Raw genomic sequence first — 217,862 nt, forward strand, 5'->3', positions numbered from 1 at the left:
CGGCACTGCCTTAACCATCTTGGGTATGGAGTTCACCAGCGCTCCACAGGTTGCCACTGGAGTTGTCTTCCACTCCTCCATGACGACATAGCGGAGCTAGTGAATATTAGAGACCTTGCGCTCCTCCACCTTCCGTTTGAAGATGCCCCACAGATACTCAATGGGGTTTAGGTCTGGGGTATACCGTCAGCTTCTTTAGCAAGGCAATGGTCGTCTGGGAGGTGTGTTTGGGGTCGTTATCATGTTTGAATACTGCCCTGCGGCCCAGTCTCCAAAGAGAGAGGATCATGATCTGCTTCTGTATGTCACAGTACATGTTGGCATTCATGGTTCCCTCAATGAACTGTAGCTCCCCAGTGACAGTAGCATGCATGCAGCCCCAGACCATGACACTCCCACCACCATGCTTGACTGTAGGCAAGACACATTTGTCTTTGTACTCCTCACTCGCCGCCACACACGCTTGACACCATCTGAACCAAATAAGTTTATCTTGGTCTCATCAAACCACAGGACATGGTTCCAGTAATCCATGTCCTTAGTCTGCTTGTCTTCAGCAAACTGTTTGTGGGCTTTCTTGTGCATCATCTTTAGAAGAGGCTTCGCTATGGGATGACAGCCACGCAGACCAATTTGATGCAGTGTGGGGCGTATGGTCTGAGCCCTGACAGGCTAACCACCCACCCCTTCAACCTCTGCAGCAATGCTGGCAGCACTCATATTCCAAAGACAACCTCTGGATATGACGCTGAGCATGTGCACTCAACTTCTTTGGTCGACCATGGCGAAGCCTGTTCTGAGTGTCCTGTTAAACCGTTGTATGGTCTTGGACACCGTGCTGCAGCTCAGTTTCAGGGTCTTGGCAATCTTCTTATGTATCTTTATGTAGAGCAACAATTCTTTTTTTTAAGATCTTCAGAGAGTTCTTTGCCATGAGGTGCCATGTTGAACTTCCAGTGAACAGTATGAGGGAGTGTGAGAACGATAATACCAAATTTAACATACCTGCTCCCCATTCACATCTGAGACCTTGTAACACTAATGAGTCACATGACACTGGGGAGAGAAAATGGCTAATAGGGCCCAATTTGGACATTTTCACTTAGAGGTGTATTCACTTTTATTGCCAGCGGTTTGGACATTGATGGCTGTGTGTTGAGTTATTTTGAGGGGACAGAAAATGTACACTGTTATACAAGCTGTACACTCACTATTTTACATTGTAGCAAAGTGTCATTTCTTCAGTATTGTCACTGAAGTTATTTTAGGGGTGTAAAAAAGACCCACAATCCCTCCCCTCAGTTCTCATGCAAATGGGTGAACACCAATGACTTAGACAGTTGCTACATGTCATAATTAAGTATACAAAGAGATAAAACAATTATATGTACTATGTACTATGGTTTTATATATATATATATATACACTCACCTAAAGGATTATTAGGAACACCATACTAAGATTGTGTTTGACCCCCTTTCGCCTTCAGAACTGCCTTAATTCTACGTGGCATTGATTCAACAAGGTGCTGAAAGCATTCTTTAGAAATGTTGGCCCATATTGATAGGATAGCATCTTGCAGTTGATGGAGATTTGTGGGATGCACATCCAGGGCGCACGAAGCTCCCGTTCCACCACATCCCAAAGATGCTCTATTGGGTTGAGATCTGGTGACTGTGGGGACCATTTCAGTACTGTGAACTCATTGTCATGTTCAAGAAACCAATTTGAAATGATTCTAACTTTGTGACATGGTGCATTATCCTGCTGGAAGTAGCCATCAGAGGATGGGTACATGGTGGTCATAAAGGGATGGAAATGGTCAGAAACAATGCTCAGGTAGGCCGTGGCATTTAAACGATGCCCAGTTGGCACTAAGGGGCCTAAAGTGTGCCAAGAAAACATCCCCCACACCATTACACCACCACCACCAGCCTGCACAGTGGTAACAAGGCATGATGGATCCATGTTCTCATTCTGTTTACGCCAAATTCTGACTCTACCATCTGAATGTCTCAACAGAAATCAAATTGTAGCCTCTTTTTCCTATTTGTAGTGGAGATGAGTGGTACCCGGTGGGGTCTTCTGCTGTTGTAGCCCATCCGCCTCAAGGTTATGCGTGTTGTGGCTTCACAAATGCTTTGCTGCATACCTCGGTTGTAACGAGTGGTTATTTCAGTCAAAGTTGCTCTTCTATCAGCTTGAATCAGTCGGCCCATTCTCCTCTGACCTCTAGCATCAACAAGGCATACTGGATGTTTTTCCCTTTTCACACCATTCTTTGTAAACCCTAGAAATGGTTGTGCGTGAAAATCCCAGTAACTGAGAAGATTGTGAAATACTCAGACCGGCCCGTCTGGCACCAACAACCATGCCACGCTCAAAATTGCTTAAATCACCTTTCTTTCCCATTCTGACATTCAGTTTGGAGTTCAGGAGATTGTCTTGACCAGGACCACACCCCTAAATGCATTGAAGCAACTGCCATGTGATCGGTTGATTAGATAATTGCATTAATGAGAAATTGAACAGGTGTTCCTAATAATCCTTTAGGTGAGTGTATATGCAAATGATAGAGGCTGCCACGGGCATAACCTAGCATGTTACAATGCAGAATAGTCCAAAGGAGAGGGGAGGCTCACAAGTTTGGGTAAATAGTGAGCATATATGAAGTTCTCTCAAAATGTGGGATATTTGCCAATTTGTACGACCATAAATTAGTTGAGGGAATCTCATTATTTTTCAAAAGAATGAAAATAACTTTTTTTATGGCGAATATTTGACATGTGTTTTTGGGAAATGTGAACTTTGAGTTCCTGGGATCTCTAAGAGGATCACAAAAATTCCAGACCAATAGCAATCTGGAATATGCAATATGCAAGGTGGAACACAAGGCAGATCATTCTGCATTTTGACATTTGTCACATGTGAGAGATTTTTCATGGAAGATCCAGTATGGCTCTTTTTAAGAAAAATAATAAATATTTCAGGATAATGTGTATCCCTGAATAATATCAACTTAACGTTTTGAAATTATAGCTTGTCCCAAAGAATTGTCTCTTAGCACAATTTACTGTGGGGGCAATACTTTGCATTAATGTCAGCCTTTGACCCCTGCCGCTTTATATAAAAACTGTGGAAGATGGGAATTACTAATAAATATTTATTTTGGAGTGTGTGAAATGTAAATTGAGGTTGTAAAGTGCTACAGGGATAACCTGTTGGTAAGTGGGGAAAACAAGTATTTGATACACTGCCGATTTTGCAGGTTTTCCCACCTACAAAGCATGTAGAAGTCTGTAATTTTATCATAAGTACTCTTCAAATGTGAGTGAAAAAAAATCCATAAAATCACATTGTATGATTTCTGAGTAATTAATTTGCATTTTATTGCCCCAGACCGAGGGAGATTGACCGTCATCTGGAACTTCTTCCATTTTCTAATAATTGTGCCAACAGTTGTCTTCTCACCAAGCTTCTTCCCTATTGTCCTGTAGCCCATCCCAGCCTTGTGCAGGTCTACAATTTTATCCCTGATGTCCTTACACAGCTCTCTGGTCTTGGCCATTGTGGAGAGGTTGGAGTCTGTTTGATTGAGTGTGTGGACAGGTGTTTTATATACAGGTAACGAGTTCAAACAGGTGCACTTAATACAGGTAATGAGTGGAGAACAGGAGGGCTTCTTAAAGAAAAACAAACAGGTCTGTGAGAGCCGGAATTCTTACTGGTTGGTAGGTGATCAAATACTTATGTCATGCAATAAAATGCAAATGAATTATATAAAAATCATACAATGTGATTTTCTTGATTTTTGTTTTAGATTCAGTCTCTCACAGTTGAAATGTACCTATGATAAAAATTACAAATCTCTACATGCTTTGTAAGTAGGAAAACCTGCAAAATCGGCAGTGTATCAAATACTTGTTCTCCCCACTGTAATTCTGTGTCCCAAACAATTATTTTTTTTAAACTTTTTTCCTATTACAGAGAATACTAAGAATTTGACCTATTTGTCAAATACTAAGAAAAGTCCTATTTGTCTCATTCCACCCACCCTTCCACCACACATATTTCATGATACTCATCATGCTCTAGAGATGAAAACAATTGGTTTCTTTCCATGGGGAATCTAAGTGTGGGCAAACAAACATGAGAATAATATTTTTAATATTTTTAACTTTTACACAAACGCAAGGTGTCTTCAATATTATGCATAAAATTGACAACGTTATTATTAGGCTGTTAATTATCCACTGGTTTAACTTGCCCCTGACCTAATGGTATAATTTACCTCAAGCAGCTATTTTATTAATAGCCTACAAGACCATAAGGAAATCTGCTAAGCTTTGGAACACATTATTGCTTATAAATATCCCAACAGAGTATGGTTTAGATATTTTCTTATTTTTAACCACTTCTTCCATGTGGTGTCTGTTATCATAGAATACATGAAGAATTTTGACTTCTTCCTAAATATTTGTTATTATTATGTATTGTTTCCCAGAAACCACGGATGGCTGGTTTACTCCACTCTCCCCCAGGGTTCTGTGTTCATGTTTTGTTAACCCAGACTGGTCCCTTGTCTTTGTCATTAACAAGAGAGGAAGAGAGCAGGCTGAATGCAGATCTCATCTGAGCCTCCAGTCACAATACAAACATGAAAACAGAGGAGTGTCAGAACCAATGTCCCTCGTGGGAACAGATGGATAATTCAGAGATTTAGAACATATGGCAAACACTGTGATTCAATATTATAAAACATTATGTAACTAAACTAAAGTTCCAGAACTGTTTTTCCTGACATAAAATACAACACAAAATAGGAAAAGATGAGAGCTGTTCATCTTCTAAAATAAAATCTAAATAACTATGTTTGTAATGTAAGACAGAAAATAATTTACAGCCTAAATAAAATTTAAATTAAAATGACAAAAAAGTATGTTTTCAACAATAGACATTAAAACCTCAGGTAATGGACTGCAGTCAATGAATCTGAATGGAAATATCTTAAATATTCACCAATCAGCATTTGAAATGGCTTTGTTCTCTGTAATGAAAGCCTGATGATCTTCCACCAGAGACAGTGATTTCATCAAAGTATGAGTCTGGCTTTGAACAACAGGGATATCACTCTTTGCTCTGCTCCTCCATTTTAACTCATGACTCTGTGATCAATTTATTCTGTCACTTAAAGCTCAGCCTATTTTTGACAAGTAGGTGATAAAACAAACTCAACCCATAATTTACTTGATAATTCAGTGAATAGCTGAGTACATTCTGAAAGTATTGAGAGTCAGACTATATAAAATGTAGATAACTTATTTTTTATTAATATAATCTGCTATTTGGAGAGTGAAATTCTCATTTTAAATACAGCTCCACACACTTTTAGAGTTACATTTTAAATTTTAGACACCTTGTTGTTGTTTTTTGCTTCAGCATTTAGACATGAAAGCACTGTGTATAGTCATACAGAACATCTTTAAAGAAGTCATACAGCGCATCTTTAATCAAATGTATGTTATCTTTTTTCAAAAGGATCTGGTTCTATGGTCGTCAAATAGGCCACATTAAGCTTGTGATTTTACAAATGTTTTGGTTTCATTTGCATTTAGTACCGGTTTTGATTTTGTTTGTTTTGCTCATAAGGGACTCAATAGGAAGTAAATAGTAAATCAGATACAGTATGTTTGAAAATTTGCTGAAATAAAAAGAATGAGACAAAGATAAATCATGTCAGAACTTTTTACACCTTTAAAATGATTTATAACGTGAACAATTCAATTGAAAAACAAACTGAAATCTTTGAGGGGGAAAAGTTTCAAATAGAAATCTCACAATAACCTGGTTGTTTTTCCCCCTCGAGGACTTCAGTTTGTTCTCAATTGAATTGTTCAGATTATAGGTAACATTAAAAGTTGGAAAAGTTCATATAGTTGTCTGAGTCATTGGTGTTCACTCATTTGCATGAGAACCGAGGGGAGGGATTATGGATATTTTTTACAGTATCTCACAAAAGTGAGTACACCCCTAAAAATGTTGCTAATATTTGTTTATAACTTTTCACGTGACAACACTGAAGAAGTGACACTTTGCTACAATGTAAAGTATTGAGTGAACAGCTTGTATAACAGTGTACATTTGCTGTCCCCTCCAAATAACTCAACACACAGGCATTAATGTCTAAACCTCTGGCAACAAAAGAGAGTACACCCCTAATTGAAAATGTCCAAATTGGGCCCTATTAGCCATTTTTCCCTCCCTGGTGTCATGTGACTCATTAGTGTTACATGGGGTGTCATCACTCTCACACTCCATCATACTGATCACTGGAAGTTCAACACGGCACCTCATGGCAAAGAACTCTGAAAAAAAGAATTGTTGCTCTACATAAAGATGGCCTAGGCTATGAGAAGATTTCCAAGACACTGAAACTGAGCTGCAGCATGGTGGCCAAGACCATACAGCGGCTTAACAGGACAGGGTCCACTCAGAACAGGCCTCGCCATGGTCGACCAAAGAAGTTGAGTGCATGTGCACAGCATCATATCCAGAGGTTGTCTTTGGGAAATAGACGTATGAGTGCTGCCAGCATTGCTGCAGAGGTTGAAGGGGTGGGTGGTCAGCCTGTCAGTGCTCAGACCATACACCGCACCCTGCATCAAATTGGTCTGCATGGCTGTCGTCCCAGAAGGAACCCTCTTCTAAAGATGATGCACAAAAAATCCCGCAAACAGTTTGCTGAAGACAAGCAGACCAAGGACATGGATTACTGGAACCATGTCCTGTGGTCTGCTGAGACCAAGATAAACTTATTTGGTTCAGATGGTGTCAAGCGTGTGTGGCGGCAACCAGATGAGGAGTACAAAGACAAGTGTGTATTGCCTACAGTCAAGCATGGTGGTGGGAGTGTCATGGTCTGGAGCTGCATGAGTGCTGCAGGCACCGGGGAGCTACAGTTCATTGAGGGAACCATGAATGCCCACATGTACTGTGACATACTGAAGCAGAGCATGATCACCTCCCTTCGGAGACTGGGCCGCAGGGCAGTATTCCAACATGATAACGACCCCAAACACACCTCCCAGACGACCATTGCCTTGCTAAAGAAGCTGAGGGTAAAGGTGATGGACTGGCCATGCATAACTCCAGATCTAAACCCTATTGAGCATCTGTGGGGCATCCTCAAAAGGAAGGTGGAGGAGTGCAAGGTCTCTAACATCCACCAGCTCTGTGATGTCATCATGGAGGAGTGGAAGAGGACTCCTGTGGCAACCTGTGAAGCTCTGGTGAACTCCATTCCCAAGAGGGTTAAGGCAGTGCCGGGCAATGATGGTGACCACACAAAATATTGACACTTTGGGCCCAATTTAAACATTTTCACTTTGGGGTGTACTCACTTTTGTTGCCAGCGGTTTAGACATTCATGGCTGTGTGTTGTGTTATTTTGAAGGGACTGCAAATTTACACTGTTTTATAAGCTGTTCACTCACTACTTTACATTGTACATAAGTGTCATTTCTTCAGTGTTGTTACATGAACAGATAAAATCAAATATTTTAAACAATTTGACTTTTGTGAGATACTGTACATATTTTTTTATTAACTTTCATATCAAAAAACTTTTCATATCAAAATGTTTCGGTTGACTGTTTAAAGGGGCACTGTGTAGAATCCTACCTCAAAACAATGACACATCTCCTCCTCGTCTTCCCTTATTGAACGAGACCAGTATAGTACTAGCTAGTCCAGGGTAGCTTAGGGTGGGATAGTACTTTGAATGGCTAAAGTGAGAACAAGGAGATAACATGTTAATGCAAACTGATAGACTGACAAGCAAATGTCTGGAGATTATGTCTGTCACTCTAATTTATTTTGTAGAGAAAGATTATTCAATGTATTAACTTAAAACATGCAGATGTCTACTGGTCATTTTTGGTTTTAAGCTAGTAATAAAGTGAAAAGTGTATCTATTTCCTCTTTAAATATCTATGGAGAAGAATGTCATTTCAGAACATTTGGTGATAGAAATGTGTTAAAAGCAAGAAAATTAAGATTCCATAATTATTGAATATTTCAGACACTAAAGACCACTGAAAATGCTATCTGAGTATAATTGAGATCAAATCAAAGTAATTTAGGATTACTTAATAACTCAGTAACTTTAGTGAACTGTAAAAAGCAAAAACCTTCCAAAAAATAGAACTTAAAGGCTTGCAAAATATACATATTGATCCTCTGTCAGAAAAAAACATGACCTTAAACAGTTTGAAAGAAAACAGCAAGACCATCCATTTTCAGTGTATTTAATCTGAAATATACTTTTTTTTAAATATACAGAGTTTTTGTGATTACACATTCAAATGAGTTTAGGTGACTGACATCAATGGAAACAGCATACTCATGCTGGGGAATTCCATATGTACAAGACATTTAAAGGTCAAGTTGTATATTGACCTTTGAACCATTCAAACATACAGCATATTACATGTCATACAGATACTAGAACTTCTGAATCAACAAGCATCAACAAAAAACAGTTCATATTTACATATATCTTTCAGAATTTATGAAGGACCTTATATGCTTTCTTAAGCATATTTTACAACACTATACATTATTATACAGTTACGATCTCTCTTGGCTGAATTTTGAATATTCAAATGTAATTGTTACATCATTTTGAATATTAATTTTTTCAATCATTTTGTAAGAAAGTATTCCCCAGACAGCTCTATATCTCTGTAATTGATGGGTTAATGCTGATACGTCTGTGGTTGACAGCGTATAAGTTCTTAAACTGCCCGTGCACGGCACAGAGGATGGTCTTCCTGAAGGTGCAGGATAGGAAGTAGTAGATGATGGGGTCTAGGCAACTGTTGAGGGCCGACAGGACCAGAGTGATCTCATTGAGGACGTGGAGCATCTGCTTACTGTCCAGGGCCGGGATCACATCCATCTGGGCCAGCACGTAGGGCACTCTCACCAGGTGGTAAGGCAGGAAGCACACAGTGAAGATCACTGGCACCACAAAGGTCTTTTGGATGAGCCGGCTCTTCCTCCGCTGGGACTTGGTGTCCTGGTTACCCAACGACATGTTCCTTAACTTGGTGGTTATCCTCGTGTAGAAGCAGATGAAGACGAGGAAGATAACAACGAAGAGGGCTACCGCACTGAGGTTGGCCACCCCGCTCATTAAGTCTTTGTGGTGGAAGTGGAAGCAGATACTGTCACAAGGACGCTGCTTTTTGTTCCCGAAGAAGAGCAGAGACATGCACAGGAACAGGGTGACCCACACTGAGAAGGATGCCCGGTGGCTCCACTTCACCCTGTGGATTTTCATCACCCACACAGGCTTGATGATCTTAAGGTAACGGTCCAGACTGATCAGGCTGAGGAAGAAGATGCTGGCATACATGTTCATGTAGAAGAAGATGCCCAGCAACTTGCAGAGGAAGAAGGGGCCCTCGCTGTTGTGGTAGTAGACACGCAGTGGCAGACACAGCACCAACAGGAAGTCCGCCATGGCCAGGTGTCCCATGTAGACCGTCATGGATGAGTCAGAGTGCTTCCTCAGAAAAACCACAAATATGGACACGGTGTTGCTGACCAGGCCCAAGAAGCATATGATAGAGTAGAGAATGGGTAGAGCAGGAGACAAGTAGCCGTCATGGATTTCACAGGTGCTGTTTATATCACCTCCACTGGAGTTTTGCCCAAGTACTCCCATTATCCCACTAAAGGGGAGAGTTCGGTTCACTCTCACTGATCGAGATGCAAGATGAATCACAGAGAAGAATCAGTCGCCTAATGAAAGGCAGAAAGTTTCATTTAAACCCATTTTATTAACATAATACATCATATATTTGTATTTGTTAACGCTAGAAGACACATTCTTATCTAATCTAAAACCAAATAAGCTAAGTGGTGCTTTTAATTTAAAATCACTGAATTTATATAATATATATACAGCTCCGGGAAAACATTAAGAGACCACTGCACCTTTTTCTTTCCTTTCCAAAAAAGTTGAAAAGGAACGTATTGAGTGAGGAACAGAAGTGTTCAATTTGCAGTGGTCTATTCATTTTTACCCTTCTGTTTCTCACTTTTTTAGAAAGGAAAGAAAAAGGTGCAGTGGTCTCTTGTTTCCAGAGCTATATATAATTTATTGATTGAAGTTAAGCCAGATTGTTATAACAAGAAATGTAAATCAGAACTTACCTGTGTAACTGTTCTATGTTCCTGTAAATGTGAAATGCTTTTGACACAATTGTGTCCAATGAAGGAAATACTGTAATGTGACGTTAGTAAACCACAGTATCTCCCTTCTCATGAGTGCCTCTGTGCTTCCTCTTATCACACAGCTTTCAGTAAAGGAAAGATGATATTGTGACGATAATGAGGTTCTTGTCATGACATGGCAATAGTTAGATGTGATGGACTAACCAACATGACTTTGGTGAAATTATATTATTTCAAGGGAATATAAGAGGTTATGACCTACTAGTCTTGGTTCTACGGAGTATATGCATTGCAAAGCAGATTCATTTGGTTATCATATGATTGTAATATATCACTCATAACAGGAAAACAGGTTACCCAAGCAAAAGGATCAGGTTGAAGGATTTAATACAATTACTGCCACCAAAATTCCATCCAAAAGATTCCATCCTCCAAATGGAAGTAACTCATACATAAACAAACACAGTTTGTTGTGGTTAATGAACACAGGAATTTCTCATTTCTGCTCCTAAAATAATTGAAGGTCATGTGCCATATCTTGATTATCACACAATTATCTGGTAAACTAAACAATATGGCTATTAGACAACTACTTGCTTGAAAGGGAATCGTTTATTACTAATTTTAAATGTATTTATTTTAAAATAGTTGTCACTGATGTGCTGAGAGTGTCTGAAAAAGTTTAGTTGCATCTCCTGTGTAGTTCAGTAGCATGTCCTGTGTAGTTCAGTTGTATGTCTTGTGTAGTTCAGTAGCATGTCCTGTGTAGTTCAGTTGAATGTCAATTAAAAGAAAATATTAAAATGGGCCAAAGAACACAGCCACTGGACAGAGGAAGATTGAAAGTGTTATGGACAGACCAATCTAAGTTTGAAGTGTTCAGATCACATAGAAGAACATTCATCAGACACAATGGTGGTGGTAAAGTGGAACATTTGTACAGAGTACAAGTGATCTTCAACAAGGAACACAATCACTCCATTTTGCAACGCCATGCCATACTCTGTGGATGGTGCTTGATTGGAGCCAGTTTCCTCCAACAACATGAAAATGAACCAAAGCACAATAGGACAATGACGCCAAACTATGCAAGAACTATTTAGAAAAAGAAAAAGAGAAGTCAGCTATAATGGAGCGGCCAACACAGTCACCAGATCTCAACTCTACTGAATTGTTGTGGGAGCAGGTTGACCTTGTGGTACGTAAGAAGTGTCCATCAAGCCAATCCAACTTGTGGAAGGTGTTTCAGGAAGCATGGGGTGAAATCTCTTCAGATTACCATCAAGGAAATTTCTATGTGATCAGAAAATAATGAACGATAGCGTACATTTTACTCAGCTATCTCATATGATGATCAAACTCACATGCGATATCTGAAACTTGGTATCTGCCTAATTCACACAATCGTCTGTTCTGTGCAGTGTCACAAAATATATGTTTTTTAAAACAACCAGTTGTGTATAGGAAGGAGATGGTACTTCCTATACTACTACTAGGCAGTAATAAATTAATGTAAAGGGAAGTTAATATGGAAATTATTTGAATTATTCGGGTCACTTCCTACTTGCTGAACATGAATCAATACTTTTGATCAAGATAACATCAGAAACAAAATCTATGACTTTTCATTGTCTTGTCATACAGTGTCACTTCCTAAGACAAGACCTCAGACCCTTCACTCTGCTACCCATAAAGAAGATGCATTCATTTAGAACAGGTTAAAGTCTGTGACATGATCCAATTCTGTAACCTGTTCAGTTAATACCCTAGGTCCAACAATGACCACAACCTAGAAGTTTCAAGGGAATTACCTAATGGTCTCGTACCATGGACTTCCTCCATTGAAAATATTAACTCAAGGCGGAGAGCAAACAACATGCTTGGTGGTGCTTGACTGTCATGAACCGTCACTTTATGAGTTGGTTTGTGGCGTACAGATTTCCTGTTAAACAGGATGTTAAAAAGAAGGCTTCTGAGGTAAAGCATCTCGAACCTTTAACATGATAATCAAACCACATATTAAAAAACGAATATGTAAAACAGGAAAATACATGCAGCCTGCAAATGCAAAAGGTAACATTATACAGTCTATTGTTTGTTATCTAGTTTCAGCAACTTCACCACCCACACTAAAATGTGTAATGTCTACCATGTTATTTTTTGTGCCTTGCAACTCAGTGCAGACGCAAGAGGTGGCTTAGGGCTTGTCGACATTACACTACATTTCTGTGCTACGTCTTGGACATGCCTGTGTAAAGTCAGAGCTATCAAATCTGTTATGGAATTCTATCAAACCTTTTATTCTCTCTCCCTCTTGTAATGTAAATATCACTTTGGAGTGGTTCCATACAATCAATACATAACTCATGTAAAGCACCAAAGAAGTATTTTTATTTGTCTTGTTAAACAATTAAATCCTTAATTTTATGTAAATGTAGCTGCATCCTGTATAAATAGCTACTTTTTCATCAAAAATGTTCTGTCATAGGTCTTATGTTGGGCTTTCATGTGTTTGAAGCATGAGCAAAGGGTTAATTTATGTGTCTTTTGAGTTGGTGCACCAGAGGTAAAAGACTATAGCCATTTTTAACATTCCTTCTCCCTACCTAGCTGTAGCTAATGGAATTATTGACAAAGCTGGCTAACACTATTCTTTTGACAAAACTCAAAATTCTAAACATTCTTCAGAGATAGCAGGTAATAACTAATGTAGCAAACTAGCTTTGGTGGAACTTAACTGTTTTTCTGATGTACTGTAGGTATGACTGGCTTAGTTAATGTTGGACATATGCTTCCTTTTGCAATACTGTCAAACTTCAGAACTTTTATTAACTGGGGCTGAAAACACATATGCTAGTCTAATATAGCACAACTACGGTCAGTAAATCAAAAAATATCAACGTTGTTTACAGAAATACTTTCTTAGATATCGGTAATTTCAGCCGAGGCAATGGATCAAATTGCCCTAAATGGCCCCACAATGCTGTTTTATGTCCTTTGAGTAAAACATTTACTCCCTCAATCATCAAGCCACTTCAGACCTCTCCCAGCCCAGTCGCCCACTTTTCCAAAAATTATCATCTGGCAGTTGGAAGACAGGCAAATAAAACGTGTCAACAAACATCAATAATTCCTACAACCTGAATGGCCTTTTTGCCTTTGCAGCTGGCCATTTGTCCCACAGGAATTTGCTCACCACATCAAGCCAGCTCAAATGTGTTACTGTTTTTGTGACACTTTTGTACTATTATCAATAATCTGTTGTGGTTTTTCAAAACTCTAAACTGATCATACGTGTAATCCATTAAATCTTGCTTTCAAAACAACACATTTTAATTTAATTTTGGTTTGTAAATATCTTTCACCCCAAGATGATTGATTCAACCACTGTTCTTGGTGAAATATAATGAGTTAATTTGGTTAAAGTGATAGTTTGTAAAAAATATATATTTTTTACTACCAAAAGATATTCTAGAAGGGCCATAGAGTAATTTTTTTAAGCTTATTCAGCTTATTCAGCTCTTTCTCAGTCTGTATTTAGCGTTATTAGCATCATCCAAATTCATGAAAGGAAACATTTCGTACCGCTATCGCAAAGCTGCATTGCAAGCGATAAATTACTCCAAAACATTTCAAACTACATTCAGTAATCTGTCACGGTAGCATCGATTTTTAAACTGTACACTGATGAAACAACCGGCAGAATTGGCTGAATTCAAACTGGCATTAGCAAACTATTTCCTATAGCCACCATACAGAGCTTCTGTTCTTCGGCAGTGATGTCATTGAGGTGAGAGTGAACTTTAACCTCAACAAGCTATGTGAAGATAGGTTGCTTCGCCTAGCTTTTAAAAATTGCTGCTAGTTTACACTTATGTATATTATTACTATATTTTTGCTTTATATATATTAATTCTTACTACGTTGATGTTGTGTGCCATGTCACAAGTATTTCATTGTGCAGTATGATGCTGGGTTATTTGGTCCATTTGATTAATAAACTTTGAACTTTTGGATTTCCTATGTTTGTAAGTATCAGTGTTGACTTCTGCCTTCTCGTGGATCTTGGGTTGATTAAATTCTAATCTCTCTGCAACTGGGACTATACCTCTGCCTCTCCCGAGTCATGCTGTGAAAGAATCAATAGAGCAACTGAGACATACAATTTTTGCTAAAAAACATTTTAATACAGAGAATCGTGCCCCACGTTCACTTAGAAGAGGACTAAAAGCAAATGCAATTCCATCAAATTACCCAGCTCAACCTGTAGAAACAAGACAGATTGTAAGTAATACTTTTGATTGCTATGTTATAATACACAAAGTAAACATTGCCTCCAGATATTCTGGGCAAGGGTTGGGGATTAACATGTTCACCATCGCACCCCTTTAGCTGCTGTCCAAGCTTCTATTCAGTCAATTCATCATCTGTGTGTTATGGTTAGTAACGCTATATTCCTTGAAAATATCCCCGGAGAAATGTTCTTCCTGGTTGACTGTCCAAGGTGAATATCAAAGTCGAAATAGGTAACATGCTTTCTAGCTAGCGAATACTAACTTTCGTTTGTATGTGTATTGTATACTTGATACAATTGTGAACAAAACTGACCGGTAAACACAGGAAGTACCCATTCATTTGAAATTATAATTATATTGCAAAAATTACAACTTTATTTCAAGGAATACATTTTCATGTTCTTTGAGGTAAACAACACCACTTATCTTAGTTTGGAGAGTTTTAGAGTAGTTTTCCGCTTGCAATGCAGCTTTGTGATAGGGGTACTTACGGTTTCCATTCATGAATTTGCAATGCTAATAACGCTAATTACTGACTGAGACGTAGCTAAATGATGGATTGTTTTAAAAAATGACTCTATGTGCCTGAAGGACCTATTCGGGATAAGGAGACTGTCAATGAAATATGAGTTTTGGACAAACTATCCCTTTTAGTCATCCAAACATAACATTGAGAAAATCAATCAATTTAGTCTTTGTAACACTCAGTTAGTCCAAGACCAAACAATGTAAGACACGTGTCTCAAAATGACTCTTCGAAGTGCTAAAGGTAATCTGTTACAGTTTATTTCACTGTTTCCATATTAGACAAAACTCTAAGTGTACATTTGCAGAGCAAGCAAACATTGTGGGTTGGCGTCATGCTAACTTTGTTGGAGGGCTGAGAATGCTAACACAACTACATCAACACATTTTATAACAAAGAAACCATTCACAGAAAACCATTGAAACGCACATTTCAATACTACTAATAATGCTTATTGGCAGAACATTTTCTAACTAAATTATTATGCTTATTCTTTGAAACTTCTAACCAGTGCCATCTCCTAAAGTACCTCTCTCTCTCAGTCCAGACTTGACTGAGAGAAACAAGCCCAACATGTTACCGGACACCATGTGACGCTCATGTCCATATTAACAAACTTTGAATAACATAAATTAATACAAACAAATGTATTTATCACAACGATGAACGGGTGGAGACCCAAATGCGGACACAGAGGCAGAGGAGGGCGGTCCAAAGTATTTATTGAACAACCAGGCAGTGGGCAGGCTCGTAGTGGTGGACAGGTAGGGTTCGTTATCGGGCGTTCAGATGGTCGAAGGTACAGGAGTGGGCAGGCAGGCTCGTGGTAGGGGACAGGCAGGGTTTGTTGTCGGGCGGTCAGATGGTCGAAGGTACAGGATAGGGCAGGCAGGCTCGTGGTGGGGGACAGGCAGTGTTCGTTCTCGGGCGTTCGGATGGTCGAAGGTACAGGAGAGGGCAGGCAGGCTCGTAATCCGGAAAACAGGCAAGGGTCGTAACCGGGGACTAGAAGGACAGGTAGACTGGCTGATGAACACATAGAACGCTGGAAACGACTGTACGGGACAAGACGATCTGGCAACTGCCAAACAGAGAACAGGGTTTAAATACACGGGGCTAATAGGGAACCGGGAACACCTGGTGAGGGGCGGGGACAAAACAACAGGTGAAACACATCAGGGTGTGACAGAACCCCCCCCCCTACGGACGCCACCTGGCGGCCGACCCGGGCGCACACCCGGCTGACCGGGACACCGACGATGGAAGTCAGCGATGAGGCTCGGGTCGAGGATGTCCCTAGCCGACACCTAGGAGCGCTCCTCCGGCCCGTAGCCGTCCCAGTCAACCAGGTATAGGAAGTCCCGGCCCCGGGCCCGAACCCCCAGGAGACGCCGAACAGAAAAGGTTGGGTGGCCGTCCACGAGACGGGGGAGAGGAGCAGGCCTAGGGAGAGGAGACAAAGGACAGTTAGTGACGGGTTTGATACGAGACACGTGAAAGGTCGGGTGGACACGGAGGGAGCGGGGCAACACTAAGCGAACAGCCGAACGGCTGATGACCCGAGAGATCTGAAAGGGCCCGATGAAGCGGGGAGACAGCTTGCGGCTCTCCACACGAAGGGGCAGGTCCCGGGCGGACAACCACACCCTCTGGCCAACACGGTAGCGGGGTGCTGGGGTCCTGCGGCGGTCGGCCTGTCGATGGTACCTGGCGTTGGTGCGCAGAAGGGCCGCACGGGCCCGCTTCCATGTCCGGCGACAGCGCCGAACGAAGAACTGGGCGGATGGAACCCCGACCTCCTCCTCCTGCTCCGGGAACAATGGAGGCTGGTAGCCCAGAGAGCACTCGAAGGGGGAGAGCCCAGTAGCGGAGGAGGGTAGGGTGTTGTGGGCATACTCAACCCATACCAGTTGCCGGCTCCATGTGGCGGGGTTGCGTGAAACCAAACACCGCAGCACCGTCTCCAGGTCCTGATTGGCCCTTTCCGATTGGCCGTTTGACTCGGGGTGAAAACCAGAGGAAAGACTGAGGGAAGAACCAATGAGGGTGCAGAAAGCCCTCCAGAACTGGGAAGTGAACTGAGGACCCCGATCGGAGACGACGTCAACCGGCAGACCGTGGATTCGGAAGACGTGCTGTACCATCAGTTGGGCCGTCTCCTTGGCCGATGGCAGCTTGGGCAGGGGGATGAAGTGTGCCGTTCCACCACCGTGAGGATAGCAGTGTTGCCGTCGGAAAGAGGCAGGCCCGTGACGAAGTCCAGGGAGATGTGTGACCATGGGCGACGAGGGACCGGAAGCGGTTGCAAGAGACCGGCTGGGGCTTGGCGTGACGTCTTGTTTTGGGTACACACCGTGCAGGCGGATACGAAAGCGGGGACGTCCACCCCCATGGTGGGCCACCAGAACCGTTGACGGAGGAAGGCCAAGGTCCGTCGGGCGCCGGGGTGGCAGGTAAGTGTCGAGGAGTGGCCCCATTCCAGGACTTTGGACCGGACATGGTCAGGCACAAACAAGCGGCCAGGCGGCCCCCCCCCAGGATCCGGATTTAGCCGTTGCGCGTTCTGTACTGCCTCTTCCACCCCCCAAACCAACGACGTAGCCAGACAGGAGGCAGGAAGGATACGCTCAGGCTCTTGGTGGTCCGCAGCAGGTCCGAACACGCGGGAGAGCGCGTCTGGTTTGGTGTTCTTTGAGCCAGGCCGATAGGAAATGGTGAATTGGAAGCGAGCAAAGAACAGGGCCCATCTGGCTTGGCAGGAATTGAGCCTCCGGGCCGAGCGCAGATACTCAAGGTTCTTGTGGTCAGTCCAAACGAGAAAGGGCTGTTCCGCCCCCTCCAGCCAATGTCTCCACTCCTCCAATGCAGCCTTGACCGCAAGCAATTCCCTGTTGCCCACGTCGTAGTTGGCCTCAGCAGGTGTCAGGCGGCGGGAGAGGTAAGCACAGGGGTGCAGTTTCTGGTCCTGGTCCGATCTCTGTGACAGAACGGCCCCTACACCGACGCTGGAGGCGTCCACCTCCACTACAAACTGCCGGGCCGGGTCCGGGTGAATCAGGATGGGGGCCGAGGTGAAGCGCTGCTTGAGGACCGCGAAGGCACGGGATGCTGCGGGGGACCATTGGAAGGCCACTTTAGTGGAGGTCAAGGCGGTGAGCGGGGCAGCCAACTCACTGTAACCCCGGATGAACCTCCGGTAGAAATTGGCAAAGCCAAGGAAGCGCTGTAGGTCCAGACGTGAAGAAGGCTGTGGCCAATCCGTGACGGCTTGGACCTTGCCGGGGTCCATCCGGATGCTACCCGCAGCCACTATGTAGCCCAGGAAAGGAATGACGGAGCGGTGGAACTTGCACTTCTCAGCTTTAACGAAAAGACGGTTCTCCAATAACCGCTGAAGGACCTGTCGTACGTGGGAGGTGTGTTCCTGGGCAGAGCGGGAGTAAATCAAAATGTCATCCAGATACACGAAAACAAAGCGGTTAATCATGTCCCGGAGCACGTCGTTTACCAGAGCCTGAAAGACAGCTGGAGCGTTGGTCAGCCCAAACGGCATTACCAGGTATTCATAGTGTCCACTAGTGGTGTTGAACGCCGTCTTCCACTCATCTCCCTCTCTGATCCGTACCAGGTGGTAGGCATTGCGGAGGTCCAGCGTCGAGAAGATCGTGGCACCCTGGAGCATCTCGAATGCGGAGGCAAGCAGAGGGAGTGGATAACGGTTCTTCACCGTGATGTCATTCAGGCCCCGATAATCTATGCAGGGACGCAGGGTCTTATCCTTCTTGGCCACAAAGAAAATCCCCGCACCAGCAGAAGAGGAAGACGGTCGGATGATCCCGGCCCTGAGGGAAGTCCCCACATACTCCTCCATGGCCTTTGTTTCGGGTCCGGAAAGGGAGTACAGGCGTCCACGGGGGGGCGACGTGCCTGGGTGGAGGTTTATGGCGCAGTCGTATGGCCGGTGTGGTGGTAGGGAGGTGGCCCGGGCTTTGTCAAAAACCTCCTTTAAGTCCCAGTAGTCAGCTGGGACGGATGACAAATCGATGTCCGTGGACAGGGGGGCGGCCCTGGTCAGAACCTGTGGAGCGGCCTTCAGACAGTGTGCCAGACAAAAGGGGCTCCAACCTGTAACAGAGCCAGTAGTCCAGTCAATGTGGGGGTTGTGTTTCAGAAGCCATGAGTGGCCTAACACTATGGGAACATTAGGGGAACGTAAGGGCAGGAACTGGATCTCCTCACTGTGGTTACCAGATAGGGTCAGGGTAACAGGAACTGATATCTCAGACACCCGCCCAATAGAGCGGCCGTCCAGGGCTGTGGCCTCTATGGGTGGGTGTAAGGGGCTTGAGGGGATGCCCAACTGCGCAAGAAGGGAGGTGTCAATAAAACAGTCATCAGCCCCGGAATCAATAAGAACATTGACACTCAGGGTTTGGGAACCCCAGATAACAGTGGCAGGAAAAGGAAAGCGCGCAGTGGGTGCCCACCGTGTCTTGGTCTGACTCACCCGTATCCCTGCTGTTACGGGTGAGCCCGTCCCTTTTAACGGACAGCTGGCGGCATAATGTCCTTGCCCTCCGCAGTAGAGACAGCTGTGACTGAGCATTCGGCGTTGACGCTCCTCCGGAGTCAGACGCGCCCTGCCCAACTGCATGGGCTCAGGTGTAGGGGCTTCGGTTAACCTCGTTGAGTCTCGGAAGGACTCGGGTGGTGTCGTCAGACCCATTGACGCTCCACCGCCCAGCCCGCCGGGATGCGGAAGTGCCTGGGCGGGTTGACGGTGTCCTCTCTCCCGGTCCCGTTCCTGCAGTCGGCTACCTATTCGAGTGGCCATGGACACGAGACCATCCAAACACGTGGGCACATCTCGGGCAGCAAGCTCGTCCTTGATGGGGTCACACAAGCCGCTGTAGAATGTGTCGAGTAGCGCCTCAGAACTCCACGAACACTACGCTGCCAGGGTACGGAATCTGATGGCGTAATCCGGCACGCTACTGTTGCCCTGCCGGAGTCGTAGGAGCTGGCGTGCCGCTTCCCTGCCGGACAGAGGGGCATCGAAAACCTTCTTTACCTCCGCCGTAAAGGCTGCTAGGCTGTAACAGACGGGCAATTGTTGGTCCCAGATCGGCGTGGCCCAGGCCAAGGCCCGCCCGGACATCAAGGCAATAATGTAAGCAACCCGTGACTTCTCCGTAGGGAACGAGGACGGCTGGAGCTCGAAGATGCGCGAGCACTGGGACAGAAAAGGAACACAATAACTGGAGTCACCAGAGAACCGTTCGGGGGCAGGTAAGTATGGTTCCCTTTGGGGTATCGGGGGGGGCGTTGGGAAATCGGGAGTAGACGGGGCAGGAGGCAGGTGGGGAGCTACCTGTGCGGGCAGGGCCAGGGTTATTCTCTCTAGCCTTCGCAGCAGGCATTCGTTGGCCTCCTGTTGGCGCACTCTCTGCTCACGGAGTTCCTCAGCGATGCCGTGGAGTGCCTCCTCGTGTCGACCCACGATGACCCCTTGGCAGGCCACTGCGTTGTGTAGATGTTCCAACTCCGCTGGGTCCGACATGGCCAGATCGTTCTATCACAACGATGAACGGGTGGGGACCCAAATGCGGACACAGAGGCAGAGGAGGGCGGTCCAAAGTATTTATTGAACAACCAGGCAGTGGGCAGGCTCGTAGTGGTGGACAGGCAGGGTTCGTTATCGGGCGTTCAGATGGTCGAAGGTACAGGAGTGGGCAGGCAGGCTCGTGGTAGGGGACAGGCAGGGTTTGTTGTCGGGCGGTCAGATGGTCGAAGGTACAGGATAGGGCAGGCAGGCTCGTGGTGGGGGACAGGCAGTGTTCGTTCTCGGGCGTTCGGATGGTCGAAGGTACAGGAGAGGGCAGGCAGGCTCGTAATCCGGAAAACAGGCAAGGGTCGTAACCGGGGAATAGAAGGAAAGGTAGACTGGCTGATGAACACAGAACGCTGGAAACGACTGTACGGGACAAGACGATCTGGCAACTGCCAAACAGAGAACAGGGTTTAAATACACGGGGCTAATAGGGAACCGGGAACACCTGGTGAGGGGCGGGGACAAAACAACAGGTGAAACACATCAGGGTGTGACAGTATTAGGATTTCTTAAATTTGATAAAATAATTTAATAAATATACAAAAAATAAATAAACCAAGCCATTATACTAAGAGTGGTTAAATATTACCCCATACGTGTGTGAATATTACCAGTGTCTGAAAAAAACTGTATTTCACTGTTACAATGAATGCAATGTTTAGCACACATTACACTATTTTGCATCAATTCTGTCTTCGGCTTTTGGACATATCTTGTTCACTTCACAATGAATATTTGAATTTTCTAATCGTTGGAGAATATTTTGGCATGGCGCATCCAAATTTGACACTGGTCACTAGTGATGTCATGACATGGCTTATCCATGACATGTAGGAGGGTGTCATGCTCGTGGAGATGGCGGTCATAGATCTTCCATATCCACGATGAAAAGAAGATTATGGGGCCAGGTCTAGGGTCAGGACTGTAGGATTGGCCAAAAATCATTCCTGAATCATCTCTGAATGATGGAACCTAACATTATCACACACATTTTCATTGAAAAACTGAATGAGGTGTGCAGCCCAAGCATTGTAAGACCCAAGAACAGGCTTTTGTCTGACCACTGCATCTTCAGATATGACTACACACAAATATCTTAGCACTTGTGGTTATTACTATCCATGGCATAGTATGACAGTTTATGACTGTTTATGACAGTATTGTATAGTACATAGGCAATGCAGTGGTCTTTTGTTGGTCACACTACCAACCACCAAGGTTGTGGGTTTGAATCCCACAGAGGTCATCTACAAATGTATGGCCTCAGGGTGGTGATTCTGTACTTTTCAATCTGAACATAGTAGGTAATACAATGTAAAATACATATATTATATTCACCAAATGGTTGACTGGGGATAAATTAGGAACAATGAGCATAGTGAGAGTAAAAGATATTTTAACAATAGAGAAGAACTTTTTATCAAAAGTTATGCATTTACTTTGTATGATCATAATGTATTTAAATGTGAATTTCAATGTCTTTTGTAGATGTTTTTAGTACTCAGTCAATTTCAGATGTGCTTTTGTGTTTTTTTTACTGAAAGTGGTGAAAAACTATCATACACTTGTGTGAATAGTACTAAAGAATCTACAAAAAACTGTATTAGAAGGAAATTAAGGAATTGTCAATGTTTAGCACACACTGCACTAATTTGTGCCATTTCTGTCTTCTGCATTTGGCCATGATCGCTTGTTCACCTCTATCAGGGAAGGAGTGTTATAAACATAGACCAAGGTTCCCTTTCAGGGCCACTATGGGGAAAATACAGAGTGTGCCTAAGCCAGAGAGCGGAATACTGACGTGAAGAGCCAAGGCAAACCGCCCAAAACAGAATGGCCATTGGCCCTGACAGTCACTGCATATTCCAAAATGGTTTCTCATGAGCAATTTTTAGAGATTGACTGTATAATTAAAGGATTATTTATTTCAAAAGGTGCTTGGCCATGGGTAAAATTCTGTATGTGCTCTGGGCAAGAATGTTTGACCACCTAATTTCATAGCAAAGAGAAAATCTTGCCATGAAGCCAATTTTCTCTGATTCTAAACATTTTGCAATAAAGCTGATAGAAATTGTTGCAGTTCACTAATCTTTGTATTATTATTTTGCTATACAACCCCTTAACCCACTTGCTAATTGGACACCTCTGGTCAAGAACTGACCACCTTACCTACATAAACAATAATGGGCTTTTAAAAACTGATACATTTTGTTACATCACATAGCATGCCAAAAGTTAATACCCCCCTGAATGAGTAAAATATCAAGATTTCATTTCAGAAAGCTTTTATCTAAAACCGGTAAGATGATAATCTTGGCCACAGCATATTGATAGACCATGGGGAGCCTGCATAGGAGACTAAGAATTGAGTCAACCATCTGGAGTGGAGGTGCTGGACAGAGCTGCTGGGTTTAGTTGCATTACTACTTTGGTAGGTGGGGCAACTACACGTTCAATCATGGTTGTTGGTCAGAAAATGCTTTCTTCTTCAAACATGTATGTACTGGAAAATATTTCCTACTTGAGCAAGCAGTGTGATAAGAAGGCATGCACTAGAGGATTTCCCCATCTTTGATTCTCTGGGAAGTTGCTGTGATGAAGAATAGCCATAATTGTAAATTGAACATTACAATATTTTGGAGGGGGGAAAGGAAGTCACATTTGTGACTGCAATTGTCCTTGAACTCTACTTTAATGCATCAAGTCTACTTGTAGCTGTTGGTTACGCTTATTACACCTTTCACGTCACTTGTATTTTCTGTTAGTAAGGTCAGCGAAAACTCCCTGACCTTCCCGCTTTAGTTTTTCTGCATAGTATGACACTGACAACCACATCAAAAGGATTGGTAATGTCTGAGGTGGGCCTGGTTTTACATAGCAATGGAGAAAACGTTGGTATGGTTGACAAATAGCACAGCTGTGTCACTCAATACAGAGTGCATTCACTGTAGACAGGAAACCCAATTCTTATTGTTTTTCCACAAATCAGTCTTTTGACAATTAGTTAAAGAAAATAACTATTATGTTTAAAAATTATTTAAAAATTTGGTAGAGACCTATTCCAAAACACTTACAGCTATAATTATTGCCAAAAGCTTCTACCAAGTATCAATTTGTGTGGGTTGGAGATGTATGCAATTATGAAATTTCTGATTTGTATTTTTAATATATTATTTAAAAATAATAATACAAATCCCATTAAAAAAAAGTATGGAGTATGGTGTAGAGAAAAAACAATTTGAATGTGTGAAACTCTGAGTCACTGACATAGCAATAAGTGAACAGAGGAGGAACGACAGCAACAATGATAACCCTTACCACATCCTACAGAAAAGCGAGAAAAGCTATTGAGGTTGAACAAAAAAAATAGCTGAACTTTCACATTAAAATAAAATTGTTACATATATTTTAGGTTTTGCAGTATATGTAAATGTTTATTTGTCTGTTGTATTACAACAAATACATACAAAACAAATAAAATGTATTAATATGGATCCAATTACATTACTGCGGTGAAGTTAGCTTTATATTCAAAATTCGGATTTTGATCGACAATACCTCATCAATGAAACCTGCCAGAAAGACAACTGCCCTACCATGAACATCATTCAGTATTATAATTAATGAAACGATTAATATTATTTAAAACATTTTTATTCAGAGAAATCTCAATATTTCTGACCCAATAAAACATCTGTTGAAATAACCAACTGATATTGGTTTAGGGACTGCTGCTCTACCATCTACACCCTTTAGTTTAAAAAATGTTCAAGTTTGGAAATTGTTAATCTTTTTTAAAGCATCTTTCCAACAAAATTTACCAATAGCTCGGACCCAATAAAACCTATATCGAAATAGTCAACTGATATAGCTTCAGGGATAGCTGATCTACCATCAACATTCTTTATTTTGGCTATTTTTCAATTTTGGACATTATTACTAGTTTATAAAGCATTTTCCAATCAAAAATCTGTTTATTATTTTATTGGGTCTGAGCTATTGAACAGAATTCATGAGAAATTGCTTTATAAACGAATAATAATGTCCAAAATTGAGAAATAGACAATGTAAAGGATGTTGATGGTAGAGTAGGTCTCACTGAATATATATCAGTTGATTATTTCCATATAAGTTTTGTTGGGACCGAGCTATTGAACAGAATTCATGAAAAGTTGCTTTATAAACTAAGAATAATGTTCAAAATGGAAAAATAGCCAAACAAAGGGATGTTGATGGTAGGGCAGATTTCCCTGAATCTATATCACTTGATATTTCCATATAAGTTTTATTGTGTCCAAACTATTGAACAGAATTCAAGAAAAATTGCTTTATAAACTATTAATAATTTCCTACATTGGAAAATTGGAAAACTAAAGGATGTTGAGGGTAGAGCAGCTGTCCCTGAAGCTATATCAGTTGATTATTTTTGATACGAGCTATTGACATTTACATAAACAACTGACGTTTTTTATCAACATGACCAGATAATGCTGCACATTTAAGACGTTGCCTAAACCCTCGGATCGTAGGAAAGCAGTTTTTCACATTATTTTCGACTCTGAAGGATTAATATGAAAACGAAATGGAAAAACAAGGAATGTTGCTTGTTCGCTATCACCAGCAGATTCAGAATATGTAATTGCTGTCTTTTTGGTAGGTTTCGTTGATGAGGTATTGACATGCTTTTTATAACATGATGCACTTTCTTTCCACTGCTTGTCCGAATGGAAGTTAGACGACTCCGGCCGTGGGTGCAGTATTGTCATTGAAACAGATGATGGCAGACCAGCTTAAGTAATCAGGAGGTCTGTTACTTGAGTAGATCAGGCTTGTTCCGGTTACTCTGGTAGACTCATTGAAATGTGCGTCACGTTTATTAGGTTTAATAGGTTAACCTGTCGCACATTTTTCTTATTTCAGTTCCTTATTTTGTCATCACATCTTACATTTTTACAGCAGTTTCTCTATTGTAATTGTCTATAGATAAGGTGTTTGTACTGCATAGAGATAATTGGAAAACACAATTTTACGGGTTAAATCACCCCGGCTGTAGGCTAGTAATTTTACTGGTATGTGGGATTTACCATGTTTTTAATATAACGGTCTTCTTTAAACGTGTTAGTATATAAATCCGCTGCCTGAGATGAGTCTCCCCAGCCTATTTCTACTGTGCGTAGTCCCTACTTTTGGTATGTCCCCATGGCTGTCAGCAGCACGTAACAGCTCTACCACTGAGGAAGCAGCACGTGAGCCAGCCCCCTTTAGCACTCGAATGTTTACTTGCTTTGTCAGCTGTGTCCTCGACACCTCGCATCTAGTCTGCATAATCTACCTCACATTTGATCAGAACCTCGGACTTTAAACCAGAACAGCCATATATCAGGCCGCCAGGGTTCCTTATCATCCCTTCCCAGCTGCAACACCTGAGATCAGCCTCTTGAACCTTGAACAAGGAAACATCACGTTCACTTTCTTGCTAACCAGTAAATATGACATTAAAATCCAATAAAAACGAACCCGCTGTCATCCTTGAGCGGGTCAACAGCGCTCGAACAGCCCTCTCCGACCTGTACCTGGAACAGCTGATTCAAAACAAACCAAAGCCGGAAAAGGTAAGCTGTTTACACTACATTCAAATGATTTCCATAATCGATCTATAATGATTTTTCCTTTAAGAATCAGATAATAGTTAAACAAACATGGCTATCTGATAGGGCTACATACATTCATATATGTTGTAATACAGATGTTTCTGTCAACTTCATTGTACGATTCAAGACGCAGTGGAAGGAAATAGCCATGAGCTGGTCAGCAGAGCTGGTAGCCAACAACCAACCCATGGGTCGGTTTTCAAGAAGTTATCCACCTGGGTTACATATATTGATATTAAAATGCATAGACGTAGAATCAATAGATCATGTCAATCCATTCTATTAAGTGTATTTATATACATTTAAAAACGTTATCATTTGTTTTGCGTGTTCAAACGTTGTAATAAGTCCCTATAGTTGTAATCGAACGTGATGCAGCAGTAACAGTATTGCGCCTCTACACTGCCTGATAACGGTATACATTTGTCCTGTGGGGTCGTATTTTCTAGCCACATTTTCAGTCTAGAACAATGATTTACGTGTTTCCGAAGACCCGATAAGGGGAAAGTGGGTAGTACTTTGGCAAGGATAGATTGACAGCTGTTTCTGTGCCAGACAAAAGTAAACATTGGTTTCGCGTTTGAAGAGATGCAAAACAACAGAGTTTGCTAAAGGTAAGACATATTAATTATATATATATATTTATAGCTAGTTATATAATTTGAAATGTCTATTTTGCTATGCAAGTGTTATTAAAGTTGCTAACGTTAACTTGAAGGAGTTAGATTACCTCGACTTTTTTGAATATAGGCCTACAATTCTGTGTATCACTAACTACTAGAGATCCCAGTTTAGATAGATTAGATGACATGTTGTTTAATCTGAACTGTTTTTGAATGTGTCATATGTTATGCCATATGTCCATAATTCAACATGTAGCTAACTACAAAACTGAGATGAGACGGATCCATTCAGTTAATTGGCTATTGTTAGCTAGCTAGCTTACATAAAAGAGCTCCTTATACAGTGCCTAACTATAGTGTAGCTCAATACATGTACCCTGTCTTGTTGCTATGTTCTCTATTTTATCATGACTGTAAAGGGGTTTGCTCCATGAAGTGAGAACTTGATTTTCTATGTTTCTAAGCCACCATTACAGTGGAAACCTTTACTTAACCTTTTGTCTGTTGTACAACTCAACATTATAGCAGGCTAATTGTCTGCAAGATTGGTTAGCACTGTAGCCTACTTTAGCTATCAGTAATTTTCGCCAATGTTGTCAGTGCCGTTTTATTTCTTCTCACTGGCAACAAGCAGTTGTTTTACCTAATACTTTCGTTGATTAAGAAAATAATGACAATGATTGGGAACCCAAGAACACCTGGTGTTTAGGTAGATGATCATGTTCCCTGTTGAGTTTTTCACCCCCTTTTGAATAGATGAGATACAGCCTTTATTTCATCTGTCAAAGACCAATTGTCATCAAATATACACTCACCTAAAGGATTATTAGGAACACCTGTTCAATTTCACATTAATTCAATTATCTAATCAACCAATCACATGGCAGTTGCTTCAATGCATTTAGGGGTGTGGTCCTGGTCAAGACAATCTCCTGAACTCCAAACTGAATGTCAGAATGGGAAAGAAAGGTGATTTAAGATATTTTGAGCGTGGCATGGTTGTTGGTGCCAGACGGGCCGGTCTGAGTAATTCACAATCTGCTCACTTACTTGGATTTTCACACACAACCATTTCTAGGGTTTACAAAGAATGGTGTGAAAAGGGAAAAACATCCAGTATGCGGCAGTCCTGTGGGCGAAAATGCCTTGTTGATGCTAGAATTCAGAGGAGAATGGGCCGACTGATTCAAGCTGATAGAAGAGCAACTTTGACTGAAATAACCACTCGTTACAACCGAGGTATGCAGCAAAGCATTTGTGAAGCCACAACACGCACAACCTTGAGGCGGATGGGCTACAACAGCAGAAGACCCCACCGGGTACCACTACATCTCCACTACAAATAGGACAAAGAGGCTACAATTTGCACGAGCTCACCAAAATTGGACAGTTGAAGACTGGAAGAATGTTGCCTGGTCTGAAGGGTCTCGATTTCTGTTGAGACATTCAGATGGTAGAGTCAGAATTTGGCGTAAACAGAATGAGAACATGGATCCATCATGCCTTATTACCACTGTGCATGCTGGTGGTGGTGGTGTAATGGTGTGGGGGATGTTTTCTTGGCACACTTTAGGCCTCTTGGTGCCAATTGGGCATTGTTTAAATGCCACGGCCTACCTGAGCATTGTTTCTGACCATGTCCATCCCTTTATGACCAGCATGTACCCATCCTCTGATGGCTACTTCCAGCAGGATAATGCACCATGTCACAAAGCTCGAATCATTTCAAATTGGTTTCTTGTACATGACAATGAGTTCACAGTACTGAAATAGCCCCCACAGTCACCAGATCTCAACCCAATAGAGCATCTTTGGGATGTGGTGGAACGGGAGCTTCGTGCCCTGGATGTGCATTCCACAAATCTCCATCAACTGCAAGATGCTATCCTATCAATATGGGCCAACATTTCTAAATAATGTTTTCAGCACCTTGTTGAATCAATGCCACGTAGAATTAAGGCAGTTCTGAAGGCGAAAGGGGGTCAAACACAGTATTAGTATGGTGTTCCTAATAATCCTTTAGGTGAGTGTATACCTGTCATAGTAGGCAAGTGGTACAGTTGTATTTGAAGTTCAGATAAGGAAATATGAAATGGTTTGATTTATGTTCTATACCTTCATGTGAACTTAAATCTTGTCAGAGCCACATCCTCTTGTACGTCAGCAAAAGTTTAGCTTTTTCTCCCCCAGAATTCAACTGGCAGCACTTGATAACAACCAATGCATTGAAAACAGATGTGTTAGTATTTTAGTCATTTGTGAAAAGTTTGGTAGGTCCATTATTAGAACTCAATACAATTGAAGTAGATTTTGATGCACTGGTATTCTGTAGAGAAAATACGAACTAACCAAATATTTTTCTGTTTCAGGTGCAAGAAAAGAAAAGGTCTGGAAGACATCTGTTTACTCACTGTAGTTCCAGTACCAACAAAAACAGAGGGGCCTACAACCACATTTTTGAATCACAAGTTAAACTGGGTTTAGGAATATATTCTTCACCTAGCAAAAAGCAACATTATTGCACTGTTTTTTACTACCTCCTAAAGGTTTTAAGTCTAAATGAACAAAGCTACAAGAGGGTAGATGTCCAGGAACAGGGTTGGAATACCCTGGTGTAAATATAGTATGAAACAATCTCATACACAGATTAGGTCAAATAAAGGTTTTCTAACAATTTTACAATAATACTAAGCAATAGAAGATGTGCAAAAATCCCATAAGACAGATAAGACAACATTCTGCTAAAATTCTGATATGCTATTGCCCAGAACTAGTAAAAGAAACAATTCTCTTGTAACCAAGGACAGCTCTTTCAACATAGTCTGTATTTATAATAGTACTGCAAAACGCATAATGGAATGACATCAAAAAATGTGTGATTGTAAGTTGGGCTGGATAATTGCATCTGCTAAATTACTAAAATTGTAATATTAATTTAGGGCCTAACCGATGATCCTTTGATCTGCAACAAACACCACCTCCTTCCTTGAAAAGGTTCTATGCTATTTAGAGTAAAAGTCTGTATGGTTCCAAAACATTGGAAATAAACCTATGTTTTTCACACTGACCAGATATGCATATAAAAAAATAAAAAGATGTGAACTTTCTATTTTTATTTATTTTTGTCTGATAACTGCACCGGTATATTTCATTTGTTTAGAGTTTCTGTCTAGCTTACTCTGTTACATTACTGATCCTGAAAAGATCTGCACTTGTCAAATTCAGACTTAATTTGTTCCAGAGAAGTGAGCAGCATTCAGTTCTGCTATTTCTCTCACAAGGAACCGTAAACCCAGACACAGGTTTACTGCTTCACACCAATACGGAAAACACATTCTGTCCACATAATGGATTGTTCTTCAGAGGGGCCCAATACGTGTACCACCAGCCTAGGCCTAATATAGTTTTGAGCAGTCCTTTTCTTCTCATGTAAATGTGGTGACAATGTGTTACACTCCTGTTACACACTTCAATAATATCTATGTTTTCCAAACTGAAACACTTGCTCTGGAGGTTTCAGTAGGAATTGTCATCTGTCCTAATAATTATTGTGACTGTGTATCCACTTGCCTTAAGGGTCTTAATTAAGGATGTCTCTAATTCCATCCACACAGTTAACAGTGGACCTTTGACATCCCAGGTGAGGGCTTTGTGTTATCATCATCTTGATGAGGTACTACTGATTCAGACTAGATGTGGCCAGCCAGACACTGGTCCCCTAGATCAGGTTGGCATTCCCAGATCCTTGTCTTTGTTTGCTTAGGCAAATACAGAGCCAGGTGTTCCTATTAGAAGCAGCAGCAGGGTAACAAATGAGGCCCCTCTTGTCCGCCTTCAGGGTTGGATTTCGTGGACCTTCCAGGGACAGAGGAGTACTGTGTCTAATGTTCACAGTGGGCCTTTCCTTCTTGGACTTATGAGGGATTTACTTACATTTATATTCCAGTCAATTAACTAAAGGCTTGCCCATTTATTGACGTGGAATGACGGGTTGAAATACTCTGTTTGATCAGAGAAGAAGCATCTAATGAGTGACAAAGTCGTCCCATCAAGATCCAAAAAGACACTGCACTTCCACAGGAGTGTGTCTCTAAAGGACTCTAAAGTGGCTACTTTTAACGTGGCTGAACTGAAAGGGGAAGTCTTGCGTGGAGTCTTTCCCTGACATCAGCAACATGAGTAATAACCTCGTGCAGTGGCTCGGGGGCCTCAGGCAGAAATGTGAAATCAGCATCTATTGTGAGACCTGGACCATCGCCAACACAGCATTGCATCTGCTTAGAGGAGGCAAACTAATGTCTTATGTTGGCAGTGTCACAGGGGTGAATGCTGGTGCCTCGCTGTGAGTGGTGTGTGTGTGTGTGTGTGTGTTTGCGTGTACGGACAACATTTGACTTTGTGATGCTTCATTGGTGATATTTTGCCTTTGTAAATGAACAAGATAAATGACTGTAGCCAGATGGATTAGAGTGCTGTGTGTGTGTGTGTGTGTGTGTGTGTGTGTGTGTGTGTGTGTGTGTGTGAGAATATCAGACGCATGGAGTATCCTGCCAGCCCCACACTGAGTCATGTTTCACTGGAGAATAGCCTAATCATCCAGGCTAAAGATAGACGGAACTATGTCTGCCTAATGCAGTGTTTCCCATCCTGAACCCACAGCTCTTCGGTGCAGTCAAAACAGGGACAGACACTAGAACATAACAGGGACAGACACTAGAACATAACAGGGACAGACACTAGAACATAACAGGGACAGACACTAGAACATAACAGGGACAGACACTAGAACATAACAGGGACAGACACTAGAACATAACAGGGACAGACACTAGAACATTACAGGGACAGACACTAGAACATAACAGGGACAGACACTAGAACATAACAGGGACAGACACTAGAACATAACAGGGACAGACACTAGAACATAACAGGGACAGACACTAGAACATAACAGGGACGGACACTAGAACATAACAGGGACAGACACTAGAACATAACAGGGACAGACACTAGAACATAACAGGGACGGACACTAGAACATAACAGGGACGGACACTAGAACATTGCGGATATGCTTGTGTTACGTTCTGTGCTCTCAGTCCCTCTTTGAACGAAAAACATGTGGAGGTGGCTCTCGGTTTTCAGTTGAAACGTCTCCAGCCATAGCATCCATATTATTATGTTATTATGTCATTTATTCAATTTCTTATGTATGTATTCTATGACTACACCGTGATGTAGTTATTGTGTTACTGTAGTAATGTATGTATTATATGACTACATCATGATGTAGTTATTATGTTACAGTAGTAATGTATCTATTATATGACTACATCATGATGTAGTTATGTTACAGTAGTAATGTACAGAGGCCCCGACCCTCCCTGGACAGAAAGTACTGGGTTTTGAATGTACAGGTGGAACGTTTCGATGTACATGCTAGCGGCCTACGCGTCTACATTGTCCGCAAGCGGATTTATAGATGAATAGATCTGGGGATATTTTTGTATTATTACTATATTTTGGTCAATTTGAGATCCGGGGCAATTCATAAAAGAGCCGGGGCTTTAGCCCTGGACGTCCAGCCCTAACGACGCCACGGGTAATGCATGTATTCTATGACTACATCGTGATGTAGTTATAACGTTACAGTAGTAATGTATGTATTCTATGACTACATCATGATGTAGTTATTACGTTACAGTAGTAATGTATGTATACTATGACTACATCGTGAGATTGCGTTCTGTTTCAAAATGCCTACCATTGTATATGTGTGTAGATGGAAGTGTGTCTAAAAATAATTATGTGTTTGTGGACACAGTGTAAGTAGCCTTGATGATGAGAAATAGGGAGTGGTTTTTGGGGATATTTACTGCCTTAGTAACTGCTTTGGTTCTGCAATCTCATGTGGATCAATATATCCCAGAGTCTTCTTGGGGAATCTGCTCTAACCCTGGTGTGTGTGGAGAGATTTGATTACAAAGCCATGGTGGTGTCATTATGACAACTGCTAAAAAGTGCCCAAAACATTGAGCTCTATAGCTTTCTTGTATTGTTGATACTGCTGTTTTTGACACCCCTCCCCCACGTACATGGTGGTGCCGGACTACAACTCCCAGAAGCCTGCTGTTCAAACACTTAGGTCAAGTGTCAGTCCCAACTAGGAAATTTCTTGTTGTCCAGAACATATTTTCAATTACATTTGAATCATTTAGCAGATTTATTTTGAGTGAGTTGTGTTTTAATAGTTTTTGTCATAATTTCTTGATTTTGTGGTTTAGTTACAGCTGCCATTTTGAAATGCACAGCAGAGGATCGTCAGCCAATAAGGCCCTGTGTTGTTCAATGCAACATATAGTCCAAAATGGCTGCTGTTGCTTAGCATCCCGGCTTTAAACATCTGTAGTGCAGTGGTATTGATGTGTACTGGATTGAGGTATGTTTTACTGGATTGAGGTTTCCTGAGACATTTCGGGTTCATGGATGTTTCCTGAGACATTTCTGTTTCCTGAGACATCTCATGCTGCATTCCCACTGTCCTCATCGGAAGGGTAACACTGTTCAACCTCAGATGTTTACCTACATTTATGAGATTAAGGAAATTAAGATAACTTACTTTGCTAAAGCAATATTGGCACTGAAGAATCCATAAGCAGCCGTAATCTTTTAATAAAGCAATAGTTAAGCTGCGGAGGACTATCCACTTTTCTGTCAAAGTGCTCATATCACTAGTAACAGTCATTTTGGGGTAGGAAACTGTTTTTCTATGTGATATACTGTGCCAGTAATTTCCCATTTTGAGATAACAAAAGATAACAGACATAGCTGTAACTGGGATATAGCTCATTTAGTAAACTATCTTCAGACTATTGAAAGGCTCTTAGCTCACACTTTAGAACCACAACCTTTTGAATCAGGGCTGTAACTATGGAAATGCAATCTTGTAAAACCCGGTGGTTTCCCTTTTGGAGAGGTTCCAAAAACAGCTTCAGGAAAACTGGAGCTAAGCCATCATACAAAGATGACCTTAAAAACCACGCCCCAGTACACATCTCGTAAAAGAAAGCATCAAGTGCCCTCGACATCATTAACACGAAAATGGAAAGGCAATCAGCTTTCAACTTTGTAGTCAGCTGGTTCAGATGTGCCAGTGCTATGTGTTCTTCAGCCGACATTGGCTGTTTTCCCGCTATTAAAGATATTCATTATCCAGATGATAAGTGTTAACCTTTAGACTAAAGTTTGGCAGTTTCCTTTGGACCTGCGAGTTCCTGCTTAGATCTCCCAGGGTCAGCACAGGGTGGGAGGATTTATTGAAGGCTGAGTGAGCCTTTTTATGACTTAGTCCTGTGTGTTGAACAATTCGAATAATGAACTTCAACCTGTTTATATGATGAAACTGCCTGTGTACCCGACCAGTTCAGAACAGGCCAGGACTGGTCTGTCCTAATTTAGCAAGCAACGTTCTGAACTCCATGCACTCTTTCTATCTTGTAATGGGGTGCCATTTCATCTGTGTTTACCTTGACATCCAGTGAGACGTTTTTTCTACTCTCCTGGAACTGGTCTCCTGTAAATATCTGTATAATGTTGCAAGTCACATTGATCACAGGACACCTTCAGGCATTTACTAAACCAGCGCAGTCAAGCCCACATGGTACTAATCCTGGGTGACCTTGTTCTGCTCTGTCTCAGACAGAAAGCCTTCTGGAATTCAGTAAGACATTGCCCTGTGGGTTACCTCATACTGGGCCTGCTACATATCTGACTTACTTCTGCCCCCCTTTAGTTGCCTTACAGTAACCAGAACCATTCTGGCCTGGAGGGTGAGGATGTTGAGGCGCTTTGGTCATTTGTGGTTTCACCATTAACAGTAACCCTGTAGTCCTGTCAAATGTTGAAAATGAAATCCACAGTCAATGACTGAGAAGGCTAGATAAGTCTGACATCAGCTATATGAGATTGAGAAATCTCTAGAGGGCTCTGTCAAGCTTTGACAGTTTCCCTGTGTTCTAGTGCTTGTTGCTAGGGATGGGGGCGTGGGTGTCTGTGGAGTTATGGTCAGTTCAGGATCATGGTTAATTTTCCTCTGCCTCAGCATTTTTCTCAAGGCTCCCCACAACATGTTTTTGTCACAGTAAATCCTGGGTGTGTCCATGTTGAAAGAGTACAGAGGGAACAGCGTGTGCACAGCTCCCCTTTAGGGGGAATAACATCAAGCTGGTCGCCTTGCTTCACATAGAACTAACAATTACCCACTCAGTACCAAGGGCCAGAGAGAGACAAGACCCAATAAGATAAAGAAAATTTGCTTAATGACCAGCTTGTTTCATTCTGTAGTTCATCATTTTTATAGCCTTTTTTTCTCTCAAAGGCACAACTGCAATCTTCCATTCATTTAGCAAGAGGATCTGATGGTAGAAGACTATAATGGTTTATTGATTCCTATTTATATATAGAGCTGTGAAGGATTACACCCTTCTTATACACCTAAGACCAGTGGCAAACGTTCTTAGCTTGTCTAATAACAAAAAATAAATAATTGTTTGCATGGTTGACATCTATGGTTTCTCTGAGCTAATGTCAGGTTTTAGGTGATGTTTTTGAAAAAAAGATCCATGTACGACTACAGGACCACTGAGTCAACAGCATTCATTTGGATATGACATTGACGTTCAAAAGTGAGAGTTTCACTTGGCAGTTACTTTAACAATGAAGGGACACTTGCTGTTATCAGTTAAAAGATAGTGAAACATATCTGTTAGTTAAGGGCTTGTATTACACACAAAATCACACCCCTGGAGCTGTTCCAAAAGGGAGGGGTCTTCATTTCATTACTGCTCCATTAAGGCTGGTGAGTAATCACTGTCACTCAGTTCTTCATGTACAGGACAGAATCAGGAGCTTTATTTGCATGATGGCTTTCCACGTGAGTGGTTTGGCTAATCCCTGGCAGAGCCAGCAACACGATGAAGCCCACAGTGACAGGGGTGTGGGGAGTAAAAATGAATTAGCTGGTGTGATAAAAGCTTGTGGGGCTCGGTGTTGGTGGAGGGACATCCACACATCAGGGCAGGCCGAATCCCACGGGAGGTCCCAACTAGACCAGTCCACTTCTCGGATCCTCTCCCTTTGCGGAAGGACCGGCACTAGTGTTTCCAGTGTTTTAAAAAAGGATTTAATGGTGTATTTTTTTATGTATTTTTTCAATTAGCCGCTTTGGTATTTCAGCGTCAAAGAGGTCATTCACATGAAGTACTTTTGGTGTACTTCCATTAGTATTCAATCCAGTCAGGTTTGCACATTGCTGGTTTAATCAATACAATACTTCTAATGGGGCGATTGCACATAAATATTGACCTGAGTTTAAGAAAATAAAATCAATCAATTCTGAATGAAACCATAGTGTCTGAATGAAACCATATACTTGTGGCTGTGGGTGCTCCAGAAGACTTGCCTCCAGAGCACATACTACTACAGCATTCAAATTAAGATGAACCCATATTAAAATCAGAGCATGTACTACTACAGCATTCAAATTAAAATCAACCCATGTTAAAATCAGAGCATGTACTACTACAGCATTATAATTAAATTAACCCATGTTAAAATTAGAGCATGTACTACTACAGCATTCACATTCAAATCAACCCATGTTAAAATAAGAGTACATACTACTACAGCATTCAAATTAAAATCAACCCATGTTAAAATCAGAGCACATACTACTTCAGCATTCAAATTAAGATGAACCCATATTAAAATCAGAGCATGTACTACTACAGCATTCAAATTAAAATCAACCCATGTTAAAATAAGAGCATATACTAGTACAGCATTCAAATTAAAATCAACCCATGTTAAAATCAGAGCATGTACTACTTCAGCATTCAAATTAAGATGAACCCATATTAAAATCAGAGCATGTACTACTACAGCATTCAAATTAAAATCAACCCATGTTAAAATAAGAGCATATACTAGTACAGCATTCAAATTAAAATCAACCCATGTTAAAATCAGAGCATGTACTACTACAGCATTCAAATTAAAATCAACCCATGTTAAAATCAGAGCATGTACTACTACAGCATTAAAATTAAAATCAACCCATGTTAAAATCAGAGCATGTACTACTACAGCATTCAAATTAAAATCAACCCATGTTAAAATCAGAGCATGTACTACTACAGCATTCAAAATTAAAATCAACCCATGTAAAAATCAGAGCATGTACTACTACAGCATTCAAATTAAATCAACCCATGTTAAAATCAGAGCATGTACTACTACAGCATTCACATTCAAATCAACCCATGTTAAAATAAGAGCACATACTACTACAGCATTCAAATTCAAATTAACCCATGTTAAATTCAGAGCATGTACTACTACAGCATTCAAATTCAAATCCACTCATGTTAAAATCAGAGCATGTACTACTACAACATTAAAATACAAATTAACCCATGTTAAAATCAGAGCACGTACTACTGCAGAATGGTTTCAAATAAAAATTAACCCATGTTAAAATCAGAGCACGTACTACTACATCCTGGGTTCAAATAAAAATGTACCCATGTTAAAATCAGAGCATGTACTACTACAGCATTCAAATTAAAATCAACCCATGTTAAAATCAGAGCATGTGCCACTACAGCATTCAAATTAAAATCAACCCAGGTTAAAATCAGAGCACATAATACTACTTCATGGGTGTAGACAATTTTTTGCTCCTTTTTTAATTAGGTACTGATCAAAAAGTCTAAGGCCAATTGTTTAAAGCTTTTTATCTGGGCAGCAAGTAAAATCTATGTCATGTGTTGGACAAATGGCATCTGGCACTAAAGTACACATCTGTTCCACAAAGAGGACCCCATAAAAGCTGTTTTGCATGCAATTGTAACCTGCATAACTTTGGAATCATTCACAACAATGGCTCTGGCATAGCCATGACAACCTTTAGGCAGGAGTACAAGAGCAGTGGATATAGGTTGTCCCTGACTAATGAGCTGGTAAAAATGATCATTTGTAATCCTAAACAGTTGAAAAGACAAATGAAACATGGCTGTTGGGATGCGGCTTATAAAATCTGTTCGTAATGCCACTGGAGGTGCCAGTGTTCCAAGAATCTGACTTCAGATGTTCAGGATGGTTAGTTTAATATAACAATGTATTTTGCAATGTAGCTATACTTAAACATTGCACAATGCCGATTGGATTGTGCAACAAATGGCACTTAGCAAACCTAAAAAATGTTGCCTTGATAATAATCCAAAATGGCATTTCATATGGGAGCACATTGTGGTTGTTTCTGCCATATTTCATTTTTTGTATTCTGTTGAAAATGGTATGCCATCACCTGTGCCTGTTGATGTTCAGTGTTGCCATGTTAACCCGTAGGGGGCAATGCCAGCCATTGATACAAAAGGAGTAGAGGTGTGCGTCAACGGCAGTACTGGGCACATGAACGGAACCGAGGCGACCAGGATGCGGGAGGTGGCATTTGAAAAAAGTCCCTCAGAACCCATGGTAAACCATTCACGTCTCACTCTGTGACCTGCCCTCCATCTCTCATTGGCTTTCTGTCATTTTGAGGACTGGTTGCTGTGTGCTGTTTTTGTGACTCTTCTTTTTTGCCTGTAGGGAGTGACTCTGAAATTGAATGGAAAACAGAAGTGCACTGTGGCCAGAATATTACATGGGGGCATGATTCACCGGCAAGGTACAGAACCAAACCACTCCGACTGATGTACTCAGCCGACTGATGTACTCATCCGACTGCTATACTCATCCAACTGCTGTAATTCATTTTTGTCAGAGTGATATTTATTTGCCTAATAACACTCTCTAACCATCTGTCCTGATCATTGTCTGTCCTCTAGGTTCTTTACACGAAGGTGATGAAATAGCAGAGATCAATGGAAAAAGTGTTGCCAACCACTCTGTTGACCAGCTTCAGAAGATCCTGGCAAGTCCCTAGCCCCTATTGTTTCTTAATAAAGCAAATATATAGTACTCAAGATCACCTCCCTGTGATAGAGACCCATGGGGGGGAGGTGTATCAAACTGTATGTACTCATTACTGTAATTCGCTCAAGATGAAAGTGTCAGTTAAACGATGCAAATGTGTTGCCAACTCACAGTTATAGTTTTGATAGTGTGGGATGCAAGCAAAAAGGTTGCCTTCCTCCATTACAGAAAGATACCAGCGGAGTGGTCACACTGAAAATCATCCCCAACCAGCCACGGTGTTCTCTTGCGTGTGAGGTAAGGTGCATTGAGACAAACTAGGCGCTACAGTAATGCAATTATGAATTATTTTCTTATGAAGGAGTACTTGAAACATAAAAACCACAACCTTGTTATGGTACCTGTTTCTTCCAATTGTGTCTTATCCCGAATCCAAGTTATTAAATAAAGTTTGTTTCTTGTCAGGCGAATCCTCCCCTTAAGTCAGTCAAAGACACAGGTGACTATACAACTATTAGAGATACTAGTGGCCTACTTCACACATCCTTAGTCAAATTAGACCGGTGGTTGATAGAGTTTAGTGCTTCACGCTGCCATCTGCTGGTCATGTATGACATAATATCTCCCTCCGCACCACAACGATTGTTCTCACAAATGTATTTATTAGAAATGATTGTGAACTGAGAAAATGTGAACTAATTGGAAAAGTGTTCTGCAACATAATGCCAAGCACTTCAAAGTCAGGTGTTTCAGTTCCAGAATAAAAGAAGCAAGTACAGGCATTATGATAAATGCAGCAGATGTACGGTCAGTGATGGCAGTCGGATGTTTTACCCATTTATAGATTAGTAGCCTATACTAAACTGTGCAGTAATTATATAGAAAACAATAACTTTTTGGAACACAACTCCTACCTTTGGATATGTCATTTGTGTGCATCAGATGGCAATAGCATCACAGGAAGGTGTTGTGTGACCCATCAACTGATAGATTACTAACTCTAACATCTATGATAGTGTTGAAACCAGGTTGTTGGCCAGTAAAGTCACTACCTCAACGTTAGCTAAGTCATTGCAAGACCAGGGTTCAATGCCTGTTTACGGATTAACCTGGGGTCTCACGGCTGGGCATTCTCTACCAACCTCTTTTTGGCAGCTTGGGCAACTGTGAGCAAATTGAGGTTGAAGGCCAGAGAGTGTACAGGTGCTGGTCATAAAATTAGAATATCAGCAAAAAGTTGATTTATTTCAGTAATTCCATTCAAAATAATTTCATTGTATATTATATTCATTCATTACACACAGACTGATATATTTCAAATGTTTATTTCTTTTAATTGTGATGATTAAAACTGACAATTAATGAAAATCCCAAATTCAGTAACCCCCGAAAACTAGAATATTACTTAAGACCAATACAAAAAAATGATTTTTATAAATGTTGGCCAACTGAAAAGTATGAACATGAAAAGTATGAGCATGTACAGCACTCAATACTTAGTTGGGGCTCCTTTTGCCTGAATTACTGCAGCAATGCGGCGTGGCATGGAGTCGATCAGTCTGTGGCACTGCTCAGGTGTTATGAGAGCCCAGGTTGCTCTGATAGTGGCCTTCAGCTCTTCTGCATTGTTGGGTCTGGCGTATCGCATCTTCCTCTTCACAATACCCCATAGATTTTCTATAGGGTTAAGGTTAGGCGAGTTTGCTGGCCAATTAAAAACAGGGATACCATGGTCCTTGAACCAGGTACTGGTAGCTTTGGCACTGTGTGAAGGTGCCAAGTCCTGTTGGAAAATGAAATCTGCATCTCCATAAAGTTGGTCAGCAGCAGGAAGCTTGAAGTGCTCTAAAACTTCCTGGTAGACGGCTGCGTTGACCTTGGACCTCAGAAAACACAGTGGACCAACACCAGCAGATGACATGGCATCCCAAACCATCACTGACTGTGGAAACTTTACACTGGACTTCAAGCAACGTGGATTCTGTGCCTCGCCTCTCTTCCTTCAGACTCTGGGACTTTGATTTCCAAAGGAAATGCAAAATTTACTTCCATCAGAGAACATAACTCAGCAGCAGTCCAGTCCTTTTTGTCTTTAGCCCAGGTGAGACGCTTCTGACGCTGTGTCTTATTCAAGAGTGACTTGACACAAGGAATTGGACAGCTGAAACCCATGTCTTGCATAAGTCTGTGTGTGGTGGTTCTTGAAGCACTGAGTCCAGCTGCAGTCCACTCTTTGTGAATCTCCCCCACATTTTTGAATGGGTTTTGTTTCACAATCCTCTCCAGGGTGCGGTTATCCCTATTGCTTGTACACTTTTTTCTACCTATTTTCTACATCTTTTCCTTCCCTTCGCTTCTCTATTAATGTGCTTGGACACAGAGCTCTGTGAACAACCAGCCTCTTTAGCTATGACCATTTGTGTCTTGCCCTCCTTGTGCAAGGTGCCAATGGCCGTCTTTTGGACAGCTGCCAAGTCAGCAGTCTTCCCCATGATTGTGTTGCCTACAGAACTAGACTGAGAGACCATTTAAAGGCCTTTGCAGGTGTTTTGGGTTGATTAGCTGATTAGAGTGTGGCACCAGGTGTCTTCAATATTGAACCTTTTCACAATATTCTTATTTTCTGAGATAGTGAATTTGGGGTTTTCATCAGATATTCTAATTTTATGACCAGCACCTGTATTCTTTCTGACGCATAAGGACTCCACTCTAGACTTCCATGTTGAGCAAGCAGCGTGATAACAGCCAGAATGGCATCGAATGGGCTTTGGAAGACACATATCTTGGCATCGACTGTCCCGAGGTCGCTTGGAGTTACTGAGATGAAGCAGGACCATAATCACAAATTGAATTTCACAAAATTTTACTTTTTTTTTTAAACTCTGTTTCAGCCTAATAGAAATTACTATTTGGTCAATTTTATATTTATGTTTTCCTCCAATTCATATTAACTATTTACAAATGACAGCACATTTTGTACATATTGCATCCATTTTAAATAACCAAACATTATGTACAACAGTCATGTCTAATCCTTGTTCACATATCTTTTGCAAGCACTGATATCCTGAAGTTTGCGGTCCATACCAAGTCACCAGATGTTCCCTGATCTCTCCTGATGATGCTTTGCTAGGCCCATGCTGCAGTCTTCTTCAGTTCCTCCTGGTTTCTGGGGTCCTTTTGCCTTTATTCTTTTCTTCATCAAATACAAGACTAAAAGCATGCCCAATTTGAATCAAATGCTTGCTCAACTTTTCCATTAAAGATTTTAGAGTGTTGAGGCCTGAAGAAGCTTCTTATTAGCTATAGTAGTGTGTTTTGGGTTATTATCAAGTTAGTTTAGAGGAATTTGGTTGTATCTGATCAAACAAAATGTTTTGGTTAACGTTATAGTTGATGTTGCTTCTGCTGTCAGCAGTTAAATCATCAGTGAAGAGAAGTGAGCCAGTCCTATAGCAGCAGTACATTCATTCAAGAGCAACAGTCATTCACAGATGCCGTCAAATATGTTTAATCCTTTTTTCCCTACTTTGTCTTGGCGTCACTCTGGTGAATCTTTGTCTCATCTGTCCCCAAGACCTTTTTCCAAATCTGCAGAACCGTTTACATACTTTCAAGGCCATCAGGTTTTTCAGGCTAGGCTAGCTTGTATACAGTATATGCACCTTGCAGTCCAGCCTCTGTAGTTCCTCTGGTGAAGTCTTTTGTAGTGGCTGATATCCACACATGCCTGCTAAAGACTGGTCCTGATCTGTCTGACAGTATTTTCTTCATTTTTTTTGCATTCTTTGTTGTCCACTGTAGAGATCTTACTTGATTTACTAGGTTGTTTGCTATTGCTGTGCTTTCTTTCTCAGTAGTTTCTCTTCTTCCTCTTAATGTACCATCTTTTAGATGACTGTGTATTCAGTCATATTTATCTGCCTCATGAAGGCCAGAAGGTCTAGTCAAGACTATACATTTATAGTTTAAATTGGGGTACTATGTCCATAACTAAGTCCATAATTTCTGCGTACTTCATTTGATATGGATGAAAACACCTTCCAGTTTAAGCTATCAGTCTGTATCGATGCCTGATTGTATAAAAGTGGGGGTGCCAGAGGAAATACAGAGTGAGTATTTTTCTGACTAGTTTTCTAATCCACAGTCGTCCCTTAACCCTCCCGCCGTGAGATTGACTGGTCTGAAGCCCTACTAACTCTGTCTCGCTGGGTTTCCGTCTGGTTTTAAAAAAATAAGTTTGCACCTGCCATTTTCAAAGTATGTCTGCAGCTGCTCCTGCTGCTCTCTTGGTCAGGTGACATACTGCCAATTCCCGGCAAGGACAGCATGTCTCAGCCATCTCTGTGTATGCAGCTGTTCTTTGTTACTGTTCCTTAGATGTACATGAGGGCTCAGTTTGACTACGACCCTACCAATGATGACCTCATCCCATGCAAAGAGGCGGGGCTGAAGTTCAGAACGGGCGACATCATTCAGATTATTAACAAGCAGGATCCAAACTGGTGGCAAGGAAGGGTGGAGAGCTCTACCGCTGACTTCGCTGGACTCATCCCTTCCCCAGAACTTCAAGAATGGTACGGAGGTTTGAAGTAAAGTACTAATGATTACCCAAAAGATAAAGCATTTACCTCAAAATGCCTCTAAAGGGGTAACCTCCAGTATTTCCTCTGCTCCAGGCGGTTGGCCAGTAAAAGCAAGGCAGCAGCGGTCACCCAGTCCTGCAGCCCATTTGGAAAGAAGAAGAAGTGCAAAGACAAGTATCTGGCCAAGCACAGCTCAAGTAAGACATTTCATTTTTTGAATGCCCAACTTCAGTCTTCAAGTAACTGTACTAACTACATTAAGAATATATTCTGCATTACATGGCATCGTCTTCTCTGTTGTTAGTCTTTGACCAGTTGGACGTGATTTCCTATGAAGAGGTTGTACGGCTTCCAGCGTTCAGCAGGAAAACCTTGGTGCTAATCGGTAAGATTACACCTGCTGTATGTCTACTTTGAACCAGAAATGTCAGTTTGTCCCTAATTAAAGAGTAGACTAATGTCCATTGTCTTCTATATCCTCTGTGTAGGGGCACCGGGTGTGGGAAGGAGTCATATCAAAAGCTCTTTGCTGACTAAATACCCAGAGAAGTTTGCTTACCCTGCACCACGTGAGTAGGACCTTTATCTGTTCGGTCTGGTTTGAGATTTGGTTTGCTAAAAACCCACCAACCTGCATTATCTGTTTCGCGAACAACAGACACTGACAGACCCCCTCGTAAGGACGAAGAGAACGGGCAGCAATACTACTTCATCTCCAACGAGGCCATGACAAAGTGTATAACTGGGAATGAGCTCCTTGAGTACGGCAGCTACCAGGGGTACATGTTTGGAACCAAAATAGAGACCATCCAGAAGATCCATGAGCAAGGAAAAATTGCACTGTTGGATGTTGAGCCTCAGGTGAGTGTAGACCTGGACATCAAGCTTTGGTTAGCATTGCCTTTTTTCAGATCTCACATAACACAATGGATGTGGCTCGTTTCATTCTTGTTGTTCAGACCTTGAAAGTCTTGCGGACAGCAGACTTCGCACCCCTTGTGGTTTTTATTGCACCCACCAACTCAGCATCCCAGGTATGACTGGTTTTATTTGCGGACTATCCTACTATTTCCAGTAAAAAAATTTACAAAATGTTATTTACCCAAAAGACCAATCTTTTTGACTTGAAATAAACTACTGAGATAACTTAATTAATAATACAGAAAAACTGTCCTCTCTGCTCAGGACTTGAGTCTGATTAATGTTTTACCTTTGCTTGTAGTCAGAAGCTGTGCAGTTGATCCAGAAGGAGTCAGATGCCATCCTGTCCACCTACAGCCACTTCTTTGATGTGGTGCTGGTTAACAACGATGTTGATGAGAGCGTGAAAGGAGTGGAGGCAGCAATTGAGCTAGCAACTTCCACCCCACAGTGGGTGCCCATCTCCTGGGTCTACTGACCTATCTACCCCGTATGGAAGTTGTTTGGCTGGTGCACTCTTAGCCCCACACATTACTGATGCTCTGGTTTGGGGAGCAGCCAATCACCATGGTTATTGTATTGTTCTGCACAAGAGCATTTGCAAAAATGCAGTAGAGGAAGACACTTATTTTAGGAAGTATGCGTGCCACCAAGCGACATTTTCAATTTAAAATCATGTTTCTGACTCAAGTAGTGATTGATGGCTACAGCTGCTGAGGATTTGCAATGCAGAGGACCACTACTGTGAACGTACCACTTTACCTAACAGGGTTTCATTGTAACCGGGGTGCCATGACATTACATACATAGCTTACACAGTGACGTGTCAAAAACAGGGAATACAAATTCTACAACCAGTTGTCCTGTCTCATCTTCAGTACATCAACTCACATGTATACCTCATGTCGAAATGTGAAGCACTTTGAAACTGATTAAAATGTCCACCCTATTTTATTACTGAGTTTCATTCAGACCTGCCTACACAAAACATGGTACTGAGTTTTCAAATATTTTCAAACTAAAGTTGCTCAGAAATGGAGTTCCTACTGAAAGACAAATGCGAGTGTGACATCCTAGAAACAGAATACACAAAAAAAAAAGGACAAGACAGCTTTACAAAAACATGTTCATTTCAAATTACAATTCATGATTAGTCACTTCTGTATTTACAGTAATATAAAAGGGCATTTGACAGCGAAGGTACAACCAGAGAGAACAGATCAACACAGGGTCAGTACTTACAATGTACCAAAACACTGTCCTTACAGGGGTGGATGAGCTGGTAAAACCATTAACCACTCGACCATCAGACTAACCAGTCAAAGCCCCTGGTTTCTGTGGCCCAGAAATCTGCCACCGCTGTGAAACAAAAATAAAAGTAGCCATCTCCAGGTTCTTGCTGGGCCTGCTGCCTCTAGCAGCGGTTTCATCTGTAGAGTAAATATATGCAGGCACTCATTGCAACCCTTGCGGTCTATGGTCCATTCATTGTCCATCATGAGCATGAAGAGCTCTTTACTCGGACTCCGCTTCCTTCTTTTTCTTTTTCTTCTTCTTCTTGGCACTTTCACCAACCTGCACAAAGAGAGTTTCAGTAATGATTAGAGATGTTAAAAACAATTTAAAACTAAGTAAAATGTCCATTTGCTGTTTAAATGCAGGCTGTAATGACTTAAAGGAACCAACATGGTCCCACCTCAGCACACCTCCATACTGTACAGGCACCAAAACCCACCTCTCCATCTGTATCTGCTACTGCCTCAGCTGCTGGCTCCTCTGCCTCCATCTCTAGTTTCTGCTTTTTGTCTTTTTTCTTTTTCTTCTTCTTACTGTCTTCTGCTGGAGTCGAAGGGGCTGGGGTTGTTGTTGCTGCTTCGCTCTCACTGTCACTGGCTTCTCGCTTCCTCTGAAGAACACAACAGTTCTCATGAGCTTAAATGTTTGTGGAATAAACTAGTTTATCGTGTATGAATACTGATCCATGTAAATTACAAAAAGACAGTAAACTTATTATACCTTTGCTTCACCGTTTCCTTCAGCCTTAGGCTTGGATGCACTGAAAACAAGGACAACACTTGTCATTCCATAACACAGATCACTCATTGTCTGAGATTAACAAATTCCACACCCAGAAACGAATGATCAGCTGTTGAATCGGTTGTTACACACTGAAACCTTTACAGTTCACACAGCAGGCTTCCACTGAGCTGTGAGGGTCAATGCTGCAGGCCGACTCAGAGGCCGCAGAGCAGAAATGGACACCCATCGGGGGGTCAGTATGGGAACATTCACCTAGGCCATACTGCCACACTGGTCCATGAGACGGGGCCCTCACCTGTAGTCTACGTAGCCTTCCTTCCAGTCAGAGGGAGTGCTGCCGTTTGGTTTGCCGTGTTTGTCCAGCAGGCCTTTCTGGATCATCATTTTCTTCTGGCTGGCCTGTTAATCACACAGAGGAAGTCCCTATGACAGCTGGTCAAGTGTAAAGGGTTAACTGGTGAGCACCAGTAGCTTGCACAGCAGACATTACCTTGGGCCCCAGGCCCCACTTGCGGGGGTAGGTGTCACGTTCCATGATGACCCTCTTGATCTTGGCCACCACCCCGTGGTCACATGTGGAGATCACTGCAGTTGTCATCAGGGCAGTCGCTGGGGGGAAAGAAATCCAGAATAAATGTCAATGCAAAACAAATGACTGATATTCAAGCATTGGTTACGGAGAGCCATCAGTCATGGGTGATAGATAATGTGTCATCTCTGCACAAAGCGCTCATGTTGTCTATGAGATCATCACGTGGCCTTTTCAAAAGCCTTCATTGCTTTATAACACAATGCACTTCTATTGCTCACCAATACAAATGGCCTCTCCTTTAGTGGTTATAACAACGATATCTTGGTTAATCTCAATGCCATCCTCATACCGCAGGACACCCGGCAACATGATCTTAGCCCCGTAGCAGATGGCATTTACCTGGGGAGGAAAGGAACACACACCATTTAGCACAAGACACGTTCAGTCTTGCAGAAGACGAGGTGATGATCAATGAAAGCCAGAACTCACTGCACTGTCTTTCATGACCAGGCGTTTGTGAGACACTAGAAGCTTCTCCAATGGGTAGATGACCCTGCGCAGGTACGTCTCATCTTTGTTGTGGTCATATTGCCACTGAGCATCCAGCACGTCATGCATGGTCACCAAGTTGTCCTACAGGAAACAAGAACCAAACATTTAATGAGACCAGAACGTACAGCAACGAACAGAACACACACCACATTATCAACGTGTTGGCTAGAGTGGAATCATGTGGCTGTCCTGTCCACCTATACAAAGCCATTCTATGCCATTCTCTGTGCCAAAGAGTAATTACCAGGACTGGGGAAAAGCCCAGAACTGAACTCAACACTTTGGACCCACCACAGACAAGACACCCAACAGATTAAGAGACTCACCCTCTCGCCCAAAACTCCAGAGCGAACTCTCCTCAGCTCCTGCATCTGTCCACCAACACCCAGGAGGAGACCGAGGTGGACACACAGGGTTCGGATGTAAGTCCCAGCCTCACAGCTCACCCAGAAAATACCTGCAACAAAACACCATCAGAATGTCATCAACTCTTCACAGTTCATGAGGATTTAATTAGTCTGCACAAGTGGAATCCATTTCAGACCACGATAGCTACGGTGGAGTTACATTTATTCAAGTCATTCATTGAAAGCCAAAGCGTGGATGAACATGCACACATGGCCAACATGGGGCTCTTCAATTGGTGCAAAACAGCTGGGGCTCCAACTTTACAACCATTTATGAGGGAAACATTTATAAAGCCATCAGTCACGGGTGATAGATAATGTGTCATCTTTGCACAAAATACTAATGTTATCTATGAGATCATCATGTGGCTTTTTCAAAAACCTTCCATTGTATTGTGAACTAAAATTGTAGACTTGAAAGTGTTAGTGATAAAGACAATGTTTTCAGTTAGGCATGAGTGGCGGAAGACACATTGGATTCCTTACCCAGTCTCCTTTCCGGGTCATACTCGATGAGTTTACTTTCATAGATGGTTCTCACTCTCAACTGGCGCTTAACAGCTGCAATGAGAGGGGGTCGCTGGAACAAAGCTCCTGTGAGCGTCTCAAGACCCTAAAGAAGGGAGATACTTGTTAGCTGCCTCACAACACCAGGCAAAACCCATCCAGTTTCTAGCATGTGATCAGGTGTGTTAAATCGTCTTTGTTATCGCAGGGACCTCCATTCCCATCCCGTCACCAACACAAGCTTCCCCAGTAGAACACTGAGGCGGCAGACTGGTGCCGGGACGGAGGACACTCACGGCTAAAACAGACATGAGCGCCATTAAGAAAGTAGGACCCTAACCAGCACTCAGAGAATGGATAAACACTTTCATCATCTCACAGCCAAAACATGTGACTGAACATGAAGCAAATCATGCTTATAACTACATTTAAAAGTACACTGTCACACTAAAACAAACATTACCTAGAGAACTTACCCTAGCAAGCGTATGCTCATTCTCAATAGCATTGTGCAGCCGAACAATTCCCACATACTCTTTGCCTGAAATAGACGGCACAAGAGTAGTAAGGAGAGGCCGATGTTAATGTGTTTACATAACCGTGAGGCGGTAAACAAGGCAGGAAGGGGCTGAGAATTCAGGAGACTCACCTGCACTCTGCTGGGACTTGACCAGGCGTGTAGCCCTGTCCACACAGACAATGAGACACCCGGTCACCTTGGGATCCAGGGTGCCACTGTGCCCAGTCTTCTCCACCCGTAGGATACGGCGAATCCAGGCCACCACCTCGTGTGAGGAGGGATTGGCAGGTTTGTCCAAGTTGATGAAGCCTGACCTGTAAATGACACATGTGGGTTTGGAAGGGCGGCGCAAAACCAAATTACACTCAATGGCATTTTCTAAATCGCACTGAGATAATATTCTAAAGCCATCAGACAAGGGTGATAGATAGTAAGTCATCTTTGCACATAGTGCTAGTGCAAATCTATTCATTTTCATCATGTGGCTGCATAAAGACAATGAGATGTGGGGCAAGACAAACGTAGCATAGACATAACATTACCTGACATAATCCTGGATGTTTCTCTTCAAAGGGTTTGAACCATTTGGTAAAGGTGTGTAATGAGCCGTCCGTATATTGAGTTTGTCAAAATTCTGCAAGACAATAGGCAAAATAGGGAATGTAAGAACAACGAACATTCTAGTAACCAGATCTAGTGTTTGGACAGAACGTGCATGTGATCAGGAGTTTATGATCGTCCTAGTTGTGGCCAGGACCGTGGCCCATGTACCAGCACACCTGTCCCCAACGCAGTTACCCCAGTAGAACACTAGAGCACCAGCATGGAGCCAAGCAACTGAACCCTCTGGGCCCAGAACAGGCCCAGTGGGCTACAGGGCCAAGGCCCAGCAGCACTCAGAGAATGGATAAACAAGTTCATCATTTACAGATGCAGCATCCCAATAGCAGACAAGACAAGAACAGTTGGAAAACCGAACTCACTTTCAGCAGCAAAGGCCACTGCGATGTGTCCAGACTTGGAACTTTGGACTCTGGTTTGATGAGGAAATCCCCACTCTCTTGAATATCCTGTTAAAAAAAATATATAGTATCTTAGATAAATGTACATCAACATCATAAGATTGTGATTAACAAAAATGTACTGTACTCAAGTGGTGCAGTCAATAAGGACTTACTCCAACTTCATCATCAGCAACTCTCTTTTCCTTCTTTTTCTTCTGCTTCTTAGCAGAGTTCACTTGAAAGGATGAACGAATGGAAACAGTTAATGTACTTCATCCAGTAAAACGTGTTGCATTACGCGTCTCTAACAGTTCCACGTCTTCGGAAAATGCCTAATCTGCATCAGTAATACATTGCGAACATACGGAGCACCACGTTTAAAAAAAATCAATAAGATATTTCGTGATGTCATCCCGCATTAGGAACAAACGCTGGATGTGATAAAGGCGCACCCACGTGGCCGACACGCTTGCCACGAGGTACGTATGGTGCTGCAAAAAAACTAACTATGGCCTATTTCACCCAATGTCAGTAGAACATACGTATAGATTGAGAACCACATACAAGTCGGCGACAGTGGTTGTACATATATAGTTAGCAGTTCATATAAAGTAACATTAATAGGAAAACTGATTAGCTACCCCCTCGGGTCTGCATGATTTGCTAGCTAAGTAGCTAGTTAGCATAGTAGTAGCTGACAAAAATATCTTGAAAGAATTTGAAATTAAGCAGCAGTTACTCGAACGTTAAAAACAATAATTAAGTTAGTGCAAATCATTTTAATTTTCCTTTACAAGTTACAGTATAAAACAAGTACGCCGTTTGCTAGCTATGTTTATTATAGCATTTAGAGATACTTTTGTGGTAGACGTTAAAAAGGCATGCTACCACAATTTATCACGATTGTAATATTAGCAAAATTGGGTAGCAAAATAATCATACATTAGTCTAGGTGCACAGCCACAAACGAGTTTACATTGAAAGTTGCAATGCTACAGGCTGCGAACGTGGCCGCCTGCCCATGCCTCCATGTTGGGTGCAGTGCTTCAAATAGGTCAAAAACATTTGAGACAACTTCAATAAAATAACTTCGTTACCAACTAAAAATATATACATCATCCATTTCACCGTGATTGAAACTAGCAACCTCAAACTGACATAGTGTATTTAAACTGTTCGAAAAAAGCATGAATGCAAAGAACACTTACTTTCTACGTCCGCCATCTCCGATGTTCTACTTCAGAGGACAGCACGTGTGTTCTCAATGCGCATGCCTGTCATGAAAAAGCGCTGACTCCCTATCAAGCCACGCGATAATTCATAACCGTCAACAAATAAAGGAAGGGTAAACTCAACCAGTAAGTGGCGCTCAAACACCCCTGTGTACAGCATCCATATTAGGAATATTATCATTCCTACCCAGAAACTCACCCCTCCCCCGGTCAAACGTCACCCTTCCCCTGGTCAATTATCCACTCTCCCCTTGTCAAACATCCCCCGTTTAAGCTTCAGCCCTACAGGTCAATCGTCAGTCCTCCCCTTGTCAATCGTCAACCCTCCTCCAGTCAAACATAAGCAATCCCCTTAGTAAAGTATCAGTCAAAAGTATACGATTTTTCCCAGCAAATAAAACGAGCAGAAAAAATTGAACTTTTATCACATGGACTCAATACAGAAGATGTGCTAGGTTGTCTATGGTAAGATCAATTTGAAAATTGTTTTTGCACTTTCATAACCATAAAATGTCCCCTTTATTGAAAAACTGTTGTATACTTGCTTAGCTAGATTCAGTGGAATAGACAATTATTTAGTAGAACGGCTTAACTGAAAATAATGAATCTAGCTAAGCAAGTATACAACAGTTTTTCAATAAAGGTGACATTTTGTGATTATGAAAGCGCAAAAACATAATAACTAGCACCTCTTCTGTATTGAGTCCATGTAATAATAGTTCCAGTTTTTCTGCTTGTTCTACTGGGAAAAATCTTGTACTTTTGACTGATACTTTACTAAGGGGATTGGTGATGTTGGACTGGAGGAGGGCTGACGATTGACAAGGGGAGGACTGACGATTGACCAGGGAGGACTGACGATTGACCAGGTGAGGACTAAAGCTTAAACAGGGTGATGTTTGACAAGGGGAGAGCGGATACTTGACCAGGGGAGGGGTGACTTTCGACTGGGGGAGGGGTGATGATCGAGGAGGAGGAAGAACAGAGTTTCTGGGGAGGAATGATAATGTTCCTAATATGGATGCTGTACCTGTGTACTTTCTAAAATCATGACACCCAGCAACAAAACATTTAATGTAGGTGTCTTGTAATGATGGGCATTCCGAGTGATTCAGCTCCTGAAAGGGCTCTTCCTTATACTCGGCTGGAATCATGTTAGGGAGTAAAATGTGGCCTACGTCCAAATAGGTTGCAATCAACTGTGCTATTTATTACATCGCCTGCTTTTTCACTAAGAGCAAGATGCACTCTGCCTACTTACTGTATCCACATTGCAGATATGCATCTTAATATGATATATTAAATACTTTTCTTATTTCATCTGGAAATAAGCTAATAAATAAGTAAATTAAGGAGCCAAATTAAGGCCTGTTCATCGATGTCGGTTTCCAAAAAGAGCTGTTCATTCATTTAGAACCCATCACTATAAACAGGGCGACATAAGCGGTCGCATGGGGCCCCGACTGCTAGGGCGGCCTGGACAGATAGAGGAGAGGGGACCCAAATCTAATTTTGCTTAGGCCCCCCAAAAGGCTAGAGCTGGCACTGACTATAAACTATAGTTGACGCATCATAATCATCATGAAGCATTTTGTAATATTTTTTGCTTCAATTAGCACTACATAAAATGCTAATATTTAGACTTAATTCGAAGTGGATCTACAAAATCCCTAAGGAAGAAATGAATGGTGTAAGAACTGACAGAGATGCTTTTCCAGTTGCGCTGCAAGGTTTTTTAATGATTTTAACTCCTATCCTACTATTTCTGTATTTGTCTTGGCATAAAAAAATAGAAAAGCACCCAATGCAATGCAATTCAGGCTTTTTTTTAGTTGCGAAAAGTTTCTTTTGGTCATACTCAAGTAAAACCAGTGCTTGACCTAGGGCGCAACAGTTCAGCTGTACTTTTAATTTTAGGCAAACAGCATTCTGGTTGTTTTTTTTTGGCAAAAGAGCGGTCTGGGACATCTGGGCAGGGCCGGCCCAAGGCACAAGCGACATAAGCATCCGCTTAGGGCTGTCCCAGACTGCTAGTGAGCCACAGAACACTTGGGGAGAGGGGGCCCCGAAACAAAATTTTGCTTAGGACCGCCAAAAGGCTAGGGTCATCACCGCGTCTGGTTAAAGGATCAAGCCATATTAGCGTATACATTTTGATGAACATAGTCTAATGCACGTTTTGTCAGTTCCTGCATGTATTTTATCCCAAGTCAAGCGCTGGGTGTAACGTTTTGCAGCCTCACTCAGGTCTCATTATGAACAGTAAAGGTAATGCATGCCTATCCAGAACATTTTCACCCGTTTTCGCAAAAAAAAGAAGAATACAATTCAACAGGTAAAACATTTTACAGACCGACTACCACACTTCACACATGCACATGACCCCCAACCAGTAGGGGGTTTCACAGGCGAAAACTTTTTGTTTTAAGAAATGAACACTCCTGGGATTTCTTTTTTTAAAACCACCACATTTATTTCATAGTTAATAAGATAACATGTCCAATAACATTATTTTATGATTAAAAGTGCTTGAGACATACTGGAATTAAGGTTCAGTCCAAAACAACACAAAACATCAACTTACACCTAAATTGTTCAAAATACGATTGTTGCCCATATAAATGAAATGTCCATGCATCAAGCATATATCAGCATTTATGCATTGGAAACTCTGGATTTCACTGATTTTAGTGAGTATAAGTTCCAATAATGAAATGACCAAAAAAGCTTTGTAAAGATGTTAAGGGTCTAACTGGAGTGCAGGTACGCAGATGCAACACTTAAATCCTAAAACTGTCTTGAGAAAGTGTATCACAGGACAACGCCTACTTGAAAAATCTATATCAGGGCTGGCCAACCCTGTTCCTGGAGAGCCACAGTCCTGTAGGTTCTCTCCAACTCTTATTCAGCACACCTGATTCTAATTAGTAGTTGGATGAAAAGCAGACTCAGGTTAGTCACAAATGAGGCTGAAGAGAAAACCTACAGGACTGTGGCTCTCCGGGAACAGGGTTGGCCAGTCCTGATCTATATGTACATGAGAGTCTACCCAACCGTATTTCTACAGTTTTGCATTCTGAAGAATGTGACACAAAATACTGATTTGTTTTAAAAACACAATTTTGTCACTGTTTCATTGTTTCTTTGTGATTACTTTAATGTAATATAGTGTTTTCTTCCAAACCAATTAACACATACTACTGATATAATATTTTACTCTGCTCAATTGTATATCTGACCCAAATATTTAAAAAATAAATAATTCAGCAATATTTTTATGACTGATTAGGTCTTGTCTTTTCTATTTAATTACGAAATGGTTGGAATTTAGTGCTAGTAACCGAACGGTCACATGTTCAAATCCCATATTTGATGGGGATAAAAATCTGTCATTGTGCCCTTTAGCAAGACACTTAACCCTAATTGATCATGTATTTTGCTCTGGATAAAAGCAACTCCTAAATGACTAAAATCTAAAATGTTTTGGACACTCAAGATGGTGACTCTTAACTCAAGCCTGCAGACCCAGGGAGCGGGCAGTGTTCAGGACGTCGTCCCTGGTCAGGTAGCAGCCACACAGTTGCCGCAGGCCTGTGAAGGACTCCCGACCATGCATAACACGCCAGTTGTCAATGAAGAGAACCTACCAATAAAATGAAAATGTTGTTTCTGTCAAAATCTTTGAGAAATGCTCGATACTGCCCAATTCTGGCTTCAGAATGTCAGCCTCTTGTGTCAACGCTTAGCTGAACACATTACACCAATTCTTAGGTCTTTGCACTGGCTCCCTGTGTCTCATTAAGACACTGCTCCTTGTCTATAAATCACTGAATGCTTCAGGGCCAGGTTACATGTCAGACCTCTCTCAGTAGACCAGTGTTTCCCAATCCTGGTCCTCAGGACCCAAAGGGGTGCACATTTTTGTTTTTGCCCAAGCATTCACACACATGGTTTAAATGTTGCCCTACCACTCACACACCTGGTTTAAATGTTGCCCTACCACTCACACACCTGGTTTAAATGTTGCCCTACCACTCACCCACCTGGTTTAAATGTTGCCCTACGACTTGCATACTTGATTAGCCTAATCAATCTGTCATCCAGTCTTTCATTTGGATCAGGTGTGTGAGTGCTTGGAAAACAAGAAACCAGGAAGGCCTGGTTCAGCCGGCCCGCAATAGAAAGTGTTGATCATGGCCGCCCTCTCAAGATTCTAACCTAGGTCGCACACGTGAAAGGCTGTGTCTTTAACCACAACACCACAGAGCTGACCATTTGCCGGGTGTCAGTATAGCATTTTGACATTATATAATGTTGTCATGCATTAACATCACGTCAAGTTTGAATATTTTGTTAGACACCATTAACCATCGTGTTAAACTAAGTAACGTTTCTTATGAAGTTTACCTCCACCACAAATAGTATCTATTAACTGTATGACTTTGCCACTGGACGTTTAAACAGCTTATTTGCGATTTGTGAATGACACTGATATAATAATTACTGTATCAATATAGGTGACGATAACAGACTTTTACGTCAACAGAAAAGACGAGGTTTGACCATCCTGAAGAAACGGTTAGACATTATTCAAAAATCCACCAGAAATAGTCGCAATATAACAGTAAACTTGTGATGGCCGTTCTTCTAGCAGCAGGATATTATGCTCGCAGCGCTAACTCAGATTTTCTTTTTCAAAATAAACGTTTATAATGTTGTTGCTGTTGTATAAATAAATAAAATAATGTCTGTTCCAATGTTGTTCTTGTCTGTTCTTTTTTTTTTTACATACTAGATTGTTAACTATATGGCCTTTATTGTGATAATGAAAATCTGAGTGCTGCCAGCATAATATCCTGCTGCTAAAATAACGCTAATGAAGCCTCGTTTGGCCATCACTAGAGTAAACAGTTTCATTTTAGTCTTCCTGTAGCTATAGAAGGTTGTAGCCAGCAACGTTTTTGTCTATTCCGAACCAATCCTCTTTTACCACTGGTCGTTTTAACAGCTCATTAGCCATTCGTGAATGACATTATCTATCAATATAGGTGACGATATATTTATAACTGATTTTTGTCAAATGAAAAGACGAGAGAATCGTGTAGGGAGCGAAGTGTTTGTCTTTCCTGAACAAATCCTAATATCCATCAGAACTGTTTAATTTTAGGCTTCCTATCACGTAGCTACATAAAGTTATAGCCAGCAAAGTTTTTATCTGTCCTGAACCTCAGGCATCATGTGTGTTGACTGCTACAGGAGTCGAACGCGGGACCTGTTGTTCCGCAGCCCGTGTCTTTAACCACTACGCTATTTAACAAGGGGTAGTCAGTCAAGCAGTCAGTCAGTCAGGGACGGACCGACTCAGTAAGAGACATTCACTCTTCGAGGCCGGCTCCTCTTACGCGGTCCGGCAAAATAAAAAACGTGCACCCCTTTGGGTCCCGAGGACCAGGATTGGGAGACACTGCTCTAGACCCCTCAGGTCATCAGGGTCAGGTCTGCTAACTGTTTCCAGATTGAAGACAGAGGCTGGTGAGGCAATGTTTAGTCATTAAGCTGCACACAGTTAGAACAACCTGCCAGAAAGTTTAGACTTGCTCCAACACTGACCGCTTTTAAATCTAGGCCAAAAACCTTCAATGTTCTCTTCCGCCTGTTATTCATCTTTTAATCATCTTTTAGCCATCTTAGATGTGATGTTTTTATTTGTATGCTTTGTTTTTTGTGCTAAATTATTTTTTCCCCAATGTATAGCACTTGGAATTGCCCTGTGTATGAAAGGTGCTATACAAATAAACTTGCCTTGCCTTGTGATGAATTATTTCTGTCAAGACTACTTACCTTTCCAGGCTTCAGTTTGACCCACAACTCGTTCTCTGGCTTCCTCAGCTCTGTGGTAAGCTCTCTGTGAGCCACGTACCATCGCTTGACAATGTCATGTGGGACAGTGTTTATGACGGCACGGTCATAATTATTGTACCTGAAAGAGAAGCAATCCAACAGAAGGTGATAAAATATTATAACTCAATATCAGATCATAGACATTTATTACGTTGAAACGTACAGTTAGTGCACTGATCTTAAGATAGCCTGGTCAAACACAACAGTCTAGAAATATTGTTCTCAATCGCGGGAAATGCTCTACCGATAGAGTTTCTCAAATGCATTAAACCCAAAGTAAATAGGTAACCAGGACTGGAACATTAGTTGTTTTTAGTAGCACAGATCATACCGAATCATGTAGATCTCATTGTTCCAGGGATACACGTTGAGCACAGGTCCAATGCCGATCATGTGATTTTGGTGTTTGCTGACTTTTTCAATGTACTCATGCTTGATTGGCACCCGTGCTAGCAGCTCAAAGTGTTCTGGCGTCTTCTTCAGCACTTGGCCTGCAGAATAGAATCCATCCACCAGAAGTGTTCTTCCTCCTGTTCCCTCATGTCTAAGGCAATGGAACACTTGGATCCTGCAAGTCAGTGGCATCAGTGTCAGTCACATGTTGTTTTGTCTGCCCAGCAGGTGGCAAATTCCCCGGTTAATGAGTGAGAGACCAAGGGGAGCTTAGTTTTACACTGTAGTCTTCTTTTATCAAGTTTCCACCAATATGTGACACAGCAAAAATTGACCTTATCAGTAGAAAATGCCATAAACAGGGGATGATACTGTGTGAACAGCTTGAAAAAGCTGGTTCAGAAAGCTGTATCCAGTTACAGTTATGCATTTAAGTAATACAGCAATAGCCTAACACATTGACTTACATAGATGTCTAATGTGTATTCGTCTGGGAAATAAATTACTGTTCAAAAAGGCGTTACATGATTTCCCCCTACAGTGAAAATGAATACCATTCCATGTGTGAACATTATCTGAATACCTACCCACATGGTTCCTGGAAGTATGTGGTGTCTGTGTGGCGGTCCAGGGCCAATTTAGTATATGCAGTGTCTCCTCTGGAGAAGTCTGATGTGAAGTTCCACATCTTGCCATACATTGTCTCTCTAACAGGAAACACATTTCAAAACAAAACCAAGAGTTAGCTGTATCAAAAATAAATAACTAAAGCACTATTCAGAAACAGCTGGGTTCTAATTGAGGGGGATCTTCTGTTTCTTTGGGTTTTAGGAAGAGGGCAATTACTTTTGATTAATAAACATCTTCAATGCATTAGAAGAAAATGGTTAAATATGGCAATCGTGTGCAATTCCTATAGCACTCCTGCTTCCTCCCTTCCACCCCTTTTCTTCACTCCAAATGAAAGCCCAGCAGGAAATGGACACACCGTGTAGATTCATGTGGACCTTTCCTCTCTTAAAACATTTGCCACTAAACTGACCAATGTGAAAGTGAAAAAATCCCCCATACTTTGGACATCTATATTCAAAGAAACTGTCCGTGCACGTTAATTTTACCACACTGTCGTTTTCAGTACTTCATGCACACTCTTGCAAAAAAGTATGCCACTAAGTATTTTCCTATTAGGTCAATTAGTATAGGATTGGAGAACAAATTGAAAAGAATCGTAGACTGTTCCTCTTTACAGAATCTTTCCAGATTCAAACAACATCTGTTCAATTCAAACCAAAGATTTTCAATGGACTTCAAGTCAATAGACAGAGATGGCCATTTAAAAATGTTGATTTTACAGTCAACTTCAATGTGTGCTTGTAGTCAAGGACTTGAAGGAAATTCAACTTGCGGACGAATTTCAGCCTCTTTGTAGAAGCAACTAAGTTTTGGGCCAAAATATCTTGGTACCAGGTGAAGTTCACATTGCCTTATTAAGAATCCAAGAACCAAGTAGCCCCATGATATCAGAAAATAGAAGATAAACTACATATTTCCTATAACCTTTTTCCACATACACACACAACCCTCAACTGGACAAAATCTTGCACCTTACACATTTACCTTTATGTTATTTTTTTAGAAATGTTTTAATGCACACACTATTTTTATGCTCAGTCCACTGTTCTCATTTGTTTTTATTTCCCTTACCCCTTACTTTTGTAAAAATAGTTGCACCAACAACCAGAACAAATTACTTGTTTGTTGTGAAACTTACCTGGCAATGAAACTGGTTCTGATTCCGATATTACAACAGTCACATTCGTGGCCAAAAGTATTGGCGCCCTAGCATATTATTTAAATAATGCACCATTTCTTCTAGAAAATGGTTGGGTCACTATGTGAACTGAAATTAGTACATTAGTTAGCTGAGCTATGGTGAAACTCCCCATTAACTCTCCTCCCCCAAGACACAACAGAGGGGCTTACTGCACCTGATAAGGCTCACCCTCCTGGTGACCGTCTCTGTAGCCTCAACAGTGGAAGGAACACCCTCCACAAAAGCAATGCCATACAGCAGGAAGTTACTTAGGAAGTTCTTCAGTTCTTCATCACAGGTCATGAACTTGTCCCAGTTGGCAAAGGGCACCTTGGCACTGGTATAGATGTCTGAGTTCCAGACAATGCGTGGCTGCATGGCACTCTGCTTCTGTCCCTCATAGCTGTTCTGAGCCAGCCAACTCAGGTTGTACCTGGTCACATGACCATCAGGCCCTTTGGTGGACACATAAAAGGCAATTCAGTCTATTACATAATTATCAACCATTAAACATGAATGATGAGTAATAACAGGTGAATCCATCACAGTCCTGCCAAAGAGAACATGAGATGTATTTTAAATTAAGTTACTGGCACAGATGTAAAGTCCTTCCTTAATCGGTGAATGGCTACTGTTCAAAAGGTACAACGTTTTGTGAAATTTGCAAATCGGGGGCAGTGTTAGGTTTTAATCACACAGTATTAGGTTTTAATTAACTTGATTTTGCATGACCAGCCCAAAGTTTCTGGAGCCCTACCCAAACTGGAGATTTATTGTAAGAGTTGTTCGTCTGAAGACAACACTCACCGGAATCCTATTTCTTTTTCTATTTCTGAAAGTGCAAGATAAGCTATCCTTGTTACCAACCTTATGTTGTTACTGAAGGTTTGGCAACACAAGTAACTATATCAGGTTTAGCAGCAGTGAAAACGTCCTTCAGGATCTGAGAGAAATTCACACTTGTCCCAAATAATATGGTATCATTTAAAAACAAAGTTGACAAAGTCACCTCTGTTTGAAAAAGAAATCTTAAATCTAATACTTACATGTGAGAAAGAGATTCTCATCATCCACCCTGTAGTTTGTTGGATGTATGTTCAGCTCCACATTTGCTGTGTCCAGGTTCCTCTGGTTTGTCTTACTATTGTAGCAGGAGGCAGAGCGGCAGTGATCCCGTAACCACACATAGTCAAAGTGCATCACAAGCCCTCCATAGCTAAGCTCTGCCGATTCAGATTTACAAGTAAATATTAATCTACAATGGGAAAAGTGCCAGGCCCAGACCCAGTTCCACCCATTGTACCACATTAATCTCTGAAAATGTAAGAAACACCTTTTGTTATTTTAATATTATTGAAGCTGTATCTCAGAGCAGACAGCTACTAACAAATGGCGTAGTGCAAATCTAATGTTGAATACAGTATTTAATAAATGAGAACAATAAAAACAATCGACAAGTCACTCACCAAGACATTCTTCCTGAAGTTGCAAGCGACAGCTTGTTGGTTGTGGAGCAGTATGTTGCCAATGTTTCACATTATTTTGGGTTCTTGTGAGTACAGAGACCAAAGGTATCTGTGCATTCGATATGGGTTGCAAATAGCCATGTAAATGGCAGAAGACCCGAGCCAAAGACATCGCCTGCTGAAAGAGAAAACGTAACAGTGATCATGGACAAATTCAAAACCCAACTGGCTGCAGTGTAGAGTGGGGTTAGTAAAGACATAGCGTTTATTGAGCCAGGGAAATCATTAACCAACAAGAATTATGAATGTTACCAAATACTAAGAAAAAAGTCATTTCATGGAGGGACAGTCTGCAAAGATGAAAACTACAGGGTAAATTGGTGCATAGGTAAAGTGGTAAGCAGGTCAGGTAAAAAAAAAGAACTTAAATAAATTTAGCCTCATAGCTAATGATGATTGCCATTTGGGCGTCTAAGCTACAATGTCTTTAGCTAGCATAAAAGTGCATCTGTGTTTTACAAATGTGCAAGTTAATATTGCTCAAATGTGTGTCTTGTAATGTAGCCATGGTTACCATACCCCATTTAAATGACAAATACACTTTATCAGTGTTTTTCTTAGTATATTTGCACTGTACAAAGCATTTGAACTGAAGATTTTTAGGGTATAAAACATTATTGCACCACAGTTGGAATTGTCTTTGGATGCTCTGTATGATGTCATGTTACGTTTTGTGTTGACCCCAGGAAGTAGCTGCTTCCTTTTACTATATCGCTTTTTATTGTTTATTTGTGTTTTCTATTACAAGTGACATGACTGCTGTGCCTTAAGAAGCAAATCCCACTATTTGTTAAATGTAGTCTGAATTCAAAAAAATTATGATTTCTAAATGAACATTGAGGGGAGGATTTGATGTAAAAGAGTTTAAGGTCTAATTGAATGTTCTTTGAATTTTTCATGACTGTACCTTAATTGGAGACTGGTATTGTCGCATATCTCTCCGTTTTTTGTCCAATCATTCTTTAGTGTTTTCAGAATATCCACATTAATGATGAGTTGCTGTGTAGATCAGTGCATTAAGTAGATAACACACCAGTAGTAGAGGGGTATAGACTAAATAAATGTGCAATGTTGGAAATAGAGCTATTTTAATGTGAAAAGAACCCCAGAAGTGTTCACAATATGCAGAAATACTGGAATTTAGGGTTACGCCAACCACAACTATTGTTTTTAAAGAAAAAGAAAAGCGTTTCCTTTAAACTTTTGCTAAGTTCATTTAAATTCAGATACTTGTTTGTGTTTCTCTCAAAGTAGGCTGGCAATCACTTTTGGAATGCTAATATTGGGTGCTTTAATATTGGGTGATTTGAAAAAAACTAGCAGGAGTTTACAGTGAACTTCTATCGTCTTGCCGGTACAATCTCTTTGTGTACAGGCTTCTGGTTTGTCCCGTTCCTGGTTTTGGTTGTCACTATTTCCACATTTTGGCCGGAGACTGTGGGATTCATTACAGATAGGTACCACCCTCTGATGTCCCAGTAAGTATTACCACTCCTTCCCCATCTTCCCCCCTTTTTTACTTAACTCGAGAGATTAGGAGTAAACATGTTAGGATACGCATGAGAAATGGTTCATTAGGCCATGGTCTATTCCAGCCTTAATAGTGGAGTAGAACCCATTTGATATGCTAACAAACAGAAATACAACACTGTGAATCAAAAATCAAGTGATGAATAGAAAATAACATTTGACATAGACTATTCTGAAAACCAGATCCAATAGATCCAATATTACCATTGGATATATGGTCTTCATTCTTGGGAGCTGAAGGAACTATACCCAGTGGATACTAGTCTGATGGACTGTTGTAGGGCATTAACCAATTGTGTGGAATGTATAGGTTCACAGGTTGGGACATTGGCATTGCGACAGATAACACCAGTGACTGGCTACTTGGAACTGACAGGATGGGAATGCCCAAGTACCTCCTATTGATGCTCCTGATAATCCTGCTGCTAATGATGCCCGCCATGCTGCTGCCCAGGCAGAACATACCAACAAAGTGGGGTGTCAATGACATCAAGGTAAAAGACACTTGAGGGGGTTTGCCTCAACAGGACAACCGCACGAGGCTGGAGCCACTGAAGAGCACTCCCATCCAATCTCACCATGGGATCAACACTGTTGGCTCTTACATTAATGTATTCACAGAATACAAGTGATGGGTACGCACAGAGTCAGAAACTGACGTTTCTGACCACATAACATATAAGCGTAAGTCCACTGGGAGGGAGGCGGGGGTGGCTCAAACTGGAGTGTCACCGAGCGCCTCACTGGCATGGCGGGAATGCAGACTTGCCAAGCAGTGGTTATGAGGCTTGCCATTCACCGCTAGGTGGTCACACCGGTGATGAGAGCCTTTAAAAATGCTGTTGGTAATGAAGCAGAGATCCCCCTATGGGGCAGAGCTCCACGAAAGAGAACTGAAGTTTCTGACCACATAACATCATAAGCGCAAGTTAACATTGATAGTGTTTATTCTATCAATTTCTATTCTATCAATTATTTTAAAGAAAAAGGTCCTACCTCGTTTAAAACCAAACTGTTCACATAGAAAAAAAGATTTTACAGACACCAACTGTTTACATAACATATATTTAGTAAGATTTGGAAAATAAGTCAAAAATGGTGTGTGGACAATTAACCAGTATAACCAGATTCCGATGTACATGATAGTACAGAAATATTTCATCTCAATGGTTTACTGAAAATATTGAAATACTGCAATTATTAAAATTCCACTGCTTTTTTATCCACTAAGTAGAAGCCAAATAATAGTCAACAACTCCTCAGACCGATTTCATGAATTACACTTAGACCTACCAGCACCGTCACATGACATTATAAACCACGTACCCGAAGGCTGCTCAACTGACCCCATACCGAGAGAACAGTTGTGCGAAGATAGCACTTTTTTGGTTAGGTTTGCATTAATTCAGATTTTCTCCCCCATTCAGCATCAGTTAAGCAACATCTTGACACACATAGCAACTGTTCACCTTAATAAATAACAGTACATTGCCCATGGCGTAACTGATGCTGAATGTAAAAAACGTCAATATTTTTTGGGATAAACCTAACTTCACCGAAAAAACTAACGCTCATCGCCGCGATGTGCAAATAAATCATAAACGATGCCATGAACAAATGGATTAGTGTGGATTCGAACTCCATGTTTGATGGTCTGATCATGCAAACAATAATTGTACTGTAGTCACAGAACGAGAACAATATGACGGATACCAGAAAGTTTTCTCGATGTAGCTAGCTAGCACTGAGTTGTTGGACTTTCGACGAACCGCTACATTCATTCAATCGCTGAGATAAATAAATATACAAAATGTTTCATAGTCATAGTCTGAACTCAAATAGCATACTACATTCTTAGTCCTGCAAGTATGTACTTCGCGGGGGATGGTGAAGTAACCTACGTACTTTTATGTTAGACGATAATGCGCGACAAAATTATCAAATGTTGAGACGCGATTTTACTCCTTCGTCATAAGATTGCGTCTCAACATTTGATCATTTTGTCACGCATAATCATCACGCCAAGTTTGAATATTTAGCTAGACACGATTAAGCATTGTGTTAAATTAAAGTTTATGAATAATTTACTTTACTACCAATTGCATATATGAACTGTATGGCTTTTGCCACAAGCTAGTAACTTACTGCTTGGAATAGTCATACTAGTTAGTCCCATCCGGGTAGCTAGATATCATTGACAGCATATCGCTGGCATACATTTCTATAGATTCAAATGTGGCCACTTACCTTTCCTAATTCACAATGCTATCACTCAAATCAATGAAAATAGTACAGCCCGTCCCACATGGACGTGTCATAATACCCATAAAACCTTGCGGTCGAAAACGGCAATGGTCGTTTTTCCAACACATTACTTTTTCCAAAAAGGTATTTTATATCTATGGAGAAAGAATACTGCTAAAATGTTTGTATTCACAGAAAACAACTCACAATGTAAACCTTGAGCTCATGAGCTTGACAGAGTGATGTCCTCTAATGGGACCTGTGCTCACAGCCCAGCATCACGCAGCTCGGTTGGCATTCGCCAGAGAACACCAGAATTGGCAGGTCTGCCATTGGTGCCCCGTTATCTTCACAGGTGAGAGCAGGTTTACACTGAACACGTGACAGATGTGAAAGAGTCTGGAAACAGCATGGTGAACATTATGCTGCCTGCAACATCATCCAGCATGACTGGTTTGGCGGTGGGTCTGTGATGGTCTGGGGAAGCATATCCTTGGAGGGTTGCACAGACCTCCACATGCTAGCCAACGGTACCCTGACTGCTGTGAGGTATCGGGGTGAATCCTCAGACCCATTGTTAGACCTTGTGCTGCTGCAGTGGGCCCTGGGACAATGCCCAGCCTCATGTGGCAAGAGTGTGTAGGCAGTTACTGGATGACGAAGGCATTGATGCCTTTGACTGGCCCTCACGTTCCCCAGACCTGAATCCAATTGAGAACATCTGGAAATCTCTGGGAACCTCCGGGGGGGCGGCATCGGATGCACCTCTATGTATCGGTGTATCCGATGCCCCCGAGTAGTGCCATAGACTGTCCAGGAGCTCACTGATGCCCTGATCCAGGTCTGGGAGGAGATCCCCAGGACAACGTCTCATCAGGAGCATGCCCAGACATTGTCAGGAGTGCATACAGACTGCAGCGTGCCAGACATTGATGGAGGAGGTCAGGATGGACTTATCATAGTCGTTGGCAGGTTGAACTTCTTCAGCTGACGCAGTACATCCACTTCTGTGCTTTCTTTGTAAGAGAAGTGAGGTTCAGCTCCCACTTCAGGTCCTGGGCGATGGTGGTGTCCAGAAAGTGAACAGACTTCACAGAGTTGACAGTGGAACCACCTACTGCGATGGGGGGGAGGGCGGCTGGGCTTCTCCTGAAGTCCACTATCATCTTCACAGTCTTTAGGGTGTTCAGCTCCAATTTGTTCTGACTGCACCAGGACAATAGATGGTCAATCTCCCACCTGTAGGTAGACTTGTTTCCATCAGAAATAAGTCCAATGAGGGTGGTGTCATCTGCAAACTTCAAGAGCTTGACAGTGTGGTGACAGGAGGTGCAGCTGTTGGTGTACAGGACACGGCCTCAGGGGGAGCCGGTACTGGTGGTCATGGGGTTGGGCAGGTGCTTCCCCCGCCACACATGCTGCCTGACACCATTTCAGTCTTGGGGGTTTTTTGTAAACAAAGTTTGAGGTTGTAACAGTTGCATGGGTCCATTTGGATATTTTACAAACTGCAATACTTTATCTTTATATCCAAATGCAAAATTTTTTATGAAAATGTTGATGATTACATGATTAATTTCGTTGCACTGCAGTCTGGAAGTCTTAAAACAAAAGATAATAAGCAAATCTGTCCAGAAGACAAGATGATAATGACTGGGAGTGACCTCCCAGTCTCTTAGAGTGACCTGCCTTCACTTCTCTCATTAATTGATGAGACAAACAAAAATGGCAGCCCTCACAAACAGTAGAAAACCTTTAGGTTAGGTTTAGCTTTTAGAACTTAACGATTTTGGTTTGTCAGCACACCGTGATATTGTAAGTTGTATATACTAACAGTTCTCCAGGTTTCAAAACAAATCTACTGATTCATTTCAAGTGTAGGCAGAATTGCAAAGACTCAGACTGGCCAATTAGAGAAAAAAGATTAAGATGGGCAAAAGAACATAGAAACTGGACAGAGGAAAAACTCTGCCTAGAAGGCCAGCATCCAGGAGTCGCCTCTTTACTGTTGATGTTGAGACTGTTTTGCAGGGACTATTTAATGAAGCTGCCAGTTGAGGACCTGTGAGGCATCTGTTTCTCAAACTAAACACTCTAATGTATTTGTCCTCTTGCTCAGTTTGTGCACCGGGGCCTCCCACTCCTCTTCCCATCCTGGTTAGAGACAGTTCGAAGGGAGTACTACATATTATTGTACGAGATCTTGGGTTCCTGCATTTCTCAGAACAACAATAAACTGATGAGTTTCAGAAGAAAGTTGTTTGTTTCTGGCCATATTGAGCCTGTAATCAAACCCATAAAAGCTGATGCTGACGATACTGAACTAGACTAAAGAAGGGGAGTTTTATTGCTTCTTCTATCAGTAAAGCAGTTTTCAGCTGTGCTAACATAATCGCAAAAAGGTTTCCTAATGAAAAATTTGTCTTTTGAAGTGATTAACTTGGATTAGCAAACGCAACGAGCCATTGGAACACAGGAGTGATTGCTGCTGATAATAGGCCTCTTTACTCCTATGTAGAAATTCCACAGAAATTCTGCCGTTTCAAAAAGTTCATTCAAAAACAAGGACATTTCTAAGAGACCCCGAAATTTTGAATGGTACTGTAAACAATTGCCATTGACCTGGTTTGACTCAACAGTGCCACTTCTGCAAGTGGCTAAAACATCTTTTTGAGCACCTTTAAGGCTCAAAATGTTTAACCATTGTGCAAGGCCAACTCAGATTTCAAAGCAAAAATTTTTGTGAGCAGACATTAACACAGCTGGAGCTTGCGTGTATAAGGAAGCATTTCCTGAGATACATACACTTTGTGTGACCACTTAAGTTATTCGGGTTTCCTCACCATTGTGAGAGTTCATTCGTCACCTAGTCATGGGTTATAAATCCCTCCTTGTCATGCTATGCAAAAAGATAGAACCCATAATTAGGTGATTGTGGCCCATGAGAAGTCTAAAACAAATGCCCTTGATATGGATGTGTTTGTTGGGGCTTTGAGAAAAGACCCAAAAGATTGATGCTGTGATGAATGCTGCTTTTGCTACATGTCATAATTAAGTATACAAAGAGATAAAACAATTATATGTACTATGGTTTTATATATAGATATATACACTCGCCTAAAGGATAATTAGGAACACCATACTAATACTGTGTTTGACCCCTTTCGCCTTCAGAACTGCCTTAATTCTACTTGGCATTGATTCAACAAGGTGCTGAAAGCATTCTTTAGAAATGTTGGCCCATATTGATAGGATAGCATCTTGCAGTTGATGGAGATTTGTGGGATGCACATCCAGGGCACGAAGCTCCCATTCCACCACATCCCAAAGATGCTCTATTGGGTTGAGATCTGGTGACTGTGGGGGCCATTTCAGTACAGTGAACTCATTGTCATGTTCAAGAAACCAATTTGAAATGATTTGAGCTTTGTGACATGGTGCATTATCCTGCTGGAAGTAGCCATCAGAGGATGGGTACATGGTGGTCATAAAGGGATGGAAATGGTCAGAAACAATGCTCAGGTAGGCCGTGGCATTAAACGATGTCCAATTGGCACTAAGGGGCCTAAAGTGTGCCAAGAAAACATCCCCCACACCATTACACCACCCCCACCAGCCTGCACAGTGGTAACAAGGCATGATGGATCCATGTTCTCATTCTGTTTACGCCAAATTCTGACTCTACCATCTGAATGTCTCAACAGAAATCAAGACTCATCAGACCAGGCAACATTCTTCCAGTCTTCAACTGTCCAATTTTGGTGAGCTTGTGCAAATTGTAGCCTCTTTTTCCTATTTGTAGTGGAGATGAGTGGTACCCGGTGGGGTCTTCTGCTGTTGTAGCCCATCCGCCTCAAAGTTGTGCGTGTTGTGGCTTCACAAATGCTTTGCTGCATACCTCGGTTGTAACGAGTGGGTATTTCAGTCAAAGTTGCTCTTCTATCAGCTTGAATCAGTCGGCCCATTCTCCTCTGACCTCTAGCATCAACAAGGCATTTTCGCCCACAGGACTGCCGCATACTGGATGATTTTCCCTTTTCACACCATTCTTTGTAAACCCTAGAAATGGTTGTGCGTGAAAATCCCAGTAACTGAGCAGATTGTGAAATACTCAGACCGACCCATCTAGCACCAACAAACATGTCACGCTCAAAATTGCTTAAATCACCTTTCTTTCCCATTCTGACATTCAGTTTGGAGTTCAGGAGATTGTCTTGACCAGGACCACACCCCTAAATGCATTGAAGCAACAGCCATGTAATTGGTTGATTGGATAATTGCATTAATGAGAAATTGAACAGGTGTTCCCAATAATCCTTTAGGTGAGTGTGTATATATATATATATGTATATATATATAAAACCATATATATATATTTTTTAATATATATAAATATATATAAAAATATAAATATGGTTATATATATAGTTATATTTATATATATATATAAAACGTATTTTTACATATATAACTTATATAAAATGTCGTTGATATGTGATATTCGTTTCACTGGACTAGAGAAACAATTTTGTTTATAGAAAAAAAAGAAAAAGGATACATGTGCTGCAGGTACTATTTGGTGAGCGGAGCGAATCAGCTTTTGCAGGAGATGTGGCTGTGAAGCCATGTGCTTCTTTGTTTACAAAAACATCGACTGTGTTTAAGAAATTGTGAAGTGGTGAAATTGTGTAAATAGTTCTGCAGAGAATATAGATTATGGACCTCAGCGATACAACCGGTAAGAAAGTCCTTTTAATTATATATTTGTTTGCCTTTTGTTTTTGCGTGAGGCATCAGATGCGTGGATTTACTTTGTCTATGGCCTTTGAAATGCACGGCTGAGTTATTTTTGAAAATACATTTGGCATTGATTAAAGTTTAACCTGAAAACAAATAATTTGCATACTAAACTATTTTGAACATTTGCGCTATGGCGAATGTAGCCAAAAACATTAAGTCACATGTGTGTATCGCGTTAATAGTGTGTAGCTGTAGCATAGCCTGCTAACGTTAGCTCAAGTAGCTACATAACAAAGAGATTTCGGAAGTAGAAGAGTCATTATCCCCGAAGTGGTACACATCGTAGATGACTACCACTTATGAGTTGCATTTGTAAGGAAACAAAATATCAATTAACTTGACCTTTATTATTATTTAGCTCAAATGATATCACCAGACAGAATACTCTAGTACTCTACTAGATTTGTTATTTGGTTTTTCATCGTGTCTAATGCGGTCGGTCATTTTTGTAGTTGCGGTTTCACAGTCGATGTGTGGGAGACAATAAGAAACCTATTTACTAGAAGACAGCTAGTTTTGAGCTCTAACGTTATATTTTCTTGTCTGTAGGTTTTACGCGGGGAGGGGAAGGTCACGTGAGGGTAACGTTTGTTTACAATGTACCTCTGCAGTAAGCGCCCCCCCCCCCCCCCCCCACGTCAGTTCTGTTCAGGGTCAAAGCATTTTTTATTGTACAGCGTTAAAAGTTATATTAATAATAATTTCTTTTCAGAAATGATTATGGACACACCAGTTCACCTGGACCAACTGACCGTTTACAGGGCCATTGAGTCCTGGACTGTGGGAACATGAAAGCAACGTTTTTAACAATTCACCCCTATTCTGTGCCAGTGCATTTCAATAAAATGAGTGGTTTGAGGCTCCTGATGCTTAAGAAGGTTAATTGACAATGTTCTATGCTGGTACTTTTGTGGAAAGCTTGTTTGCTATGTCATAAAGTGCTTACAGTGCAGGTAATGGTTATGCCCTACATACCGCAATGTGAGCACTTCTGTCACAAGGCAGACGTCCTGTCTTCTAAAATCTTATGTGGTCATCCATCATTCTGGTGATTCAAAATGTATTTCAATCTATTTAATCAATTTACACATTTTCTGTAATTGTTGGAATCCACCAAATTATTTATTTTTGCCCCTTGGTGTCCAAAGTGCTGTTTGTGCAGGTAGATAAACTCAAACGACCTACTGCAAATCCAGCACTTCCCCACTCAGAGGGTGCACCACTCATCGATTTCCACTAGAGGGCTGGAATTCCTTGGTCACAATGGCTGCAAATAACATTGCCAGTATTTTAAAGTGTGGGTTTTGAGGTATGATGGATGGAAAAAACATTTGAAGATGCTACTAGTTCTGGTTAGCTTTGCTGGGTGAACAGTCAGCCTGTGAACCTCCAGAGTCGCTGTGCAAACCCATGCAAAACTGACTATGACTGGAACTGATCAATCAAATTCATTATACATCAACAGGTGTCACAAAGTGCTTATACCCAGCCTAAAACACTGAAATGCAAATGTTCGGTTTAATGAAATTGGATGTGGGAACTTGTTATTTGAGTTACACTTCTATGTGTTTTTACATTCCAAGTGGAGCTTTTAAGACTAGCTTGTGTTGAGAGGCGGAGTCTTGGGCAAATGCCAGACGTCTTAAGAGGCATTGCACTCGTCTCGGTCTGACAGCACTGGCAGAGCGCGACCGCTGGATCGGATCATAGGAGAACAACAAGGGAAGTCAAAACACAAACAGGCCTGGGCTGACAAACTGACCAGGCAGAACAAGAATGTAAAGCATGCTTCTTAGAAAATATTTCATCCTGGTTGATAGTGAGATCACATGACAAAATATGCATGAGAAATGTAAATGTGATATACAGTGTATGTTTGGATAACTAAGAAATAAAGTGTTTCTCCTGGATCCTATCTGTCTTTCATCAAGAATGTTTTGTTGTAGTATACCATGTAATACGTTATGGAAAGAACACTACTGTTGCTTGAAGGTATTTTTTGTATCCTTTTATTAACCTTTTTAAAACAGCAGTTGTCACAAATTGCTTATACAGATAACCATTCTAAAACTCCAAATAACAAGCAAAAACAGCAAGTTTCAGGTTTATTAATCAAATGTCAAATTGAAGCGCAGTGGCTTGGAAAGCTCCCGATAGAAATAACTCACTTTGGAATGTTGTTTACTAAGTCCAATTCATTAAAAGCAATAAGTTGAAAACTGACCCAAGATTCACAATGGTTGAAAACATATATCCAAATTGTGGCCAAGGCCAGTGAAAAATAGTCATGCCATATTCATTTTCTTTATATCAGTATTTTATGAAGCCTGTTTTACATCGGCAGTTGTTACTAAAGTGCTTTAAAGGTACCTGTCCTGAAACACCCAAAACTAAACCATTCAATGTAATCCCTAGAAATGCCATGCACAGCTGGGAAATGACATTGGCATTATTACGATGAAGTAGGTATAATATAAGCCATCTCCTCGGTGTGACAAATAATGGTAATTGTGTAGCGTTTTGTAATGTGCCCTCTAAAACAGAACAGATCATTTTCTATGGAATGTACGTTTTTGTAATAGTGGGGTGTAGACTGGTCAGGACAGGCCAGCCATGACAGTGGTTCACAAAGCTCTGCTGTATCATTATAGGATATTCAACATGATTATTATGGTGTGCGTTTCTGTCAGGATCTCACCATTGTTTCGGCACATATCTCAGATTCCTGCCCTGTCCCCCTCACAGCTGTTTAAGCACCTCTCTAAGATGTCTCTCCGCCTCTTTAAAATGTCTTTCTTGCCCGATCAAGTGGCCTCTGCCTTTGCCACGACTACAACCCAAATGAAATCCCCTTCTGCTATTAGCTGTTTGTCTATTCCCCCTATTGCATAATGTCAAAACATAAAAAAGTCTCCATAGTATATTTATATAGGCTCTTGGATGTTTTAGATTGTGGTCAGTGTATTCAAAGTCTGCAGCAGTTTGGTCCCTTACTACAGAGCTTGTCAGTTTCAGTAAAGGAAGTGATTCACTTTGTTTTCTCAGTGCTCTCTAGAAAACATGACAATACTGTACGAGAAGAACTATCTTTTTCTGTGATATTAGCCTTGCTTAGGTTGATGGTGAGCTCTCACAGGAATGTGGCATAAGCTTGCTGTGTGTATAGTGCCCATCTCCTGTAATCCACCTGATACATACAACTTTGTACCATTTCATTTGTTTCCTCGATCCCTACATTATGTATGTCAGAAGATGAAAACTGCTACCATGTAATTGATGTGCATATAGTGAAAAAGGCATTTCCAAAATCTGGATTTGACCCCTCAGAAACAAAGGTGATTTGTTATTTGTTGGTATCCTTTTACTTAAAACAGAAGTTAATCCTACACACCAGTCCTACTTTTTGGCATGCCAAGTAAAAGACATTAAAACACAGAACCCCAGCTGTTTTGTGAGAAGGGGTTAATTTTGCCATTCAAGCAGGTTTTGTCAAGCAAGGGGTGGTTTTGCTAATATTAACCCCTCCAACGCACGTCTGAACAGAAATGGGGTTGGGAAAAGTTCTCTATACTGGAAAATTGTGCAACTAATTTGGCATACTTGTGTCAGTTGATGAGGGTCTTCATGCAATACAATATTGGCAGTGCTATGTCATTAAGAGGCAGCATACAACATATTTCTAACAAGATCATAATACATTTGAACTTGGGCCAAAACATCAAGGGACCCTGCCACCCCATGTGCTGTTTCAGCCCTCAGTAGGTGCCTGGCAGTCAACGTTTTATGAGTTGGGTTTCATTTGAAGTCTGACTTTCATCATTATTCCTTCGGGTACACACTTCTGATAGTGCTTAATGAGCACTTTAACCATTTCCACGTCTCAGGAAGAAGAGGATGGTAGAGGAGTCAGGGTGGAGTTTCCTGGGGGTCAGTAGCCAATGGAAAGACCCCAAATTATAAGCCCTGTCGAGTTCAGTATTTATGAACGGTGAAGTTCTCTGACATTGACACTGGACTGTGAAGAGATACAAGTACAGGTGAGGGAGTAAGATTGGCTGGTGCTTTATTGATATAATATGTTCTATGAACGTTAGGCTGGTCCAGGGGATTGACCTGTGTACTTTTAATTAAATGTGTTTATGATCATTATTGTATTTGGGATGGTTTGATTACATGCATCAATGATTTGGTTCCTGAAACAAAATGTATATTTGACAAAGTTCATTGATGTATGAGCACCAGTGGGACGACCTAAATGTTGTAGAAATATCACTGCTGCATTTAATGACATGAATCATGGTGGTAGAGAACGTGGTGGCTTTGTGTGTGATTTATGTCACTAATGTGTTTAATGGAGGACGACTGATTTCAGGTTTATGCGTAATGTCCACATCTCTTGCAAGTAAGCCTAATGATTAAAGAGATTAATGTGGTAAACTGAAATGTTGTAGTCTGATAGAAGGACAAGTTGATGTAATTAGGCAAACCAAGTAATTTCATCGTGTGTGCTAATACAGCTACTGAGTGAAGAGCGTGTTATGTTGGTGTGTTCTTTAGCCAGAGCCGAAACATGCAGAATTCATGCTGTGTTTTGAATATTGTACCAGTTTAGTGTTTATGTGTGTCATCCAGGTGGCAAGGATGATTTCTCAGGTTCTCCTGACCGGGATATTATCCTGTCTACTGCCAGGTCTGTTACTAACATCAGAGCCAAAATACCAATACATTTAGCCTATGGAACCATAACTTTCTATTGCATAAGTGATCATATAAACAGATTTTGGTAACAAATGCATTTTGTATAGCAAAATGAATGAAAATATTTCCGTGTGAAAATATTGCTGCATCGAAACTCAATTAAACTCAATCTCTGTTGCCATTTATATACTCCCTTCGAAGGTACGTTAGATGCTACACCTCTGAAGACCGGAGGTAATGGAAGACACTTTGTGTGTGTGTGTGTGTGTGAGGAAAGAGAAGAAATTGTTTTAATGTTAATTTCCTAAATGCGTTTTCTCCACCACGTTCTCCACCACCATGATTCATGTCATTAAATGCAGCTTTTGGGGAGGTCAGCATTGACCCCGACCAGGCTCACGGCTTCCTGTCTCAGACACGTCCCAAACGGAACATCGACCCCAAGTGGCACCGCAGCACGCCTGACTTCCAGTCCTACTACAAATTCTACAACAGCATCGGCCATACTGAAGGAGTGAGTAAAGGGATCATATCATGAGGCGTCTGTATTCATGCTCTTTTATAATGAAGATTTATGTTGGGGCATTTTTATTTTTAAATAGGAGAGATGAAAAATGTGCTGAAATGGCGACATGTTGGATGGAGTCAAACCCTGTGTTTATGTGTACCAAAGGCGGAGGTTTTACACTAGCCTGGGCCACATTCCTGATCACTTCTTTTCTCTTTGCATCCCTCCCCCATTCTATACACCTCTATGGAACCAAACCTCTGCCAGCTATATGAGATTGACAGGATCAGGATGCTGTACCAGCAGATGCGTCACCTGGAGCAGGTCTATGGGCCGGACGCCTCCAGCTACCAGAATGCCCTGGGTGTGATAACGCCCCCGCCTACTACCACTCAGCCCCCGCCTACTACCACTCAGCCCCCGCCTACTACCACTCAGCCCCCGCCTACTACCACTCAGCCCCCACCTACTACCCCAGCACCGCCCTCTCTTACTGAGGCAGAAGTGTTGTACCTGTGTAATGCAAAGGACCCCCTCTGTAAAGCTCACATTGTTTACCTGCCTGCAGGGGCCATCCCGGTTCTCTGTGACCCACGCTACAACCCTGCCTGCAAACCCCAAACTGGCAGGGTGGTCATTGCTGCCGCATCACTGAAGCCAGCTCCTGCAGCCCCCTTCCAGCCAGCTGTTAGAGCGCCCCTGCTTCCTCCTCCTCCTCCTCCTAAGAAATCTCTACCTCCTCCTCCTACCTCTCCCATTATCATTAAAGGGATGGAGTATGACTGTGACCCTTACTGGGACCCTGACTGCCTTATCGATCACCCACCTCGACCTGTCAAGGCGACCGAGCCCCCCCCACCTCCGCCTACTGTCCCCCCTTTTCATGTAAAGGAGGTGGAGGCAGTTGCAGCTAAGGAGGCTTTAGCCCCATTTGATCCTTACGATTATCGGCGAGAGCTCTTTGACCCTTATCGCTATTCTGACCCAGCCCCTTTCCCACAATAGACAATTAAATATAGGTACAGATATAACACACAAAGGTCGCTGAAAAAACACAGGTGTGAGCTAAACTACACATTGCTGTAATAGTGTATTCAACATGTATTTGTGTCTGTTATCAATTTATATTAAAATGTCACTTTGTGGTGAAAGGGTGCTCTCCTGTAGTGAGAAAATGTGATCTCTCTGGTCATTTTGTTTGGAAAATTCTGTAGACTGGAATTTTTGGAAGTGTAAATGTTATTACCAGTGCTTACATTTTGTTTGAAAAATGCAATGTGGAATTTGTGCTGTGAATATACACTTATGGTGGAGAAATATGAATGAGGAAATAATTAAATTCGAGGTCAATGGTTAGTGTTTATGAATGACTGCTGGCATCGAGGAAAAGAAACTAAATGAAAGTCACGGACTTTTTATTTTTGGTGTTATCAAAATTGTTAGAGTTCGATGTTAGAGGTAGCGTGGCCGAGCGGTCTAAGGCGCTGGATTTAGGCTCCAGTCTCTCCGGGGGCGTGGGTTCGAATCCCACCGCTGCCAATATGAGTTTTAATCGCATCATGATATGTGCCCATGATAATATTCCTATCTAATATTGCATCTGCAGCTGAGACTCCTCGTAGAACCATTGACTGTGTTCATAGAACATAGCCTCTTAGATGTACAGTTTTGAAGAATGGAGAAGATAACGTGGTTGTAACGCTTCGCTTTGGACTGCAATTCATCATAATTACTCATTAGGTGATCTGTCCGCGGTGTTTTGAAGGGCACTAACTGGACAGTTCATAGCCCTGGTAAGTGGTTCTTTTCGAGTTGCGCTGATACTTGTTTGTCCTGTCGGTGTAGAACTTAGATGCCAGACATCCAGTTTCCTAATCAGGCAAGATCACCTTGGGTAGATAACGACATGAGTAGACTATATTTGCGCAACTTAGAGAGCTTTGACCATATTTGGGGACACATTTGATTTTAGCTGATGCCATTGTTCTCGCAGGATGTATGTTTCTAAACAGTTATGATCTATGTAGCCTATTCATTCCGTTTGGATGATTCAATACGAAAATCTTGTTTTTCTGCAGTGTTAGCCCATTAAAGATTTGGAATTAGACAGCGTCGAGCAATCTCTCATAGGCCTACTCATAATAAGGTTTTTTGAAGCCATCTCAGGCTGCATGTCAAATTAAGTAACTTTAGAACTATTACCCAGGTTTTAGAAAAGATGCGGTGAAGCATTTGTTCCTTATAAGGAAAAAACAGTCAAGAAGATACAGACAGTTAAAGGAATGTGAAATTCACATCGAGGCATGGTATTTAAACCAAATGTTTATGCAAATGTACACATACGTTGATTGTGTCCTCTGGTTTTAAGCGTGCATGAAGTTCCTAGATATTAGAAAATTATAGAAATAAACACTATTGACACGCAAGGTACTGCAATAATTTAATCTTTCAGACATTAGTAGTGAATGGGCGCTAAATTTCGCAATGCTTTCGTGCACAATGACATTAATATAAAAAGCAGTATTTTCTTCATGTATCGTGGAATGACGTCAGTCTAGAAAAGGCACCGCTGAGATTCGAACTCAGGATCTCCTGTTTACTAGACAGGCGCTTTAACCAACTAAGCCACGGCGCCACATGCGTGCTACGAAGTGGGTAAATTTTTTGTACGCTAGTGTTTTACATTAGCTTACAACATTAATGCGCATGTATTAGATGTTGTTCATTTATAGATGATAAAGGAATCAGTCAATTGACTGAATGAAACATGTTAACAAGACTTGGCGTTGTCTGTTAAAATATTTTTGTAAAGTACACTGCACTATCCAGCCATATAACAAACTTGCAATATCACAAGTTGCAATCCCGTAACCTAAACATGCTAACATTCGTTCACAAGAACCTGCACTATGACCAATATAAACAACAACAATTTAGAACCATTACATCGAGAACAAAATCTCAACAATCGACGAGGATGGGATTCGAACCCACGCGTGCAGAGCACAATGGATTAGCAGTCCATCGCCTTAACCACTCGGCCACCTCGTCTGAAGCATGTACCTCTACGCGTTGTTAAAAATAGCTCCCATAATTTTTAGTTATCATTCTTACACAGTTTTCTTTTTATATAAAATATGACATTTGAAGCAATACTGTCAGGGTGTCCCTGAAAAATAATCGCAACTAGTGACTAACAAAACAGACTATCGGCCAAAAATACTGTTTTCAGACTAGTTAGCCGTGTACTCAAATAAGCTATTACAAATACTACATTTCAGGTGAACAGAAAGCAATCTCAACCCTCAAATACAAAAGGGCTTAAGAGTTTCGGGGCACGAAGGAGTAAGAACTTAGAGATCGTTTCCAGTGTATTCACATTTTACAAGATTTGCTATCGTCAGCTAATCAGAATGGAACCCTCGCAGAGTTGCAGTTCTACGAAGGTCAGGAGAGAATAATCATTTCTCATTCCGCCCCATTCATCATTTTCTGATACTTCATTTCTGAAGTAACAGGTAAGGATGTACCTCACTGACGATACCATTTCAACATGGGCATGAAACAGAAGTATGTGTGGCAAGACATTTCTATTTATGGTTACATTATAATTTTTCGGTCGATGTTTACATTCATGATGATTTCATGTCAGCCCTACCTATGAAGTAAAATGTTGTATACATAACATTACACTTAAGAACATTTAATGAAATTCAATGTCTTCTTCTTATTTCAGAATGCTTTGCGGCAAATATTAGCATAATCTCAGCAGCACAGCCTTCCCATTGGTGCATATTGTTTCTCGCATATTTGCTTTTAGTATAATATGTGTACTTTTTACCTTAATCAGTCCTTCATAATCACAATGAAATATTTCTATATGTGAAGGGTTTACTTTGAACATCTCTATTTTGCAGAATAAATATAATAGAGAACAGGCAGGGATAAATAAGCTCTCGCGAGACTGTTAGCCATCATCTCTGGGCGAGTTCCTCTTCTACGGAATTTGCTTCCTTTGCTACGGAAGCCTGACAGATTTCACAATGCCTGGATGGATTTTTTAAGTGAATTTACCACATCGTATGTTAAGGCAATCTGTCTGTAGATGACACACTTGATGACGTTACTGAAATTCATTGGTTGGTGCATCTAACGTAAACATTGTAGTGGGGAACTGACTTGTGTTTTCAACAAGTGAGTTTTTGCTGCTCCGCGTGGCAGAAATGTATAACCTTCAATAGCTGAAGGCAGTGTTTCTGCTTTGAGAATTCTTCGATTTATTGTGACCATTAGAAAACTCAACACTAAAAAATATTCGCCATAATTTCATATGTATTGTCTTTGTAATAATCTTGTAGTACGTAAGGTGCTATCAGGTAGCGTGGCCGAGCGGTCTAAGGCGCTGGATTAAGGCTCCAGTCTCTTCGGGGGCGTGGGTTCGAATCCCACCGCTGCCATAGTTTTCGTTTTCCCTGTGTCATCTGTTTATTTTGTCTAGGTCTAGGCTTCCGAATGTGCAATGTTAATTTGCCTTTTATATGCTCGACTAGTGAGTGAGTGGGTTTACTTTGTTCAGTCGTTGGGCGGAAAATGTTCCCTTTTGAAATATCAGTACTAACGGCAGACTAACGGCAGACGTGGGCAGCCTCAACAGAATTGATCGGGTTTAACGAGCAAATTGAAGCTGGAGATTCACCACACCCCCTTTCGAGGAACGCCATTTTGTTGACGCTCCATCTAACTCAAACGAGTCTCCACCTTCAAAATGACAGTCGGATTCTTTGCCTTCTCAGCTAGCTTATGCTTTTCAGTGACACAGTTTACTCATCATTTTGATTTTATATGTATTTAAAGACTGATGAAACATTTGTAACACTTGACCGCAGACGGTGACACCACATAGCTGTTCTATTCCATTATTTTTGGCTAACCACCCCATTCAACCCGCGGCTGCATGGATGACAAATGACGTCATCAAGCCATCTTTGTTCTCCTAATCCAAGCGTCTGTTTATTACACGTTCATTATAGTGGTGACACAGAAGACAAGCGGTAGCTCAGGTCTAATTTTAAAAAAAGTAATTGGCGAGGTGTGGCATAAAACAAGCATACCAACGGAGAATAAGGGAACATTTAAAAGGGGGAATTAAACGCAACTTGGTGGTACACATTGTCACTCCCTTCTATAGAAAAAGCCAGAAGAGTGAATCGACTGAGAGGGAGCAAGAGGGAGAAAGACCGCTGAAGGCAACCCACTCAACAGCCACTTATTAGGCGAATACATTCAAGTCGGACTAGCGAACATCAATACATCACCGTACGAAATGTGAGAATTCCTTTTGACAATTATATGTTATGTAGCCTACGCCTGTTATTTGTTATGTGTATTCATATATAATTTGTCAGCGTTTAGCAAGATGCAATACTATTTGTAGTAGAGAATTTGTTTTAGAAAGCCAATGAAATGAACATTTATCTACAAAAAAATTATAGCATTTGAATTGTGCGTCACGGTTAAGTAGCCTAAACTAACAATTACAATCATCGTTATCTTGATTTTACCATTTAATTTATTTTATTTACTCACATAAAATTATAACACACATAGGCTTAATAGCATTCAACATTAGCCAACCGACAACATTAGTAGCCGTTGAATAACGTTTAGGTTACTCGTTGGCCCTGTTGTCAGCCATATTTCTAGACTAAATATTTAGTTACGTTGGCTAAGTTAGTTGTTCTTATTCGCATTTAAAATATATTATTTATATATATTTCATATATTTAGAATTGGACACACACCCGTTTTCTCCGGATTTGACTGGTTTGATTTGAAAGGGTTGACGTTCGTGTATTCCTTTCCAGGCTATCTGAATATTAATTTGTAAAATAGAAACGGAATTGAAAATAACCCTACAAATGATCCATTTACTTACTTAGACGTTGACCTATACTTTGATTTAAACAATTCCTCCCTAGACAAATGATTATATAGGCTAAATATGCACTTATTAAGCAACTTTAGACCAATAAACTCATCCAACATTGTTAAACATTTTATTAGAGACGCAACACATCCTTTGTATCTCGGATTTATTAAATGTAGGGTAGACTATTATTAGCCATCTTGGGTGCTTAGGGTACGTGATATTGCTAACCAACTGTGGGGGTGGGGGTAACTGATGCTCTTGTCTGTCGATTGTCACGCGAGGACGGGCAAGTTTGTATTTTATTTAATATTTCAAGAGTAGGCAAAAGGTCTCTAATTTCCTTGAAACACAGTCGTCTGGAGTGTTTTATTTAGAAACTGCTACAAGACAGGTGTTTCAGTTTCACTGGCAGGGAAGATGGCCATGGCAGTCTTTTCTCTGCGGATTCGTGCACACAAACAAGCTGTAGAAACAGACTTGGTCTGGTTGAGTCCCTAAACATTTCTGTGTTACGATACATCTTCAAGATTTTGTTAAAAAACGCTGATTAGAAACTATTTTCTCTTAGTAATGGCCTCTATAATTCGTGGTGACATCGCTTTCAGACAAAACCCAGGACCATCCTCACCCATAAAAAATGATTAAATCCACTCTCTTTTTGCTAACTGCCATAGGGAAACGTGAAACGCCCGTGCTTAAGTTATCGTACGTTTCAGCACTGGACAGCGCTTACTGTTGCTTTCCGGATAGAAGAATTGCAGGCCAGAGTTCGCAATCAACAATCAATGTGAATGCCCGAACTGGACGACAGACGATGGATAAATGCTTAATCGGAATGTTTATGTCCAATATAGCTCATTAAAATGTGAACAAGGATTTTTAGTTAATATAGTCCCCTGTTAATTAAAAAAGGCTGCTCGTCGTGTGTCGTGCGTGTATTATGATTAGCGGAGAAGAGCATGACAGCTGTTTCTCAACAACGGGAATAAGCAAATGTTATTGGCTTGAAAAGGGGCACATTTTGCTCTCTTTTGGATGAGAGCGTCTTAAATGTAAGGGTAGGCCTGGCCCCAAATCTGAGACTGTTGTCGACGCTCCATTATTCGTATTTCCTGTGATAGCCTATACAAATAATTTCGTCATGCCCTTCTAACTGAATTCGTTACCCGTCACTGTGCACACAATCCGCCCCCTCCTTCTATAAGAGGCCATGAGAAAACAATGGTTGCTGAAATTGTGGTGAATGTTATACAAAACACGCGGAGGGATGTCGCCAATAACCGTCCATCGTTCAATTAGCTTTTGACGATTTCATCTTATGTGTGGAAGGTGAAAGACTGGACGGAATGTGGCCTCTAAAAATAGGATTGTTGAAAACGAATTGAGATAGAACACAACCGTCCCAACATTACTAACATTACCAGTAGCATAGAACATATACGATTCGAGGAGCATAATCATTTATGAGGCAAGATGACTCAAATTGGTGTGTTTCCAGACATGACTATAGCTTTAGACTGATAAAGACAAACCCAAATATGAGTGTACATAACGAATTCTAGCCACATGGGACTTGTGGGATGTGTGTGTGTGGGTGTGTGTGGGTGTGTGTATGTGTGTGTGTGTGTGTCTGTGTGTGTGTCTCTGTGTCTGTGTGATGGCCTTAAAGGTGACCTTTATACACAGTTTTGTCTCACTCTGGTGGAGGAAGTGGCTAATTACAGGCTGGAAGCAACCTCAATATGCATTTTAGAAACAAGATTGTGCACAATGATCTGCATTATTTACTAGCCCACACTTATCCATAGGTTGAGACCCTATGATTAGATAATAATGAAAAGTCTACAGAGACTACAAATTGAATGCCAATTTGAGTTTGATATTCACTGTTTCAGGCTACAGTATAGCTATAGCTATGTACACTACTCCAAAAATGTTTTATGGAACACGTAATCATCACAGTATAACACAGAGTCAATTAAACATCAGGGATATCAATCTGTCCATTTAGGAAGCATAAGCGATTGTGAATCAATGTCACCTGTTTTTGCAAATGAAAGTGACAACAGGTGCACTGGAGAGGCAACAGCAAGACAACCCCCAAAAAGGGAATGGTTTTGCAGGTGGTGGTCACAGACAGTTTCTTTCTCCTTATCCTTCCTGACTGATTCTTCTGACTGAGGAGCACTGCCAGAACCCTACAAAATCACCTCCAGACCATACTGTCAGAAACAGACTCCATGAGGGTGGCATGAGGGCCCAATGTCCTCTAGTGGGACCTGTGCTCACAGCCCAGCACCATGCAGCTAAATTGGCATTCGAATGGCAGGATGGCAGGTCCAACATTGGCACCTCATTCTCTTTACAGATGAGAGCAGGTTAACACTGATGGACGTAAAAGAGTCTGGAGACGCTGTGGTGAACGTTATGCTGCTTGCAACATCATCCAGCATGACTGGTTTGACGGTGGGTCAGTGATGGTCTGGTGAGGCATTTCCTTGGAGGGTCGAATAGACCACTATGTGCTAGCCAACGGTACCCTGACTGCTGTTAGGTACCGGGATGAAATCCTCAGACCCATCGTCAGAACTTACGCTGGTGCAGTGGGCCCTGGGTTCCTCCTGGTGCAGGACAATGTCCGGCCTCATGTGGCCAGAGTGTGTAAGCAGTTCCTGGATGACAAAGGCATTGATGCCATTGATTGGCCCTCATGTTCCCCAGACCTGAATCCATTTGAGAACCTCTGGGACATTATGTATCGGTGCATCCGACACTGCCAAGTTGCGCCACAGATTGTCCAGGAGCTCACTGATGCCCTGATCCAAGTCTGGGAGGAGGTCCCAAATGTTGTTGGGAGTGCATACAGGCACAATTTTGTAAATTTTTATTTACAAGATTCTCAGAATGTGCTTCAGTTCTTATATTTAAGGATAGTGATCATATGAAGCCATTTATTATCACATAGTTGACTGGCTCCTTTTCAAATCATAATGATAACAGAAATCCCCCAAATGGCCCTGATCAATAGTTTACATACCCTTGAATGTTTGACCTTGTTACAGACATACACAGATGAAAATGATGGCAATTAAAGGGGAATTTCCCATACATGTGAAATTTAAAATTGTAATTAGTGTCTGTGTATAAATAGTCAATGCATTTGCTAGCTCTCACTTGGATGCACTGAGCAGGCTAGAGCCATGGGGAGCAGAAAATAACTGTCAAAAGAGCTGCATAACAAAGTAATGGAAAAGGCAATAAAAAGATATCCAAAGCCTTGCAAATGCTAGTCAGTACTGTTCAATCACTTATTAAGAAGTGGACAATTGGGGGATCTCTTCATACCAAGACAAGGTCAGGTAGTCCAAGAAAGATTCCAGCCAAAGCTGCCAGAAAAATGTTTAGGGATTCAAAGAAAAACCCACAGGTAACCTCGAGAAATACAATGTGTTCTGGAAAAAGATGGTATGGTTGTTTCAAGGAACACAGTATGACGATACTTCAACAAAAATGACATGCATTGTCGAGTTGCCAGAAAGAAGCCTTTACTGTGCCAGTGCCACAAAAAAGCCTGGTTACAATATGCCCGACAACATCTTGACACACCTCACAGCTTCTGGCATACTGTAATTTGGAGTGATAAGACCAAAATAGATCTTTATGGTCACAACCATAAGCGTTATGTTTGGAGAGGGGTCAACAAGGCCTGTAGTAAACAGAATACCATCCCCACTGTGAAACTTGGTGCTGGCTCACTGATGTTTTTTGTGTGAGCTCTAAAGGCACAGTGAATCTTGTGAAAATTGATGGCAAGATGAATACTGGCAGACAATTTGCATTCTTCTGCATGAAAGCTGCGCATGGGACACTCTTGGACTTTCCACCATGACAATGACCCTAAGCACAAGGCCAAGTTAACCCTACAGTGGTTACAGCAGAAAACGGTGAATGTTCTGGAGTGGCCATCACAGTCTCCTGATCTTAATATCATCAAGCCACTCTGGGGAGATCTCAAACATGCGGTTCATGCAAGACGACGAAAGACTTTGCATGACCTGGACTCATTTTGCCAAGATGAATGGGTAGCTATACCACCTGCTAGAATTCCGGACCTCATAGACAACTATTACAAAATATTGCACACTTTCATTAATGCTAAAGTGGGCAATACATAGCATTAAGAACTAAGGGTATGCAGACTTTTGAACAGGGGTCAGTTCATTTTCTTCTTTGTTTCCATATTTTGTTTAATGATTGTGCCATTCCATTATGACCTACAGTTGAATGTGAATCCCGTAAGAAATAAAAAATATATATGGGGTATGCAAACTTTTGAGCACAAATGTAGCAGTGAGATTGAGCAAGCCCTATGTACTACATAATGCCAGCCTTATGTACTATATAATTCTCAAATATTAAGTAATTATATTTACTGCTATGCACAGAAGACATTGGTTGGCCTATTTAGTAGAGGCATGCAGTACTACATGGTCATTTTTACGTCACTGAAGACTGACTGATGAGTTGTGTTTGATTGGTCTGGCCCAGCTGAAGACTGACTGACTGTTGTGTTTGATTGGTCTGGCCCAGCTGAAGACTGACTGACTGTTGTGTTTGATTGGTCTGGCCCAGCTGAAGACTGACTGACTGTTGTGTTTGATTGGTCTGGCCCAGCTGATGACTGACTGACTGTTGTGTTTGATAGGTCTGGCCCAGCTGAAGACTGACTGACTGTTGTGTTTGATTGGTCTGGCCCAGCTGAAGACTGACTGACTGTTGTGTTTGATTGGTCTGGCCTAGCTGAAGACTGACTGACTGTTGTGTTTGATTGGTCTGGCCAAGCTGATGACTGACTGACTGTTGTGTTTGATAGGTCTGGCCCAGCTGAAGACTGACTGACTGTTGTGTTTGATTGGTCTGGCCCAGCTGAAGACTGACTGACTGTTGTGTTTGATTGGTCTGGCCCAGCTGAACACTGACTGACTGTTGTGTTTGATAGGTCTGGCCCAGCTGAAGTCTGACTGACGTGTTTGATCGGTCTGGCCCAGCTGAAGACTGACTGACTGTTGTGTTTGATCGGTCTGCCCCAGCTGAAGACTGACTGACTGTTGTGTTTGATAGGTCTGCCCCAGCTGCCGCCGGCGCCCCCGCAGAAGGAGCAGCGCCCCCTCCCAACCTCACCAGCAACCGCCGCCTGCAGCAGACCCAGGCCCAGGTGGATGAGGTGGGTAACATGCTGACACTTTGAATTACACAAATACCGACCCACCTGAATATCACTACATACCGACCCACTATGTCACTATATACCGACCCACCTGAATATCACTACATACCGACCCACCTGAGTATCACTACATACCGACCCACCTGAATATCACTACATACCGACCCACCTGAATATCACTACATACCGACCCACCTGAATATCACTACATACCAACCCACCTGAATATCACTACATACCGACCCACCTGAATATCACTACATACCGACCCACCTGAATATCAGTACATACCGACTCACCTGACTATCACTACATACCAACCCACCTTAATGTCACTAGATTCTTTTGAATACCTACTAGCTGACATATACCTGATGCATGTGTGTCCAACACACATAGGTTAACCGTAAATACACACATGCAGTTACACTGTAGATAGCAAACACAGCCACTTAGTTTGCCTAATTTACCAACAGTCCCTGTGTTCCTCCCCAGGTAGTGGACATCATGCGTGTCAACGTGGACAAAGTTCTGGAGCGTGATCAGAAGCTGTCAGAGCTGGATGACCGGGCTGACGCCCTGCAGGCTGGAGCCTCGCAGTTTGAGACCAGTGCTGCAAAACTTAAGAATAAGTATTGGTGGAAGAATGCCAAGGTGAGGGGGATGGAGATGTCCTTTGGTCTACGTTTAGTCCGCATCATTTGTGTTGAGGCTTTAACGATGACTAATGTTGAGACACAATTAAATGCATTGTGACACATGAATTGTGCCTTGTGATCCGCCTCCTGTCCATCTCTCTGATGGATTACCTCCGGCCTGCTCCTTTCTTAGATGATGATTATCCTGGGGCTGATATGTGCCATCGTCCTCATCATCATCATCGGTAGGGGTCACACTATGCTTCCCTTGGCACTTTGAATCAAGATATCCTCTCTACTTCAGTAATTGTGATTTTTCTCACCCTCTCCTTCTCCATTCTTTTCTCTGTTTTTCTTTTTCCAGTTTACTTCAGCACCTAAGCAGAGAGGTCCCTACCCCGGTCTGCACTCGAGACTGCCCGCTTCCTTGCAACAGAAAATCCTTGAAGTCAACAAGAAAATGATCCACTGACGATTAATTCATTAAATTGCTCCCCGAATAGTCTCAATATGACCCTGCACTGAACCCCCTGACCCTCTCTGCCCCCCACTTCCACCGCCTCATCTCTGGACCCCTGTCAATCTTCGTCCTGTGAGTCTGTGACCCCTCCTTTGTAAATAATTCCTGCTTTTCTAATCTGTTGTTCATACTCAGAACCCAACACTTGTTGTGATTGTTACCAATGACAACAACAGAGAAGGAAAATGACCCTGGCGATAATTGTTATATACCAGATATGAAATATATATATAGTTCTTTGTAGAGTTTTATTCTGATATAATGTTTTTGTAGGTTGTGTGTGGGTGTGCGTTTTGTATTTTTTAATTTTTGTATTAATTTTACTTATGCTTCAGATTTGAACTACTGCCTATTAATCAGAGTGTGTATATCTTGCACGTTCTCTCTCACTGTCTCTGGCTTTCTCTGTCTTGCTCTGACCTACACAGAGTATAGGTGCATCTTTGCACAGTGGAGTTAGTCTCCTTTAACCGAGGTACTTAATCAATATTCCCACCCACCTTTCCCATATCTTGCTTCTCTCTCTCTCTGTCTTTCTCTCCTATGCCATTTATAGCCAAATTTTTCTTTCTTTCTGTCTCTCTTTGCCATTCTCTCTTTTCCCAGTCATATAACTCCTCTTTTCAAACTGCCATTAGAATTGGACCAATGTCTGTAGATGTTTTTTTTTACTTACGTATTTAGTGTCTTATTTCGAGAACATTCCTCCATTGCAATCTAGTACAAATGCTGTCAGTGTAGCACATGTATGTGTATGTATCTTAAAAAAAAAAGAAAATTGATATATAAAGTGATCGTAAAAAACATAGCAGATATCAATCTCACAGGCCAGAATGAGAAAAATAACAATATTTGATTAAAAAAGAGGGCTTTCTTTTTTACTTTTTAGTTTCTTTGGTGGATCGGCATTTTAACCTGTTTGATTTATGAATATCCGCAACATAAAATTGAATAACGTTTCTAGAATCCTTCAGCAAGGAAATAAAAGGGATTCTTGCACTAAGGGATCCAAATGAAGAAACAGTATAGCCTTAGTCTCTGATCCAAACGTATCACATTCATTTTACAGTCAAAATATTCACGCTTTATTTTGTGTCAGGGATGTGGGCAAGTGGCTGACTGAAAAGGGAGAGGTGGAATGAAATGCACAAAGAACCTTGTTTCTGACGTCGCTGTCTGGCTGGTCAACAGCCTGACCAGTCAAGAGAGAACCGTTTGCAGCCAAACCTCACCTATTGATCAGCACAAACACAGACAACTCAGCCTTATTCAAAAGTGGAGGTTACAATTATTAAGACGGATGAAGTTACTGGCGTAGACACAATTGCAGAAAACCGTCTAGAGAAAGAACTAGATCTGCTTCATGGACAGATTCAGAGTTGCTGTAAAATAGAATATTCCAAGAAATGTCATGAAAAGCAGTCTGAGCATAACCAATACACAAATTAGAGTGAGTGTTTAGGCAATGCGGCGGTTCTCTCTATTTTTCTTACATTTTCTCCCTAGTTACTGCCTTTTTTCTTTTTTAAACATAGTAATAGAGTCTATTTTATATAGTATATTTTTGTGTTTGTGTGAAGCAGACAGGCGAAGGGGAGACTGAGTTCAAACAGGACTGAGCCCCTCTCAACCTGTCCGCATGGTGTGTGTGTTTGTGTGTGTGTGCGCATGTGTGCGCTTGTGCGTCTTTTTGCGGTTCAGCTCTGTAAGTTAAACACTGCCAAGAAACTAGGGAGAGGCTTTTATTTTCATTGGTGCCCTTACTCATTTGATCTTAGTTGATGGCTCTTACATGGTAGCATGCCAACCTGTTTCTAGTGCTTTCTATTTGCCGGCTGCGCTAGTCTACTACAAGACTAGTGACACAGAAACTACTGGAACTGTGGATCGGTTAGGCCACCTTAACTTGCCCTCTGTCCCCCAGATCAGCATACGTCCTAGATCCATCTATTTGTCATCAATCCCCAGCCCTCCCTCATCAGGAAGCTGCGAATGTGTGAGTGGGTGTGGGTGTGTTGGGGAAGCTCTGCCATCCTGGGAATATCCCTGGTTTATCTTGAATGATTAGGCCGCTTAGATCTCAACAGTAAGGGCAAGCTGTTTCCATGACAACAAAATGAGATAAGCAGACTTGTCTGTCAGACTTGTCAGATTTGCTCTATTTGTGCCCATGGAGTTGTCCTTTACTACATGTAGGTTGGCAGACCCCCACCCCCCCACAACCCATCACATGTTACAAATGCAATCAAACACACACGTTTTCCTTTGAGCCCCCAATCCTTCATTCAGTTCCTCTATCAATCACATATAAAAGGAAATGGCCTTAGCACATTATCTCCCTGTTTTACTTTAACTAGAGCAAAACTAATTTTGAGAAAAATGACCAAAGACCAGATTGTCTTGCTTATATGCTGCCAACTGCCATCAAAACAAGTAAAGGGTCATAACATATTTTACCTGTGTCACTTGAGGAGCAATCTTACAGCCCCTGTTTTTGAAAGCATACCTTTAACCTAAAATAAGTAAAGTCCCTTTTTAAGGCTTTCAGATCTTATACGATACGTCTTGCTGCTAAGAGCTACTGACATTATGTGCTATTTGAAGATATGCAAGAGAAACAAAACCTAAGTAAAACGTGCTTCAGCCCCCTTCCTCCACATGACCTCTTTAACCTTTACCGAGTCTGTAGACACATGGTCCCATAACTTAATAGTAGCACAACTCTTTTTGTGTGTCTCTGTAGTGCTGATGACAATTTCAGAACTCAACAAAATATGAACTTTATCTCTAGCTGTTAAACAAAACAAACAAAACATGTATAAAAAATAGTATGTATTGTTTGGTGTTGTAGTGTGGGGGGTATATTTGGGGGAAGAGGGGTCCTTTTTCCTCAGGTCAGAGATTATACCGTTCATCAAAATATACTAGGCAAGGACAACATGAAAGTTCTAGAAGAATTGCAATAATAAATAATTGTAATTCATTTAGAAGTTGACAGAGTGCTGCCTTCAAGTTAATACTGTCTCATTGGGTTAGAGTGACATGACATCACTAGTTGGGGTAGGACTCCTGTGTTTTTCACATATCCAACGGTTGTCCTAAGAGTACTCACCAATTTCAATACAGAAATAGATGAATTCATGTATGCGAGTGCTCTTTTTCTGTTGCTTTTTTCTCTGTAAAGACGGGTGGGCGCAACTTTTAATGTCCTTGCACTTTTTCAGTTATATTCAGGGGTAATTTGAGGGGGCTTGGATATGATGTGAAGAAGAATATTGTGTTTTGGTCAACTCTAAGAGGTGTTTAGTGATTTCAACTTAGGAGGGAACCTTTTTAATCACTAAACTTTCAGGGGTTAGCTGCAAAATCACAATGCTCTAACCAATACACAGGACATTTATTTTTATTTTTGGACCAAATGTTTTCTTTGTAACTTGCAAAAAGTTAGTAATAACTTTGGTATGATGTCATTGGCTTAGGTTATATGTACATTGGAATTGGTGGAAAGATGAGATAAAGACTTGTTCTTTATGTTTATTGTGTCAGGCAAGTAATGTTACTATAACAGAAATTGTATTTTTACCCTCTAGTCAAATATCAAGAATGCTTAAAATTGTGTTACGATTCGAGCGATTCCTTGGTCGTCAGTATGTTTAGATTTTCTTTTAAATATTTATTTGGAGTAGGAATATTATTTTGTTATTTTTGAGAATGGGGTTGGGAAGGTGACAGTCCACATTACCTCTTTTCGCCTGGCCTTTCAGGAGGGAATAGACTGAGGGATCATGGGTAATATGGTCTGTTTAGTCTTTTAATTTATTTATTGATTTATTTATTGTATTTTTGATTTGAACAGGATTGGATATGAAACAAAGTGAATAACGATGTACCAGAGGAAACAAGTTGAAAACCAGTACATGAAAAACAATTGTAGTGTAAGTCAATCAATGTCTTATTATATTGATGAACATCATGGAAATATATATATATTGGAAAAACAATAATTCTGATGACCTGTGTTCATTGTTCTGAGTTAGAAAATCCCAGTGTGTGTGTGTGTGTGTGTGTGTATGTGTGCGAGTGTTTGAAAATAATGATGACATTAAATAAAATCTATGATAAAAGGGGCCCAAATACAATTGATTTATGTACAACTGTGTGGCAAACAAGATATTTGTTGACTAGTTATGTCATCCAGACAGGATGTTATATCTCACTTGAAAGTGATGAATCACATAAAAAATGTGTGAAATATTAATCTAAAATACCTTAATAGAATGTAGGAATCACACACATCTTTTACCGCCTGTTTATGGCCTCAACATCATAGAAGTGTGAAACATACAGTTAGACCACCTTGTTCATGAAAACAGTCAGTTAGTGGCTTGATCAATAAATCAGCCAGATGGTCGTCAAGGCATTCAGTTACTGTTTAATTGAATGTTAGAATGGTAAAAAATAACAGACCTAACATGTTTTGTTCATGGTGTGATCTCTCTTCCAGACGGTGTGATTCCATTAATCTCAGAAATGGCTAAACAGTTTCTATTACAGACATTGATTTGACAAAAAACATGCATTCAGTGACATCTTTGTAGGCTAAAAAGCTTGTTTTGGAAAGAAGCTGAAAAGGAATGGTAAAAACTTGAGGGCCACAAATAGATGTGGTAATAACGGCCCAGTACAACAGGGTATTACAAATGGCATCCCACAACAAACAACTGGTCAATCCTTGTCATGGATGGGACACTGGAGCAGATGATTCAACCCCTATGAGCTATAAATCAGAAGGCATGTGATCACCAACACTGGAGATTGAAGGAGTCGAAGAATTCAGGTGGGAATATTAATTACTTAAACATGTACTGAGGCACATGACCAGAATAAATAAATGAATTAGATCAGTTGATGGAGAAGGCGGGGCTTGCATTTGAATCAGCTGAATGTTCTGAACCATATCCCCTACACTTAGCCTACCCATAAGCCCTAACCTTAAAACTAACATAACCCAAACCCTAACCTTAAACCTTACAACTAACATAACCCAAACCCTAACCTTAAAACTAACATAACCCAAACCCTAACCTTAAAACTAACATAACCCAAACCCTAACCTTAAACCTTACAACTAACATAACCCAAACCCTAACCTTAAACCTAACATAACCCAAACCCTAACCTTAAACCTTAAACTTGATCTAAACCTTAATCCTAACCATCTCCACTGAGTCAACCAGTCACATGAATATCTTCCTTTAGTGCAGATCTGCCTACAGTACATGGTTGAGTAAGTAAAACACACAACTCCTGGAAACACATTGCCTGTATCGACAAATCCCCAGTTTAATTTGGTAGCCTGCACAGTCCCCATACCCCAGCCCAACAGAGTGTCTTTGGGATGAGATGGAATGGGCTGTCTGAAACCCTGTATCACCTTCCAATCGGCATCTCCTGTGATGCCAGAATAGCAGCATGGACCAACATCCCTGTGGAATGTTTCCAACGGAATCCATGTCCTCCGGAATTCAGACTACCTTTGGGACGAAAGGGTCTACCCAGTACTTGATGGATGTACCTGAAAAACTGCCCACTAGAAGTATATGTAGGCCAGCTAGGGTTTCTAGGGACGGACAAGAAATGGTTCCAGGCATTTCTAACAAACCAATTATTTTCCTTGAGGACCACGCATGTGTTAACATTTGTCCTTGAGTCCCACGCATGTGTTAACATTTGTCCTTGAGTCCCACGCATGTGTTAACATTTGTCCTTGAGTCCCACGCATGTGTTAACATTTGTCTTTGAGGCCCAAGCATGTGTTAACATTTGTCCTTGAGGCCCATGCATGTGTTAGAAATGTTCCTTGAGGCCCACGCATGTGTTAAAATGTTTCCTTGAGGCCCACGCATGTGTTAACATGTTTCCTTGAGGCCCACGCATGTGTTAACATGTTTCCTTGAGGCCCATGCATGTGTTAAAAATGTTTCCTTGAGGCCCACGCATGTGTTAAAATGTTTCCTTGAGGCCCACACACGTGTTAAACGTTTTCCTTGAGGCTCACGCATGTGTTAAACATTTTCCTTGAGGCCCACACACGTGTTAAACATTTTCCTTGAGGCCCACGCATGTGTTAAAAATTTTCCTTGAGGCCCACGCACATGTTAACATTTCTCCTTGAGGCCCCAATATTAGCCAGATTTTACATTGAAAAGCAAAGTTGAACAGGACAATTAGGTAAAGAATACAATGCCTTCAATAAGTGTTCAGATCTCTTTCTCCAGGCTTCGTTGTTATAGACTTTATTTATAATTCATTCAATTATTTTTTTGGCTATCAATCTACACACAATACACCATAATGACAAATCAAAAACTCATTGTTTAGAAGTTTGCGCTAATTTATTGACAGGTAAAAACTGAAAAGTCTCATGGACATATTGAATGTATTCAGACCCTTTGCCATAACACTCAGAATTGAGCTCAGGTGCATCTTGTGTCTTTTGATCTTCCGTAAGATGTCTCTTGAACATGATTGGAATTATATCCAATCAACATTCCACTGAATGATAAAGAAAGGCCCACACCAGTGTATATAACGTCCATATTACCAGAAATTGTATTTAGGCCAGTCAGTGTTGCAGGATAGCGATCTACATACAGTTCAATGCCAAAGGCCAAGCCAACTTTGTTTCACATCTGTAGGCTATCCCAATGTCAAATTCTTAAATATTTCCAGGGTAAACAAAGTGGCAAGCACACCACATTTATTTTTGTGAATGTCTTTTCCAGTTAAATTAAAATGTGCAGAAACTTGTTGGTAAATTAACTGAAATAATATCCAGGTATTGTTTTTCATTAATACTTTCAAAAAGCTTATTTGGCTGTTCCCACAGGGAATTTATTTGCCCAACATAGAACCCTTTTGGGTTCCACCCTCTCTGTAAAGAGTTCCATATGGAAAAAAATATTAATTTTCTACAGGGTTAGCTAAAAAAAAATTTCTGAGAGAAAGAAGTAGGGTTTCAGGAAGAATCTTTTTTGTTTCAGAGTTACAAGTTGAACACTTTTGGTTTGCATTTAGTACCCAGGATCTGCCTGGAACCCAAAAGATCTACAGGGGAGGCTGAAGTGCCCTACACACATATTCTTTGCAAATAGAGTTTGACACACATTTTTTGCAAAAAGTAAACAAAACAGGGTCGAATGGGCTATACTTTCTTTTCTTTTTCAGAATCTGACCATGCAAATGTTTACTTTGTTTATGACTGGGCCCCTGAGGGTTACTATGGTAGAGTGGTCACCAGTGTTAGGTCAAGACAGCATGTATTGGGTGCTCAGATCACCGGTAATGTAAATCCACTCCAAAACAGATCACTGCATGAAGCGAAAAGCTAATCAGAAGAACAGTATTTGATAAGCACACTTAGATAATGCCCCAGTAAGGCACATAAGTTAATTATTTTAACACAGATTGTTGTGAGGTATACACAGTATTTCAGCACAATTAGATAGGGGAAATAAAATGCTGTCAGACAGGTCCAAACAGTCACGAAGTAGCACCACCCAGTGGATATTTACCATTACTGTATGAACTTAATGCATGTCACCCCATGTCACACCCGCGCGCACACACGCACGCACACGTTGATTGTGTTGCTGCCAAAGCTAGTTGACATAAATTACACTTAATTACACAAAAAGGAAATTGGAACAACATAAAGAATAAAGGTGACAGTAACTGAATTTAATTGCGTCTCTAATAATTGACAAGTACGTTGTCACTTTGTAGAATAAGGGGTTAATGTTCGTAGGAAGGCTATTATACTGCTAAAGTAGCATGTGTATGCTCATAACTCATTAACATTACGCTCGGGTTGTAGTATGTAGGCGAGCGGGTTATTGCTAATACGGGTCTTTTCAATTTAACTGTCACAATCCATGTCTATGTTTCTTATTGCTTTGTATGGGAGAAAAACATTAATCTAAATAAATCTCTGACTTTTTCACTTGCATGCCTTGTGAGTATGGAAAGTACATAAGGTAAACAATAAAGAAATTGCAGCAATTCAATGTACTGCCAATAACACGTTGGTAACAACATGTTCTCGCTGGCGTAGAGAAGTGTAGGAGCACTGCTGGGGCAACGTGATCCAGAAGCAATGAAGAGCCCCGTGCAGTCAGGACAAAGCCATACTCATCCAATGAATACATTTGCTGGGCGTGCTACATGGTAATAGGGCGGAGTCAGAGTCAGTTGAGGACCAATCATTGCAGCACATGGGAGAAGACAAACGGTGTAAGCACGTGTGCCTTTGCGTGTTCCCTCCCAGTCGTACGAAAGAAATGCTTTTCTGTCCAGTGTACCTGCCTGCTTGTCTTGCAGGCGATCAACATTGGAGTAAGTCGCAAAAAGATGTCGTTCCAGGTTTCTGCATTTAAAAAAAATATATATAAATACTGAAAACATTGTGGAAGACGTTTGAACATTGTTTGCCACGAAACGCACTTTCTGTTCATGGAAAAAGGTGATAATATTAACTTTGAAAAATACGTTAGCTAGTAGCTATGCTCTGGCTTAACTAACTTAGATTTAGCTAGCAGGCTAACTGGTTAAAGTAGTTCACTTTATTTTGCTATATAGTACTAGCTATTAATGTAACTTAACTTGCTGGCTAAGACGTTAATAGTACTGTATAGCAATAATACTGCAATTTGGTTGTAACTGCATGTTTGTTTTTACGATAAAGTGAGCTACTGTATGTAGATTTTCAAATGAACCCTGGTTGTGCATTGACATTGTTATTGTGTGTTGCTAATCTGTGTACAATTTAATGTAGTTTTAGTCAGTTCGTGAGATTTGAGACCCGTGCTGATCAGGCTTGAGTTGTCAAAATAAAAGCTTTGGCGCATGCGGGATAGTTAGCTATATGACCTAGTCTAGTAAGGCACGTTGGCTCCGCTGTGTCTAATGTAAAATCCCCCACCGGCGTTATTCTGCTAGCTTCTTTCAGTAAGCCGTCAACACGCCAGATAGTGAAATACTGTCGTTTAACTGTTCTCATTCTTATATGGAAAACAAGTCCTTACTTGGATGCATTACTTACAGTTTGGGTGAACTATTGCTCTTAGAACAGTGGCAGTTTTTTTAATTTTAATTTAGTAAAGATACCTTGATTTAGGTTTTACTCAGATTATCAGGTATTACTCAAGATATAATTTGACTCGCCTCATGAATGTGAATGATTTCTTCCAGCAGGTTTTCATTCCAACCGTCTTGCCATGTGTGGAACAACAAACCGACAAGTCTCACCCCACTTCTCTTGAATTGGCTTACCAAGTTTATAGGCTCAGCATTGGCACAAATCAACAACTCTAAGATCAATTAGACACCGTGCAAACGTTTATCATCTTCGAATGTTGGCTTTACCATACCATGACTCAATCTAAGTCTAGTAGCCCCACCTAGTGGCAGGGTATCACAGCACTTTGTTTTGACAGATACCTTTTGTCAAACAGCATTAGCCAATCGCTCATACTGGTTATTATGAGTGATGGGAATGCATACACCATCTGTGGAAATGACACTAGTGGAGTAGGTGAAGCAGATGAAGCTGCAGTGGAACAAGAGGTTGACTCTCAGTCCAGACTCAAGGGACTATGTCAGACTGGCAGCTCCAGTGGAAATGGAAAGAGAACCTGGTCTGGGGTCAAGCCCTCTCCCAAGTCCTCCAACTCTGATGACACTGATGCCTGCAGTAGCTCCCATAACGGAAAGGACTCTGCCATGGAGACAACCGAGAGCAAAAGGTATAGATTATTTTCTACAAACACCTCAGTCAGTTTCAGATTGGAGCCAGGACATTGTCTGTTCGAAATGGATAATATCGATCTCTTGTTACTTTGGCCCTGTCAGCTCCAATTCCCACAGCCCGTCCCCTCCCAACAGCTCCATGGCCTACAGTCTGCTGAGTGGCAGCTCAGAACAGGACAACCCGTCCACCAGCGGCTGTAGCAGTGACCAGCCGGCCAGGCTGCAGACCCAGAGGGAGCTGCTCAAGGCCCTGAAGGAGCTAAAGATCCGCATGCCTGCTGACCAGCGTTCGAAAGGTCGCTCCAGCACTCTGGCCTCTCTGCAGTATGCACTCAACTGTGTCAAACAAGTCAGAGGTAAATAGAAGTTGTGACTTTTTGGACGTATACCCTTTTTCTGCTTACCCGGAGTCAAATGGATTCCGTTGAAACAATTTCTGCCTGTGCCTGCATTTTAATTAAGTCAAAGGTAGTTTAACATACCATTGCTAATTAATAAATAAATCATATTTATAGGAGTGGTGGCAAGGATTTAAAGCAAAGGCTGTATGGCCGTTTGAGCATTTGTTTTGCTAGATGTTTACTGTGAAGCTTTAGGATCTAGTAGTAATGTTAATGTCTTTGTTTGCTTTTAGCTAATCAGGAGTATTACCATCAGTGGAGTGTGGAGGAGAGCCACGGTTGTAGCCTGGACCTTTCAGCCTTCACCACAGAGGAACTGGACAACATCACCTCTGAATACACCCTTCAAAACACGGTACAAACTGCCGGACACTGGGATCTTGCCAGAACACGAAGCGTCTGGATCATTGTTCTGACCTGGTCTGTTTCTTCTACCTCCTGTACAGGACACATTCTCTGTGGGAGTATCATTCCTCTCGGGGAAGGTGGTGTACATCTCCCCCCAGGCTTCTCCCATGTTGCGCACTAAGCCTGAGCGACTCCAGGGGGCCCTCTTCTCTGAGCTGCTGGCCCCCCAGGATGTCAGCACTTTCTACAGCAGCACCGCTCCCTGCCGCCTCCCCCCCTGGTCCTCCTGTACGGGCTCTTCCTGTAAGCCTCCCACGTCCTTGTAACTCAGATGGAAGTGGAGGTGACATTTGTGCGTGCGTGTGATATCATTATTGCTGTATGGTGTTAATGTCTCCCCCTCTCTCCTTCAGTGAACTCGCCTGTGGACTGCACCCAGGAGAAATCCATGTTCTGTCGTATCAGCGGGGGCAGGGACAGCGAGGGGGAGGTCCGCTACTACCCCTTCCGTATGACCCCCTACCAGCTGACACTGGGGGACTCGGAGGAGTTCCAGCCCTGCTGCCTGCTCATCGCTGAGAGGGTGCACTCAGGATACGAAGCTCCCCGAATCCCAGCGGACAAGAGGATCTTTACCACCAGCCATACCCCGAGCTGTGTGTTCCAGGAGGTCGACGAACGGGCGGTGCCGTTGCTGGGTTACCTGCCCCAGGACCTGGTTGGGACTCCTGTACTCATGTACCTCCACCCTGATGACAGGCCTGTCATGGTGGCTATCCATAAAAAGAGTGAGTCCTCGTCTCCAGCCTGCGGTGCTTTAAGCATTCCGGTGAGGTTCACCAACGGGTGTGTTGATTACGTGCTTCTGCCCCGGTTTCTCCCTCAGTTCTTCAGTCCGCTGGGCAGCCCTTTGAACACTCGCCCCTGCGGATGTGTGCCCGGAACGGGGAGTATCTCACCATTGACACCAGCTGGTCGTCTTTCGTCAACCCCTGGAGCCGCAAAGTGGCGTTCATCGTCGGTCGACACAAAGTCAGAACGTGAGTAGTTAACCTCCGCTTCGTCCGAACCCCCAGTGACTTTATGTAGCGGCCGAGCAGCATGGTTGCCTTGTCCCTAAAGCCTTCGTCTCGTACAGGAGTCCCCTGAACGAGGACGTGTTCACGCCTAGCGTGGAGGTGGAGGCCCGGGCCATGTCTCCAGAGGTCCCCAGGCTCAGCGAGCAGATCCACCGCGTGCTGGTGCAGCCAGTCCACCGCGGTGGCTCCCAGGGCTACTGCAGCTCCCATGGGTTCCATCGTCAGAGGCCCGGCCCTGGCTCCTCTTCAGGCAGCAACAGCCCCACCGCCAAGGATATCACCCTGATGACCACCCAGAGATCAGTGAGTACTTACGGCAGTTAGAACCTTAGCCATGTCCCTCAAGTTACAGGGTCATTGGGGTTTTTGCAACGGTGTCAGTATTAGTTTGTAAGCCAAGTCCGTCCCTCTCTTATCTCCAGCAGCAGATGACATTCCAGCAGATGTGTAAAGACGTCCACATGGTGAAGACCAACGGTCAGCAGGTCTTTATCGAGTCCCGCAACCGGCCGCCTCTCCGCAGACATGGTGAGCCCATGGAAATGTACTATGGACGAGATGGGTCTTATCATGGACTGCTATGAAATGTCTGAGTGGAAGAATATAGCCACATATCTGAGACGACACAATGCTAACAGCTCTTCTCTCTCCCCCCCCCCCCCATTCGCAGGAGCTCTGGTGGGGCAAAATAATTTAAACAAGGGTCCTACTAGAGCTCTGGGACCAATTAAAACCCTGGCCTCTGTGCATTCAAGGAAAGAGCCTTCAGCCAGCTACTCATACCAGCAGATCAACTGTCTGGACAGCATCGTACGCTACCTGGAGAGTTGTAATGTCCCCAACACAGTGAAGAGGAAGTGTGGCTCCTCCTCCTGCACCACATCCTCAACGTCAGACGATGACAAGCAGAGGGAGTTACCTGGAACAGCCAAAGGTACACAAAGACATTAAATCATTTTGACGAGCATACACAATAAATGTCTCTGGCGTTCCTACGGTCTGCAGATATTCTGGGCCAGGTGTCTAACTGCGTGTCTCCCTGTAGAGCTGGAAGGGCCGCGGGGCAACGATGCATCTAAAGGAGGGCCTCATATGAGTCCTTTGGCGCTGCACTGCAAGGCTGAGAGTGTGGTCTCTGTCACGTCTCAGTGCAGCTTCAGCAGCACCATCGTCCACGTCGGGGACAAGAAGCCTCCTGAGTCAGGTAGGATGCATCCCTCGGTTGACTGGCTGACGCATGGGGGATGACACGGGGTGAGACACGGGGTGAGACACATGGGGGTGAGACACGGGGGTGCCCCACAGGTGGCGACTGGATGACTTCTTTGCCTGTCTCTTTTCTCATCTCTAATGCTGTCAACTGTATTTCCTGCAGATATTGTCATGATGGAGGAGAACCCAACCACCTCCACACCCACCTCCCCAGCCACTCCCAACACCGTCACCACGGCAGTGACCCCCCAGCCCACGGTCCTGACCAACGCAGCAACACGCAGCCACGCCCAGCCCGAGAAGGACGACCGCAGGTCGGCTGGATGCTCCGGGCGCCTCGGTCTGACCAAGGAGGTGCTGTCTGCCCACACCCAGCAGGAGGAACAGGTGTTCCTGAGTCGCTTCCAGGACCTGGGTGAACTCTGCATGCTGGACCCCGGCTCTCCTTCACAGAGAGGACACACCGCCACGCCCAAAGGTAAGAGATGTAGCCTCCCATCATGACGGGAAAAAATCATATGAATGACTTTCCATGGTGTGTCTGTAGCTTACCCCAGTGTTGTCTCTCCGTGTGCGCCAGGGGTCCGTAGCTCACAGGACTACCCAGCTGGCGCCAATGGCCGGAGGAGGGGCCGCGGGGGCAAACGGCTGAAGCACCATCAAGAGGGCTCCCAGCATGGCCAGTCCGGCTCGGGGGTCAACAGTCGTTCCAGAAGGGAGCGGCACCAAGGCCTCACACTACCCACGGGCCAGCCCCTGATGATGCAGGGACCCCAGACCTCGTCCTCCTCCTGGCCCACATCCGTGGCCTCTCAGGCCAGCCTCCCACCCGCCGTCCCTCAGTACCCTCCGGGAGTCCTGCCCTTCTTCCCCCTCTACCCCCAGCAACTCCTGGGCCACACTGGGGTGAACCCCAACATGCAGTTGGGCTACCCCAGCCCCCAGCCGGGCTTCCAGTTCCCCCTGCACAGCAGCCAGATACCCATGGCCATGGCTCCGCCGATGATGGTTGTCCTGCCCAACTTCATGTTCCCTCAGCTCAACGGAGGTGTACCGCAGCTGGGTCAGCTCAACGCTGCCCTCCCCACAGCGTATAACACCGCCATACCTCACCTTAGCCCCCCTATGCCTGGCATGACACAGCTTAACCCGGCCATCCCACTAGCGCATCTCAACCCCGGCTTGGCTCAGTTCAGCCCCGCCATGGCGCCGATGAATGGCGTGCCTCAGTTGAATCCTGCCCTAACTCAGCTCGGCCAGTCACAGCTCAACCCTGCTCTGTCCATCATCCCCCAGCGCTTCTACAATCCCTGTCCGACGTTACCTTTCCCAAACCCTGCCCCGGTTCCCGGGCTCCATGGCGCTGCCTTACCCGGAATGGATCCCACGTTTGTCAGGCGCAGCCACTCCCGTTCCAGCACTCCTCAGTCGACGGGCCAAGCCCCCCTGGAGGGGACGGACTCGCCACTGTTCCAGTCCCGATGCTCGTCGCCCTTAAACTTGCTGCAGCTGGAGGAGTTGCCAGGCAGCCGTCCGGAAGCTGCGTCGGCAGGGCCGCGGCAGACCCCGCCCCCGCCCGGCTCGGCATCTCAGGTTGGAGGTCAAGGCTCTGTCAACTGCTGCGGTATGAAGGAAGATGCCAAAGAGGACTACAACGTGAGTGTTAAACTAGGCAATCCGTTGTTCTAGAAAGGCTTTAGTCTAGCCACTTGGGTTTTTTAACTCGTGTCTCTCCTGTGTTGTTGCCCTCCTCCAGGCGGATGCCGATGACCAGGATGCCATGTCCACCTCCAGTGAGCTACTGGACCTGCTGCTACAGGAGGACGCCTGCTCAGGCACCGGCTCAGCTGCCTCTGGCTCTGGGTCCTCGGGTTCTGGCTCCAACGGATGCAGCACGTCGGGGAGTGGCACAAGTGAGTTAACAGAGCCCACGTTATTAGTGTTCGCTCTGTGACAGTCAAGGGGGTTTTCATAGAGTGACCTGGTATGTCGTGACTATATCCCAACCGCATTCCTTTATCGGCCACAGGAAGCAGCAACACCAGCAAGTACTTCGGCAGCATCGACTCGTCCGAGAACGACCACTCCCATAAGCAGACAGCAGGGGGTGCTGAAGAAGCCCAGCTGTTGAAGTATGTCCTTCAGGACCCCATCTGGCTCCTCATGGCCAACACGGACGATAAGGTTATGATGACCTACCAAATGCCCACCAGGTAAGAACTCCCCATAGTCAATGCTCTACACTGTCCTGGCAATTAAAGTGACATCTATCGCTCCTTAATAATAATATGAAATGCTATTGTTTTTTTAATGTTATTGATGGCAAGCGTAGAATGCAAGTAGTCTACTTTTGTATATTATTTAACCATGCAGTCTATATTAAGGCCGGAAATCCAGAGATTGGTGAAAAAAGGTATGGACATGGGAAAGACAGTTGATGTGTGTGATTTTTAAAGGGACCGGGAGACTGTTCTAAGGGAGGATCGTATGGTACTGCGGGCAGTGCAGAAAAAGCAGCCGCACTTCACTGAGGAGCAGAAGAGAGAGCTAATCCAGGTCCACCCCTGGATGGGCACTGGACGACTGCCACAGGCCATCCACTGTCCTGTAAGTCAGATACCACAGCTAGAATGTCTACACCTCTCAGACCTGACGGATAATATAGTTGGTAGCTACGCCACTCTCAGACCTGACGGATAATATAGTTGGTAGCTACGCCTCTCTCAGACCTGACGGATAATATAGTTGGTAGCTACGCCTCTCTCAGACGTGTAACATTCACATGAACCCCTATAAATGACAGCAGCGATTAATAAAATAGATGTACTTGTTTAGGAAGGTTGATCACCTGTTGTCCCTCTGCTTGTTGTAGACTTGCACAGGGTGTGGTTCTCCCCCCACTGCCTCTGCCCCACGTACCTTTGAAGTGGACCTGCAGGACATGACGGAGGTCCTTCAGCTACAGGAGGAGGGTGGCGCGTCCCCAGAGAGGCCTGTTACCATGGCGACAGACACTGGCAACACTGCCGTGGCAGCAACACAAGGCCCCCAGACTGATGCTTGAGGGGGACACTAAGGAACTGGCATCGTTGTTGTAACACACAAAGTGGGGGGTTCTATGTGGCAAAACAGGTCCACGCCTTCTGTCAGTCTGTGCTGTTTAAAGACGCGAAAAGGGAGGAGGAGCCAAAGAATAGCGAATCCTGTGCAAATGCATGGGGAATGTATCTCATTGTACATGAGGTGTGCATATTACATACTGAATGTATTTTGGAATGGAAAGACAGGCGTGTTGTATATATTTTATGTTTTGTGCCTGGACCCAAGTCAAATTCCATCTGTAATTCACTAGGTTGAGGTCTTTCTTTCCTATAGTTTACCAATTATTGCGTGTATCAACGCAATATAATTTTTGTTCAGTGTCCATATTGGAAAATTGTCAAATCTGGAGTGAAAACGTTTCAATCCAAAAATTCATGTTGAAAAATATTTTGTAGAATACTTGTAAGTAATTTCAGATGATATACTGTGTATATAGTATATTGCAGTACACCATCCAGGAGAGGGTATACTGCAGCTTATAATGGCCTGGTTAGTCATGTCATAAATGTCTCTGGACAAACAGAAAATTACCATTTATGACATGACCATAATTATTGATGTCATAAAAGGTAAATACATTGTAGATTGGAACTGTCTGCTGCAATCATTGTAAAAATATGTAACATTTTAGAAATTGGGAACATGTTCTGACTATTTTATCTCCTCCAGAGACATACAGAAAATAGACAATTCCTAAAGAGCATGTTAAAAGAAATACCCACTTATTTGTTGGAGTCTGGTATATTTTTTTTTTTACAGAAACCATCTCTGATTTGTCAGGAGCAGAGGTGGGTGTTTCCATGGTAACAGTACAGATTGAGCTAGTTTTTCTTGATGCGACCAGGACAGTGATGAGACAGAGCAGTTTAGGGGTGACTCCGCTTTATGAGAGCAGACCTTCATAAATCAGAAGGCCAATGGATTTTAGTGTTCTGCCCTTCATTCTTTCTTTTTCCTCTGTTACTGCTGTTTGTCCTTGGATTTGTCATTAGTACAACCCTTTGGGGAATTTTGTTGAAATTAATATAAAAAATGAAATGCATTTTGGTTTCTTTTGTGTTTGCATTTGAGATGTGAATTTTGTATTTCAGGTGTACTAGATGAAATCATGTATTTTGACTTAACCTCTGCCAGTAGAGGGTGTGGGGGAACAGTTTGTTGTAACCTAAGATGAAGTACAGTATGTGTGAATTCAAAATTGATCATCTGAAGTTGGGGGATTAGCTGCTTGAACAATATTAATGATGAGCTACATGAGGAATATTAAGTTATTTTAAGTTGTCACAAATAGTAGCTTTATATCAAAGTATTCCGGTGTTCTCTTCTCTAAACCACATTAAAGTATAATGTTATAGAGTTAGCTGACAATCTGATCTAACTTGTTGACCTTTGAGAAACAAGGTAACATGTTTTCCACACGACAGTGCTGTCTACTCCCCGACCCTCAGCAGCTTGTTGGCCAGGTCACCAGTGACGTCAGCAAGCTCCGCTCTACTGTGCCTCATCTTGGTAGTATTGACATGGGTCAAAACCATTTCTCAACCCTCAGAGTCCAGAGGTTCAATTCAACAGGAAGCATGATCTCAGCTCTAACATCGAGTAGTCTCAATTCTCTGTAATCTTTGTAGTCACAAATGTCAAAGTGTCAGAATATTCCAGGGAGGGACTGCACTGCTGGACACAGGCTGGAGAAAGAATTTGGACTATTCTTTCCCTGGCCCTGTCACTTCCACCCACGGATAGACGTGTGGCAAACAGCACAGTGTGTTAGTCAGCAGAACTTTAAACAGACTTAGCCCTAGGACGAGTGAGAAAATATAACCTAAATACTAGAACACATTAGAATGTACTTGAAGCTAACCACCATTTTAGAAATCATTTTAAGGCTTTTGGTTACATATTTCGTTTGGTCTGCAATACATATATTTCTATGAAACTTAAGTTAGAAATAAACAAAAGCTGGTTACATGCAACTATTTGGGGGTAAAAACATATATCAGGAAGAGTTTCCAAGGAAGAGAGGCTATGATTTGACTTAAACACAATAACTTCTAGAAGTATAGTGACCCTATTAGCACAGTTTGCTTCATGATCGCCACACCATCATGGTCACTGGCTTTCCTGAGGAGGCTTTAGATATTTTTAGCTTGGTATTATTGCACATGTACATATTGTGAGGGAGTTTATCTTTTCAGCTAGTGTGTGTCCATGAGGTGGGTAAATGGAGTTGTATAGAGGCAGTGCAGTATAGAGGCAGTGCAGAGTTGTACAAAGGCAGGGTGAAGTTGTATAGAGGCAGTGCAGAGTTGTACAATGTCAGGGTGAAGTTGTATAGAGGCAGTACAGAGTTGTATAGAGGCAGTGGACTTGAGGATGTTTTACGTTGTCCCTATAGGTCGAACATTCCTATGGGTTATTAGGAATGATCACATAATTCCAGACAGGTCATAAAAAGACATCAGGCAATTAAATATACTCAGTATGACCATTCCAACCATGGGTTTATGGCTGTTCAGAGATCATGCTCCAGGTGGCAGTATGCACCTATTCAGTTTGTTTATCTACTCAAAGAAGTAAACTGATTATTTCAAGATGGAGAGCATTTGTGATCGCAGATGCCAGAATTTCACAGATACAATCCTGCTTACTCCATACAGCTCTGTGGGTAAACACTGATCTTTTTTAAGCATCAACGAATGCTAAGGGGTTCATTCAGTCACCCTAATCACACGTTCATGCTGTTCTTGTTTATTGGTGACTGTTGTCCCTCCACGTCACAGCAAGCTTTCCTTCAGATATTTAATTGAGTAATATTTTAAAACTTCAGGGACTGAAGATTTTGAGTTCAAAAACTGACTTCAAGGCACAGAGAGTGTGCGATCCTACGTGTGAGTCAGTGCGCAGTGGTGATTTACACTGTCTCATTCAAAAAAGTAAACATGATCTCAATCGTAAACACAGCACATTTGAGTAGCCCTGGTCTGCCATGGTACTTAAACCTGTCCCCATGGGCCGTCATCAAAGTTCATTTCTGGTTCTCCGCAGCTTGAAACTCCCTTACTCACCGCAGACTTCCAGAACCCCCGGTACTTGACTGTCTCTTCAGCAGGAATGCGTCTATGACGATGGATTGTTCTGGAGTCGTGGCAGAAGCTGTCGACTTGGACTCCAGCCAGGTGTTACGGTCACTCTGGCAGCAGCAACAGCTCCTAGACAGACGCCATCCACCCCCAGCAGACTACATTATTTCTGCCTCTGTCCTTCAACAGAGCTGCGGCTAAACAAACATACGGCAGTCTGCAAAAACTGACTGGGAAGCGGAAGGCAAGCTAATGAGCAGCATTTTTGATGAGTTGGTGTATCATACTGTTCTCATGAGATAACAATTGGTTGTGAAGCAGTTTAGGCAGAACCTAGGCTCTCACTTACGAAAACCAGTTAGTGACTCATGCCTAAATGTTTGTATGTCCACCTGTACGGTGAATGACCGCCGTTGCGTTGCTCTGTTCCCCATGATATCTATGAAATTGCACCACCTCAAACTGGCACCAGCATAGTGACCCTGACTGGAAATAACAGAGCTCTTCATAGAGAGTACTCCCCCAGCCTGCTCTGAAAAATACTCCCCTATCTTGTTGCATTGTGTGGGCTGATAAAGTCACCATGACTGTGTTGCTGTTTGCCTGTGGATCTAAAGGAGCAGGGGTCTGCGGGATATGGTGAAAGATGAAGGAGGCGCTGAATACTTTGGTTTACTTTTACCAAGTTAATTAGCTAAAGCTGTTCTGAAAGTGTACGGTACTCCTTTGTCATGACGGCCCGTAGATCTAAATGCATGTGTTATGGTGGAGGTCAATAACCACCAATGGAATGTTGTTCCCTGGTGCCCCAGGCTCCGCCTCCACCTGTGGGACCAGGAAGCATCCGTGATAATGAGCGACTGGGGACAGGAGCTCTGATTAAACCTGGACGCATCTTCATTCCTCTGAATTAGTCTATTGCACAAAGTTCTGTGCAGCCCCTGTGGTAAGTCAGCGTCTGACACTCATTTTGTTCTGGCTTTTTCTTGGACCCCTTCTGTTGCATGGAGGCCATTGACACAGCATCTGGTTCTAATTAAACACTGCCCTCCCCTTCGCCTCCCCCGTCATGACTCCTTCTAGCTCCTTCTAGTTCCTTTTACCCTCTCAGCACCTCTCTCCTCTCTCTCCAACTCAGTCTCTCCGCCTCTCCAGTGGCTCCCTCCCCGTCCACTAACCCTCCCTCGGCTTACTCCCGTCTCTCTCCTGGGTTTAAGTTGTCTACTCTTTTCAGGTTGCCGGCTCTCATCATGAAGCGTGAGGATTGTGTCCGGGGTCTCTCCGTGTTCCTGGCTCTCTCTATAGGATTTGCACTGGGCCAGAGACAACCACAGAATAACTACACCAGGTAGGGAATGCTGCTGTAAGGCTTGCTGGTGTGTGTTCAGAGTGGACGGCTCCACTGAGGTAAATTTAAAGCACATTTATGAGTGAAAATATCCACAAAAACTCTTTTTTAACATAATTTCTATAGTTAAATAGAGCATATGCGCTGCGGAGAGTGTGATGCATTTTTCTTTAAATATATTTTTGTGTTCTTATTTTAAACGTGAACCTCAGTATCTGTGATTGTTTAATATTAACTTGGTGATATGGCAGTGTTGTTGAGGCTGTGTCCATCATGTAGATGTGGTTGAGCTCCCCCAGATGTTAGTGCTTTGGGGTCTGGTTGTCCATCTGTCTGCCTGTATGTCTGACTGCATGTGTCTGTGTAGAGTTAGATCAGGATGGCTTGGCTCTGACTAGACACCTTGGCTCTCATCAGCTGCCCCCCCCCCCCCTTGCCTCATACTCTCTCTCTCCCTCTTTCTCTTTGCTGGGGTTCTGGATGTTTGAGCTCTTATAATGTGACAGAGTGTGAGCTTTCTCAGTGTGTCCTGGTTCAGCATTTGGCCTTGAGAGTATTGGCTTGAGTCCTGGAAAATAAATTTGGTCCTCTGTTTGAGGGAATGGTAATTGACACAGTTTGGGGTTTTGTAAACAAATGGCCCATGAGATCAGTTTGGTCAGTTCTTAAGTATATCTCTACCTTTTCAGCTTTTTGAAGTTGTTTCTGCATGGATGGGCCCAGCTGTCGTGTGTTTAACACCTGTGTCTCCATTGTGTCTGTGAAGCCACTGTCGTGCAATTGGATATTCATCCATGACGTTATCTTGGCAGTATTCTAGGTTTTCCGTTGTATAAAGCAAATTTTGTGTTCAAATTTTTTGGAAAAGGAATTAGGAATAAATATTTGAGCAGACGTGCACATTCCGATGTGATGGGATCGACTGGGTGGCTGGGACAACAGAGAGTAGAAATGAAAACATACATTTAGGGAGGTCTCTTTGAGGAAGCTCCAGTCAAGGACACCATAACCCCCACAAACTCTGTCCAGTCTCTTTCCTGTCTACACCCCCTCTCTCCCTCCCCTGAAGCTGACGCCAGTGGGCCAAGGGGAAGCAATATTATTGGATGCCTGAGGGATTATCTGTTAAGGAATTTAGTTACAATACTTGGTTTGTGTGTGTGTGTGTGGGGGGGGGGGGGGGGTACAGAGGGTCAATTACTTAAATACATAACATTGTATTACTCAACTTGATAAACTCTGGCTAATGCTTACCACATTACTGACCCCCACTATTTCCTCAGGCCGTCGTTCCACTGTGGCGGTGAAATGGCTGCAGATTCTGGCTTTTTAGGAAGTGAAGATTTTCCAAGCTACTATAAACCTAACAGCAAATGTACCTGGCGCATTACAGTGAGTCACTGGCCTTGCATCACATGCCTTGCCCCAGTTACCCTGAAGGTTACATACAGACTGACCTAAAGCCTCTACTGCCATCCCTCTGAACTCCAGGTCCCAGAGGGTAATGTGGTCATGCTCTCCTTCCGTATCTTCGACCTGGAGGCTGATGCCATGTGTCGTTATGACTACCTGGATGTATACAATGGCCACTCCAACTTGGTGCAGAAGCTCGGGAGGTTCTGTGGAACATTTAGGCCTGGTACTCTGATCTCTACCACCAACACCATGATGCTGGATATGGTCTCTGACTCTGAGACAGGAGGGAGGGGATTCCTGGCTTACTTCAATAGTGGAAAACCAAATGCAAATGGTGAGATTTACAGTATCTCTTGGGCACTGACTCTTTCAGTCTTTTCGAATAAACACCTATCTTATTTTATTGCTCACTTAATGTACAAAAAGGGTGTACCGTGCCCAACCACTGTGAAAACTTTTATTCCCCTGATGATTTATTCATTTGTATATTAATCATTTCAGATCCCCAATTCTGTGGAGGCAAGATGACAAAAGCCCAGGGTGAAATTAAAACACCAAACTGGCCTGATAAAAATTACCCAGCAGGCATCAGTTGCTCTTGGCTCATCACAGTAGAGCCGGACCAGGTCATTAGTTTTCCACACTCTTCTTATTGCACGACACTGCAAAAGAGGCTCTTATTAAGTAACACCAGAACCACAGAACTGAATGTGCAACTGAATGTTACAGGTACAAGTGACATTCACAGTGAGTAACTTTGTGTTTCTCCTTCTGTGTGTGGGTTAGGTGATACAGGTGAAGTTCGACAAGTTTGACGTGGAGTCAGACAGTTACTGCCGCTTTGACTATGTGGCCTTCTTCAACGGGGGAGAGAAAGATGACTCTCGACGCATTGGAAAATACTGTGGAGTGGTCAGCCCTGAGTGAGTGGTACAAGACTGTACTTTGTGTGCTTGCCTGACATCTTTTGTTTATGTTGTTATGTGGTCTACGTCCATGGTGATAACATCTGTTTGTTTAGGCCACTTAGCTCTCCTTCCTTCAATCCTAACCCTCTGTATGACTCTCTTGCACAGACCCATTGTGACCTTCGGGAACGTTCTCCTGGTGCAGTTTGTCTCTGACCTCAGCGTGACCTCTGATGGCTTCATGGCCAGTTACACAAGCATCCCCCGGGGATCCAGAACGCCCACAGTAGACAGCACAGTCTCCGGATCCCGTACCGAGTCAGCTCCCCGGAGGCCAGCTGTCAAACCCATCCTGCCTGAGAGAACGGTCACCACCACCACCACCCAGCCACCCACTACAGCCAAATACCAAGCACCACCGACCCCACAGCCCCAGGAGCCCACTGCAAGGCCCAAACCAGTCAAACCAGTTAGGACCCGCCCAGCCAACAAACCAGACAAGCCCGGAGTTAGACCAGATGGTAAAAGGCCAGGTATGAGAAGCTTGATCCCTTAAAGAGAGAGGGTTTCTTCTTAAATTTACGTGGTACTTCTGCAAGACATTTGGGGAAAATGTACATTTATTTCATTTAAATGTTCTTGGATTCATCATACCATTCCAAATCTAATAATATGGTAACTTAATAAAATCATTATGAAAATATTGTGCAAATGTTAGGAGGAGTAATACAATGATGGTAACAACGAGTTTTCTGAATTTACACCTGTAAACCACAAAATGATTAATTAAATTAATATATGTATGCCATGTATGCCACTTCTAGCAAAAGGGTGTGATTGGATCATGCTTTTCTTTAACCTCTCTGATCAAATGTCATTAGGCATGGGGAACTGGTAAAGGTTCTGGACCAGGTCTTACTGACATATCTGTGTGCTCTTTGGAGATCAGGCTTATGATATCTTAGAAGTTTCGTTTTCAAAGATAATATTAGTCCAACTTTTGCACTCTAGTGAAATAAACAGAAATGTAATTACTTCTGTTTTCCATGTCACTATAAAGACCACCGCTCCTCTACCAAAAAGCTGGTTGGCTTGTCCTTTAACCACCTCAAAGTAGAAGGCTGGGATACATGGTTTTGCACCAGGCAGTAACTATATGTCTTCAGCGTTGCTTGTTTTATCGGTTCCCAAACAATGTCTAGACAACATTGGATTCGTCTTCTGAGTAAAAGGCGTTGAAAGGAATTCTTTAACCTTTTTTGCACGTTTGTGTGTAATTAACTTCTAAAAATATGATATTATAGAAAAAAGGTTAAATGATTACCCAAGCCTTAAAAATATATTATTTTCCAAGACAAGGGACAAGATCTACCACAATTCAAGAAGCTGGGTTTACATAGCTGGTGGTTATATGTATACTATACAGGGTGTTTATGACTGTGTAAACAATGCTTTCATTTTCTAGTGCCCTTGAACCCACTGTGTGCAAAGGCATGTAAGAGGGATGGGAACATCAAGAGCAGTTTCTGCAGCAGTGAATTTGGTGAGTTCCAGTGGACGGCCAGTGCTGTTGGAGAGACAAATGAAACAAGCACCGTCATTGCACAGTGTTTTGAGTTCACAGCAAGTTCACGGCAATACGCAGGCAATTAAAAACACCAATCTAATCTCTCGCCTTCCCCACCTCCCGCCGTCTCGCTCTCCTTCAGTGATCACGGGGAAGGTCACAGCGCTGACCCCTGGCCCTAAGGGCAGCGTCCACCTCAGTGTGTCACTCATCAAGGCCTACAAGGCCGGCCGGCTGACCATAGCCCAGATTGGAGAGAACATGTCTGTCAAACTGGTGTCAGCATGCAGGCAGTGCCCTGTCATCCGCAAAGGTAACCAGTTTGTATTCCCAGTCAGTCTGAGTAGCATGCCGCATTATGCCACACCCACTGCTGACCTATCAGCAGAGACTGTTGTGTCTTGACCGTGTTGATGGTTGGCCTAATACATGTTTTTTGGATGAATGTCATTCTCAGGTATGCCTTACATCTTGATGGGCCAGGTGGATGAGGACGGGCGAGGAACAATGGCTCCAGGGGCATTTACTGCTCCATACAAGGCCCAGCATCACAAACTGCTGTCCAATATCAACAACCAACCGTGCTAACCTCACACCCAAGTCCACCAGTCTGAGGCCATTAAATTCCAACTGGTGCAGGGATACTGTGACAACCAAGGTCGCAGTGTCCTGAAAGGATCATGAAGCATCTTTTTAATTCCTATAATTTTTGATAACACTAAGTTAATTGCTGAAATCTCTGGGTCTGCAGTATCACAGGTGATACTGATGAAAGGCCCTAAGCAAAAGTGAAAGGCCCTTAACAAAAGTTCTACCCACCCCACAATAGGCCAATATGGTATTATTTTTGTAGTTTTATACACATGCAAATCTCAGGCCTTGTATTTGTAATTTATGTCTCCAAATAAAGGATTTATAAAACATGGTTTCTTATGTTTTTACATGAACGTCCTGTCCCATTCAGTATTGCCTCGTTTTAACACAATGATGGTATGCCACCTAGTGGTGAATTTTTGAATGACAAAAAACAGGTTCCACAACCCACTAGTATACAGATTTGCATAGCCTTCTTCCTTAAAAAAAACTCACATATAGTAATTAAGTTAGGTTTAATACACAACACACAAGAATGTTGAAATTAAGATTACATGGATAGGATATTTTAGAGTAGGGCTTATTTTATGTTAACTATGGCATATTGATTAGTGCAAGAGCCTTGGATAAGCAATTTCAGTTGGATGGTGTGATCCAATTGTGGTCCATGTAGCATTCTGGCTTGGCTTCAAAGTTTGAGCCAACTGTATCTTATTTTGTAACAACATAGATTGGACAAACCAAATACAATCTGTTTAAAAAAAAACTTTCCTAGTTACCTAGTTTTCATTATTATAATTAAGTATGATTTAATTCTAAATAAAATGCTTTAAAAAAAAGATTTTCAGATGTCAAATATGTAGTGGTGTAGCCTATAGGTAGCAGCAGTACTGGGGTAATTGCCTTTACCCTCCATGAGATAAGTCATGTTCATGGGAAATAAATTATTCATAATTATTGAGTTCTACAACATCTGCATTTTGGGATGGCCAATAATGTTAGCTGTTGAGAGCAGCTGTATGAATTAATTGCTGCGATATTGGCTAGTCAAGTAATTCACCTTCCGTGTTATCTTCTTGGGATTATTAGTGAGAATAAATATTACGTTCTAAACAACCATATATTCTGCATAAGTGCAGGTAGGCTACACGTATCTGTCAGGTGAAAAGAGCACATAAGGCACATTTAGTGAATATGCAATATTTCAAAATGAGTATGAAATCAGTTCATAACTAACAAAAAAATAGCAGCTTCCGCACCACATACAGCGCAATAGAAACTAGCCTCTACCGGCACCTGCAGCTGACAAGGAGGGAGAGACGAAGTGCTTGTCTCAAGGTGCAAGGTCCAAATACATTTTCAAAACACAAATGAGGCCCGGAGCATTTCAGTTGGGTCCAGGTTTGATGTGTTATCGTACCGTGGTGGCCCCAGTCAGAACATGAGGGAGAAACACTGGTTTACAACATTGTTATGATGCAACAGTGCCACCAAACGTGTTTGTGCTTTGTCATTTAATTAGAAAGTCACGACTTGATCAATGATTTGAGTTGACAAGGTAAGCTAAGCGGTAAACACCAAGGAAATCCCTCATATTATCCAAGGCTGCAGTTAAACTGCCAACATAATACTATGGTAATTTGTTAATATAAAGTCTGCATAATATTGTTGCAGATTACAACATTTACCACACTTGATTCATTTCAGATTTGCAGTTAGGTTGACTGTTTATTGAAACAACTGGTTGTCATTATAATATACTATGGTAATGAAACAGGTAAAGGTATAAAACAGGCAGCTGTATTTAAATATGATATCCATATTTGATATGTAGGTATAAGGGCACCTACACAATGAGTTAGAAGTGATATCAAATAGACTGAATGGATGCTCATGTGAAAGGGTTTGAAACAAACCATGACAATGAGTACCTCTAGATATACTGGAGTATTTCTCCATGGAAGTATTCAATGTCTCTCTCTTCTCACTTCTCTCTCACATTCAATATTCAACCCTTAGTCCATCCATATGATGGACAAAGGGTTATAAAACATATAAAACATGTCTGCTTCACTGTCAAATTGACCTCCATAGTTCCCTCCAGCTTGGTCACATCACTAAGTGTTAATCTTTAACCAGTGTTTACTGTCTGTCACAAAGGCCTGTTAGTTGAGGACATCCCCAGGCTTACAAAAATACAGTCTTAATCATAAAACTGTTTAAAAGCTGTGATAGGATAACAGAGAACATGGACCCAACTAGAAGCACAGTACAAAGGTTACATAAACTGGAAGCTATTAACAGCAATCCAAAATGTAAATGAAAATGCACATTATTATTAACCTAGCATTAGCATGTCCTGATTATGATAGAAAATACAAACAGAATATACAGTAAAGTGATGTTAATAACAAATTTCACATAAATTGTATAGCTGAGCAGTAGTTATACATCACTTGCTACTTGCAGAGATTTTACAGCAAATGGACTACTACACAATAGTTTAGATACAAACCCATTTAGCATAACAGACAGAAATACACAACTTGGATTGTAGGCCAATAAATAAAGTGACTAATTATAAAATAACAGAAGAAGAATGCACTTTAAGGCAAGAGTGTAAACGACATGTTTTGTTAACGCATATCTACAAGAATTGTTACCTGCAATCTTTCAAAGATATTCTAATATTCATCAGACAATTCTCCAAAATAACGCATCAGCCTTCATCTTTTTCAAGCATCTCCAACCTTGACAAGAGCTCAGCTCATTAACTATCAACTAGAGTGTGATTCTCCTGTCTGGACAGGTTAAATGAAGCAAATGGTTACAGTCCGTATTAAGACAGCCTTCTGACCTGACAGTCTTTAAAGTGTGTTTCTACAGCAGAGGCTGGAGGACAAGCCTCTGGGTCAGTAGGTGGCATCTATAACATTTCCTTCCATCTGATGTCTGTAGGCCACTCTGGCCTTGTGGGAAAAGTAGACAACTCCTCCAGCATCATCACTGGCATGGCTTGTTGGAGCAAACGGGGGCTCCGTCTCGATGCATGGAACTACGCAGGAAAAGAGACAGGGGGGAGACATTAACAGACACAAATCTCTCTAGGTAGAGGAGATTACATTCCAAATAATTTCTTGATTGCCCTAATGAACACAATATTCTGCTCTTTGCAAGTGATGACACTGTGAAAAGAATCACAGTGTCACAGTGTGAGTGGCAGTGTCACTAACCACTACAGCACCGTGCTGTACATTTGTCCAGTGTCGGTATAGCATCTCGACATTAGATCATTTTGTCACACATTAACATCACAGCAATTTTGAATATTTCGCTAGACACCATTAAGCATTGTGTTAAACTGACTAACATTTCTTATTAGGTTTACCTCCACCCCAAACAGCATCTATGAAATGTATGGCTTTGGCCACAAGCCATTTTAACAGTTTATTAGCCGTTCCTAGGCTTACTAGTATCTACTAACATATTACTTGGAATAGTCATAAGATTTGAGCAATTTCTAGCGAGACTGAATATGAACTTAACACAGTCAAAGCTATTTCAAGGCACATTCTTTCATTCTTGAATGACATTGATACAATAACTATCAATATAGGGGATGATAACTGTCTTTTTTGTCAAGTGAAAAGATGAGAGAATCGTGGAAACCCCTCCTCTTTTACTGCCTAGGTTTTTTTTAACTAGACTATATTACCCTAAAAACCATGCACGGATGTGTACTTTCTAAATATAAACTGTTTTATTTTAGGCTTCCTATAACATAGCTAATGAAGGTTGTAGCCAGCAAGGTTTTTGTCTATCCGGAACAAATCCTAATACATAATTTGCTTTGACTGTGACGAAATCCGAATGCGGGACCTGTTGGTTTCCAGGTCCGCGTCTCTAACCACTACGCTATTTAACAAGGGGTAGTCAGTCAGTCACTCAGTAAGAGACATTCGCTCTTCTTGGCTGGCTCCGCTTACGCGGTCCTGCAAAAAGCATCCCACGCCTGTAAAAACCGCAGTTGGTGTTCTTACAGGCTTTTGGGGGGCAGTGTCTGGCCTTGCCCCGGTCTTTACACCTCCTGTACCAGGGAAAACACTGGAGGACCTTCACACCCATGGGGGCAGCAGCCAGGGGAGCCAGCCTGAAAAGACACAGCAATGTTCCATTATGTAATTATGCGATATGACCACACCAGCACCCATGCGACACTTGAATGCCAAATTAATGATGTGAGAGCTATTTGTAAAGTGCACCAGAAAAAAAAGGGTTACTATCCACAAGGGTGTGGCACCTCTACACGTTACGGCCTTATAGCCTTAGTACCCCCTTTACCCGGTCCGACGCCACTGATTACCCATATCTAAAACTGACACATTCAAGCAATGACAAAAGAAAATCCAATACATGCAGCTTCAAACAGACATTTCATCAAAGGGAGCTAGAAAATGATATTTGTTATGTTGACTGCGACCGACGTCTGTCAGGCAGTGTAACGGGGCCACAAGCCCAACAACTCCCATTTCACAGATATAATCTGGAGTCTTACTTACACAACCTCTTATTTTTTTAAATTTCTATCAACATTATGTAACTATAGTATGTTGGGACTGTACAAATGTAGTCATCCTCTAATGAAGGATTTTCACCCCTGAAAGTAATTTTCCCCCCTAATCTTGTTTTCAGTTCAGGCTCAGTGTTGTTCAATCAATGTTATGGCAAGAAGCAAATTTTAGCATGTTAAAACCTAGTGCGTAAGAAGAGAAACTGTTATCACAGATCGCAAATCCCAGGAAGCTTAATGTCTCTTTAGGGAAACATTCGTAAGAGGCTGATCCCAAGTCATGTGCCCTCTCAGTACAGGACAAGGTAACCCTGTACCTGGTAATCCACACATGCCCCACTAAACTGTTATTGTGTTGGTGTTTTCCATTTGTTGCATGGTTCAACATTTGCCACCGATGTATCAAATAAGCTTAGGGTTAGAGGCCATGTCCACCTCCTCTTCTCAATAAAAGTACTGTCCAGAGGGCGCTACACTAACTCTCATAGCAGACCTGTCGCGGTCAACCAATTAACTAAAGTAAGCTATTGATAGCCTACCTCTCTGAATGGACTGTTACATAAAGCGGCACTCATAAAGCACTAGGATAATCTGTTGTTGGTTGAGAAGCTGGACAAATTTAGGCCTACGGAGATATCAACAGATCATGGCAGACTGATCTCTCTGTGTCGTAAAAGGAAATCAGTTCAGAACTGAATAAATACATTACATTTTCTATTTTATTTCAAATGTAACCATGCTTATTGTCCGATAAATCAAATTAGAAATGATGTGATCTTACTTCTACACCAAGATTATATGCGCATTAAGCAAAAATAATGAATCATTCTTATGAATTTAAATAATCTTTCGAATTTTTCTTACGTTGTCCTCCTTCAAAATTCGTTGAATTTGAAGTACTACACCAGTTTGTCAAGCTTAATTTACAACTGATGCACTTCGCAATAGGTTGTCCAGGGTACGACATGGTACAAAATAAATGAATGTCTTACTATTTAAAGTTGGCAGTTGTGTCAGAAAATAGTGTTTTTGAACAATAGTGTTTTTGAACAATTTTGAACAAAATTTCAGAAAATCCTTCTTGATGCTATTAAATAATCAACAAAATAATATAGTGTAGGCTAACTCACCTGTAAATCAATAATCCAGTTGTTCCGAACTTGTTATTTATTTAGTAGGTTTTCTTTGAGTTCTCTAAGAAATTGTGTAATTTGCTCTTTGCTGATTTGTCCTCACTGATGTCGCGAGGTAGGCAGATCTAATTCCCCAGACAGATGCTATAGCGTAAATGCCATTTACCTCTTCACCAACGCCGCGTCTATCAATCTCCCTTGGATACAGAGGACATGGGAAATTTCCACTGTCGACTCTGGCTTTAAATAGCTAATCCCTTTAGCGCATGGCCTCAACAAAAGTCATGCCGTCATCAGACGCTGTTCCCGCATCACACTGATGGCAACTTGGCGATGGCGGACTAGAACAGCTTTCTTGTCAGTTGTCACTGTTTCCATTTGAATTGTTAAAATGTTCCCTTATGAAGAACTGTAAACAAGAACCTGAATGAAGACCCTGGTGCAATTAGGAAAGGCTGCATTGGCAGTTTTTCCTGTACAACGCCACCTAGGCCTATAGGAATTCATTATCTATGATTAAATTACTTCAAATTGTTGAATTCCTCTAGCATCTACAAGGAAAATAGCACAAACATTGTATTCATAACACTAGATAGCGTTAGCAGCGAATTATATAACAACTGTCAAGAATATTTGGTTTTGAATTTCTGGCTTAATGGCCTATCCTGCCAATGCTATAACGATAACCAAGGGAACTTAACGCTTTTGTATAGCAAGCTATGTGCCAAAAGGAAAGGAAATCAAACGACAAAGCTTTTCTATTTTTAGCCTTGGAGCTGACAAGGTAACAGCTAACTAGCTTGGCATTTTAGTTAACCATAAACAACGTTTGGAATGCCCTGTAGGAGAAATATGGCCAACATCTCTATTTTCAGGTACATATCAGCCTGTGTATTTCTCCCTCACTTGATACATATATTTAAGTATATATAGGTGTATATCTACTACTATAAACGATACCTATATTTAAGTTGTCTCCCGAACTTCCTTAAGACATGCAATCAATGCAAAAAACTGAGAAGAAAACAAACAGGAGAAAAAAGGTACCAGGTTTTTGCAACGTTCGGAAGAAGCTCTGTAAATATATTTTATATGTTCCTCAAAAGAGAGATCGGTAACGAAGAGGTCACTCACAGGTTTTTGGGATATAACCGTACATCCGTCTAGGTTCACTGTGGGATGTGACAACACATTTCTTTGTTTCTTGGGACCTAAATTTAGGTTAAAAACTAAAATATGAGGATAAAAAAGGTTAAATTAAAAAAATATCTGTCATCCACTTTCTTATGTCTAAAACACAAGCTTCCAGGGTAAGGGCATTCTGAGGCTTTTAAGTATTTCATGACAAACTATTTTTTAACTATTGCATTTCAAACAACATATTTTCTATGTGTTTAGATGGAGGAAAGCACCTATAAAGGTGTATTTGGGGATTTTTGGCCACTGGTTGCAAAAGCGGTGCTGTCGAGGCAAAGTGTTTCCCTGAAAATTGTATTGTCATTTATGTGTTGACATGTGACACAACATCATCACCGCCACTTGCTTTCAAACTTCGCATTTAAAGGTTGAGGAACTGGATTTGGACCCGTTTTAGATTCATTCCAAATAGTCAATGAATTATTGTAACAAATGAAAAGGCTGACTGAGGTATGATATTGGGTATTCTAACGAGAAAAGGCAGAGTGACTATGAATTCTTAAAACAATTAGAGCTTTATTATAGATTTGCAAGTTATAGATGGAGCAGTTAATAACACTCTGTCCATCCAATGTTGAGCTCAAGCCTCCACACAATCAGTACAGCCCACTGTGTGACAACGTGTCCACATCCTGGGCATGGTTAGACTGCATGTCTCAATAGCTCTTTGGCATAACAAGATGTCTGCAACACACACTTAATGGCCTTAGTTACTTGATTATACTTTGAATTTCTATTTAACGTAGTAACAAACAACATGATTTAGTTGTAATAAGAAATAAGTACATTGTCCACCACAGTAGTCTTTCTACTCATTGATTATGCACAAATAAACCCTTAATATTACACACCAAGCCCAAAATGAGAGGTTTATAAAAATAGTGTTATTCGCATAAGTCCCATGCTGCATCTTTAAGCTACCAGGTGTAACAAATACCTGGAAGCATAAAGAAGCTGAAGCAGAGTACTGTAATGTCCTGAAAATTAAAAGGTCCCTTTAGTCTTCACCAACCCCTTAAAAATCTTCTTGAGGAAACCAGAATAGAAGTAAAAAAATGAAAATAAAATGTTTAGTATCATATCACGTGATGTTCTTTGTCCACAAGACGGCGCCACTGTTCTTTCAGTGTCAGCACACAGGTTCCCACTCAGCCCAACCGTTTCTTATGGCACTTCGGGTCAATATAGACTTAAGAAAACAGGGCCAGGGCCTTGCTCTGGATAACACTCCGGGAGTGTAACAAATAAACATAAAGGCGTTATGGAAAGACAATAACTCCACTGTCAGTTACGCCTCTTGCAATAATAAAACAATTGCTAAAAGTAAATAAAAATGATAGTGAGTACGGCTGAGCCCCTCTATATACAGTGCCTTCAGAAAGTCTATAGATGAGTTGACTTTCCCCAGTTTCGTTTTAGACTTACTTTATAATTCACTACATTTAATGGGGAAGCCCAATGAGGTTTGTTCAACGTAGAGCTTTAAAATCATAAAACATGCAAACGAAAACGGATTCACTTAAAATGTCACAGATCATCACTGCACAGAGCGTAAGTCCTTTTGTTATTTCTGTAAAGTGAAAGAAGGGTTCACAGTAAACCAAAAGAAAATGATAAATGAAACCGTGCTTAACAAATGAACACTCGACTTGTCTACTACATGACACAATCTTTAAGAGGATGTGTGAGTTATTCACAATACAACATTTCATTCTGCATGTATACTAAATTATTTTTTAAAGTTACGGTATTATTGCCATGGCTGTCATAAAACATTTCTTTATGAGACCGTATATCACAGGTATGACATCATTACTTTTTCATTCTTTTAATTTGGTTGGTAACAGTTCATTATTGCTATAAAATTATATACCACAATATGTTGTGCCTAAAAACAGCTCTTATCTGTGGTATATTGGCCGCATATTTCTATACCACACCCCCTTGTGGCTTAAAGGCTGGAACAGTGTCAGCTTAAAGACATGCATCTCTGTTGATATAATGTATTTATGCATTACTGTATGATGTTATGACTCTAGTTTAGGTTTTTTGTGCGTATCATCTTTCAACTCTACAGTTATTTACTAAGGTCATACAATGCTTTTTGATTCTGTATAGCATATTGCTATGATATACTTGGGATTAAAACATATCACTTGGATTAAAGAGTCAATATTTGACATCTGCCACATTAGCATTAACTTCAGTAACCACCAGTTGTTTGCTATGAGGTAGCGGCAGAGGACCTTCTGTTGGAGGGGGATGTGACCATTCCCCGATGGGCAACAGAACCCGAATCCTCTGAGTTACCTCTCTAACAGAAAGCCCTTTTTTATTACCATGGATTTATTTAAAACAAACATTACATAATAAAAAACAGCATGATTGAATATAAAAACGGAAATGACAATGTGACAGTGACTTACTGTGTAGTTAAAATGATTTAGATCTTCATCAACACTATGTTATTACAGCTGTCTTTACAGCTTCAACTCTGCCCTGTAAATAGAAAGCCGGCTTATTCAAAGACCCACCTCCACAAAGTTGTCCATAAACATTACCTCCACACCGCAACATTCCCTCCTACCCGCCCGGTTCTCCTTCTCCTTTCCTTCATCCTCCCCCCTCCCATCTCAAAGTAAAAGTGGCCCCTTTACACAGGTCTAGGATCAGATTACTTGACCATAATAACTGGAATGGGGGAAGGGAACGCCATCTGACCTGGCGTCAGTGGCTAGGGTCGACATCTACTCCGCTCACACCCAGACACTGCCTTTCCCCTCCCGTTCCGAGGCCCCAGGCTGGCCACAGCAGACCCCTCTGCGGTGGTGCGAGGCGGGCAGGTTCTTGTAGACAGCTCTGCTGTAGGGAATGAAGCAGAGGCCCAGCTGAAGGTGACGGGCCAGGCGGCAGTAGGCAGCCAGAGCCAGGACCAGGAGGGGGGTGACCAGGATGAAGCCCACCACCAGCAGGGCCACACAGCCACCGTCATCCAGCAGGTCTGAACAATACAGGGATGTACCGTTGGGCTGCACCTGGCGACGACAGGGACGAGAGGGAGGAGACGGATGACAGGGACGAGAGGGAGGAGACGGATGACAGGGACGAGGGGGAGGAGACGGATGACAGGGACGAGGGGGAGGAGACGGATGACAGGGACGAGAGGGAGGAGACGGATGACAGGGACGAGAGGTTGTTAGTAGTCTGCAGCCATTGTGAATATGCACGCAAACATGCACGTTTGTTTTTCAATCCTTTTGAGTACTGGGAAATAGATTCCTTATGCTCCCTTTCTGTCAATCCTAACCTGTACCATAATCCTAACCTAAACCTAACCTCATTTTTTTCTAATTCTAAAACCTAATATGGAAATAGGAGCAGCTGAAACAGCTTGTGTGGACCAATATGTCAGGTTTTACTATCTTTGTAGGGTCCCCACGTATATGAGGTCCCCACGTATTGTTAGACTTGAATTACACATGCTTTTCAAAAACCTAACCCAGAAATACATATTTCTTATCCCCTAGCTTAAACCTAACCTTAAATTTTACTATTAATGCCTACATTTTAAAGTTACCCAGGTTATAATAATATGCAAAATTGTTTGTTTTACCATAAACATAGCCCTAAAGCAAAGAAATACGTTATGGTGATACATTTTTCTGTTTTAACTATTTCTGGGGACCTCGAGTCAATGCTTTATTAACAAATAGTAGAATAATTCAATACCTGACTCCTAGCTGGTTTATTAAATTGCTATTTCACATTGCCAGATTCCCGCATCTGTGCTTCCAATCTAAACCAATTTTTTTGGTTTTATTCCTCTTCACACAGAAGGTTGTCACATTAGCATAGAACCTTATGGAAATGTTTCTTAGCTTGTTATAAGACACTCCAGGATAACAAATTTTATCAGCATCTTAGTATGAATGTCTCAGGACTCAAATGTTTATTTGTTTTTCCACTGTGCCATAAATAGATGGTTAATATGGATGTATGTGACATTGATATATATATATGATCAAATCAGTATGGAGACATTATTTCGAATTAGACTCTGGTGTAATATGGCTTAGAGTGTTTTTTAAACATTTGATAACATGCTTAGTTGATGGTATGTGATGATAACCATGTGAAATAAGACTAAATGCAAAAATGGGTGAACATCCTGTTTGAAGAATGACTTAATATGTTGCTTAAAATGTGAGTAGGTTTTTTACGAGAAAACTGAAAGATAAAAAACGGTTAGTGAAAGATCTTATTGGAAGTCTGGTTTTAATCTCCTTGCACTTGCTATTTTTGGGTAATTCAAAATGTTCAGACCTCATTATTATATTATTATAAGTTTTATGTATGTAAAAAAGTATACTTCTGTATCAGTAGTAAGAAACTTGTTGTCTCATGCCATGTAAGGAGTAAGATTATAAATGAATGTCAATATACCATTAAACAGAACAACATTCAATGATAAGATAGTGCTGAATATAGTTTATCTGTTGTAAGGTCTCTAGTTTATGTTATTGCTGGTAAATTGAGGTTAGGTTAACGACACCAAAAAACAACATAACAGAGCATGAAACCTCACTTTTCTAACCTTTTCTGGTAGTGCTACCAGACCCTGGCAGAGTGTTGCACAACACCTACTAAGTGATGTCACAACACATTGCATTTTAAGAGTGCAAATTAAAATGAGTCGTTATGTCACAGCAATTCTCAGACTCATGCTCACTGTTCCTGTGTGTCTGTGCCTCCCTCGTCTCCGTCTCTGTCTCTCTGAGTCACAGGCTTCCTTCCTGATGACCGTCTTACCGTGGAGTGACACAGGAAGCCGAATACGACCATGACCAGGGCTGGGGTCAGGATGGTGCTGAACACAATGCTGGCCAGCACGCCGTTGACCAGGGCAATGATCAGGTTCTGAGCAGTCACCAGTACCGAGCACGCCCAGCAGTCGAGGGAGCCCCTCAGCTCCAGGGGGGCGTCTGTACCCCCCGCCACGCTCCCTGTCACTGAGTACGGTGGTGGCACCACCACCACCGATGTGCCCGTGGGTGACCCGGGCACAGAGGTCACAGAGCCGGAGTGCTGGAGGTGGGAGGGCAGTGGTGACGGAGGTTCCTCGTTATTCATGTGATTGGGCTGGGTGACGCCCTTCTCCAGGGTCCCAGTCCTCGGCAGGCTCATCCTCTCTGGGCCATCAAAAACAAAAGGATTAGTGTTGTTTGATTCATTCCTATATTTAGGTGTATGTCACGCACTGTTATAATCATTATGACTTGTGGTGGGCAGTTTGGTTCTAGGCCAAGAGATACTGGGAGGGCCTCTCACTGCTCTTCCGTTGAGGTGCAGTAAAGTACTTGCCGTTAAAGTCTGGGAGTCTGATAATGAATTCCCACCCCAATCTGTTTGGCGTAACCCTGTTTTTATTTGAAAAGAAATGTCCCTGTTTGTGTTCCGCTGAAATGAGGCTAGCTACCTTTCCTGAAGGATGGTGGTAAGAGGTGTGTGTGGAAAGTAAACAAAGATAACTGCAACTCTGGGTAGGAGGAAATGGACTCCCCTTGGCCCCACCCCCCATCTCCTGAATTACTACACCCAGAACAATGAGCCAAGAACAACCCCCGCTTCCAACACCTCCAACACCACATACAACGCACAGCATTTAGTTGCGTTGTATGTTAACAGAAAGCTGTTGCCTGTAGTACATGCTATATATTTCACATAACTTCAATCATCATTTCCGTTGGCGCTCACAGTGGTGTGAGACGTGTGCTATGGTCCCAAATCTGATACTATAACTGTCGCTATCATGCACTTAGTGTCCGCCAGCGTGATTGACCTCTGACGACGTCTTGGGAAAAATTGGGCTTGGATTGATATTGTTACCTTTCAGTCCTTTCAAGTACCTTTCAAGGAGGTGGATTAATACACTTTGGGTAAAGTAATTAAACTGTCCTGCAATAAAAGAAAGTTTTTTTAACTATCCTGTAATACAATATAGTTATGAAACCTTCCTGTAATTCAGTTAAAGGGGCCGTATTCAAGATTTTTACTGTACCACTACCAAAGATGTACGCAAAAATGACCAGAAGACACTTGCAGTTTACATTTTAAGAAAGTGTTTGAAATATTTTCTGCCTGAGTTATTCCCTGTTTAAACTTTCTCACCGGTCCATCAATCAGATTGCATTAACTTGTATCCTTCTTTATACTCTCTTTAGACACTCGTTATCCTTCCTTCCCTAAACCAGCCTGGACTTACTATTCCGGTCTCGGTCAGTAAGGGATGGTGGGGAGGAGACATGTCGTGTGATTGTCTAAAATCAGTCTTGTAAATGTTAAAGGCAGTGCCCCTTTTAGTCCTTTAACTATCCTGTAATACAATGAAGTTATTAAACTGCTCTGAAATGAAATAAAGTTATTCTACTGTCCTGTTATACAATAAAGTTATTAAAACATTCCGTAACACAATACTGTAATTCAACTGTTCTTTAATATAATACAGAGTTCAATCTGTGCTGAATTATAATGCCAAATGCTGAATGTCTTTTCACGCCCAAACAACTTAACATGCCCTAGCTGCATAAACCAAATGAGCTGGGAGTTGACTCAGATCTTGGTTAAGATGTTTTAGTTTCAGCTTCCATGTCCCTCCTTCATCCCATAGTGATCATAAAGAGCTGAAGTTACTCACTGTGTGTGATTTGTGCAGTAGATCTGATAATGTCTCTCTTCTCACCCTGGACGTAAGATATGATAAAAATGCACTTCGTTCTAGAACCAGTCTTCCCTCTGTGAGCAGGAGCGTGGAGAAGAGAAGAGGTAAGTCTCCACTACATCAAGATCCACATCCTGAGGACAGTGTGATGGATCAGGGTTCAGGTGAGTTTTTGAACCTTTGTTCTCTGGTAATCCTTGTGTTGTAGAAGGTCAACTCCAGGTAGTCAGTAGATGCCCTGAGTTGCTGTCCTTCCCCTGCCTGTTTGCTTTGTGCTAAGTTCTATGTTCTACGCAGTTTAGCCAAATGTTGCTTTCCTGATTGGCTCACTCTTCCTTTCCTGCCATACTGTTTCCTCACTTTTTCTCCTTTGGTAGGTCTCGAGTCTCCCTGGCAGTCTCCTGGCGGTCTCCTATGTGCTGGGTGTGTCTCTGTTTCTGTGGGCTGCTGGTGGGTCCAGGGAGCCAGCTGGGGTGTGTTAGGGGCTGGTGATGGTATTTGGGAAGGGCGGGGGGCGCACAGAAGGGATTAAACTGATAACCCACAGGCCCGGTGGGGAGCGAGGGGGTAGGGAGGTGAGGGATGTGGAGGGGGAGAGTGTTTATTTGGATAGATTAGGAGTCTGAGGGTGAGAGTTGCCCAGATTCCAGGAGGCTCCACGGCAGTAACTTTACCAACTAACCACTACTACACTGTAGCAGTTACTATACCAACTAACCACTACTACACTGTAGCAGTTACTATACCAACTAACCACTACTACACTATAGCAGTTACTATACCAACTAACCACTACTATACTATAGCAGTTACTATACCAACTAACCACTACTACACTGTAGCAGTAACTATACCAACTAACCACTACTACACTAGCAGTTACTATACCAACTAACCACTACTACACTATAGCAGTTACTATACCAACTTACCACTACTACACTGTAGCAGTAACTATAGCAACTAACCACTACTACACTGTAGCAGTTACTATACCAACTAACCACTAATACACTATAGCAGTTACTATACCAACTAACCACTACTACACTATAGCAGTTACTATACCAACTAACCACTACTACACTGTAGCAGTTACTATACCAACTAACCACTAATACACTATAGCAGTTACTATACCAACTAACCGCTACTACACTATAGCAGTTACTATACCAACTAACCACTACTACACTGTAGCAGTAACTATAGCAACTAACCACTACTACACTAGCAGTTACTATACCAACTAATCACTACTACACTATAGCAGTTACTATACCAACTAACCACTAATACACTATAGCAGTTACTATACCAACTAACCACTAATACACTATAGCAGTTACTATACCAACTAACCACTACTACACTATAGCAGTTACTATACCAACTAACCACTACTACACTGTAGCAGTAACTATAGCAACTAACCACTACTACACTAGCAGTTACTATACCAACTAATCACTACTACACTATAGCAGTTACTATACCAACTAACCACTAATACACTATAGCAGTTACTATACCAACTAACCACTACTACACTATAGCAGTTACTATACCAACTAACCACTACTACACTGTAGCAATAACTATAGCAACTAACCACTACTACACTAGCAGTTACTATACCAACTAATCACTACTACACTATAGCAGTTACTATACCAACTAACCACTACTACACTGTAGCAGTTACTATACCAACTTACCACTACTACACTGCAACAGTTACTATACAAACTTACCACTACTACACTATAGCGGTCACTATACCAACAAACTAACTAAATTAATTGCACAAATTAACATACTCTTAAATATAGTTGTCACATTTAGGATTTGGTTACAAATCTAGTCTGTGAATATAATGACTGCCGGAAATAAATAGACATCACCTGTATCTTCCCTGATGATGCTCTGCCGGGCTTGTATTTCAGCCATCTTCAGTTTCTGTTGGTTTCAGGGCATTTTTGCCTTCAGTCTTGTCTTCAGATAGTTAAATGCATGCTCAATTGGATTCAAGTCACCTCTACATTTAACACCAAGTTTATTGGTAAAATTTGAATCAGGTGCAGCAAAACAGGTGGAATGTATTTGAAAATCATTAGAGTAACTTGGGAGCATCCAGTCTTCCATAAATATTAAAAACCTGGTCTGGTTTGATTTTAACCTTGTGGATGTGTGGTAACCTCATGCCAAAATTAAAAGATCTTAAAACAATCATAAAACATGAAGCCATGTTTTTTTGCATTACTGTTTCTTTGTGGCCTGGCCAATTTGCCATCATTTACTCAAATCTATCTTTTGCCATCACTTTGATACATTACTGAAGTTAATTTGTTAATATTTGTCTCAATTTGTCCACAATACTTTTTCCAGAACTATGCAGGCTCCCCTCACACTTTATGATATTTTGATAACATCTTTGTGAGCATTCTTTGGTCATCCACTGTAGAGGTCTTCATTGGTCTAAAAAGTCACATGACATTGCTGAGCTAACCACTGCTTTCTTTCTTTATGGTTTATTCTGCGTTCACAGTTTGACCGTCTTTGGTTCTGATGTTGTAATTCACCAGCAACCAAATCCAAATGCCAATGCAAAGCTTAGAATCAAGACTATACATTGACAGCTCTCCTGTGCAGCACTAATAATGCTAATAAACCACCTGCCTAATAAGAGACAGCTGTGACGCCAACATTCCAAACACTCTTGGGACCCTTAAATGTACAAATCCTGCTGTTATTTTTAATTATTTTGATGTTTAAGCTGACAGTCAGTACTTTAACTCCACTGTAGTTGTCTTGTTTCATCTTAAGTGTTGGAGTACAGCGCCAAAACAACAAACCTGTGTCACAGAGTAAATATTTATGGGATGCACTGTACTGCACTGTACGCCAATGTAGTGGAACTATAGTGGTTGCAAAGGTAGGATTACTGTAAAATGTTCTACGATGATCATTAATTCACCAGAACATTGGTAACTTCATATTATCTTTAAACTGAAAGTGTTGGTATGTTTTAAAATCATTTAAGATACGTATTTGATGGCCCTTTTGGGTGATTCAGATAATCACAGTTATCTCTGCAGGTATCTTATGTCCTGTGTGGCCTTATTGAATGTAACATAATTAAATACATTTAATCTGTATGCTGATGTAATTAAAAACAACAGAGAAGTGAACAAATGAACAGAGTTGTGTTGAAGGTTCTGTTGGAGCTGTTACTGCCTGCCTGGGTCACAAAATACATTGTTTTTTTAAGGTTGTGTTAAAGGTCAAGAAGGAAAGGGGACTTGCCCTGCCTTTGATGAAAAGCAGAACAGCAGGTTCAGAACAGACAGAATGGGGATGGAGATGATTGCCAGACTGATAAGAGACCAGTGGGGTGTAGTTCAGTGGGTCAAAATTGGTATTCTGATGTTTTCTTTCCCTTTATTTAATCCCAGTCAGGATGTGTTTACATAATTCCTCAGAGGGCAGATAGGACAGAGGGATTCATTGAATGAAGGAGACTGTAAATAAGGCAGCAGGGTGAAGTTGCAGGCTTTTAAAAGAAAATGTTTTGATGTTTTATTTCACCTTTATTGAATCAACTGGGATCCCTTTCTCTTTCACAGTTGCGACCTGGTCAAAAGGCCAATACTTTTCGTTTTAGCAGTATGGAAGACCAGACAGTCCACTCATCTAGAGGGAAATCCTATATTCAGAGCACAGAGGTGTAGGTATTTTTACATCTGACACATTCTGCCTGAGTGTGTGTGTGGTAGACATGTACGTCAAAAGGTCTGAAGGGTTCTTGTGGAGGAGGAAGGCCAGTTCTTCCTGTCCTTGGAACCAGGATGTCCTGCTTTATTTGTCTAGGATGAGGTGTCCCTGAATCCTTTTCAGACTGGAGGGGGTCAATTCCCAACAAAGGAAAAAACAGACACTGGCAAACACAACAGGATTAGGCAGAGTGAGCAGGAGCGGGAGGGGGAACAAATCATTACCGGTATGCTGCGTTCTCTCTCCAGTAATATGACAGTACATGATGGGTGGACGCCGCAATAGATTAACATTAGCGGGGAATGAAGACCAACTCAGTCTGTGTTTCTCTAAGATGTTATCATCAGCTCGGACCTTAGTACTCCTTGAAACTGTCAAGGTTTCTTCTCAACACCAGGAAACCAATTCAATGACAAACGCTTCTCAAAGAATGTATCAAAACATTTTTATTTTATTTCATCAATAATACTCACAATAATAACAGAAAAATCACAGAGTGTATAAGACAGGTCTGTCTCAGGTTCTGTTCTATGTCTTCTTTTTTATCTTTTTTTTTTTTTTTTAACAGTGCAGCTTAAATAAAGCCATCCAGAGGGAGGGAAGTCAGATTACAACCTTTAAATAATACTCATGAGCACAGGACACTGAAGAAACCCAAACCCAGACATCACTACACATCCCTTAGTCTCTTTCAAAAGTAGCTGAAACTACCACTACTGCTAATGTTCTTCAGAAAAATCACAAATGGAACACACTTTTATGAATTTCATACAATGCAAAAAAGTTGAAAAAGGTATGGTGTTTATCAGTTAGATACAGTACAAATACATCATTCTAATGATTCAGCGGTAAGCGTAACGACGCGGTCCTAAGCACCAACCTCTCGGTTTAAGTTATATTCATTTACTTATATTCATAGATCATTTATACACAGTCAATGAGGGGGTGGCGAGGCAAAAGGGTTTTGAGCACCATTAAAATCCAACCTCCCCTACTTGCCCGTCCCTGTCCACACACAATAGGAAACTTTAAAAATAGCTGGTGTCCCCAGAGAAGCACCATCAATATGCAATAAATACATTTAAGAAAACAAACATATACAAGTATAAATAAAGTCACAATTTACAATTCTTCGTTTTTTTTCTTCTGTCATCCAGAAAAGGACATAGCAACCAAAAGAGGTATAAAAACAGGCAGAATGATCCCATTATGAACAGAAAAAGGTAAAGGAAGAGGATCTTCTTAAGGGTGTATTGTAGCAACCACATCTCTCTCTACCAAACATTATTCAGGATTATGCAAAACAATAAAATCACAATAAAACACACTAGATTAAACACACTAGAGAGTGAAACCAGATTAGTTCTCTAGAAAACCCGTATTTGAGAGAAATTACAACAATTTCTTAAATGAATATTCCTAATGTTTTAGAAAATTGTCTGCATGTTTGATTTTCTAATTCTCTTTTCATCTAAATACAGTCCGCAAGGCCAATGTGGTGTACTTCTAGGCTGAGAAACTTTTGAAATATCTACTTCAGAATAAATAAAATGGAAATAGCACCCAAAGAGTATACAGACAGGAATTACAAATGTCAGAGTTCACCTGAATAGAAAACAAAACCAAAACAATGTAATTTCATTGAGACTATCAGCTACTTTGCTAGTGAAGCGATTCCCCTGCTGTTACCGTAGCAACACAGTAAATTCATGGACATAGAATAACTAGATTGGTGTAAAAAAAGTTCCATTGGATTTGCATAAAAGTACCTGAATTAATGCACCATATACTGGCTACTTGACGCTTTTGAATCACAGCAGTGTCCGTTTTAAATAAGACCTGATTTCCAGTGCTAACAATGTTCACATTTTCTCTAGTAATCTGACATGTTTTTAACGAGTAGTAGTACCAGTCTAGTCATTCTATCTCAAGACTCAAATCCAATCAGCAGCTGGTGGGAGGGGAAGACAACAGTGAGCTGGAATTCAATTGGCTGACGGCCGATATCTTATTGTGATGTAAACAATACTGAGTAAACATGGTTGGCTGTTCACCAAGTGTTAGCAGTAGTAGAATTCCTTTGAAGACAATGTCTTTGCTGCCACTGAGTAGGAGTTTTGGTTATGGCTGTTGGACAACAGGGAGGAGGCCTCACTTAGAGCAAGGTGTTGGAGTCTGGCGAGACAAAGAGAGGGACACACACAAAGAGTTGTAAACCGGGCGGACATAACAACCTAACGGTACACAGAAAGTGCGGATGTGTGTGTCTCACCACACAGAGGCTGTCGTAGGTTCTCATTAGGTCCTCCATGCGATACTGTTCCAGCACCACCACTCCAGCCAGTGAGGGGCTCTTGGAGACGGTCCGGGCACAGTCCTCACAGTGTACCATGTAGGTCTTCCTGCTGCCAGACTCACTGGTCACAAACAGCAAGTCAAACACCTCCACCTGCACACAGAGAGCACCATCACTCACCAAAAAGAATCAAAGCCGTACACCAACACGGCTTGGTCAGAAGCTTGGATCATAGCACCTCTCAGCAGGTCTGATCCAGACGTATGTCGGCAGGCTGCTGAAAGGGACTTACATCACACTCATTGCAGTAGTAGGCTGGTTCGTCCTTCACACGGCTCTGATAAGAGATCTTCTTCCCTGCTGCAACCAGCTGGTCCCTCAGAATCTGAATGTGCTTAATGGACTGCAGGAGACAATGTCTGTGAGAGATGAATAGAGCGGGGGGATTGAGTGGAAGGGAGGAACTTCTCGTTCTTAAACATAAGACTCACAATATCCCAAAAACATTTATTATTTTTCCAAGGATGAAAAAAATGTATATCCTTGGAATGTATACACCCGTAACAAAGGACCACACAAGATTCCCCAAATGGACTCATTCAGATTCTAGATGAAGAACTGGCACATAGTGCTTGAGGAAATGTTCTGGTTTTTGGTTTTGCAAAGCATACATATTGTACACACACACACACACTTACTTGACCATCTTGTAGGTCTCTTGATCGGTGATCTTGATAGTGCGGGCCACGTTCCAGGAGACGTGAATCATGGGAACGATTGACTTGACCTTCTTGACCTCGTTCCACTCAAAGCGCTCCAGAGCCAGCTGATACTGGTACGCTGCAAGTTGAAAGACGACAGACATACTTAACAGTAGAAAGACGACAGACATAACAGTAGAAAGACAACAGACATACTTAACAGTAGAAAAGTTAGCAATGTTTAGGCCAAATAATGGCACGGTTTAGACTCCATAGATATTTACAGGTCCATAATAATTTCAACATACTTATAATGCACTATAGTTTCAAATGTTTAAGTGGACTGGAGTGTTTTTATAAACCACTAATGTGGGATTACACTCAAAGACCTCGACCCGTTCTCCTCTCTAAAGTGTCCTATTCTGGACCGGGTCAGTAACTCACAGTTAAGAGGTCCCACGTTCCAGGCAATGTTGTTGCACCAGCCCACAGCCTGAACCCAGTGGATGGACCCTGCGTTGATCCACACCAGGTCCCCCGGTCTCTGGATGAAACGGTAGACCGGGATGTTGGTGCGGTACAGGTCCTCCAGGACGGGCCACCAGGATCCCGTCAGGTAGTCCACTCCATGCCTGACGGAGAGGAGGGAAAAGAGAGGGGGCCGGCTAAGTGGCTAGTTTCTGGTTCAAACCTCCCGAGCCAAACTGATGTTATCACCTCAAATGAGCATAAAAGCTCAAACGCTCAACTCCAAAAAAGAAATACCGTCTCATGACTTACATCTCACAGAAGTTGTTGATGTGCTCCCAGTAGTGTTCGTGAACAGCGAACCACTCGCAATCCCCCGGGCCAATGTTGATGTTCACCGAGCAGAAGTTGTTATTCTCCTGATGGCCTGAAAACAGACGTACGTAAACACATATAAGCCAGCCTACGGATGATTGCGATATGCATCTAAAAACAGGTGGTTCTCCACACACACTGACCAGGCGTTCGGCTGCCGGGGACCTTCATGTAGAGCTGAACGGTGTTCATGCCCAGGATGGTGTGTCCCACGTGGCTCAGCATGTTCCCGTTGGACTCCACCCGCATGAATGCCGGCAGCTTTAGCAGCTCCTGCAGCTGTGGCTTCCACCTGAACAACCCGTGTCAAACAAACGTTAGCACTCCTCTTCGAGTGTCTGTGGAGCATTTTAACAGTCGTTTAAAGCTGATCTCACCGCTTGGGATCCGACAGGTCGATGTTTGTCCCGAATTTGATGATCTTTCCGGTTGATTTAGCCTCCGGGCTGTGGGAAACAGACATTTCATTAAACATTGGAATATTGTTTTGTTTAAAGTATTCGGTAAAGAAGCAGTTGACTGCATTTCGTGCTGTGGACTCTATGCTGACCTGAGTGTGTTAGCTATAGGGATAGGGCCGACTTTGCTAGCAACACCGGTGGGGTTACATTTGCTAGTGACCATAGTAGGGCTGGTTTTGCTGATGACTGTAGTGGGGTTGGCTGATTGGTCACTGGACGGCATCTTTTTCTCTTCCTGTTCTTCCTCATCCTCATCCTCACTGTCCTTCTCCTCCTATAGAAACAGAAGTATTTGGAGAGTACTGATGGGGAACGTGTGGGAGCGTGTGTGTTTGTCTGTGGGTGTTCACCCCCTACCTGGAGGCTCTCCTGGAAGCTGGAGGCTTGGTACTGGGCATACTTGGTAATGGTGGTGTGTGAGCGGCTGCTCTCGCAGGGCCAGGTCTGCACGGAACCAGTGGCGTCCCAGTTCTCATCAGCCGGCTGCTGCACCTGGGTCCTCACCTCCACAGCATGCTCTGCATTGGCCTCCACCAAAGACTTAGTGGAAAACAATCCCAGGTCTGAGATATATAGGAGGAAGGAGAAAAAATGCTAGTGAGAAAGAGAGAGGAACAGTGAGTAAACAAGACATAGCTGTATTGATTTCTAGCCCAGGGAAAAATGCTGTTGGTAAACTCACTGAGTCTGAGGGACCCAGCCAGGCCTCTGATGACTGTTACAGGGTTCTTGTGGTCAGTACAGAACTGGAGCAGGACTGGGGAGAAGGCATCTCTCTTACTCTCCAACTGGACAGACACATAAATGACCATAGAGGAACACATCAGAAAGGCACTGCCCTAATACGGTACTGATATGAGTAATGCTAATGAGAATGATGAAGAAAAGAGGGAGAATACTACATGTATTGTCTATAGCCATAAGACACAGATATTTGTCCTTTGGCAGACATATACAAACCCATAGACAGTTCAATGCTCTTGGGTTTTCAAACCCAAATGGAGCACACCTGATTGTAATAATTAGCTACAACAGGGTTCTTTTGATCTGTACAGAAACTGGTGCAGGACTGGGGAGAAGGTATCTGTCTTACTCTCCAACTGGACACAGACACATAAAGGACTGCATGGGAACACATCAGAAAGGCACTAATATGGTACTGATGTGAGTAATGTTAATAAAAAATTGGTTTTCAATATTTAGATCAAGTTCAGGAAAACCACATCAAAGACCCACAGACAGTTTAATGCTCTTAGGGTTTCAAACCCAAATCGAGCACACCTGATTGTAATAATTAGCTGATGAAAAGCTAAATCAGGTCACAACTTGGGCTACATAGGAAAACTTCCAAGACGACTGCTCTCCAAGACTAGGATTGGGCAGCCCTGGTTTGAAGAACAGGGTTGGCCACAGAGCAGCGTGACTGCAGTGTGGACTTACATAGATGCTTGGTGTGGGGGGACTGAGTTTCTCACGAGCGATGGGTGTGATGGTACTGAGGACTGGCTTGACAGAGAATGCAGGAAGCAGGTAGGACTCCCGGAACTTTCCCTTCACCTTTGCTGCCCTGAAACAGATGAAGAATTCAATACGACTTAATTTTATCCACTTCTCTCTGCCACAACCTCTCTGCCTCCACTGAAGTATTTTAGAGCCTAATGACTGATAGGTTTCATTTCAATTAACATTTTGTTTCTAGATTTGCATCAACTATAAATAAAAAATCTCAATCGTCAGATATCACATTCCAGGGTCACCTAGGACACTAGCTACAGACAACCTCTATAAATCAATGCAGTGTGAACACATTGTGTCGCTGGGTGTATATTGAGAGCTGTGGTAGGAGGTCATACAGTAGAAAACATCCTGTTTAATGGTGTTATCAGAGATTTCTAGAACACAAACGCCATACTTGAATTTCTATGATATTACATTACATATTTCCCCCAAATGATCAATTTGCCTTTCAGCATGTTTTCTCAACAATAGCTCTTTTTGACCAGCTGTGGACATTGCCAGAGCTGGTGGGACTAAGCAGCAGAGATGGGGACAAGTCACACATGGTCAAGTCCAAGCAAGTCTCAAGTCTTAACCATCAAGTCTCGATTCAAGTCTCAAGTCACAGTTCAGATAAATCAAGCAAGTCAAGTCAAGTCAAGGGTTCACCCTAAGCAAGTCAAGTCGAGTCCTTATAAGTTTCAAGTCAAGTCAAGTCAAGTCACAGTAATAAAGAGATGAACACACACACAGTCCACAACAACACTTTTGCTATGGTACACAGTTTTCTTTTGTCTTTGCGGATAGAACATTTAATTACCTTGGCACGTCAGATAAACCAACTTCAATTATTAAAAACAGCTAGATAGATAGCAACTTTCCAAGCTAGCCAACTACCTAGCCCTGTTGCCCAGAGCAACAGTTTTGCAGATTTTTTTCAGGGCAATGTATTCCCATAGCAGATGTTCATAGAAAATGTATCTGTTTATTACTTAAGTTGATAACTGTCGGTCTGACATGGTCCTTAACATATGTGTGTCACGTGTCTTGTCCACTCACTTGCAGGCCCTGATGACCTCGCTGGCCGTATTCTTGATGCTGACCTCCTCCAGTGGGATCCTGCGCTCCTCGACCTCAGAGGCGATAAACGTCTCTCTGTCACCACTCTCCACCTTGATCAGATGGACCTTCAGCTCTTTGGGGGGGCCCATGGACAGCGCCTTCAGCTTCAGGAAGTCAGCCGCGGCCAGGGGACACGGGGTCCTCCTCACTGTGGGGGCAGGTGGGGTCGGGGTGGGTAATGTGCTAACAGTAGAGGAGGTGCTGTTGGTTACGCTTGCCGCGTCTTTGTTGCCGGCTGGTGTGGACCTTTTGGTTTCAGGCTCACTGCTTCTCTCCCCCTTAGTCTTGGTTGATTGTGACCCTTGCTCAGAATTCTCCTTGTTTCTTTGTCTCTGGATGTCTTTGCTCTGGATGTTCCCCTGAATCTGACGGCTTTTCCTGTCTCTGAGCTGCTTGGCGGGGCTACTGTGGGGAGGTGTTGAGGACGGCAAGCTAACCGAGGTACACTTGTCGTCACTCTTTTCTTCTGTCTTTTTCTTGTCGTTGCCTCCACTGCTGTGATGATTACTGATGCTGTGGTCTTGTTTTCTTCTCTTGCTCCTCGCTTCTCCGTCCCTGCGTCCATCCGAACTGTTCTGCTCCCTCTTTCTATCGGTCTGCCGGCGCACCTCCTTCAGTCCCCGATCCTGTTTGTTGTTAGCAGACAGCCGGTGTGTGGTGGTCAGTCTCAGCTCAGCTCTCAGAGACCCCGCTGTGACCTCACTGTCTGCACCCTTGCTCCTCTCCTTTTTCCTCTCATTCTGAATCTCCACCAGCCTTGCATGCTTCTGTTTTGTGCGCTCCCCAACGGAGAGCTGAGGTTTGTCGAGGTCTAGGGGAGGGTGGGGTTTGGAAGGTGTATCTGAGGTAGAGTGAGTTGGTGATTGAGTGGTCAGTCTCGGGGGTGTGCTGGAGTCAGTTGTGGGGGAGGGGCATTGTTGGTCCTGACAGTTGGTTTCTGGATCCATGGTGAGAGAAGAGGAGTACTTCACTCCTCCCATGGAGCTGGCGGGAGGACGGCCAAACGGACCTCCCCGATATGTGTAGCGCTGGCCCCCAAGGTACGAAGCCAAAGACTTGAAGACATCAGACACTCCTGTCTGGTGGAGGTGTGGCCGACACGGAGGCAGAGAGCTGCACGAGGTGTCCCCGCTACTGTCCTCCCCTTCCTCATCCTCGTCCTCCACACCATTGGGTGTGTCAGGCAGACCGTAGAGCTTGGCCAGGTCGCTATGGCAAAGGTCATCATTGCCCCTCCCCTGATTGGCCTCTACCTTCTTACTGACACCCTCCGAGTCTCCGTGGAGGGGTGAGAAGGATGGGCTGTGGGTGGGGCTTGGCTGAAGGACAGGTCTCTGCAATACTCCCAGCTCCTCCTCCTCTTCTTCCTCACTCAGGGCTGATGCGGGGGAGCCTTGCCAGCTGAGAACCGGAGGGCTGGCTGGGGGGTTGTCTCCCAGCTCCTCCCCACTGCCCACCCCCGCTGCAGGCTGCAGATCTGGGGCCCTCAGGACACCCCCCTCTGGAGACACGGCCACTGTCTGTGTCTGGCTCTGCTGGGCCCGGATAGACTCCTGTGACCCGGCTTCAGCGGGAGATGTTGGGGCTTTGGATGAGAGCGTGGAGGGGGTGGAATCAAGTCTCCTTCCTGGGCTGCTTTTAGGGTGTGTTGGAGGGCTGGCGGGCTGGAGGCTGGTCTTACTGGTCTTGCTGGTGCTTATATTGGTGGTAGAGGGGGAGGGGCAGGTTGGCAGTGGTGAGCCCTTGACATTGGGTTTGGGATTTGATTTGTTCGGGGTCCCTCCCCTCTCAGATACTTTGTGTTTGGATGGATGGGGTGAGAGTGTGGGCTGGCTAGGGTGGATGGCAGGCGGGATTGTCTCTGAGGTATTTGGAGAGCTGTGGTCGTGGGACGTCCCACCTCTTGCTTGGCCCTTCTCTCTGTGTCTGTGTTTGCTTGGGGTTGATGATGTTCGGCAGGGTTGGCCTGGAACCTCACATCCAGACTGAGTCTTCGGGTGTGAAGGTCGTTCTGACTGATGGAGGGATGATTTACGTGGGGACTTCGAAGATCCCCCCTCGACTTTTCCCAGCTTTTTATCCTGAAGGCTCTCCTCCCTTTTCTCTGCCTTCCTCCCTTCATCTTTCTTCTTCTTTCGTTCCACTGTGCCCTTTAGTTCCACCCCTTTTAGGTTTTTAATCTTCAGCCTATTCCCCCTTCTCTCTGCCTTCTCCTTTCTCCTCCTCCTCTCCTCCATCCTCCTCATCTGTTCCCTCGTTTCCTCCTCACCTCCATCTGCTCTCCTTTCCTTGTCCTTGTGTTTCGTCTGTTTGTGTCCACGAGGCGGCAACTTGGGCTTCTTGACAGTGTTGCTGTAGACCGTGGGCCCGTCATGGGGAGAGCTCAGTGAGGCATGCGCCTCCGAAGTCCTGCCGGGCTTCACCTCTGACCCCTGAGGCCCTGGGCCCGGCCCTGGGAGCGAAGCAGAGAGCGAGGGAGGTGTTGGACTGGGCGAGGGGGTCCTCGGACCCCGTTTGCGGGGGGTGCCATTGACAGGACTCCTCTGATTGGTTGGCGTGTCTTTGTTGGCACTGGCCTCACCGGTGAGTGTGGACCCGGGGAGGCCAGAGGAGTTTAATGTGGTTGAGCCTCCATCTCTGTGACTGCTGTTGCGGTGGGGAGGCTCTGTGGCCTGGGAGGAGGCGGGATCCCTCTGCTGCCTGTGGGAGCGTGGAGGTGGTGGGCTGTGCCGAGGGACTGGGGGGGAGGATGGGCGGTGCTGGTGGTGGTGCTGGCTGTAAGGCACGCTGGTGTGGTCTGCTGGTGAGGAGCGGGACGCGGGAGGTGGACGGGGATTGGAGGGAGGGTGCGAGCCTTGGCCCGCAGAGGGCGGCTGGGGAACTGGAGAAGGGGTAGAATGATGGGTTCTGTAGCTGCCCACCCCTGATCCTGATTTATTGGGTTCCTGAAATAACAAGAGGGGGGAGGGGATCATCAGTGTCTCCACAGTGAACGGCCCGGCGTAGATCAGCCGGCAGGGCGTGGTCACGGCAACACCCGGGTTCGCAGTTTAACTCACATGCTGTGGGGAGTACACAACAAATACAAAAGTAGGAAAATATACGCACTCATTACTTCAGGTCTCTCTGGTTAAGAGTGCCGGCTAAATGACTGAAATGTATGTATGAAACGTTAGTGGACTTACTTGCAACTCTGTAGAAGAGGCCCTCCTGTCAGAATGGGTGCGAGGTCCTGGCCGGTCATATGATTGGTTGCAGAAGCCTTGTTTGGGGGGAGGGTAGCGGGTTGGTGATGGGGGCTGGTCTGTGCCAGATAAATGCTTTGATCCACAGAGAGGGGCCTGGTGAGAGAGAACAGAATTTTGATTTTGTACCTCAGGACGGGGTATTGCTCTATACCAGAAGGTGGTGCTATCGAGTACCTATCCCAGCCACACTTTTCACCATTCTAGGTCAGGTTGGGCGAAACAACTTTCTCAAGCACTGGCCGTGGTGGTGGGGAAGGAGGGTTTCCGCCCCAAACACCGACACAGGGAGGAGGGCCAAGGAGGGATCAGAGACCGACCTGTTCAGGGCCCGAGCTCCGGCTCCTCTTGGCAGGGCAGTCTTCCCTGGGGGTAGGGGGGGGTGGCGAGGGTGGGGACCGGCGTGGTGGCTGGTCGCGGTGCTGGTTGTGATGGTGGGGGGCCAGGCGCTTCCATGGTCCCTGGTCTGTCATCCTGCCTGGGAAGGCCCTGGAGCGATCTGAGGGGGTCCACCTGTCTGCTGGGGAACCCAGGTCTCTTGGGGTGTCTCTAGGCCGATGGTGCTGGACGGGACCTCCATACTGACAGAGATAGTTATCATCACTAATGGCATAGAATCAAACCGTGAAAATGACATAACCTACAAAGTAATTGACAGTGGTCAGTCTCCAGAGGATTCCGCTGCCAACTTCTAACCCGGTGAGACTGGCTGTTATAGGAGTCCCAGCTGTACGGGTCCCTTGGTCCAGCTTGGCTGCGGCTATGGTTTTGAAATGAGCGCGGGAGGTCCGGGTGCCAGCTCTGGCTCTCATACTCCTTCTGGTCCCAGGGTCGTGGTGCTGGTCTCTGGTCCCGCTGAGAGCCCCTTCCCTGGGCATTGAAGGGTGGCCTGTCCCCCCTATGTCCCAGAGAGAACGTGGAGGTCACTGAGCGCTCACTACTGCACGGTAAATGTGGAAGAACCACTCACTGAACGGTGTCACTTGCCTGCCGTTGTACATTTTGTTTGGGTGCTGGGATTGGGTGATTCCTCCATTGTATCTACAGGAGAGAAGGAACGGTCACCATGGGTTCAGGACAGACTCGCACTGCAAAACATGTCTTATCAAGTATATTTATCTTGTTTTCAGGTTAAAAATCTAAATTTGTATTAGAAAATATGCCTTGAATATCAAGTCATTTGTCTTGTTTCACTGATTATTTCACTAATTTCAAGCAAATATCTTCTCAAATGGAAAAACATTTTCTTATTTAGTAGAGAGCGGTGCAAGAAGAGGGATCACCTGTTCGGAGGCCCCCAAGGGCGACTGTTGATAGGGGCCCATGTTCCTCTGTGAGGTCCTCCAGCAGGGTCCCTGGTGTTCCGCCCAGAATACTGCTCTGCTGGGTGATACATTCAGCCTGGGGCAGGACACCAATATTGTTATGATAACACTTATTAGCAATGTTACAGATAATGTTGAGATAAAACAAATCAACAATTTTACAGCAGACCAAGATGAGGATGGGGTTTAACTATTTCATTAAAAAAGATATCGTCTGTCTGTCTGTCTTTCTTTTCACTGGACTGGGACAGAAAATGAGCAGACATACAAAAAAACATACTAGTGTACTGTACATAAAGACTAATGATTGCCACAGACACAACCAACACAGAGAGGCAGGAATACTCACCACACTGGTCTGAGTCAGTGAATCCCTCCACTACAGAACTGAGAGGGTTACACAGTAGCACCTGTCTGCCTGTCTGTCTGCTCTGAACCACAACCTAGGGAACGTCAGAGAGACAAAACCGGTTTAGAGTACAGTCACAACACCCCGCATTAATATTCAGTTGCTTGGTGAAACCACAAAAACAACACGTAAAAATCAACCGCCAACCACATCACGTTTGATGTTTAACAGTCTTCATACAGTCTGGGCCTCCATACTGTACAAGCTTCTCCAAAACTGCATGACAACTCCCCACATGACCATAACCGACATGGAGCATGCACAGAGGAACTACATTACCTTCAGGCTGTCGTCTCAGATGGTTCTCACGTTAATGGCAACAAACAACAATTCACTGCAATTACACATCAACACTCTCCTTTGCTCTCTCCTTTCGGTTTCACTTCCTCACTCTCACTGCCTGCTTGCTAATCTATCAGTACACTTGTGTTTGTTTCTAGTAAGCGGGCAGTTTATCAGCAGACAGCCAGAGCTGCGCCCTGCATCCAAAACCTCTCTGATCAACAGCTCCAAGCGGAGACTGCCGCCTGTGGCTAGACACTGATAAAGGCCGGCCTGCCTGGCTCTCTGAAAAAGAAGGATCATGGCAACGGCATTCAGCCATTCTAGTCTGAGCAGAAAGGCTATGGAGACAGCAGGGAGGAGGGTTTTTCTTCTTCTTCACAGATATAAATATGTATGTGTCAACAGGAAGAACGTGTGTGCATGTGTGTACTTTCCAGGTTCTTTATGATGTTATAGTAATACCGTGTACTACGGTTCAATTCAGAGGTGAAGAAAGGTTTCTCTTGTGTTCCTGTGAGGACAGCTGCACATTCCAGGTCACTTTAGGCTTTCAGCGATCTCTCTGATAATAAAGGATATGCAAAACCAGCTCTCCCATTCGTCTGTGCGGTAAAGTGGAGGCAGTGACAGGTGAAAAGTAGGCCAGCCAGCTGTGCGTGGTCACGTCTGACCTACCTATGAGTCTCTGCTTTCACCGTGGTATTTATCACCCTCCCTCTGGCCGCTAATCATGTTACTATAGAGACTACATGATGCTAAACCAGAACGCCAGTTAAGCCTGTTGTTTGTGGCAGTTGCCTACTTTTTGCATAACCGAATAATAACATTTACACTGCCTATCAGTAGGATGTTAGGTGATAGTCTGGGCCGGAGAGAAGGCTGGTTGGGTTTTATTTTCGATGTAAGTGTAAGGAGGACATCTACACAAAGACAGGCTCTACACTGGGTCTTGTGTGTTTACATGTTCTTGCATCTGTGTTCGGGATCTGACTGAGGTTAACACAACACTTTATTTTCAGTTACACAAATATTTCAACCCATGGGACTGGCCTGTGACCCAGTGAATGTGACTGTATACACAGCAACGAGAAACACTAAAGGTCCCTCCCTCGCTTGGCCACTCAATCAGACACACCCCTCCCCCGTCTTCCATGCTCTCCATACCCATGAATGGACAATCACTCTTTCAGACTGGGGTTGAGTCTTGGGAGTGAGTTAGGGAAAGTGATCCCCTGTGTTAGTGAGGACAACAGACATTTCTCATCCAATGAGAAGATATGAGAATATGAAATAGACAAAGATCTTAGGCAAAAACAACAGCAGAATGTTATGGGTAGGGCTGTCAAACCATAAAACAGATGATTTAGTTGAAGAATTTACATTACCCGGATGAGTTAACCTTAATTTGACTTGACTGATACTAAAACACAACGCAGCCGCACAGACAAAACACGGTTCAAACTATAATTTTTATAGCATGAAACAGCTCCGTTTATGGATTTCAAAGTGGTGACATTTCTCCGGCATCATCCGTCAGCTTTATCAGAACTGGGGCAGGGTGTATATTACTGCCGACTGCCACTTTAAATGGGAGTTGAAAACAATGAGAAACAAATCAAATTATTGCACCAGAAATCACCACTTCATATTTTAGTAGATCAGCCATGGTGGGCTTCCGGTGCTTTAGCCCTTTTGAACCAATTCCAAAAAGATGATGAGGATTTCGGTTTGTTTTGTGAGATGACATTAACTCAGCTTAAAATGTGTTTAGAAACACGCGCAATGCAATCCAATGGTTTCATCGCACTTTCAACTGTGCAGGTTGTATCTCCTATCCCCCAGTTTAGCCCTAGTCTGGACTAAGCCCTGATTTTCTTGTAATCCTAGAATCCCCCCTGTAGATTAGACAGTCGGTTAAAATACACTGTTTGGATGCTTTTTAACCCAGCTGGCTTTTGTAAGTTAAAATCATTCTGACAAGTCAGCCAGTTAAAACGACCAACAACATAACTATCTGGTAAGCAAAAAAGAAATTGCTTTGTCTTGTGGTGTGTTCATAACACTATGACTTCGCTACCCATAATGCAATGAATCAGAATGTTGATCATTTAAAGACAACTGTGATTTGCTAAATTGTGACTTCATTGATCTTCGGGTCAGAGACTTCCCAACACAGTTGGATGAGTGGTTATCTCAGTCATGTTAAGCTGAATGCCCTAACTGTAAGTTGCTCTGAATAACAGAATCTGCTAAATGAGTAAAATGTAAGGCTTGTTAGTTCACACCAGCAGAATTACGTAGCATAGCCACACATGTAGCCACGCATTAAAACAAACAATCTCTGTAACTTTAGCAGCACCAGTTATGAGACATAGATCACACCAGATGTCTCAAAGTTAATTTACGTTGCATATTCATATTCAGTGTAGCACTTCTAGAGCTATCCTCAATGTCTTGTATGTCCTCAATGTCCTCTATGTCCTCAATATCCTGTATGTCCTCAATGTCCTGTATGTCCTCAATATCCTGTATGTCCTCAATATCCTGTATGTCCTCAATGTCCTGTATGTCCTCAATGTCCTGTATGTCCTCAATGTCCTGTATGTCCTCAATATCCTGTATCCTGTATCCCAGGTGCCACCAGTGCAGATGACTGACAGGTCTCCAGACAGGGTAAAACTATTTCAACTTTGTTTGTGTGTGAACATGTATGTGTGAGACTGTGTGTGTGGGTGTGTGTTTGTATGAGACCACAGACAGATTATAGTATGTCAGCACACAGGAAATCTCTCCCGTTCAGGGTTTAGCGGCTCATTGTGTGAAGGGGCGCTTCTGCTAACTTTTCAACCTTTCATTTTGATGTCTGACAAAACTAAAATTAAATGTTTGAGCCTAAATGCAAAGACTTAAACTGGGTGTCAACCCAAAATTGAACATTACCCCACAACACTATTGTTGCTGTGGAGTAATATGTTAGTAAGTATGGTGGACGGAAGTGGCATGTAGCAGTGTACAGAGAAGTAATCGCAGAAAACGTGTTGCCGTCCGCAAAGAATGAAAAAGGTTAAGTGGCCCTGACTGACTGTTGACCTAAATAACTTCTCAAGGAAGTGAGTTTTGAAAAAAATAATAGACAAATATGGTCAGATAATGTCGTGCTGATACGTCTGTCCAGGCCACATTAAACTGCACACGGACTAGTAACAGTCAGTGTGCTTCTGGCTCTGCCAGCCTGCCTGAGACCACCATGCCAATCCATAATGATTCAATTTCCTGCACATAAGCATACATTTCTAGTTGCAGAATGTAATACTCGAAGATTAAATAACATTTCCTTTTCTGAATGCACAAAAAAAACCAGCAGATTTCCAATGCACAGACTGGTAGTAGGAGCGCAACTGAAAGAGTGAGCCAGCGAGCATGGTCATTTCAAAAGACAAAGGGAGTGGTGTACTGTAGATCTGTGCAGCTGACTGACAGGAAGGCAGAGGAGGTTGGCTGAACATTTCTTCTTAACTACCACCAGATGCACTGAGAGAGTGACAGCAGTCAGTCAGTCAGTCAGTCAGTCAGTAGCTATGATCCGGAGTGCCATTCAGTCTGCAGAACTGCAGCCCTCAGTCTCTCTGTCACCAAGGAGACCGTTGTCTACATCCATGGCGCTCTGTCGCCACGGGTCTCTACGGTAACCGGTTTCTCAGTCACCAGGGAAACGAATAACCCAGTCTGTCAACCTTTGTTTTATACTGAGACCTCCTGCCTATGTGTGTATGTGTGGAGGAGCATGCTGATCTTACCTGGCTGCTTAGTGCTGTGAGAGAGAGGGGGGGGGAGGACAGATTCTGTGGTCTCAGCTGTGTGAAGATACCACTCAGTGAGAGAGACCACAGCCCGCTTCAGCTTGAAGACCCGTTGAACAGAACAGGCATCCACCTTCTCTGTTAGCTGACACATATAGACAAACAGGGGAGAGGGAGGAGAAACCAGTGTCAGGCAGAACAGAGAGGAGAGGGAGGAGAAACCAGTGTCAAACAGAACAGAGAGGAGAGGGAGGAGAAACCAGTGTCAAACAGAACAGAAAGGAGAGGGAGGAGAGACCAGTGTCAAACAGAACAGAGAGGAGAGGGAGGAGAAACCAGTGTCAGGCAGAACAGAGAGGAGAGGGAGGAGAAACCAGTGTCAGGCAGAACAGAGAGGAGAGGGAGGAGAAACCAGTGTCAGGCAGAACAGAGAGGAGAGGGAGGAGAGACCAGTGTCAGGCAGAACAGAGAGGAGAGGGAGGAGAAACCAGTGTCAGGCAGAACAGAGAGGAGAGGGAGGAGAAACCAGTGTCAGGCAGAACAGAGAGGAGAGGGAGGAGAGACCAGTGACAGGCAGAACAGTGAGGAGAGGGAGGAGAAACCAGTGTCAGGCAGAACAGAGAGGAGAGGGAGGAGAAACCAGTGTCAGACAGAACAGAAAGGAGAGGGAGGAGAAACCAATGTCAGGCAGACCAGAGAGGAGAGGGAGGAGAAACCAGTGTCAGACAGAACAGAAAGGAGAGGGAGGAGAGACCAGTGTCAAACAGAACAGAGAGGAGAGAGAGGAGAAACCAGTGTCAGACAGAACAGAGAGGAGAGGGAGGAGAAACCAGTGTCAGGCAGAGAGGAGAGGGAGGAGAAACCAGTGTCAGGCAGAGAGGAGAGGGAGGAGAGACCAGTGTCAGGCAGAACAGAGAGGAGAGGGAGGAGAAACCAGTGTCAGGCAGAACAGAGAGGAGAGGGAGGAGAAACCAGTGTCAGGCAGAACAGAGAGGAGAGGGAGGAGAAACCAGTGTCAGGCAGAACAGAGAGGAGAGGGAGGAGAAACCAGTGTCAGGCAGAGAGGAGAGGGAGGAGAAACCAGTGTCAGGCAGAACAGAGAGGAGAGGGAGGAGAAACCAGTGTCAGGCAGAAAAGAGAGGAGAGGGAGGAGAAACCAGTGTCAGGCAGAACAGAGAGGAGAGGGAGGAGAAACCAGTGTCAGGCAGAACAGAGAGGAGAGGGAGGAGAAACCAGTGTCAGGCAGAACAGAGAGGAGAGGGAGGAGAAACCAGTGTCAGGCAGAACAGAGAGGAGAGGGAGGAGAGACCAGTGTCAGGCAGAACAGAGAGGAGAGGGAGGAGAAACCAGTGTCAGGCAGAACAGAGAGGAGAGGGAGGAGAAACCAGTGTCAGGCAGAACAGAGAGGAGAGGGAGGAGAGACCAGTGACAGGCAGAACAGTGAGGAGAGGGAGGAGAAACCAGTGTCAGGCAGAACAGAGAGGAGAGGGAGGAGAAACCAGTGTCAGACAGAACAGAAAGGAGAGGGAGGAGAAACCAATGTCAGGCAGACCAGAGAGGAGAGGGAGGAGAAACCAGTGTCAGACAGAACAGAAAGGAGAGGGAGGAGAGACCAGTGTCAAACAGAACAGAGAGGAGAGAGAGGAGAAACCAGTGTCAGACAGAACAGAGAGGAGAGGGAGGAGAAACCAGTGTCAGGCAGAGAGGAGAGGGAGGAGAAACCAGTGTCAGGCAGAGAGGAGAGGGAGGAGAGACCAGTGTCAAGCAGAACAGAGAGGAGAGGGAGGAGAAACCAGTGTCAGGCAGAACAGAGAGGAGAGGGAGGAGAAACCAGTGTCAGGCAGAACAGAGAGGAGAGGGAGGAGAAACCAGTGTCAGGCAGAACAGAGAGGAGAGGGAGGAGAAACCAGTGTCAGGCAGAGAGGAGAGGGAGCAGAAACCAGTGTCAGGCAGAACAGAGAGGAGAGGGAGGAGAAACCAGTGTCAGGCAGAAAAGAGAGGAGAGGGAGGAGAAACCAGTGTCAGGCAGAACAGAGAGGAGAGGGAGGAGAAACCAGTGTCAGGCAGAACAGAGAGGAGAGGGAGGAGAAACCAGTGTCAGGCAGAACAGAGAAGGACGAACATGAGGGAGATTATTGTCTATGAAGAAGGCATGCATATCGATTTCATTCTTCCATCTTCTCTTGTTCTCACCTCTTCCCCCTCTCTGTCTCTCTCACACACAGACATGCACGCACGTGCGCACGCACTCACACACTCACGCACACACACACACACACATCCCTTGGCAAGCTGACAAAGAAAGTGAAGGCATGGACCAAGAGAGACAGGAGAGAGCGGAGAGTGAATATGGCCCAGCCCCCTTTGACCAGCCAGTTGGATTTCATTATCCATTTTTTCCTCTCTGGCCACTCCTTTACACCCATATCACCTCTCCTACTCCAGCTCCACTTCAACAAGCCTGATTCCTCTGTCCTGCCCAACTTGCCCCCTCTCCCCTACTCTCTCTGTATCTCCAGGTCTCTCTCCTCTCCCCTACTCTCTCTGTATCTCCAGGTCTCTCTCCGCTCCCCTACTCTCTCTGTATCTCCAGGTCTCTCTTCTCTCCCCTACTCTCTCTGTATCTCCAGGTCTCTCTCCTCTCCCCTACTCTCTCTGCAACTCCACGTGTCTGCTACTCTTTGTCTCTCTCTTACTCACACACTGTGTTCTGTATCCTAGGCAACCAATGATATAATTTACCCCAGAGCCAAGAGCAAGACTCTCACATACAGAGATATTTCCTTCACTGTGTGTGTGTGTGTGTGTGTGTTACACCAGATTATCTGCATCCCCTGCCGTGTGTGTGTGTGTGTGTGTACATACCCCAGCTTGTAGGGAACTTAAAGCATAAGAAAGGTTTGTATCCCCTCTGGCTATCAAGTGGTTTTTCAATTAGATCAATTACCACTGTGAGGATTGTACATGTCTCTCTCTCCCTGACATTTCAATAGGTTGTAACTGACCCGAATAGACGGCCGCCACTGTGGCCAAAACGAACATATTTAGGCAGCAACAAAAATACAGACTAGAAAAAATAAAAAAAAATAAACAAAATGTAGATTGTACACAACAAAGAAAACAAACAATGAACAAATGAGAGATCTGGAAGGCTATTGTCTTTTATAATGACAGGCCAGGACATATTCAGCTGCATGATCTATTGTCTCTGTGTTTACGCCTAACAAAATCAAAATTTTCTCCTCAACACAGTTGGAGAAATCTGGCACTGTCTGACACAGTGTTTTTTCTGTGAGTGTAAGAGACAATCTTTTTGAGTGTCATTGTCCATTGTTATTATGACCTCCCCATTATCTTTAACCAAAACCCATTAATGACATCAGATTCTGTTGTGTGGGTTGTATGAAGGGAAAGGCCTAAAAGCTCTTATTAATAATACATTTGCTTTGGAAAGAAAGAAAAAAAACTAAGAGAATAAGTGGCCTTTTAACTGTGATCTGGCCCTTAAGATGTTCATAAAGAATTGAAGATCCCCTCACTACTGCACACAATATTAGAATCACTGGCTCCATGCAGTGTGATTATTCAATCACTCTCCTAAACCAGTTAGGCTGCTAATGAATATCCATGATTCTGTTAGATAACTTATTCTCCACCCTTTCTCTCAGTGTCTCTCTGTTTCTCCCTATCTTTGATTCTCTCTTTTTCTCCCTCTCTCTCTCTCTCTGTCTCTCTCCCTTTCCAGTCAGGAGCCAGACTGCCCCTCCCCTTACTCTCCACAGGAAGTAAGTAACCTTTTCAAACTAGCGGTGGCCATATTCGCCTCAGTGACCAACCAGCGTGGTTAAAATGGTCCAGAACAAGAGTGTCTAATAGACTTCTGCCAATCTGAGTCATCTGTCACGCCAATAGATGGCCTGACAGCACAAAATTAGTCAAATAGCTACAGCAACAACGGAAAGAAGCTGCCATGCAGTTAAAGGTAGATGGCTTGTTTCTGCTCGTTCTGCTCGACTTAATATAATGTCTTGTTTTGAGTCACATCAGGACTAATATGACATAGCTTTCTAACTAAGTATTTCCATTTTTATTTATGTCATTTATTTATCATTTCAAAAAACATTTAATATCCTGTATATCCTCAATGTCCAGTATTTACTCAAGGTCCTGTATTAATATAATTTAATTTGGTCAACAATCGATGCCAACCCCATCTGTTTTGCCCCCGAAATGTGCACACATGGGTTTTGCTGCTAAACAACCAAGCCATCTACAGTACAACCAAGCCATCTACAGTACAGTACAGACAATCATCTTAAAGCTATCAGACATTCCTTGTCAAACTCTGGACTTCAACTTGCCTCAAACTGCCCCAAGAACACAACAGTGGTGACCTTCAATCAGGTCCAGTAGAGCAGTGTAACCCTCTCCGGGTTCCTCTACACTGGAACACACTGGGGGCTGTGCTGGTATCGGCCTGCTGGTGGCTCAGTAAGCTGAAGCAGATGTGTGGGGCCTGTACAGCCAGTACAGTCACACTAAAAGACAGAGGTCACCAAGCTGCTCCGTGGGGATGGTGGGGGCTCTGAGGACCGCCTCCCATTCAGGGGAACATACGATTTAGGGAAAAAAAGGAGAAAAACTGAAAGACAAAGGGTTTTGAAGAGAGATAATGAAATGTAATTAACTTTTGTTAATGATTATTATTGTTTCCATTGCCAATGAAGCCCCTTTGACATGAACCGAGAGCCCAGAGGGGAGACATCACTTTTCAGTTACACCGTCAACACAACAGTGCCCAGACCTACCTGGAATGCAGGTAGCAAATAGATAAACCAGTGTTGTCGCATACACCCTCACTAGCTTGTTACACGCCCACGGCGTCCTTCCCTCTTTCCCCTCCCCTCCTCTCCCTCATCTACCTTCTCTTTCTCTCCAAAATGGAGGCTTCTTCTTCCGTATGCTCCAGAAAGCACAGACCTCAGAGGGGTACTGGAATGTACCACTGCAGGCTTGGAACAGGGGGGGCCGGAGAGGGGCCCATATTTTCAAACAAATGATACCAACAGACCAGGTGGCATTTCAAAGACCCCAGCAGTAAAGGAGTGTGTCTGCGTGAGCGTCTGGATGTGTGTTGGTTAGTGCCTGTCTGCCCGCCGGTGTGTTAATGTGTGTCAGGGTGTGCGTCTCAGTGTGTGTGCGCAGAGGCCTGGTTGTCATGGTGATCATCACTAGGCACATGCATTTTGCAGACAGGACACTGTGTGATATGTGGCGCTGTTTGGGAGAGGGTGGGGGGGCTGCGACCTCATCACACAGCTATCTAACCCTGAGCCTGACCCCTGACCTCTAACCCTGGCCTACTGCTGAGCCTCTCATAACAAAGACAAACGTTTACCAGTAAATTCCTCCTGAAACTCATACGAGATGTATCATCCACCTGGAACCCATTTAGGAAGAAAACAGACAGCTGGACATTGTGCTGAAACATTAAGCTCACGACAGAAACAGCGTGGTCAAGTGGTGAACGGCGGTGGACCACGGAAGGAACCCAGCCTGATGTCGGGAGTGTGTGTGTCGGTTCTGTGTTTGTAGACACATGGCTGTGTTGTTGTTACTTACTCAGGGCAAACAGGGCTGTTCTTTATTCTATTTCCAGCTGCCAGAGGAGAGTGAGTCACTGTACTGTATAAATACTGCAATAGATGTGGGTCAACAATGCCCCGGCCATTTTTAACACAAGTAGGACACCAGTGTCATTAGTCCACTATCAGGCACGAGATCCATGGTGGTGCTGACTCCAGGAAAACCCCCTGTCAAGAATCTAAATGGCCTGTTTTTCCATTCAAATGCCAAATGCTACACTGGATTTATAAAATTTAACTGGCTTAACAAAATGTTGCCATAACCTCTTTTATAATGAACTTGTGAGCAGTACTCTATACAGGAACCACGTTTATCAATATCTACACAAGGTCACTGACCACAGTCACTGGACTCCCTCCAGCACGGAAATATAAGGTTACTCTCTGTTACACTGCTGTATCACAGCAACCAAACACACACACACAAACACACATCAAAAGCGACCAAACACAGTGTTGTTGAGAACCACAAGTCAAAGCCTGAGTATAGAAACTAACACTCATCAGTGGTAACTATTACTCAAGGATTTTTTTTACACCCAATCAGCTGACAGTGTTTATGTACTGTGTGTGTGTGTGTGTGTGCGTGTGCGCACGTGTGTCTGTGCACGTGCACTGTTCACTGCATAACTGTGGTACACAATCTGCAGACACAGACAGCCTGTGAGTGCACACTATGCTACAGTAGTAAGCTGTGGTCAGATATCAACACAAAGACATACAAACATGTCAGAACTCAAGCACGCATGCACGCACGCACGCACGCAAACACACACATACTAACATGCTCTAATATTAAGGGAACAATATGGTCACAAAGGGACAGACTACACTGTAATGCATCAACAGGAGAGAAACACACATTTGGTTTTACCTTTCTTTTTTGTCTCTTCTGTAATGGGTTCTTTCTGCTCCACACGCCCTGGCCTCGGCTCCTCATCTGCCCTTCTCCCCCTTTTCCTCTTTCCTCCTCCTTGTCTCCCCCAATCCTCTCCTCTTCCTCTCTTCCCTCTCCTCTTCTCCTGGTTTCTTCTCCTCTCTGATGAGGCTCTAACACCAGACTGATCCACGTGCAGAGACCTGAGGGGCGGGGCTCCACACCGCCATTTAATTCACACCAGCCAATGAGGGAGAAGGGTCTTCTGAAAATCATCCTATACTAACAAGGGGAGGGTACAAAGACAGCGTGAAAGATAGAGGGGGTGTTGCTCTCTCTCTTGCTGTTTTGGAACAAGGCCAACAGAACTAGGAGCTATTTTTACATCACCACAGTGAGGTAGCAAAGACTCCATTTTCTCTCTGGCAGATATTCCTCAAATCGTACAACATACACCATATTCAGCACCGGCAACTGTAAAGACTTCCATTCACTGATATCAATGGATAGTTATGAATCTGCCCTCGAAGCACTGTGGTTAAAACTAATACTGTCCCATGTTTAGATGCTGGAATCAATTGAATTGTCCTCCAGTCATTCTTTATGACATGCAATTTGTTTCAGAAATGAGACTCACATGCAATGAATAATGCTTGTGCACACAGAACCATCAGTGTGAAAGTGCTGCAAAGGAGCAATAAAGTACCAGCGACGGCTAATGACTGGGATTTCAGAGATGTCACAGGGCAAGACGTTATGTGTCACGTAACTCGTCGGCAGACAACTGACAGAAACATGCCACACTGAGTTATCTGAATGAAAATCTACTGCAGGAATATAGAGTGAAATGGGTAAAGTAGGATGCCGCGCATACTGGCCTCTGATGGTTGTGTAAAATGGATGTCTGGGTTATTAATCAGGACGGCGATTCTCTACGTCTGGCAGACAGGCATTAGAATGAGGGATGACCAATGAGTCGTAGAGGACGGCTGACCAGGCCACTAGCACTGCACCCACAGGATGTCAGGTGACCGCAACATGGTCTGGGGGAGGCGGGGCTGAGGGCATCAGGTTTATGGGGGGGAGGGTCTTAGCTACGTGACTCACAGCCCATACCCACTAGAACTGCCTCTCACTGGCCCCCACTCCTCACCTCACCCCTAATCCTCCAATACACCAGAGACACACAGAGGGGAGAGCTGTGGATAGACACATATAATCTAAAGGACAGAGAGAGAGAAAGAGAAGGGAAATACAGAGGGAGCTAGAGAGAGAAGAGTGTGTGTGACATAGAGAGAGATTAGTGTGTGTGCATGACAGAGAAAGAGAGATAAGTGTGTGTGTGTGTGTGCATATGTGTGATAGAGAGAGTGAGAGAGAGATGATCCAATGAGTCCAGCTGACTCCCCTTAGCAACAGCCCCAACGCAGTGTCTACCCTATTGGCTAGCCATCTGCTCACAGCACAACCCCATGTGGCCATACCAGCCAATGAGCAGGCGTTGCCGCAGAGCTGGATTCCATTTTCACCATGGAAACTGAACATTGCTCTCCATGTGTGAGCCGTAAAACATGGACTCTCACCCGGCACTCACACATGATCACAGCTTGAATGTGTCCCTCTCGACCACTGCCCTGTTGAAAAGCAAATCAAGTGGCTACACATATGTATATATCCATAGTAAACACAGCAAGCTATGTCTGACCGAGCTGTTTGCTGTGGCTGGATTAGCTGGATGTTGCAATGGTTTACATTAAGATAATTGTGTTTCGGTCATCAATGCTAAATTATGCAAATAGTGGAAAACTAATGTGGACCACACAATCTATGTTTTCAGACTCCTTGAGTAACATTTAGGATTTCATTGAGCAGTTTCTTTAAAGGGGTCCTGCAGGGTTTTGAGGTGCAGGTTTGTTTGTTTATACACCCAGACTTGGACAAAGTTGACAAAGACTTGTACTATATGTCCAAGAGTCCAGTTTGAAGGCAAATTAAGTAATTTGTCATTTATAGATACAAAGATATACATAGTAACCTGGGGTTTAAGGTTTTCATGTTTAAACCAGCCATATGTTCATTTATTGAAATTGTAATAAGAACATGTCAATAATGTACACTACCTGTCAAATGTCAGAGTTATAAAAAAGCAATTTTTCAGGGAACAAGTATTGGGTTAACAGCTTATCGCTCTTATGCAGCAATAGACGTACATGCAGTATAGCCATGAAAGTTTGTGCTAATTTCTACAGGTGTCGCAACTGATTACTTACCAACCATCTGTATAAAAGCAGTGTTGGAACATACTGTGTTACTACACCCTCTTAAGCATTATTTGGACAGTATTGCACTGCAGGAAGTAGTAAATCGCTATCATAATGGTGAGAAAAAGGCAATTAACAAAGGAAAACAATCCGAACTTTATAACTGTAAAAGTCTTTCCTTTAGAGAAATTGCAAAGAAAGCCAAGGTGTCAGTGAGTACAGTTTCTTACACCATCAAAAGGCACTTGGAAACTGGAGGAAACTCTGACAGGAAGAGGCCCAAAGGCAGGCCCACAGCCACAAAAAAATAAGTATCTGAGTGTCAACAGCTTGCGTGATAGGTGGCTCACAGGACTAAAGCTGCAAGCACAGCTTAACACTGGTCAAAGTAAGCAAGTCTCAGTTTCAACTGCGAAAAGTAGACTTAGTGGCAGTAAGAAAGCCATTGCTAAGATGGCAAAATAAGAAAGAGGCTTGCCTGGGCCATGAAGCATCGCCAGTGGACTACTGAAGACAGGAAGAAGGACTTCTGGACTGATGAATCAAAATCTTCGGTTCAGCACACAAGGTTTTTGTACATCGTCAAGTAGGCAAATGGAGGGGAAAGTGTGATGGTCTGGGGCTCTATTACCCGAGGCAGAGTGAGTGGCATCCTGTTCCAAAACAACACCATGCAATACACCTAGTTGGTTGTTCAAGATTATGACTCAAAACATATTTCCAGGCTACGTCAGAACTACCTTAGAAGAAAAGAACAAGACGGTAATCTACAAATTATGGAATGGCCAGCAAAGTCTACAGACTTAAACCCCTTCGAGCTGGATTGGGATGAACTGGGCAGTAGGGTGAAAGCAAAGCTAAGTTCAACACATTTGTGGGAACGTCTACAAGAATGGTGGGAAGAATTTTCTGAACAACTTTAGATTTTCATTGTAGAATGAATACCACAAGTGTTTTTGTCTGCAGAATGCTACCTGGATGAATAAAAAAATTGTATTATACAAAAGGTTTCCATGATTTCCTTTCTGCCTCCAATTGTTTATTTGCTCCATTCTTTGAGAACATTAAGACATTAAACTGTTTGAATTTCAATAAAAAAAAAAGAGAAAAAATTGTTTTTAGTGTATTTCCATCATGGTCATTTCCATCACAAACTTGACTATGGTGGAAGAGACAAGAATGGGGTAGAAATTAAAAAAAAATGTATTGTCCTGTTTATTTATATATGTTTTTAAGACCTGTTAAGACAAAAAATATATACTATTTATCCATTTATGTTTTCATTGTAATCTAGAGAATGCTTTGTGATGCACAAAAGATTAAAAACAAAATAATATTTTATTAAAGATGCCACAGAACAAAATACAGGGGACACAAGAATGTAACAACAAATTACAAAATGATCAAATAAAATACCAGAAACATCTGCAAACACAGGGAGAGATAGTGGAGGAAAAAAGGCAAGAGATCTAAACTTGTAGGAAAGAAAATGGTTGGAAGAGATTGCTCAAAACATCTTTGTCCAGAGATCTTTGCATGAAAAATGCCAAACTTTATGTTGCATTATATGAAGCTGAGAAAAAACTAAAAAAGTATGATTGACTGATTGCAAAAGTGGAAAGACAGGATGCCCCAAAGATGACAAATGCAGGGAACTCCAAAGAACTATAAAAGGATCTCATTTCAAAATTCTATCATTGCAGAGTTAAAGCAAAAGTATTAACAAATGTGCTGTTTCAAGAAAAAACGAATGGCTTGAGAAATGCTACATCCTGAGTAAGTATGGAATGGTCAAAGCTGCTAACAGAGAATTTAAATAAAATATTGTTTATATACATTGCTCCAAAAAATTAAGGGAATACATAATCATCACAGAATAACACCAAATCAATTAAACTTCAGGAACATCAATCTGTCCAGTAAGGAAGCGTAAGCGATTGTGAATCAATATCACCTGTTTTTGTGCAAATGAAAGTGACAACAGGTGCTCTGGAGAGGCAACAGCAAGACAACCCCTAAAAAAGTAATGGTTTTGCAGGTGGTGGCCACAGACAATTGCTCTCTCCTTATCCTTCCAGGCTGATTCTTCTCTAGTTTTGCATTTTGCTAGTGTGATTGTCACTACTGGTAGCATGAGGCGGTACACCTGCAGCCCATTCAGGGTGCATGGGTAGTCCAGCTACTCCAAGATGGCACACCCTAATGTGTTGTCGCATGAAGGTTTGCTGGGTCTCTCAGTACAGTCTCAAGAACATAGAGGAGCAAGCAGGAGACGGGCCATTACATGAGGAGAGCTGGGCAGGGCCAGAGAATGAAATCAACCCTGCAGCAGGTCTGGTATCTGCACCTATGTGCGAGGAGGAACAGGAGAAGCATGGCCAGAGCCCTAGAAAATGACCTCCAGCGGGCAACTGGTGTGAATGTTTCAGACTAAACTGTCAGAAACAGACTCAATGAGGTTGGCATGAGGGCCCAACTTCCTCTAGTGGGACCTCTGCTCACAGCCCAGCACCGTACAGCTCAATTGGCATTTGCCAGAGAACACCAGAATTGGCAGGTCCGCCATTGGTGCCCCGTTCTCTTCACAGATGAGAGCAGGTTCAAACTGAGCACATGAGACATGTGTGAAAGACTCTGGAGATGCTGTGGTGAACATTATGCTGCCTGCAACATCATCCAGCATGACCGGTTTGTTGATGGGTCAGTGATGGTCTGGGGAGGCAAATCCTTGGAGGGTCGAACAGACCGACTGAAAAGGAAAGCGTACAAAAGTACAGACAGCTATCTGTACATTCAATCAGGGTGGGACCATAATGCAATTGTTTGGGAGTTGAAGGAGAATACACTCACCTAAAGGATTATTAGGAACACCATACTAATACTGTGTCTGACCCCCTTTCACCTTCAGAACTGCCTTAATTCTACGTGGCCTTAATTCAACAAGGTGCTGAAAGCATTCTTTAGAAATGTTGGCCCATATTGATAGGATAGCATCTTGCAGTTGATGGAGATTGGTGGGATGCACATCCAGGGCGCACAAAGCTCCCGTTCCACCACATCCCAAAGATGCTCTATTGGGTTGAGATCTGGTGACTGTGGGGGCCATTTCAGTACAGTGAACTCATTTTCATGTTCAAGAAACCAATTTGAAATGATTCGAGCTTTGTGACATGGTGCATTATCCTGCTGGAAGTAGCCATCAGAGGATGGGTACATGGTGGTCATAAAGGGATGGACATGGTCAGAAACAATGCTCAGGTAGGCCTTGGCATTTAAACAATGCCCAATTGGCACTAAGGGGCCAAAAGTGTGCCAAGAAAACATCCCCCACACCATTACACCACCACCACCAGCCTACACAGTGGTAACAAGGCATGATGGTTCCATGTTCTCATTCTGTTTATGCCAAATTCTGACTCTACCATCTGAATGTCTCAACAGAAATCGAGACTCATCAGACCAGGCAACAGTCTTCAACTGTCCTATTTTGGTGAGCTTGTGCAAATTGTAGCCTCTTTTTCCTATTTGTAGTGGAGATGTAGTGGTACCCGGTGGGGTCTTCTGCTGTTGTAGCCCATCCGCCTCAAGGTTATGCGTGTTGTGGCTTCACAAATGCTTTGCTGCATACCTCGGTTGTAACGAGTGGTTATTTCAGTCAAAGTTGCTCTTCTATCAGCTTGAATCAGTCGGCCCATTCTCCTCTGACCTCTAGCATCAACAAGGCATACTGGATGTTTTTCCCTTTTCACACCATTCTTTGTAAACCCTAGAAATGGTTGTGCGTGAAAATCCCAGTAACTGAGCAGATTGTGAAATACTCAGACCGGCCCATCTGGCACCAACAACCATGCCACGCTCAAAATTGCTTAAATCACCTTTCTTTCCCATTCTGACATTCAGTTTGGAGTTCAGGAGATTGTCTTGACCAGGACCACACCCCACACAGTATTAGTATGGTGTTCCTAATAATCCTTTAGGTGAGTGTACATTCTGCATTGTCAAAGCGAAGCTAAGTGCTATTTTACCTAAATTACTGTTGGTTCTATGGGTGGTCAGTGTAACGTAGTGCAGCCAGTATAACCCAGAATCTTGTGACAAATGTACCAGTAATAATATAAACGTTTTCCTAATGTTAGATAAACCATTCCTACTATTTAAATGACCCACCACTGACAGCCTGGGTTGCTGTGAAGAAGGTTGGACTGGTGTGATTTTCTCCTGTATTAACATTGTTATTAATTTAGCTTACGCTATATGTTTAACAAAAGAGGTTAAGCTAGCCTCACTAACGTTAGCTAGGCCATTGGAGTTGGTTGCATCTGTGCAGACAAAAACAGACCATGTCGTTCATTACAATGATTACATGTAAATATAATACAATATTATATACAATATATATCAATCAATCAATCAAATTTATTTATAAAGCCCTTTTTACAACAGCAGTTGTCACAAAGTGCTTTACAGAGACACCCGGCCTTAAACCCCAAGGAGCAAACAACAGTAGTGTTGAATTTCAGTGGCTAGGAAAAACTCCCTAAGAAGGCCGAATTTTAGGAAGAAACCTAGAGAGGACCCAGGCTCAGAGGGGTGACCAGTCCTCCTCTGGCTGTGCCGGATGAGATATTAAGAGACCAATTGGAATAATTAATACATTTCTCTGGGCTAAATCCAGAGGCTATTTGATTTTTGACTAGGTCAGAAGTATGACCAGGTGGACAAGGACAGGGACAGCAACGGGCCCCCAAACCAGGTAATCCGCAGGTGTGGACCTCATCGCCTCCTAAAATTTAAACTGAGAAGAGTTAGAAGTGCATTCCTCATATCCCCCAGCTCAATAATATAGCAGCGTAACACCTTGGAACTGTGGTTAGTGCATTCAATGGAACTGCACCTATCTGGCATTTTGAAGTATAACTAGTAAAATTTGTCAATGGTGGGCAATGGAAGGAGACAGTTTTGCCCGCCAAGTGGACGTTCTCATATGCAATGACGCCATTTGCTGTAGTTTTTCAAGTTAAAAGTCTTGCTTGATAGAGGATTTCAGCTGCTTAACAGTTTGGGCTCTACTGCAGGCAGGCCAGTTTAGCACCCGGACTCTTTTTGTTCAGCATTAATGGAGCCTTCCCAGATGTGCAAGTCACCCATGCGACGTGCACTAATGCACCAACATCAGGGATGCTGGCTTTTGAACTGTGTGCTGATAAGAAGCCGAATGGTCCCTCACCACAGGACATCTCAAATGGGCTCGGGCCCAGAGGCACCCACTTCGAATGTTATCATTTGATTGAATGGGCGTTATCAGTGGTTATCAGCCTCATAGATATGGGTCAGAAGGGGCCTACTGGTAGGCTCAGAAGGCTGTTTTCATCCATTTGCATGGTTAATCACAGGTAAATACACGAGAAGACTCCAGGTCGCCGCTAACCGGAAGTCTGCTGGATAACGGGGATATGTACAGGTAAGACCATTAAAATGAGAGCCTTTAAATTGTGATAATTTAGTCAATACTAAATTATCTAAATACTAAATTAACCATGCGAATGGATGATAACAGCCTTCTTAGCCTACCAGTAGGCCCCTTCTGACCCATATCTATGAGGCTGATAACCACTGATAACGCCCATTCAATCCAATGATAACATTCGAACGGCCTGCCAGAGAAGGCGGCGGGGGTTCTGGATCTTGTTTATATCCGTTTCTTTGCATGGTGGAGTTTTTACTTGGATTTGTGGATGCAGAGACATATTGTGTTCACAGACAATGGTTTTCAGAAGTGTTCCTGAGCCCATGCAGTGATTTCTGACAGTGTCTGTTTTTAATGCAGTGCAGGCTGAGGGCCTGAAGATCACGGCCATCCAGTATTGGTTTTCGGCCTTCTCACTTGAATCTTTTAATGATATTATGTACCGCAGATGATGAGATCCCCAAACTTTTAGCAGTTTTATGTTGAGAAATGTTATTCTTAAATTGTTGCACTATTTGCCCGCAGTCATTCACAGAGTGGTGAACCCCTCCCATCCTCACTCTTGACAGACCCATTCTTTCTGGAATGGTCTTTTAATATCCAATCATGTTACTGCCCTGTTGACCTAATTAGTTGTGAGATATTCCATCAGGTTTAGTTTTTTAGCATTACACAACCTTTCCATGAATGTGCAAGTAGGAAATGAATTATCATGCGATAAAACAAATGCAAATACAAATGGCAATTCTGACTTTTGTATTTGCATTTGCAGTCTCCTTGTTTAAGCACATGTATCATTTGTCTATAGGTGACATGAATAAAGTATCGAAAAATCGAAAGGTTTTTGTGAATAGGCTACTAAAATGCTGTGTCTTTGTGCATCTCTCCTGGGGGTTCTAGTGGGGCTAACAAGTTGATTTCAAGGCCAGGGCATAGGTCCTGTCTCCTTGTATAAGCAACATGCATCGTTTGTCTAAAAGTAACATGAATAAGGTATCGCAAAACCAATAGTTTTTTTTTTTAAATACAACATCAGTTTCACCTAGTGGATACGATATTATCAAATGTATATTATTAATATGATGTCAATATTAAATTTTTTCAAAATCACGGTTATCGTCAATACCGCTATATCATGACACCCCTAGTCCCGATATCACAGTTGGGATCTTACCCGTCATTGGCTAATCAGCATTACTTTTTTTTTATTAGACAATAGAAATAATGTACAAACATATAAGAAATGTAATATAACTCAATACCATGACATTTAATTTCCAACTAAATCTGATATTTTGTAACATACTGTAAATTACTTTGGTCAGTGGCTGGAGGACTGTAGAGTGCAACATACATGAAAACAAGAACAGGAACTAGGCAAGCATAGTTCTGCCGGCCCGCGATTAGAAGGGATGAATGTTGCTGTCCTGGCTGGATTCGATACGTAGAGCCCTATGTGGCTTTAACCACTATGCTATTTAACCAGTGAGTGTTGTTGCACTTAATTTATGTGTAGAGATGTGATGTCTGTTTACTTCTGCATTGTCAAACCAATTAGTCGAAACTCAAAGCTAGTTCCCTACATTAGCTACCATCCAACCCAACAACAGGTATAACAGGATCGCTACACTAAATTCAAATTAGAAAGAGATCACTGTAGATGGCTAGCTAATAGCTATACAGCACCTATAATGAGAACAATGACTCCAATCACATAGCTGGTTCGTTGCTTTAGAAAACAATGACAGATAATAGCTAACCACTACGCTATGTGAACTTCGCTATGTAAATCGAAATCGATTGAAATATTTTGTCATTGTTGGTGCAGTTCGTCCATCACAATATAACCATAAACGGTTTTACTTGAGGTTTACTACAATGTAGCTACTGAAGCTTGTCGCCAGTGAAGTTTTAGTGTGGCTATATGGTACCTTTAATGAAATCAATGACTCCAATCACTCCTTGGCTGGTCTGCTTCTTTAGAAAACAATGACAGCTGAATAGCTAACCACTTCGCTATGTAAATCGAGAGCAATATCCTGAAGCTTGTAGCCAGCAAAGTTCTAGTCTATCCTGAACAAATCCTAATGCCTAATTTGTTTAGTCTGTGGCAAGGACTGAACCCCGGTTGCATTTGTGACAGTCCACATCTCTAACCACTACGCTATTTAACAACGGGTAGGCAGTCAGTCAGTCAGTCAGTAAGAGACATTCACGCTTCTTCTGCTTACGTGGTCCGGCAAAAAAAGCAGGTATGTGCGATCAATTAATTTAATGCAGTAGCACCGGTGCGATACAGTTTTGCGTGCTTATGAGACAAAGCTGCTTGTCTGTGTGAAGTGAGGGTTTGTGTGTAAGGTGAATCAATGGCGCATCGCTATTGTAGTCTATCGTACAATTAAAAATCATGTCTGCATAGAGTCCATACATTCAACACCAAATCTCACAGTCCCTAGCGAACAATACCTGTTTCCTCAGCGAGTCGAGGTGGTTAGCAAGATGACGAGAAAATTCATAGGTATTTTCAAATGCTAAACCAAAACCCAAACAAGCCTTTGAGGAAGAAACTAAAGCAACAATGCCAAATGAAATTAAGGGCGAAACGAAGGGGAACATTTACAGCTATAACGCCAAGTGGAAAAGGGATTTCCCTTGACTAACTTTTGATGTGAAAATGCATAAATCGCATTAAGAACACTGTGCAGCAGCCTCCTTGTCTCCACTGAAGATGTAATCCATATCAGCACAGAAGGTTTCCCAGTGGAGCAATTTAACCCTACAAATGTAGTCGCACTAGCAGCAAAATGCTTGTCCTCTTCCATGAGGGCCAGGAGGCCAAATATGAAAAAGTGGCCAGATCTAGCAGACATGCTGTGACACGCACACACACACACATACACACACGCACACACACACAAATCTTTCCATATCTTCCCCATCTAGTTTAACCCTTATTCTTTGACCAGGTTGAAGTTCAGGCAAAGTTCACATTGAATGTCTCCTGTTGTAGAAAAACTGGTGAGCTTGTCTGGCTGTCTGGTCCTTCAGTTTCACAGAGATTTCTAGCCAACGTGCTGTAGGGACGATGTGTCGTCCTATCATAGGTGTGGCTCGTGGTATAGAAGAGCAATTTATGGATCAGGTTGTTTTAGTTTTTGATTTGCTGAACAAACAGTACTCCCTGTGGCACTGTTTGCATGTGGGTTATGGATAGTAAGGATAAAACAACACTTCTTTTTCAAATTGTTACAGACAAACTGTGTAGCATGGTCGCTAACAACCTGTGTAGTTATTCCCCATGCTCTTGAGGTGGTTTATTAGCTGCTGGCTAGAGGCAGTGTGTAGGTGGGCAATTTCAGTGTTCCTGGAAGTGTAGTCAGCCGCTATAAGGTATTTCTTGCCCTCTGACACAGGTCAGCTGGAATCTTCTGCCACGGGCCATAAGGTAAAAGTGCAGTGACAGGTGGTTCTCAAGTTGATTTGTTCTCTATACAGAACTCACATGACATCGCTGTCCTCATCACTTTTCTCATGCCAGTTCCCCCAATATTACAGACAGGTCAATGTGACCCACTGGAAACGATTGAAAATCCTGGGATCCGTTGACCCTGACCATCCCCCAATATACAATACAAACCTACGGCGTTGGCTGTAATGAGTAGGGCAGCTGTGCCATTCTCTAAAGCCAGTCTTTTCGGATGAAGCTGATGACCATTTGGTGGTCTGTGTCGTCCTATGTCGCCTCTCTAATGTCACCCAGCCTTGGTGTAGTCACGGCATGCAAGTGTGCATTGAGTTCTGATGTGTTCAGTGGGGTTCCTGAAAGTGTCAGCCACCACTAATTTCTTCCCAGGAACCTGCACTGCTTTTATATTGAAAGGCATGAGGAGCCGAAGCATTTGCTGACACCTGACACTCTGATAGTCAGCAGCGCTTTGGTTATATTCCTGTCATGGTCCTCTTTGTGTGTACCAAAGACAATCATGACAACTCTGCCTTTGTTTACTCGCTGGAGCTTGCTCCTCTCCCATTGAAAGATCTCTGGGGTGCTCGTTATTCCAAAAGGAAGGTGATTTAAACAGAATCTTCCCACTGGGGTGATACATTTTTTTTAGTTTCCTGCAGCTGGGGTCCAACAGCATCGGCCAAAGCCGCTGTACGTGTTAAGTGCAGAGAGGTGCTATATCTTCCAAAGTGGCTAAGACCAACCTCTTTCTGTTGACGGCTACGTTGTGTCCAGGCACATTCTCCCTCTGCCATTTTCTTTATGACCAGCTCCATAAGTGCACACCAATCTGCCACTCGCCATCAGAAACAAACTGCTGTGACTGACCCTTAAAAGACTGCACCAGGCATTTCCTCCTCATTTTCTGTGCTGACTTTTTAAAACTATTTTCGCTTTGAACACATTTCAAAAGGTCCCAACTTTTTTAGGAGCTGCACAATGTTCACTCTTGTTATGGCTGCAATTATAGCATGAGCATTTTCCCTGTTTCAACCCATGTCTTCACTTGAGCTGTATACACTGGGCATCTTCTGTTTGGACATTGAGGTTTGTGTCAGACTTTGTTGTCTTCATCATCTACTCTGACCGGCGAGGGATTTGTATCACCTTCTCTAGTGTTACATTGGCCTCCAGCTGTACATTTAGGAGACGTCATTGTCCATGATACCAATCACTATTCTTTCCCTTATTTGTTCATCTTTTGGTGAATCAAACTCGCAGTGTTCAGGCTAGCTCATACAAATTCTTCACAAACAATTCCACTGTCTCCGCTGCTTTTTCAATGGAAAAATGCATGTCCATGAATCACATTGAGCCGCGGCATGAAATGTTTGTTCAGCTTTCCAATCACCACATCATAGTCGATCTCGTCATTAAGGTCTTTAAAAGTTAAGGAAATCTCAGCTTCTTTCCCCATCATACAAACCAGTGAATTTACCTGCATCACACCGCTGTCCTTATTCAGTTTGGATGTCACTGGAAAAACTGGAAAACTGTTTTCCATATTGGCCATGCTAGTGAGTGAGAGAAATCGAATGGCTTCGGTGGGGTGAGTTCCAAAATTTTTCTTATCTTTAGCATTAAAGTTTTCAGATTTTGTCTACAATTAAGATCTAGTCCAAGGAGCTAAAATGTTCGCACACCTTGCTAATAACTTACTCTGCACACATCAACCCATGTCCTGGTATGATGATGCTGTGTTTAATTAACCAATCACAGGGCTGAATGTATTGTGATCCTAGCAATGCCTCTGCTCAGCAATATTGCTCCAGATGTAGAACTTTACCATAATCATCACTAGGCAAGTTGCCAAAAACAAATGTAGTGGCTGTTTTGCATACTTGGATTTTGGAAACATATCAGATAAATAAAAAGGTCTGCAAATAATTAATGGCATGGTAAAATAGGCATGTTTTACACTTTGTAAAAAGGGGTATAGTCCACACAGATCAGACTGGCTTTATTCCTAACAGGAAATCCTTTCTCTTAAACGTCTCTTTAATATAATTTTTCTAGTGTGGACCTTGCTGTCACTGCAGAAGGGAAGAGGGAGGAGATAGGGCTCTTCTGTCTTTATTCTGTTGTATTTTGGTTTTCATTTTGATCTTCATTGCATGTTCCTTTCTCCTGCGTTTGTATTAAAAAGTTAAACGTTTTTTTATGTTCAATATAGAATATTTGAAAGTATACTGTATGTTACATCTTATCTTACATGTTTCTGTTTTTGGGACAAATTCAATGGTTACTTGTGGTTGGTGTCTTTTAGGATACCACTGCTAGTTGCTTAACTTTCAGTTTCAGAACTGCTTGTGAAACCTTTCTGTTTTGGCTTGTCAGTAGAAGAGACTGATCTCCCAACAATCCATCTGTTTCAGTGGTAATACGCGTGCACTCCAGAATCATTGGCCATCTTGGAAAGGATTAGCAGAAAATGCTATAAACATTTAGTCTTTGTTCATCAGCTTAATCTTACTATCGACATATGACGGAAATGTAACCTTTAATTCAGGTTAAAAAACAAACAAATTCTTGATTCATGAAGAAACAAATGTTTTTCTCTGAAAAATTGGGACCGCTTGCTTTTAGTACTTCGTGCATATTCCCCTTGCCAAGAAACCAGCACTGACCTTTCTGCAATGTTTGAGGAGGTGAGACAACACAGCCATGGACCTGAGACAACTTAAATAGATCCTTCAGTACTTGCTCCTTGTTTGTGGATTCTTCTCTTGTGGTTTAGTTAAGGGGACTTGGATGGCCAATGCAAAAGTCTGTTTTGTTTGGATCTGGTGGAAAACTTTGGATCATTGCCCTGCTGGAAGATGGAATGACAAAGTGTTTTTTGCCTCTTAGATTTTACTCTAAGGTCTCTGGTATATCACAGACTCCATGATAGCATTTGCCCTAACAAGGTTCCCAGGGCTTTGATCCAAAGTTTCCCCACAGCATGACATCTAGACCACCATACTTCACAGTGTAGATTAGATTATTATCTACATGACAATTCCTCTTTTCAAACCAAATCCACCTGTAAAGTTTATAGCCAATAAAACAGATCTGTGTGTCATCTAACCATCAAACCAAATAAAATTGCACCTCCAATTGAATAAAACTTTTTATTAGTGCCTTAACAATGTAAATGGGTATTTTCCGGCATGCATTAAAAATTTTTACAGCCGTTGCCTAATTTATTACGGTCAACAACCTTTTGTCTCATTTAATTTGTTCTCTGACCATGTGTGTCACCTCATATACCTCAGTGAAACTGTCATTGATAATCACTTAAGAGCAGGCCTCGATCCAAGGGTGGAGAAATCCGGGCATTGTCCCCCCCAGATAGAATCTGTGCCTTGCGTTTTGTTTCCCCATAAGCACTGTAAATGGTATATGATTTAGATATACCAATTGATCAAAATAAATTTATCCTGGAGCCGGGCCCGCTTAAAGGTTCCTAAAAAAGTATCCATGAGAAGATACTTCGATCATATAAGGTTCATAAGAATATCTAGGATAGCGCTTAATGGTGATATGTTTTTTTAACATGTATTTCTTGATTAAGAGTAGTTTTTTTCCTTTTATAAGTTTCACTTCAATTGATTTCCCTCGTAAGATCAAGCTGATGAAGACCCTTGTGCCCTCTCTTGTCGCCTTCTTCTCCAAACCCTTTACATGACACTGCCAGAGGTCCCTCCAATCTGACCTCCAATACAAGGACTGGTGGTTTAGCAACAAAACAGACGTGTGTGCAACTATAAAGCCAAACATAACAGGCTGGCTTGGAATGTTGACATATTAACCAACGTTTCCTCTTTGAACGTTTATTGACAACAAAAACTACATTTACACAATAAACACTTGTTTTTTTTCTCAAATATGGTGTTACAATGTTGCCAAAACATATTAAAAAAGAAATTATATTAATAACAGGATACACTGAAATTACTGAGCAGTTATTTTATGGCTAATTATATGATCATTCAAAATCACTGCCTGCGATAACTACGCACAATTGCATGGTTTTGTCAGACAACACATCTATGGGTCTTGAGAAAGAAACAAGGAGAAAGAACGTGAGGAGCATGCAATTGAGATCTTTCTCATGAGCTTGTCTCATTCTAGGTAAAAAAAGACATCTTACAGTAACACTTTAATTTCTTATAATAAATTAATTTCCATTGGCATAGAAGATTTGTACACCTACCTCTTTTGGAAGACTACTGGCTTTGTTGGATATTCATCCTCAGCTAATCAATCAAACCATGGCTCGCAATAACTACAGTTCACAATTCATCTTCAGTCCTCTTCTCAATGGCACACCTTTTTATAGGTGGGGATGCATCCCTCTCTGCTGCTGACCAACATATATTGCTAAACAACTGTAGGCGCTTGATGCATTTTGAACTTTGTGTTACTTTCCACCCACTGTCAAGAGAAATGAAACACCTATTACTGTGTGTTAATTTAATGCAAACACTGTATTTATTAATTTACAAACACATAGACATATTATATAAATACCTGATTTGATTAGCACAGACTGATTAAAAACAATAGTAAATCATAAAAGTAGCTTGTAAAATCATTTATGCGCATATATCGCCATCTCGTGGACACCAATCCAAAGTGCATCGCAGAAACTAGTAAAAAAAAGTTAGCAATGTCACTGTGTGTGTCATTAGGTGGGAAGATGCCAATTCTGCATTACGCTTCCCCGCAATTCCCGGCACAAGTTCACATTAAATCTTACCTTCACGAAGCGAAAACATATTTACAGAATATGGACATATTGAATTCCTTAATGGGTATACCAAATAATTATTAATAAAAAACGAGGCAGCTATAGCACTGTTGGAAATAACCTGAGTTATATTTTTGGATGGAGCATTAAAAATGCGAAAAGCCTCATATACAAACATCAAACCAAACCAGTGGATAACAGTAGCCTATAACTAAATGTGTCAGCATTATATACTAAATGTATTACTGTACGTAACTTGAAAAAAATATGCTAGGCTACTATAGGACAATAATGTAGGTATAAGATATATCTTATAATGTTTTATCCTTTAAATATCATGGTTGAAATGCGGTTAACTTCTCACTTTTCAACCATATTATGTAAGCTTTTCAATAATCACGTTATGGAGAATAGAAAAGCAGCTGGACAAGTTTTTTCACATCAATAAAACACAAATATCCTTCAAAAATCCTTACATAGTCAATGTAGTTATCGATAACTTGTGCTTCGTTCTTACCTCTGACAAATGAAGATATAAAACATTGTGAGGATCGAGTCGAGAGATGAAAGATATCCTATTGCGCAGTTATAAAGACACTGATGGAAGCCACTCGCTACGCACGCCGCCGTCTATAGCGCATTCGCGTAAACCTTTCCCCCTTTCCGGCGTCGACAAACCGATCGCCGCACTGTGCACCGTCACTGAGGAAATAGAAGATGACCACGGAATGTGTTTGCAGTCTGCAGGCAAAAAACGTAATGGAATTGGATATAAAAACCTACATTTAAAACCACATCAGTGGTGAATTATTCATCCCTCTTTTCACATTTCCGTCACAGAATGTGATTCAATTTAACTGTAATTTTTGTTAACAATCCACAAATGTTTTGTAATATAAACGTGGTACATAAATGTGGATTCTACTTTTTTATATTAATGAAAAATGAAACATTGGTTACACTGCTCCAAAAACACCTAAATCACACATCAAGACTCGATGAACGAAATATCAAAATCTTGCATTGTGTAATTCCTTGAGAACAAAATGATGTTATAATGATGTTACCAAAATCACCAACCAACTGAGGGCTGGATTCAAACTCACACCGAAAATCAAAGTAATCAATTGAAATCAGAGGCTGTTCCAACTAGAGTGAATTTCATCACGGCAACTCATAATGTGATTCAGTTGTGTGTTTGGCCCTTACGTGCTTGTATGCACTCCTGACAACGTCTGGGCATGCTCCTGATGAGACGGTGGATGGTGTCCTGGGGGATCTCCTCCCAGACCTGGATCAGGGCAACGGTGAGCTCCTGGACCATCTGTGGTGCTACTTTGCGGCATCAGATGCACCATACATAATGTCCCAGAGCTTCTCAATTGGATTCAGGTCTTCATCCAGGAACTGCCTACACACTCTGGCCACATGAGGCCAGGCATTGTCCTGCACCAGGAGGAACCCAGGGCCCACTGCACCAGTGTAAGTTCTGACGATGGGTCTGAGGATTTGATTCCGGTACTTAACAGGAGTCAGGGTACCGTTGGCTAGCACATGGAGGTCTGTGCGACACTCCAAGGAAATGCCTCCCCAGACCATCACTGACCCACCGTCAAACCAGTCATGCTGGATGATGTTGCAAGCAGCATAACGTTCACCACGGCATCTCCAGACACCTTCACGTCTGTCACGTGCTGTTTTCTGGCGAATGCAAACCTTCATACAATGGCATGTATGGATGGGCCATCCTGGAGGAGCTGGACTGCCTGTGCAACCTGAATGGGCTGCAGGTACTGCCTCATGCTACCAGTAGTGAAAAGGACACTAGCAAAATGCAAAACTAGAAAAGAATCAGTCAGGATGGATAAGGAGAGAGTAATTGCCTGTGGCAATTAAAACAAAGATTAAGGATATTCTTGGACTCAAACAAAGATTAAGGGTAGTCCTGGACAAAAACAAAGATTAAGGATAGTCCTGGTCTAATACACCAGAAATCTCCATTGAGATTTATATTCCATTGAGCTTCATTATTTAGACCAGGAAACTGGTTTATTAATGAATACACAACCTTTGTCAACTATGACAATTAGCGGACCTGTCACGGTACGGTGAGCAGCAGAGCCACGGTGCAGTGCACCTTCAGTTCCCATCCCATACGAACGCATCCCGGACTTGTTTCGTGTCACGTCTTTCATCATTCACACCAGGTCCCTATCATCTCGTTAGTATGTGTTTAAATGTTTCCCCTCTGCTCCCCGCAGGTGTGGATCATTGTTGGTCTATGGTGTCGTGGTTAGCTGTATGTTACAAATATAGCCGATGAATGCATTCGTTTTGCTGTTAAGTCAGCCCCTTTCTTTTCGTTGTTTGGTTGTGCTTGGTATTTGTTTATTAAAAAGTCGAAATCGACCGCCTTCTGCATGCGCTTGGTTCCTTACTCCCGCATACCCATGACAGAACCCGTGACAGGACCCATACCATCAAATGACTGCTGTCTGAAAACACCAGTCTGATTAGGTCACTTGTAAATTGATGTTTGGAAAGCATTCATTTGCGGTGTAGGCCTACAAAAGTGCTTTAGCAGCAGTGCCTCCGTTTCAAAATGCAAACTTGCGTTATGTTCTTATTATTGAAGGAAGAACCTCTAAAAGTAGAGAGAACGCATACGATCTAGAATAATAGAACACAGTGTTTTTAAATCTGTTAAATTTTAAACATAGTTGTGCAGACAGGAAACCACAATCAGTACAGCTAGGTGCAACAAGCTGTTATTACTGACAGCAAACCTAGCTACTTGTGCAAAGTAAATGGCAGGAAGATATCCTATGTCAGCAATAAATGAATTAATTTTCATTTACAGTGGCTACTTGTAAGCTCTGCCATGTCACATAATTATGACTGTATAACCTACATTAAATACATTCTGTAGTAGCGCAAACATCTCAATGAATACTGGGAACAAAGTACCAGAAAATGCACATGCTGATGTAGACTTTGTTTTCTAGACCTCCCAAAAGCGCATATTGACACAATGCTCATATTACTTTTCCAAGAAAACAATTTTTTTTTTTATAATACTCTGTGACATTTAGAGTATACCCTGGAGAATCACTATGCCACTAGAGGCGTCTAACCTTTTCTGTTGGGGGAATCTGTTCATTTCCATATGAAAACATACTCCTGACAATACTTTGAGGTCAGTTTCCTCTAGTTTGCCAGGATTTTGCATATTTGCTTTTACCTGAGTGCTTACAAATCTGATCCAAATCAAAGGCCCGATGAGTAGTTGATTAGTTGAATAAAGAAAGCTACATTAAAAAAGTGTACTCCTTTGTATCTCCAGGACCATCTGTTGTTGTATTTAAAAAAACAAAACATATTATTACTGTGGAAATATAATAAAATGTTTGATCAGATAAAAATAAAAGATACAAATATTGCAAATTGCCGGCTTCATGCCAGCTGACTTGACCAAATAAAATTGTCTGGCTCATTATACCAGCCACTCAAACCATGTCCATTTCTGTCTCAAGGTCACTTCATTCAATGACTCAGGTCAGTTGACTTTGAAGCCATTCCACATATTTCCTTATTCATAAGATGCCTCAATCAAAATTCCAACATCTTTTTTACCCTCAAGAGAAGAATTTCAAACAATCACCGTTACAGCATACTGCATATTCCCTTCTCAACTGTCCTTCCAATTAAAACCCATTGAAATTCACTTGTAGTTGTCTATAAAGAAGCACACAGACAATACAAATTTGCTGCTGGTTCAAAATAAAGTTGAAGCAAAAGAGGGTTTTCAAAAACCTGAAAATGCCACTCACTCAATTATTTACAGTCTAATTGTAATGAATACAAACATTGGAAAGTGGATCAATGTTGTCCAGACTTGAAATATTTTACAAATCAATCTGAAATATGGCAAATAAAAATTTTCACATATGAAAAATGTAAATTCAGGCATTTTAGTAATGTTAAATGCCAATATTTTCTTTCTGAGTGAGGAGTCAGAAATATCTCGTCTTCATCCACTTATCCAGTATCGGGTCGCGGGGGCAGCTGCTCCAGCAGGGGACCCCAAACTTCCCTTTCCTGAGCCACATTTGCCAGCTCTGACTGGGGGATCCCGAGGCGTTCCCAGGCCAGTGTCGAAATATAATCTCTCCACCTAGTCCTGGGCCTACCCCGAGGTCTCCTCCCAGCTGGATGTGCCTGGAACACCTCCCTAGGGAGACGTCCTGGGGGCATCCTTACCAGATGCCCGAACCACCTCAGCTGGCTCCTTTCGATGCAAAGGAGCAGCGGCTCTACTCCGAGTTCCTCACGGATGGCTGAGCTTCTCACCTTATCCCTAAGGGAGAAGCCAGCCACCCACCCTTCTGAGAAAACCCATTTCAGCCGCTTGTACTTGCGATCTTGTTCGTTCGGTCATGACCCAGCCTTCATGACCATAGGTGAGGGTAGGAAGGAAAATTGACTGGTATATCGAGGGCTTTGCCTTCCAGCTCAGCTCTCTTTTCGTCACAACGGTGTGGTAAAGCGAATGCAATACCGCCCCCGCTGCTCCGATTCTCCGCCCAATCTCCCGCTCCATTGTCCCCTCACTCGCGAACAAGACCCTGAGATACTTGAACTCCTTTACTTGGGGTAACGCCTCATTCCCTATCCGGAGGAGGCACCAGTGACTTCTGCCATGGAGATTGATGATGCTTCCCCATCAGCCTCCAGCTCTGCCTCCACTATAGAGGGCATGTTAGTGGGATTTAGGAGTTCCTCAAAGTGTTCCTTCCATCGCCCAATTACCTCCTTAGTTGAGGTCAACAGTGTCCCATCCTTACTGTACACAGCTTGGATAGTTCCCCGTTTTCCCCTCCTGAGGTGGCGGACGGTTTTCCAGAAACACCTTGGTGCAGACCGAAAGTCCTTGGCTTCCCCAAACACCTCCCACACCCGCTGTTTTGCCTCTTTCACAGCAGAGGTCTCAGCCCTTCGGGTCACAGCAGAGGTCTCAGCCCTTCGGGTCTGCAACCGTCTCCGGAGTCCTCCGGGATAACATATCCTGGAAGGCCTCCTTCTTTAGTCGGACGGCTTCCCTGACCACCGGTGTCCACCAGGGTGTTCGAGGGTTACCGCCCCTTGATCTCCTAAGACCTTTAGACCACAGCTCCCCGCCGCAGCTTCGACAATGGAGGCTTTGAACATCGACCACTCAGGTTCAATGCCCCCAACCTCCACAGGGATGCCAGAAAAGCTCCGTTGGAGGTGTGAGTTGAAGATCCTTCGGACAGGGGCCTCCTCCAGACTTTCCCAGTTCACCCGCACTACCCGTTTGGGTTTTCCCGGTCTGTCCAGAGTCTTCCCCCACCCCCTGACCCAACTCACAACCAGATGGTGATCGGTTGACAGCTCCGCCCCTCTCTTTACCCGAGTGTCCAAAGCATGCAGTCTCAGATCCGATGACACGAGCACAAAATCAATCATCGACCTAGGGTGCTCTGGTACCACGTACACTTATGAGCATCTTTATGTTCTAAAATGGTGTTCGTTATAGATAATCCATGACTAGCACAGAACTCTAACAACAAACGACCACTTGAGTTCAGATCAAGGAGGCCTATCACGCCTCTCCAGGTGTCTCCATCATTGCCCACGTGTGCGTTGAAGTCCCCCAGCAGAATTATGGAGTCCCCTACTGGAGCCCCATACAGGACTCCATTCAGGGTCTCCAAGAAGGCCAAATACTCCGAATTGCTGTTCGGGGCATATGCACAAACAACATTCAGAGATTCCCCCCCTAACAACCCGTAGGCGAGGGGGGGCGGCCCTCTCATCCACTGGGGTAAACTCCAACATAGCAGCACTCAGCCGGGGGCTTGTGAGTCTCCCAACCCACACCCGGTACCACACACCCTGGGAAACTCAAGAGAAGAATAAAGTCCATCCCCTATCCAGGAGTATGGTTCCAGAACCGAGACTGTAAGTGGATGTAAGCCCCACCAGATCTAACTGATAGCGCTCCACCTCCCTCACAAGTTCCGGCTCCTTCCCCCACAGAGAGGTGACGTTCCACGTCCCCATAGCCAGCCCAAGCCGCCCGGGTCTGGTCCATCGAGGCCCCTGGCCTTCACTGCCACCCATATGGCAGCGCATCCGACCCCAGCGGTTCCTCCCAAGGGTGGTGGGCCCATAAGATGGAGAGGGGGGTGCCACGTTGCTTTTTCGGGCTATGCCCAACCGGGCTCTGTGGCAAACCCGGCCACCAGGCGCTCGCCGGCGAGCCCTCCCTCTGGGCCTGGCTCCAGACGGGGGCCCCAGGCTTCCTCCGGGCAGGGTAAGTCCTCCTCTTCCTCGGTTATAAATAGAGTTGTTTTGAACCATTCTTAGTCTGGCTCCTCCCCTGAAACCACTTTGCCATGGGAAACCCTACCAGGAGCACTAAGGCCCGGACAACACAGCCCTCAGGTTCAAATGAACACACAAACCTCTCCACCACGATAAGGTGATGGCTCCTGGAGAGGAGGAGTCATAAATGCTCTGTGTCAAGTAATTTTTATTTTATTAAACTAATATATTCCCAATTTGCCAACTGCAAATATATAAACATTAAAATAAAGTTTTCTTTATACTATATCTTGTGATGTAAAAGGACGTACATCAAATCCCTGACCTCGAAGCGGAACTAGATGCAGCAGAAACCCTTCGCATTCCAGTGAGCCCATTTTAACCATTAACAGTGGGTATTTGGTCCTCACAAATGTTTCTGTAGTCGTTACTATAATAGGAAACAACAAATGGCACAACCAAGAGTGGGATGAAGTCAGTAGAGTAGGCTATAATGAAAGCCATCAATCTAGTGAGACAAGGGGAATTTTAACCCCTCATACACCGGAAATAGATGGTTGAAAACGGCAAACCCCTGGTGGACAAGGTTTGCCCGTTGCTACTCAACACAGTCTGAGAGTACTTGATTCTCCAAGGACTGTGCTCAGAGATAAGTGATACAGTCACTTTCAAGGACATTCGGTTTGCCATTTGCATATACCATGTTGGGACTGGGAGGAGTGTGTTGTGTTTGAGCAGTGATGCTGGCAGTAGGCTTGTCCAGTGAGATACTGAGGCCACATTCGCTGGCTGCCTGGAGCTCTGCCGTTGTCATGGCAGTGTGCGGAGCTGAGAATACCAAATGTCTCAGGATATGAGAGAAACAACCTCTTCAACATAAAGACAGAAGAGAAATAAACATATATAGCCAGAGCCTCACGAGGCATGATATCTACGTTCTATCATTCTATTTATGTTACATATTAGTTTGTCTAAGCATTTTCAATCAATCAAATAAATTTACTAAGATCTTTTTACATCAGCAGTTGAATGGCTACAGATACCCAGCCTAAATCCGCAAAGAGTAAGTAACAATTAAAGCTGCAAGCAGCATTTTGCGGGTTTCAGCATATAGCTATTACTAGACAGATTCTTTTCAATAGGACACATCCAACTCATCTCCATAGCTGCAAACTATATGGCATGTATGTTTTTTCCTTTTCACTAATATCCACAAGTGGCCAAGTGGAAACATAATTTATACAGTGGGGAGAACAAGTATTTGATACACTGCCGATTTTGCAGGTTTTCCCACTTACAAAGCGTGTAGAAGTCTGTATGATTGTATGATTTTTAAATAATAAAGAATTTACCCCAAGAACACCATAATTACTTAGAAATCATACAATGTGATTTTCTGGATTTTTGTTTTAGATTCCGTCACTCACAGTTGAAGAGTACCTATGATAAAAATGACAGACCTCTACATACTTTGTAAGTAGGAAAACCTGCAAAATCGGCAGTGTATCAAATACTTGTTCTCCCCACTGTATATAAACTAAAGTCACAACCTTGATTGTGTGTACCAAAAGTAATCACACTTCAGATTGGTCATTTGATACTATACAACTAGCATTTGAAGCATTTTTCACAAATTCAGAATTGATGAAAAACCATTGCGGCTTAGTTAATGGGTTCCAAATGCAAATATGTTCCTTGGGAGGATTTGGGCTTGTTTACTTTTTTCCCCAAGATGTTATCTCAAAAAGGGTGAGCGTTGTGAGCTTGCAAATTTGGAAGACTCAATAGCGCCACTGTGTGATTGATGAAAAGTATTTTGCACTTGTTTTTGCAGTATCATTGTTGTCAACATATATAGCAGAATTATTGTACCATTATCATTGTAGGAGATGTGTGAATATATGTCCAAAACCACGCCCCCCACACATGTTCATTGGTCAATAGCAGCCATGTTTTTTGACATACTGGCCTGGCTGATATAACTAAAAGGCCTTGGTCCATAGATGCTAAATATCAAAGTACGTCAAGATTAGTCATTTGGTGCCAGAGGAACACATTTTTAAGTGTTTTTCAAAAAATCGAAAATGGTGGAAAATCCATAATGATGGACTTCATGGGCTCCATGGCAAAACTGTTCATAGTGAGGAGGTATACTTATGCATCAATTTTCAAGACTCTAGGTTACAAGGGTTGGGCATGGTAAGCTTGCAAGAAGTGTGACTTTGGAGACAGTGCCACCATGAGGCCAATTTGCATTCTACTTCACCAGAAGTGGAGGCCTTTGGCCCTTTACAACCATGTACATTCGGGCACCATTGCGCCATTTTATCTTACCGGTGTGGAATTTGAGTGTTAACAATTACAATGTGAATGTACGTTTTATTGTAAGTGGATGTGCCTAGATAATGAGAACAACAAAAAACCTCTCTGTTTAGATTATCTCTCTTTAGGTTGTGCTCTGATAACCCCAGGAATGTTCACACTGACCATTTGAAATGGGGATTACTGTCTTGGAAACCTGATATTTGCTAGGTAGACACACCCTTCAATATATATATCAGCTTGTACCCAACATTACAGTGAGAAGAGATTAAGTGAGAAGAGATTGAGTGAGATGAGATTGAGGTTGTGTAAGGAAGACCAGGTCAGTAACCTCATGAACAAGACTTTCTAATTCTGCATTAAACAATTTAATTTCTCTCTCCCTTGAAAAACAGTTATGCGATAATTATTACAACCACTATACAAAATGGCCAATTTCTAACACCATCTTCATGAGGTTGTCACCTGGAATGCTTTTCCAACAGTGTTGATGGAGTTCCCACATACAGTGGATATAAAAGTCTACACACCCCCAGGTTTTTGTGATATAAAAGAATGAGACAAAGATATATATATCTTTTTTTTACTTAAAAATAACCTGGTTGCATAAGTGTGCATAACTGGGGATGTGGCTGTGTTCAGAATTAACCAATGACATTCAAACTCATTTAAATAGAAGTCATTACACACCTGCCATCATTTAAAGTGACTCTGATTAATCACAAATAAAGTTCAGCTGTTCTTGTAGGATTTTCCTGACATTTTCTTAGTTGCATCTCAGAGGAAAAACCATGGTCCGCAGAGAGCTTCCAAAGCATCAGAGGAATCTCATTGTTGTAAGGTATCAGTCAGGAGAAGGGTACAAAAGCATTAGATATACCATGGAACACAGTGAAGACAGTCATCATCAATTGGAGAATATGTGGCACAACAGAGACATTACCAAGAACTGGACGTCCCTCCAAAATTGATGAAAAGACGAGAAGAAAACTGGTCAGGGAGGCTTCCAAGAGGCCTACAACAACATTAAAGGAACTGCAGGAATTTCTGGCAAGTACTGGCTGTGTGCTACATGTGACAACAATCTCCCGTATTCTTCATATGAATGGGCTATGGGGAGGGTGGCAAGACGGAAAGCCTTTCTTACAAAGAAAAACACCCAAGCCTGGCTGAAGTCTGCAAAAACAAACATCAAGTCCCCCAAAAGCATGTGGGAAAATGTGTAATGGTCTGATGAAACCAAGGTTGGCCATGATTCGAAAAGGTATGTTTGCCGCAAAAACAACACTGCACATCACCCAAAGAACACCATACCCATAGTGGTGCATGGTGGTGGCAGCATCATGCTTTGGGGCTGTTTTTCTTCAGCTGGAACCGGGGCCTTAGTCAGGGTGGAGGAAATTATGAACTGTTCCAAATACCAGGCAATTTTGGCCCAAAACCTTCAGGCGTCCATTAGAAAGCTGAATATGAAGAGGCTGTTCACCTTTCAGCACGACAACGACCCAAAGCACACATCCAAATCCACAAAAGCATGGCTTCACCAGAAGAAGATTAACATTTTTGGAATGGCCCAGCCAGAGCCCAGACCTGAATCAAATTGAACATCTGTGGAGTGATCTGAAGAGGGCTATGCACAGGAGATGTCCTCGCAAAGCTTTTGCAAAGAAGAGTGGGCAAATATTGCCATGTCAAGATGTGCCATGCTAATACACTCCTACCCAAAATGACTCAGTGCTGCAATAAATTCAAAAGGTGCTTCAACAAAGTATTAGTTTAAGGGTGTGCCCACTTATGCAACCAAGTTATTGTGAGATTTTAATTTGTAATTTTTTCCCATCAAAGATTCAGTTTGTTTTTTAATTGAATTGTTCACGTTATAGGTCACATTAAAGGTGGAAAAAGTTCTGACATGATATATCTTTGTCTCATTCTTTTACATCACAAGAACCTGGCATTTTAACAGGGGTGTGTAGACTTTTTATATCCACTGTATGCTAAGCACCTATTAGCATTTCCTTCACTCAGAGCTCCGACTCAACCCAAACCATCCCAACTGGACTGAGGTCTGGGGTTTGTGGATGTCAGGCTATCTGATGCAGCACCATCCCTCTCCTTCTTGGTCAAATAGTCTAATTCACAGTCTCCTCTGAGCAGCTAATGTTGAGATGTCTGTTGAGAATGTCTGTTACTTGACCTCTGGGAAGCTTTTATTTGGGCTGTTGACCAGTGTGGGCCAGTGATTCGCTGAAAACCTAACAAGCACTGATGCACAGCCATTGGGATGAACTCCCTAGTAGGTTTAGAACCTAGGAAGAATCCTAAAAAGGAGCCTGACTCTAAATGGTGGCCAGACCACACCTGGCTGTTCTGGGTGAAGATTATAGGAGTGCATTACCTTTTTGGACCCCATCAATGTTTTTGCATGTTTAAATGACCAGCAGGTCATGACTAGAGTCTTTAGACAGAATCCAGATCAGCTGCACAGCCTGGTGGAAGAGGACAGAGATGACCAGGTGGGCAAGGACAGCAGGAATTAGAAACTAGATCTGCAACATAACATAACCAGGAGGATTTTGGACCAGAACATCAAGGAGTCAGCAGGCCAGGTAATAGTAGACCAGTTTACTGTCAAAGCCATTGGGTTTACCAATGGTTATTGCAAAAAAAGCTGTTGGAATTAAGTAATATTTACATTTTATGAAGAGCGAAGAGGATCATTTTGAAAGTGATGTGATGATTAACATGCATTTCTACATGAAAGACTTAAGTTGGGTGAAATAGGTATGGGGCTGTGGTCCAGTGCTAACACTCCTTGTCCGGTGGTAACATTCCTGGTCCGCGGTGGTAACACTCCTTGACTGGTGGTAACATTCCTGGTCCGCTGTGGTAACACTCCTTGTCCGGGGGTAACATTCCTGGTCTGCTGTGGTAACACTCCTTGTCCAGTGGTAACATTCCTGGTCTGCTGTGGTAACACTCCTTGTCCAGTGGTAACATTCCTAGTCCGCGGTGGTAACACTCCTTGTCCGGTGGTAACATTCCTGGTCCGCTGTGGTAACACTCCTTTTCCAGTGGTAACATTCCTGGTCCAGTGGTAACACTCCTGGTCCACTGTGGTTACACTTCTTGTCTGGTGGTAACACACCTGGTCCGCAGTGGTAACACTCCTTGTCTGGTGGTAACACACCTGGTCCGTATGTTGTGTGTTGAACCTAATCAATTGAAAATGCATGTTGACATTTGATACTACCTTTTAAATGTTGTGTATGGAGTTTTGTACTTAGTAATAGTAATAACAGAAAAAGTCAAGAACCTACCATGTAGTGCACATTGCAAACACTAGGATGCAATATTGCACTATGAGTAGACTGCAACTGTCTTGAAACAGAAAGACTGTAGCAATCTCATTTTGAAAGTTCATGCCTCTTGGAAAGGGATAGATCCAGAAATGCCAAAACCTTTAGAAAACCCTCAATGTTGCATCTTGATCTTCATCATCACTGGCAACATCATCATAATTATCCATCTGTTATTATGACGTGTGTCTTGTATAGTGTCACATCTCTGTTTCACCAGTATTCCCTCCTTGTTCTTAGAATGCAGTAACAACTTCCTGTAATCTTCAACTACCACCGTAGTTAACCAAGAACACAGCGAAGTTAGTACTGAATTAGACACTTTATCAATGATCTCAATACACTTAATACAGCTCCAAGTTTATTAGAGAACAAAAATGTGAACCTGGGTAGGTTTTTGGACAGACTGTTCTGTTTGCTGGGTTATTTCACATGGACGGCGCTAAGTTTGCTGTTTTTCTTTCACACGGATAGAGTGCTCTGTTTGCTGGGGTCATTTCATGTTCTCTGTTGATTTTGAGATCACAGACTTGATGGACAGAGTGCTCTGTTTGTTGAGGCTATTTCATTTGTACAGAGTGCTCTGTTTGCTGAGGTTCTTTCACATGGATAGAACGCTCTGTTTGCTGGGGTTCTTTCACATGGATAGAACACTGTTTGCTGGGGTTCTTTCACATGGATAGAACACTGTTTGCTGGGGTTATTTAATTTGGACAGACAGCTCTATTTGCTGGGGTTATTTCATCTTTTTCTCTCTGCTGATGTTGAGATCACAGATTTGATTTTGCTTTTGTGAAAGACCTTGCAACTGATTGGTGGGCATATATCCTGGAAACATTCATGCCATACTAAACAACATACTGAAATAAACCACTATGCTTTACCTAATTTCTATTTTAGTCTCAACTCAAGTGTGGTGTGTAGAATAACAAAGTATGCACAAAACATAGTTCATATTCCTACTCTTCTCTGTATCCTGCTTCCAGCTCTCTGACCCTTGCTAAGGACATTATCATATTCATGTTGTTTCAGTGCTCCCCAAAATCTTGACAGGATTTTGGAATCTTTTCTCTTCTAACTTAACATAATAGCCTGTGATGGGTTGTGGTGTGAATTATGATGAACAGACAAAACCCATTGTTGTGTAGATAACTTTCTCATGAATAATGAGAAACATATGACTGTGCTCTTCACATTGATGCGGAGTGTACCTTTCATGCTAATGATGGACTCTTGGACGGCGGAGCCCAGGCTCCCTGGCAGTCATCATCCCCCAAGCTTGCAGCACAGCGGTGGTTCGAAACTCATCCCGGAGCTTGGCTGGATCCAAGGCTCCTAACAGAGCTACTGTGGGTTTTGGAAGATGAGGACCCGACCTTGAGTGAGCCTTCTAGAAAAACCAACAATTGGGCTGTACAGATAGGAAAGGGAAAGTGTTTCCCTGGATCAGCCGTTGGACTGGTTACCATATGAATGCTGTTGCTGCTGTGGGCTTCCATCCACCCAGAGACACACTCTGGCTCCTGCTCCCCCTAAACTATCTTTCCAAGCCAATTACTGACACTCTCTCAGCAGACGGAGGGACGACTCCTCCTCTGTTCTCCTTCTATTCAGCCGTTTATCAGCTTGGTTGTGAGTAGCAGCTGCACTGGGATTTGGATGATTGTCTTAAACCGTCTTAAATGTTCCTTTGAATATCTGCGACGTGGAGTCCGCATCCCTTTTGTGAATGGCCAGGATTGAATCAGATAGACCTCCTATACGGGAGGCCACATCCTCTGTAACTCAGCCTTCAGGGGGGATAATCCAACAAATCCTAGTTATTGAAACCTCAGCAAATATAAACCCTCTTAGACGGGAAATGAAAAGACAGGAATCAATTGAAGGAATTCGGAAAGGCAGATGGGGACACACAAACAGGAACGCAGGAACGCAGGAACGCACGCGGAGATTGGCAGATACGAGCCGATATGAGGGAAAGACAAATACTGGGACAAATATTGAAATGAAAGCGGCTGGGGGAGGGCGGTGGCGAGCCAGTGTGACAGTGGATTATGTCCAGTGCCAGGCTTACTTGGAGCTGACGTTTGGTATTGATTTCCCCGCCTGGCCCAGGCCTGTCTGCGCTGGCGTCCAGGGGAAACTGCAGCGGATTGGAAACAGCCGGGAGCCAGGGCTTTAGTGAGCTCTCCACATCCCACCGCTAAACTCTCCCTGCATCAAACCCACTGCACAGAACACTTTTTCTGTTCGGCTACACGTCTTCCTCTTTGGAATCAGAACCACAAATATAGTGACCGTCTGCATTGGAAACAGGTGTGTAACTCAGAGAAATGTTTAGTGTGCACAAGACATCGGCCATGTGATGGCCAGAACGTGTATGTGTTAGAGAGTGTAAGGGAGTGAGGTCCACTCAATGATTAGCTGTCCAGTTTTATTTAGTGTACAGTATAATCCCTCTTTTTTGTGAAAGGGTTGAATGCACCCCGTGGGTTTCTATGAATCAGACTGACTTGCGGTTCCCCACATTTAATGATCCAATGTGAGTCAATCCAAGTGTAATTAATGAGGATTTGGACAGGGGTTCAGCTGTATTTTGGGTTGGGATAATGCCCAGCCCAGGGTAATGGACTCTCTTGCTCTGTCACTTACCCTGCCTTCCTGAATGCCTGCCCCCCTCGCCCACCCCACCCCACCCCCACCTCGTGAGTCAACCACCATTGACAGCTACCAGGTTGAGTTAGCCTATCTAGGGGGCCAAATTAGTCAGGACTGATGATTTGGTATACTGTGCACGGGAGTGTGTGTGTGCGTGTTCATGTATTTGTGTGTGTGTGTGTACACCTATGTTCACTGGTGTTGTGCATGATTCATTTGTGTGAATGTATGACTTTGAATCCGTGTGGGTAGAAAACAAAATCCTTCAGGCTGTGAGGATTAAAGGAGGTTGTTGGGTCATCAAAGACCTCAGAAAGCCCAAAGCTCTACTGGTGAAGGTGGAGAATGAAGTAGTGATGGATGAATGAGAATGACAGATAAGGGTTGTGTATAACAGGAGTAATGGCGATAAGAATGGAGAGATAGAGAGCCATAGTGAGATATGGGCAGATAGGTGTAGTAAAAACACATTCACCAGCCATGTGACTAGTAGCTTTATCTGGCTATTAGTGAGATAACACCCAATAAAACCTTCCTGGAAGCACCCATTGATTTCTGAGACAACTTTTACATTCAGGGGAACACTTGTTGCCTCACTCTCTTAGCTTAGCGTTTAATGAACAACATAATATATTATGTAAGCACCAGAAAAGGCCCAACAGAACAGTATTATGCTAGGATCACAGGGGAAATCCATCTCTCTTCTAGACAAATAGTTCCATAATGATAGAATGTTGATATCATATCGTCCTGTTTTGGTAGAGGGAAACGAGCATGGAGGGAATAAGGCAGACGCTGGTGGAGAAGTCACATTATAAAATCCTAACATCCTCACAGACACAGGATTCTAGTGCCCACTGCATAAGCACCTTGACATCACTCTAATTGCAAAAATCAAATTAACTAATTATATATAACCAACTACCAAAATAGGAACCAGTCACACTTACATTAAAAAAATGACTAGTTCTTTAATTGTTTAAATATTTTTGTCCCTGACCGGTTTTGGCAGAAGATGGAGGAATTGTTGGGGTGACTGTTTGAGGAGGGGCGCTCAGAGAGACTGACAGATGGACCGGCGCCGCGGCAGGACACCACATCCCTTCAGGTCCCACTGGCAGAGTGGACACATGACGTGCTTCAGCCATCTCATCCAACTCAATAAAACTGAACAATTCCTCAATTCACCACAGACGGATACAGAAGGTTTTGCCAAATTGTTTTCATGACTAACATGTTACAACAAATAGAGAGTCCGAAAGTCAACTGCCAAACTCAACACCAGCTGATAGACTTCAGAGAGACTTAACACCCTTTTTAAGAGCTGGATGAACTTAGCGTGATTACTGGCAGACATAGGAAGAAAAACGAACTGAATTAGTTATCTGACACTTCAACTCAATCCAAGAAAAAATTGATTTCAAACATCTGGACAACATTCATGTCATTGGAAGTAGGATGGTCAACAGGTCCGTTTCCATTGTGTTCAGAGACACCCAGAAGTTCTCACCAGCTTTGGATCTCAAGATATACACCAAGCATCCATTGTGAGATCCCTACTGAAGAAACCTTTTTGACATTTTTGATTGAAGAGAATGTGCATTTATTTGGAATCAAAGTTTCTGTTGCTTAACTCTAATTGTGAACTATGACTGCAACAAGCAGGGATCTTGGAACCATCTGGTCTGATTGGTCCATTTCTTAACACAGGCTGAATTATTCCAAATCTAATACTATACATCTGAATTTTGACATTCTGTGAAATAATATGTACCATTTTACATTTTGCAAAAAATATGCACAAATACACAGTATTTATTTGAAGTAAGACTGTTACAAAACTAGCACGATTTGTTCAACATTACCATTGGCTAGCATGCTAACTCAAATATTCCTTAATCATGTAGTGTTCACGTTAAAATGCTGTATTATACTAGATAATGCGATTTTAATTTGAATATTTTCAGTTTTATTTAAGCAGAGGTACATGTTGAGACCAAGGTCACCTTTAAGACAAGCCCTGCAAACAAATCATAAAGTATGCATATAAAAAAATATAAAATATTAACAGAAGTAGCATACACGCATAAACAAATAAACACATTAAAATCATTAAAAAAAAATGTCCTTTGAAAAACTGACCAACATTACTCTGATGCATTCCTATGCTAGACAACTTTTGAATCAATAACAAGTGATCAGCAGCAGTGGTGCTGTGGCCCTATTAAAATAACATTTTCTGATCAAAGTTGAGCATTTACTAAGAACTCAAGATTTCTTGTGAGGCAAGGTAACCGAGAAACAGGACTTTAGTTGTCAAGAACACTGGCATCACCTCTCTTATGTCAAGTTAGAAATACAAGTTACTGAGTCAGGAATGAGGGGTACTGCAACCTTTAGCAATCTTCCTTCAAGCGAATCATACATACATTTAGTCTATGATAAAATAGGATTACTATAACCCACAATGTTTTGTACATTTCCACTTCCACAATATGTGGTGGGAGTGCAATTGGTGAAATTACTAGGCTAATTAATAGAAGCCTTATATTCGAAGAGCAACTCAAACAGGAGGAAATGGTGATTTTGAGCATCACTTGTTTTAATTCTGTCAGTGAAGAGGACATGACCAGCGTTGTGTTGTAATGAAGAACAGTCATTAGCCGTAGCAAATTGTCCATGTGCACACTGGCCCCTTATTGCTCAGGTATCCCTCTGTTGCCTTGTGCTCACTGTTTAATTGTTTAATTTCCTGTAGGATATTGTTCTAGATACCATAATATCCCTCACCCTCGGTTGGAATGATACACTGAGAAGAGGAGCTGGCATTGGCTTGAGCCTCCCTACAAGCCCCATGTCTCCTAACTAAGTACAGGTCATAGAAAAGAGCAGAAACTCTGAACCATGTAACTGACCTGTCCCCAGGATGTGTAGTGTTTTTGTAATAGATTTCAAAAAGAAGCAAGTCCCAAAACGTTATTTAAAAGAAAAAACTAAAAACACTACTTACTACTACAATGTACTGCAGTCATTTGTACGTGAACATTACAGTTAATAGTACAGTATGGTATAGGTATGTCCATAAAAACACAAATACTACAGTAAAACAGTACAGTACAGTACCAAACTATACTACAGTATCTATAGCATAGTATACTGTAGCATTTTTCAAACGAGGGGTCTGTTTCTAAAACATGTCACTTGAGTGAGTGGGAAACATCCAGCCACACTGAGAACACAAAATGGAGTACTCAGAGATAAAGAGAGAGTGAAAGAGGGGAACAGGATAAGGGGACAGAGAAAAAGAAAAATAGAAAGATGGAAAAGAGAGAGAGAAAATGAAGTAGAGAGTGACATGGAGAGGGAGAGAGAGAAAGACATAAATGGATGGTACATAGTCTATAGTTCTGCATCTACAGTAATTGCTTTTATTCAGGTCATCTACTGGGTGAGCTCTATGATAACGTTACTGTAGATCTGTAATTAGATAACTGCATAGGAGGAGTGAAATGGAGGGAATAGAGGGAGGGAGGTCACAGATAGGGCACTGAGGAGGAACATAACACCTCCACCACACACATACTCTCGCACACACACACGCACAAGCACACGAGCACACACACACATGGCTCAATGGCAGTATGTTTGACATTCTGAGCATATCAAACAGGGTTTAATTCACTGCTGATTATCTGATTAGTATCATGAGACAGATCTGCCTTTCAACCATCTGCAGAACAAGTTCTTCGAGAAGAGACTTAATGACTAGATCACATTTGAACCCATTAACTGCTTTCTCAGTCAGCTGGCAGAATGTTTTCACAGTAGATTTAAACATGGATCTGAAAAAAAGCTTCAGTTGAACTTGAAAGGTCGTGCATCAATTTACACAATTTATGTCCTTTAGTGTTGCTGCAGTTCAGTGTTGAGGCACTAAATGTCACCACTCTGGGTGCTGTAATTTAAAAAAAAACTCAGTCTCCAAGGATAAGGGAGAAAAGGTAGTAATTCGGTTGGTTAGGAGTTCAAATTATGTCATTCCTGTTGCGGAAAAACCTTATAGGTATGTATATAAATTGTTCAAATGTGAAAAGGCTAAAAAGCAGGAATTTTGAAAATATGCTCAACAAGTTGGAATGTTGGTAAAACATATGTTGGAATGAATATGTTAGATTTATTTTTTGGTTCAACCAAACTCAGTGAAACTCAGTTAAACAAACCATTAATAATAATAACCCTTACATTATAAATGATTTACAGATGCATTTACTAACAGTGTGTACTAATATTTTTTCATGTTGACACAAGACATAAACTCATGTCGTTTTTGCCGGACCGCGTAAAGAGCCAAGAAGAGCTAATTTCCCTTACTGAATGCGTGAGTGACTGACAGACAGCTTAACCCATGTTAGATAGCACAGTGGTTAGAAACGAGGGCTGCCATGCAAGCGAGCAGCGTTCGATCCTCGCCACTCACAAAACAAACTATGCCTTAGGATTTGTTCAGGATAGACAAACACTTTGCTAGCTGCAAGCTTCAGTGGCTACATTATAGTAAGCCTAAAATAAAATTGTTTACGGTTATATTGCAACTGTTTGTGGTTGAAGTATGCATCCGTTCATGCTTTTTGGGTAATAAAGATCACAACCACTTGCGCAGTAAAAGAGGAGGGTTTTCCACATCTTTTCACTTGACAAAAAAGTCTGTTATCATCACCTATATTGATAGTTATTGTATCAATGTAATTCACAAATGAAGGAAAAACTAAATTTGTTGTGCCATGACATGAAATTGCTTTGGCAGTGTAAAGTTTGTCATCAGTCTCGCTAGCAACTGCTCAATTCTTATGAATATTCCAAGTAGTAAGTAGATACCAGTATTACTGGCTAATATAACCCATACAGTTCATATATGCTATTTGTGGTGGAAGTAAACTTAATAAGGAACATTAGTCAGTTTAACACAATGATTAATGGTGTATAACAAAATTTTCAAACTTGGTGTGATGTTAATGCATGACAAAATAATCTAATGTCACGATGCAATCTTATGACAAGGTAGTATGTCCCAATCGGTCTCAATACCGGCACACTAGCTTACTATGTACTAAACAGTACGTACTCCACCATCTTCCGCAAAATAGCCTACATACAGTTTCTCACAAAAGTGAGAACACCCCTCACATTCTTGCAAATATCTTTTCATGTGGCAAGACTGAAGAAATGACACTTTGCTACAATGTAAAGTAGTGAGTGTATAGCTTGTATAACAGTGTAAATTTGCTGTCCCCTCAAAATAACTCAACACACAGCCATTAATGTCTAAACTGCTGGCAACAAAAGTGAGTACACCCCAAAGTGAAAATGTCCAAATTGGGCCCAATTAGCCATGTTCCCTGGTGTCATGTGACTCGTTAGTGTTACAAGGTCTCAGGTGTGAATGGGGAGCAGGTGTGTTCAATTTGGTGTCATCACTCTCAAACTCCCTCATACTGGTCACTGGAAGTTCAACATGGCACCTCATGGCGAAGAACTCTCTGAAGATCTGAAAAAAAGAATTGTTGCTCTACATAAAGATGGCCTAGGCTATAAGAAGATTGCCAAGGACCCTGAAACTGAGCTGCACCACGCTGGCCAAGACCATACAACAGTTTAACAGGACAGGTTTCACTCTGAACAGGCATCGCCATGGTCGACCAAAGAAGTTGAGTGAATGTGCTCAGCGTCATATCCAGAGGTTGTCTTTGGGAAATAGACGTATGAGTGCTGCCAGCATTGCTGCAGAGGTTGAAGGGGTGGGGGGTCAGCCTGTCAGTGCTCAGACCATACGCCGCACACTGCATCAAATTGGTCTGCCTGGTTGTCTTCCCAGAGGGAAGCCTCTTCTAAAGATGATGCACAAGAAAGCCTGCAAACAGATTGCTGAAGACAAGCAGACTAAGGACATGGATTACTGGAACCATGTCCTTTGGTTTGATAAGACCAAGATACATGTATTTGGTTCAGAAGGTATCAAGCACGTGTGGTGGCAACCAGATGAGGAGTACAAAGACAAGTGTGTCTTGCCTTCAGTCAAGCATGGTGGTGGAAGTGTCTTGGTCTGGAGCTGCATGAGTGCCGCTGGCACTGGGGAGCTACAGTTCATTAAGGGAACCATGAATGCCCACATGTACTGTGACATACTGAAGCAGAGCATGATCACCTCCCTTCAGAGACTGGACCGCAGGGCAGTATTCCAACATAATAACAACCCCAAACACACCTCCAAGATGACCACTGCCTTGCTAAAGAAGCTGAGGGTAAAGGTGATGGATGGGCCAGGCATGTCTCCTGATCTAAACTTTATTGAGCATCTGTGGGGCATCCTCAAATGGAAGATTTCTAACATCCACCAACTCCGTGATGTTGTCATGGAGGAGTGGAAGAGGACTCAAGTGGCAACCTGTGAACCTCTGGTGAACTCCATGCTCAAGAGGGTTAAGGCAGTGTTGGAAAATGATGGTGGCCACACAGAAAATTGACACTTTGGGCCCAATTGTAACATTTTCACTTAGGAGTGTACTCACTTTTGTTGCCAGCGGTTTAGACATTAATGGCTGTGTGTTGTGTTATTTTGAGGGTACAGCAAATCTACACTGTTATGCAAAGTGTAATTTCTTCATTGTTGTCACATGAAAAGATATACTAAAATATTTACAAAAATGTGAGGGGTATACTCACTTTTGTGAGATACTGTACCTGTAGTATATAGTATGTAGTATGTAGTATGTAATATGTAATATACGATATGAAATTCAGCCATTGCTTTCTATTTACATAGTAGTTCACATAGCGTAGTGGTTGGCTATTCAACTGTCAGGGTTTTCTAAAGAAACAAACCAGCCATGGAGTGATTGTTAATAAACAACCCCGCCATGTTTGGACTAATTGGTTTAACAATGGAGAAGTATACCGACACTGCACACGTTAAGCTTAGAGATAGTTCATCATTATTCATTTATATTATCTCATTTCAGGTGTAGCATTGGCTACATGCAACATCAAGTAGGCTAGTTGTATGGTTACATTTGTGGATGGTTGCATTTTTACAAAGGTGACCAAAATGACTTCTGTGTAACTGTGGTCATGTATTGTCTCTACGTAATAGGGAAGAATGCCTTTTATTGTATCATTGAGATGCACTTACTACTGTTGGCCAGTGGGGGGCATAGAGACGTGGTCACGTTGCGTTGGGACATACTTTTCAAAACCTGCCTGTTCTCAAAATCGAAAAAGACACGTTTTCTGTTTCATAATTTTCTAGGTCGATTAAGTAACAAAAGTACCGTGGAAATTTTGATTCAGTTTAATAACTTGCCTGTTAGAGTGTATGTATAGGGTTTGAACTTCATAGTAATCGTATTTCGGACTTGAAAACACGTTTAATGCAAAAATGCAATGATGGTGGTGGAAAAACAACTCTCCTGAAAATATCCTTAGGGTTTATATAATTACATTTTGTAACTATATTGTTTAAGAACTTTGTAATTGTTGTACCATAGGGTTAGCTATTAGCTAGATCTTGTTAGCTACTAGATAGCTTGCTTTAGCTATTAGCTGTCTTCCATTGGGTGTTAGCTGGCTCCAGTTAGCTATTTGCTTGCTCCTGTCAGGTGTATGTTTCGGTTAGCAGCTAGCTTGCTCAGCCATGTTCAAATCAAGTTAACATGAAGTTAATTAATGTATTTTACATATGGGTTTAATCCAGTATTTAAATGTTTATGTGATTAACATGGTTTAGAATCATCTATATGGGGTAATAGTATAGTGGGCAACAGTCATTTACATAGTGAGTGAATTTGGAGCTGGGGAGACATCAGGATTTTGAAATTAAATAGAGGGCCACATTTGTTTTGTAATTTAATAATAATAATAATAATAATTTATACAGTAGATCCATTATAATGTCTAAATAATGTACATTTAGATTCAGGTGTATAAGATCAAGCTGGTGAGCTCCTCATGTTTTACTTCCACTCAAAACTATTTTATACCTAACGCGAGCCAGTTGAAATTGCCTCGCAGGACGGATTTCAGCCCGCAGGTTTTAGTTTGCCCACCCCTGATTTAGAGAAATGTATTTTAGGTGAATGCATTTTATTTTTGGTATGTTTTGGAAATAATATGTCAGTAATTTGCGACAGAGTGAATATACTTGCAGATACAAAGGGGAAAAAAGTAGTTTGGTAAATTTGCACAATGAGTAAAAAAGATAATCGTGAGAACCTTTTGAAGAAAAAGCTACGTTTTCGGTCTCATCATTTATCCTGTTATCCAGGAACCAGTGCCAAAATCCAGACCTGTAACATAGGCCAAACCCATAAATGCTGTATAAGCACTTTGTGAAAACTTCTGATGTAAAAACATCTTGACAAAATTAAATTTGCTTGATTGATGTGACTTCTCATTTCTTGAATTTGACTTGCCTGTCTCCATTTCCCCTGAAAAGATGTTACTCATCTCTTTCTTCCTCCTCCTACATGAGAAAATGTCCATGTGTCCTGGGTGGTTGTCTTACAAATTGTCTTTATATACTGTACTTTGAGTTAATCCAGTCATTCTTGAATGGTGGATTATGTGCTATAACTAGTATTCTAACTAGTAATAAAAACCATTAATAACTGGTACTTTACAATTAGTTGGTTATTTTTGTGTCCCTCTAAGTAAAGTGATGAGTTACCTCACCTTAACAATGACTAACCCCTGGCCCGTTGGTAGCTATAAACCCTTTTCAACTGATGCTTCACCATCAGTTAATATAACAATGTTAAACTATAACAGAAAATGCACAACCCCATTTCCAAAAACATTGGGATGCTGCGTAAAATGCAAATAGAAATAGATTGCAATGATGTGCAAATAATTTATCCCTATATTTCAATTAAAATAGTACAAAGACAACATATCAAATGTTGATACTGAGAAACGCTGTTGTTTTTGGAAAAATACATGCCCATTTTGAATTTGATTCCAGCGCTTCAAAAAAGTTTGGATAGGTGTATGTTGACCACTGTGTTGCATCACCTCTTCTTTTAACAACACTCTGTAAGCATTTGGGAACTGAGGAGAACAATGCTGTAGTTTTGCATGTGAAATGTTTTCCTATTCTTGCTTGATATAGAATTTCAGCTGCTCAACAGTTCGGGGTCTCTTTTGTCATATTATTCATTTCAATGTGCCAAATGTTTTCAGTGGTTTATTACCCAGACTATTTTACTACGGAGCCATGCTGTTGTAATACGTGCAGAATATGGTTTGGCTTTGTCTTGCTGAAATAAGCAAGGCCTTCCCTGAAAAAGACGTAATCTGGATGGCAACATATGTTGCTATAAAACCTGTATATATTATTCAGCATTATGGCGCCAGTCACCCTTGCCATGTGCACTAATGCATCCCCATACCATCACGGATGCTGGCCTTTGAACTGTGCACTGATAACAAGCTGGATGGTCCCTCTCCTCTTTAGTCCAGAGGAAGCGACATACATGATTCACAAATATAATTTCCAATTTTGATTCGTCAGACCACAGGATAGTTTTGCACTTAGCCTCAGTCCATCTCAGTCCATCTTAAATGAGCATCGGCACTTCTAGATCTTGTTTATATGTGGTTTCTTCTTTGCATGGTAGAGTTTCAATTTGTATTTGTGGATGCAGCGACGTACTGTGTTCACGGACATTGGTTTTCGGAAGTGTTCCTGAGCCCATGCAGTGATGTCCACTACAGAATTGTCTGTTTTTAATGCAGTGCTGTCTGAGGTCCCGAAGATCACAGCCATCCAATATTGGTTTTCAGCCTTGTCCCTTACATACAGAGATTTCTCCGGATCTTTTAATGATATTATGATGAGATCCCCAAACTCTTTGCAATTTTAAGTTGAGTAACATTATTCTTAAATTGTTGGACTATTTCCCCACACAGTCTTTCACAGAGTGGTTAACCCCTCCCCATCCTCACTTCTGACAGACCCATCCTCTCTGAAATTATCTTTTAATACCCAATCATGTTACTGACCTGTTGCCAATTCACCTAATTAGTTGTGATGTTGTCTTTATACTATTCTCTATTTAATATAAGGTTTAAATAATTTGCACATCATTGAATTCTGTTTTTACATTTTACGCAGCGTCCCAACTGTTTTGGAAACGGTGTAAATAAACTACTATGAAAAGAAAACAAATTATGTGTGATTATTGGTTTCAAAAGCAGTGGTTTACAGTAACAGTTGGTTGACAGTAACAGTACAGTGACTGCCAGACAGTTTACAGTTCACAGTAACGGTTTACTAAAATCCCTCAGGGAACAATGGTTATAGTCTGCATGAAGGAGTGGGCTAGAATTCCTCCACGGCGTTTTCAGATATGAATCAATAACTACAGAAAGATGTCGGATGCAATCATAGCTGCTACAGAGTCTAAGCAGAGTCTGTTGCATAATCTTATTTAATTAATCAATTCAATGTGTTTAATATGTTTGTGTGGTTTGACTCCATGGCCAGTTTATTTGATCTTGTAGTACTGGGTTGGGCCCCTTTGCCTCCAGAACAGCCTGAATAATTCAGGGGATGTATTCTACAAGGTGGCAGTAATGTTCCACAGGGATGTTGTCCCAAGCTGACATGATGGCATTGGACGCGAATACATTAATGCTGGGAACAGAACGTTCCATCTCATCCCAAAGATGTTCTATTTCCCAAAGATGCACTGTTGAGTTTGAAGTCTTGGGACTGTGAAGGCCACTCAATATTCTTCCACTGCTCATTTGTCTAGTGTTGGTGATAGTGTTCCCACTAGAACCACGTCTTTTTTTAGCTGATAGGAATAGAAACGGGCATGTTCTTCGACAGCAATAACCTGTAACATGGTTGCTGAACTTTTCAAGTTGTCTTTCTGTACACCTTCTGTACTGCGCCAATATTTAATTACACTTAAAGGGATAGTTTGGCCTAGATTCATATTTGGGTGAAATAACACTTACCTTGAGTTGTTCTTGAAGTTCCATGTCCCTTGTCTGAGTTTAGCATTATTATCATCGTCCAAATTAATGAATTGAAACTGCGAGTCCCAAGCAACAAAAACTGCATTGCAAACAGAAATCTGCTCCAAAGCAATTCAAAAGAAGACTAGTGGGGTTGTCGAAGAACCTGTCAGCGTTGTATTCCTCAAAATTATGTTTTTATTTTTAAATCTCATTTTCACCTAAACTGATACTGTTTACCGGTCAGTTTTGTTCACAAATGGTGTCAATCTGTGTTTTTTTCAGGTTGTGGATTTGTCAACATATCTTCATAAACAACCACTTAGCATTCGCTAGCTACCGATGACATCATTGCTGAATAACAGAGGCTGTGGCTACAGTAAGAGCCAGTTTGAAGTCAAACTCTGCCGACTGTTTCATCAGCATCCAGTCAAAAGAAATACTCTAGCTGGACAGATGATTTGATTTAGTTTCCGCTTGCAATGCAGATTTTGTGGTTGAGGATGCACAGTTTCAATTCATGAATTAGGACAATGCTAATACTGCTAAATCCTGGCTGAGACTGAATTGAATAAAGTCTTTTTATAAAGAATGGGCCTTCAAAAACAACTCAGGGCAAGCAGAATTTCAACTGAATATGAATATAGGGCAAACTATCCCTTTAAATGGTTAACTTCTATTGAAAATCAATTACTGATATGTTACTATTTTATAGAGAGCATTTTGTTTGCCATATTTTCCTATTGGAATTATAAAACAAGGGAAATTACTGTGTGAAGTACAGTGTATACTGTAACATTGTCACGGTCGAGAGACAGGACACGAGGCACAGAGCTGTAATACATTATTTTTATTTTGTCGACTTCACTCAAAACAACAAACAAAAGGAGAGGTGAACTGTGAACTGAGACACGCAATGCAAACAGTGATCCACAACTGAAAGCAAAACAAGGGCAACATAAATAGGGTCCCCAATTAGAGGCAATGCAGCGCAGCTACCTCTAATTGGGGACAACCAAAACCTCAGCGCAGAGATGCCTAGAGGCACTTCTGCATTCAGGCCCTGACTGTGGCCCCCAGGTGCATAGAGATGCCTAGAGGCCCCCAGCCAGGACCTGACAAACATACTGTAACTACAACAAGTACTATTTGATGACAATATACTACAGTGTGGAGAAAAGTATTCTATAGTACATATAATCAATACCTTGGAATGAAATACGTGCCTATATACATTTTCAGTGCATGTACTGATTCTATTTGTATGCAGGATCTCCAGATTAATTTAAGTTAACATTAATGGGCCAGAACGGGCTTCAAGCAATTAACAGGCCCGAAGGCCTCGTAGCTGTCTCTGTCCAAAATCCTACTAGGTTGTGTTAAAGATCAAGTTGCTAGACGATACCTGAAGATTTCAGCTGCCACTTCGCTGCCCCCTGCCCCCTGATTGTCCCTGTCCTTGTCCATCTGGTCATAAATCTGACTTGGATTATGTTGTATAGACTCTGGACACAGCCCATACACATGTATTAATTATTACAATTTGTACTCTTCACAGCCAAAAGAGGCCTAGTTCCTCTCTACATTGCTTCCTGAATTTTAACCCTATTAGGGAGTTTTTCCTAGCCACTGTGCACTAAACCTGTTGTTGAGAGATCTTTGGGGTTTCAGGCTGGATGTTTTTGAAAGCACATTTGATTTTTTAATAGGGCTTTATGAAATCAAATGTGAATGATTGGCTGGTTCAGAGCATCTCTGAAATGACAAGTCTTGTGGGGTGCTCCCGGTCAACAGTGTTGAGTACCTACCGACGGTGCTACAAGGAGGGACAAACCACAAACCGGTGAAAGGGTGTTGGGCGCCCAAGGCTAAACGATGCATGAGGGCAACGAAAGCTATACTATCTGGTTCAGACTGACACAAGGTCTACTGTGGCACAAGTCACAGAAAATGTTAAAGATGTTACAGGAGGAATGTGTCACAACACACAATGCACCTCACCCTGCTGCGCATGGGGCTGCGTAGCCGCAGACCGGTCTGAGTGCCCGTGATGACCCCTGTGTATGATGACCCCCAGTATGACCACTGTCGAAAGCACCTTCAATGGGCACACAAGTGATGCAACTGGACCTTGGGGCAGTGGAAGAAGGTCGCCTGGTCCAATGAGGTCGCCTGGTATTGTTCTGCTGGGAAACCTTGGGTCTGGGCATTGTTCTGCTGGGAAACCTTGGGTCTGGGCATTGTTCTGCTGGGAAACCCTGGGTCTGGGCATTGTTTTGCTGGGAAACCCTGGGTCTGGGCATTGTTCTGCTGGGAAACCCTGGGTCTAGGCATTGTTCTGCTGGGAAACCCTTGGGTCTGGGTATTGTTCTGCTGGGAAACCCTGGGTCTGGGCATTGTTTTGCTGGGAAACCCTGGGTCTGGGCATTGTTCTGCTGGGAAACCCTGGGTCTAGGCATTGTTCTGCTGGGAAACCCTTGGGTCTGGGTATTGTTCTGCTGGGAAACCCTGGGTCTGGGTATTGTTCTGCTGGGAAACCCTGTTTCTAGGCATTGTTTCGCATACTATTGTGTAGATTTTACAGTATTCTATAGTATATATTTTGATACGGTAATACCAACAAACAGCTAAACGATACCTTTACCATTATCAGTCTTTAAGTCCTTCAAGTGTTTAGTACTTGTGGTCTGGTAAAAAAAACAGCTGTTCACCATTTTAAAAGTAAACTAATCCGCAGAATAATTTAGGAAGATGATTTCCAGTAGCCAGCAAAATTGTTAGTATAGGACTTATGCCAGCTTGGCTGGTGTAATTGGATAGCCAGAGAGAAGATGTTCCTCAAATTTCTAATTACAAAAACATTGTTTTTTAATTGAAGTGAAAATTAGAAGAGAAAATCTGAGGAGGAAAGTAAATGTCTGAAATCATTATGGCTGATGAAGCTTAGAGATAGGAAGGTGGTACAGTCCGGGAGTTACCCGAACACAGCAACCACGACAGATGTCTTCAAACGTGTGTTCCGCCACACTGTCTGACCTTCTGCTGACCTCTGAAAGCTGCATCTCATTGATCGTCAGATGGAAAAAAATCCACACAGCCGTAGTTTGAAGACTTCCTCTGACAGACTCCTAATCTGGAAGAGTGTAGAGGAGAGGAGGGAGGGCAGAGAAAAGAGTAGAGAGGAGAGGTCAAAGTGTAGCAGACTGATAGTGCAGCAAGCAGGGTACGATCTCTGAAATATGATAAATATTCGACTCTGTGACCCCAGCCCACATGCAGCCCATTAGTGGCCTGGCTAATGTTGATGTAATATTCGGACATCTCAGGAGGGGAAGTGGGAGTGTTTTTCCAATTCTGAAACAAACATTTCTAAAAGCTTTTTGGTTTCATTTGGGCATTGTATGAATTCAAATAAACACATTTTGAAGTTACGTTGAAATACACAGAGGCATGGGCAAATAAAACACTCAGTGCATCCAAATACCTCTCCTTTTTTCTGTTCATAGAGACACAAAAAAAAATCATAAAATTAGAAATAAATTGGCTGTTTCTATTATGCTGAAAAAGACATTGAAAAAATCATACACGTTCCCTAGTTAAATAAATGGTTAATAAATTGATTAATAGGACCTTTGTTTGAAAGTGTATTTACTGTGTGTGGGAGATATTATGTTGAATATGGATATGGGATTTTGGAGAAAAGAAATTCAACACATTGTCTCATCAGATTGCAGTGACCTGTGTCGTATCTTGCAAATAATGGGATGACTCGAAAGTGCTTCTGCTGTCATAAAATGTGAAATATTACCTAGATGGCAATATCTTATTTCATCTGTTTTAATAAAGCTGCTGAATGCCCTGTATTCAGCCACATTATAATGTTATAATTATTTCCTTAAATCCAATGGCTTTTGCACTCAGCTGACCCAAAGTTACATTGTCATTTTACGCAACAAGTCTACAATGGAAGCCAAGCGAGATGGCCTGTGGAGCTAGCTTCGAGCGATGGGAGTTAACGAGTTGCCTAAGCAGCTTATCTTATCATCTAGTCAACGAATGCCAAAGTTCTGTACCCCATTTTGGTTATTTTTTTCACACAATTGCACATTTCAATTACTTTCACTGTATGTAATAATTTGGCTAGATGTTCAGAGTTAATAACAGAGCACAGTGATATGGTATCTTGACAAAGGAACTGTAATTTCAAATTTGAATACGAGTTCAATGTGCATATTCTAGATGCTAAATGAGCAATGAAATGTTGTTAAGCATACTGAGCTGCAGTTAGTTGGGCATTGGAGTGGCATGCACTTTAGTAAAGTGTGCTTGCGATTTGTGAAACGCACGCCCACTTTACACTTTTTTCCCCTTCCATGTCACCTCCAAGGTGCCACAAATAATAACAAAGCAAAAATATATTTTTAGAAATGTGTGTCAAGTTATTGCAAATTAAAAAACGAATGTACATAAATATTATGACCCTTTGCCTTGACACTCCAAATTGTGTTAAGATGTATCCTGTGTCCTCTGCTCATCCCTGAGATCTCTCTAGAACTTGATAGGACCTGTGGCAGACTTATTGGACGTGATTTGTCCATATTAGGTCCCTCACTTCTCAGTGCATGTCAGAGCGCAAACCAAGCCATGAAGTCCAAGGAAGTATATATACATGAGATATTTGTTTTCCATTTTCAATACATTGGCGGAAAGTTCTATAAACATGCTTTTGCTTTGTCATCATGTGGTATTGTGTGTTATATTTGGATCTAGGCTACCTCTTGTCCTTAAGAATTGCTGAAGGGTAGGCTAAGCAACAACACAAATCTCATCTCTCACAAAGTGAAGAGGTCTGAATACTTTCCAAAGGCACTGTATAACATGAACGACCACCGCAGCAGAACCCCCTCAGGGAAGTATATAGAGACAGACGAGGCCGAACCAATGCATTATGAAATAAGCAACCAACTGAGAGCTATTCCAGAATGTTCATTACATCATGTAATATATATATTATATTCATTTCAATTTGGATTTGTTTTGTAGTGTTAACAGCCTGCTTCTGGTAGCGTTACTTTAACCATGCCACTAATATGGTGACTGAAACAAGTAATCTGACACTAGTCTAAATATGTAATGGTTGTGTCACCCGACAACAGTGGCTTTTTTGCATTGCAACCCTTCCCCAGGCGGAAGGGATTTTCCCCACGTCGTTTAGGATATTCAACACCTGATAAGGAAAATCTCTTGAGGATGAGGACTTTTTAAAAGAAACCTTGAGGCAGCACCCATCAGAAAGGTACTGTTAAGTTCCTCCTGTGGGATTTCATCAAAGCTGCTCTGTCCTTTAGTAGAAACAGTCTGTGTTCATTGATCAACTCATATTTAACTCTCTTCATGGTGGTTATTTGATGATGACCGTCCTGACTGAGATTCATAGTGCCTTTTCCTGCTTTTGAACAATCCATCAGATCTGGCTTAACAGTTCACTAAATAAATATGAGACACACGTACAGCAAACCTACTTATAGTTGTAGAAAATAATTATAGTAAATAGTCATAAGTTGACTTTTGTTGCTCAAATGTTTATTTGGAAGCTGTTCACAAAAAACTGAAGCTTGGGAGATGCATCTTTCAGCAGGACAATGAAACCAAGCAAAAGGCCAAAACATTATGGGAGTAGATCAAGAACATAAAGGTGAATGTCCTACCCTGGCTCAGTACCATAGCATATCTGCCTAGAAAAAACTCTCAGACACTATGCAAAGCAGGTAAGTACTTACCCCCAAAAGACTTAAAGCTGTTATTGCAGCAGAAGGGGGCTGGACAGGGAAGACCAGGTGGACAAGGACAGGGAAGACCAGGTGGACAAGGACAGGGAAGACCAGGTGGACAAGGACAGGGAAGACCAGGTGGACAAGGAAAGGGGAGATCAGGTAGATAAGGACAGGGAAGACCAGGTGGACAAGGAAAGGGAAGACCAGCTAGACAAGGACAGGGAAGACCAGGTGGAAAAGGAAATGGAAGGCCAGGGGTCTTTAGGACATGACAGCAGCAATCGTCAGACAGAAGCTAGATTTGCAACTTTTACAAGGGAAAGACTGGAGCTGCCAGGCGAGGTAGTTATAAGGCTTGGTTCAAGGACCCAAGAGACACTGTGGCCCAAACACATTGTGGCCCAGAGACACTGTGGCCCAGAGACACTGTGGCCCAGAGACACATTATGGCCCAAAGACACTGTGGCCCAGAGACACATTGTGGCCCAGAAACACTGTGGCCCAGAGACACCGCAGATCATTCCACAATAATGGATCCCTTTGGAAGAGAGCCATGCCTCCAACTCTTTCTTTAGAAATACTAGGTACAGCAAGGAGGCCCACATTTTGTGATTGTACCGTAATTATAGATATGTACAACAGGACCAATTCTGAGAATGATAAGTAGGAACAACTCCATTTAATGCTTTGTAAGTTAACAGTAACCTCTACAGGTTTTACTGGTACTGGAGCATTTTAATATATTCTTTTAGTTTGTAGTCAAGCTTTCTAGCAGTCGTATTTATCACCAAATTAAATGTATTGAGTGTCATATCAGGGTGGACAGAGAGAAGAGCATTGCAATAGTGTAATCTTTAAGTTACAAATGCATGGATTAGCTTTTCTGCCACATTTTTGACCAAACACATTTTTTGCAATTTTCCAGAGATGGAGAAAACTACTCTTGAAAGGTTTTCATAAGTTCATCAAAAGAACAACAATTCTGGGTACAGAATTATTCCTTCTGTTTTTTAAATAGCTGTACAACTGTCGAGTTTCATAATAATGTAAGCAATATTTCCTTTTTTCTTATGAATATTTCACAATATCTCACCTTACAGTAATTGAGTTTCAGTTTCAGTGTTTTAAAATAAAACATCAAACAGAATGAAATGTCAATGTACCATTTGTAATTCAGTAATATGAGACAATTGGTCAGGGTTTGGAAAAATAAAATAATTATGTTACTTCCTGAATTGAGTTGAAATATTATTCACCTTGTTCATGGTCCGTCTCACCAAGACTGACAAATATGTCCATGACAACACTCATTCATTATCAACATGTTATTGCCTTATGTGACATTTGCAAGATTCAGGAAATTTGTTAATAATTGTATTATTATTTTTACATCCACTACTACTACTACTACTACTATGCAGAGGTTTGACCTGACAGGAATTTACTGTAAGCTATCTTCCCAGTATGACATGTGTATGTCAGCTCCAAGTTCCTCCATTGTTTCCTTGATAGCATTTGTGGAGGGTGGATTGACAAATTGGAATGTCATATAGGCGAGATACAATGTTGTTTGCGGTTGGACAAAGTTTAATTCATCCGTCAAATGCTGGGAGATGTTCTTTTACATGGTCTCCTATTTACAGATATCTGAACAAGTTATTTCTTTGAAGGTAATACTTTTCCCTCAATTGTTCAAATAAGGCAAAGGCTCCCTCTAGGTATAGATCCACACTTTCCCCAGCTATACCTTTTTTTAAAATCTAAAATGGAAGGAGAAAATTAGGGGTTCTTTGCTGCTCATAGAAAGAATGACAAAAATTGATCTGAGGTTAAAGTGTAACTTACCTTGTTTCAGAACTGACAGTGCTAAGTATAAAGGTATTTCTCATGATCTATAGGGGACATAACTGCAATAATCAAGTAGTGAAGGGAATCACATTTCATTCCAACCCAGCTGGGTGATCAAGCTAAAACCTGACTAGTAATAAAACAGAAAGTTATATATGAGTTCTAGAATTCAGGGGTCTCCAACCCTGTTCCTGGAGAGCTACTGTCCTTCACATTCTCAGAGAAATGTTGATAGCTCACCATTTTAAAGTGTATCTGAAATAAGTCTATAGACCCCCTGTTACTACCGCCCTCACCATTTCCTGCAAAAATACTCCCTATAGATTAAAGCATCTGCTAAATTGCTTAAATATAACTATAAAATCATTAAATGGATGGTTAAATCCAGGAGAATGGTATCCGATTGGACAAGATGGCTATCGCAAAAAAAGAACAGCGACATTACACAGCCCTGTCAAGTCCATCTAAGGTTATCTTTTCCTGTTGACTACAATGTATTGAGCAAAACGTCAGCTATGTGACATTTATCTTTTCTCATTTACTGCAATGTATTGAGAAAAATGTCAGCTTTGTGACATCTATCCTATCTCTTTGACTGTAATGTATTGACAAAAATGTCCCAGAATTATGTTTTAGTGTGATAATGGGCTGCTTAATCTGTTTTAGCAAGACTTGAAAATTGATTTCTAGCCATGACCCCCAACACCTTGATAGAGCCTGAAGAATGTTGGAAAGAATAATGGTAAATATATTTCATAATCCAGGTGTACAAAACTATTGAGACATACTAAAGATTACTCACAAATCTGATCGTTGCCAAGGGGTTTCAATGAGAAGTGTGTGTGTGTGTGTGTGTGTGTGTGTTTGACAGGGTGGTGAATAATTATCCTGTCAGTATATAAGATATCAGTATCCTATCACAATATATTAGTGTTTTATTTGTTTTTATTGATATTCACATTTCCCCTTTACATTGAAAAGTTTTTTGCGGAGATCTTAATACTGATCCCAGGTCTGCTTCCCTGATATTCTGTGTTCCTGGGCAGGCATCCTCCTCCTCATCCACCATCTCCCTCGGCCCCTTTTCCATTTCAAACTCCATTTTCAAACACGTCTGCTGAGATCTTTCCTATTTCAAAGTCCCGTTTTCAAACGCTTCGGCTATGTTTTATCCCAGCAGCTCTTTCCAGAGGCGATGGAGAGATGGGCTGGTGAAGGCACTGGGACTGGGGGGGGGGGGGGGGGGTTGCGGATAAGACCATATTAGTACCACACTAACTCTGGGACCCAGTAGAACCCTGGGACCCAGTATAACACTGGGACCCAGTAGAACCCTGGGACCCAGTATAACTCAGGGACCCAGCAGAACCCTGTGTTGAGCTGCACCTTAATACACTTTCCTCATTCAACACGTGACTGGATCCAACATCTGCACGTACTCGTTCAATCACGACCCATGTCCCTCTACTAAACAGCTGGTTGGTGTAAGGGCTTCATCCTTAAACATGTGTGTGCAAGTGTGTGTGTGTGTGTGTGTGGAAGACATGAGTGTGAGGTAAGGTGATGGTTAATTCAGAGCCAGGCAGGAGGGATATTGACCTCTGCATCCTGATGTCATTACGCGTTCAATAGGAAACAAACACAAACACCCTGTGCCTTTCTCCAAATGCGTGGTGACCAACACACCATCTCAGATCTAACCTCATGGATGACCTCAAACAACCACCCAGCATGCGTGTGTTAGTTGACTGACGTGAGAGAGATTGTGTGTGTGTGTGTGTGTGTGTGATTAAGTGTATTTCTGCGTGTGTGGTGTGTGTGTTTGACAGTGTGTTTTTGAAGCATCCAGTGAAAAGACTGAACATTTTTTAATAAAAGATGTCATGCCTAGGGACACCTCGTCTTTTTCATCCAAATGGCACAGAGTGACTGTCCTATCTAAATTATTCATGCACACAAGGAAGAGCGTCGGTGTTTGAGACAGATACATTGAGAGAGGGGGAAAGGGGCAAGAGGAAAAGATTTCAATAACGTAAAAAGCTAATTGACATCTAAAAAACATATGGTACTGTATGTAATATTGTGAGCTGTTTTGACTTAGATATTCAAGACCTGTCTAGTGACCTTTGTTCTGCATGTTTTCAGTTATTTTGTTCTAACAGTCCATAATTAAAAGTTGTGTGAAACCTCAGAAATCACACATGCAGGCTACTAATCAGGAATTATGTATGACAGAATGGAAGGTTACAGAGGCGAAAGCTTTTCTCATGTTACACTGTACATGCCAATGTCAGGTGCAGATGACATCACACACATGCACACACACACACACACACACACACAAACACACACACAAACCTCGTTCTGTTTCATATAGAACACCACTGCAACATTGGCTTAGTGATGACCCACAATCTCAACAATATTCTTTTCTCGTTCAAGTCACTCCAACCGAAGTCCTCATGGGCATCTTAGCCAGCCCCTTTGACCTCTGCATTCACACAATCATGTCTGACTTAATGGATACAGACAGCCAGACCAGATCGGTGTCTGCTGGGACGGCGATAACCCGGTCTAAATCTGGATCCGCAGCCACCGGCATCCATTACAGCACATACAGCATGAAGCTCAAACTGACACATTCCCAGCTGGAACTTCACTTTCGCTACAATGGATCCTTGTGCATATTATTATCCCGTAATGTTGTTTCTAACAATCACTTCCACTGCTGTGCTTTTCATCACCATCACCATAACATTTTTCAGGACTATGAAGCAGCCCCACGTCCTGACTGGTCGCTGCATATTGATATTTAACATGACACGGCCTTTAGTGTTGTGCAGGACTGTCAAGCACTGACATATGACAAGAAAAGTTGACCTTTCCATGCCAGTCAGTAAATGGTAAAAAAAAAAAAAAACACAGGACACCTAACAAGCTGATTAGTCACCACAGACCAGGGGCTGTTTCAATTGGCCCCATTATCTCCAATTGGTCCGATTAATCCAGAGGCCAAAATCAGAGCTGTGCTTGTAGCAGAGGAGCCTATAATTGGTGGTGATGAGCCGGGGGCTGGGATGATGATGGGTCTCATCCTCCTCCTCTTCCACTTCCTTGGCCATTTTGATGAATCGCGCACGCAAGATTAAGTGTGCATGCTATTTCCTCTGAATGGTTTCACTGCAGTGTATTTCCCCAGTGCCGTGCTAAGGAGGAGTTCTCCGACGTCTCTACAAATGTGCTCTCAGTGAGGAGATGCCAGAAGAGACGCTAATGACGGACTGGCTAAAAGCCTTCCCCTTCCTCTCTCTGCCCCCGGTTCCTTCTCCTTGAACCCTCACATTAAACAGCCTACTGTTGCTCGTCCTCCGCCACCCACCATCTAAACACAAACAGGAGCCTTTTAAACACATGCACAGCCAACACTTCCTCCAGGAAAACGTCCACAGGCACTCCGTAACGATGCCAAATGGGTTGCCGGGCATGCCTGTAGGACGTACGCCCTGATTTGCATGATAATCTCCTTCTGTCGGCCGGTGTTAATTGTTTACGAGGCTCCCATTAAAGCTGGATTAATTACGGAGGACTGAATGAGCAGGTGAACGCTACTTTTTCCACGCTAAGAAACGAGGCGTTATCGAAATAACTGGGGAATAGTCTGACTTGATGTGTTGACAGACACACCAACTTAGTACGCGGTGTAATGTACGCGCAGGCCTTCATGATAAAGAGGAGGGAGGCTGGAGACGTGGGTATTGGAAAGTAAGACCGTACATATCTGGTTTTGTAAATAACTGGTGTTTGATACTCGAACCGAGTGGAATCAGCTCACGCAGAATTCAAATGGAATTCCTATGTAATTGATATTTTCACTGCATAACATCTGGTGTAGAAAGGTCTCGTAAATGCTACGTCCCGTTATAAGCTGCTGGCATACCTAGCATACAGAAATCTGTGTTTTTCCACACACGTTTCCAGGGCATTTCTTTAGCGTATGTTAAGTTCACCCGACCTCTTCACATTCCTGTCTACACCTCCCTTTATCTCATTTCTTTCTCTCTCAGAAATACTAGGCTCTTCTACGTGTTTTTGAGGATTCTTTCACTTTATATATAAGGTTTGAAAGAGAAGGTTCAACAAGCAGAAGAACAGCTGGAAGGGAAGAAGCTGTGAATTAACTGTGGTCCCTGGTGGAGTGCTGCATATGTGTTTCATGCCAAGGGTTGTTGCCACACCACCAAGGCTCTGGGCGGATTATCAAATTCATGACATATTATGACACTACTTAGTTATTTATGACCTTACCGCTTTATATCTGTTTACACTGCTTCAGACTCTGCTGAAAGAAAAGCACAAACTAATGTACAAAAAATGTAATAATCAAACATAAGCTACTGTAATGTTGTTTCAAATAACAGATTACCTTTGTATAAAATGTTGTGTCATATTCAACAAAACAGAGGTAAAAATAGCTTTTCACCAAATTCACCAGATTTTTTGCACAAATAGTAAAATATATCTGTGCAGATTCTTTTCGTAAATCCAAAATCACATCGTTGCCATACAAAACTAATAGCTCTCTTGCTGGGAGACGGTTCAGTGCTTTTAAAATGGTGTCCTTTTAGAAGGATATGTATTGTTTGGTAAAGTAATCCACAAAGAATATATGTCACACTGTACAGGCAGACTGAGGCCATGGCAACAATGGCTACTGTCTGTGTGTGTCTGTTCGTGTGTGTGTGTGTGTGTGCGTTTGTCTATCTGTGTGTGTGTGTTACTGGGTTATTGAGTTGGCTTCAGGCACTGTGTAATGTGTCTGTCACCACCAGTAGAACTAGAGAGGACAAATATTGACATCCAACTCCCACTTTCTCTCGCCTGTCTGCTACGTGTTATTGTGTGAATCACTGCAAAGAAATGAAAACTTTCACTCAATGCCCTGTATTCTCTCTTGTTTATTCCTCTTTACATTGTTAAGTTCATTCCCACTCAAGCGATGTGAGAAATCCTAGGCCTTTGTTCTGCCCAACGGTAAATAACTACCTCTAGAGTGTGAGATAAGGACAATGAAGCAGAGGGAAAATGTCATTTCTTTCTTCTCCAATATTGTCTCTCTCTTTCTCCCTTTGTCTTTATTTCCTGACTTGTTTAACTATCTGTGTAGCAACAAGACATTTCTAGTGTAATAGAAACTTATTGAAGTGCCTTAGGTCACCATTTTCTCACTGCTTCTCCTGTCCAGCTGCCACCGCATTGAGTCCTCTGGAGGTCCATTCTGGGGCAGAGGCACCAACAGTACTTTTGTATAGGTCCAATGATTTAGAGACCATTAATAAGCAATATATGCTGGCCAGGATTGTAAGGTTAAAGCAAGAGCAGGAGAGGAGGATGAATAGGTTTGTTCTGAGGGCTGAGAGAAACTGACTGACAAACAGATGATGGCAGCCAGACACAGATCTACCTAGATGGGCCCAGTCAGCCAGTAGACAGATGCATGTACTGTAGAGGGAGACACACTGGAACACAGGGCAGAACTCATCATGTGCGTCTGTTCCTGTCTCTCTCTGCTCTGGGCTGCGTTGGGGGTCAACGGACTCGATGCCAATCATCCCTACAAAGATGGTCACTGTCCTATCCTGCACAAGCTGTATATTCATGTTGATGATTTGGCTCATGAAATGGTCTTTCTCCCACTCAGACTGAACGTCCCCGCAGCAATAAAACAAGCAAACACATAAGCAAATGAAAGATCAAATATCGGATGTAGAAAGATAGAGGAAGACAAAAAGATAGAAAAAGATAGAGGAAGACAAAAAATTGCAGACGAAGATAGAGGATGATATAGGAAGGCAAAGATACAGGAAGAAGAAAGGAGAGGGACAGAGAGAGAGAGATGCTGGACTGTTGGGTGTGAACAGGCTTTGTTTTGCTGTACACATTTAACAGAAGTGTTTTCTAATTGTGAGTCCTGTCTCTCTCCCTCTCAAACTCTCTGTCTCACACTTTTCATCAGCCTCTACCAATTTTCCTCTCAGACAGATAGACAGATATCTGGTTACCACGGTTACCGAGCTTTTGTCTATGCCGTTGCCAGGGGATGAGTTGTCATAGAATCCGGACGGGTGCACGTTGAGCGGCTGATATAAATCTCTCTGCTCCTTTCTTAGTCTTGTGTGTCCCTTTTTGTATCTCTGCCTCTGTCATTCACTCTTTCTATCTCTCTTTCTGTGCCTGCCAATCTTGCTCGGTTTTTGTGACTTATGCCAGAAAAGGCTGATATTAAAATCTGTAGTAAGTAGAGAAAAGCTGGACGGTTAGGGGAGTTTACTAAGAGGAAATGTGTTCTAGCATCATCCATGAAGTCATCTGCCTTCTGAATCTAGACCGTTTATGTGGCCTACAAATGTCATTGGCTGATTGCACATAGATGAGCCCTCTTTCCATCTCTATGGAACCATATAGCGGGAATTCAGTGGTGTGTTCATTTCGGCCTCAAAAACGTATCCGCTGCAAAACAGTTCTTCAAAATATGCAGAATGAAACAGGGAGGGAGCTAGGATAGTTTGGTGAGACAGACACTCGGTCTGACAGAATGCTCTGCCCCTGTGTCTGTGTACTGCCTTCTGCCCAAGAGACGTTTCTCAACCCCAGGGTTTACACTGTTTGAACGCAACAAGTGAAGGTAGCAGTACCAAGAACAGACAGTGGGGGGATGTAAAGAACTGCAAAGAGGGGCCAACAGGACAACAACCACAGTCACGCACACACAAACGACCATATACACTGATGCAGACAGACACACACACACACACACACACACAAGGAGACGCACCCACACACACATCCAATACTAAAAACATAACCACACACAGCAGTCACATCCTTGCTCAAACATACCCACTCAGACACACACTCAGATACCCACTCAGACGCACACACAGACACACACTCAGACTCAGCTTGGGAGGGACGGCCGTAGTGGGGCACAGTTGGGCACATTTGGTTAATTCTGCTGATGTGCCGTGGGGAGAGACGGAGAGCAGCACATTCCAGCTGACTGAACTGGGTTAGGACAGAATGTAGGGCAAGCTCCTAAACCCTTTCTGTCACACATAAGGACACGCAAACACGCCAGCACGCACACACACACGCACATGCACACGCAAAAAACGTACATGCAAACGCACACAAGCCCCGAACCGCTGTGGTGTTTGCAGAGGCAGACTACAACTCACACACGCTGGATCTACTTTGCATACATCTATACGCATGTATAAGTATTCTCATATTACAGCCCCACAAAAGAAATGAAACAAGACTAGAACGTCTTTTCTAAAGAGAACATCAGAGAGACGTGTTTCAATGAACCAGTGACTCAGAACCAGTGACAGAAGAGAGAGGAGAAAAGGTGAAGGGAGACAGACAGGACAGTTGGGTACTAAAGGTAGGAGGGAGACAGACAGTACAATAGGGTACTAAAGGTAGGAGGGAGACAGACAGTACAGTAGGGTACTAAAGGTAGGAGGGAGACAGACAGTACAATAGGGTACTAAAGGTAGGAGGGAGACAGACAGTACAGTAGGGTACTAAAGGTAGGAGGGAGACAGACAGTACAATAGGGTACTAAAGGTAGGAGGGAGACAGACAGTACAGTAGGGTACTAAAGGTAGGAGGGAGACAGACAGTACAATAGGGTACTAAAGGTAGGAGGGAGACAGACAGGACAGTTGGGTACTAAAGGTAGGAGGGAGACAGACAGTACAGTAGGGTACTAAAGGTAGGAGGGAGACAGACAGGACAGTTGGGTACTAAAGGTAGGAGGGAGACAGACTGTACAGTAGGATACTAATGGTAGGAGGGAGACAGACAGGACAGTTGGGTACTAAAGGTAGGAGGGAGACAGACAGTACAGTAGGGTACTAAAGGTAGGAGGGAGACAGACAGTACAGTAGGGTACTAAAGGTAGGAGGGAGACAGACAGGACAGTTGGGTACTAAAGGTAGGAGGGAGACAGACAGTACAGTAGGGTACTAATGGTAGGAGGGAGACAGACAGTACAGTAGGGTACTAAAGGTAGGAGGGAGACAGACAGTACAGTAGGGTACTAAAGGTAGGAGGGAGACAGACAGTACAATAGGGTACTAAAGGTAGGAGGGAGACAGACAGGACAGTAGGGTACTAAAGGTAGGAGGGAGACAGACAGTACAGTAGGGTACTAAAGGTAGGAGGGAGACAGACAGGACAGTTGGGTACTAAAGGTAGGAGGGAGACAGACAGTACAGTAGGGTACTAAAGGTAGGAGGGAGACAGACAGGACAGTTGGGTACTAAAGGTAGGAGGGAGACAGACTGTACAGTAGGGTACTAATGGTAGGAGGGAGACAGACAGGACAGTTGGGTACTAAAGGTAGGAGGGAGACAGACAGTACAGTAGGGTACTAAAGGTAGGAGGGAGACAGACAGTACAGTAGGGTACTAAAGGTAGGAGGGAGACAGACAGGACAGTAGGGTACTAAAGGTAGGAGGGAGACAGACAGTACAGTAGGGTACTAAAGGTAGGAGGGAGACAGACAGTACAGTAGGGTACTAAAGGTAGGAGGGAGACAGACAGTACAGTAGGGTACTAAAGGTAGGAGGGAGACAGACAGTACAGTAGGGTACTAAAGGTAGGAGGGAGACAGACAGTACAGTAGGGTACTAATGGTAGGAGGGAGACAGACAGTACAGTAGGGTACTAAAGGTAGGAGGGAGACAGACAGTACAGTAGGGTACTAAAGGTAGGAGGGAGACAGACAGTACAGTAGGGTACTAAAGGTAGGAGGGAGACAGACAGTACAGTAGGGTACTAAAGGTAGGAGGGAGACAGACAGTACAGTCGGGTACTAAAGGTAGGAGGGAGACAGGGAGATAGAGGGAGACAGAGGGTGAGACCGAGGTAGTGACAGAGAGGAGACTGTGACGGAGGGAGAGATGGAGGAGTGTGAGACTGAGGGAGAGGCAGACAGAGACAGATAGAAGAGAGACAGACAGAGAGATAGACAGACAAAGACAGGCAGACAGACAAAGACAGGCAGACAGACAGAAGAGAGACAGAGTGACAGACAGACAGAGACAGACAGACGGACGGACAGAGTGACAGAGACAGACAGAAGAGAGACAGAGACAGACAGATAGACAGACAGAAACAGAGTGAGGAGAACTGTGGCGATGGGCTTCTGAGACTGCAGGGTTGAGAGAGACACGCAGATGTTCAGAGAAAGAGCTCTGTCATTGAAAGTGACACAACAACAACACGGACTCAGACACTTGGAGCCATACACACCAGCACATGCACACAAACACACAAGCATACACACACACAAGCCCATAGACATGAAACACACAAGCACATGCACACAAACACACAAGCATACACACACACAAGCCCATAGACATGAAACACACCAGCACATGCACACAAACACACAAGCATACACACACACAAGCCCATAGACATGAAACACACAAGCACATGCACACAAACACACAAGCATACACACACACAAGCCCATAGACATGAAACACACAAGCACATACATGTAAACAAACGCACAGCTTGAGCGTGTGTTAGAGATAAATTGAATATACATGTCATAGAAGAGAAGAGATTAGAACCGAGGAGAAAGGAGGAACCTGTGTCAGTCTGATGAGTGCAATGCTGTTCAGTCTAAGGCTACAGCAGAGATAGACACACAGAGACAGACAGGACTAATGAGGTCACAGGTCAACCTTAATGAAATCAATTCTGAGACTCCATTAAAAGTAGAGTAGAGAGACGAGCGGAGATCGCCTCCTTTACTTATCACCTACGATGGAAAAAACTGAGAGAAAGAGAGCGAGCTAGCGAGCGAGAGAGAGAGGGATAGAAAAAACATAGTTAGCGAAGGGGAACTCGGCTGCAGACGAGGGAGAAAGGGGGAGAAAGACATGAAGGGAGGGAGGAGTGAGATGCAGTGAGCCATCCTGGCTGATATGAGGGAGCCTGTTGAGTTTTGGGCGTTGTGAGTCTCTGTGTGTCTGTGCTGTGGGGAGCTGCTGACCTTTTGAGAGCAGATCTGATTGGAGGTTGGATGTGCTTGGCATAGAGTGGGACAAACCAACCCACCAGGGACCGACAGGCAGAGACTGGACACCTCCACAGGCCTGTGTGTTTGTGTGCGCGTGTGTGTGCATCCGCGCGTGTGCTCGTGTGTGTGTGTGGCTTTCATTCGCCTGTGTGGGTTTACGGGTGGGTAATGTGTTTGTACTGTCACCGCTGATTTACAAACAATGCTCAAGGTTCTTTTCATCAGTAAGGCGATAATGCAGCCATTACCAACAGTTGTCTCTGTGATTTGGTGCCACCATGGTATCGCAATGCACTGGTCCAATGCTTGAGCAGAAGGGGGCACTGCATGGGTTTTGGGGCCCCAGAGCATAGTTTGTCCCTGGCCACAGCATTCTGATAACATCCACTGTTACTGGGTGACACACACACATACACACTCATACACACATATTTGATACAGCTCAGTGCCCCACAGTGTTTTTGCTCTTCGGTTGATAGGTTTTGCTGTGTGGAGAAAAAAACACCTCCCCCATCCCCTCTCTCTCCCCCATCTGTCTTCCACCTCCCTCGATCTCACATTCCAACTGCAGGGTCAAAGGCCATGGCTATCAAAACAAAACAGGGGGATGGGATTTGAATTTCATTCGAATCATAAAATATGGGCCTTTTGTTTCAAACGATGGTGAGAAAGGGAGAGTTGGAGAACGTGAGAGGTGAGAGTTGGAGAACGAGAGGGGAGAGTTGGAGAACAAGAGAGGGGAGAGTTGGAGAACGAGAGAGGGGAGAGTTGGAGAACGAGAGAGGGGAGAGTTGGAGAACGAGAGAGGGGAGAGTTGGAGAACGAGAGAGGGAGAGCTGAAAGAGAGGAGGAGAGTTAATAGCAAGGCTACATGACAAGTTTACACTCTTATTTGGAATAATGCTTAAGAACCAATGGAACTCGGTTGGATAGGACAGATAATACCAATCAAACAGGGGTGCAATTGATATTCAAAAGAGGATGTCACAATTACATTACTTTACTTAGATCATTTGATTATTTTCTTCTGTGAAACTGTTACCGGGTCCCTGAATGAAGGACGGAGAGGATGTTAATCAATGTGTGTGTGTTTAAGCAAACAGTGCGCACACGTTTCTGTGTGTCGTGTCTCTTGGCAGGCTGGTGTGTATGCAGGACCTGCCTTTCTCTGGTGACGCCTTGGTCAGATGGAATGTTGACCTACAAAGTCCGGAGTGGTGATAATCTGGACAACATCACACGTCTCCTTCTATCCACAGTGGGATTGAATTTCTTTTCTTGTTTTGTCTTTTTTTGTATGAAAACTCCCTGCCTTTGTCAAACTTTGAATTTTTTTTCATGAATGTACTAATATTTTTTCAATTCCTCCCCATCTTGTCACACCCTAATTTACTGTCTGCCTGAAAGATCTATCTATCTATCTATCTATCTATCTATCTATCTATAGTCATCCTCCTGTCATTGGGGGTGTCCGATGTCAACGTAATCATTTTTTACCAACCGCCTTTACCAATGCTGCAGTAATGTTGTAAATGCTATTGAGAGCCATTGTATATATACAGTATGTATTAATATGTATTACAGGTTTTTGCCACTGACTGACACAAAAGGAACTTTCTTTCACTAAAAGTCTAATTGAGAAATACGATCTACAAGTTATAAAAAAAAATAAAAAATCTACTCAAGCCTTTTGTGAATATTTAGTAGAGGCACATTTGGCAGCAATTACAAAAAATGAGCCTATTTGGGTAAGTCTCTACTAACTTAGAACAAATTTAGAGGACCCTTGATGAATAGCAATTTTTAACTTTTATCACATATTTCTCATATGGACTGAGGTGCCGGGCTTTGACTGGGCAACTACAGGACATTGACCTTTTTGTTTTTAAACTACTCCAGTGTGGCTTTGGTATCATTGTCCTGCTGGAAGATGAATCTTTCCCAAGTCCCAGCTTTCTTCAGATTTCAGCAGGTTTTCTTCCAGGATTTCTTTTTATTTTGCTGCACCCACTTTACCTTATATTTTCACAAGCCTTCCAGACCCTGACACAGAGCATCCCCATGCCATGTGGCAAACTCAAGCTGACTTGATGTGAGTTGTTTTCAGCAATGGCTTTCCTTTTGTCACTCTCCCATAAAGATGCACCCGGGCCATTGTTACAATATGCACAGTGTCTCCCAGCTCAGCTGTCTGTAACTCCATAAGAGTTGCCATCGTTGGTTCCCTCCCTGACTTGTGTCCTTATTGTCTAAATCAGTGTTTCCCAATCCTGGTCCCGGGGACCCAACTGGGTGCACATTTTTGTTTCTGCTCAAGCACTCACACACTTGATTCAAATTAAAGCCTTGATGACAGGTTGCTTACGTCAATCAGGTGTGTAACTGGTAGGGCAACATTTAAACCAGGTGTGTGAGTGGGAGGGCAACATTTAAACCAGGTGTGTGAGTGGGAGGGCAACATTTAAACCAGGTGTGTGAGTGGTAGGGTAACATTTAAACCAGGTGTGTGAGTGGTAGGGCAACATTTAAACCAGGTGTGTGAGTGGTAGGGTAACATTTAAACCAGGTGTGTGAGTGGTAGGGCAACATTTAAACCAGGTGTGTGAGTGGTAGGGTAACATTTAAACCAGGTGTGTGAGTGCCTGGGCAAAAACAAAAACATGCACCCCTTTGGGTCCCTAGGAACAGGATTGGGAAACACTGGTCTAGACACAACATTTTAGAGGACGACCTGTTTTTGACAGATTCACAGTTGCGTCACATTTCTGAATAATGGACTTTACTGTGCTCCATATTGAATGCCTTGGAAATGTCCTTATAACATACCCCTCACTGGTGCATTTGAAGAAACTTCTAATTTCTGAAATCTATCTACCGTTGTACATGTTCAGTATTCAAACAAATGTTGTATTAGTGCAAGGCTCAAACATTGTGTTGAATGCATATGTTCTGCGTGCCAGTGGACAAGAGCAGCAGATGGAGGACAGAGTCAACCAACCTAATCTGGGTAATTACCTCAACAATACCCCTTAGTATTTCTCTATGTTCAAAACCTCTCTGACCTGTTCTGTGTCCGGCTCTGGTACAGACAGTGCTCCTCCTCGACCTCAGCTTACTGACACCACCTCCTCCCCACTGACTATTCACCCGCCAGCTCCAGAGCCACTATCTATGAAAGCCAGACTGACTCCTCCGCATGGCCGTCCCATTAGCTGGTCATTAGAGCTGGCCAATTGAGACCTGATCTATCTCCTTCTCACATTGTAACAGAGATAACAAGAATCTTACCGCATTCATCGTGCTGTGTCACTATGTACTTGAAAACAATGCTATCTCAGCTTATAGAAGCAAGTCTAATGAGAGCCAAAATAGAACACTTAACTCCTGCTGAGTAAACAAACATCTGCGCTTATCAGAAGCTGCATGACAGGAGGAACATGACAGGAGGAACATGACAGGAGGAACATGACAGGAGGAACATGACAGGAGGAACATGACAGGAGGAACACAACATGTTATGGAGAGTTTGATGGAGCCCCTTCTTGTTGCTGAGACTGTTGTTGAAAAAGTGCTCTCTTTTTATTTCTGCGTATTCATGGACTGGAAGACAGGTTAATCGCAGCACTGTCAGATGATTTCTGTCCACATGCCGTTGTGCTGCTGCTCATGGAAGATGGAAGGGGTGAAGCTGGAACAGCCCATTGCAATATATACGCAGTCACTCTCACTTTGGAAAATCCTGAGAGTAAGTTCCCCTGTGTATACATTAATAACGCCTCTGTAAGAGGTACAGTATATAACATACAATATGTCATTACGTTACGTACATGGTTTTATACAGTAGAGAAACTGCATATCCTGTCATGAAGCTAGTTATCATGGGTGTCATGGATGACTTCATCCTGCTCTCATATGTGCTAATACTGATAACAAGGTCCAGTTCACAGTTGTTATGCCAAATATCTAGTTTGTTTGACAAATATAATGTTGGATAGTTTATATTACCGTCTAAGAGCTTGTTGCTGTCAAACAGTCCATTCAGATTAGATGGTTTGAGAAAATGTCCAGTTCCAGAAGCAAACGTCAGCCACCGTGCTATCTGCTATCTGAAGTTATTTAACCAATAAATTAAGACTTTAAATGATGTTTCTGTCACATGAACCAGTGCTGTGTACTTGAAGTGTTTTCTCCACCAGATGCGTTTTGGAACATTTCCTCCAAGCTAACAGCTGTGTGAACATTGACGTGCTTATAATGTAAATTAATAATAGTTTCTCAACAAACAAAAATAGATTTTGTCATAAAACGTTCTACATTACAGATGTAATGTCATTCAGTTTTGTCTTTTGGAGTTTCATGTGTGCGCATTTTTGCATCTTGTTAAAATAAAATAAAAATCTGATATGGTGCAATTTTTACAAAATAGTTTAAACCTATTTGTGCTTCTGTATGCCAATGTTTCTTAGATGATTAACTTGTGATCTTTGCAACTCACATGTGAAATAAGCACATTCATATCTATTTCATAAGAACTAAAAATGTCCCTTTACTTATTGAGGTGCTTGTGCAAACTCTAAAAGAGCATGGATATGATGTCTATATTACATTTATTGTGATAACCTAACACAGATGTTGGTGAATGACGCTTTCATGACATTTAGTATGTAGACTCTTATGGCGCATGCAACAGCATAGGGCGTAATGACTGCAGCATTGTAACATCAAGTGTATTCACTCATACAGTAAGCATTCAAAGTCACTAATGAAATGGGATTATGGAGCTGTTATAAATGTATTACATACACATTCACACATGCCTACACAAGGACATAAATAATAAACTGAAGCCTTTCTTTCTCCAACGGATGAATTAATTCATTAACGAGTTCACAGACTCCGTCTTGAGTAATTGATTTAGAAGTGTTGTGGGCGAAGGATGACTGTGTTGAATGAAGACATTGCGTCCACATTGCTATGGTGGTTCTGGATGAATCCCATGCCTGGTTCTTTTAGCTCTGAGTTTTACTGTCCCCCTGTTAACATGCCCACTCGATTAAGTATTCAGGCTTGACAAGGAGCTAAACATCAACTGTTGAAGTAGAGATGCACCAGAGGCTGGCTAAAATGCAATTTGTGTGTGTGTGTGTGTCTGTGTGCAAGACAGAAAAAGAGTAGTGGATAGGGGAGATAAAGAAAAAGACACACACACACACACACACGACTCAAGGAAAATAACGAGACATTGGACAATTCAAATGCCACTGACGTCACCCTTCTTATTGCCTAGCAGCATTCAGCCAAATGAGACTGTAGATCAAACAAACCTTGAGAACAAAGACCAGAATTGTGTGTGTGTGTTATACTAAGACCAAGACGCAGCATGGGAGTGCCAGAAGAACATCAACCAGTGTCAACTTTAACACTAAAAAAGAACCACTTGAGACACAAGGACTTTATAACATACTTAGGTTTTTGTCATTTATTTTCCCAAACTGGAATGTACATCTGGAATGAGAATGAGGTGAGTTGGGAGGCAAGGGAGGGAGGTAACATAAACTGTCTGATAGTGCCCCAGAACATCAGCCCATCTCACAACACTCCTGGGAATCAAGCAACAGTCAGACATATCAATCTAAAAAGGTTCCCTTTTACAATATACCTAACACGTCTCAGCCCACCATTTTCTCGTGAAAGTCTCATCCCTTTTTTCACCAACACCTTATTCTTCCCTCCTCATTTTAAGGTGAAAAGCAGGGCCTCTTCTCCCCTGGTTTAGGTTATTGGATAAAAAGGTGGAATAAGAGTGGAAAACAGCAGAGGCGATTGACAATCTAGTGAAACCAAAGTAAACACTACGTGGATAATGGTACACAGAATATGGTAAAATGGAGTACAGAATTACACTGGCTTTAACTTAGTCTGGCACAGAAAACTGTCAGAGCATATCTTGAAAATAACAAAGAAAGGACAAAATGATTCTAGCACCCAGAAACCCACTGTCTCTTTACAGACGCGTCTGTCTGCCTTTTGTCATGCAGTGTGCTATTTCTTCTGGTTCAATCAGAGTCCAATATTTCTGAAGGGTTTTCATGTTGGTTTAAGGTCCAGAATGTCCCAGATTGATGATGAAATGTTGCAGAGCGATGATATGGGACTCAGGATGTGGATTGATCTGTGATGTTTCTTCTCACTCTGTGCCCAACGCTGAATGAACCTCAACATCATAGATGCCGTCACACAAACAGAAAAACAGCTATGGTAGGAGTCTGTCTCTTCGATTGAAGATAGTCATGAAACAATACATCTGTCTGTGTATAAGTTGCGGTCCTGAGACCTAATTTTAAAGCCAGCCTCTGAGATCTTTGCCCTGACACTACAGCTCCGGAAAAAAATTAAGAGACCACTGCACATTTTCTTTTTACTTTCCAAAAAAAGGAAGGTTTTGAGTGAGGAACAGAAGGGTTAAAATGAAGAGACCACTGCAAACTGAACGCTTATGTTCCTCACTCAAAACTTTCCTTTTCAACTTTTTTGGAAAGGAATGAAAAAGGTGCAGTGGTCCCTTAATTTTTTCCGGAGCTGTATGTGCAGATTGTATTGGAAGAGTCTCTCGGACGAAGCCTGTTTGAAACCTCTTTGACAGGGGACCTCCAACAGGGTGCTATATTCAGACGATCATCTATGGTATTTCAACAACAACCTCAGACTATTTTGTATCTGGCATTTCTCTCAACCAGTCAATTGTCATC

The 217,862-nt window shown here is 42.5% G+C and overlaps 11 protein-coding genes, 1 long non-coding RNA gene and 10 other non-coding genes across 40 annotated transcripts; 7 read left to right on the forward strand and 15 right to left on the reverse strand.

The window, feature by feature from the left end:
• Window positions 1–8,351: 8,351 nt before the first annotated feature.
• Window positions 8,352–10,332, reverse strand: gpr34l (G protein-coupled receptor 34 like). The gene is made up of 2 exons (XM_010894617.4): window positions 10,222–10,332; window positions 8,352–9,807 (listed from the first exon to the last, which is right to left on the reverse strand). Exon 2 carries the CDS (start codon window positions 9,728–9,730, stop codon window positions 8,735–8,737), a length of 996 nt encoding a protein of 331 aa, XP_010892919.3. The 5' UTR covers window positions 9,731–9,807; window positions 10,222–10,332; the 3' UTR covers window positions 8,352–8,734.
• A 15,589-nt stretch (window positions 10,333–25,921) lies between these two features.
• Window positions 25,922–45,388, forward strand: mpp1 (membrane protein, palmitoylated 1). The gene is made up of 12 exons (XM_010894620.5): window positions 25,922–26,286; window positions 38,358–38,486; window positions 38,601–38,679; window positions 38,840–38,925; window positions 39,156–39,224; window positions 43,308–43,504; window positions 43,607–43,710; window positions 43,818–43,898; window positions 44,002–44,082; window positions 44,172–44,374; window positions 44,473–44,547; window positions 44,736–45,388. The coding sequence occupies exons 1-12, from the start codon at window positions 26,164–26,166 to the stop codon at window positions 44,910–44,912; spliced, it is 1,404 nt and encodes a 467-aa protein (XP_010892922.3). The 5' UTR covers window positions 25,922–26,163; the 3' UTR covers window positions 44,913–45,388.
• A 142-nt stretch (window positions 45,389–45,530) lies between these two features.
• On the reverse strand, window positions 45,531–51,273 carry dkc1 (dyskeratosis congenita 1, dyskerin). Of its 2 annotated transcripts, XR_004575940.1 has the most exons (16): window positions 51,205–51,273; window positions 50,170–50,231; window positions 49,976–50,062; window positions 49,535–49,626; window positions 49,122–49,306; window positions 48,949–49,013; window positions 48,452–48,578; window positions 47,885–48,015; window positions 47,496–47,639; window positions 47,285–47,405; window positions 46,965–47,083; window positions 46,770–46,873; window positions 46,451–46,490; window positions 46,170–46,340; window positions 45,888–46,009; window positions 45,531–45,839 (listed from the first exon to the last, which is right to left on the reverse strand). XR_004575940.1 is itself a non-coding variant. In XM_010894619.3 (15 exons), exons 1-15 carry the CDS (start codon window positions 51,218–51,220, stop codon window positions 45,950–45,952), a joined length of 1,524 nt encoding a protein of 507 aa, XP_010892921.1. In that variant the 5' UTR covers window positions 51,221–51,273; the 3' UTR covers window positions 45,531–45,949. The 2 variants fall into 2 exon arrangements, 1 of the variants encoding a protein (XP_010892921.1); XM_010894619.3 differs by having other exon boundaries at window positions 45,531–46,009.
• On the reverse strand, window positions 47,156–47,233 carry LOC114839597. Its single transcript, XR_003781994.1, has one exon. It is a non-coding gene; the product is annotated as a small nucleolar RNA SNORD83 (small nucleolar RNA).
• Window positions 47,715–47,845, reverse strand: LOC114839604. The gene has a single exon (XR_003782001.2). It is a non-coding gene; the product is annotated as a small nucleolar RNA SNORA36 family (small nucleolar RNA).
• On the reverse strand, window positions 48,258–48,335 carry LOC114839599. Its single transcript, XR_003781995.1, has one exon. It is a non-coding gene; the product is annotated as a small nucleolar RNA SNORD83 (small nucleolar RNA).
• On the reverse strand, window positions 48,645–48,851 carry LOC114839610. Its single transcript, XR_003782006.2, has one exon. It is a non-coding gene; the product is annotated as a small nucleolar RNA SNORD17 (small nucleolar RNA).
• Window positions 49,398–49,478, reverse strand: LOC114839600. Its single transcript, XR_003781996.1, has one exon. It is a non-coding gene; the product is annotated as a small nucleolar RNA SNORD83 (small nucleolar RNA).
• Window positions 49,710–49,920, reverse strand: LOC114839609. Its single transcript, XR_003782005.2, has one exon. It is a non-coding gene; the product is annotated as a small nucleolar RNA SNORD17 (small nucleolar RNA).
• A 3,210-nt stretch (window positions 51,274–54,483) lies between the features above and the next one.
• Window positions 54,484–64,724, reverse strand: tmlhe (trimethyllysine hydroxylase, epsilon). 7 transcript variants are annotated; one of them, XM_034293568.1, is made up of 9 exons: window positions 64,639–64,656; window positions 61,769–61,860; window positions 60,802–60,976; window positions 60,382–60,558; window positions 59,511–59,790; window positions 58,110–58,229; window positions 57,461–57,697; window positions 57,070–57,208; window positions 54,484–54,871 (listed from the first exon to the last, which is right to left on the reverse strand). In XM_034293568.1, exons 2-9 carry the CDS (start codon window positions 61,793–61,795, stop codon window positions 54,740–54,742), a joined length of 1,287 nt encoding a protein of 428 aa, XP_034149459.1. In that variant the 5' UTR covers window positions 61,796–61,860; window positions 64,639–64,656; the 3' UTR covers window positions 54,484–54,739. The 7 variants fall into 7 exon arrangements, with proteins under 7 accessions (XP_034149459.1, XP_010892923.1, XP_010892928.1 ...); XM_010894621.4 differs by having other exon boundaries at window positions 60,802–60,979; XM_010894626.2 differs by lacking the exon at window positions 61,769–61,860 and having other exon boundaries at window positions 60,802–60,979; window positions 64,639–64,724.
• Window positions 64,725–69,228: 4,504 nt separating this feature from the next.
• On the forward strand, window positions 69,229–71,332 carry LOC105024593. Its single transcript, XR_829063.2, has 3 exons — window positions 69,229–69,373; window positions 69,985–70,045; window positions 70,148–71,332. It is a non-coding gene; the product is annotated as an uncharacterized LOC105024593 (long non-coding RNA).
• Window positions 71,333–73,358: 2,026 nt separating this feature from the next.
• and3 (actinodin3) lies at window positions 73,359–76,957 on the forward strand. Its single transcript, XM_010894663.4, has 5 exons — window positions 73,359–73,472; window positions 74,068–74,125; window positions 74,335–74,367; window positions 74,496–74,647; window positions 74,909–76,957. Exons 2-5 carry the CDS (start codon window positions 74,077–74,079, stop codon window positions 75,644–75,646), a joined length of 972 nt encoding a protein of 323 aa, XP_010892965.2. The 5' UTR covers window positions 73,359–73,472; window positions 74,068–74,076; the 3' UTR covers window positions 75,647–76,957.
• Window positions 76,958–77,202: 245 nt separating this feature from the next.
• trnat-agu lies at window positions 77,203–77,276 on the reverse strand. Its single transcript has one exon. It is a non-coding gene; the product is annotated as a tRNA-Thr (tRNA).
• Window positions 77,277–77,610: 334 nt separating this feature from the next.
• Window positions 77,611–77,692, reverse strand: trnas-gcu. The gene has a single exon. It is a non-coding gene; the product is annotated as a tRNA-Ser (tRNA).
• A 356-nt stretch (window positions 77,693–78,048) lies between these two features.
• Window positions 78,049–78,182, reverse strand: LOC114839596. The gene has a single exon (XR_003781993.2). It is a non-coding gene; the product is annotated as a U8 small nucleolar RNA (small nucleolar RNA).
• Window positions 78,183–79,016: 834 nt separating this feature from the next.
• On the forward strand, window positions 79,017–79,098 carry trnal-aag. Its single transcript has one exon. It is a non-coding gene; the product is annotated as a tRNA-Leu (tRNA).
• Window positions 79,099–79,175: 77 nt separating this feature from the next.
• On the forward strand, window positions 79,176–90,959 carry vamp2 (vesicle-associated membrane protein 2). The gene is made up of 5 exons (XM_010894629.4): window positions 79,176–79,966; window positions 85,692–85,794; window positions 86,293–86,451; window positions 86,629–86,680; window positions 86,800–90,959. Coding segments are annotated over exons 1-5 (333 nt in total). The 5' UTR covers window positions 79,176–79,964; the 3' UTR covers window positions 86,817–90,959.
• Window positions 90,960–95,291: 4,332 nt separating this feature from the next.
• Window positions 95,292–103,946, forward strand: LOC105024595 (period circadian protein homolog 1). 3 transcript variants are annotated; one of them, XM_020048451.3, is made up of 17 exons: window positions 95,292–95,476; window positions 96,208–96,758; window positions 96,865–97,118; window positions 97,397–97,518; window positions 97,610–97,814; window positions 97,925–98,299; window positions 98,398–98,551; window positions 98,650–98,893; window positions 99,016–99,118; window positions 99,261–99,524; window positions 99,636–99,794; window positions 99,966–100,280; window positions 100,383–101,458; window positions 101,559–101,715; window positions 101,832–102,015; window positions 102,259–102,409; window positions 102,675–103,946. In XM_020048451.3, exons 2-17 carry the CDS (start codon window positions 96,496–96,498, stop codon window positions 102,864–102,866), a joined length of 4,218 nt encoding a protein of 1,405 aa, XP_019904010.2. In that variant the 5' UTR covers window positions 95,292–95,476; window positions 96,208–96,495; the 3' UTR covers window positions 102,867–103,946. The 3 variants fall into 3 exon arrangements, with proteins under 3 accessions (XP_019904010.2, XP_010892934.2, XP_010892933.2); XM_010894632.4 differs by having other exon boundaries at window positions 95,293–95,476; window positions 96,205–96,758; window positions 99,013–99,118; XM_010894631.4 differs by having other exon boundaries at window positions 95,293–95,476; window positions 99,013–99,118.
• A 2,688-nt stretch (window positions 103,947–106,634) lies between these two features.
• Window positions 106,635–112,149, forward strand: pcolcea (procollagen C-endopeptidase enhancer a). Its single transcript, XM_010894634.5, has 10 exons — window positions 106,635–106,930; window positions 107,219–107,332; window positions 108,616–108,724; window positions 108,824–109,082; window positions 109,250–109,374; window positions 109,535–109,671; window positions 109,825–110,189; window positions 111,122–111,199; window positions 111,366–111,536; window positions 111,681–112,149. Exons 2-10 carry the CDS (start codon window positions 107,235–107,237, stop codon window positions 111,809–111,811), a joined length of 1,473 nt encoding a protein of 490 aa, XP_010892936.1. The 5' UTR covers window positions 106,635–106,930; window positions 107,219–107,234; the 3' UTR covers window positions 111,812–112,149.
• Window positions 112,150–113,518: 1,369 nt separating this feature from the next.
• Window positions 113,519–121,517, reverse strand: si:ch211-237l4.6 (uncharacterized protein LOC446130 homolog). Its single transcript, XM_034293562.1, has 3 exons — window positions 121,439–121,517; window positions 115,858–115,967; window positions 113,519–114,872 (listed from the first exon to the last, which is right to left on the reverse strand). Exons 1-3 carry the CDS (start codon window positions 121,462–121,464, stop codon window positions 114,730–114,732), a joined length of 279 nt encoding a protein of 92 aa, XP_034149453.1. The 5' UTR covers window positions 121,465–121,517; the 3' UTR covers window positions 113,519–114,729.
• On the reverse strand, window positions 121,458–127,367 carry tmem88a (transmembrane protein 88 a). 3 transcript variants are annotated; one of them, XM_020047782.3, is made up of 4 exons: window positions 127,340–127,367; window positions 125,412–125,509; window positions 123,527–123,906; window positions 121,458–121,752 (listed from the first exon to the last, which is right to left on the reverse strand). In XM_020047782.3, the coding sequence occupies exons 3-4, from the start codon at window positions 123,899–123,901 to the stop codon at window positions 121,474–121,476; spliced, it is 654 nt and encodes a 217-aa protein (XP_019903341.2). In that variant the 5' UTR covers window positions 123,902–123,906; window positions 125,412–125,509; window positions 127,340–127,367; the 3' UTR covers window positions 121,458–121,473. The 3 variants fall into 3 exon arrangements, with proteins under 3 accessions (XP_019903341.2, XP_010892940.2, XP_010892938.2); XM_010894638.3 differs by lacking the exon at window positions 127,340–127,367 and adding an exon at window positions 125,614–125,887 and having other exon boundaries at window positions 125,457–125,509; XM_010894636.3 differs by lacking the exon at window positions 127,340–127,367 and adding an exon at window positions 125,614–125,887.
• A 2,380-nt stretch (window positions 127,368–129,747) lies between these two features.
• On the reverse strand, window positions 129,748–168,331 carry kdm6bb (lysine (K)-specific demethylase 6B, b). Of its 8 annotated transcripts, none has more exons than XM_013134448.4 (24): window positions 168,201–168,330; window positions 167,147–167,367; window positions 151,713–151,992; window positions 145,191–145,338; window positions 141,049–141,142; window positions 140,658–140,775; window positions 140,362–140,415; window positions 140,071–140,272; window positions 139,695–139,955; window positions 139,315–139,470; window positions 139,189–139,191; window positions 136,067–139,074; window positions 134,951–135,077; window positions 134,193–134,298; window positions 133,868–134,073; window positions 133,600–133,784; window positions 133,427–133,495; window positions 133,193–133,341; window positions 132,987–133,101; window positions 132,651–132,838; window positions 132,204–132,345; window positions 131,798–131,924; window positions 131,482–131,658; window positions 129,748–131,384 (listed from the first exon to the last, which is right to left on the reverse strand). In XM_013134448.4, exons 6-24 carry the CDS (start codon window positions 140,768–140,770, stop codon window positions 131,361–131,363), a joined length of 5,412 nt encoding a protein of 1,803 aa, XP_012989902.2. In that variant the 5' UTR covers window positions 140,771–140,775; window positions 141,049–141,142; window positions 145,191–145,338; window positions 151,713–151,992; window positions 167,147–167,367; window positions 168,201–168,330; the 3' UTR covers window positions 129,748–131,360. The 8 variants fall into 8 exon arrangements, with proteins under 8 accessions (XP_012989902.2, XP_012989901.2, XP_012989903.2 ...); XM_013134447.4 differs by having other exon boundaries at window positions 151,713–151,997; XM_013134449.4 differs by lacking the exon at window positions 151,713–151,992.
• Between the last annotated feature and the right edge of the window lie 49,531 nt (window positions 168,332–217,862).

This window comes from Esox lucius, chromosome 7, assembly GCF_011004845.1.
Source record: "Esox lucius isolate fEsoLuc1 chromosome 7, fEsoLuc1.pri, whole genome shotgun sequence".
Lineage (NCBI taxonomy): Eukaryota > Metazoa > Chordata > Actinopteri > Esociformes > Esocidae > Esox > Esox lucius.

What these genes read in the sequence shown, in the direction of transcription:
- gpr34l (XM_010894617.4), bottom strand. Translation starts at nt 9,730, where the DNA reads ATGGGAGTACTTGGGCAAAACTCCAGTGGAGGTGATATAAACAGCACC.
- mpp1 (XM_010894620.5), top strand. Translation starts at nt 26,164, where the DNA reads ATGACATTAAAATCCAATAAAAACGAACCCGCTGTCATCCTTGAGCGG. An exon ending in GGGCATGATTCACCGGCAAG is followed by an intron (nt 38,680 to 38,839) that starts GTACAGAACCAA and finishes TCTGTCCTCTAG; the next exon opens with GTTCTTTACACGAAGGTGAT. An exon ending in ACCAGCTTCAGAAGATCCTG is followed by an intron (nt 38,926 to 39,155) that starts GCAAGTCCCTAG and finishes CCTCCATTACAG; the next exon opens with AAAGATACCAGCGGAGTGGT.
- dkc1 (XM_010894619.3), bottom strand. An exon ending in AGTGGCCTTTGCTGCTGAAA is followed by an intron (nt 49,627 to 49,975) that starts GTGAGTTCGGTT and finishes ATTGTCTTGCAG; the next exon opens with AATTTTGACAAACTCAATAT. An exon ending in ATGAGCATACGCTTGCTAGG is followed by an intron (nt 48,579 to 48,948) that starts GTAAGTTCTCTA and finishes TCCCTTCTTTAG; the next exon opens with GGTCTTGAGACGCTCACAGG.
- tmlhe (XM_010894621.4), bottom strand. Translation starts at nt 61,795, where the DNA reads ATGCGACAATACCAGTCTCCAATTAAG. An exon ending in ACTTCAGGAAGAATGTCTTG is followed by an intron (nt 60,559 to 60,801) that starts GTGAGTGACTTG and finishes CTGAATCGGCAG; the next exon opens with AGCTTAGCTATGGAGGGCTT. An exon ending in TACTTCCAGGAACCATGTGG is followed by an intron (nt 57,698 to 58,109) that starts GTAGGTATTCAG and finishes ACTGACTTGCAG; the next exon opens with GATCCAAGTGTTCCATTGCC.
- and3 (XM_010894663.4), top strand. Translation starts at nt 74,077, where the DNA reads ATGATTTCTCAGGTTCTCCTGACCGGGATATTATCCTGTCTACTGCCA. An exon ending in ATTATCCTGTCTACTGCCAG is followed by an intron (nt 74,126 to 74,334) that starts GTCTGTTACTAA and finishes CTCCCTTCGAAG; the next exon opens with GTACGTTAGATGCTACACCT. An exon ending in TACACCTCTGAAGACCGGAG is followed by an intron (nt 74,368 to 74,495) that starts GTAATGGAAGAC and finishes CATTAAATGCAG; the next exon opens with CTTTTGGGGAGGTCAGCATT.
- vamp2 (XM_010894629.4), top strand. An exon ending in CCCAGGCCCAGGTGGATGAG is followed by an intron (nt 85,795 to 86,292) that starts GTGGGTAACATG and finishes GTTCCTCCCCAG; the next exon opens with GTAGTGGACATCATGCGTGT. An exon ending in ATTGGTGGAAGAATGCCAAG is followed by an intron (nt 86,452 to 86,628) that starts GTGAGGGGGATG and finishes CTCCTTTCTTAG; the next exon opens with ATGATGATTATCCTGGGGCT.
- LOC105024595 (XM_010894632.4), top strand. Translation starts at nt 96,496, where the DNA reads ATGAGTGATGGGAATGCATACACCATCTGTGGAAATGACACTAGTGGA. An exon ending in AATACACCCTTCAAAACACG is followed by an intron (nt 97,519 to 97,609) that starts GTACAAACTGCC and finishes CCTCCTGTACAG; the next exon opens with GACACATTCTCTGTGGGAGT. An exon ending in CACAGGCCATCCACTGTCCT is followed by an intron (nt 102,410 to 102,674) that starts GTAAGTCAGATA and finishes TGCTTGTTGTAG; the next exon opens with ACTTGCACAGGGTGTGGTTC.
- pcolcea (XM_010894634.5), top strand. Translation starts at nt 107,235, where the DNA reads ATGAAGCGTGAGGATTGTGTCCGGGGTCTCTCCGTGTTCCTGGCTCTC. An exon ending in AATGTACCTGGCGCATTACA is followed by an intron (nt 108,725 to 108,823) that starts GTGAGTCACTGG and finishes TCTGAACTCCAG; the next exon opens with GTCCCAGAGGGTAATGTGGT. An exon ending in ACCAGATGGTAAAAGGCCAG is followed by an intron (nt 110,190 to 111,121) that starts GTATGAGAAGCT and finishes TTCATTTTCTAG; the next exon opens with TGCCCTTGAACCCACTGTGT.
- si:ch211-237l4.6 (XM_034293562.1), bottom strand. Translation starts at nt 121,464, where the DNA reads ATGTCGACCCTAGCCACTGACGCCAG. An exon ending in ACCCTAGCCACTGACGCCAG is followed by an intron (nt 115,968 to 121,438) that starts GTCAGATGGCGT and finishes GTGTCTTTTCAG; the next exon opens with GCTGGCTCCCCTGGCTGCTG. An exon ending in ACACTGCCCCCCAAAAGCCT is followed by an intron (nt 114,873 to 115,857) that starts GTAAGAACACCA and finishes TTTCCTGCGTAG; the next exon opens with TTCCATGCATCGAGACGGAG.
- tmem88a (XM_020047782.3), bottom strand. Translation starts at nt 123,901, where the DNA reads ATGAGCCTGCCGAGGACTGGGACCCTGGAGAAGGGCGTCACCCAGCCC. An exon ending in GCTTCCTGTGTCACTCCACG is followed by an intron (nt 121,753 to 123,526) that starts GTAAGACGGTCA and finishes TGTCGTCGCCAG; the next exon opens with GTGCAGCCCAACGGTACATC.
- kdm6bb (XM_013134449.4), bottom strand. Translation starts at nt 140,770, where the DNA reads ATGTATCACCCAGCAGAGCAGTATTCTGGGCGGAACACCAGGGACCCT. An exon ending in GACCTGTCGGATCCCAAGCG is followed by an intron (nt 133,342 to 133,426) that starts GTGAGATCAGCT and finishes CGGGTTGTTCAG; the next exon opens with GTGGAAGCCACAGCTGCAGG. An exon ending in GAACGTGGGACCTCTTAACT is followed by an intron (nt 132,346 to 132,650) that starts GTGAGTTACTGA and finishes TTCAACTTGCAG; the next exon opens with CGTACCAGTATCAGCTGGCT.